The 275,836-nt window shown below is 59.3% G+C and overlaps 6 protein-coding genes and 1 non-coding gene across 25 annotated transcripts in view; 3 read left to right on the forward strand and 4 right to left on the reverse strand.

Annotated features, from left to right (window-relative positions):
- Positions 1–621: 621 nt before the first annotated feature.
- On the reverse strand, positions 622–81,886 carry TP73 (tumor protein p73). 7 transcript variants are annotated; one of them, XM_059875752.1, is made up of 16 exons: positions 81,798–81,886; positions 77,602–77,729; positions 75,222–76,877; positions 48,979–49,075; positions 48,513–48,633; positions 21,634–21,876; positions 8,268–8,454; positions 7,887–8,002; positions 6,327–6,436; positions 5,859–6,001; positions 5,432–5,520; positions 4,531–4,655; positions 3,962–4,110; positions 3,568–3,706; positions 3,107–3,200; positions 622–1,650 (listed from the first exon to the last, which is right to left on the reverse strand). In XM_059875752.1, the coding sequence occupies exons 4-16, from the start codon at positions 49,044–49,046 to the stop codon at positions 1,312–1,314; spliced, it is 1,923 nt and encodes a 640-aa protein (XP_059731735.1). In that variant the 5' UTR covers positions 49,047–49,075; positions 75,222–76,877; positions 77,602–77,729; positions 81,798–81,886; the 3' UTR covers positions 622–1,311. The 7 variants fall into 7 exon arrangements, with proteins under 7 accessions (XP_059731735.1, XP_010811706.1, XP_002694165.1 ...); XM_010813404.4 differs by lacking the exons at positions 77,602–77,729; positions 81,798–81,886 and having other exon boundaries at positions 75,222–76,880; XM_002694119.7 differs by lacking the exons at positions 75,222–76,877; positions 77,602–77,729; positions 81,798–81,886 and adding an exon at positions 74,778–75,188.
- On the forward strand, positions 77,351–89,363 carry WRAP73 (WD repeat containing, antisense to TP73). 4 transcript variants are annotated; one of them, NM_001193006.2, is made up of 12 exons: positions 77,388–77,507; positions 81,213–81,365; positions 81,851–81,967; positions 84,046–84,118; positions 85,079–85,182; positions 85,846–85,932; positions 86,237–86,371; positions 86,447–86,524; positions 87,479–87,578; positions 88,232–88,357; positions 88,697–88,888; positions 89,033–89,363. In NM_001193006.2, exons 1-12 carry the CDS (start codon positions 77,439–77,441, stop codon positions 89,173–89,175), a joined length of 1,377 nt encoding a protein of 458 aa, NP_001179935.1. In that variant the 5' UTR covers positions 77,388–77,438; the 3' UTR covers positions 89,176–89,363. The 4 variants fall into 4 exon arrangements, with proteins under 4 accessions (XP_024831969.1, XP_059731351.1, XP_010811640.1 ...); XM_024976201.2 differs by lacking the exon at positions 85,846–85,932 and having other exon boundaries at positions 77,351–77,507; XM_059875368.1 differs by lacking the exons at positions 85,846–85,932; positions 86,237–86,371 and having other exon boundaries at positions 77,351–77,507.
- A 1,550-nt stretch (positions 89,364–90,913) lies between these two features.
- Positions 90,914–93,797, reverse strand: TPRG1L (tumor protein p63 regulated 1 like). The gene is given in 5 exon segments (NM_001076418.2): positions 90,914–91,427; positions 92,063–92,216; positions 93,081–93,257; positions 93,335–93,426; positions 93,552–93,797. Coding segments are annotated over 5 exon segments (825 nt in total). The 5' UTR covers positions 93,759–93,797; the 3' UTR covers positions 90,914–91,232.
- A 13,890-nt stretch (positions 93,798–107,687) lies between these two features.
- Positions 107,688–209,833, forward strand: MEGF6 (multiple EGF like domains 6). Of its 5 annotated transcripts, XM_059875753.1 has the most exons (39): positions 107,690–108,072; positions 111,826–111,960; positions 116,274–116,383; positions 127,888–127,992; positions 156,141–156,263; positions 174,429–174,551; positions 184,234–184,359; positions 185,270–185,392; positions 186,852–186,974; positions 187,303–187,440; positions 188,295–188,414; positions 188,771–188,893; positions 189,426–189,596; positions 189,931–190,062; positions 190,784–190,912; positions 193,098–193,226; positions 193,910–194,044; positions 194,486–194,620; positions 197,361–197,486; positions 198,019–198,150; positions 198,244–198,372; positions 198,464–198,595; positions 199,121–199,249; positions 199,348–199,476; positions 199,650–199,778; positions 200,170–200,298; positions 200,552–200,680; positions 200,892–201,020; positions 201,140–201,268; positions 201,420–201,551; positions 201,656–201,784; positions 202,343–202,471; positions 203,550–203,678; positions 203,918–204,046; positions 204,274–204,402; positions 204,491–204,619; positions 205,230–205,358; positions 206,887–206,934; positions 207,220–209,833. In XM_059875753.1, the coding sequence occupies exons 1-39, from the start codon at positions 107,726–107,728 to the stop codon at positions 207,351–207,353; spliced, it is 5,166 nt and encodes a 1,721-aa protein (XP_059731736.1). In that variant the 5' UTR covers positions 107,690–107,725; the 3' UTR covers positions 207,354–209,833. The 5 variants fall into 5 exon arrangements, with proteins under 5 accessions (XP_059731738.1, XP_059731736.1, XP_059731739.1 ...); XM_059875755.1 differs by lacking the exon at positions 200,892–201,020 and having other exon boundaries at positions 107,688–108,072; XM_005217190.5 differs by lacking the exon at positions 156,141–156,263 and having other exon boundaries at positions 107,692–108,072.
- Positions 143,819–143,913, forward strand: MIR551A (microRNA mir-551a). Its single transcript, NR_031182.1, has one exon. It is a non-coding gene; the product is annotated as a microRNA mir-551a (primary transcript).
- A 3,631-nt stretch (positions 209,834–213,464) lies between the features above and the next one.
- ARHGEF16 (Rho guanine nucleotide exchange factor 16) lies at positions 213,465–237,198 on the reverse strand. 3 transcript variants are annotated; one of them, NM_001101998.2, is made up of 15 exons: positions 237,080–237,198; positions 228,567–229,170; positions 226,734–226,779; positions 225,625–225,794; positions 223,990–224,046; positions 223,411–223,571; positions 220,810–220,962; positions 220,535–220,664; positions 219,696–219,770; positions 219,276–219,368; positions 217,140–217,291; positions 216,770–216,958; positions 215,794–215,867; positions 215,163–215,264; positions 213,465–214,164 (listed from the first exon to the last, which is right to left on the reverse strand). In NM_001101998.2, the coding sequence occupies exons 2-15, from the start codon at positions 229,149–229,151 to the stop codon at positions 214,025–214,027; spliced, it is 2,127 nt and encodes a 708-aa protein (NP_001095468.2). In that variant the 5' UTR covers positions 229,152–229,170; positions 237,080–237,198; the 3' UTR covers positions 213,465–214,024. The 3 variants fall into 3 exon arrangements, 2 of the variants coding, with proteins under 2 accessions (NP_001095468.2, XP_005217134.2); XM_005217077.5 differs by having other exon boundaries at positions 213,470–214,164; positions 226,734–226,776; XR_001502081.3 differs by lacking the exons at positions 213,465–214,164; positions 215,163–215,264 and having other exon boundaries at positions 216,770–217,008.
- A 7,721-nt stretch (positions 237,199–244,919) lies between these two features.
- PRDM16 (PR/SET domain 16) overlaps positions 244,920–275,836 on the reverse strand; it is a 411,934-nt gene continuing 381,017 nt past the window's right edge. For 2 of the 4 annotated variants that reach the window (XM_024976785.2, XM_015475185.3), the window contains 9 exons: positions 273,967–275,380; positions 270,639–270,726; positions 267,591–267,760; positions 266,889–266,966; positions 260,797–260,966; positions 259,988–260,162; positions 252,155–252,388; positions 250,825–250,999; positions 244,920–249,666 (listed from right to left, as the gene is read on the reverse strand). In XM_024976785.2, coding sequence (XP_024832553.1) covers positions 249,532–249,666; positions 250,825–250,999; positions 252,155–252,388; positions 259,988–260,162; positions 260,797–260,966; positions 266,889–266,966; positions 267,591–267,760; positions 270,639–270,726; positions 273,967–275,380 — 2,639 coding nt within the window. In that variant the 3' untranslated portion in view covers positions 244,920–249,531. The remainder of the gene's footprint in view (positions 249,667–250,824; positions 251,000–252,154; positions 252,389–259,987; positions 260,163–260,796; positions 260,967–266,888; positions 266,967–267,590; positions 267,761–270,638; positions 270,727–273,966; positions 275,381–275,836) is intronic. The other 2 variants (XM_024976786.2, XM_024976787.2) reach the window with 2 other exon arrangements.

Here is a 275,836-nt window from a genome sequence, read left to right on the forward strand (position 1 = left end):
GCAGGGTGGGGATTATGGCAAGGGAAAGAACCCAAAGAGCGGTTAGGGCTCTGTCTGCATCAGCCCCTGGTCTGGGAGCCTTGCAGTTCCCCATGACTTAGAGACAGGAGGGCTCAGATGATAACCAGCTAACCACGGGTAACCATGCAGAGTGAGGGACAGACAGGTGTTAGGAAAATACCAGGTGATGTCTCAGCTTACACAGGAGTCAAGCTTCCCTGCATCCCTCCTGCCTCATCCCCTCGCCCACGATCCCCTGTGGTCCTGCTTCTGGCTCAGAAGGCTCCCTGCAGACAGAACCAGCCCCATCGCCCTGGGGGGTACAGACACTGTCTCTCCCAGCCCGCTGACTCCTCTAGCTGCCCACAGAGGCCAGGACCCCCTCCACTGGCCTCAGCACTGTGAAGACAGGAGGGCCCCTCCCACACAGAACACAGCCTCCCAAGGAGCAGGGTGGGGCTGCGGCTGCAGCTGGCTCTGTTCTCCCATCCCGTAATGGGGGAGCAAGTGACTGACCCCTCCCTGCTGTGGATCCCACCTGGCTGGCCCTTTTCTTAGCCCATTTTGTTTACACGCACGTTCAGAACGAAAGTTAAAAAAAAGAAAAGGCTCACCCACATGTAGAAAAAGGGCATCATTTTATCAAATGTTGACAATTCCCAGTGGTCTGAGGAACCTGTGTCCGTGCTCAGGGGGCCACTGGAGGAAGGGCACTGTGGCCAGAGGTGTTGGCATGGGGCCTGGCTGCAGGCCATCCACCCGAAGTTTCCTTGCCTCCCAGGAGGGACCAGTCTTCCTAATTCCAGTGAAACTTGGGAGTTTGTTTGGGGCAGGAAATGGGAAGTGGCTGCAGTGGGCTTTACACCAGTGGACAAGGGTGCAAGGGGCAGACCGACCCTCAAGACCAGCAGAGGGACCAGCCTCGGGCGGAGATGTAATCTGGAGACTGGACTGGAGAACAAACGTGTTAGGGACAAGCACCGAGCCCCTCATCCCTACCCAGACATTGAAAAACACTTTTTGGCAGTTGTCAGCTGAGCCCCCCAGGAAGGAGAGGCAGGGAAGGTGAGCCCCCCAGAGAACGGACTTTGGATGCGCGTCCTCAGTACAGCTCCGGGGTCCTCCCCACTTCACCGGCGCAGCCCAAGGATCCTGCCTCCCAGGCCAGTTGGTGACTTGGAGGAAGCAGCCATCCAGCGAGGCTTCCTGGGCCGCCAGCCCGGAGACTCCGCCCTCTCCGCCGAGACTCCGCTCTCTCCGCTCTCCGCGTAGGTAGCACGGGGGCAGGGGGTCCGGCCGTGTCCTCCCCACTCAGTTGGCCTCGCTCTCCGTGAACTCCTCTTTGATGGACTGTTTGCGGGACTTACAGTCCGGGAGGTCGAAGCCGAAATCGGCCCACTCGTCGGGCCCCGCGCCCCCGGCGGGGCCCCCGCGGTTGGGGATGGTGATGGTGTGGCGCACGCGGAAGTGCACGGCCTCCATGACCCGCTGGCGCTGAAGTTCCCCCGAGCCCCCGATGGCGATGGTGGCCGCGTTGCTGCTGGAGCGGATCAGCTGCTGGGCGCTGTAGTCGTGGCTCTGCTTCAGGTCCTGGAGGCCCCTCCAGATGGTCATGCGGTACTGGTCGGGGATCTTCAGGGCCCCCAGGTCCTGCAGGAGCAGCTGTCAGGCTCCGCCCTCCCCCTACCAGGGACATCACCTGCCCTGCACAGCCATTGGGGGACCAGGAGGGAGGGGAGGAGCCCTCACCGGGGTGGGGGTGGGGGGCACAGAAGTAGACAGTGCTGGATGCCCCTGTGCCTGGTGGTCTGGCCACACCCAATTCTGCCCTCGACAGGACAGGAGAGACAAGAAATGACATGGGTGGGAGTGGGGCACTGAGGTCATGTGGGCCAGGTAGGGCCTGGTTACTCTGATCACAGTCAGAGTAACAGATGGAGCTCCCTGACACCGGGTGCTGGAGGACACCTGCCTCCCAGCCTTAGGGCCGGGACCCCCACTTCAGGACAAAGCAAAGCCTCAGGTTCCTGTCACCCAACCCCCACCCCACCAAGCAACGCATCAATTGGTGAGGCAGGGTTAACAGGCCCTCAGCTAGTCCAGTGGGGCCACCAGCGACAGGTCAGAGAGGGTAGTGGACAGAGGACAAGGCTGCCCTCTGAGCCACTGGCCCCGCTCCCTCTGGCAAACCCGCATCCCTTGGCCGGGGGAGGAGGCCTCTGTCCCAGGGTCGACTGTGGAGCAGGTCCAATGGAGGCTCCAGGCCACTGAGTTGGAGCCCTGGGATCCAGCCCGCTGACAGCTGTGTCTCCCGGCCTCCAGCTAACAGTCATTACACTCAAGACGTCTCCAGGCTGTACACTGTGCTGTCGCTTCGGTCCTGTCTGACTCTTTGCGACCCCATGGACCGTAGCCCTCCAGGCTCCTCTGTCCATGGGATTCTCCAGGCAAGAATACTGGAGTGGGTTGCCATTCCCTCCTCCAGGGGATCTTCCTGACTCGGGAACTGACCCCGTGTCTCTTACATCTCCTGCATTGGCAGATGGATTCCTTACCACTAGAGTCATCTGGGAAGCCCTATGAGTGCTTGTTGCTGGGACTCTGGTTTAACCCAAAGACCAACCCTGGCTGTGGGTCAGGGGTCAGGATGCCAAGGGTGGGGCACTTCTAGCCCTGCACACCCGGGACCGGACATTCAGTTGCTGTGGGTGCATGGCAAGCAGTTTGGGCCTCAGTCCTCCCCCGCCCCCATCCTGTGTAAACAGTGCTGAGCTAAACCAGCACCAGGTCCCTTCTGGACTTCCCCTTCTGGAATTCATCATGCCTTGGAGACAGTCCGCCCCTAGATCAAAGGCCGCAGGATAGAGACTCAAGTCCAGATGAGGGACTCGGGGCAAGTCCTGTCCAGCTACGTGATGCTGGGTGTAAGCAAGTAGACTTGGCTACTTGCAGGAAGAAGGGTTTTCCAAACTCCCCAGCCCCCCTTACACGGGAAGACGGGAAATGGAGGGACTGCACCGCAAGAGGAGAAAGTTCCCTGGCCTGCAGACAGGTCCCAGGCTGGTCTGGGGGTGGGTTCTCCATGCCTGCCCCAGCAGGCAGTTACCTCTATCGTCAGGTTCTGCAGGTGGTAAATGTTCTGTAAGCCCTGGGAGGTGAAATATTCGATGCAGTTTGGACACCCCAATCCTGTTAGAAAACTGCAGAGAATTGGGGAAACAGAGCAGCGTTAACTTGTAAAAACCTGGCTGTATGGCCCGTCTGAGTGGGAACCGGCCACCCCCAGGTCTCCCCACCCGGCCCAATGTGGCCACAGCTTCCGGCCCATGCTCACCTGGGTGCAGCCTCCAGGGAGCCCCTGGCTTTCTGTGCCCGCCTTCCAAGCACCTGCTGGAGGCTCACTATCCCCCTCCCTCTATCTGCTCTCCAGACAGCGGAGCAGGGACGGCACCAGCTGCAAGGGGCAGCAGGCACAGAGCCCTACCTTGGGCTTGGGGCCAGGCGGCCAGGAGCCACCAGGGCTGAGGTTACTGGGTTTGTGGCAGCACCCAGCAGCAGCCCACATACCTGACCAGGCTGGAGTCAGCATGGTAGGGGGGTGGCGGGGTACAGTGGGACCCCGAGACCATGGACTGGGAGCTGGGGCCACCATTCATCTCCCCGTTGGCCGGCAGGGTGTGGCCATGGTTGTTGAGTATCCCGGGGCCTGGGCAGAAAGCAGGTGGGACAGTCAGAGGCGGGCAGGCCAGGCCAGGTGTCCCAGGCTGTGTGAGGGAGGCTTGTAAGGCTCAGCCCCCACTGAGACCTGGAGTGGACAGAGGGGACCATGCCTCCTGCTCTCCGGCCAGAACTGCTGGAGGGTCCAGCCATCAAGAGCCCCGAGCGGTCCTGAGCTGGGCAGGAGGGTCTGGAGCCAGGCTCCCCCACTCCCCACCCCAGCCACCCTGTCCGAGCCACTCACCCATGGGTCCCAGGTTGGGCCCAGCCGCTGAGCCATGCGGGGGAGGCTGGCCCACCAGCTGGTTGACTGAGGGCAGCTTGTTGACGGCCCCATGCGCTTTGCTCATGGGCGAGAGGACAGGCCCATAGGATGGAGGCTGAAGGTGGCTCCTGCTCAGAAGGGACAGCACTCTGAGTGAAGCCCCCTGCTGCAGGGGCCTGGAGACCCCGCCTACACTGGGGTCAGAGTGCCCACTTCCAGCCCACCCTCCCTGCCTGACAGTGGCCACACTCACTCAAAGGCAAGACCTGGGCAATGAGTAGGAGCCAGAGGGGCACCGTTCTTGACCCTGGAACCAGACCTGTTCTTGGTGGGTCACTGTCACCCCGACCACCCCTTCCTGGCCTCCACTCAGCAGACTTCTAGGCTGAGATGCTGCAGTTCAGGGAGCCTTCCTGGAGGAGAGGTACTGCCTGGTGCTGCTGTGTTTTCCCTACTGGGTCATCCAGCCCCATCTTTCCCCACATCAGACAGGTAGGTAAGACCCGGAAGACTGGGATTGGGGGCGGAGGTGGAGGGGCTGCACTCACGGCCTCTGCAGGAGCTGCTGCTGCTGCTGCCGGTAGGAGTCCACCAGCTGCTGGGGCACCAGCTCCATCAGCTCCAGGCTCTCCTTGACCTTCATCAGGATCTCAAAGTTCTCCCGGCCCCGCACCTGAGCACAGACAAGTGGACCCTCTGCCTGCCCAGGATATGTAGACACCGCCTGGCCCCAGAACCCCCCACCTCCTGGCGCAGGGGAGTGCTTCTTCTTTCTCAGGGCTCCCCAGCCCCTGCAGCCATGGGGTCCCCTGGTCCTGCTCTCCTCTTCAGAAGTAGGTCTGAGTGAAGCTGGTGGGCTGGCTCCTGTCCATGCAAACCACACCCATCCCTTACTACCCCTGAGTCTTTGCCACACTGCCCCCTCCCTCTTTTCAGAGCTCAGCAGACCTGGGGTACTGGGGGGGGCCCTGGACAAACATGGGGCTTCTCGAACAAGGAACTCATTCTTGAAGGACTCAAGACAAGTCCTTGAAGGACAAACAACAAGCTCACGTCATGGAGACCAGACCTAGCAAAGCAGGTGAGGGTTTATCTGAGCTGGGGTGGCCGCATCACAGGGCAGCCTATACTCCCGGCTCAGTGATGCGCTGGGGCCCACCAGGCTGTGGGATTCCTCCCACATGCTCCCTTGGGTGGGGGACTGCATCGCCCTGCACACTGTACCACTGTATCCGTAACGAGCCCTCCTGCTCTGGGAGCTCCATCAGTGGACCTGCTCCCCTTGTGGCTAGTCCAGCTCTCTGGGCCCTGGTTCTCCTTTCTGGGATCCACAGAGCTTGGGGTCTCAGCTGTCAGGGCATGCTGGATGGCACCTGCCACCCGCGGGGCCCTGGGTCTCCCCCTAGCACCGCCGTGCCCCGGCCTGGGCCCCGCAGCCGTGGGACTCACGTGTATGTAGTACACGTCATCGTCACCATGCCGCCTCTTCTTCACATTGGTGCCCAGGGCAGGAGCGGTAGGGGGGCTCTGCTTGAAGGCTGACAGGGGTCGGGGGCTTTGTGAGCAGGCAGGGAGGAGGCGGGGCACACGCAGGTGAGCCAAGCTAACCCCCTCACCCCACCCCACCACCCTCCCTGAGGTGTCCCTCGTGGACAGGCCCGAAGACCAGTCACCCACTTGGATGAGCAAACTGGAGCGGCCACCCAGGCTGGACAGAGTGGACTGGGGGGCAGCCACATGGGTGGGGCTCACTCTGTCCCCTGGACACAGGCTTGCATGTTTCCTGAAAGTCTCCAGACCGGTCCAGCTCGTCCGGAGGATGGCCTGGCTCTGACAGTCCGGAGTTGCCCTCCGCCCTTGCCCCCGCCCCGCTCACCGCGCTTGCTGGCAGCCCCGCTCTTGGCAGCACTCTCGTTGAGGGCCTGCTGCTCACGGTAGTGGTCTTCATCTGCTTTGCGGTCCCGGCCAGGACAGGCACAGATGCGGCCCTCGAAGGACCGGCGGCCCAGCACCTGTCCGCTGTCCAGGGTACAGCCAGAACCGTGAGCTCTAGGGGCCCACCTTCCCCACCCACCTTGAACCCTACGGGACTGGCCTTGATGGGCCCAGGGCTCAGGGCTGAGAGCACAGCTGCTCCAGGACACCAGGTCTTCTGCCTCCCTCCCAGGGTGGTGCCTGCCCCTGCAGCCCCTCCCAGCACATGGCCTTCAGGGGCCCTCCCCAAAGTTGCCTCCAGGGCCAGCATCCCTCCTAGGTCATGGCTGTCTCCCCAGCAAGACCCCCAGCAGCACTGGCCCAAATCCCTGCCTTCCCACCCCCCTACTCCCACCTCCAGCAGACTCACTCCCGTGTCTCCAGGGTGATGATGATGAGGATGGGCCGCCGGTTCATGCCCCCAACACAGCTGCTGTTGCACATGAAGTTGTACAGGATGGTGGTGAACTCTGTCCCCACCTGCACACAGGGAGGCGGGGAGGCTGTGGTGTCAGCAGGTGGCCTCAACCCACAGGTGTGGGGGCTCCTGGGCTTCCAAGCACCCATCCCTCACATCTCCGGTGGGCAAGAGGCTGCTGGGCCCTCTGGTCCTCTGCCATCTATCCACCCATTCACCATCCACCTGCCTCCATCCACCCATCTTTCCACCATTCACCATCCATCCATCAATCTACTTCCATCCACCTATCCTCCTATGGGTCATTCATCATCCATCTATTTATCTATTCACCATCTATCATCCATGCATGTATCCATCCATACATCTATCTATCCATCCCTCAGCCCCTATCCATCCATCATCCATCTACCTTCACCCACCCATCCTTCCATCCATCCACCCACCATCTGTCCATCATCCGTGCACCCAGGCGTACATCCATCCATTCCCCATGCACGCATCCACTTGTGTGACTACAACCTATCCATTCACACACTACGCTGAGTGCCATGTGCTGTGCTGGCTGTGGGAACCAAGAGAGCCATGGCGGTTGCCCCCACCACCTCCCCACCCTGACACAGGCTGGAGGTTGCCCAGGCAGCTGGGTATGAGCACAGGCCCCTGTGGGCACAGGTGTGTGTTTTGCAGTGTGGGCTCTTCTGGGCACTGCTCTGGCAGAGGGAGGGACCAGAGCTGTCCGAGTGGGCTCCACATACACTGGTTCCTGGAAGTTTACGGACCTAGGACTCGTGACCCCGGGGGCATCCTAGGACCACAAAATGTGCAGTTGTCGCGGTCTCCCTGGGTCTGGAGAATGGCTTAGGAAACCTGGCCTTTCACAGAACTCCTAGCACGTGGCCGCCACCAGGGGGCGGGAGAGACCTGCTTTCCTGGCCAGTCCTAGAGGTGGAGCCGGGCTGGAGGCTGAGGGCTGGGGGAGGGAAGCCGGGGTGGAAAGCCCTCCCAGGGCCCTGGTCCCACTGACATAAGGGCTGTTCCGTGGGGAAGCACGAGGGCTTCTGGGGAACCAGGTGCAGGAATGAGGCCTGGAGTGGGAATGCCTAGAGGACTGGCTACAGCACTGGGGGAGGGTCTCAGATCCAGGGTGGGGGTGAAGTAGTGCCGACTGCAGGTCTGTCCTCTTCTCCTCGGGGGCCTCCCACAACCCATTCCACCCGGCTGACTCCCCCTGACCTGAGTCCCTCCCTCCCCAGAGCCCTGAACCAGGAAGAGGGATGAAGGGCCGGGTTGAGGCTTAGGGGTCGCCGGGCCCACCCCATGCTGTAGAGCTGGGGGTGCAGATGCCCAGAGAAGGCTGGAGGGGCTGCCCCCAAGCCGGGGGTCAGGCTAGGAGGGACTGATGGACAGACAGATGAGAAGACGAGGGAGGAGCCCCACAGCTGGACTTAACTCTGGACACTAAGGAAGTGACTTGCGGGGCCTGTGCCCCACCCCCGCCTGGCTCCCTACCTGCGGGGGCTCATAGGGCACCATGACGCTCTGCCGGCCGGTGACTGGGTCGTCCACGTACTGCGAGAGGTTGTTGCCCTCCACACGGATGAGGTGGCTGGCGGGAGCGGACTGTCCTGCCGAGAGGAGTGAGCCGCTTCAGAGACCCTGCCAGCCAGGGGCTGCACCCCTTTGCCGGGCACAACGTAGTTGCTTCGGGGCCTCCCAGGGGGACGCAGGCGGCAGGCAGCTCTCACAGATGCCCGGGGCATCTGACTCAGCAGCCCTACCCCACTCCACGCGCCCTCCCATTGGACCTGCTGCCTCCAGGTAGGAGGCCGGGCCAGCCCTCCTCTTCCCTCCAGGGTGCAGAGGGGCAGAGGAGGGGGCGGGGACACTCACCTTCATTGAAGTCCCGCCCGAGCTCGTGGTTGGGGCAGCGCTTCACAACCTCGGTCACGTGCTCCGCCTTCTTATAGACGGGCATGGCGCGGATGGCGGTGCCTGGGGGCGGCGGGGCGGACACCTTGATCTGGATGGGGCACGTCTTGGCGATTTGGCAGTAGAGCTTCTTCAGCAGCGGGGAGTACTGCAGGGGATGGGGGTCGCGGTGAGGCTGGTCACACCTCCTCCTGCTGCGCCCCGCCAGGACTCCCCGCCCCAAGCCCTGGGATGACGGCCCTCGCTGGACACTTCTGGCTATCTTTCCCTCCCAGCTTCTCCCCAGCCCCACTCAGCAGGTGCCGAGTGTCCTGTGCTGCCGGGAGGAGGCGCTTTCTGTCTGGATCTCACTAGTTGGAGGAGGAGGATGAGAATTGGACCATAAAGAAGGCTGAGTGCTGAAGAATTGATGCTTTCAAATTGTGGTGCTGGAAAAGACTCTCGAGAGTCCCTTGGACTGCAGGATCAAACCAGTCAATCCTAAAGGAAATCAACTCTGAATATTCATTGGAAGGACTGATGCTGAAGCTGAAGCTCCAATAATTTGGCCACCTGATGTGAAGAGATGACTCACTGGAAAAGACCCTGATGCTGGGAAAGACTGAAGGCAAAAGGAGAAGGAGGTGGCGGAGGATGAGGTGGTTAGATAGCATCACCGACTCAATGGACGTGAGTTTGAACGAACTCTGGGAGATAGTGAAGGATAGGAAAGTGAGAAGGAGCTGCTGGAGAGCAGGGCTGGGAGCCAGGTCTGGTGCCTCAAGCCTGTGGACCTTAAGCCTCCAGGCTGTAGTGGTTTGAGGGGTGAGGTGCAGCATCCCGTGTCGGGTTTAAAAGCCTGGAGTCAGGTCTTCTGGCATTTGTGCAGAGGAGACAGGCACAGGGACTCCCCGGACCATCCTCGGAGGGGCCAGCCCTGCAGTTGGGTTCTGGCCACTGCAAGTGGGGGGCTTTGACCACGGAGCCCCAGGATGCCTAAAAGAAGCCCCTGACCCAGGGAGGATGGGATGATGCCCACACCACCTGCAGGGACCCCCAGGGCCAGTGCCCAGGGGTCCAGGTGGCCCACCTGAGGACCCAGGCTGGCTCTCGTGAGCCCAAAGTGACCTTGATGGAAGGGCCCCTTGGAAACAGGGGTGTCCACTCATTTCTAAGCTGGCTGTTCTCCAGTGACTGGCTCCTGGGGGCCCATGGCCCTATCTATCCACAGGGACAGTGGGGAACATCAAGCTCTTAGAGTCACAGGAGGCTTCCTGTCCCCATGCCACATCCCTGGGTCCCCCCACAAGCCCAGGGGACTTGGAGTTACCCCAGCCAGAAGACTCTGGGAAGCCCCCAGCACATCACACCATGGTGTGTGGGGTCAGGCTGGAGACGGGGCTGCTGCAGTCCAGAGGATGAGCAGGTCTGAGCCCACCTTTGCCAAGGAAGCTGGCGCCTGACACCATGACCCATAGATGAAGGCCACCCTGGCCACTTGCGCTGCCTCTCTGGCCACCAAGGGACACAGTGGACCCTCAGGGCCTCCTAACCTCAGCCACTCCAAGTCCGGGAAGAGCAAGGGAGATGGAGCTCACCCTGAGCCCAGGGGGAAGGGGTCCCTGCCCCTCAGCACCCTCGACCCTGAGCAGCACAGCTGTCCTTCCTCTGATGAACTGAAACCCAGCCAGAAACGCTGCCCTGTCCCTGCAGTGGGTCTGGGGGGCTTGGGGAACAAGTGGGAGGGTCTTCCTAGTGACGTCCTGGGGGATGGGGACCCTGCCCAACTCCCTCGGCGCTGGTTGCAGGACGAGCGCCCTTGTACCCCTGTCACGGAAGGGATCGGATGCCCACAGGGCTTGTCCCCTCCCAGGTGCTCTGTCCACTTGTGCCGCAACCCCACTGCTGCAGGCAGGCACACCCGCTATGGATGCAGGTGGGCCCTCAGCTGCTAGACAGCAGGCTCAGAGGCCACACGGCAGGGGGCAGCTTGCATCCCAGGGAGGTGACCGCTGACCTCCTGTGTCCCCATCAGGATAAATGCTGCCCCTTCACCAGTTTGGGAGATCAGCTGAGTGCCCCGTCTCGAGATCTGTGCCCAGGCAGCACTAGCCCAGCCCAAAGCAAACTCCAGGTGCCAGCCGAGGGCCCAGCTCTCTTGTCCACCCACGTACGAGGCTTCAGTGTCCGTCCCTGACGTGAGACAAGTGTGCACTTAGTCTCGGGATGAAACTGCCTGGTCATCGTCATGGAGGAGCTTCAGAGGGCTACCCAGGGGGTCTTCCTGGTGGAGGAGGGCCCCACAGGGAATGGGAGGCCTCAGTTGGATTGCAGGGACCTGAACACAAGCAGTGATGGAGTAAGAAGCTGGGATGCCGGGAGCCATCCACTCGGCAAGCCTTTGTTGAACGCTTAGTGTTTGCCCAGCTCTTGGCTCATTAAGGAAATGAGCCGAGAGGCCCTCCACCCCCAGAAAACTCTAGACTTAGCTGAGGCTCACGGCTCATGCCCAAAGGCCACGCAGCCTCATGGCCTCCTGCTGTGGCTGTTGGATCCCAGATGGGGCTTCCTCCCCTGCAGGTGACCCACCTGCCTTCGGAAGGCTCAGGGAATAAGGTGACCCGGGACTGGGAGGGGCATGCGGAGGACTGCAGAGAGCTGGCCTGGACTACTGGGGGTGGTCTGCAAGGGGAGACTGCCTGAGGTCTGGCCACTGTGTCCCAGTTTCAGCTCTGGGCTGGACAGCTGGGACACCTTAACCACTGGACAGACCTTTCTGTGGCGTGACCGTCGGCTGTGCAGGTCCCCCTCCGGGAGTCCCATTCGCCCTCTGACTTGTGCTCCCACCCAAGCCCTGAGATGGGTAAAGTCTACCAAGACCAGGCATTCCTGGCAGCCCCACTGAGGAGGGAATGGAGACAACAGGGTGCATCCAGGCTCCAGGTGCAGCCTGGGGAGGTACAAAACTGCTGCCCCCCCTACCCCAACCCCCCAGGCTCCCTGATCACCCCCTGGCTTCAGAACCCCCGCCCCACCCACACAGCCTTTCCCCCTGGGCTGCCTGCCCCAGCCCCACTGGCCACCTCCGCCAGAGCTGAGGACGCCCCACCCTCTGGGAGGAGCTGCCGGGAGCTGTCCCTGGTACCGCCGGGCAGCAGCAGCCCAACCGCCCCGGTGAAAGGCAAAAGCCGACTCGGCTGGGAGCACACCGCCGCCTGGGGCGCCTCACCGGCCAGCGGTGAGGGTGCAGAGAACACTCTTCCCTCTGTGGTCCTAGCAAGGCCAGTCACTGGCTCTCCACCGCTCCCCATAGGGGTGCCCCCAACCCAGTGCTGCCCTCCCTACTGGCTGCTCTTGTGGCTTTCGGGCACACACACAGGTCAGGCCCCCACTCCAGCAGGGGGTGGATCCACAGATGTCCAGCCTGGGCAGAGCCCGGTAGCGTCAGGGAGCGAGACCTGAGGTCTCCGCAGCCTGGTAGCATCAGTGGTGACACCTGTAGTCGCCGGCCTACAGGGCAGGAGGGAAGCCTGGGAGGGGAGGGGGCAGGCCGGAGGGGTTGGGGGCAAACCAGTGGTTGGGTGCAGAGTGGGACCTGGAGGGAATGAAGGAGCCCCCCCTCCTCCCAGAGCTCCGGGGCCTCAGGCCATCCTGGGCACGGGGCAGGGAGAAGGAGGGCTCCTGGGTCCTCCTCGGTTCTGTAAGAAAGATCACGTGGAGACAGTTCCTCTCTCCCTCCTGCCTGCCTCTCCTTCCCTAGGACCGCTAGATGGATGTGTTTCAACAGATTCCGAGCTGATAAAATCTTATTTATCTTCGGCTGTTGACACGGAGCCGTCAGGACTTGCCTGTTCGGGGATGCGTGTGTTCCTTCGTGTTTGCAGGAAATGGTTCTCCCAAACACTGGTGTGTGCCCATCCCGCCCCCTCCAGCTCTTCCCCTCAGATCCACACCTCCCCGTCCCCCGCCCAGCTCACGATGGGCCCGGCCTGGCTGGAAGCCACAGGCCTGGCAGGGCTGGTGCGGGGGTGATGGGGGAGAGGGCGGCGGGTGGCGGGCGCGGCGTGGTGGCTGTTAATTTCCTCGCGCCCGCTCCCCGGCAGCTGGGTGCCCAGCATGGGCAGGTTTGGGCAGGAGCAGAGTGGAGAGGTGATAATAACTTGTCTGTCATTTTCCAGGGACGTGTAGCGTCTTGCAAACCGCAAATACCGTTAACCAGCTTGGGTGAATCTGTTACAACAGATTCTGGGAGACGGGGCCCTCAGTGGGGGCTTTATTTTTTTTAATGATTTTTTTATAGACCACTTTTATCTGCTTTCTGTATGTGTGTGCATGCATGCGCTGGTGCTCACACCCACATTTCTCCCTGCTCTTGGGCTACGGACCCTTTGAGGACCTCCTCAAGACCACAGACCCTCACTCACCCTAGAAAAGCTCTCGAGTAGATCAGCAGAGCGCTTGGCAAGAAGCTTCGTGGGGTTCCAGGAAGCTTCCAAAGCTCATAGGAACCCCCGGTTCAGCCTCCTTTCTCCCTCCAAGGGAGGAGGCCTCCCAGGGTGACACACACCACAGGGACAGTGCCCCCTACTTCTGGCCACCCCCTCACTGGCACAGATCCACTTCCACAATCCCATCTTCACTCAGCCAAGAGGGACTGGGGACACGGGGAGCTCTGACAGACGTCAGCGAGGTGACCGGCCTGGGGGATGCAGGGACACCTATGACCATCACCACAGCCTGCTTCAGGGCACCCACGCTCAGAAGGCAGTGAAGGTCTTCGCTGGAAACCCACACACAAGGAAACCCATGGCCAACACTCCACCCTGGATGCGGGCCTGGTGGCTGGAAGATCCAGGGAACTTGGGACGCCAGGGCAGCAGCCGGTGCCTGGCCGGCAGAGAAGGCAGGCCTCTATGATTCCTCAACAGCTCCTAGCTTGGGATGGGGTGGTGTGGGATATGCTTCTGCTGACACCTCTGTGAACCTGGATGGCCCAGGCTCCCCTCGCCAGGAGCCCAGCAGACCGGGAGGTGGAAACAGGCTGTGCTGGTGCTGAGAGACCCTGACTACCATCTTGGGGAGGCCCTGGAGGCTGTGTTCTAGAAGCTGTCCCCCGGAGAGAGAGAGAGGCTGCAGGCCCCTGACAGCCTCAGTGAGTGTGCCCCCTTCAGCTGCACCCCTAAACCAGCACTCCTCGTCCCACTCAAGGCTGTGGGCTGCCAGGGGAAGTGGCTTCTGTCCTGGGCTAAGATCAGGGGCAAGGTGGACAGCAGGAGTGCACTGAGCTGACCCAAGAGAGAGGCTCCAGTGGGCACTGGGCCTGCTGTGCAGGGTGGCCAGCAGGGCAGGAGCCGAGGGCCCACCCAAAGCCTGGCCAGACAGAGGGGACAGACCACGTGGGTCTGGGGAGGCCATGTCCGCTGGTGTCGAGGCCAGGAGGCCCGTGAGTGGGCGCCGTTGCCCTGCACTCTCAACGGGGCTCCCGGGGCCACCTGCATGGCCACCGTTTACTGACACCTTCTCTGTGCTGGGTCCACTCGCACACAACCCCCCCCTCGAGGTCACCCTCTCACCCTGTTTTAGCAACACAGAGCTCTGCTTCGAAAAGCTGGGGTGGCGCCGCCTTGGGCCCTTGAGCTCCATCTCCAGAGCCCTTGTCACCACTGGGCTTGACTTGGGGCCGTGAAGACCACGTAGCTCAAAGAGGCAGGTGGACAAGGACACAGGGCCAGCTGTGACACCCTTCATCCCAGCTGGGCTGAGCTCCAGCCTCTCAGGACAAGGGAATCAACAGGCAGGAGCCTGACCTGCCCTGTCCTGCTGGGGAGGGGGGGCATCTCCCTCGACTGCAGAAGGAGCATAAGACAGCCTCCTGGTGCAGTGAGGGGTCTCCAGGTGGGGATTGCTGGGGAACAGCTAGCTGGGGGGAGGCAGCTGGCCTGGATGCTCCAGCCCCCACTTTTCTGTTGAGATGCTGTGTGATGAGCCTCAGTTCTGACCCTGAAGGGCCTTGTCGAGTCACCAGCTCCCCTGTGAACAGTGCTTGGGGGGTCCTGGCACACAGGGGGTCCTGTTGTCTCCTCGGTCACTCTGGTCCCTCCAGGAAGAGGAAGCTGCCCAGAGGCCGGCCGTGCCCGTGGCCCCAGTGAACCCTGAGGAGGAGAAGGACGTGCCCCCACCCCCTACTCCCAGGGCACAAACAGCGTCACCATCCAAAGCACCAAACTTTGGTTCTGCCGGGTCCAAACTCAGTTCCTCTGCCCACAAACTTGGCTTCTGACTTTGCAAGCCTGTCTGTGCTGGCCTCCTTTGAAGTCCAGTGTCCCTGCCTGCAGTGGGTATCCCCGCAGGCTGGCCTCATGGAGACAGCGCTCTGGCCAGAACCCGGCTAGCAGGGCCATGGCCAGGCCTCGGAACTGCCCGACATGAGGCAGCGTGGGGAGGCTGCCTACCAGCCCAGCTCTGATCCAGTGCTGGGAGGGCCCCCGGGACGGCCGGGGGAAGAGGCCCCCACTATGCTCACCCTACCCCCTGTGCCTTTTTGAGTTGTCGTGGCCTTGTCGGCATGGTGAAGGCAAGGGTCAGTGGCCAGCTTCCACTCACAGGACAGTCCCAGAGCCTCTGCCTGTGGGCATGCCATTCTGGATACTGGGCTGTGCAGTGCAGGCAGTCCTTCCCCCAGCTCCCTGCAGCTTCTGGATGGCCTGGGGGCATCAGGGCCAGAGCTGAACCAGCTGCAGGAGGCTGAGGGGACTCAGGGAGGGGAGGCTGGGCAGTGGCCACGGCAGTGGCAGACGCTCAAGGTGGCCTCCTGGAGGGCTGTCACGTCGGTCCCAGCAGGAGCCCTAAGGAAGCACCCTCCTGCCTCTGACCTTCCTGCCATGGCTGCCACAGGTAAGCCCCCAGTTGGGAACCACAGTTAAAGCCACGCCCTCCAGTCAGGAAGCAGTGAGAGCATTTCTTCACTAAACAAACCCCACTCCCGGCCAGCAGGAGAGAAGCCCCGGGACCTGCATGCCCTGGACACGGTGGGTAGCCATTTCTCAGCTTTTAGTACAGATGGCTGCAATCGAAGTTTTCGCTGGAACTTGTAACTGGCCAGTGAAGGGTCCGAGGCAGGGAGTACTGACTTCTGAACATCCGGTCCCGTGCAGCGCAGCATGAGGCGCTCCCACTACATAGCACCACCTGGGCTCATCCTCCCTGGGCACTAGAGGCTCTGGCTGCTCCCCTCCCCAACACCAGGACCCCACAGAGGAAGGGGGCCTAGCCCTGGTAGGTCTGTGATCCTGAGGACTCTGCCTCCAGGCCACTGAGTGGTTTTCCCAACAGCCTCTGATCATCTACTTCACCCAACCCTGTGTACCTTTCACAGGGGCTTTCCTGCCCTAGAAATTCTGAGGGATCCATGAACTTGAGCTTGGTTTCCAAGTTCGGGATCTGAGAAAACCCCAAAGCAGATTTCCCTGACAACCAACCACAAGGACCCACTTGGCTTGGACACAAAGCCCCCACTCACTGCTCAGCTGTGACCTTCATCCCGAGTTCCCCATGGCCAAGGTCCAGGGCACTCAGCCCCCTGCTGCTGCAGCAGCGGTTTTAGGAGAAACCGAGGTGGGGTCTCCCCTTCTGGCCTCACTTTCCCACCCAGAAAGGGGGCTAAGGGAGCCTGAGAGTGAGCTGAGGATGGCGGGCCTGGCTGAGGTGTGGCAAGAGAGGAAGAGGGGCGGGTCCCCTGCCCAGCTCCCCTGACCCCCAGGCTCTCCTGGCCTGTGGCTACTTTTACTTTTGAGCCTGGTCAGACCCGATCTTATAGAATGCTCCTGAGGAGTTTTCATTGGTCAATAAGAAGCAGACAGAGAAAGTGGTCAGGCAGACTCCACCCGCCCAGGGGCAGCTGTCACTCACGCGCTGACAGTGATCACAGGCTTGCTAGGGGCCTGGGTGCTTCCTGCCGTAGCCATTGGCAGGCCCTGTACCTCTGAGGGGTCAGCTCCCCTTACCACTGGTCCCCTGGGTCCTGGGGGTGTCTGCAGACCCAGCCCTCGGAGCTGGGAGAAGGCTAGTCCTTAGATGTGCCCCACAGAGGTACACAGGCTGTGCCTACAAGCTAAGTAATGAAAGCCAGGGGTCAGGCTGCTGGGGTTCCAACCCCTCTCTCCCTGTGCTGATGGGTGACCTTGAGCAGGGACCTGGCCACCTAAGCCTTATCAGTAAAGTGGGGAGACCCTGAGAGCCTACAGCATGTACCAGGGTGCTCCTGGTGGGGCCTGCCCACAGGGGGACCCTGCAGGGGCACTGTTGATCCACAAACCGGTCACCCCAAAATTCACAGAGCTGTGTCCAACTCAGAAAAAGTCCCAGGAGATGAGAAATGACATGGATCGCATTGTGTCCCTTCCACAGCCCCACACTTCCGAGATGGACCCCCAAACCCAGGGGTTCCTCTACAAGAACCTTGGGGTGGGAGGTGGCAGCTGCCCTGGGAGCACCCCTCAGCAGCAGGGACTCAGGGCTCCTCTCAGGAGTCCCCAAGCTGAGCTCTGTGACCTCCAGGCGCAGGGCTCCCTGGCTGCTTGAGGGGACAGAAGGAGAAGAGGTGACCCCTACCTCGGGCTGCGAGCCAGGCACTGATGCCCCAAGTCCAGCCACAAGAAGCCCTGACCCCAAGCTCGACACAGGGTGAGGTTTGCTGAAGACCCTCCCTGAGTGTGGTGCATCCGATTCCCCTAAATAACCCGCGTTTCATCTCCACAGTGTTAGGACTCTTCCTTCAGTTTCAAATACGTATAATTGCTCCTGGTGCCAGTAAAAGGTATTAATTCCACTTATGCATTCCATAAACTTTTAGGATAACGCAATTGATACCGCGATCATGTTGGGACACCTCCACTATTATTTTCCTGCTTGCAAACCTCCGAGGGGCTGGAAAGTTTTCTCCCAAATCCATTAGTGTTGACTCAGCCCCGTTCTACCCAGGAATCCCATGAAGTGCCTTTGTGTTTCCTGGCCCCCCACCGTGTGCTTCTAGGAGGGGCATCACTTGGCCTTCGTGGGCCAGCTAACCCCCAAGACAGGCAAATGGACACATTCCCCACTGAGTCTGAGGGAAGCTGGAGGTCACTGAGGGGCTTTGTCCAGGCTGGCGGGCTGTCCATAGGTCCCCCAGGGGCCAGCTGTGCCCTCACACTCCCGCGTACCCACACCATCTCTCCTCACGGCAGCCTGCCCTGTGGGCCGTCAGCAGTGCCACCCAGTCTGCCCAAGGTGACCACAGATGCCCAACAGGGCCAGCGCTCTGACCACAGTAAGTCGCCCTTCTGCCCTCGGAAGCCCCTTCTCAAACCTCCAGAACACCAAGGACAGCCCTTCCCTGGCTCCCAGGTTCAGCCTGGAAGCAGATGGGGAGGCCGGGCTGGGCTCTATAGCATCCAGACGCCCTCACAGGGGCTGCTGCTGCTCTGTGCTCCCTGGGACTCTTGTCACCAGCTGTCCCCACACTGACAATGTAGGGGGGCTCCCGGGGTGGGAGTGGCCATCCAGAGGTCAACAGAGGGTGAACCGCCATGTCTTGGGGAGTATGTGGAACAGGGACCCGGGAACCTGGCACCTCCATCCGCAGCCTGGATCCACCCATCTACCAGCCCAAAGAGCATCAGTGCCCAAGGGCGCCAGCCTCACTCACACCCGTGAGCTCTCATGATGCCTGTCTCTCTCCAAAGCGCAGAAGGCCCCCAAAATGGACAAGCCCCAGCCGGGATGCTCACAGGCAGCGAACACTGGCAGGGGTTACAGAACCTCCTGTGATAGTGCCCTGGCCAGCCACACGCCCACCTGGCCTGGGCCCTGCCCCTTGTTCACAGTCTCAGGAAGAGCCCAGGCCCCTCCTCTGGCTGCTCAGTTACCTGCCACCCACTGCTCCCGGTTCCTGGAGAAGGGGAGGGGCTGTCAGAACCCTGGGCAGCAACCAGGAGGCACCAGCATGCGTGTGCGTGTTTAAGAACATGTATGCATGTCTGCACAGGTGCTCCCATGTGCAGACAGCATCTACATGCACGCCATGTGCACACGTGTGCTGTGGTGTGCATGTGTGTGTTATGTGTGCGTGTCTGCATGTGTTGACACGCCTGTGCGTGTCTGCATGTGTTCACATGTCTGTGCATGTCTGCGTGTGTGTTCACACATCTGTGCATGTCTGCATATGTGTGCTATGTGAGCGTGTCTGCACACGTGTTCGTGTTTGTGCATGCATATCTGAGTGTTTCATGCACGCATATGTGCACATATCCTATGAGCTGAGGGCTCCAGGCCCTTCTGAGCCCTCAGTGTGGGTATGAGACCTGAAGTCTAAGGCACACAGGTCAGAGCAGATCCATCCAGGGCTGTGGGACTCGCAGGGGGCATTGGCCAAACAGAAGCCAAAGACCCCATTAACAGCTGCAGCCGTGTGGGGACTGGTGAGGGTGTTTTTCCTGAGCAGGGAGAGGAGTGAAGGCAGCAGTCAATCTGGAATTGCACTTGAGAAAAATATGAATTATCTATCAGTTACCAGCAGGCTGGCGTAGGGGGCAGCGGGCGGCACAGCGGAAGCCAGGATCGCAAGCCCGAGCGGCAAGTCTGGGCAGTGCCTGCACAGCCAGGGCCCCGCAGCCGTGAGCAGGGAGGATGCCCAGTGGTCTCCGTCCTCACCAGGAGCTGGCTGCCCATCTGCCCCCTCTCTGGGCAAGGAGGAGAGCCTGTGGGGACGGGGTCCGCTCCCAGAACCGAGGTGCCAAAAATCTCATTATCAATGTTTGTCCCATCTCTACCCTGGCATGGAGAAGGGCCAGAGAAGGGGATCTGTGAGCACCGTCTTCCTTCACTCAGCTCCATGAGCCATGGTGGAGGGTGGGAGGTGTGGGGAGGAAGGGAGGGAGGGAGGTATCCACTGCTTGGGCTCTGGGGGTGAGAAGGGCTGGAGATTGGAGGCAGAGCCACTGGGGCAAGCGAGGCTTCCTCTGCGCCCTGGACAGACCACCCATGCGACCACTTAGGGCCAGCACAACTGTGGCCAAGGCATGAGCCCCTCCAGCCCTAAGGTCACACGCCTGGCAGGGGACGGTAGAGGCAACCAGGCACCAAGGGGCAGCTCCCATCCCTCCCCGAGGACCAGCTCAGACCATTCCAGGTGCTCCAAGCCCCCAAGATGCGACAGAAATTCCACCAGCATCCTCAAACAGTGGAAAGGAAGGGAGCCAGGACCCCCACAAGCTGCCCACCAGGACTCCTAAGAACCAGCAACTTGGGCCCTGATGACAGAATGTCAGTGAAGAAGGGACCGGGATCCTTCTGCTTAGAAGAGAGAGAAAGGGCTTAAGAAGCAAGTGGGAACTTGGAATAAGAGCGGTAGTGGGCCTCCTGTTGCTTGAGGTGTGCAAGTGCAGTGATGTCTTGAGGGCCAGACCTCACAGCAGGGGTGTGGGGAGCAGGACCCCACAGGCCATAAAGAATCCCTGGCAGGTGCAGCTTTGGGTAAACAACTTTGTCCAGGAGGACCAGGCTCCGTGGCACCCCCATCATCTAAGGAAATAATAAAGACATGCCATCACTAAGCCCCATGCAGCACAGGCACCATCCCATTTAAGCCTTATCTCCTTCACCAATAGAGCAAAGGAATGAACATTTGCAGATGAGGCCATCTGGGCACCAACAGGACCAGGTGCTCCCTTGGCCACTGCAAGCCCTGGAGTCAGTCTGAGCCTTGACTCAGCAATCGGTCAGCATCTGGGGGAGCCCACTGCTCAAGCAAGAACTCAGAAATAGCTGTAGGGGGCTGCCCAGGCTGCCTTTTGCTCCGCCCCATCTCTGGTTCCCCAGAGTGTGGGAAAACCACAGTCTGGCCAGTGGGCACTGGGGACAGTGGGAACCAGTTCTTAAAGTGGCAGAACCTTAGTGTCACCTTCTCAGCACTCCCATGGGGGCCAGAACCAGTCCCCGGACACAGCCCAGCCTCCTCTGCTCCAGGGTCCTTTGCCAGGAGCTATGAGTGAGCACGGAGATGCTGTTCCTGGAGAAGGTGATGTGGCCCCATGGCCAGGACCTGCCAGGGGTCCACAGAGCATGAACCAGAGCCAGGCTCACTTTCCCTTCCTGGGGGCAGGCAGGAGACTGGCAGGTCCTTGGGGTGCCCTTTCCTGCCCCATGCCCTGTGTACCCAATGCTCAGAGGTGAGCTGCTAGTGTATCCAGGGGTCTCGGAGTCTCTATAGCCTTTACTCTGCCCCAGGGGGACATCAGGCAGCCTGTTTCTCTCTCAGCCAACAGTAGGGACAGTGCGGTTCCCACGCCAGCACCACCACCCCACCCCACCCCGCCAGCCTCTGCATAACTCTGAGAAGGCGGTCTAGACTATCCTGCATGCATGCTAATTCGCTTCAGTCGAGTTTGACTCTTTGCCACCCTGTGGACTGTAGCCCACCAGGCTTCTCTGTCCATGGGATTCTCCAGGCAAGAATACTGGAGTGGGTTGCCATGCCCTCCTCCATGGGATCTTCTCAACCCAGGGATCGAACTTACATCTCGGGTTTCCTGCACTGACAGGTGGGTTCTTTACCACTAGCGCCACCTGGGAAGGCCAGTCCTGGACTATAAATGGGTCAGTAACAGATTCTACCTTCTGGATTGTAGGCAGTTTCAAGGGTTAACATAAATTCAAAGAGCTTAGGGCAATAGCAATTCACAATAGCAATTCTGGGAAGCAGCAACCATGGGTGTGTGGGATGTTCTCAAAGTTGGCAAAATCTTGATGGTGGTGGGTAGGAACATGCAGATGTGCCCAAGGGCGCTGTGGCAGGGCCTGGGGTCCGCAGCCTTGGGGCTCCATCTCGACCTCCTGTCTCACACCCACACTTGGAGATGACAACCCAGAGACAGAGTGGGCAACGCCTAAACATGCCTACGACAGAGGCTTCTCGCCAGCCTTGCACTGCCTGGAGGAGGTGGCCTCTGTGGACCCAGGGACCGAGCTCAGATGGCTTCAGGTATCTGAGGTGGGAGCCTCCTGTCCACCCAGGACAGAATTCAAACCACAGCCCCCACCCAAGCTCAGGGATGCTGGCCAGGCAGTCTTGATGAAAACAGTCTGCCTCTGTCCTCACGGGGGACGAGGGACATGTCCATCCCCTCTGGGGTGCTGTGGGCGGCTCTGTGGGAGGCTGGCCCACTCTGGCCACGCGTCCAAGGGCTGGGCCCGCCCAGACTGCCCAGCCCTGAGACCCGCCTCCTGCCTGATGCTCCTCCTGGCCAGGTGGGAACCCTGAGCGGACACGGGTGTATGTGGTCACCCCCTCCCTGCCCTGGGCACCACTCACCGTCCAGGTGGCCGACTTGGCTGTGCTCGACTGCTGGAAGGTCACCTCGAAGTGGTGAGGGCCAGGGTAGTCAGTGTTGGAGGGGATGACGGGCGCGGGTGACATGGTGTCGAAGGTGGAGCTGGGCTGCGCGTAGGGCGAGTGGGTGGGCACGCTGGCGGCGTGCTCTGGGGTGTAGGGGCTGGCTGAGGCCGCGCGGCTGCTCATCTGGTCCATGGTGCTGCTCAGCAAATTGAACTGGGACTGGCGGGAAGGGGAGGAGGGAGGGGGAGACACACAGTCAGGCTGGAGAGTGGAAGCCATCCCGTCCGGGGAGGTGTCCTGTTACAGGAGCCTTAAAGGGCCAGCGGCTCAGTCATCCCAAATATTTCCTCGGTACCCCCCCACCCCGACAGGTCACTACTTGTGTTGGGATAAACTGACATATTCACCTCGCCCTCCTCTCTCCATCAGCCTCCCGGGTGCCAGGGCTCCTGGGGCTCTGCTGAGCGCACCTGGAGGGAGCTGCCTGTGGGGGCAGCTCCCAGGGCTGATGCCCTGGCTGCACTCTCTGGGGGCAGCACCTGGCTCAGCATCCTCATTTCTTGCCACCCCAACCCCCCGCCCCCTTCAGTTCAAAGTGGGGAGACCTTGCCCCAGGGAACCAGGCAGAAAGAGGGTGCCCCAGGGTGCAGGGGGCACACACCAGGCTCCGTCCAATGCAGGGGCTGCCCAAGAGGCTCTGGGGATCCAGCCCTGTAGGGTTGGGGGCTGGATGGTGGCTGAGCCAAGAGTCACTTTCGAAGGGCCCCTACAGGCTGCCTCCATCCATCAGCATCTGAATGCCGCACCCCCGCCCCCGCCCCCACCCCCACAGTCCCCTCTGCTAGCATCTTCCACACCCTCCACACACAGAAGGAACAGGAACTCAGCCTCACCGTGTGGGCGTGTCCCCTGGGTCACCCTCTGCGGGGTCGACCATCAGTCCCTGCCAGGAGCTTAAAGGAGACCCCAGCAAAGGGAGGGGGTGCCAACCCATGATTCAGTGCCTTGAGGGCAAGGCAGGGCAGAGCCCCCCAGGAGGGCTGGCACGGAAGACCCCCTCCCGATGGCGGGGTGGGGGGGCTGAGGGGGGGGAGGCTTCAAGCAGGAGGTGGTTCAGAGGATGACACAGTAGCCGACAGGGACCAGACCGGCTCTAACCTCGAATGCTAAACTGCTCCTTCTCTGTGCCAGCTGCGCTCCGCGGAGCTGTTCCTTCTCACCACCTGGGGTGGGCGTTGCCGCCCCCACTTGCGAATGAGGAGACTGAGGCTGGAGAGCGGGTGATAACCTGGGGACTGTGAACTGGGGGACTTGCGTCTGGTGGGCAGAGAGCCTGGAGTCCCCCTAGTGGGGTGAGGGTTAGGGGTGGGGGGAGGACCAGAGGTGGCGGGGAGGACGGGACAGTGGGAGGAGGGGGGCAGGACCAGACAGCGGGAGAGGAGCCCTCCTGCTCTGTCCTCTTCTCCACAGTGAAAAATAAAAGAGCAAGTTCCTCCCATGGATGGTCAGGAGAAACTCCGCCCTGGGGCAACCCATGCTCAGCACCCCTCTGCACTTCAGGAGGCTGGGGCTCCATGACCCAGAGTCCCCTCCTGCTCAGTACTCCTCCCCAGGCACGCATTCCCCTGGGCCCCTCCCAGCCTGGAGAGGTGACTCTTCCCCTGAGGTCTGCCCAGCCTGGAGGAACTTCGGCTGGCCCTGGTGATGATGGAACCGGGAGGTGACTGGTGACGGACGGCAGGTGGCTGGTTCTTAGCAAAGCCACTGCTCCCCACTCCTCCTGCCCACTGTGCCTCACCGAAGTGGGTGCCCCAGCCCCAGTGGCAGACTGCCACCCAGTGCAGATCGTCTGGCAGTGAGGCAGAGCCTCCAGGCCCACCTGTACCCTCCCCATCAGGAACGGCCAGACTGGGTGAGGCCATCAGGGCACAGGCATGATGCCCTGGCTGAAACTGCCATTGGACAGATCCCTTAAGCGGATCCCTTTTCTGTTTGAACCTCCAGGGCCATTCATACTCCCTGTAAACCAGTGGGACAGGGAGCCCTGCAGGGCAGACCCCACTTCACTGTCCCGTTGAGCTTCCTTCCCTGGTCAGCGCTGTACTACCCCCGCCACAGCCTTCCTACCCTCTGTGCCTCACCTGTAAGACGAAGGGGGCCCAGTGCCCACTGCCCACCTTGCAAGTGGATGAACAAACTGCAGAGTACGTGTGATGGAATATTATTCCTCCACCGTCAGAAAGAAATGAGCTACTGATGCCACAACCCAGAGGAGAAACACACCATGCAAAGGTGCAGACACAAAACCTCAGATGTCTTCTCTCTATTGACATGAGGGTCCAGGCGCGGCAGACCCGGGGGAGAGACACAGGCAGGGGGCGGCCAGGGCTGGGGGTGCTGCAGGGGGACGGCTCAGGTGCAGGCTCCCTTCTGAGACTATGGAAGTGTTCTAAAATGGACTGTGGTGATGGGTCCACGTATCTGTGCATTTTTAAACTGAAGTATAGCTGATATCTGATGTGTTAATTTCTGCTGTACAATAAAGTGACTCAGTTATACACATCTATACATCTTTTTCGTATTTTTTTCCATTCTGGTTTATCACAGGATGTTGAATATGGTTCCCTGTGCCATATAGTAGGGAGAAGGCAATGGCACCCCACTCCAGTACTCTTGCCTGGAAAATCCCATGGACGGAGGAGCCTGGTAGGCTGCAGTCCATGGGGTTGCTAAAAGCCGGGCAGGACTGAGCGACTTCACTTTCACTTTTCACTTTCATGCATTGGAGAAGGAAATGGCAACCCACTCCGGTGTTCTTGCCTGGAGAATCCCAGGGACGGGGGAGCCTGGTGGGCTGCTGTCTACGGGGTAGCACAGAGTCAGACACGACTGACGCGACTTAGCAGCAGCCACACAGTAGGGCCTTATTGTTTATCCATTCTATACGTAATAGCTTGCATCTGCTAACCCCAAACTCTCAATCCTTCCATCCTTTACCTACCACCTGCTTGGGAACTCTAAGTCTGTTCTCTATGTCTATGATTCTGTTTTGTGAATATATTTAAAAAACACTGAACGGCATACTTCAAACTGCATACTGCAAACACTGAACTGAACACAGCTGAGCTGTGTGGTAAGTAAATTGTAACTCAGTAAAGCTATTGAAAACAAAACAACGGACCCTGCGGATCCTCGTCTCTCCTGAGCCCAGGTTGTTCTGGGGATGGGGGGATTGACAGCCACTCACTCCTGAGGGCCCATCTGGGGATCCCAAGTGCTCTCACACCCCCTTTCTCCAGGAGAGCTCTGCTCTGTGCCCCCCTGGTTTATGCCTCCCCACTGGACTTCAGACCCCACAAGGACAGACCTTGTCCCACGGGCATCAATGTATCCCCACATGGACACAGGAAATGCAGCTGGTGTGAACTGAGCTGTGCTGTGAGCATAGAGAACCGACTCCAAGGACTTAGTGCCAACAAAAAGAATAAGATAAAATATCTTGTTCACAGTTTTATATTGATGGCATGCTGAAATGAGCATAGTTTGGGATAAGTGAAATAAATTCTTGAATTATTTCCATTGTTTCTTTTCACCATTTTTAATGTGGTTACCAGAAAATGCAACATTATATATGCGGTTTGCATTCCGTTTCTCCTGGACATTAGGCACAGGATCCTCAATCAGTAGCCGATGAGGGACTTACAGCTGGAATTATTGTTATTACTATTAATTATGAGGGACTTGTAGCTGAAATTATTGTTATTACTATTATTACTATTAAATTATCAGCACGCCCTTTAGGGGTGTAGTGCATTTCTCATTATGGTGTGGTTACTCAAGAGGGTTCCTCCCCTCAAAAAAGAGGGTTGCTGGACAAGAGAGTGAGCAGGTACAGGTATGAAGGGATAGGTGGATGAATGGATGGAAGAATGGAGGGACGAATGGTGAAAGGAGGGATGGGTGGGTGGATGGATGGAGGGAGGGAGGGATAGATGGATGGAGGGGCGGATGGATGTGTGGATGGATGGGCAGAGGAAGGGAGGGATGGGGGAGGAGCAGAGGGATGGATCGATGGATAGTTGGAGGGATGGATGGAGGAGTGGGGGGCAGCAGGATGCCCCTCCCACCATCTGGATGCCCAGGAATGAGCATGGGATGTACGCCTGCTCCCCCATCACAGGAGGCTGAGAGCCCTGTGGGTCCTGGGGGGAGGAGTCCCAGCCTGCTCTCATTGTTTTTCTTTTCTAGGCGGTGAGCATGGCCCCTCTGGAGGGTCTTCCCTGTGCCTCCACTGAAGGCTGCAGGGAGCCTTCCTCATCTTGGCCGCAGAAGCATCCTATGTCCTGAGCAAGGTGGCCCAAACCAGGGGTCTCAGGTCTGTCCCCCCCTGCTCCATCCCCAACAGGAAGATGGCCCAGGCCAGCGGGGCAAACAGCCCTTGCCTCCCAGTTCAGGAGAGGCGGGAGGCTGCCCCACGACAACGTGTTCAGATTTTAACTTGTCCACATTCTTTTCAGATCTGAGGCGGGTGCCAGGGAATTAGTCATTGAACCAAAAGGAGCCGGGCCGATAGGATCTACACGCCCAGCAGCCACAAAGCAGGGAGGGGGATGACTTCCAGCAGGCTGGCCCCTGTGCAGGAGACCTTAATGAGATGTGGGACCACCGAGTCCAGAGAGGGTCCTGCCCCCTCTGCAGGTCCTCTTCTTGCTCCAACCTAGGTTCAGGGGCTTCCTGTGGTCTGGGGTCCTGGGAAGCCCCCCCACCCGCCTGGGAGCCCGAGGACAGTGGCCCTGTGCTGGGTCTGGCTCACAGGGGCAGATGCGGCCCTGGGGACACTGGGGCTGACCCTTCCTCCCTCGTGCTTCCCTAGGGACACCATGCCCATACCCTTGAGCCAGCTGTCCCTGCGGCTTTTCCCTGTGGCTTTGAGCACAGCTGGGAACCCGAAGATTAGAAGCGAGGCACCTCCGCCCTGAAGGGCCCTTTCTTTCCTGCCCACAGGAAACTTCGAATTTCCTTCCTCCTGACAGGAGCCTTGCTGGGGACCCCCGCCCTCCAGACCCAGCTGCTAAACAGGAGCCTGGACTTGGGGGGAGGGAGGGGAGGCCAGCGTAGTGCCCCAGGTCCAGGGTGGTGCACCCACCAGAGCCTGTGGGGGACGGGGGTTCTCCAGAACCAGAGGCCCCCCTCCCCCGCTCCCCGGAAGCTGAGACGAGACCCACTTGGCAGCAGCGAGGAACTTGGGCAAAACCAGGACTTTTTTGGTTTGTTTTGCTTTCAATAAGAACTCCCAAGAGAGTGGGCTGATCGGGACACGCCCGGCCCGCGGCGGTCCACAAGTACCTACATGCGTGTGCAAGGCTCTGGGCCCGACCCAAAGAGGGCCGTGAGCGGGAGTCGGGAGCCGGCGGGTGGCCTCTACTCCTGCATCTGAAGAAGCGCCCGGCCTGCCTCTGTGGCCTCAATGCCCAGTGGGCGGGCGGGTGGGGTGGGAGCACTGAGAGGAGGTTGGCCAAGCCAGCCCACTCCAACCCTCGATGCCTCTGGCTGAGCAGGACAATACCCCAGGGGCCTCTCCCGCCAGGACCACGCAGCCCCTCCCAGACGGTCCTGTCCGTCTGCTCCACAAACGCTCTCCTGAGGCTCTCTGTCTACTTAGAGCAAGATGCTGAGCCGGGGGGGATGGGCCAGAGCTGCCCTCTGGGTGCCTACGGTCTGCAAACCCACACGGGCAGGGCTTCTGGGTTTAGAGCGCCTAGGTTTATGTCCCAGCCTCCAAAGGGCAGCCGGGCTTGCTCCTGAGGTCAGTGTTTCTCCGGCAGGAATCTAGGGTGGCCCCATTTTTGCTCTGTGTGGGACCTTGGGTCCCGCATCGGGGAAGGCGTGTTCATGCACGTGCTCAGCACACACAGGGGTGGGGCAAAGGGTCCCACTTCAGGCGAGTCAGCAGAGGGAGGAGGTTAGATGGGGAGGGAGAGCAGGGACGGAGGCGGCCCCGCCCCCTGGATGGACACCCCGCTTGGCCTCGGGAGTCCCAGGGAAAGGATGGGGTTCCCCAAAAAGCAGTGGGGAGAGGTCCAAAGGGGACTGTCCCTGGGTGGCATCCTGTCCCAGCTCCTGCCCCACCCCACCCCCCTGTACCCAGCCCCCAGCCTCAGGGGCCTCCCTTCAGTCCCTGCTGATTGGCTGCGGGTTTTCCCCGGCACAAATTAGCCCCAGACTGGATGTTCAGAAGCTCTGGGTTGAATGAACCGGATCCTGGAACTCACAAGTAGACCCCCCAAATCACACATGTCCATTGTACCTGAGTGCTAGGCGCACTTTGGGGCCAAAGGCAGCTTCAGCCCAGGGCAGCCCTCCTGGGAGACCCTGGTGGGATTGGCCCCCTGTGCCCAAAGTGCCTCTGCCTGCCCTGGGGCTGGGCTGCCTCGCAGGGAGGGCAGGGAGGCTTCCCCCTCTGCGTCCTCCTCTGTCCCCCACCAATCGCCATCCTAATCAGCCTTCTCCAGAACCAAGGCGCCACTGGGTCCATCCTTCCACTGTGAGCTGTGTTCTGTAGGTTTATAAGTATCCCATTTCACGTGTTTATCTATTTAGCATTTGTAAACCATCTCAAATGATTTTGGGGGGTGTCCCTGGAAAATAAACTGCCTTTTACAGCCTGTGTCTCCACCCCTCCTAATCTCATGCCTCTCTGTGTCCATGACCATCTTCAACAAGGCTCCAGGATGCTAAGATCAGACACCAACAGACCACACGGTCAGGGATCCAGCACAGATTTACAATCAGGGACGACAAGCACTGATCTCTGGAGTAAAACATTTTTTTAGTGAGCATGGCAACAGAAAAACTTGTCAGTAAAATTTAAAACAACTCTGGAGGCTGAGCAGAGGGAACTGGGAAACATGGAGCTCAAACACTGATTCAGGGAGCATCTGTCTCAGCTGCAATGACACACCTGCACCTCTGGGCGGTGACAACAGCTCTGAGGGAGCCCGTTTCCAGCCTCCTAGTGACCCTACAGGTGGTGCCCCAGGGCCTCTGCTCGTGCTGTCTCCCACTCCCACTCACCCCAAATGCCAACTGTCTCCTCTACCGTACCAGCTCTCAAGCCTCACCTCTTCCCCGAAGCCTCCCAGGCTCTCTCCCCCCGTTTCTGTTTTCCAGGGCTTCCTCTGCTGCTTCTCTGAGTAGAGTAATTGACACAGTGATGAACACCTGTGTGGGTCTGCATCCATGCCCACCTTTCACCAATGGCTTCTGAGGGTCAAGCAGTTAATATACTAAAAAGCTGAGAAGGGTGGCCAGCACCCAGCGTGCACGGAAGCGTCTGCTGTTGTTCCTACCAGCTCTCTCTCCCTCACTTGCCCCAGGTGGGCACGAAGGCCACAGTCCTGAGAGCTACCATGTGGACAGCATCATTTCCAGTTCCTCCTTTTCCAAGCCACAGGAAGGCCAGCTCACCCATCCTGAATTCTCCCGCATTTCCGGCAGAAACGGAAGTTTCATGCTTTTAAGGTTTCTCCTATTCATTTAAGGTCTGGTGAGGAGAAGACTGTCACTCAGGGTGCCCTCCCAAGGCCCTGAGGGTCTGTCCCAGAAAAGATCAGAAGGGACTCAGCAAGGGACAAAAAAGAGGACAACTCAGAAAGTGCCAAAGAGTCTGTCTGGTGGGGACCAGCGTGAACAGGGACCCAGGACGAGACACATCACTGCGGGATCCCACTGTCCAGGGAGCAGGGTGGGGAGAGAGAAACTTCCCCGCGGCATGGGAGCCCTGACCTTAGCACAGGGCTCCTCCACCACAGTGGGCCATCCATCGGATGCCCTCCTCCTGCTCTACTTCCTATTTCTACGTTAAAAGCCAGCTGAGTTTCCTGCACGCCTGCAGCCACAGAAGCAGCTGGCCAGCACCGAGTTCATGGCCCTGAAGTGTGTGCCGTGGCCCAAGTGCAGACCTTATCAGAGCCTTGAGTACAGCCAGTATGTGGGGTATCTGGGAGGGAAAAGTGGCAAGGAGCACTTGCTGACCTGGAGCTCCTGTCCCCACAGGAGCCAAGCCTCCTCAAGGAGGGAGTGGAGGAGGGGGAGGGTCTGCCACATCTTTGGCTCTTTAAAACGGCCCCCCTTCTGGCAGAGGGTAGAACAGTTTGACAAAGAGCTGGTCCCTCCCCCACAGGCAGGGTTGAAATTCCACCAAATGGGGCAGCACCCAGGTCCTGCCTCCAGGGAGCGCTGGGGGCCCCTGTCCATCTCAGGGCTTCCAGACCCCACTGGCCCATCCCAGCCCTGCCTCTTCCAGGTGGCCTGGCTGCACGGCTCGGCCACTGTGTTCTCAAGAGGTCACGAGCCCTGGTGACAGTGGCCAAGCAGCAGAACGCCTGCTGGCTACGTTCCAGGGCGCCTATGTGGGCGCAGGTTTGCCCCCCGGGGAGTGGGTTGGGGCAGAAATGCAGGATTCTAGAGAAGCTAGCAGCATCCTGGGAAGACGCTTTTCTGGGCTGCCCTTTGTGCCTGTCCCTGCTCCTTCCGGGAGAGGGAGAGGCAGCGGCATTTAAGTTCCCAGCAGACTGAAAGGAACTAAAGGATCAGTTTATCTTTTTTTAATTGGAAGGTGGGGCTGTCCCTTTTCCTCTGGCTGTAAGCCTCTGCACCTTTGTAGAAACCATGGCAAAGGTCTCACACCCTTGACCCTCAGTTTGTTTTAGAAGCTGAAAGCGGGTCTCCCTGGATTTACGTCAGGCCAGGAGTAGGACTGCTCCGTGTGGAGAGCAAGCAGGTGACAGCTGGCCTGGCGGCCCTCCCCAACAGCCCCCTAAGCTCTTCTTGGTTTTTGACCTGAGCTAGGTTCACAGGGATCATGTGCGGGACCCTCGAGAACCAGCAGGGAGGTCTGGCTGCCAAGTCGGCCCTATCCATGTCCCCCATCCTTTCCCCGAGACTCCTGACAACAGGCAGATAAGATGTTTCCCAAAAACCCAGGAAGCCTAAACGCAGGTCCCAGCACAATCCCGTGTCCTTCCCAGATGTGCAAGGCGGCGACCCAACAGCCCAAGGCTTCACAACTTCCTCAGCTTCCTTCCCTCACTCCCTCCTGATTTCCATCCTTCCCTCCCTCTCCCTCCTCTTCACTTCCCTCCATCACTTCCCAGTCTCCTTCCCTCCCTCCCCTCGTTACTTCCCTCCCTCCATCCCTCTCTCCTTTCTTCTCTCCCTCCCTCTCTCCCTCCCTCCCTCTAAACCTTGCTGGGTCCCGGCAGACTCACTCATGCTGCCTCCACCTGCCTGTCTGCTGCACCCAAGCCCCCCAAGCCTGCAGCTCCCACCCCGCATCTAGCACTGCACCAGGGTCTGCAGACAGTCTTCACCACCCCAAGGACAGGCTCTAGGCTGCCCTGTCTGCACACCAGCATTCCAGCTGTGCAAGGCTTCCCCACTGGCTGGCTGTTCTCCCCCAAAGAACACTTCAGCCTTTCACCCCAGGGAAGCCCTGAGCCCTCCAGCTCACAGCAGGGGCTCTCTGTCCCCTCTTGCTTCTTCCTTACTCCCTCCAGGCCCTGCTCTAGGCCCACATCCCCAGAAAGCCTTCTCCAGCAGCCTGGCCTGGCTGGTCCCTCCAGGCAAAGGGCCACAGCTGAGCCCAAAAGGCACGGCCCACAGACCCATCCTTTCCTTTCCAGGTAGGGGAACCTCCTGCCATGGGAGCCACATCACCCTACTGCACCCGTCTGCGTGGTCTGGCGGGGGACTTCTCTTCGGAAATCTGGTAAATATAGTAAGTCCCCTACATATGTACAAGTTCCGTTCTGAGAGCTCATTCGTTAAGTTCAATTTGTTCATAAGTCCAGAAAAGTTAGCCTAAGTACCCAGCTAACACAATCAGCTATATATACTACTGTACTGTAATGTTTAAAATACTTTTCACACAAATAATGTATAAAAAAACAACCACAAAAATTAAAGAAAACATTTTAATCTCACGGTACCTTGGAAAATACAGTACAACAGCTGGCACACAGGGACTGGCATCGAGTTAACAGGCAAGAGTCATTGACTGGAGGAAGGAGCGGAGGTGGGAGATGGTAGAGCAGAAGGGTTGTCAGCAATACAAGACGGAGGGCAAGCTGCAATGTCACTCCCGCCTGCCGCGGATGGCACGGGTTCTGGTTCCTTGCTGGACTCAATTCTATCTACCCTCCTGAAAAAATGATCCAGGGATGACTGGGGAGCAGCTCTTTTCCTCTCGTGTCAGATGACACGGCAGCACTGGGCTGCACTCTGAACGGTTGGGCTGCTGCAACCTTTGTGCACCGTTCTACATTCCAGTCTTGTTCCTCAGAAAGGAAGAGTGTCTCCTCAAACAAAGAAAACCCCCGGGACTTCCCCGGTGGTCCAGCAGTTGAGAATTCCCCTGCCAGTACAGATCTGCCTGCCTGCCCTCGCAGAGGACACAGGCTCGATCCCTGGTCCAGGAAATAAGACCCCATGTGTCCCGGGGCAACTAAGCCTAAGGGTCACCAACCGCTGAGCCGGCGCTCTGGGGCCTTCGAGCCGCAACAAGAGAAGCCCTCGCACTGCAACTAGAGAGGAGCCTCCACTCGCCACAACCAGAGAAAACCCACACGCAGCAACGAAGACCCATGGCAGCCAAAAATAAATAAAATAATTTAAAAGTGCACTGAAAAAGAAAACCCACCTGCCATTTCCCGCGTTCTGAGTCTTCTTAGCGGTACCAGCTGCACTACCACTGCTTTCGCACGTGCTTCTGGACCTCCTGGGCTTGAAATGAAGCCACTGCACCACCATACTTGATACAGTAAAGACACGAAAGCTCAACCACTTGGAGAGGACGCACACACGTGACAGTGGACGCCAGACACGTGAATAACTTACATGACTGCATCTTTGAAAGTTTGCAACTCAAAGGTTCGCATGTAGGGGACTTACAGTAGCATTATCTGTGTCTTCCTCATGGGACCACAGCGTGCATCTAGATCGGATGGGGGCTGGGTGCAAGGTGCTGGGCCCCCTGCCCTGTGGCCCCTCCCGATTTCCCTTGGGCTCAGATGTCACCTCCTTCAGTGCGAACCCCAGCCTGTCATTCTCATCCCAGGTAGGGTACCTCCTAACCCAGGCCTCCACCCTGGTGACCCCCTTCATCTTGCTCCCCGCACTGGAGGAAGGTTCAAGTCACCCCAGGTTTGAGGACCTGGGGTCAGATCTCAGAGGCTCTGCTTGGGGAGGGTCAGCCAGGCGCCCCCTCCTCTGGCATGCTCCGTCTGCTCTGACCTCTATCCCCTGCTCCCCAGAGGAGGATACCAAGACCAGACTTTCAAAATCTAGAGCATGAAACTTCCAACTCCCGATCTTCCCTGGCAGGCATGTCTGAGCTTGGGCACAACCTCGCCCAGAGGAAAGTGACTGACGGGCCGTCTGGGCTTCAGTTGGAGATAACCCGTCCCACTCAGAGCGGGACCTCCAGCCTGCTGCTATTTCCCACAGCGTCTCCCGGAGTCTGTGATTAAACGGATGGAAATGCCAACAAGATTCGACTTGTGCTTGGGGGGAAAGGCTCCCGCTCCTCCAGAAAATATGCACACACGCTCTCCTCTCTCGGGGCCTTGCCCAATCCTCGCCAGGGCCGTGTGGAACTTTCCACACATCGCACCAGGGAAACGTGCCCCCAGAAGCTCCGGCTGCGCTGCCGCTGAGGGAGACGTGTGTCTGCAGGACCCGCGGCCGGAGCCTCCGCCTGCAGATGGCGCTGCTGAGACAGTGAGGGCCCAGACTGGACCCAAGCTTATCCGCAGGGTCCCGCGTGGGTCGGGGGTCTCGGCCTGCGCCCCTGCTGGGCTCTAAGGAGCTGCCCCGTGAACAGGCAGGTGACCCACCGATGCAGAGCCTTTTTTTAACCACTGGAAAAGGGGCCCAGTCCACGTCCCACACCTCCCAGGGTGCCTGGAAGAAAGAGATTCTCGAGGAAAGTGGGGAGCTTGGTGATCCCTCATAGGCACAGCCAGCCGGGGTACGTTGGGGTGTTGGTTCGCCTTCCCCCTCAGCACCACTGGGGAGCGGTCAGCCCCCTTCCCCACTGCCTGCAGCCCCAGAGCCCGACCCATGTATCGTCCATTCATCCTTTTGTCTGTCTGTCCATCCTGAAGATGCTAAGCAGGAAGACACGGAGGGGCCATCATCAGGGTGGACACACTCCTCAGTGGAGAGACTGTGAGAAGCACAGTGAAGGGGCAGGGAGGCGGTGGTGGGAGGGGAGCCCCCTGGGACGCTGGGGAGGGACTGCCTGCACCTACCCAGGAAGTCCTGCGGGCGGACCCCAGCCCCACCCTCCAGCCCTGAGGCCCAGTCCAGCTTCCCCCGGTGTGGGAGGCAGCTCAGCCCTTCAACTCTCATCTCCCAGGCACTGGGAGACAGCAGTGTGCGGGCACCAACACACGGCTGGCTGGCTGCACCCTCCGGAGCTTAGCTCGAACAGCGGAGAGTAGTAGAGGAACCAACGAGAGAACCGGCAAGTGAGGCTTCACTACAGGCTGAAGACAAAGGAAGACAAAAACAAAAGCAGCCCAGAGGTGGCCCAGGATGTGGGGCTGGGGGGGACCCTGGCCAGTGGGGTTCTGTAGGCAGGAGGTGGAAGATGCCACCGGCTACCCGGGTACTGGGTACCAGGACATCTAGACTCAGACATTGGGGAGGGGGAGGGCCTTCAGGCCAGGGAGCTGCAGGGCCGAGGGCAGGACACTGGTTAGAGGAGCAGAGCTCTCCCTACGGGGGCCTGAGGGGGACTGAGAGGGGAAGGGACGCTGCTCCATGATGTGCTGCATGAAGCTGGCACAGTCAGGGTCAGGCTGACTGGTTCCTGATGAGAGCGGGTGCAGCAGAAAGGGGCCCAGGAAGAGCTCCCAGGTGTTGCCGAGCGAAGGGAGGAAGGGTGGGTTTTCCACCAACTGAGAGGGACAGTCACTGTGGGGACGGTGGGGATGCCAAAAGCGTGGGTGCTTTGGGGACAGACGTGGAACCTGGCAAAGGAGCAGGAGCCTGGGCTGGTGAGCCCAGCTGATGGGATGACCCCTCTGTCCCCCAAATCAGGCTCTGACATCTCCTTCCGGAATGGTCAGTCCTCCCCCCAGCCCCAAGGCCTTGCATCCTGGCAGCACGAGCTAGGGAGCCTAGCCCAGAGCCCGCACCCCCCAGTTCAGACCCATCTGCTCCCATCCATGGAACGCCTCCTGCCGAGTCCCCTGAGGCCCTCCCTCTTCTGTCCTGGCCACCCCACCCTCAGCAGCCTTCCCCACCCCGCTCCCTTCCCAGGCTGCCCCTTTTGTCTCCTGGCAGAGTCTCTCCCTCTGCTCAGCTCCAGTTTGGGGAGGTTCAGGGGAGCGGCCGGCTTGTCTCCAGCGCGCAGCCCCGCCCACCCTGATGCCCTGGGCTCCCCAGGGGCATCTCTGCCCAGACCCTCCAGCACTCGGGACACCTGCCCCAGGTGTCCAAGCGGCTCTTTCAGTCCGAGACTCAGACTCTGCACTGTCCTCCCGTCTGTAAGGTTCAAGAAGCCTGGACCTTTTTCTCAGTGCCTCTCCTGCCCTTATTCCGAAGGTCATCTCCAAAGCCCCCCTCAGCTGGCCGCCTCCCGACACCTCCCCATCTCCTCCTTGCTCCGTGTCTCAGGTCCCAGGCATCGGGGTGGCACTGCTCGGCCCTCAGCCCCACCGGACATCCCCTCCCACTTCCTCCCAAAGCTTCAGAAACTCTACTCCTGTTTCTCCTCTTGTTCACCTGTACAGTGGCCAAGACGCGTCTCACACAACACAGCCAAAGCAGAACGCTTACTTTCACCCTAAATCTCACTTCTTCAGCTTCCCAGCTGCATAAATGCCGACTCCCTTCACCCAGTCACTTAGGTCCAAACCTCAAGCCCATCAGCAGCCCTGTCCAGGACCCCAGGGCTCTCAGCCCTTCCCCTGCTCCCTCCGGGTCCAAGGCTCCTGCGCTGCTCTCCATCTGTCTCCCGTGGCTCCCAGCCTCGCCCTGCCCTCCTGTGGTCTGCTCTCAGCACTGCAGATGGGGCTGCTTCTAGAACTCAGGAGGGATCCCGTCCTCCTCTGGTGTGCCCGGTGTGCCTGGGGAGGCAGTAGGCTCTCAGCTAATATTTCTTAACGCCCTGACTGGCCTTTCCCTCCTGAGCCCTCCTGTCCAAGGCTGCCCTTCCTGTAGGAGCTGTCTTGTCTGGGGGGTGGGGACGACCCTGCTCCTGGATACACGAGAGATCCAGGCACTGTGCCCTCCCATGCTGCCCAGCACACAGCACACACCTACAAACCCTATCCTGGGCCTGGCCCCCAGGACAGTGGCCCAGTCACCCAGGAGCCGGCCTTCCATAACCTGCAGACCAGGTGGACCTGGGCCCATCAATAGAGGCAGGCACAGGGGAGCCAGTGGCGTCCAACATGCCCGTCTCATGCTGTGAGGGTCTAAATTGATACACAGTGAAACAGGGGCCTGGGAGGCAGCTGGGTGGGGCCCCTGGACACCCACCTGAAGGACTATGGGACCATCCGGGTGGTAACGGAGCTCGTCCCATCTGAGGCACCCCATGGGCCCTCAGCTCCTTCCTCTCTGTGAGCTACTGGTCCCTGCAGGAGGGAAAGGCTGCTCTGACCAGTACCAACCCCACCCCGGCATCAGCTGAAGGACCCCAGTAAATGGGCCATGGCAGGGGGCTGTCCAGCCCTGCCTGACCCATGGGCGGTAGGAGGGAGCAGGGAGTCAGACATGTGCCCTCCTGGGTCACCCACCAGCACAGGGCTGCAGGCCGCTGCATCAGAACCAGAGCTCAGAAAGGCGGGTCCCCCAGGAGACCAAGTGGGCGCCCCAACAGCTCCATGCTTCCTTCCTGGCCAGTGGGCTCCTGATAACCACAGGAGCGACCACATGACCTCCAGTTCAACCCCAAGTGTTCATACCACTTCCCCTCTGCATACAGTGAGTAGATCGGAGGTAAGCTCCCCCGGGACGGAAGCGGAGGCACTTTTACAAATCAGAACCACCCAACCCAGCTCCCTGGCCCCAGAAGGGGCTCTGGAGGCCCCCACCTGCCACCAGAGCTGGTCTGGGCACCTGTTGACCTAATGAACGAACAGATGGCCCACGGCTACCCTCGGTCTGCAAGGAGGCCAGGCAATGACAGGGTTGGCGTTGCTGGTCCCCAGGTCAGGGCAGCAGCAGCAGGGAGGATGCCAGGGGGTCCCTCCCCACCACCTACAGCTCCTGCAGGGAGGCGGCGCTCCATGGCCCAGAACCAGGGTCTGTGCCCCGCATCACCATGCCTTCGCCTTCTCAAAAGGCAATGAGCTGCAGCCTCAGCTGACTTACACGGTGACACCCACTTCATGCAAGAGGACAGGCTGTACCAGAGTCCTCTGTGTCCGAGGGGCTCCCCAGCTGGCTGGGCAGGGACACTGGCTTCCAGAGCCTGGGACTCCAGGCTCTACCTTAAGTTCTGTGTGTGACAACAGACCCTGGGCAGCAGGAGACTGCCCCTCCCAGCTCACTCACCATCTGCATGGACAGTCTGGGGTGTGGGGCTGCTCCCCAGGAACCCATTGTCTGAGCCCAGTGACAGGGGCTGGTGGGTGAAGTGAGCAGAGATGGGACTCTAACTGTGGCCACATGGGGTTTTGCCCTTTCTCAGGGCCAGGTTTCAGATAAAAAGTTCCCACCAAAGATGTGGAGACACCAGGGAGCTTCCAGATGTGGGAGCATGGTGTCAATGCCCGGTCAGGCTGTATAGAAAGGTCACATACCCTTCACCCCTCCTGGGCCACACCCATGACATCACTCTTGCCATGGTCTCCTGGGGACACCTACCTGCAGGCACAAACACATATACCTGTCCCAACACACGGTGCGAATAGCGAATACACCCACTGTCACCCACACGCCCAGACACACGCACACAAACACTTGCGTGCACACACACGCCCAGACACACGCACACAAACACTTGCACGCACACACACGCCCAGACACACGCACACAAACACTTGCACGCACACACACGCCCAGACACACGCACACAAACACTTGCACGCACACACATGACTGAGAACCTGCAGGTCTTTGTGGCTCTGCACACGGCGCTTGTCCTCCGCTCACAGAGCTTGGGGACACCTGGACTCTGTCCAGCTGTTCCCCCACCCCTCTGCCCACTGCTGGGTCTCCCACAGGGCACACAGTACCCACGGACCCCACTGCATCCACCTCCCCAGCAGGAGAAAGGCCTGAGGGAGCCGCTGCGCCCCACGTCCACCTGCTCAATTAGCAGCCTGGTGCCTACTGGCCCCAGGGACCCAGCACGTCTGGAAATGAGCCCCAGTCCCCAGGGCTCAGGACACAGGGGCCAGGCACAAGCTGCAGACCCGTCCTTCTCTCTGCTAGCCAACGGCCCTCATGAAGGGCGATAGGATGGCCTCAAGGCCAGCTTGTGGCCATCCCCTGACCTGCAAACTCAGCTGCCAGGAAACACCCCGTCACCACAGCCAATAGAGCAGCGTCCCAGGTGAGGATGCTCTTGACCTGGGAGCAGGTGGTGGCAGCCTAACAGCCCGAGTCCCGGGAGCAAAGACAACCTCCAGGGTACGCTGAGCTCCTGCAGCCGGAGGAAGGGCTGGGCGGGCAGCACGGCAGACTCCGAGTTCAGACAGTCCAAAGCTGGGGAGCATGGCAAACCCCACATTTCATGGCTGGGCCACTAGCTGACAAGACACCCACCCACCCTCCTCTTCCTGGCTACTGGTTCTGCCCCGCTAGCGGACACTTGTCCTCAGGGCATCTCCAGGATGGGCCGGCACCTCCCTCCTGCCTCTGCTCCCCCTGGATGGCGGCACCCCATCTCGCAGCAAGTGCCCGACCAGGGGGACGAGGGGGGACAGGCAAGAGAATGCCCAGTGACTCTTCCACCAGGCGAAAGCCCCACCAAGGCCCCCCGAGAAGGACAGACACGGGCACCCCAGTCAACCCAAAGGACCCAGGAGGTGCACCTACCGAGGCGAAGTGCTGCATGGGGTCACTGACGAACAGCATGGCGGGCGCGCGGGGCTCTGCACACGCCGGGGAGCTGGCGTGCTGTGGGGCGAGGCATGGGCGTGGGTGGCCGGGGGGCTGGGGGCAGGGGTGCAGCTGCAGGGCAGGGTGGACCAGGTGGAGAAGCTCGCCGGCTAGGGGACCAGAAGCGAGGGATGCTCTGGAGCATGTGGGCTGGCCAGGGGCACTTTGGCTCTCTCCATCTCCCCAGTGCTGTCAGCTAGCTGCATCTAACAACAAAACGGGCGGCCCACCCCTTTATTCCTCATGACTGTTCATCAAAGTCCAGGGCAGGCCTCAGCTTGCCCACTGCTGGGTCGGACCACACCAAGGAGGCTGCGCAGGGAGGGGGCGGCATGCGGGGCCGCAGGCCAGCTCCATAATGGGGCTGCACTCGGCTCCTTCTGAGATGCTGCCCGCGGGAGGCCGTGGGGGCCACAGGCCTCCATTCCAGAGCACTGGGGGGCCAGTCTGGGCCCCCGAGACCTCAAAAGGCAAAGCCAGGCCACCCCGAAGGGAAGAGATGGTGCCTTGGCCCCAGCGCCTGGGGCTCAGTGAGTTTTACTTTTGCTCAGGGAACATGGTGGTCCCCTGGGGCCGCCCCAAAGGGCTGAGTGGAGATGAGACGTACACGGGGTGACTGCGCTCCCCTGGGACCCCACAGGGAGCCTGGCAACAGAAAGAGCAGCAGGGTGTGGCCCAGTGCAGCCCAGCCTGCACCACAGACCCTGCCCAGGCTGTCTCTGGCCATGCCCCTGCTGCTGCCGAGGCCCCGGAATCAGAGGGACGTGGTCCAGAAGGAGGAGTACTTCCATCCCTGCCCACCACAGGACTGGATGGCACTGCCCTCGGCACTGCCAGGGGCTCGGAGACGGGGATCTGCCTACCCGGGGGCTCTGCGGTGATCACCACCTCTCCCTTCTGAAGGAACCATGCATTCTAATGTAACCATCTTTGGCACAAAGCTGCCCCTGGCATAGGGGCCAGGATCCTCCCTAGAAGGTCAGTTGAGCCCAAACCATGTGAAAGGAGATGTGAAGCTTCCAAGACCCCCAAACCCAGCTGCTTCCCCCAGCAAGGAGAGCTTAAAACCCCCCTCCTGGCCTGTTCTAGCTACATGCTGGGGAACTGGGAGTGGTAGGGGCTACACAGAGGGAGGCTCGGCCCAAGGATCCCATCAGCATGTCCAGCCCCCCAGGTCCTCTGCAGGAGGGGAAGGGGGAGCCCAGGCAGAGGACGTGTAGCCAGTGCCGCCCCCGAGGGTCTGGGCTGGGAGCCCCTGGCTCAGGCTCTTGTGGGCCTTGGTGGCTTTAGCCAGAAACATGGCTCAGCACGCTTGGCCTGAACCCCAGGGCTCTGGGTGGGTGTGGCTGTTACTTCTAACACACAGGCATCCATCACTCATAATGAGACAATCGAGGAAAATCGAGGTTTTGAGGTATAGACTGGTGTTCAGGAAGTGGGGCTGCAGTGGGGCCCAGGCTGTAAGTTCTGGCCAGGATGCCTGCAGGCATGAAGGCCAGGGACTGGGGGCAGCTATCAGTCAGTGAGGTTCCTGTGGGTGCTCTCAGGCTTGCCCCCAAGAGGATTGGGGACTTGGCAGGTGGCTGGATGGAGGGACACAGAGACAGGTAGTAGGGGGAGGGGGCTGGGGTTGAGCCCCCATCCCCACAGGGTATTGCGAGACACTGGGAAATTTTTGATCAAAAGTGGCGCTCTCCAGGTGGGCCTGACCTAATTAGGGAGCAGTCTTCCTGATGGCCTCAGGAGCCAAGGATGGGAGGGACCACGGCGGGGAGGGGGGCGGCAGTTGGTCTCTAGGAGCTGAGAACAGCAGCCCTGGGTCAACAGCCAACAAGAATTTAAACCTGAATTCTGCCAACAACCAGAGCCCGGAGGAGGTCCCAGCCCCAGACACGATGGTGGTCCTGGCTGATGCTTGGAGTGCAGCTGGTGGGGCCCTGAGCAGGGGGCCCAGTGGGGGGACATGCAGGACTCCCTACCCACAGAACCTGTGGGACAATAGATGTGTGTCGCTTTAAGCCCCTCTGTAGGTGGGGACTGGCTACACAGCACAGCTGACTAATACACCAGGGGAATGAGCAGGTGGCTGAAGACCTCGGGGAGAGAAAGGCCAGGGACCCGAAGGACCTTGGGCCACTAGGATGGCTGAAGGGCGGCCTCAGCCTCACTCAGACCTTCAGGATACAGGCAGGCCCTAGGAGGAGCTGGCCACCATGTACCTTGGACCAAAGGCTGCCCAGCGCAAGGCAGGGTCGGGTCTGAAGGTCTCCTCTCTTGAGCCCTGGTGGCAGCCCTGAAGGCAGAGGGGCCACACCCTACCTATACTGCGGGGACACCTGGGGCCCGAGAACCAGCACTGTCACCGTGGCCTGAGCCCGGGCAGGACTGGGAGTCCCAGGATGAATGAGAGCGTTTTCAGCTCTCAAAGTGCCAGGCTCCTCACCTGTCCCAAAGCATCACCCACTTCCTGTGCATGTATCCAAAGTCCTGACCATCTGGGGATATGACCGGGGGACCTGGGCCTTTGCCCCCAGGAACTCCTTCTAGCTCTGTCCTCAGATGCCAGCTCTGGCCTCCCAGGTCACCCCCGGGGCCCTCGGCACCTGCTCTTCTGAATTTAACTCACTGGGGGTTCTGCCCCACCAACCACTTCCTCACACTTACAGCAGCAGGATGGGGGTATTTTCTTGCTTGGCGCACCTGTGCAGGAAGGGGTGAGTCACCAGAAGGGCACAGCTCAGGGTCCCACTCCTCTCAGTCCCTCCAGACCACCCACAGGCAGGTGGCTCTGTCCCCCACGCCCTCCTACCCCAGGAGGTAGTGACCTGGCGGCTGGCTGTGCACTCAGAGGGTCTTCTTACTGAAGTCTAAGGAAGGGCTGGTGGAGGCTCCCTGCCCCCGAGCTCCTGGCCCTTCCTCCGGACATAAGGCCCTCCCTCCGCCCACCTGACCCCTTCTGGGGGCTGGCTCAGTTCCCGCTCCTGACAGTTCCTGCTCCGGGGACTGCACACACCCCTCCTCCTCCTGGGCCCCCTCCCCAGGCCAGGAAGTCCTGTCCCGGGTGAGTGCTGGGGTCTCAAGCCCCCAGGAGTCTGCAGGTTTTAACCCTGGCGTCTCCCTTGCATAGCTTGCTGGGCACCTGAGGAGGAGCGACAGGGCTCCGGGGTGGATCAGCCCCCAAATGTCACCCCCTCCACGGTCCATGACAGCTGTCACCAGACAAAGGCACCAGGAGAGGCAGGAAGGGCTGCAGGCAGGGGGCAGGCATGGGCAGCTAGCCCAGGAGGCTCCCAGATGCTGGGAGGATGGGTGGGGGAGACGGGGGAGGGGTGGTCAGGGCCAGCCTCAGCATCAGCTGAGCTCCCCTTCCATGCATCTTCACAGCTGGCAGAGCGCTGCCCCTGTTTTGTCCTGAGGGACACCGAGAATCAGAAGGCCAGGACCACCCAAAGCCCAGGCCCACACGCGGCACAGGGTGCATACGGCCGCTGCCTGTTCTGGGCCCTACGGGCATGCACCACGGGGGGCTTCATCCTGTCCATGCTCCACACAGACTGGGAGTGGGCCTCCAGGACCAGAGGAGACCCTACAAGCTTCCCCTCGTCACAGCACCTGCCCAGGGCCTAGGGGCCACCTCGATGCTCATGCCCTCTGTGCCGCCCTCCTCTCAAGCCCATAGGAGGCCAGGTGCTCCCCTCTCTCCTCTTGGAGAAGGTAGAGCCCTATGTCTCGGGTGAGTCACTCAGGTTCTGCACGGACTAGAATTGGAGGCCACTGCCCAGGGCAAGAGCCCCACCAAAGGGCCCCTAAGGTGGGCCCGGGGCACTGGTCCTTCCTAGGCACCGCAGGCTCTGGGGCTGGGGGCAGCTGCTCCCGGGCCCTCCCTGGCTCCACTGTTCCAGGTTCCAGACAGAATGGCTTTCTCAAACTCGGGCTTCATCCCTGGTGTCGCCATCACATCTAACGTCTGTCACACCCTCTTACAGGCTGGGCACCAGCAGTCATCCTTAAAACCCTGATGGTTTAGATCTGCATTGACCCATTTCACAGACAAGTAAACTGAGACCCAAAGGGTCAAATAACTCCAAGCAAAGAAGATGTGGGATTGGTATGGGACCTCCGAGACCCCAACCTCTGCACATCTCGGCCCCATGGTGCCTGGACCCTTCCTGAAGCAACCTCGGGGTGTCCACCAGGAATCTGTGCTCTGGGGCTCCTCCAAGGCTAGGGGCCCATTGCTCCCGCCAGGGCCCTTCCCCTTTAACTGCCTGACTCAGCTTCCTCAGCTGCCCAGCGTGGCAGGAGGGTGGTCGGAGGCCCCACAGGGCTGGGGGAGCCTCTGCTGGGGCCCCAGGCAGCCTGTCACCCCAGCTCCACAAGTGAGGGCACCAAGGCTCAGAGACGTGGGGGAGTCGATCCTGGTACAGACTGGCTCCTCAGGTGAGGCCCTGCCCACCCTGCTTGTCAACACCGGCCACTGACGCAGTGGGTGGGGCACCCGTGGGTCCCTGTGGTCCGTCTCCTGATAGAGCCGGGGTGCTGCTCAGGTACCTCTAGTCCAGCAGGAAGGAGTCAGCCTGTTCACCAGGGCAGCCAAGGGGGGTGGAGAGCCAGGGCCCCCAACGACAGTAGGTACCACCCTGGGACCCAGGGCCCCCAACGCCAGGACTGCCTAAGCCTCATCTTTTGATGGACGAGCCCCACAACCCAGAGAAGGGGGTGGCCCCAGAGCCTGGGGATGGGGTGCTGGTGCCCACTGTCACAGAGGCCAGAGGCCAGAGGGAGCGCTTGGGGGCATGTGTGTGTGTGTGTGTGTGTGTGTGTGTGTGTGCGTGCGCGCGCATGCACATGTGCATGTGCTCAAGTGCACAAGCCTTTACACGGAGCCTGAGTCACAACTGCAGGGTGGGCAGAGATGAAAGCTTTTGACTGTGCAGCCGCTGCTCTCTTGTGACCTGAGGCCTGGCCTGGGGAGCACCTGACCTGTCACCAACCTGGAGTTGGGGGCTAAACTCACTGCCCTAGCCCCAGGCTTTCCCTGATGAGGATGTGGACGTGCAGATGGGTGGGGGTGGAGGAGGCACTCAAGACACCGCCCACCCCGGCATCAGCAGGTCCCCACCCTCAGCAGCACTGTCCTAGGGGCTGCGTTCTGGCCAGAGGGATCGGTTTCCAGGTTGGACTTTAACAGCGCCCAGTTCAGCTCTGTGGGGCTCCCTGCCAGCACCCTGGGCTCTGTGGGCCCCTCCGGGCCCCCAGAAAACTCGGGCATCGGCCCTTCCACAATGCAGCCTGGTAGTGGGCTCTGCAGTCAGCTGTCCAGCTGCATCTCTGAGTCCCATCTTTGCCTCTGAGCGATGTCAGGCTGCATGAGGGTGAGGCTGGGCTGCAAGCCAGCCCCTAGACCAGTCTCTGCTCTCAGGATGGCCGCCGGGGGTCAGGATGAGGCACTCAAAAGGGTCCTGGCTTCCCTCACCCACCCCTGCCCCCAGCCAGGGCAAGCATGGTTCCAAGTATCCCCAGATGCCCTCTGGGAACCCGTAGGACTTTTACTAAGAGGCCTGTTACTACCTGCCAGACTCAGTCCTCTTGCTGGCAGAGATGGGGGATCCCATCCTCATTGCCCCATGGCTGTGAGGGAAGTCCTCTCCAGCCAGCCCAGACCTGCCAGCATCAGACATCCTCCCTGGAGAGAGGTGTCCCACCCCCACAGGACCCTAGAACTGGCCTCTCCTGATGCTGGGTCATCAGGGTCTCCCAGGCCTGCTGACCCTCAAAGGCATGAGCTGGGTAGCTAGGAGGCGGGGCTCATGGAATTCTGGAGATAGACCTCTTAGGAGACCGTGTTCAGGGGTCCTCCCACCCTGGAGCTCAGTGGCAGCTCCTGTTGCTCCGTAAGGTGTGTAGAGGGCGGGTGTCTGCTTTTTGATTGTGATGTAAGCCCTAACACGGCTTTGGGTAGCTGAGGCACCCACTTCAAAGACATGAATCTCCAACAACAAACACCTCACCAGCTACACAACTGAGTCAAGAGCCCAGCCACCCCACCCCTGACAGCCCCATCTCAGAAAGCCCTGGGTGACCAGACAATGGGTCTTGGAGTGACCCCACATCTCCCTGCCGTGCTTTAATTCCACTGCTGGATTTTAAATTCACCAGGAAAGGGACTTCCCTGGTGGTGCAGTGGTTAAGAATCTGGGGTGCAACACAGGGAATGTAGGTTCAATCCCTGGTCAGGGAACTAGAATTCCACATGCCGTGGGGCAACTAAGCCCATGCGCCCCAACTACTGAGCCTGCGCACAACTACTGAGCCTTCAGGCCGCAACTACTGAGCCCAAGCGCCATAGCTACTGAGCCCACAGGCCACAACTACTGAGCCCAAGCGCCACAGCTACTGAGCCTTCAGGCCACAACTACTGAGCCCAAGCGCCATAGCTACTGAGCCCACGGGCCACAGCTACTGAGCCTTCAGGCCACAGCTACTGAGCCCAAGCGCCATAGCTACTGAGCCCATGGGCCACAGCTACTGAGCCTTCAGGCCACAGCTACTGAGCCCACTGGCCACAGCTATTGAGCCTTCAGGCCACAACTACTGAGCCTGTATGCCACAGCTACTGAGCCCACGGGCCACAGCTACTGAGCCCGCGGGCCACAGCTACTGAGGCTTCAGGCCACAACTACTGAGCCTTCAGGCCACAACTTCTGAGCCCGCGCACCACAACTACTGAGCCTGCGTGCCACAGCTACTGAGCCCGTGTGCCACCACTACTGAGCCCACAGGCCACAGCTACTGAGCCTTCAGGCTACAACTACTGAGCCCGAGCACCACAATTACTGAGCCTTCAGGCCATAACTACTGGGCCCACACAGCACACCTGGGGAGTCCATGCACCTTCACAGAGATCCCGTGTGCCACAAGTAAGACCTGATGCCCCCAAATATAATAAAAGATCATTCCAATAAAATAATAATAAATTCACCAGTAAAGAGTGGAGGCCCAATCCCTAGGCACCCCATCCTGGGCCCCAGTACAGGCAAAGCCACCAGTCTTCTCTTTTTCCACTCTCCCCTACCCCCTGCAAGGCAGGTAGTAGGGTTCAGGTGAGCATTATAACCCAGAGCATCACTACTGACAGGCTGAGACCCACCCATTTATGAAGGATGCAAATGTCCAGGAGGGGCGGACCTGGAAGTGAGAGGTCAGGACCCTTGGCCCCTGGGGAGGTGTTGGCCGACCGGGAAGGGTCTGAACAGACAAGATGGCACTACCTGGCCCAGCACAGGCCTACCCTTTCCCAGCATCTGCCTTGGTTTCCTCACCTGTAAAATGGGAATACAACAGCTGTGTCTGCCCCAACAGTCTCCTGGGTAGAGATAGGAGGCTGGGCTGAGCAGGCAGATTCCTCCAGTCCAGCCTGAGGGGCTCCTCAGAGGCAACGATGTCACAGGGTCTCGCTGCCCCCTGAACCCCCAACCCGTCCTGGCTGCCACTGTCCGAGCAGGTACCTTCCCCTGTCCCACTCAGGCCAGTGGGCCCTGGGCCAGCTCAGCATCAGAGATGGACAACAACAAAGAACACAGGGACCCTTCCTCCCCTGCTGCCCTTTCACCCTGGCTCAGTCCCCTGACTGGAGCCCCCCACCCCCACTATTCTCAAAGGCTTGTGTGCTGGGATACGAGCTCCAACTCCTGGAGGGGTCTCTGGGGAGGAGGCAGGCTCTGCCTCCAGAGTTCCTGGCCCCACCTCCCACATGTGCCCTGGTCCTGGGCCTGCTACTGGTGCCCCAGGCCCTCATGCTGCTCTGTGTGAGGCCGGTGGCCGTCCATGGAGCCCCCAGAGAGCAGAGCTGAGCACAGAGGCTGAGCAGCTGGGCTTCGTCCCCAGGGGACAGATAGCAGGAGAGAGCAGAGCTGAGCCCTGCCCAGATAAGACACAGAAGACAACGTAGTCCTCTTTCTCGAGGTCAAGGAGATGTTCCCAACTACATACGCTAAGAAAGGCTCCCTGGAGATCAAAAAGGGAAGGGGTGTCACCCCACAGTGTGTGATGTCAATCCCCCCACAGGCCTCTTCGCTAGAATCCATCTTGGCTAAAAGATGTGCACACACACATGGGAGGAAGTGAAAGTGAGTCTCTCAGTCATGTCCCAGTCTTTGCAACCCCATGGACTGTAACCTGCCAGGCTCCTCTGTTTGTGTGATTCTCCAGGCAGACATACTGGAGTGGGTTGCCATGCCCTCCTCCAGGGGATCTTTCTGACCCAGGGATCGAACCTGGGTCTCCCACATTATGGGCAGATTCCTGACCTTCTGAGCCTCCAGACACGTGGGGGACCCTGAGATAACCCAATCATGGACTCAGGACCAGGTAAAGCATGATGACTGGCCACAGGAAACCCGAAAGAAACGCCCCATAAAAGTGGTTCAAACCCCCATGAGGGCGCAGCACTCTCCCTTGTGTCTATTCACATGTACCCTCTTCCTCCTAGTAAGCACTTTTCTGCTTTCACTACTTTCCATCTTTGTGGGAATTCATTTCCACACAGCTGACGGGCCAGGGCCTCATCACTGGCCACTGGTTCCTGCTGGTCTAGTGGTTAGGATTCAGCACTCTCACTGCCACAGCCCGATCTCAGTCTCTGGCCAGCAACCAGAACCCTGCTTCCATCCACTGCGGTCCGAGGCCACCTGAGATCCGAGCCAGGTGCTTCCCTCATGCTTGTAGCAAAGGTCCTGAGACAGGTGCCCACCTGAGGGAGCCCTGGGCAGCGAGCCCACAGACAGAACTCAGCAGCCCCAGGTCCAGCAGACACTATGCCGAGGAGGTGACCGTGGCGGGGTTCTGGGGCATTGCCAGGCTTCCCCAGGGCTGGGGGTCCTTACACACCCTTCTTGTGTCCTGCCTGCCCCCCACCTCCTGGAACCCCAATGCCTGGCAGGAGTATGGCCAGCTACCACAGCCCTGCCTCCAGCCAAGAGGGCCACCCAGTGCGGCAGGGCCTGAGACATAGCAAGACAGGCAGGTGTCAGGGCCTTGGGTGCTCCTGCAACCCCCCTCCCGCCTCCCTCCTCTGGAAACAGCAGCTCCATCCCTTTCGGGGGCCTCTTTCCCATAAGTTAGCGCCTGTGGTGGGGGAGCCCACAATACTCCACTCCATCCTGGCCCTGCTTCAGGGTACCCAGGTCATCAATGACACAGGGACGGCTCAGGAATAGACACATGACATATTCAGAGATGGACGTGCTGGATTCTGGGCAAAGAAGGTCCTTCCCCATAGGGAGAGTGCTGCTGTTGGAGCCTCTACCGTAAGAGGAGACACTGCCTAAGAACAAATCTACCATGGGGGAGGCAAAGCAAGAGAACAAGAGGCAGCTGTTTGAGCACCTGGATCCAGCCATGCCTGAATTCATTTGTACACCTAGGTCCAGCCATGCCTGAAGGTCTCTCTATACCTGGATCCAGCCATGCCTGAATTCATTCATACACCTAGATCCAGCCATACCCGAAGGTCTCGCTACACCTGGATCCAGCCAGGCCTGAAAAGCTTCGTACCCCTGGACTGACAGTTACATGAGCTGATCCAGTTTCTACTTTGTGATCTGAAATGTGCTAACAAGCACACAGAGGAAACTGGGTACCTGCGAGCCTGCCTCCTGGTTCTGCAGGCTCCCGAGACAGTTCACACTCACCGCCCCCAGCCTGAGTCCCCCGCAGAGGGAAGCCCCACTCACCATGACAGACGTGGTCATGCCCGGCAGGTGGAAGACATCCATGCCAGCCTCTGCACCACCCGCCACTTCCTCATTCCCCTGGCCTGGCTGGGGAAGGTCAAAGTAGGTGCTGTCCGGCTCCCTAGACAGAGGAAGACATAGCGGACAGCGGAGCGGTGAGCCCAGACCGCCCAGGCCCAGAGCGTGAGGACAGCCCGCACCTCCCCTTGCCCCTCTGCTCCTTCCCCTAACCTCAGCTCTCAGAATCCCCAGCTTCCTTGCCCCACCAGCCTCTCCAGGGCTGGTGTGAGTGCCAGGGAGGTGGCCACCCACAGGCTCTGTCCCCTGGACCTCTCCCTGCCCCGAGCCCTCTGGACGGCTGGTCAGAGGAAGAAGCCCAGACTGTGGAGCCTGCGACTCCAGGAGGAAGCCCAGGGCAGCAGCTCCTACCCAGCCCTCTCCACCCTGCCCAGGGCCCGACACTCACAGAGAACTCCAGAGGTGCTGGAACGTGGCCCCCTCATCGGCGGCGGCGGGCTGGGTGGACTGGGACATCTTCCAGCACAGGCAGAGGGCAGCTCACTCTGCGAGAGGAGAGAACAAGAGGGTGGGTTGGGAGGGTGCCTCCGAGCCCTCTGGCCAGCGTCCTCAAGCACAAGTGGCAGGGGGCCAATGGCGACCACTCGGGGACACCCTTGGGTCCTGGTGCAGGCCCCCACCCACCGCTCCTTTCATCCTACCCTTTCTGGGGGTGGAAATCGAGACCCAGGGGTGGGGGCAGCATGGCCTTAGACCTTCTCAGAGCCATCAACCGTGAAGCGGGGATGATGACAGCACCCCCTCATGGGGCTGCTGCAAGGCCCCTTGGGAGCACTGATTTCAAGTCTCAGCCAGATGATCATACTAAGTGAAGTGAGTCAGAAAGAGAAAGACAAATACCATAGGGTATCAGTTACGTGTATAAGTTATAAACTTGTCTACAAAACAGACTCATGGGGGACTTTCTTGGTGGTTAAGACTACGAGATCCCAGTGCAGGAGGTCTGGTTCAGTCTCCGGTCGGGGGACAAAAGTCCCACGGGCCACAGCTAAGTCCACACACACTGCAAGTACTCAGCCGCACGCTGAAAAACTAGAGAAGCCCCACGATGCAACAGAGACCCAGCCCAGCCAAATAAAAAATAATAATAAAGAATGAAAGAAGAGAGAAGAAATGGACTCACACACATAGATAGCAGACATGTGATTACCAAGGTGGAGAGGGATGGGGAGTTTAGGGTTAGTAGATGTAAACCATTGTATCTAAAATAGATGGACAACAAGGTCCCACTGTACAGCACAGGGAACTATACCAATATTCTGTGATAAACGGTAGCAGCAGCTGCTGCTGCTGCTGCTCCTAAGTCACTTCAGTCGTGTCCGACTCTGTGCGACCCCATAGACAGCAGCCCATCAGGCTCCCCCGTCCCTGGGATTCTCCAGGCAAGAACACTGGAGTGGGTTGCCATTTCCTTCTCCAATGCATGAAAGTGAAAAGTGAAAGTGAAATCGCTCAGTCGTGTCCGACTCTTAGCGACCCCATGGACTGCAGCCTATCAGGCTCCTCCACTATCAGGCTCCTCCATCCATGGGATTTTCCAGGCAAGAGTACTGGAGTGGGGTGCCATTGTCTTCTCCAAACTGTAGCAGAAAATAATATTAAAAAGAATGTATATATGTGTATAACTGAGTCACTCTGCTGTACACCAGGAATTAACTCAATATTGTAGATCAACTACGTGCTGTGTGCTTAATCACTCAGTCGTGACCAACTCTTTGTGACCCCATGCACTGTAGCCCACCAGGCTCCTCTGTCCATGGGGATTCTCCAGGCAAGAAAACCGGAGTGGCCCTCCTCAAGGGGATCTTCCCAACCCAGGGATCGAAGCCAGGTCGCCAGCATTGCAGGTGGGTTCTTTACCCTCTGAGCTACCAGGGAAGTATAGATCAACTATACTTCAATAAAAACTAAATTAAAAAATAAAAACAAAACATGAAGATAAAGTCTCTGCTGTGTCTGGGTCATAGTTACACTGGAACACGAGTGGTCATTATTATGATGAACTGTGTCTCTAGGTTTAGCCTGGGGGGGAGACTCAAGCCAGGTTTCCGGGCTCCTGATGCCCCAGCAGCCAGTGACGGCTCAGATCCTGTGTCCCCCTCAAGAAAGGGTAGGTGCAGGGCCCACCCGAGGCTGGAGCCGAGGCCCGGGTAGGAGCCTGGCTGTGCCCAACTGCTGCAGGGCTGGGCAGTCTTTCACCTCTGTAGTGGGATCCTTGCTGGCAGCCTGGATGCAACAGCAATGCCAACCCGGTGAGGCAGCCACCAAGGCCGAGGTGGAGAATCTGCTCTGTCACTGGAGGGGGGTCACGGCATGAATGGCCTCCCTTCACAGGAGATGCCAAGGGCTCAGGGCCCCAGCCCCGTGTCTGCTGGCCTTTGTCCCCACCACCACCCCTCCTGAGAGAACCCATGCCCCAGTTACACCCAAAGCAGCCCTGTCACCACGGCAGTGGCCATGCCAGGCACATCTGGGATCCCTGTTCTTCAGGGAGGAAGGGGCAGGGAAACCAGAGCCCACTCTGCCCACTGCCCCCACCGAGGCCCAGGCGACGTCTCCCCTGGGCTGGCCTCCAGGTTCTTGGCAAGGGGCTACAGGAGTCAGCTCGGCCATCTCCTGGCAGTGCCCAAGCGGGCAGGCCTGGACCTGCCCACAGCCGTCAGGGGAGGAAGGGTGGGGCCTGCAATCTGTTGCTTTGTCTGTCCCCAGGCAGTGGGCCCTGATTGAGGCCTGTGGCATGTTCCTGGGGCTGCCACGTGCCAGGCCACCGTCCCTGGGGCAGTGGCACGAGCTGGGAGGGGCTGGGCGGGGAAGGTTAAGGTGGGGCCAAGTGAAGGCGGCCGGAACAAGTGGTTTGGAAAGTGCCGGCCACAAATCAACTCCCCAGCAGGCTCGGAGACGGTTCCACTCCGTCTCAGGAGATGGGGCTCAGAGAGGTTATGTGACCTGCCAAGGTCACACAGCACAGCTGAAAGTGCGGGGATAACAAGTGGCCTTCTCAGAGCTGGAAAGTAACTTAGTCATGCCTCCTGCCCACTCCATCTCAAACCTTTAGCACATGATCCACAGAGTTTTTACAAGGGGCTGGCCAGCACTCACTGGCATGCTTCCTGTGCTGGGGAGGTCACTCCCATCCTGGGCTAAGCTGTCCAAAACCCAGTGCAGCTCCAGTAAGGCCTGGAGTTGGCCATGAGGTAACTCAGAACAGGGTAGAGTTGGTAGGAAGCAGAATGCGCTGGCTGGAGCAGGCGTGGAACAGGCCGCCAAGCTGAAACTGGGTGGAAACCCACCGTCACCCACTCACCATGGGTGGTCCTTTCTGGGAGAGCAGAGATCAGTCAGGGTGGCCTCTTGGTGTGGCAGGCTGTGCCAGCTCGAGACTCAACTGGCCCAGGACATTTGGTCCCACCCCCTCTATTTTGCCAATGGCCCAACTAAGCCCAGAGATGACAATGCCTTGACTAACGTCACGCAGCAAGTGGACAGCAAGATGCTGTCTCTGGTCACAGCACCCACAACAGGGGAAATGTGGAAATAGCCCCCAGGAGCGTCAGCAGATGAATGAATAAACAGTCCTGGTAGGTCCACCTGTGTGTGTGCTAAGTCACTTCAGTCATGTCCAACTCTGTGCAACCCCATGGACCACAGCCCGCCAGGCTCCTCTGTCCGTGGGATTCATCAGGCAAGAAAACTGGAGTGGGTTGCCATTTCCTTCTCCAGGGGTCTTCCCGACCCAGGGACTGAACCTGAGTCTCTTACGTCTCCTGCATTGGCAGGCGGGCTCTTTACCACCAGCACGGCCTGGGAAGCCCTGGTAGGTCCACACACTGCAGTTTCACTCTATGAAAAGGATGATCTCTCACACCAGCTACATCACTATGCCCTCAGAACCTCACACTGAGTGAGCGGTCATGTGTCTTACGAAACGTCTAGGAAGGTGAATCCCCAGAGGCGGAAGGCCACTTGGTGGTTTGCAAGGACTGAGGGCGGGTTTGGAGTGGGGTGGGCTGGGGGGTGGGGTGACCGCTGCAAATAGACCGAGTGACGGTTGCTCAGCCCTGTGAACGAGCCAAACACCACTGCAAGGCTTGCTGCAAAGGGCTTAGTTTTATGTTGTGTGAGTTTCACCTCAATAAAGAAATGTTGAACTTCAGAGAAGGAGCCTGGGGTAGTATGTTGGGGGGAAATTGGCACCACCAAGAATGTCAGGAATATGTCACTCTGCCAGTTACGTGAAAGTTAAGACAGTTTCTCTCCCGGAGCCTAGTCCTGGTTCTCAGCAACTCCCGCTGCCCAGCACCTGGGGTAGTACATCAGCACTGGGAATTTCCCCGAAGCCCCCTCCCCACGCTTATACACCTGCTTCCCCCTAAGAACAGCCAGGAGGTGGGACAGAGAGTCCCCACCCTGGGCAACACAACCAGCATCTTTCCTAACCACACCCCCTGCTTCACCCCAAGCTGCTGGGGTCAGAGGCGCCTGCCCCATCACGCAGGCCAGTTCTGGCTCAGGACAGACCTGCAGGTGCCCAGCCCTCTGGGGAAGCAGGAGGCTGCAGGGGTCCCACCCCAGCCCTCATCACCAGGACTGCAGATTAGACAGTTCAGCCTTCCTGAAGGAAGAGGAGGTTCAGGCTCACCAAACTCCACTGTCTTCAGCAGATCCTGCTGCATCTGCCCCCAATACACCCCAAATGCAGGGCTCCATGTCCACTTTTAGCCAGCACCCCGGGACTCACAGAGATTCTGGGATAGACCCCTCTGCCAAAAGGGAAAGCATCATATAGGCCCACCTAGCCCACTGGGGGGACCCCTTTGGTTGCCAACCCGAAGATGGCGCCAGTCTCTGAGGGTGATTCCCACGCTGATTCTCCACCTGCAAAATGGGTCCAGAAACCTGCCCTGCCTAACTCAGAGGATCCGGGGGGACTCTACCCAGGAAGTCACGCAGCACCCAGATCTCCAACATCCTTGGAAAACTCAGAAGAGCTGGCTGCACTGGGCTACGTGTGACAGAGCTGCCGACCTAGTATCTACAGGTGTTGGGGACCACCCGCCACCCAGGCAGGAGCTGGGGCGTGAGGAAGAGGCAACACTGATGCCTGGCCTCAGGCCATCTGCCCACCCCGCCAGAACGCCCTGGGCTCGATGGGCACGGCACCCTCTCCCCTGGGCAGGGATGATCTTTTCCCTTTACCCACTAGCAGCATTTCGGCCAAAGTGGCCAAGGTTCGCAGGCATGAGAGAAAGAAAGCAATTCTAAAACCACTTCCTGCAAATTAAATCCAATTTCCCCGACACACTCTGCAAATCTGGAAATGTGCTCACAATGGAAACTGCTTTTGCAAATGATGCAAATTATGTTAAAAATCGCATGTAGGGGGGAGAGACCAACTTCCGATGATATCCCCCAGGTGGTAGCAATGATGCCACAGGGCACAAATGCATGGTGTGCAGCTCTGCTTTGCCATCAAGTTGAAGTTTCTCTGGAAAGGAAGTGCATCCTGTCACAACGAGAGGAGTCCAGTCCTGCTCAAGGTTGGAGACATGGACGCGAGAGGGTGGGGAGCGGCGTGGGTAGGGGCTGGACTCAAGGAATCCCTGAGCACCCGGCCAGGGGAAGCTGCAGTCACGGCAGCGTGAGAAGGGCAGAGTGCAGCCCGTTCTCACGGCAGCTGGCCCGATGCTCAGACACCCCCGACTGTGGGCTGTGGCCCCCAAAACCACTTCACCTCAAGGAATTTCCAGTGAATATTTGTGATTCTGAGGGGTGGGGGCTGGTGGCCCAGAGACTTCAACCCAGGCTTGAGTGGAGACACAGCCCCACGCCCTAACAACTTCATTTGGGGACTCCCCGAGGTCTCTGAGAGCCACCTGGGGGAGGAGACGTGGCCCCACATCCTGCAGTGCCCCCCAGCAGAAAAGGTTCCAGCCCAGAGGCCCGGTGCTGCAGGGGAGAAGCCAGCTAGCTGCTGCCGGGGCCAGCAGGCTCCCACACTGCCACCCCTGGGCAGGTCTCAGAGGTCCAAGAAACGTGCCCCAAGCTACCAAGGGTCCCAGCTGCAGCCCAGGTGGGAAAGACCCAAAGAACCCCACTCTGTTCCCCACCCAAAAACACCTGAGGGCTTTGCCCCAGGCGCATAGCCCCTCTGCCCCAGGCTGGTGGCAGCTGGAGGCCCTAGGGGGCTAACTCTTCCTTCAGGAGCTCAACCCTCTGACCTCATCCTCCAAAATCCCAGCGAGAGTGACAGCCTGACCTGGGCTCCCAGCCCCGTCCCCATGCACCCCAGCCAGGGCTGCCTCCACGTTCAGCCCTGGTCCCCTGTCCACTCCCTACCCCACCCTGGTCCTGCCAGGCCAGGCCTTGCCTCCTCCAAGAAGCTGCTGACTTCCCTGACTCCAGATCAGAATGAGCCTTATCCTGCCCCCATCACCTGGCTGGTGGCAGAGCACACACAGCCCTGTGCGGCCCAGAGAGCAGCCTCGCTGGTCGGCAGGACTTCAAGGCCTTGGGCTTCTCCTCTCCTCTCCCTCCACCGGCCCCTGCCCAGGGCTCCAGAACCAAGGCCCATAAACTGGGGCCCCTGTGACCCTTCGGAAGGGACACCCCATTCATAGAGGGGGCCCCCACCCACCTATGGTGGGTGTGGACACTTGGCCTGGGCACAGGGAGGGACAACTGGAGCACATGCCCTCCCCACAGCGTTCAGGGAGTGGGTGCGGCCCGGTCACTTTAGAGGGAAAAGACCCGAAGAACCCTCCCTGTCCCCTCCCCAAAACAATCCATCCCAGTTGTCCTCAGTCACACACTGGTTCTTCTTGTGGCTCTATCCCTGGCTATTTCCATAAACGTAGATGGACTGAAATCTAAGGGGCAGATAAACCTACACCATCACAGGAGGGATCCCAGGGGCCTTCCCAGCCCCTTCCAATACCCTGTGGCTTGTCTTGAGGGAACCCCAGAACATCCCAGCGCCCATAAGTCCCCGTACCCGGGCAGAGGGGTCAGGCGGCCATCACGCAGGAGGCCCTGCCGTGACATGGCGCTGTCCCTGGGCAGCAGCCCAACAGAATTCCTGAAGGACACCCAGTGCCCAGCCTCCTGGGCCCTCGGAGCTGAGGGGCCCCTTGTAGACCCAGCCACCCACCCCGGAACAGGCTGCCCTAGGCCAGTGGGGCCAGGACAGGGGTCCCACCTGGAATGGTGGCCAGAAGCGTGTCGCCCTCAGGGAGCATGGGCAGCGGCCATCTTCACCTGCCCCTCCCGCCCGCACCGGGCCACGTGGCCACAGGAGGCTGGATAGCCTCTGTCCCCGCTGGCCCAGCAGGGGGTGGGGTGCGGTCAGGACAAGACAGGACCCTCGGCCGGGGCTGGCCAGGGTGGCACCTGGGCCTCCTGTGGAGAGAGACGGAGCCTGCAGGGCCAGGGAGGAGGGCATCGCCGCGGCTCCATCACCCTGGGGTGTCTCCCTGCTCCCTCTCGGCTCCGCTCGGGGGGAGCCCAGTGCTGCTGATGAGACAAATTTAGCCTCCCCACCCTGGGGCAGGGTGCGCTTGTGAAATATGAAAACAGCTGGAGCTGCCCGATTAAGCCACCCTCTCTCCCTCCTGGGCTGGGGCCCCAGGCAGGCGGGGGAGGCCGAGCCTGGGAGCGGCCCGGGAATCCCCCAGCCCCGCCGCCTCTCATCCCGCGGGCCTCTTACTTTTGCTGGTGCCAGGGGCAGGATGGCCTCCCTCCGCACCTGGGCCAGCCTGGAGCACCCTGAGGTTGCCCGGCAGTTTCTGTTTGAATCTAACGGTTGGCTTAGTACCCACGTGAGGCCAGGAGCTGGGCAGCAGCCCTCTGACCACGTGAGCCTCACGCACTTCTGGAAGGAAATGGCCGACGAGATCCTCCAGGGCTGCGCGGCTCTGGCGTCACCCAGACCTCTGCTGGGAGAGGTGCTCGGCCAAGCTGAGTGTCGGGGACCCAGGGGCACCCCACCCCCGCTCCACCAGAGAGGCTGCCATGACCAGCTTCCCGGTGGACAAACTCTTGCAGCCAAACAAAGAAAGAAATGCCAGAGGATGGCTGAGCCCCCCCATGTCCCAGCAGGCCCGTGCAGTGACGTGGAACGTGCAGAGAGGTCAGGTCACTCACCCAAGGGCACACGGCTGGTCACAGCTCCAACCCAGTCAGCTGGCTCTTGACCTTGCCCTCAGCCTGGCCTTTCTAGGAGGGGAGCGAAGGAGGCCCAACTCCCTCCCCAGCCTGCATTGCCACCCACACAGCCCCACCGGCACGCTACTGGGAAGTCCCTCGCCCACCCCTCTTTCTTCACCCTCATGCAGAGGCCCTACCCACATCCGGGCCCCACCGCCACCCTCCGCTGACCTGCCCATGGTTTTCCTCCCATCCCAGCATGTGCAGGTCAGACCAGGACACACAGTCCCTGTCCCCTGGCTTTCTGCTCTGTAGCTCTACACTGCCTACCACACTCCCGGCCCCCGGCCCCCTCTGTCCACTTAGCCCCACTCTGCCGCTCTGCTTGGCAGCTGTGTGACCCCAGACAGGTGTCTTGCCCATTCTGAGCCTGCTTCCTGTGCTGCATAGGAAGAGCCTGAGTACTCAGCAGGGCTCTGATACAGGCACGGATGAAGAGCTCGAGATCCCGGAGCGAGCTGTAATGGACCAGTGGGTCCTGAGGGTTAGAGTAGCAGCAGACAGGGAGGAAAAAAACTGCCCTGGTCCCAGGCAGAGGCCAGGTCTGGCCGCTGCCCTGTCCCTGGTTCGCTTACAGGGCCCTCTCTTCACTTCTCTCTCTAAAAACAAGGCACTTGCAGAGCAATGGATGGGACCCAGGGCAGCAGAAAGCTGATGTGCCATCCCAGGGTAACGGACAACCCACTTGCTGGAGGCAAGCAATGGATTCCAGCTTGGGCTTCAAAGGCTGGACCCCAGGGGCAGAGGAACAACGGAGAAGTCTCAGTTCCTGCCCAGCCTGGAGAACGGGGGCAGGCAAGTTTGTAGGTTGGGAGTAGTGGGGTGTCAGAGGCACAGGCACTGGTGGGGAGAAGTTTTCTCTAAGAAGGCACAGTGTGGGGGGCAGAGGGAATGACCTCACACTGGTTGAGGGGTCCTGGGTCTAAGAAGGGGCAGGTCAAGGGCAGCTGGAATGGTGCCCCAAGCCCAACTGCACCACCGCCAAGGGGGCTTCCATGGCAGCATCCAGCCACCTGTCGGGGGGCTGGGAGAGAAGAGTGGGAGCAGAAGCGAGGGTGTCGGTGAGGAAGGTTCAGATAGCAGAGAGGACAGGGAGGGGATCCAGGAGGCGGGTGGCTGCAGGGCTGGGAGCCTCACGAGGCTGGAGAGGATGGAGGAGATGCTTCAAGCAGAGCAGGTGTCTGAGCTCTCGGTCGTGGCGTGGCCCACATGAGAGCCAAGGTGGCTGTGAATGGACGGCAGCTGGGCGCATCCTGGGCCCTCCATCCCACTGCCCACCTCCAGCTGTGCCTTCACGTGGATCTGGAATCCAGCGCTCCCCTTGACGGGGCCACCCCAACCCAGATCCCCTCACCACTGCCCCATAAGTACAGCAGCCTTTTAGCCAGGCTCCCTGCTCCTGCCTCATCTGATGGCCCCCCAGTGGCCGGATGTAGGCTCATGCACCCCACCCCTGTACCCCCACCAGGTGGAAGAAGTCAACGACACGAAGACCAGACTGTAGCCATGACATAAGCTGCCACTCTTCTGAGAACTGGCCTCAGGGAATTCCCCAGTGGTCCAGTGGTTAGGACTCTGCACTTATACTGCAGCGGGTGCGGGCTGGATCCCTAGGGGAAACTAAGATGTATGCCAAAACAAAAAAAACAGAACTGGCCTCAAGAAATGGAAACAAACTGACCTGGAACTGAAGACTAACTGTACTTAATCAAAATGACACTGATGTCATTGATCACCACCGTGTGGTCAATTTCAAGATGACTGTCAGAGCTGACTGTGCTGTTTCCACATGTAGCCCCCTCCCTCCACCTATAATAGCTCTTGCCCAGATACTCAGTGGGAAGGAGTCAGCCTTTGGACGGGAGTCTGCCCACCACCCCCTCAACTCTGCTGCCAGCCTCCGAAAAAATAGCAAAGTTTCCTTTGCACCAGGCTTGCCTCCTTTTGGCTTTTGAGTGACGAGCAGCCAGACCCCCACTTTCGGCAACGCTCTCACCTTCCAGTCTGCCAGGCACTCCTGCTGTTTCTGTCTTTCTCCTCCAAGCCACCCCTCCCGGGGTCCCACCTCTACACGCCAGTGTGCCAGGTTCTGTCCTCCAGAATCTTCTCTTCCCTGAGCGAGCATTCATGCTCTTCAATTCTGCCCCACATGGTCATTCCCAAACCACCTGACCACCCGCCTCTGGACACCTCGACACTCCTTGAAGGGAAACATCATCTGTGCTCCCCCCCTGCACAGACTCCTTGACTCTCACTCTGGGCTCCTCGCTATGGGCTCAGGATGTACTAATTTCTACCATCCCCACTAATTTCTACCTCTACCCATCCCCACTCAGCTCTCCACCCACCCTGCCGCGCCCAGCCATCGAGGCCCTGATCTAGTTCGAGAGCTCCAATTGACTCATGAATTCTGCTTTCTATCTCTGAAGTTAGCTGACATCTGACATGACCTCATCCAAGGTGTCACAACACTGGTCCCTCCATGCCTCACTCACTCCAGGAACTCTCATCATCAGCCCTTCTGTCCCACCTGCCTCCCTGCCCCCACATCTCCAAGGTGCCCCCACCCCACCCCCTGGCCCTGGGGGTCTCTGTCTGATAACGATGTGCCCTCCCTCAGTGCCAACCCCAGCCTAGAAGCCTCTGCATTTCTTGATCTCAGTCTTAACGAGATCAAGGCACTGCTGCACCCCACTTTCCAGATGTTCCTACAGACAGCAGACCGCTTGCCCAGGGCCACTCACTCAGAAGCTGGGTTTGAGCCCAACTGTGGTTAGGATCCACCCAATCCCTTCCCGCCAGGCAGCCCCACCCTCCAAGAGACCTCCTCTCTTGAGGGACAGACAAGAGAACCAGCCTTCCCCCCACAGTGTGAAGGGTGCGCTGAAGGGGCACGGACAGGCCTGGGGTCAGCCCAAGGGGAGATGAAGGTCCCTGTGCGTTGTCATTTTTGGTCTCACCAGCTGACTGAGGGTGGAGAAGGGGCGCCAGCCAGGTGGAGCTCGGCCAAGGACAGGCCCTAATGGCCCATCAGGTCAGGGGAGGCAGGAGTTTCCAGGCGGGCTGGAGAGGGGACAGGGGGCCCAGAGGCCTTGGTTACAGGGAGGGTTGTCGACCTGCAGCTGTGGGACTCAGAGAACAAGGAGGGGTTTGGCTCTCAGAGGGATGAAGGGGGATTCTGGTGGGGAAGGCCACCTGGGGGCACATCGTGGGTTTGGTGAACCTAGAGGCTGGTGGTCAGAGAGGCAGGGATTGGCTGGGTCCAGCGAGGTGGGGATATGGACCACAGGAATGCAGGAGGGTGCAGAAGGGATGAGGACACGTATCCTGTCCTGGGACCCCCTTCCACACTGATCCACAATGGGCTAATGCACTTCTGAGTTCAGCCCCTCAACCAGCTGCACTTGGGCGCCTTCAACCACCTACCAGTTGTGTGTGGTTTGAGGCCCTGTCTTTTCATCTGTAGAATGGGGACATCACACCCACCATGCAGGGCTGACCTACACAGGGGTGTCTAGCAGGATTCCTGGGGCATCTCAGGGTGCACACTCAGTGCTCCTGTCTGACCACTGAGCCATTTGTAAATCTGCTATTGGCTGTCTTGCAGTTAAGCCCTCACTCCTCGTTCCACTTGGGCTTCAGAATCTGCTTCCTGATGGCAGCACATGGGGTGAAGAGCCAGCCACCGGGGCCTACACACCCCACCAGCACCATCAACACACATGTCTGTGTTTGGTGTGTTTAGCCGCTCAGTTGTGTCTGACTCTTTGTGACCCCATGGATTGTAGCCCACCAGGCTCCTCTATCCATGGAATTGTCCAGGCAAGAATACCGGAGTGGGTTGCCATTTCCTCCTCCAAGGAATCTTTCCAAGGAGACTGAACGTGTATTTCCTGCATTGCAGGCAGACTTCACCACTGAGCCACCACCATCAATGCACATGCACACGTGTATACACACCTGCACACACACATGCTCTGCTTTCATCGTGCTGAATCCCCCACCCCAGCCCCTCCACTCGAGTGCAACTTCAGAGGCACCCCTGGAGTGCAGGTGGGACCACAGTGCCTGGCAGGCAGCACAGGAAGCTGTCCTGCTGCCCGGGTCTTGGTGATGCCTGGGAGGCAGCCGGGGTGGGTGGGGGAGACCAGGGAAAACCGGCTCTGGCCTGGCCCTATGGGGCTGAGGAATGGTGGCCCCCAGCGGGACAAGCCTGGCCATGCGGCTGGGGCTGGGACTGGGCAAGCCACTCCAGGCCTCCTCGGCAGAACATGGAGAGAGTTCCTGGTGGACCCAAGGGTTGGAAGCGGTGGCACTAGAGTGACTTCTGTCCCTCCCCCAACTGCCGGGGCCATGCAAATTGCCCTGCCACCCCCCTGGGGGCAGACGGCAGTGCCACACAACAATGGCTGAGCCCCATCAGGGGAACCACAGGCATGGCCTCCTCGCACTGGCCCGTCTGCCACCCCCGCCCCCAGGGTACCCAGTTCCCAAGCACCAGGTGGGGAGCTAGTGAGGAGGGGCTTCTGTACCCTGGCGTGGCCCCAAAGAGCCCCAACCGGTAACTGAACAAGGAGGGCCAGCCCGAGCCAAGCCTACCTTGGCGGAGCCTGGGCCCTGGAGGGTCTGTGCAGAGGGAAGGCAGCCGGAAGGCCCACAGCTCGTGGCTGGGCAGGCCGGCGGTGGCAGCAGCGTCCCGGTCGCCTAGGCGATGACATTGGAGCCGAGGAAGCAGCGTGGCCTCCTGGAGCCTTGGGGCAGACGGGGTGGAGCGTGGCCTGGAGCCCTGGGGCCTGTGGCCAGCATGTGCCCCCTGCTCTAGTGGACACATTGCCCTCTGCAAGGGACCCGACAACAGCCCCACCTGGCGGGAAGCAGAACTAGGGGCGGGGGAGCAGGATCGGAGCCACTGACTCCATTTGTGTTTGTGCTTGCGGGTTTTTCTTCTACTCCTCTTGGTCGAAATTTCCAAACACACTCAGAAGTAGAGAGAATGGCATAGTGAACCCATGGATCTGTCCCCCGGTCCCAACATCGGTCTGCCCTCAGCCAAAGCCTATTTTACAAATTATATTGTTTCACCTGTCGGTCACTCAGTCGTGTCCTACTCTTTGCGACCCCATGGACTGCAGCCCACCAGGTTCCTCCTTATGTTAGGGGAAGCACACTGACTGAAACCGCCCACCCTGGCCAGGCTCTCTAGTAACCTTTCATATGACAGCAGATCCTGGTAAGGAATACGGAACTAATAAGCCACCACCAACCAGAAGAGTTCGGGAAAGGTCTATAGGAGACACCGCGTGTCCGTCCACCTCCCAGAATCCCTCTCGCTAGCATCCATCTTGGCTGAGCGATGCATGCGCCACCAGGAAAGACTCCGAATTAGAATGATTGGCCAAAGACCACCCAGAAACTAATCCCATCACCATAAAACCCAAGACTTCGAGCCACGCGGCAGAGCCGTTCTCCTGGGTTCCCTTACCCTACTGCTCTCCACCCGGGTGCCCTTTCCCAATAAAATCTCTTGCTTTGTCAGCACGTGTCTCCTCGGACACTTCTTTTCTGAGTGTTAGACAAGAGCCCGCTCCTGGGGCCCTGAAGGGGGGCCTCCCCACTTGCTACAACACTTCCATGGGATTTTCCAGGCAAGAATACTGGAATGAGTTGCCATTTCCTTCTCCAGAGGATCTTCCTGACCCAGGGATTGAACCTGGGTCTCCTGCGTTGCAAGTAGACTGTTTATCATATGAGCTACCAGGGAAGCCCTTAATACAGCAGCAGGTGCTTCTAACAGATAAGGATCCACCTATTTCAACACCTATTTCAAAAGTGCTGATATTCAGCTCTTTCTGTCCTACCAACACACATGTGCATGTGCAGGCACATGCACACACACACACACACACACACACACACACACAGAATAAATTCAGATAATTCAATGTAATATGTGGCCACAGTACCACATTCTGAATTTCCAGGCCCAATTTTTAACTGCTGGTCCAAAGAACTTTGAAGAGGACACAGAAGGACTTTGAGGAGAACATAGATTTGGGACATTAATCTGTGTCCACATACTGTCCCTTCCCTCCCCCACTGTGGGCAGCAGCACAGAAAGCCCAGCCCAGCTCCTGGTAGACATGGCCAGAGGGACATTGCAAGTGGGATTAAGGACCTGGAGGTGGCAGCCCTAGGTTATCTGGGTGGACCCAGTGTAACAACAACGGTCCTCACAGGGAGGCAGGAGGTCAGGGTGGAGGGAAGGTGCCTGGATGTGGCTTTGCAGAGGGAGGCTGGGGCCGTGCCCCAAGGAGCGTAGGCACCTCTAGAAGCCCTGAAAGGCAAGAAACAGGTTCTTCCCTGGAGCCGGCAGAAGAAATCAGCCCTGCCAGTGCCTGGACTTTAGGCCAGTAAGACTGACCTCAGCCATCTAACCTCCAGAACATGTAGGAAAACAGATGCATGTTTTAAGTGGCTGAATTTGTAGCAATTTGTTTACAGCAGCCTAGGAGACTGATACAGTTTCACACAACACAAGCTTAGGAAATGTCATTGCAGAGATCTCCCCATTTGCCAGGGCCCCAGGGACAGACATTAGCATGGCAGTAAGTCTGAGGAGGAATCCCTGGGGTGAGAGATGCTTTACAGAATAGCAGCCCCCGTCTGCTGACTAAAGACAACACCATCCTGGGAGCCAAAGTCCTCGCCCTTCGGGGACGTCACACACAGACACATGCACACATACAGATACACATGCACACATGGACACACACACACTTGTGCACACTTGCACACAGAGACACATGCACCGACACACATGCACGCATAGACACGTGTACACCTGTACACACATGCATACATGTGTGTACGTGCACACATGTGCTCAGGCACATGCACAGAGACACATGCACACAAACACAGACACACATGCTCATACACAGACACATGCACACATACTACAAAACAACAGTGAGTGGAGGTGGGAGGCAGGTGTTTCCTAGTCCTTGTAAAAGAGGCAAAGAAGCCAGAGGGATGCTGAGGGCTCCCCACGCCCTGATTCTGGGCTCTGCCAGGCCACCTTCAGCCAGCTGATGGCTGCAGTGGGCATGTCCTCAGGGAAGCCATGCAATTCTGGGAAGGACCCCTGCTGCCCATTCTTAAGAGAAATGGGTGATCTCACCACCCTGGGCTCCTGTGGGGTGACCTCCTGGCTGCCTCCTCTCCTCCCCTATGGAGACAGGAGAGTCCTGAGTTCCAGAAGGCTTGGGCCCCACCCTCAGAACTGGGACGGTGGATCCACAGCCCCAGGCTCTTGGGTGACAAACCCTCCTCTTCCTCAGCAGGAACAAGGAGGTCAGAGACAAAGGATTGCTGGCTGACTCTTGAGTGGTGGTCACAGCTGGACCTCTGGCTAAAGAGCAATTGACACAAAGGGACAACCACCACCAGCTCTGGGTGGGGCACTCAACGAGCATTCTGGGCCTCTTCTCCCTCAGGAGACACGACCTGAAAAGCCCTCCTTGCTGAGACCGGAGCCAAGGTCAGCCTGGGAGGCCCAGGTGTGAAGTCGGGGCAAGGCCTCTGGTTATCTCCATGGGGAGCAGAGGGCTGGGCCCTTGCAGGGTGAGCTTGCCTCACTTCCCTATTGCAGCCAGAACTGATGACCACAGGCCCTCTGTTATTCCTTCCTGGGCATGAGGAAGAGTCTTGTGAGCCTGAAATTAAGGTGTTTCTTGTGGAGGCTCCAGGACAATGTCTGTTCCTTTCTTTCTTCAGCTTCTAGAAGCTGCCTACATCCCTTGGCTCCTGGCCCCTCCCCTCCTCCATCCTGAAATTCCTCCCTCCACCCTCTTCCTCCATCTTGCTTTGACCTGCCCGCCTCCCCCTTAGAGGGACCTTTGTGATGACACTGATACCCCAGATACCCCAGGGGTAGATACTGCCCACCTCTAGCCCTTGATTTAATCATGTCCCTTTTCCTGTGAAATAAGTCACAGTTTCTAGGGACCAGGACATGGATGCTTTGGGGGGACCTTCTTCTGCCTTGCGTAAATGCCCTTTATTCAAGACACATTTTGGGGGCCCTGTATGGGGGTCAGCTAAAACAGCCCTGCGTCTTTAGACAGAAACCTCTGGACTTCCCTGGGGGTCCAGTGGCAAAGATTCTGAGCTCCCAGTACAGGGGCTGCTGTTGTTCAGTTGCTCAGTAGACTGCAGCGCCAGCCTTCCCTGTCCTTCGCCATCTCCCCTCACCTTCAGCGACTCCTATGAGTTTGCTCAAAACTCATATCCACTGAGTCGGTGAAGCTGTCCAACCATCTCATCCTCTGTCATCCCCATCTCCTCCTGCCTTCGATCTTTCCCAGCATCAGAGTCTTTTCCAATGTAGGGGTCCTGGGTTCAATCTCCGGTCAGGGAACTAGATACTACATGCTGAATCTAAGACCTAGTGCAGAGAGAGAGAGAAAGAAACAGAGAAAGAAAGAAGGAGAAACCCCTGCTTCCTGCTGGGGCAGCAACTGCGTGGTTGGGGGGGAGGCAGCAGAGGCATGTTCAAGGCCACCTCCCACCAACCCACCTCCCACTGTTAGAGGATCCTTCCTCCAGTTCTCAGCGTTTCCCAGGAGCCCCTGCTCATTCAGGGTGCCTTCCCAAAAGTGTGTCAGGAAGTCAACAGACAGTAGCCAGATCCCCGTGAACCCTCAGTGCCACACCCGACATGTGACTCCCTGGGCACGGGGCACCGGAAAAGCACTTTACAAACAGGGATCATTTAGTCATCATGTCAGCCCTGGAGCAGAGAAGGCGATGGCACCCCACTCCAGTACTCTTGCCTGGAAAATCCCATGGACGGCAGAGCCTGGTAGGCTGCAGTCCATGGGGTCGAGAAGAGTTGGACACGACTGAGCAGTTTCACTTTCACTTTTCACTTTCATGTATTGGAGAAGGAAATGGCAACCCACTCCAGTGTTCTTGTCTGGAGAATCCCAGGGACGGGGGAGCCTGGTGGGCTGCCATCTATGGGGTCACACAGAGTTGGACATGACTGAAGCAACTTAGCAGCAGCAGCAGCAGCAGCCCTGGAGAACAGCTACTGTCTCCATTCTGCAGGTGAGGATATGGAGGCACAGTGAGACTAAGGCACATCACACAGCAGAGCTGGGCCTAAAAACCAGCAGATGAACCTCTGACTAAACCACCTATTTCAGACGCGTCCTGGGCAAAGCATGTGCCATGTTTCCTGGGATGTGCTTGTTCTTCGGGACTGAACCACCACCATCAGATTCAGGAGACTCCAGGAGTTGAACCGAACTCCTGACCCACCTGTTGTGTGTTCTGAAACCTTCTCTCAGCTCCTCCCCCACCCCCACCCCCCACCCCAGCACCGTGTTAGTTTCCAAATGCTGGTGAGACAGCTTGGAGGAGCAGGTGCCTCAAAGCTGCCCAGAGGGCCTCTGTCTCAGTTCTGGGCACAGCCCATCCTGACCCTGGTGGTCAAGACCTCTCCCCACCCACGTCTTTAAACAAAGGAAGCTCTGAGTCACCGCTTGCGCCCAGGACCCTCAGCAGGGGGAAGCTTAGGCTCTGGCAAGCCCCTGCATATTTGCAGTCAGCACCCTGCTTCCCCTTCTTGTGCCTGGTCTCTGAGGAGTGGTAATTTTGGTTTTAGGTTGATATCACTGGGAGGCAAGGCTGTGGGCTTTTAGCCCTCGGAACGGAACGTGGTAAACTGTGGGTGCTCAGGAATGAATGACAAGTAGTGGGTGGATGGATGGATAAAGAGTTAGACACTCTGCGGAATACTGATTTAAGCCACTCCACATCCCTTTTCTGAACTTTGAGATCCAAAAAACTCAGAAAACTGAAAGCCTTTCCTTACATCTGGGGCTGACACCACTGGGTGGACAGACATGAGACCGTCCATGGTCTTTGTTGATGTTTAGGGTAAACATCCATGTGCGTCATTGCAGAAACGTGGGTGCTCCTATCGGACCTCTTGGTGGTATCATAAAACAGACGATTCAGACACTATGCTACTTTTCTAAAATGAAAAAGTGAAAGTTGCTCAGTCATGTCCAGCTCTTTTCGTCCCCGTGGACTATACAGTCCATGGAATTCTCCAGGCCAGAATTCTGGAGTGGGTAGCCTTTCCCTTCTCCAGGGGATCGTCCCAACCAGAGATTGAACCCAGGTCTCCTGCATTGTTGGTGGATTCTTTACCAACTGAGAAGGCAAAATGAAAAAAAGTAATCTGAATTCTGAAATATCAGGGCTCAGGATTAGTTTGGACCATAAAGTTAGGGCCGTCACAATGGCTTGATTATCCCCAAGGCCCGGCTATACCCAGAGGTGCCCAGATAAGGGGTCAGGAAAGGGTCCCTCCCTGGGACCACAAGGGCTGAACTGGCCACATCCTCACGTTCTCTCCTTGTGTTAGTCACTCAATCATATCTGACTCTTTGTAACCCCATGGACTGTAGCCCGCCCGGCTCCTCTGTCCATGGGATTCTCCAGGCAAGAATAGTGGAGTAGGTTGCCATTTCCTCCTCCAGGGGATGTTCTCGACCCAGCAGACATCGAACCTGCGTCTGTCTAGCATACACTGGCAGGCAGGTTCTTTACCACTAGCGCCACCTGGGAAGCCCCATTTTCTCTCCTTACATGGGGAAGGTATTTTTCCACTCATCAACCGAAGCCAGTCTTCACACAGCAGATCTGGGCTAGCTGATTCCAAGTTCGGTCACCCTCACCATGACTTTCGTCACTTTTTACCTCTGTGGATTGTTTTTTTTGTTTTTGTTTTTTTTTTTTTTTTTTTTTGTCAATGAAACACTACTAAGTAGCAAAAATTTCAAAAGATTCAAAAAGGTTCAGGCAGGGCCAAGCCAGTCTCTCCCAACCCCGTTCGTCCCAGTCCCGGCTCCAGTCCGGGAGCCCAGCAGCTGACACATCTAGCAGATTTATCAGGAGGAAACAAAAAGGACGAAGGCTTAGTGACAGCAGAGGAAAGAAAAGAGAAAGTCAGCAACTTGAGGTTCTGTTGACCACTTTACATGACCCTGTCTGGCCAGAGACTCCTCCAGACTCCGAAGAGACAGCCTGGGATGGCTCGCGGCTTCCCCACGCTCTGCTCACACGGGGCTCTTTCTTTCACTTTCCTTCATCTGCACACTCCACCGCGAGAGCAGACGCTTCCTAGTATCCTAATTCTTTCAAACATCACACGGACCAGATGACAGCCAGGCAGTGCTCTTGGCATCACAGCGACCTCAATCTTCCAACTGTCTATTTGGACCACTTTTTATCAGAATTCATTACTTTCACATTAATCCAATTAGCATCTTGTTTACCAATACCTCATTTTTAATTTGCAGCTTCCTTCTAAAAGCTGGGGGGACTTTGACAACCTGCGTCCTCCTTGCTCATTACTGCCAAGTAATTAGGCAAGGAGCACCCCTGATCAGAAGCTAAGAAGCCGGGAGCAAGTGGCAGCTTGTCTGGCTCCGTGAAAAAAATAAAAAAAGACAGAGCGTCTCCTAATTACCGGGGTTTTGTTGGTTGAATGAGGGGAAGGGGGGAGGGGTGTGGGAAACGGAGATGAGTAAAAGCAGAGGGGCCTCTAATGACTGGGTTTTGTAGGTCACAGAAAACACCGAGGGGATCCCCTTTTGATCTGCATACTAATAATGACCTGCCCTCCCACTGTCTTTTGGGGAATTGTGCTAAATTTGCATTGCACATAATGCAAATGATTGAGGACCCTAAATGCAGGACCGCCCAATGTGGAGAGGGTGATTTGATCTGTTTATTTGTGTCCTGCCTGGCAGAGACGAGGGTTTGATCCCTGGGTCGGGAAGATCCCCTGGAGACAGAAATGGCAACCCACTCCAGTATTCTTGCGTGGAGAGAGGAGCCTGGTGAGCTACAGTCCACAGGGTCAAAAATTGCGGGATACAACTGAGAAACTCAGCGCGTGCGCTCACACAAAGCAGAGGGAAGCATAGCCTCCCCTCCTGTAGCCCCAACAGCTGCAGAGACTCCTCAAGCCGCACCCCTCCCAAAAGCCGCCCTCCATCACTGTGCAGGATGGCAGGACCCACACTGGGCCCCAGGCTGCCCTCCTGGTCCCCACTCTGACCCGTCCCCCAGAGCCTGGCGTGTATGCTGGATGGACACAGGAGTGGCCTCTGTCTGGCAGGTGGGCACCACGCAAGCAAGCTTGGAGGCCCAAGGCTGACAAGAGAGGCCCTTGCGTCTTTCTCACGGCTCAGCCCCGACGGAGAAAAGAGCCCAGGAAGTCAGCGGGGAGGAGGAGAGGCATCTTCGCTGCCTGCTCAGAAGGACCCAGTCCATCCCTGCCCCAGGAGAAGCCGCCCGCCCCAATTAGCCAGAGGCTTCCCCAGATGCCCGCCTCCCGGGCCTGGCACCTTGGAGCGGCAGGTGAGCAATTAGAGCCCCCGTCCCTCCTCACAGGCACCCAGGGCCTCAGGGAATGCTTTGCCGGCTGGCACTGTGCGGGGACACACCAGGGACTGGACCCTTCTACATGCAGCCACCCTGAGCAGGACCACAGCGGAGGGACCCCTGGGCACCCAGCCCAGCCCTGATGCCCAGGCCCCCGAACCCTGGCTGGTGGGAGGCAGACTTGTCTGGTGGGGCATGGAAGGGGCTGGACCAGTCTTCCCTGGGCACCTTGAGTCTGCCCTCTGGGGCTCTCAGGTGTGTTCCCATGGGCCACTCATGGGAGCCCTGGCTCCGGCTCCAACAACGGGGAGGCAGGTGGGTGTCCCCCGCCCAAAGATGAAAAGCCTGGGGACTAGCCCAAGGTCATGGAGGAGCCAGGTCTGCTCTGGACTACTGTCTGGACTACCAGCCCAGGGCCCTGCCTGTTGTACCCTCTGCCCGTGGTGTGCCAGGCATGGGTGGCCAGACACACCTGCATCTGATTTAATCACTTGGTCTGAGGTTTCTGGCTTCGGTGCCCACCTACAAGTGTGGTAAACGCCCAGAGGAACGTACACTGGGGGGGCGGGGGGCGCACTATGAATGTCTACTGTCAGGGTTATAACTCACCCTTGCCCCAAAACACAGATGGGAGGGCAGAAGCACTGGGCGGGGCTGGAGCGCGGTCCTCACTCTGGTGCCCCTGCCCCTCTGGCTCCCAGGTCCCTCTGGGGCTCACTCTTTGCGGGACCGGATTCTAAACCCAAGGACCAGAGTGTCGCTGCCACCGACCCTCTAGAGCTGCCCGAAATCGGGGAGGCCCCGTCTCCTCTCTTCAAGCCCTGCAGGGCCCTCCCTGCTGCCTGGCCTCTCTCCTGGTCCAATTCCCTCGGAGGTGCCGCCCCTCCTCCCCAGACTCCCCCAGGTTGATGCCTGCCCACCTCTAAGCCCCTCTTTGGCGCCGGTGGCCCAAAGCTGCTTTGTGTGTCTGTTCTCTCTCCCACCTCTGGGGGCTGTGACGGCCCACGTAGCCTCGGGTGGGGTGGGCGGGATGGTGGTGGGAAGAACTCCCGCCAGAGGCTGGAGAAGTGGCTCCCTGCACCTTTGGCTGCCCTGGAACAGACTGGGGGGAGGGGTGTCTGGTTCCTCTTTCAGCACAGAGGGGTGTGGGTTAGAAGAAGTTTCTTCACCTTTTATGTCCTGGCCCCTGGAACACTTCTTAGAAACATATTTCAGAAAAAAAAAAAAAAAAAAGAAACATATTTCAGGGAGTTCACTGGTGGCCCAGTTGTTAGAACTCAGTGCTTCCAGTGCCGTGGCCCAGGTTGGACCCCTGGGCCCTGGGGGTTCCAGAGGTCGCGTGTGCAGAATGGGCAAACAAAAAATTACCAACGAAACTAGCTACACTGAATTACGATTATTCTAGTGCGTTGAATGGCACCCCCCTCCCCTTTGTAGACCTGTAAGATAAAGATCTCAGGATGGGATCTCCCGGATTGCTGTGGTTCTAAACCCAATGACAAGGGTCCTTATAAGAGACAAAAACGGGGAGACACAGAGGAGAGGCCGCGTGAACCCGGAGGCAGGGATTGGGGTGGTGTGCGTAGAAGTCCAGGAAGATTCGGGGCGAGGGGTAAGACACAGACGCGCTCTCCCTCAGAGCCTCCAGAGGAAACCAGCTCTGCCCACACCTGCGTTTTGGACTTTGGAACTCCAGCCCACGAAAGAGTAAGTCCTTTTCGTTTGTTTTCAGCCCCCTCGTTCTTGCTTAGTGCCCCAGGACACTAACACAGTTAGGATGATATTTAAAAGCAAAATTAGGGACATTCCCCGGCTGTCCAGTGGTTAAGAACCCGCACTTTCACTGACAACACGGGTTCAATCCCTGGTCGGGGAAATCAAGATTCCACAAGCTGCATGGCTCGGCCAAAATAAGATAAAAGCCAATTCGTGATATGGTGATTATGGGGCTTCCGGTAGCAGGTCTGACGACTATTTCAACTCAGTGACAAGAACAAACGAAATTCTGAGATTTCCACAGCAGCTGCCACATACAATGAAAATATCAGTGATTCCTTTAGGAGTTTTTGCTTTCTTTGGGTCTCTGATTTGAGGGATGATCTCTAGGAAAAGAAAATACTTTTGAGGAGCGAATGTCTGGTTTGCAAAGGAATACCAGCCTGAGAGCAGACACGAAGCAGGGGATGCAGATGAAAAGTTAATGCCCGCCCACTCGTGCAGACTCTCAGAGCCGGCTGCAGTAAAAGTGTCTTTAACTCGAGCCCCGATGAGTAGAGGCTTTTCTTGTATAGAAAAAAATCAACTTTCCTCTGCATAACACATTCAGAAAGGGTTTTCCAGGAGTCCTATGTAATCTACTTAAGAAGGCAAACTTAAAGAAAAAAAAAGATATTGTATATTTTCAGTTCAATTCAGTCGCTTAATCGTGTCATGTCCGACTCTTTGCGACCCCATGGACTGCAGCACGCCAGGCCTCCCTGTCCATCACCAACACCCAGAGTTTACTCAAACTCATGTCCATTGAGTCAGTGATGCCATCCATCTATCTCATCCTCTGTCGTCCCCTTCTCCTCCTGTCTTCAATCTTTCCCAGCATTGGGGTCTTTTCCAATGAGTCAGTTCTTTGCATCAGGTGGCTTGTGTATTTTGGCTACACACAAATGGATGCTGCTAGTTCCAGACACGGAGAAGGCAATGGCAACCCACTCCAGTACTCTTGCCTGGAAATCCCATGGACAGAGGAGCCTGGTGGGCTACAGTCCATGGGGCGGTGAAGAGTCAGACATGATAGAGCAACTTCACTTTCATTTTTCACTTTGATGCATTGGAGAAGGAAATGGCAGCCCACTCCAGTGTTCTTGCCTGGAGAATCCCAGGGACGGGGGAGCCTGGTGGGCTGCCGTCTATGGGTTCGCACAGAGTCAGACACGACTGAAGCGACTTAGCAGCAGCAGCAGTTCCAGACAACTGGGCAGGGCACAGAAACACTTCACAGCAGCTTGCAGGGGTAAACTGGCACACAGTGTTCTGGGGGCACAGTTCTCATAAGAGTAAAGCTTTCAGTATCCAGACAGAAGCATGGTCAGGGGCCAAGGGAACTAGGACTTGCTCAAACACTCCTCTCAGTTTTTTTTTTCTTTTTTTTCATTTTTGCTGTATAAAGCTAAATCATCAGAAAATGAGTAGTTTTAAACATTGACTCAGCACTCCAACGGAAATGCCCAAATTGGAAAATAAAAGCATGCCCTTCCCCTTTATGGGGGCTGGGTAGAAGAAATGCACAGTTGAAGAAAGTTTCTGGGTTTTTTTTTTTTTTTTTGCAAACCCGAAGTTCATTGTGTGTATCCTCGATGTCTTTTATACAAGCCTTTCGAGGACAAACTCCCCTTGAATTTGTTGTCCAGAAGCAGTCTCCTGGCTGGATGAACATGAAGCTTCCTTTCACCCACCGAGGATTTCCCTTTAAGGTGTCAGAATCTCTGAGTGAATGCCATCCTTGGCCACAGGCAGGAATTGCCCAGGTCCGGTTCCCAAGCTCTCTACAAATAACTACTCAGGGAGGCATCCTTGCTCCAGTACCCCCGACAGAGACTGGCAGCCTCCATCCAAACCACAGGCAGATTCCTGCCCCACTGCCAGCCATTCCGTTCCCCACTCCCAAGGGGAGACCTGTTGGCTACCAGAGAACTATGTCCCCTACCCTACCAAGGGCCTCTGGAGCAGCATCAACAGCCAGCACTTTGGGGCCCACTTGTGTGTAGCAGCGTCATTCTAAGCACTTAGACATGGCATCTTGGTTACTGTTCCTCCAACCCTCTGGATCAGAGGCCATTATTGCCTTTCTTTATAGACGGGTGAACTGAGGCTCCAAATGGCTGGGTCACTGGACGTCCATGACAAGTAAGTGGCGGAGAGGGGATTAGAACCCCAATGTTCTAACCTCCACACCTACAGGATTAACCATTGCACCAGGCTGGCCCTTCCGTGGGGCTGTCCTTGGAGGCTGAATTTGTAGACAGCTACCCTGTTCTCCTGTTTTCCCAGCAAATTCTGGTGGATAGTAAAGGACAGGGAAACCTGCAGTGCTGCAGTGCGTGGGCTCACAGAGTCGGACACAACTTAGAGACTAAACAACACCACCCGATCCTCCAGAACCTCAGTAGGACTTTGGAACGGGGCTAAACTTTCTGTGGCCATTCACCTGGTGGCACCCCACTGACACCCTGGCAGCTTCTGGTACCAGCCCAACTTTTTGTCTTATTTTTAAAAATCACATGCATGATCCATACATTTATATGTTGCAAAATGTTAAACACTTTGACTTTTCGTTCTCGATACAATTCTTCTTTAACTTATGGAGTAAGTCAAAAGATGAGTGCTACACTTCCGGGGAACAGTGCATTCCCCTCAAAGCTAATAATACATTAAGGTGAAACAAAAGTAACAATGACAGCAAAACCAACAAACAAAAGGCTCCCAAATGTACAGCGTTCAATAAACAGGTTACAGCATACTTGAACCAATGACCTCTGGTCAGAAGTGAACGGCGTGCTGTTTCACCGGCCCCTTGCTGGTTGATGGTGGTTTACCCATCACCCATTCACTTATGCAGACACGTGCATACTTTGTGCAAAGCCGCTTAGGGACCAAAGGAAAATACAAGCTGTAGCCCATGGGGTCTCAGAGTCTGAGTGACTGAACAACAACAAGAAGGTGATAATAGCCCCCCAGCACCCCCCTCCCCCCAGTCTAAGGCCTAAAAGGATGGCGACTGCAAAGCAAGGAGGACTAGGAGAGAAGGGGTCCTGGAAAGACGTGTGGTCTCTGGCCAGGCCGGCCCAGGGCCTAATTCTGACCCCTCTTTTCCCTGTTTGGAACAGATTCGGAAAACAGGTGGGTACCCCAGCCAACTCAGGGCCACCCAGAGATGCCACTCTGGAACCTGGCCCCTTGGTAAACCACCCCTGGGACCAGCCTAGGGGCTATGCCCAGTTCCCCTGGTCCAGGGAAGACCTGGGTCTCACTCGACCATGCGGGGTAGGATGGCTAACGCCTCCAGATTGCTAACAGCCCTCTAGAGTGCAGACGGACTGGCACCCGGCGGGGAGGAGCTTGTCAGCTACCGGCACCCGCACCCCTCCGCAGCCAACCTCTTGGGGGTCGCACTCCCTACCTCCCCTTGAAGCTGGGGTGGAGAGGGGTTAACCCGAGGCAGGCCCTCTGGGAATCCCAGCCAGGCTGATCCTGGCCCCAAAGGCCGCCACGCTGGGGGCAGGACCCCACATTTCCTCCCCGGCTGGACTCTGGCTCCCTGCCGCCCCAGCGCGCCCCGTGTCAGTAGCTGGTCATACTCGAGGGAGACCCCAGGTCAGCCTCTCATGAGTTCGTGCACAAGGTCTCTTCTCACCGACTCCCAGCTTCAGAGCCGCGAGCCCATGCGCTCGCCGCTATGGACTCAGGCCCCGCAGGCGGAGCCCAAACACGCCCAGGCCCCTTGCGCCAGGTCCCCGTGCTCCCTACCTGGTGCCGTCGGAGCCCCGGGAATCGATGCCCGAGCTGCCTGGCGCTAGCCGGGGCTTCGCCGCGTAACCCCTTCGTGGGCTCAGGGCGGGCGCGGGACGAGAGGCGGGTGCGGCCTGGCGGGCGCGGGCGCGGAGGCAGGGCGGGCTCCGGCCGCCAAGGCGGGTTATATGGGCGCGGGGAGGGGAGGCGCCGCGGGGAGGGGTAGCCGCCAGCGTTAGCGCCTTCCGCAGCCGGCCGGCGGGAAGGCAGCGCGGGCCGCTCAGCCGTTGGCAGGAGGAGCAAGGGGCAACAGCGCCAGGCTAGGGCCAAGGTCGCCATCCGGCGCTCCGCCCCCCCAGCTGGCCGCGTCCGAGTCGGGGTCCCGGGGCGCACTCTGCCCCGCCTCCTTCCCGCCGTCTTTTGGCGCGCGTCGCCCCTCCCGGCCCCGGCGGGGCCGCCTACCTCGGGTTGGACGCGGGCCGGGCCCCTGGGCCCTGATGCTGCGAAAACGGGACAGTGGTTCTCGGCCGGCTTAGGAGCGCGCACGTGGAGGGCAGAGGTGCTGACCCCTCGACCCGACGCCTTCCTGTCCCCGGAACGCCGCATCTTCCGGGTCCCAGTCCTCCGCCCCCACGGGCGCGAGACCCCTCAACGCCGGGAGCAGAAGGATCCACGGGGCAGGGGAAGGGCTGGGCATCGTAGGAGCGAGGCCACCCAGGTCTGCGGAGTGCGCGCACTGGCTGTGGCCTGCGGCGGGGGCGGGGGGTGGGGAGATGAAAGTGGCAACCCCAGGACCGGGATTAAGTGAAGCCGCTCGCTTCCGGGTGGTACGAGCCGGGCTCCTCCGCCCTGGGGGGCTCGCCACCTACATCGCTCACCCAGCCGAGGCCACAGCCCCGCTCCGGCCCCTGTCCGCATTGTGGATCTGCGGGAATACCCTCTAGACGCGTCTCTTTCGGCCCAGCGGGAGATGTGCCCACAGCACCCGGGGAGTAATTCCGAACACAAACACTCCCGTGTCGAAGCCGGCACCTTGCTCCCTCCCCCGGCCACCGATTCGCGCGCCAGGGGCTGGGTTTCGTTCCGCGCTGCGCAGGTATGCGCGGGTGTCCACGGCGACACATGGGTAGTGCACTGGGAATTGATTTCTACGCGCAGAGACCCGCTTCAGACCAAGACTTTCCTAGGGCGCCCACACCTGGGGCTCCATAGACCGGTCGCCCCCGCAGGGCAGACGGGGTCTTCAGGGCTTCCACCTAGTTCTGGGGCCTTGGCTGAAGAAACCAACAGGCTGGCGAGTTTTGAACTACTCAAGGCAGCGGGTACCTGCTGTGCGCTGCCTTCTGGTGCTCAACGTTACCTGCCTCAAGGCCACGGGAACCCGCGCGGCAGAGTTACCCTGGAACTGCGCGCAGCCAGGATTGGTGCACGGGTCAGCACCTGGCCCATCTGGCTGACTCCCACACACCTTTACTGATCACCTACTGCTTGCAAGGTGCGTGGTATGGGGGTTGGGGTACCCAAAGACGAATCACACACAGGGTTTGATCTGGCCGGGGACAAAAACGGCTGGCACCGCCGAGCAGGACGCCTACATGCATCCCCTACCCGTTTGTTCTGGGAAGCTGGAGGGGGCTTCCCCAGGGCACAGGACCAGGCCGGATTCGCGCGGATGCGAGTAAGACCAGGCCGGATTCGCGCGGATGCGAGTAGGGCCGGATCTCGGATCTCAGGACGTAAGAGCGGGAGCGGGTGTCCCGGTCCGCGCGATCTAGAGGCGCTGGCTGGGCCTGGCAGGGTCGCGAGGGCGAAGAGGACCAGGAGTCCCTAGTGGGCAAGAGGACAGGCCCGCGCGGGGCGGCGAGCGAGGCCAGCAGAGCCAGCGCCAGCGCAGGAGCTCGCTCCAGTCCGTGCCGTGCGGGCTGCGGCGGGGCTCTGGTCCCGGCCTGGGTGTTGTTCTCCTCGCGGGTCCGAGCGCAGGTGCGCGAGTGTGATGGACAAGCGGGCGCGCAAGATCCAGGAGCTTTCTGCGCGGTGCGAGCGCCAAATTCGTTCTCTCTTGGATCAGAGAAGTTCCTAATCGCCAAGTGAGGGCCTCGCTGGAAGCATGTTGCCGGACTTACCCAAAAGACAAACGAAGAAAAACGAATATTTATTCATACTCTATGTATATATAGAATGTAATATACGTACTATGCACCACATTTCATATTCTTGTATGTATACAAATACATGAATACAAATACACAGATACACAGGACGACACGTTTTAACTTCAGACAAGCGGATAGTTTTTAAGCATATGTGTCATATAGTATTGGGGAACATATTTATCCTGGAAAATGATTCGTTGTTTATCTAAATTCAGCTGTAGTGCACTTTCTGCATTTTATGTGGCAACCCTAGTTGAACGGGACTTCCCACACGCAAGCACCGGCGGAAATCCTGGGTGAGACCAAACACCTTGTCTGCTTTAAAGCGCTGTTGCGCGCGTTGGGCGGGGTAGCGAACTACAAGCCCCACAATGCCACGCGTCACCCGGGGTCCTGACTGGCTGCGGCACGCTTCCCGCCCTTCCGTCACTTCCGGTCGCGGAGGGGCGGTTGCGGCTGGCCGGGGTGGCGGGGCTTGGCGGTCCCCGTGGCGGGGCTTGGCGGTCCCCCGGGTGCAGCGGCCGCCATGAACTTCTCCGAGGTGTTCAAGCTCTCTAGCCTGCTCTGCAAGTTCTCCCCGGACGGCAAGTACCTGGTGAGCGACCGCCGGGCCTGGGCCGCAGGCGCGGCTTCCGCGAGGAGGCGCGTGTCCGCACGGGGCGGTGAGGAACCAAGGGGGTGGGGCCTACCTGGGGCCCGGAAGGAGGTAGCAGGTGTGGGCTTCGAGCAGGTGACCTGGGCAGTGGTTCCGAGCAGGGTACCTGGACACTTGCTGCGTTCTGGGAACCCGGGAAGCTGCCTGCACCTCGGTTTCCATCTGTTAAAAGCAGGTAAAAGCAACACTGTCTTAACACTTCAGGACACAGTAAACGTGGACTGTTGTTCTTCAGTCTCTCAGTCGTGTCCGACTCTTTGTGACCCCATGGGCTGCAGCACGCCAGGCTTCCCTATTCTTCACTATATCCTGGAGTTTGCGCCCTTGAGTCAGTAATGCCATCGAACCATCTCATCCTCTGTCATCCGCTTCTCCTCCTGCTCTGTCTTGCCCAGCTTCAGGGTTTTTTTCTAATGAGTTGGCTCTTGGAATCGGGTGGCCAAAGTATTGGAGTGTCAGCTTCAAAATCAGTTTTTCCAATGAGTTTTTAGGGTTGATTTCCTTTAGGATTGACTGCCCTGCTTTCCTTGCTGTCCAAGGAACTCTTAAGAGTCTTTTCCAACATCATAGCTCAAAAGCAGCAATTCTTTGGCGCTCAGCCTTCTTTATGGTCCAACTCTCACATCCATACATGACTACTGGAATAAACCATAGCTTTGACTATAAGTTGTTGTTTGTTTGTAACAAAAGGCAGGTATATAGTCCTGTTGGCTATAAAACAGTTCAGTGCTGCAGCTAACTGTTGTCACCTTTTCCAGCCCCCTTCGAGGGTCTCTACCACATGCCAGATGAATGACTTAGGTAACTAGCATTCTGTGCTCAGATAAAGAGAGTGGTCTATACTCCTGGTATTTGAGTTGCTCATTCCGTGGATGGCAGAATGGTTCTCACATCACTGAGCTCTCATACATGAAATATAAGTTTTGAAATATACAAGTATGATCAGTGTACATTCTCAGAATCTTGGGGGGAAATGTGGTGGGTGGGTGATAATTGGCATTGGAAAGACATTAAGGGAAAAAAATGCTTTTTAAAAACTGTACTTAGTTTCATTAACTATTAACTGATGCATCCTGTTTTGTCTTTTCAGTCTGAGCTTTGTCAACATTCCATTTATCCCTGAGGATGGATGTATTAATACCTCAAATTACATATTTACTTTCTTTATGGTGGTTTTATTCTGAATCACCTAGTATGGTATTCAGCTACAAAATACAAAATATCTTTAGCTTAAATGGCACCCCGAAAACCTTGGTATACTTTTCAGAATACTCCCCAGTAAATTTGCTTTTTGGTCATTTATGAAACTTCCCTAGTGGCTCAGCTGGTAAAGAATCCACCTGCAATGTGGGAGACCTGGGTCCGATCCCTGGGTTGGGAAGATGCCCTGGATAAGGGAAAGGCCACCCACTCCAATATTCTGGCCTGGAGAGTTCCATGGACTGTATAGCCATGGGACTGCCAAGAGTCTGTACACAACTGAGTGACTTTCACTCACTGACATGAAACTTCCAGTGAATTATGGAGACAAAGATTACATTTCCTCATTTAGTTTTGGTACCTTTTAGTTTTTACATTCTGATTAAAATTGTGAGCCTAGGTAGTAATGTTACTGGAACCATGTTCTTCAGAGCTCTATCCTAAATGCTGAAAAAAGTAGGCCTGTGTTGCCATTTTTAACATCTTGCAACAGATTTGATACAGTTTTTCCAAGTGTTTCTATAGACATTTCATTTCACTAGGAGTTTGTGGTAACTGATCACAGCTTTCAAAGCTACAAAGTGAAAAAATAAGCAGGGACAAAAAAAAAGCAGTATATTTGTTCTAATCAGCAGTCCATCTCGCACTCTTTTTTCCCCAGGTGGGACTCAATGGCTTTTTAAAAATGAAAGTTCATAAAACAAAAACCTAACAATCCAGTTTGACCTTGATAAGTACCAACATGAGGCAATTAACATTCAGAAGTCAGTTCTTGATTTTTGAATGATGATGCACTCTCTGGTTAATAGTTAAGTATGATCGGTCATAGAAGTCATTTGCTTGGATTTGGATATTATTAACAAATGTGGACATAAAGTAACTGTATTTTTAAGAACACTATATTAAGAGTTAAATGTTTCCAAACTCAGGTTTAGGAATAAGTTAATAGGTGTGTAAGAAACCCCCCAGCCCTCCCTCTGTCAGTCCCTTTTCCTCTCAAACGACTGCCATACTCAACACTTATGAAACGTCTGGTCACCTACTATGTGGGGTTTTCCCCACACCGAGCAGTTCTCCCCAACACCAGCTGGGTGTCCTACAGTTTGACTCTGTTTTGACACTGTCCACCAGGTGAAGGGCTCAGCCCCACAAGACTGCCCCCCACCTTGCAGACTGCAATTGAAAGTCCAGGCGGTCACCTTTGCTCCTGACCAACTGGATATAGGCTCCATGACCTCCTGTTTGGGTTCCGTTAGTTTGCTGGAGTGACTCATAGCACTCAGAAAAACAGATTTACCATATTATTAAGGAGTGTGATAAAGGAACAGATGAGCAGGCATATGAAGAGATAAAGAGGGTGAGATCTGGGGGTCTCGAGTGCAGGAGTTCTGTCCCCGTGGAGCTGGCAAAGAATTCTCCTGCAGTGTGGGAGACCTGAGTTTGATCTCTGGATTGCGAAGATCCCCTGGATAAGGGAAAGGCTACCCACTCCAGTATTCTGGCCTGGAGAATTCCATGGGCTGTATAGTCCATGGGGTCGCAGAGTCAGACACAACTGAGTGACTTTCACTCACTTACCCACTCAGGATGTGGGTGTGCTTGCCCACCTGGAAGCTCTGGACCCTGCATCTTTGGGATTTTTTGGAGGCTTCACCACATAGACCTGGGTGATCATTTACTCTATCTTGAGCCCTCTTTGCTGAAGAGAAGAGGAGAGCAGGGCTGAGAACTCCAAGCCTCTAGTCTTGGCTTGGTCTCTCTGGTGACAGTCCCCCCAGGAGCCCACTCAGAGTTGCCTCAGTAGAATAAGAGATGCTCCCGCCCCCCAGCAGTTTCCAAGGGTTTCATCAGGAGCCTGTGTCAGGACCTGTGAGCAGATACCAGTGTGTATTATCTGTTCTTCTCATCACAGGTAGACGGACATTTATGACGTGTCCTTACACTTGCAGAATTTCAGACCTGTATGTTGACTTTCTGTTGGTTTGAGTCCAGGTTAGACACTGAACCAAAGGGAGCTGTGTTCCTGGATCGTTCTCACCGCAGCCCGGAGCCCCCTGCTCGCGCCTCACACACAGCTTGTTTGCAGGTGGTAGAACCAGAGGGGAGCTGGTTGTTCTCGGAGGGCCTTTTGCCAGTGCCGTGTCCTGCTTTAGCATTTGCCACGCAGTGAAGACAGGCGAAGAAATGACACTGGTAGAGGTCTGCAGTAATACTTCCTCCTGGGGCTGAACAGCTGGGCACCTGGTTTTACATTTACGCTTCATCTTTCTGCTAACTCATCTTTGTTTGGAATACACTGTCCGCATGGCAAACACAAGACCATCTAGATGGAAAGCGTGTGTGCAGTGAGAGGAGGCAACCATCCTGACCAGAGGGTACGCTGCCGTCCCAAGAGCGCCCTCCTCCGGAGCCCACCCCGCCATGACCTCTCCTCTCCCCCTCCAGGCTTCCTGCATCCAGTACCGGTTGGTGGTCAGGGATGCGAACACCCTGCAGATCCTCCAGCTATACACATGCCTGGACCAGATCCAGCACCTCGAGTGGTCGGCTGACTCACTCTTCATCCTGTGTGCCCTGTACAAGCGGGGGCTCGTGCAGGTACCTCCGGATGGATTTCCCCCCTCCTCCTAAACACAGCCCCCGCCCAGGGCCTTGTTCTGAGCCCTACTGGTACAGAGGAAGGGGCTGCACAGGTCAAAGCCTGTTTTCTTTTAACATTATAATACTGCTCTAATAGTTTAAGTACTTTTAAAAACAAGAAAGCATGTAAATGTCCTTAATCTGTAACCTAGTTCATTCTGTAACAGGAAGTGTTCAGCAAGCAGCCCAGCTGGTTCCTGTGTTTAGGGAGTGCTGAGATGTGTCTTGCTGTAGACTCCACATTTAACTAAGTGAGGTCTCAGACAGCAAAGGGAATAAAGCCTTCAAACCACTCAGTGACATCACTGAGAAGTGTGGTGCAACCCAGGACCTGTCCTTCACACTGCAGGATTCTGAGAGTTGGGCCATCTTTGCCTCCATGCAGCTCACCAGTTGTTCTTAAGCCTGAGTAGCAAACGGATTCATCTCTTTTGTGAGTCCAGGTGTGGTCCTTGGAGCAGCCAGAGTGGCACTGCAAGATAGACGAGGGCTCGGCGGGGCTGGTGGCCTCCTGCTGGAGCCCCGACGGGCGCCACATCCTCAACACGACGGAATTCCACGTGAGTGGGCACCCCAGACACCTGCCTCAGCCACAGGACAGTCACCCCTCACCCCTTGTCCTGATCACTTGGGAGGATTGGAGGGAGTGGTCTAGTGGGGAGGATGTATGTCATAAGTGGTTATGTCATACATGAGCATTATAAGCCCATGAGTGTTGTTGTGTAATCTTTTTGCCCAGTTTTAATGAAAAAAGGTTTTTAAAAAGAACATCTCAAATTGTATCTTTAAGGGTTTAGACAGGTCCTTTGAGTCAACAATAGAAAAGAACTTCAGTGATGCAAAGAGCCGACTCGGTGGAAAAGACCCTGATGCTGGGAAAGATTGAGGGCAAGAGGAGAAGGGAGTGACAGAGGATGAGATGATTGGATGGCATCATTGAGTCAATGGACAAGAGTTTGAGCAAACTCGGGGAGATAGTGAACGACAGGGAAGCCTGGTGTGCTGCAGACTGTGGGGTCTCAGAGTTGGAAACAACTTAGCGACTAAACAACAACAGTGCACGACTTTACATCTTTCCCTGGAGACATCTGATCTGTGTGTCTCTAACCTCCTCATTCATTTGCTCTTCAAGCCTTGGGCTCCTTTGGGATGCAGGACCCTGGGCAGGAGCTCTGAGTGGGAAGAACCTTTGAAATCCAACCGTAAATCAGAGACCGCTTGGGTGGTGTGCATATGCCTCCCAAACACATCATGTCAGGGGACTATGGGGGGTTTGGGTGTGCTAGTCCTTCATTGGCACAGCTTCTTCCAGCCCCTGGTGTGACGTGCCTACAGTGGGTCCCCCAGAAATCCTCTGCAGAGCCTCCACTCGGACAGTCGGACCACTCCCTGTCCCTGCTGACCCCAGGCCCAGCTACCTGGCAAGGCAGAGCCACTCACCCCCTTCACTGCTTTGAGAGACTGGGGGGCATCTTGTGTGGCTTTCTCTCCTAGATGTGTTTCTCTGAGAAACATTTTTAGGTTTGCTACTATATGAAAACTTTGACTGTAGCACCCCCCCACCCCCGGCATCCCAGGGCATGCCTTCTTGGACCCCTGGATGCTGAATCCCCCAGAAATACTGGACCGTCCATGGGCTGCTGTGCCTGCTGCTGCTGCTGCTAAGTTGCTTCAGTCCTGTCTGACTCTGTGCGACCCCATAGACAGCAGCCCACCAGGTTCTCCCATCCCTGCGATTCTCCAGGCAAGAACACTGGAGTGGGTTGCCATTTCCTTCTCCAGTGCAGGAAAGTGAAAAGTGAAAGTGAAATTGCTCAGTCACGCCTGACTCATAGCGACCCCATGGACTGCAGCCTACCAGGCTCCTCCGTCCATGGGATTTTCCAGGCAAGAGTACTGGAGTGGGGTGCCATTGCCTTCTGTGGCTGTGCCTGCAATAAAGCTTAATTTATCAGGCAGAAAGGGGTGCTGACTGTACTTTGAACTAAAATGCACTTATATTTAATTTTGTGTCACTTAGATAATATTGTCACAAAATGAAAACCAAACACTAAGACTGTTAAATTTAACAATTGTGGGAGTTCTCTGCTAGTCCAATGGTTAGGACTCAGCACTTTCACCTCCGTGTCCTGGGTTTGATCCCTGGTTGGGGAACAAAGATCCTGCAAGCCACATAGCACCACCAGAAAAAAAAAATTGGCAATTGTAGATGTGAGTTTGACCCATTTCTTCAGGCAGAAAACACCCTGGGACTCCTGATACTTTTACTTCAGTAAATCTCGTTTCTGCTAAGTCACTTCAGTCGTGTCCGACCCTGTGCGACCCATAGACGGCAGCCCACCAGGCTCCCCCGTCCCTGGGATTCTCCAGGCAAGAACACTGAAGTGGGTTGCCATTTCCTTCTCCAATGCATGAAAGTGAAAAGTGAAAGTGAAGTCGCTCAGTCGTGTCTGACTCTTAGCGACCCCATGGACTGCAGCTTACCAGGCTCCTCCGTCCATGGGATTTTCCAGGCAAGAGTACTGGAGTGGGGTGCCATTGCTTAGGTGCAGGCAATCTGGACCTAAGTGACTCACAACTCTTTCCGAGAATGCTAAGTTATGCTCTTTCCTTTCTCTTCCTCCCCCTTCCCCGGCAGCTGCGGATAACTGTGTGGTCCTTGTGCACAAAGTCTGTGTCCTACATCAAATACCCTAAGGCTTGTCAGCAGGGTGAGTCGTCAGAGCTACTTAGAAGCCATTTCTCTGTAGTTGTTTGGGGGTTTGGAGACCTTTTTATCCTGGAAAATTTCAAACACAGACAAAAGTAGCCTCAACTGTATTTCAGCTCATAGCCAGTCTTTTTTCTCTATACCCACCCCTCCCCTGATTGACTTAAAGTACATCCTGGATCTCCTAGTACTTCTCCTAGTCTCAGAGGAGGGACGAAGGGCGTGTGTCCACGGTGCCCTCAGTTAACCCCCCACACGAGTTTAACTGCACCTGCGAGCTCGTCTATGCCCCCTCCCGAATCATGAAATTACTTGATTGTCTTCTAATTAATAAACAGAAGGAAGCATCACATGATTTGAGAGGTTTTTCTGTTCTTTCTCTTGCCATCAGCGGCTTGAAGCTCACATGTGAGTGAAATGCGGTTGTTCATTTATTTTTTGTTTTCATAGTTTGTATGTTAGTGTCTCTCCAGATGACACGCATGCTTCTTGGTGAAACAGCAGCTCTGTCACCTAGGTGTTCTCTTGAGGTGTGAAGTGTGGCTGAGGACTCAGTTCACCGATGTGGACCTGGAAGGGACAGTCTGACGTTTCAGCCAGATTCTCACCTTAAATTGACTTCTTCCAAATTTAAATTCAAAAGTAAAAATAGGAGCTGTAGTGACGAGCCTGCGTTGACCCAGCTGAGCTTCTTGCAGTTGATTTCCTGAGAATACAGCATCCTGTAGGGCTCCACACTTCCCCGTAAAATTAGGGGCTCATCAGGGCTCAGGGCGCCCTGTGCGTCTCACAGGTTCTCTGTACGTCAGAAGCCTGATCGAGGTTATGGGGACCCTGCCTCGTGCCCACACTCTGCCGCAGACTGCGCTGCCTCCCCTCTTCAGACCTCTGCCTTCTCTATCTCCTTCTAATGGGAAAACTACTGCTTCTCGATCCCAGTACCTTTCCCTCTTCTCGGCAGGAATAACCTTCACCAGGGACGGCCGCTACCTGGCGCTGGCAGAGAGGCGGGACTGCAGGGACTACGTGAGCATCTTCGTCTGCAGTGACTGGCAGCTGCTAAGGGTGAGGTGCACACCAGGAGCACCAGGACCCTGGGGCGGGGGTGGGGGCGGAAGTACGTTCTTGAAGATCCCAGAAGCTCTTCTGGGTGGTGTGAGAAAGGCAGCTCCATGTTTTCAAAGGTGGGTGCTGCCTGTTACCCCATGGCACGCACACGGGCAGGTGTTCACAGGATCCGGTGAGACTGCATGGGCTCACAGGGTGTTAGCAGTTAACAGTCCCCCAGATGGGAGCCGCTAGGCTTCTTGGTGGCTCAGTGGTATTAGCGTCCACGTGCCCACATGAGGAGGAGTGAGCTGCAGGTTAATACTGACCACGTGCCTGGATGGGCAGGAGGCTGCCAGGCACAGACACCCAGGGCGGAGCTGGATCCCGGATGCTGTTGATTGGCGGCCTCCTTGACCAGGGCAGCGATGTCCTGGGAGGGTCTCCCCTGAGCTGATCTTAAAGGGGTGAGACTCAGCCGCACGGAGGCCTGAGCCATGTCGCGGATGCATGTTGCTCCGCCTATCATGGCAGGAGGACACAGTTGTAGGTGTTGCTGCCCATGGCTAGGTGAAGAGATTAAATACTGTGTTAACGCATCAGGTGTGAGATAGATGTTCGTGTATTTGTTGAAGAAGATGTTCTCAATGTCATCTGTTCCCCCCTCGCCTGCCTGGGAAGCACTTTGACACGGACACTCAGGACCTGGCAGGGATCGAGTGGGCCCCCAACGGCTGCGTGCTGGCCGTCTGGGACTCCTGCCTGGAGGTAGGGAGCCCGCTTGGGACGCTCTCTGCTTGTAGCACTGCTGTCTGTTTCTCACACTCTCTGAACGCCTCAAGCGTGAACTCTGCCTTTTTCAGATGTTGAGCTGAGGAGCTTTTATTACAAGTCTTTAGATTTAAGACCCAGCTTCCCCTTTTCCACAACGTTCTCTCTGCTCCTCCAGTACCATCCCCGTCTCCACTTCCCACCACTGTGGAGGAGGGCAGGGTCTCTGCCCAAGTCTCACTCCCCTGGGGTGGCTGTCTCGCATGCCACAGGTTCAGTAATGCCTTCACTATCTTTGCAGTACAAGGTCCTGCTCTACTCCCTGGATGGCCGGCTGCTGTCCGCCTTCTGTGCCTACGAGTGGTCTCTGGGCATCAAGTCCGTGGCCTGGAGCCCCAGCAGTCAGTTCCTGGCGATTGGGAGCTATGATGGAAAGGTGGGAGGGGGCCTGTGGGGCAAAGCCCATGCACAGCCAGCGCCCCAGAGGCTCTGACCATGTGGTTCTCCCCAGGTGCGGATTCTTAACCACGTGACTTGGAAAATGATCACGGAGTTTGGGCATCCTGCAACTGTTAATAATCCCAAAATAGTAAGTCTGGAAGTGTGCTTGAGGAAGGGATAGAAAGCTGCTCTTTGACTTTACACTATCAGTGTAAGTGTTACAGGGGCTCATGTTACATGACCTTCTGATGCTGAAACATTCTAAATGCAGATGTTCCCGTGGCCCTTGTTTCTCCTGCCATGTTCCCAAAGGGTCCCAAGTGGTGTCCTTCCCAGCCTCCTCCACCCCCATCTCCACGACTCTGGGACCAGCTCCTGCTCTGTGCCAGGCAGAGATCAGCAGGCGGCTTCTTCCCCGTGGAGCCTTCCCTGGGAGGGCAGGAAGGCTGCCTGCCAAGGGGCCCCGGGGCGGACCTTGGGAGGAAGTGGTGCAGGATCTGGGGAAGAGCGATTCAGGCAGTGTGAACAGAACAGCAGGGCAGAGGCCCTGAGGAGGGATCGAGCTCTGTTTATTTGGCAGGCCCCTGACAAGGTGTGGGAGACCGTAGGGACCCAGACAGACAGCCTTTCTCGGGTCGGGGGGTGGGGTGGGACAGTGGGAGTGAGGGCAGACACCCTGGCCTCGGGGCAGGAATGAGGGCAGATACCCTGGTGAGTTGCCCGCAGGTGAGGGACCCAAGGAAGACAGGTGTGGGGTGAGGAGGAAGCAGTGGGTGGGCCGCTATACAGCCCTGGGGTCTGGATGGGTTTCTGGGGAGCCTGTGTGTGGGCGGATGTCCCAACAAGGGCGGTGACTGGAGGGCCTTCTGGAGGAGCGGGAGTGGGACTGACCTGAGGCCTCACAGGGTTTGCCTCGGGTCCTTCACCCCACAGCCGTTCATCCTTCCCATCCAGCCTCTGGTGACACGTGCCCCCACCCTGGCCCATCTGTCACCTGTCTCCACTGAAATGCCGGCTGCAGGCGGGACCTCGTGGAGAAGGTCCAGGAGGGCACAGTGAGGGGCCATGGCCACACGTGCTGCCCGGGCCATCTCTCTTCCAGGTGGTGTACAAGGAGGCTGAGAAGAGTCCGCCACTGGGCCACCTGGCCTGCCCTCCGCCCCGAGTAGCGGCCGGGCCCCTGACGTCCTCAGAGAGCAAATGTGAGCCGCTCGGCTGGTTGTGCCGCCCTTGTCTTTCTCCGTTTCCTTTCTTTTCATTATGAGAAAAAGCCCTCTCGGTCCAGGGAGACTCCAGATACTCCCTTTTTTCCTTTCAATCCTTTTCCTCTCTGGCGATACCTGGTGGACAGAGTCCTCAGCTGAGAGCCAGCAGGCTGCCTGGGCTCTGGCTCCGTGGATGGAATACATGCCGTGGGTCTCCTGATTGTTGGCTGGTCCTGAGAGCGACTTTTTTTTTTAATGAATGCTGACCTTTTCTTGGGTGAGTGGGAGGCCATCAGAGGGCTCAGGGAGGAGCTGCAGCTGCATCTGTGGCACAGAGGTCACTTCTGGTTCAGTTTCATCATCCATAAAGTGGGAGTAATTGGGGCACCAGAAGAGCCACCGGGCCTGGGCCGACCACCAGCCCTGTGGTGTTGCCGGGCCCGTCACAGCTCTGGGACCACAGCCTCACGTGGGAGGGCGGGCCAGGTGCCCTTACAGCCCTGCCTTCTGTCAGACCCTGCCTGCCCCTGCTGTCACGTGTCCTTGCCCCACAGATAGCTACGCTTAGCTCCTCCCCTGTTGTGGGCAGCACCGCAGACCCAGGTCGCTCGCCCACGGGGAGGCTCAGGGCGCTTTCTTTTCCCACCCAGATGAGATTGCCTCGATGCCAGTCTCCTTACAGACCCTAAAGCCGGCTGCTGACAGAGCCAACCCCAGAATCGGCATTGGGGCGCTGGCCTTCAGTCCTGACAACTACTTCCTGGCCACGAGGAACGGTCAGTGGCCCGTCCCGTGTGTGTGCTGTCCCCATCGGCCTCCTCCTGGGCCCGGACCTCCCACGCTTGCTTCTTCCCATTCTGCTGCTGCTGGCGGGGTGGACATCCTGCAGCAATAGTGTCTGGGGCCCATCGCCCCATCAGACCAGCAGCCACTCAAGCCCAAGCCTCCACACTCTCTGCTCTGTTTGGGAAAGAGCAGGGTTCCAGGCCCACAGGATACGCCCCCCTTCCCCTTCCTGCCCCTGGGGAAGGTGGGCATCCTCAATGGTGAAAGGCTGGGGGCTGGAGCGGAGCAGCGAGGGGTGAACGTGAGCCTGGGTGCCCCTTCCTCCTCAGACAGTGTCCCCAACGCCGTGTGGATCTGGGACATCCGGAAGCTGAGACCGCTGGCGGTGCTGGAGCAGCTTTGCACTGTGCGCGCCTTCCAGTGGGGCCCACAGCAGCCCCGGCTGGCCATCTGCACGGGGGGCAGCAAGGTGTACCTGTGGTCGCCGGCAGGCTGCGTGTCGGTGCAGGTGCCCGGGGAAGGTGAGCATGGGCAGGGACACAAGCAGATGCTCTGGGGAGGCACCTGCCTGTGAACCTCAGGGCCTGTTGCTACACTTTGGGATTCCAGCTGGGTCACCCTGGGACCCGGGTCTCCCCTAACCTCTGGCCACCTGTCTTCTCCAGGTGACTTCCAGGTGCTCTCCCTGTGCTGGCATCCGAGCGGGGACTCTCTAGCCCTCCTTAGCAAGGACCACTTCTGCCTGTGCTTCCTGGAGATGGAGGAGGGCATGCGTATGGCCTTTGGGCAGCGGGGTGACTGCACGTAGGACCCGGGCGTGGTCAGGCCCAGGTGGCACACATTGGCCATGGGACAGAAGCAGAGCATCTTGGGCGAGTTTTCCCTCCAGAGGAAAGGATTTGCTTTCATTTTGCTATAGCAAGGTGTTTTTGTAAATATGTATGGAATAAACTGTAATTTTTGTTATTTAAAATAAATACTTGTTCATTTATAAAATGGCTAATGCTTACTTTTTTAAAAGGTTTAAGTCACAGGAAAGTCTTCCAGGTCAGTTTTAAATTTGGGGTTCACTTGACTTAGGGGAAGTAACTTCACCCCAAGTGGCCAATCCCCCATCCCACCCCACCCCACCCTCGACACAGGACCCGTTCTGCAGAGAGCCTGTGTTCCGTCCTTGAACACTCTGAAGCATGGCCTGTGTGTCACGTGGGCCTGTGCTGGAGCAGAATTGGAGATCAGGGCTGTGGGTCCCAGGGCAGCCCAGTTAAGGTCAGGTCTCTGCAGGGAGTGTCTGCCTGGAATGATCCAGGTGCTTCAGGCAGTTGGCCAGGGCTAAGAAGGACACTGGAGGAATAAGGGTTCTTCACCCTGGGCAGAGGCTGGACGGTGGGCACCACCCCTGTGGCTGTGAAAGGAGTAGGCTGTGCAAATCCCCACAGTGCACATGGCCGGGGTCAAATCCAGTGCGGAGAACATCTCGGCTCTAAGATGCTCTCACCAAACAAGACCCTTTCTTGGTTGTTGCGCCTACTTTAAAAAAGGAACAACACTCACTGGATTATAAATGTCTTTACTAGAAGACCAAAAGCAAAAGATCAAGACCCAGGCAGAGTTGGGGCCCCTGCATCAGGATCATCACATCCATGCTGACTAGAGCTCTGCCAGCCTGGGCAGTGAGGAGGAAAGAACTTGGGGGCCAGCAGTCAGACCACTGTGGATGGACGGGGGAGGTGAGCGATGACTGCCCACGGACTGGGATCTGCACGGAGCAGCAGGAACTGAGGTGGGGCAGGCTGCTTCAGGAGACTAACATGGTTCCTTTCTGAAAGCGCTTCCTTAAAGGCAAATTAAGCAATTCCTTTTTAAAATATGCCATGACAGGACAAACCTAACAGAGATGTCAGCATCACGTGCAAAGAACTTACCAATGTGACTTTCTCAAACAAATGAGTTGTCTTAAAATAATTTTCTGGGAAGTTTTTGGGTGGGCCTGAGAAAGACGCCATCAGTATTATTCACACAATATAGATAAATTTTGGAGAAGGCAATGGCACCCCACTCTAGTACTCTTGCCTGGAAAATCCCATGGACGGAGGAGCCTGGAAGGCTGCAGTCCATGGGGTTGCTGAGGGTCGGACATGACTGAGCGACTTCACTTTCACTTTTCACTTTCATGCATTGGAGAAGGAAATGGCAACCCACTCCAGTGTTCTTGCCTGGAGAATCCCAGGGACGGGGGAGCCTGGTGGGCTGGCGTCTATGGGGTCGCACAGAGTTGGACACGATTGAAGCGACTTAGCAGCATATATTTAGGAGAAGTGTGACTTTAGGTCAACCACGCATTTCCACAAAAGCAACAGTCCATTCAGGAGCTGACAAGGCAGGCCAACTTTTGCTGAGCTGGTGGTCTGCTGGCTTCTTCCATATTAGCTTTAAGAAGATGGATTAAATCTCAAAATGCAAAACTGGACACCAACTGTACACACACTTTCAACAACGGGCACTCGGTCCCAGGCACATCCCTGGATGGAGTGAACGACACAGCTAATCACGTGACATTTATTGTTAACATGCTCCAGGGCTTGCGGGGAGGGACCACGGGGAGCCGAATGGAGACACAGGGGACTTGAAGACTGAGATCCTGGCCAGGATGCTGACAGGTTCCCTCTGCTGTGTCTGGAGCTCACGTGACCATCTGTCCAGTAGCCAGCTACAGTATTCAGTCCACCTGATTGCACTCGTGGTGCCCAGGTCTCTGAAGGTAGGGGGCCTTGACCCTGCCGGCAGAAGGGGAGCTGGGCCAAGGTCTGTCACTCCCAGAGTCCTGCTGGCCGCCTCTCCTGGCAAGAGCCCCACGTGCAGCATTTAGAAGCCGATCTTGCCTCTGGTCATGGAGTAGCCCAGCTTGGCCTCGTTGTTGATGAAGGACATGAGCCCCACGTAGGTCTCAATGAGGAGTGGACACTCCAGGACCAGCACTCCACCCTCCTGGCCTGGCAAAGGACTCTCCTTCTGGGCTTTCTTAACAGCTTGGATTAACAGAGCCTTGAAACCATCCAACTGCAAAGAGAGAAAACATGGAGTCTGAGCAGACGATCTGCACGAGGTCCCCCACCCCTGGACAAGAGGCCTTCCCAGCCACACCCAGCGGCCCATGGGCTTACCTCCTGGGTGTGGCTTTCACCTCTGGGCTCACCCATGACAGACGACAGCTAGTCCTCACAGACCTCCCTCTTCCGCTCGAAGGCGTTTTGCCACGGGGACCCACCTGGTCCTCCCCACCACCCACCAGGCAGGCAGCAAGCAAAGGCACTTGGCTGGAAGTGGGGGGCCTGTCCCCAGTCCCATACCCCATGCCCATCACCCCCAGGCCTCCTCTCCTGCTGAGCGCGCAGCTTGCCCAGCTCTAGCAGGGGCGGGGGTCAGCTGCCACACCCCGAAGCCCTTCTGGGCCCTTCTCCAAAATGACCACAGCCACCGGGGCCACGTCACAGCACCACACTGACCAGTCCCCACTTACCACACAGGGCTATCTAAGCATAACTAAAGCTTTTAAAAATTGAAAAGTTTATTTTCTCAGTTTAGCCACCGTTCAAATGCTCAGCAGCCCCACGTGGCCACCATACTGAAAAGTGCAGGCCTGGAAGGTGCCTGTCCCCACTGGGCAGCGCTGCTGCTGCCGTCCGTGTCCTTACTTGGCACAGAGAGGCTGTCTTCTCGTCCACACCGGCCATCGGGTGTTCTATGAATGTGGTGTATGGCACGCTGGTGGACCACGGGTTCCATCTGCTGATGAAGGACGGGCGGCTCTGCTTGTCCCACTGGATGCGAATCCCAAAGCCTTCTCGCCTGCAGGGTCAGAAGACAGGGACCAGACTTCACAGGCAGGCCCGTGTCCCAGAGCACCTGCTTGGTGCTGGGTGTGGGAACAAAAAGCGGTCCCACTGGTGAAGATGAGACTGATGATGGCCATTTCACAACAGCCAAGGACCCACGGGTCTGGACAGGAATGTCATGTCTAATAATGACAGCTTTTAGCACTTTAAGACACAACAAACTGAGTACTTAGTTAGGCTAATCTTTACACGGTTAATAAAGTTTAACATGTAGTGCTCTAACTAAACAAATAATACTCTTCCAACTTCAAATCCTTTTTCCCAGAATACTTTATTGTTGTTTAGAATTTTGAACTTATCTTCCTGAATTTCCTACCCAAATCTCCACATCAAAACCCTAAAATTTACTGTTTAATTCAACTGAGTATACTCATGTCTAGGTTTCTCATATTTCAGAAAGCTCCCTAACTGATGAAGATCAGCTCTTGAAAGTTGTCCATTAAACATTTCCAAATTTAATCTTCAATAGTATCTGTAAACCAAAGAGATGTGCTACCTTTTTCTTTTAAAAATTAACCACAACAGGGTTTGACATGACAGCTGCCAATCCTTTCTTGGCAGGGATAAAGTGCTGAGTTCACTCTTATCTGAAGAATACCTGTGTCAGGCCTATGCTAACCGTACCCTGAATTCATTTACCACCAGCCTAATAGCTGTCTCTTGTGCCAGAATGCCTTTTAATGCACCCTGCTGGGCAGAAGTCCCCCGGGTCTATTCTAAACTCCACTGATATTAAAGCAAGACGTGCACTGGGGGCTGGTTTTGGAAGGGCTGTTGAGAAGGCCCTAGAGAGGGACTCTATGTTGAAAAGACTTACTTGTTGAGCGATTTTGGGGGAAACTGGAATTCTCCGTAGGAGATGGTGTCCACCGCGTTTAAGGCCACCCTGACCACCTGCTGGCACTGCAGGCTGATGAAGTCGTATTTGCAGATGAGGAGCGCCTGGTCGGTGATGAGCACCAGCCGCTCCTTTTCGTTGTTCCAATGATCAACCCTACGGGCGGCAGCGGTCACCTCGGCGCTGCGGAGCGCACAAGTGCCCGGGCCCCTCCCCAGGGCGCGCCCCCTTACTCGGTCAGCAGCCACACCCCCTGGATGTCTCCGTCCTCCACGGGCCGGACCACTACGCGGATCTCCTCCACCGCCTGCTCGATGGTGCCGGGCTGCGCAGAGCGGGCGGAGCGGGGGCGGAGGTCGCCACAGGTCCCGCCCGCTCGCCCGCCCTGCCCCGCCCCCGGCCCCACAGGCCCACGCCCTCTCCCGCCCCCGCCCCCACCTCCAGCCTCACCCGGAACACGAAATACTCCTTGACGCGGGCGCGGCGCGTGGGGTCGTGGACGCTGAGCGGCCACAGCGTCTGTCGCAGCGGCGTGCCCACCCCCGGACGCCCCCCGCCACCGCCGCCGCCACTACCCGGCCCGACCTCCTCGCCGGCGGCCAGCAGTGCCGTGGGGCTCGTCCCCGCCGAGTCCACCGAGTCCCGCAGCTGCAGCATCACCGCGCCCGCAGCCGAGCGACCCCGGACCGGACCCGACGCGGCCGCAGTAGCAGCCGCCACCTCCGCCTCCACTTCCACCTCCGCCGGACCCTCGGCCCCGCCCCAGGGCCCGCCCCGCACCGCGGCCCGCGCGATTGGCTCCGCCTCGCCAGTCCCGCCTCAGTCTCGAGTCCCCTCCCGCCCGCTCCGGTCCTGACGATTGGCTCTTCCCTCAGATTTCTTCCACGATTGGTCCTGCTCGCCGCCGTTACAATCGCTCCCGCCCCCCCCCCCCCCCCGCCACTGCGCCGGAAGCGCACGCCGCGCTCACGCTCACTTCCTGTTTACGCTACCGGGGAAGGGCGGGACCTAGGCCGGTTGCCAAGGCGACGCGGAGGGCAAGCGGGGAGAGGGTAGTCAGGTGCTTACTGCACCAGGTCAACGCTTCTCTATTCATGTTCGGCTGAAGTGCAGCGGATCGCCGGGGAGGGACTCCTGTCCTTGCCTAGAGTGACCGGGCCCTGGACGCGCCCCCCGCTAGAGCTGATAACTTCTCTGGACTCGCCTTACGCCCTGGACGACCGCCCCCTGGATGCGGACCCCTGAAGGGGGAGACCACTTCCCTGGTCACACCTGCCCGGGGTGACTGCCGCCTGGACGGGCCCCCGCCCGGGGTGACCATCCCCTGGATTAGCTCTGCCCCTCCCAGGGGTCCGCATTGCACAGCAGGGGGAGCGCGGGCTTCGGGGACTGGAGGAGAGGAGGCCGGCGGGGCAAAGCCCCTTCCTGAGCGCCTCCTCCTTTCTGACCGCGGGTTCAGGGATGCAGCAGCATGGACATGGCCCCCAGCGCTGTGTTAAATGCAGACGTGCTCCCCGCGGCGTGGGAAGCAGAGCTCCGACCCTGCACCACGGAAGGGAACACGGTGGAGGCACCGGGCGTCATCACTCCATTGAGGGCCGAACCAGGGTTCATTGCTGTCGCTCTGCGCTTGTCCTCCCGAGAGTTAGATGTGTTCTTGTCCTGAGTGAGCTTGCCTACGGCTAGCGGCATCCTGGGCCTCCGCAGTCCCTGCCGGGGACCTCAGCTCCCTGGTGTTGGCGCCTACAGGCCCCAAGGCAACCTCATCTCCGTCCACCTTGTCCCGTTGTCTTAGAAACCCAAGGGCTGCAGCTGCGACAGTTTACAGCTGCTCCTAAATGTCAGCACCTGTGATCCTGACCTGGTTGGTCATTTTGTCCTTCCACTGCCTGTAGCCACAGCTCCAGCTACTCCCCCCACTCCAAAAGGCTTCTTGCCTCAGTCCTGCTGTGTCCATCCTCTGATACTGGGGTTTAGCGCCCCCTCCCAAGGAGGCACCGCCATTAACTACACTCACTGCTAGTTCTTTGCTGTGTCATACAGTCACCTACTGCGTGTGTGTCCTGTGTATAATTCACTTGTGTTTGTTAGGTCATCCTGTGTGTATGTATGTGTGTGTGTGCTCACGTGCACACGCGCATACCCTATTAGGAAATTTCAAGAAACCAGCCCTTGGCATATGACTGCGCTTTGGAGTTTATAACCCCCAGATTCACAATCCTTTGAATTTCACAAGAGCTGGGGGAGGTAACCCCTCTCTTGTACACGTGCTGCAGTTGGAGAAGCAGGTCTGGAGAATGCCGCTTAGGTGCCTGGGGCTGCATAGCTGGCATAGCCGGGCTGGTCAGCCATGGCCCTCCTGGCTCTGCAGACTCAGATGCGCTCCTGGGCTGTGAAGGATTCTAGGGTGGCTGGCCTGCCTTCCCAGGGCGTCTCTGGAGGTTAAGGGGGGTCACCGAGCTGTGCATACAGCAGGTCCTTGGCAGCCCCTCACCACTCCACCTGGACATAGTCATCCACAGAAACAGGAGGGATGAAAATATCACAGATGCTGAAATATTAACAGCTTTGGTACTTCACTTCCTGGGAAGACCAAGGGCTCAGAGATGGCTGAGTGTACAGAGACAGGAAAGGGCTTCTAGCCCCGCCAGCCTGCTGAGATGGTGCAGGGACAGCCACTGCTGCCCCTGGGGGACCAGGGGCCATGTCACACCCAATGGGAGGTAGCCGCTTTCTCTGGCACCCAGAGCCTCCAGCTGAGTCTGCTCTGCTGGTCCCTGCAGGGTGGGCCTGAATCAGGCCCCAGAGGGTCAGCCTGAGCGGTTGGGCTTAGGAGACCTGCTGGCCCCTCTCCTGAGTCCCCTCAGTACAGGGGCTCAGCAATGGCAGCTGGGCGAGTGGCCTCAAAGGGACTGGAATCCCGGCTGCCCTGCTTCTGTCCACTGAACTGGGACCCTCAAGCCCTGTCTGCCTCAGTCTCCTTTTTTTTTACTGAGTGGAGATAATGACAGTTCCTGCTTCCTATGGCTGTTGGAAGAAGTCTGTGAGTGAGGACCTGGGACTCAGTGCCCCGCCAGACCTGGAGCCAGCTCAGTGTTAAGCATGTTCATGCTGTTCGCTGAGCTGCTACTCAGGGCCTCGTGTGCTGCAGATATTGTCTTTGCTCCGCCCACATGTGCACGTCCCATTCAACCAAGAAGAAAACAGTCCCAGAGAGGCTGTCACTTTGCAAAGGTCAGGAAGAGCCCTGGAGTGCAGGGCCTGTGTCCCCGCCCCCACCCCTGCCCCCCGCTGGTGGCCCATGAGAACAGGCAGAGGAAACCCGTCCTCCACTGGATTCACTAGGAGTCCATGTGTGCTCACCCACCCTAGGACACGATGACCAGGGAGACACGATCGAGCGCTGATGGCATGACTTTACAACGACCTTGATCAGGGTCAACTCAGCCGAGGTAGGAGGGATGAGAAGGAGCCATGGTTTAAAGGATGAGGCTGAAGGTGGGGAGGAGGAAGTAAGAGGGGACAGCAGTGATGCTGACAGGCGGCAGCAGTGTGGGGATGGAAGAGGCCTGGTCATTTCTGTGGGACAGCCAGCCCCACAGGGCCCAGCCCGCTCATCCACACGTAGCTGTGGTGACCTTGAACTCAGTACTTAACCTTCCTGCCTCCCTCTCCTTGTCTGGAGAGCAAGAATAATGCAACCTGGCTCGCAGTTTGTCATGAGGCTCAAACGAGCTCACAGGTGCCGAGAAAGACACCTGAACATCCCTGGCTCAGGTGCTTCGTGGGCGTCGGTGGAGTCAAGGACAGGACGGGGCTGAAGAAACGGGACAAAGGCCAGTGTGAATAGACCCAGCTCTCGAGGAGGCTGGTGGGCAGAACCTAGAGCCCAGGGGTTTGGGTCTACCTAGAGCAGGAGGGCTCCGCCTGCTCAGGGATAGATGGAGAGAGCTGCGGGTGGACAGGTGGTGGGGTGCAGATGCAGTGGGGGAGCAGCATGGAGCGGTTCTGGGACATCTGCTTTCTTCGGTGGCGAGCAAGGAGTTGTTTCAGGTGGGTGTGGGGACCACCAGGAGTGCCAGGAGTCCTCAGGCAGGTTCTCAGTGGAGCCTTCCATGCAGCAGCTGGTGGGAGTGGGAGAAGCCAGTGGCTGGACTGGAGTTTGCTGGGCAGCTGTGGCCGAAGACAAGGGGAAAAGGGAGGATGAGCTCCTGTAAGTGAGTATTCGCCAAGGCCCATGAGGGGTCAGGGATGGCACCCCAGTTGTCAGCTGACAGGCTAAGCTGCCAAGATTTCAGGGATGCTGTGGAAGACAGGTGACCCCCGGATCAGAGATGATGGACTGTTATCCACAGGGAAGCCATGTCCAGAGCGTCAGCATGTTGCATGCGTCCTGAGTCCCAGCTCCCACGGGATGCTGCCATGGGGCCGCGTCACTGCAGAGAAACTGGGGCCTGTGAGCAAGCCTGGTCCTTGCCCCTCAGGGCTGCTCTGTGACCAGCGGCCCCAGGCGGGGTGGTCAGGGCCTGGCACTTGCTCCTGGCGCCCCCTGCAGGATGTGTAGGAGAGTTTCCCAGCAAGGTCAATGGAGGGGACCTTGAGTCTAGTTCTGGTATGACAGAGGCATCAGCAGATCTAATAGGCACTGGTGACCGGGAGGAGGTCATTGAGAGAATGGGACCACTGCTGACTCTCAAGCTGGACCCAGGTAATCGGAGTGTTGACGAAAATAATCATTGAGCTATCTAATATAGGAACAGAAAAGAGCCAAACTGTAGCCCGGAAGACTGCCTGTCAGATCACTCAGAGGAACTGCTCCAGAGAAGCAGGATTTTTAGCACAGTTTTCTGTCTTGTCAGAACAGAGAACATCAAAGGAGTCAGGGAGACATTTCTTCAAGGTTTCAAAAAACAGACCGGCACATACACGGGGCTTCAGTGTGGCCTTGGCAACTAGGAAGGGAGTCTTATTGTGAAGGGAGTAACCAGCATTGGTGTCCCACAAGGGGAGGTGTTTAATCTTCATTTTTAACATGGGTAGTCTTTACTTCTGGTCAATGTTTCCTTTAATAATTAAAGTGAAAGTGAAGTTGCTCAGTCGTGTCCGATTCTTTGCGACCCTGTGGATTGTAGCCTACCAGGCTCCTCTGTCCATGGGATTTTCCAGGCAATAGTACTGGAGTGGATTGCCATTTCCTTCTCCAGGGGATCTTCCCAACCCAGGGATTGAACCCAGGTCTCCCACATTGTAGATAGATGCTTTACCGTCTGAGCCACCAGGGATTAAAGCAGACAGGAATTCCCTGGTGGCTCAGTGGTAAAGAACCCGCCTGCCAATGCAGGGGAATCGGGTTTGATAACCTGGTCCAGGAAGGCCCCACGTGCCGCAGAGCAACCAAGCCCGTGCTCTGGAGCCCAGGAACCGCAACTACTGAAGCCCGCACTCTTTAGAGCTGCGCTCTGCAACAAGAGAAGCCACTGCAATGAGAAGCCTGCACACCGCAGCTAGAGAGTAGTCCCCACTCGCTGCAACTGGAGAAAAGCTGAGGTAGCAGGGAAGACCCAGCACAGTCAAAAATAAAATTATAAAAAATAATTAAAGCAGACATATGACCTGCCACAAACAGGCTGTTCTAGTTGGCATCAGATTCAGGCTAGCTCCTGTATAAGCCAGAATAACTTCCCCAGACCTTGGCATGTGAGGATTTCCTTCATCAGGAAGCTCCTTGAACATCTGTCCTTAAGATATTCAGAAGCAGCCATAGGACAGTGAGGTGCCTGTGAGACCACAGTCACGTGACTGAGCCCCATGAAGGCCTCTGCGTGAACTTTTATGATCTGGCAGGTGGGTGTGGAGACCCACTGGACCTGCAGTGCCCAAGACAAGCCTCAGGAGCAAGTTCCCTGTTTGTCAACCTGCCCCCAGCCCATCTGGAGCGTCTGCCTCTTCCTTCGGTCTCTCGCTACCCTGGCGTGTGGCTGGTTTTGAAACCAGCAGTGTGGAGGGATGGAGAACAGGGTCTGACGTCTGGACGCCAGAGGCTGCAGTGGGTGCTGGAGTCGGAAGTGTCACAGAGACAGCGCTCTGCAGGGGAACAAGGACTGAGTCTTGGTCTTGGGACTGGGTGCCCAGTGATGGGTGAGCAGGGGCCAGGACCGGACAGAGGGTGGGCCCTGAGTTCCCAGGATGCTGGCAGGAGTAGGCATGACAGTGAAGATGCTGACCGGGTGTCTGAGCCTTTAGTGGATGTGGAGGGGGTGGGGCAGGTAACTTGAACATCCACAAACTCGAGAGATGGCTGGGTTGGTCACTGAGCATCCATTGGACACCTGGCACCAGCTGTTGTGCTGACCTCATGGGGCCATCATCCCAAAGTACCACAGATGGGGGTGTTTTAACAACAGTCTGAGGCCGGAAACCCAAGGTCAGGTGTCTGCAGGGCCATGATCCCCCTGAAACCTGTAGGGGAAACTCTCTGCTGCCCTTTCCAGCCCCTGGCGGCTGCCAGAGGTCCTGAGCAGGTGGCCAGGTCACCCTGATACCCCCTCCTCCTCCTGATAACTCTCTCCCCTCTTCCATGTTGGACTCAGGCCCACCCAGGTGACCTCATCTTAACCTGATGACACCTGCAAAGACTGCGAAACATGGCCATGGATACTGAAAGACTCCACCCCCAAACACGGCCACGGATCCCGAGTGGCAGCGGTTAGGACTCTAGTGTGACTGGGGAGGTGACACAGTTCTCCCTGTGAGAGGGGTGGGCACGTGCTAACAGCGAGGGGGCTCAGCTGGTGCTCAGCACTGTCCACCTGCACACAGTGGTCGTCGACGGGAGGGAACTCCTGCCGGGTCTGGCTGTGGCTGCCCCTCCCGAGCTGCGCGTCCCCCTGGGTTTGCACTGCCTCTCTCTTGGGACCATTGAAAGGCTGTTCCCGCTCCCACCAGCAGGTGGCAGGATCGCCCACACGGGGCCTTCAGAGCAGCGTCCTGCGCCTGGGTATCTGTTAGCAAATAGACGATGTCATCTCTTCCCCAGGTGAGTGGAAGGCCGCCAAGTCTCAGCTGGAAGTGTGGATTTTTAACTCCAGATGTTGTGTCTTAGTGTTTGTTTGTTTGGTTTTTTACCAAATCCAAGGATCTCACCTTTGACGTCTGCTTCTGAGGGAAAGGGAGGTCAGGCGCACGCCTGTGGGAACTGCAGGGGCAGGACCTCAGAGCTGCCAGGGTTCCAGGGCTTCTGGGGCTCTGCGTCAGAGGGCAAGGCAGAGCCCAGGGACTACTCTGTGGGCCACACTCACCTTCCAGAGACAGCTGCCCTCTGGGCGAGGCCTGTCTCTCCTGGGGAACCAGGCTGTGGACTCAGGGCTGGTCAGAGGCCGGACAGTGCTTGCTGGCTGCCCTGGCCCTGGAGACCCACCTGAGAGCTGCCGTGTGGTGCACTGGGGAGACTGCTCTTGATCTTTAGTAGATTTCTTTCAACAAACAAACACCCCGTCCAGCAGACAGGGTTGGGGGAAGCCCTGGCCTTGGGCAAGGAGGGGGCGGGCTTCCAAACATCCTGACTTTAAGGCATATGAGCAGGACATGGGGAGACAGGAAGACATGGACACAGTACTCCTGCAGTGTCTAAAGGCTGAGTCATCTCCATGGTAACTTTCATCATGTCCTGCACTCTGATGGAGAGGACTGGCTCCCTCTGCCCATACCCTGCTGCCCACCTCACCACGCCCAGGAGCCCCTAGTGCCCTGTGCCCATCTGGCGGGAGCTGAGGTGTGAAGATGGAACCCAGGGAAGGTCTGGCCACATGGATGTGCTGCCCTCGGGCGAGTGGGTTCAGGAGGGTCACTGGGTGATACTGGGATAGGGTTGGGGGCCAGGAGGTCTTGGAAAGGTCATTGCCTGGGACTGGGGCATCTGCCTGGGTTCTGGTCAGCATGGGAGTCAAGGGGTGACAGGAAGGGGGACACATATTGACTGTTCCCGAGAAATGCCAGGGCTGCACCGTGGGGAGTGTGTCCAGCAACAGCAAATTCCCGTGTCTCCCAGACTCGGTGTCAGGAGGAGCCTTTGCCTGCCCCCAAGGACATGTGCTTCTGAGTAGGCGGGCAGGAAGGGCCCCCCGGCATGCCCCGTGCTCTGCTACCTCCTCTGTGGGCCCCCAGGGCAGGCGCTGGGCCGCCTTGTCACGGCTGTACGTGTGCCCTATAGCTGCTGTGAGAAACGACCACAATCTGGGTGTCAAAATCAAGGAAAGCTGCTCTCTCACAGTCTGGAGGCTGGAGCCTGAGAAGGAGGAGCAGCCAGGCTGGTCCCTCTGGAGGCTGCAGGGAGTGTCTTCTCTGTGCTCCTCTCCCAGCTTCTGGTGGTGGCTGCAGTCTCCTGCGTCCCTGGGCTTGTGGGTGTGCCCCTCCCGTCCTGCCTGCATGTGGCCACAATGCCGCCCTGATGTCTCCCTGTGTCTCAGGTTGCCTCCTTCTAAGTATCTTCTTTCTGGAAGCTTCCTTAAGGAACCTCAGATTGGACTTGTATTTATTTGTTATTTATTTATTTCTGGCTGTGCGGTGTGTGGAATCTTGGTTCCCTGACCTGGGGTCGAACCTGTGCCCCGGACCACCAGGGAAGTTCCCTCTTTCTCTTACAAGGACACCTGTCGTTGGGCTGAGGGTAAGTCCAGGGCAGTTTCTTTCTGATATCCTTAACTTATATCTACAGAGACCCCTTTCCCATGTCTGGTCACATTTGCTGGTCCTGGGGGCCAGGGCTTAGAAAGATGACTTTTCAGGGGATACAGCTCAATCTGGCACTGGTGCATGAGTGGGTGGTTTTCTGCTCGCAAGGTTGGCAGGGATCTGTAACCCCCTTCTTGATGCCCCTTCCCTCACCCCCAGGTAAAGGGAGGGAAGCGTGAAGGGGGCGAGCCAAGCCTGTCTGTCCACTGAGCAGTAGTCAACTTGCTGTCCAGCCAATAGGCCATCAGATCAGTGGCCGAGCAGGAACCGGATTCTGGGCCAATACTCTGCCGTTCCTGGCCCACCACGTGGATGGAGGCAGAGAGAGGCACTGGGCGTCACCCAGGGCTGCACAGTAGAGGGGCCCTGACCCTGGCGTCTGCTCCAGAATCCTGGCCCACCCACCCTCTCCGGCCCCGTCGCACAGCCTGACTGTGTTTGCGTGGGTGGCCTCTTTGGTGTCAGTCTCTCTTGGGGGTGAAAGAGGAGGTTTAGAACTAGACTCTGGAAGCAGAGCCTGAGAGCATCCATCTGGCTGGAGAGGCGTTTGGCGTAGGGTTTTGGATGCCCTGCTTAACTCGTCATCTGGTCCAGAGAGGGGTGATACTGGATTTGAGGTCCCCTCCCAGTGGGAAATGGTGGGCTTCCCCCTACACATACACACACACTATCGCAGGCGCCCAACCCCCTGTGGACACTGCTTATACCAGGCCCTCTCTTCTGGAACCTGAAAATGCCTTTGGCACTAAGTAATTTGCTTACTCTCCTGTCAAGGAGAGGTGTCTGTAAAAATTCAGACAGAATACTGGATTCTTCTCTTGGATTGCCAACAAGTCCAGCTCAGGGAGCCGCAGAGGCTGTGCTAGGCCATCTCTGCAGGACCCTGTCTTCCAATTTCCTGGGACTGGGCACCACCGAGGAGGTGAGGGGCTGCAGCTTGGCGTGGGAGAGGGAGCAGGTGGCTGTGTGAGGGGCCAGCCAGGCTGGGAGCACGCCTCTTCCTCCGCCCCACCTTATTTCCCTTGGGCCAAAGGCTATTTTTATCATTTCCAGCAAAGAATGGGACCAAAACATCAACAAGCAGTGTCTTTTAAAAGTGCTCTTCATAAAAGGCTCACGTTCGGGGCGCCTTCTGGGCCTGTGTCCCTACAAACACTCGGGATCCTGACTACCAGCTTCCCATCTGCACCTTGTAAACTGAGCCAGTGATCCCAGGCTGGAGTTGGGAGGTTTGGCTATAGTTGGTCTAGTGGCCTCAGAGATGGGAAATTGGACTGAGCAGAATTCCATCCCCTGCAACCCAGCTCCAGCTCAAAGAGAGTAAAGCCTTAGCCTATGGAGGCCACGTGGGTGAGGCGTGGGGACCGGAGGGCTTCAGTGGACTGGTGAGGAATGCACATCGCCTCCACTGTCAGAGTAAATCTCCCCCCCACGCTTCTTGACTTTCTCCGAGTTGGATCACTATGAAGATGCCAGATCTTCTGGAATTAATGAGTATGTTTAACAAAATTCTAATGAAAAGTCTGAAGCAACTTTGAAAGTGCTGGATAAGGGACTCCAAAGTTTATTTGGAAGAAAGATGGGTGAAAATTCCCAGCATAATTTGCAGTTAAATAAGGGTGAAGCGGGTCCCTTCATGGATTTCACCCTTGTCACGGCGAAGCAGCTTGTGTGCCTCAGTGAGTCTCTGAGCTGTGCTGTGCAGGGCCGTCTGCAGGACGTGCTCACTGCAGGAGGGTATGGCAAACCACGCCAGTGCTCTTGCTGTGAGAACCCTGTGGACAGTATGAAAAGGCACAAAGGTGTGACCCTGGAAGATGAACCTCCCACATTGGAAGGTGTCCAATATGCTGCTGGGGAGATTGGAGGATAATTACTAATAGCTCCAGGAAGAATGAAGCGGCTGGGCCAAAGCAGAAACGATGCTTAGCTGCAGATGTGTCTTGTGGTGAAAGTAAAGTCTGATGCTGTAGAGAACAATATTGCATAGGAACCTGGAATGTTAGGTCCATGAATCAAGGTAAATTGGAGTAGTCCAGCAGGAGATGGCAAGAGTGAACACCGACATCTTAGGAATCAGTGAACCAGAATGGACGGAAATGGGTGAATTTAATTCTGATGACCATTATATCTACTACTGTGGGCAAGAATCCTTTTGAAGAAATGGAGTAGCCCTCATAATCAACAAGAGAGTCTGAAATGCAGTACTTGAGTGCAATCTCAAAATGACAGAATGATCTCAGTTTGTTTCCAAAGCAAACCAAGACTGCCTCCAAGTCTATGCCCCAACCACTAATGCCAAAGAACCTGAAGTTGATTGGTTCTATGAAGGCCTACATGACCTTCTAGAACTAACACCAAAAAAAGATGTCCTTTTCATGACAGGGGACTGGAATCCAAAAGTAGGAAGTCAAGAGATACCTGGAATAATAGACAAATTTGGCCTTGGAGTACAAATTGAAGCAGGGCAAAGTCTAACAGAGTTTTGTTAAGAGAACAGGCTGGTCAACAGAGGGTCAGCAAACACCCTCTTCTGACCACACAAGAGACCACTCTACACATGACCATCACCAATTGACCTCTAATGAAATTAAATTGATTGTATTCTTTGTAGCCGAAGATGGAGAAGCTCTATACAGTCAGCAAAAACAAGACCAGGAGTTGACTGTGGCTCAGATCATGAGCTCCTTATTGCAAAGTTCAGGCTTAAACTGAAAAAGTAGGGAAAATCATTAGACCATTCAGGTATGAGCTAAATCAAATCCCTTATGATTATACAGTGGAGGTGATAAATAAATTCAAGGGATTAGATTTTGTAGGTTGAGTGCCTGAAGAACTATGGACAGAGGTTTGTACCATTGTACAGGAGGCAATGACTAAAACCATCCCCAAGAAAAAGAAATGCAAAAAGGCAAAGTGGTTGTCTGAGGAGGCCTTACAAATAGCTGAGAAAAGAAGGGATGTGAAAGACAAAGGAGAAAGGGAAAGATGTACTCAACTGAACGCAGAGTTCCAGAAAATAGCAAGGAGAGATAAGAAAGCCTTCTTGCATGCCAAGGTGACATACAGAAAGAAAACTGTATTTCTGATCTTCCCCAACTCAGTGCCTATCTCTAGGCACCGGGGAAATAGCAGGGCAGACTGTAGGCTTGGGGACACACACTCAGAAACCTACATTGTCTGGAAGCATCACCAACTACCCCAAGACTGAAACTACAGACCAGGAAAATGTTTGCAATGTCCCATAAACTGTCACTTTATCATGAAAATGGACAAAGATGGAAAATTCTTAGGGAATATTTATTGCATTCTAATTAGATGGATTACTAAAAAGGTTGTTTGAGTTAAGTCCATTTATAAAAGTGTACGAAACACATATGTGGGCTTCAGTGGTAAAGAATCTGCATACCAATTCAGGAGACATGAGTTTGATCCCTGGGTCAGGAAGATACCCTGGAGAAGGAAATGGCAACCCATTCCAGGATTCTTGCCTGGGGAATCCCATGGACGGAGGAGCCTGGTGGGCTACAGCTCACAAGGCACAAGAGTCGAACATGACTTAGCAACTGAACAACAATGAACACATATCTACTATTTAATTCACTTCCGTTCTTTCCTTACAGAAGGACCCATCTTATTTGTTTTAGGGCCCTTCACACTTGGGGACCCTCCCATCAGCAGCCTCCATTTTAACCCACAGGACCCACCCAGATTCTTTCCTCCCTCCTCTGAGGAGCCGGAGAAGGTTCTGAAAGGATGCAGCCCCCTCAGCCTATGTTGAGGGGGCTGGGATGGGGTCCCTCGAGGAGCTGGTGAACAGTTGAAGCTGCTCACTCACTCATTCAGTGCACACTTATCCAGCTGTTTCATGCCAAGTACAGCTCTGGAGGGGAGGGGGGGGTCAGGTCTTTGAAGGTAGACAGCAGGTGGGCCACGAGGAAACTCTCTGGTGGAGGGACTCGAACCCCAGGCAGGGCCTCACATTCACTCGGGAACTCGAAGGCTCTCTTAGGGCAGGCTCGTAAGATACCAGGTGTCAGGGAGCCCAGAAGGAGCATGGGCCCTAGGGTGGACCAGTCCTGCCACTGGGATGCCAGTGAGGGGTGGGGGGTGAGGTTGAGCAGAGGGCACACAGGACCATGTCTGGGGCATCACCGAGCAGGGGTGCTGACCTGTGTTTGTGGTTTCAGAAGATGGTGAAATCACCCTGCTGTGGACTGAACTGTTTTTTTGTTCAGTCGCTCAGTCATGTCCGACTCTTTCTGACCCCATGGACTGCAGCACGCCAGGCTTCTCTGTCCTTCACCATCTCCTGGAGCTTGCTCAAACTAATGTCCATCAAGTTGGTGATGCCATCCACCCATCTCATCTTTTTTCGTCCGCTTCTTCTCCTGCCCTCAATGTTTCCCGGCATCAGGGTCTTTTCAAATGAGTCTGCTCTTCCCATCAGGTGGCCAAAGTATTGGAGCTTCAGCCTCACCATCAGCCCTTCCAATGAATATTCAGGGTTGATTTCCTTTACCATTGATTGACCGGTTTGATCTCCTTGCAGTCCAAGGGTCTCTCAAGAGTCTTCTCCAACACCACAGTTCAAAAGCATCAATTCTTCAGCGCTCATCCTTCTTTATGGTCCAGCTCTCACATTGATACATGACTACTGGAAAAACCATAGCTTTGACCACATGGACCTCTCTAGGCAAAGTAATGTCTCTGCTTATCCACAGGTTGAAGCCCTACTCCTCAATGTGAATGTATATGGAGCCTGGCCTTTAAGGAGGTGAAAGTGAAAGTCCCTCAGTTGTGTCCGACTCTTTGAGACTCCATTGACTATATAGTCCATGGAACTCTCCAGGCCAGAATATTAGAGTAGGTAGCCTTTCCCTTCAGGGCGTCTTCCCAACCCAGGGATGGAACCCAGGTCTTCCGCATTGCAGGAGGATTCTTTACAAGCTGAGCCACCAGGGAAGCCCAAGGAGGGTGACTATAGTTAAATGAGGTAATGGGGTGGGGCCCTGGTCCCAGGTGTCTGGCTTTGTCTAAGAAGCAGACACCAGAGCTGCTGTCTCTCTCACCCCTTTGCCCCCCAGGTGAGCTCACACCAGGAGGCAGTCTCTGCAGGTCAGGAAGAGGGCTTCCCCAGGAACCCAGAGAGTCAGCATCTTGACCTTGGGCGTCCAGTGTCCAGAAGGAGATAAATCACCGTCTGGTCGTGTTGACCCAGACACCTTGAGGGGCTGCTGGACTGGCCGGACTTCTCTCTACTCTCCGAGATCCAGTGGTTTTCTTAGCTGCACAGGTTTAGTGAAGGTCCCAGAGACAGCTCGCCCTGTCCAGTTCCAGGATCTGCAGTTTATTAGGGGCGACTTGGGGGTGCTGGCTGCTTCCGCTCTGACCTTAGTTTCCCCATTCGTGCAGCAGGGTGGCGGCGGGACTGGCCCGACAGAGACCCACCTCCCCCGGGATAACGAGGGGCTGGGGCCCAGCGTCCTGGAGGACTGCCTTTCCACGGGTGAGGGGCGAGATCTCTGCTGCTCCACCTTTGGTCTCCCGAGTCGCACGGAACCTGGGACTTTCAGCCGGAGAGGAGGGGGAAGCGCGAGTGGGCAGCGAGGGGTGGGGGCGAGGACCTAGGCGGGTTGTGGGCGGGGCTGTGGGCCGAGGAAGGCGGGGCTGGGGCGGAGCGTCTGGGCGAGGACGGGGTGTGGGCCGGGGTCTGCGCCCGGGGGTGTGCCGGGGGCGGGGCGAGACCGGGGTAGGAGGGATCGGGTATGTCTGGGCGGTGGGCGGAGTCGGGGCTGGGGTCGGAGCAGGGGGCGTGGCGGAGGTGGGCCGCTTCTCCCTCGCCGGGCTTGAAGTGCACTGGGCTCCCCGCGCCGGGGCGGGTATCTGGCTGGATGCATTCAGGCGCACAGGACTCCGCGTTGCCCTCCAGCGCGGGCTCGAAACCGGGGTCCTGCCCACCTGCGGCGACCTCACGCTCGGCGGGACCGGGCGCGGCACCTGTGGCTGCCCCCGCCGGGTCCCCCGGGCCATGGCGCACGTGGAGGAGGCGGCTACGAGCGCCCGCCTGGGCCGCCTGTGAGCGCGGGACCGTAGGAGGGACCCGGCGCGACGCCGCGGGCACTATGCCTTTCCTTCCGGAGGCGGGGGCGGCGGGGCGCGCCGTGGCCCTGGCCCTGGTGCTGCTGCTCCCCGCAGTACCCACGGGCGCCGGCGCCCTGCTCCGCCTGCAACCGGGCATGTGAGTAGCCGGGGCGGGCGCGGGAGGCTGGAGGGACGTCCGGAGACCCCGAGTCCTGGGCGGCTTTTCCCCCGGGTCCCTAAGAACTATGGGCTCTTTGCCTTAACTGGGGAGGGGGAGGTTAAGAGACAAGGATCGGGGGTTGGGTCTGGGGGAGCCTCCGTGGTAGGGCCACCCGGCCTCTCCCCTTCCCCTTCTTCGTCTGCCTGAACTCTGACCGCGGGTTTGCACGTTGGGAGGAATCGGCGCCCCGCGAGGTGAGGGAGTCTGGGCAGCTTGGAGAAGCTGAGAGGAAGCTTGGAGCAGCTTGGAGAAGGCTGAGAGGAAGCAGCGCGTGCCCACTTCCTTCCAGAGCCTGTCTCCTGGGGCCGGGGTCCTGTGCCCAGACAGGGGGCCGCTTGGGCTTGGTTTCTGTGTTAAATACGCGCGGGCTTTGGGGCTGGGAGACAGGAGAAGGAATTCAGTTACAGAATGGGCAGGAAGAGAGGGTCAGGGAGCCAGCCGAGATGAATTTAATTTTGAAAGATGATTCCTCAGCGGGCCGTTTTAGCGGTCTCTTTTAAACAGCAAATCGATCCTTGTGTTGGCCTCAGAGGAAAACTGGTGCGAAGTGAGCCGGTCTGGAGGAGGAGGGTGGGGGGAGGGCCTGCTGGCGCCCCGCGCTCTCCGCAGGGTATTGGGCCTGGGGCCCTCGGAGCTTGGAAAGGCTGCTGAGGGGCTACAGGAGGACTGCGAGGGGCCTTGGCGGGGGCTTCCTGTGCCGGGCTCCGCCAGCCCTGAGGGCTGGGTGCACCTGGCTGTCCAGACTGAAAGGACAGGCTTCCAGGCAGAGCTGGGGAGGGGGCAAATCCATGCCCCCAGGCCCCCGGGGTCTTGCTTTACTCCAAGAAAGATTCTTCTGTGGCCTTTTAAAGGAGCAGATCTGGGGCCTGAGCCCCGACTCTCCACGTGACTTCTCCCCTGACATTGCTCTTTGCTGTGACCCCAGGGAGTTTAGTTTGTCCAGGGGAAGCGGTGGCCTCTCAGCCTGCCTGCTCTTCACGTGGTCGGCCCAGGCTCCCCAGAATCCCTGGGTGCTGGTCAGGGTGGATGCTGAACAGAGGACTCTGCTCTTAAGAGGGGCTTCTGCCCCTGTGGGCTGGTGGGGACCGCTGGTTGCCCTTCCCCGACCCCGGGGAGTGAACCTGTCCTTTGAGGTATACCCATTCAGCCAGGGCTCACCCAGCCCTGGGAGGGCTTTCTCCCAGCGGGCAGAGGACTGCAGGAGAGTTCAGACTTCCTCTGCTCACTTTTCCCAAAGCCTCCTCCTGGCCCCTCACCTCCACTCTTCAGACCCTTCAAGGCCCCGCCCACCAGTCCTCCTCCTGGGGAGCCTCCCACCTGTGTGTGGGGGGGTGGCTGCCCTCTGGGGCCTGTGCCCATGTTTCTTGTCCTGGGGCACAGTCACTCCACTCTCAGATGCCCCCTGTCATGTTGACTTCCTTGCTGCCGGGGAGCAGACCTTCCCAGTCATGTCTGTAAGCACCTGCCACCTTCCCAGACCCTCAGTGGCACCATAGTGAGAGTGCTGGCTGGCTGAATGATTGGGGGTGCTTTTTTGCTAGACTTCTGAGAAACCTTATGAATGGGCCCATCCTGCAGCTCATTCTGCCCAGAAAGGAGGCAGGAGCCAGTGGGCCCTTGGAGGCCCCAGAATTGGCTCCTTGCTGCCTGCACCCCAAAAGCGGGGCCTGGAGAGCAGTGAGGGCCCCAGAAGGTCCTGACCCCTGTGTCACTTCCCTTCACGGACAGCCTCACCCTCCCTGGCTGGCTCAACAATCCTATGATGGGCCTGTGGGAAGGTGAGGCGGGAGGATGCTCTAAGGGGGGTTCCCACTTACTGGTGGCTCTGAGACCCTGGGGACCTGCAGGGGTGATGTGGCTGGTCCTTTGGCTCTTGCTGGCTGATGGGTCCAGAATCCAAATGAGACAATGCTTATTTATTTACTTAATTACATCTCCGAAGTGAACCTCTTCTGCTACGGAAAGATGCTGGCCTTTCTCTCCAGGGCCTGGGCTGACTGCTGACAGTGTGCTGGGCTGGTCAAGACAGGGCTGTGGGAGCAGTGTCTGAGCACAGGGAGCTCTGACCTACCTCAGCCCAAGGCTGCAAGGCTCAGAGGAGGCATCTTCTCACAGCCCTGCTTCCCTGGGGCTGGAGTCCTCTGGGCAGCTGTGCTAGGAAAATGTCCAGTACTCCAGAATCAGCTCATTAGACTGACCCCTCCCGCCTGGAGAGGAACAGGCCCTCCAAGCTCAAGTCCCCTCTTACAAGCAACTCCTGAACCCACTGGCCCTGAGCACTGCATGGTCCCCATTCGCTGAGGCTTCCTCTGGCCATTCGAAGGCCCCTGCTCACTGGTCAGGGAGCTTGAAAGCTGAACTGTACTTTCATGGCCTGTGAGCAGCTCGCAGTCACTGGGCCCTGCCTGTCCGCCTCTCCTGGGGGCAGAGGCTGTGCTGGGTGGAGGGAGAAGGCAGGGAAGGGGCACTCCCCTCACCAGCTGCCCTGTGCCAGGCCAGGCTGTGTGTTTGGTGCCGGGCGTGAGCTTGACGTTGCGATCATTTCTCCATTTGTCCAGTGGGAGGACCTGGGTGTCTGAGGGTGGTCTGCCCGGGTCACAGCGTCCTTGGGACCTCAAGGCTGGACCTGGGCTCGTCCAAGCTCAGAGCGCCGAGCGTCCCCTCATGCATACTGCATCCAAGCCAGGAGGCCACTAAAAAATGGAGCCTGTAAAAACAGACAGGACAGAGACACTTCTCAGCAACCCAGCCCCCTCCTAGACCCGGGGGTGTGTGCAGTCAGGCTTCCCCAGCTGCGTGTGCATGGCTGGCTCCCTTGCCCTGTGCCCTGGTTTCGTCCTCACCTCTTCACCCTGGCGTCTAGTTCTTGGGGTCCAGGAACTGCCCACCCTGGAGGGACGTGTCTCACTCCTACCCTTGCAGCTCCAGGAGCCCTGCTCTGCCCCCGATACCAGATGGCCCATGCTGGCATGAACACCGCCCCTTACAAAGCTCTGCTCACTTTGCAGTTGAGGAAGCACCTCCCGCCCCCCAGATGGGCAGTGGGTTCATTTCAGGAGCAGAGGGCCCGAGCAGGGACTCCTGCCCGCCCTGCTCCCAACCTCCCAACCTCGGGAGTCTTTTCTGTGCCTCCTCCCACCTGCCTCTTTGTTTCCCCCTCCGCCCTCCCCCACCATTTCCTCCTTCTTTCCAAATGGAAAAGCCAGCTCCGCTTGTGCTTCTGAGGTGCCGGAAACTTCCCAGAGGAGAAAGTCGTTCCAGGCTCGCCCCTCCTCCCTTGAACGGTTTTCAGCACGCAGTAGCCAGGCGGCCTGCCTGCCAGCCTAGGGGACCAGAGTCACGCAGGGGCCTCAGGGGGCGGGGACAGGGGGCAGCGGACGGGAGAGTGACCAGAGCAGATGTGGCTGAAGGGCTGCCGTGCCGCCTCGTCGTGGTCATCCCGCTGGTCAGCATCCCTCAGCCCACGTGGCTGAAGTTTGAGGTGGAGGTTCAGAGGCGGCCCTGTGCATCCTTTTTCTCCTGAATATCCGTGCTCTTGAGGCCCGGCCTGTGCAGGCCCGGGGTGGGCACTGGGCTGGGTGCCCTCACCCGGGGCCTGGCCTCAAGTCTGGACAGCTGGACCCCCGAGAGCAAGCATGCAGGGGGGTTGGAGTTGGTGATGGGGGTGCTGACTGTCTGTCTCTGTCCCAGGCCCCACGTGTGTGCGGAGCAGGAGCTGACTCTGGTGGGCCGCCGCCAGCCCTGTGTGCGGGCCTTCAGCCGCACAGTGCCCGTGTGGAGGCCGGGTTGTGGGCGGCAGGCCTGGTGTGTCAGCCACGAGCGCAGGTATGTGCAGGGGTCCCAAGGCCCCGTGTGGGGGTGGGGACTCAGCTCACCCCCGCTGCTGCATGGAGTGCAGGGAGGGGGCAGTGTGGCTTGGACGGGGCTGTCCTGGTCTCAGGGCACAGCCCCCCCGCAGTGCCCCACATCTGAGGTCAAGGCCCCTGACACTGCCTTGGGGTATGGCTACCATGGAGGCTATTCCCAGACTGTACACCCCTGCTCAGCGGCCACCTGGGGCCTGGTGGGTGGGGGCAGACCCCGTGGTGAGGGGGCCTGTGAGGAGGAGGAGGGGACCCTGCAGGGAGAGGTGCTGGCCATCCATGCAGGAGGGTGAGAGTGGGGCGCTCAGCCTGCTGAGGTCCCGCCTGCCGGCGGCTGCTACCTGCCCCTGAGCCCATGTGAAACCTCTATTGCTCAAGATTTTATTTCAAAATCAAGCGGAGGGAGTGCCTTTGCCTGCCTCTCCTCTTCTGGCAGGTTCTGGAATCTGCCTGATTGCAGAGCTGGGTGGGGCGGGGTGAGAAGGGCCTTCCGTCCCTCCCTCTTCTGAGGGGGTGTGCCGAGGAGGTGTGCCGTCCAGCCTCTCGGCTAGGTCTTCAGGATGTGAACCTGCTGGGTCTGCCCCAGGGAGCAGGGGCCGTCACCTTTGTTTTAAATGCTTGCTGTCCCATCACACCTGTGCTGTTCTCACCGTGGTTCTCAGCTGGGGGCTGAGGGGTTCATCTCCCTCCCGGGGCCTTCACAGCATCTGGAGAGTGTGGGTTGTGGAAGTTGAGCTGGGAGGACGGGGCAGGTGGAGGCAAGGACAGCTCCTCTACCAGGACGGTCCCGCCCCAGGGTCAGGAGGGCTGAGGCTGGGCCCTGCCGGCGAAGGGGAAGTTAGCCTGCCGTTTCCTCAGAGATGTGCATCTCTTTGTCTTTCCTGGCCCCACGTGTGTGTGGGTGTAGGTGTGTTTGTAAAACAGGAATGAGGTCACATCAGCTGCATCCCCACCCCCCCATAGCTTTCGGGGAAAGGGCGCTACTTTGGAAGCAGCCAGAAGCCCTGTGGTCCCTGGGTTGGAGGGTGGGTGGGTGGGTGGCCCTGCTAGAGAGGCTCCTGTGACTGGCCATTTCTCCAGGCTGTCCTGGGCAGGGCGGGTGCAGCGTTTTCAAGGTGACTGGTGCCTCAGCTTCCTGGCAGGGCACCTGGGCACTGCTGGGGAACGTCCATCTGCTGGGGAGCCGTGCTGCCTGGCCATGTGCAGCCTGTGTTGAGGGTCCGTGTTCTGGGTCCCAGTTTCCTGGGAAGGCTCAGGCAGGGCTCTGGATCCTTTCCTTGCACTGCTCAGCCCGGTACCTGGGACCCTACCCCCCGAAACCCAGCAGGACCACCTCCAGGTTCCGAGGGAGCAGTGTGGGCCCCGGCTCCATGGCGACTGCTGTCCCGTCTGCCTGGCTCTGGGCTGGAGCAGGGGCACAGGTTCCTCTGTTGGGCTGTCTCACTCCAGGTGAGCACAGACACCTTCCCACCTCGGTGCCCATGGCGGTCAGTGTCCTATAGAGTTTCCTGGGGTCGGTGCTGAGGGCATGTGGGCGTCCCAGTCTCATTTTGACTCTGGAGGGCTCCCTGCTTTGTTAATATGTCTTGTCCCCTCTCACGATGCTCATGGCTGAGGCCTCCATGCCGGCTGTGGAAGGTTTCCCAAATGCGTCATCCAGCTGGCCCTTCCGTGGCTGTGGAGGCTATGGCCAGTGTTAAGGAGGCTTCCACGGCTGGCCCACTCCTGTAAGACCCCACAGAGGCTCCAGCTTTATCGTGTTGAGCTCCCAGCCCTCCCTCCCGCTCTGCCAGACCAGCGTCCAGCCCTCCTTGGTCCACTCTTATGTGATCAGCCACGGGCCAGGCCACACATGTGACAGCTCCGTGGTGGCTGCTGTTTCTCCTGCAGCCACAGTGACGTCTGTATCTGGTTCCTGGGCTGGTGGGCTTGCTGCATGGCCCTGGCGGGGCTGGGTGGGGTGGCACGGGTCTGCATCCTGGCCCAGAGCAGGCAAGGCTGTGACAACACCTGAGAGGCTGGACGAGGGTTCTTGCTTATGTCCCCCCAGTGAGCATTTCCCCAACAAACCCAACATAGACTGCCCCAGGGTGAGGGAGCTTGGGCTGTGTGCCCCCCAGGGGCACAAAGGAACAGGTGAGGAGGGAGAGGATGCTTGAGCATGAAGCTTACACATGAGCCCCCACCAGGCCCCTCCCCTGTCCCACTGTGCCGGGGCCTGGGCTTCTCAGGGGCCACACAAGGTGAGGAGTGGATGTCAGCCTGGTAGCCATGTCCCCCGTCCACCCCGGCCTTGCGAAAACTGGCTCCTGGCCGTGGCGGGGGCCCATGTGACTGTCCCACATGAGGTGTCCCATGTGAGCTGCAGCAGGGGCTGCAGTCTGACCTGCTGTCTCCAAGGGTCACTGGCTTTAGGGGCCATCGGGGAGGGTGGCCGACCAGCCAGGTCACTGGGAGGAGCAGCACGTAGCCCAGGGAGCGGGTAAATATTTACAGCAGAAGAGTCCGTCTGCTTTGCCAGACATTGTCCGCGCCGTGGTAGGCCTCTCTCCAAGCAAGTGGTTTCATGTCCTGCCAAAGTGGCGTTTTGCAGACTCCCCTGAGATGCGTGTACACAGTCATGTGCACGTGCTCACGCTTCCGGGAAGCGCGGTTGGTTTGAGGGGTCCCGGTCCCCTCGGCGACCAGGAGCTTCCTGGAGCTCCTGAGGGCCAGGAAGAGCAAGCCAGGGGGTGCGGGGGGTGTTGTTTCCCTGTTCTGGAGCTGGTAGCCTAAGCTCCCACACCTCCTGATGCCACAAGGGCCCTGGACCCAACCAGGCCAGGCCCTGGGCAGCAGCCCTGCAGATGGCAGCAGGGCGGGGTGTTGTGCCTGGAGGTCGCTCACGCAGGGTGGGCTTGGGTTGTCCCTTTGCTCTCCTGCTACTCCACTCTGTCGTCTGGGCTGGGGGCTGAAGCGGGGAGTTGGGGTGGCTCCCCGGGCAGGTGGGTGGGGTGTGGCAGATCCTTGCTTGGGTTGTTAAAGCCCACTCTCTGGAGCAACAAACACAGAGGTCTCCAGATGGGATGCAGGAGTTGGGGTGCGGCTGGAAGGAGGAGCACTGCAGGTGGGGGACAGTCTGATGGGCTGAGTCGGACCAGGGCACCCCCACCCCGCCCTCCCGCTTCTGCTCCGGGTTCATGGTTGCAGGGGAGTCCCAGCCTGGGGGAGGTGGACCCTCTCGGACTACTCCCCCAAGCCTGCCCGCTGTGGGGGCTGGTGATACAGGGCAGAGGTTGGGCTGGACTGGCAGAAGGTAGCCCTGAGTGGCTGGGCTTCCGGGGACCTGGAGGCGCAGGTGTCCGGGGGCAGCCTGTGGATCTGGGGTAGGGACAGATGGGAGGCCCTTACCCCTTGGGTGGGGCTTGTCTCTCTCTGATGTGGGCAGCACCTTCCTGTGGCCACTCCCTGTGCCAGGCCCCAGGCTGGCTGGATTGGCTGCCTGCTTCCAACTCCTGGAAGCAGGACTATGCCCCTCTCTGCTCAGCCTTTGTGAGGCCATAGCAGTCCCATTGGAGCAGTCCCATTGGAGCAGTCCCATTGGACCAGCCTTGGACTCAGGGAACCCTGGCCTCTAGAGCACCCTCCTCCAGGAAGCCCTCCCACCTGTCCCTTCTGACCTCAGTGCCATGTGCTGAGCACACTCGGGTCCTGCTGCTTCCACAGATGCTTGACCCTCATCAGCCTGTCTCCCCGGCTTAGCCCTTAGTGGGGAAGGGGCCCGTCCCCAGGGACATCCCAGGACCAGCCTGCCACCTGGCTCCTTGGTGCACTGGTGGGCTGGGAGCCTGGGACACGGCTTGCCAGCACTGGGCACCTCAGCCCACTTGGTCATTCCAGGGGCCACTCTTGCTCCTGGGCTGGGCCCTGAGTCTAACCCTCAGACCCTTGTAGACTGGCCTCAGGATGAGAGCTGTGTGCTGGACACGATGCCTGTCCCGAGGTTCCTCAGAGCCGGACCACCATGGGGGTGAGAGGGAAGGGGTGGCATGTTGCCCTGCTGCTGGTTCCAGGATGGCTGTGCCCCCCCCCCTCAGTGCCCCTCATTTATATGACACGGCCTCTGGAATGCTGACCTTCCACCCACCTCTGTGCCCTGACCTGCTCGGCTGTGAACTGGGGACAGTGGGGGAGTTGGCCTGGGACATGAGGTGTGGTGGGAGCCAGAAGCACCAGATAGAAATGCCTGGAGCCTGGTCCTTCGGCAGTAATGCTCCCCTCTCCCTTCTCTTCTAGAACCGTCTACTACACGGGCTACAGGCAGGTGTACTCCACAGAGGCCCAAACGGTGTTCCGGTGCTGCCCAGGGTGGAGCCAACAGCCAGGGAGCCAGGGCTGCCTCTCCCGTGAGTGCCCCCAGCCCCCAGTCCCCCCATGGAGGCTATATCCTCAGTCAGTCTCCCGGGGGTTTGTCCCGCTGCCACACACGATGGAGCATCTCATGGCTGTGGGGGAGACTTCAGAGCCACTGGCTCAGCCACTCTACTCCCCCGAGACTGCTCACACGAACTGATGGAAGGGGAGGACCAGTGATGCTTCTCTGGCCTGACGCTGCAGGAGCTGCAGAGAGAGTTGGGACTTGTGGAGGTGCAGAGCTGGAGGGCAGGGGCCGTCTGCGTGGCGCCAGGGAGGGGGCCAAGGGTGGCCCCAGGGCCATGTCTGGGTGTCAGTGGGCTCAGACGCCCCTGAGCTTGGTTTGGGGTTGGTGTTATAGAGTGTGAACCCCTTGCCCACCTGCCCCGTGTGCCCACGCCCACGCCCTGCTCTCTGGGTCCTTCTGCTGCTCTGCCCAGGGCCTGGGCGAGGAACTCCGTCCTGTCCCCCCCCCCACCATGGGCACCCTGGGCCTCAGTCTCCTCTCTGCTGGACAGAATGTCAATCCTGCCTCCCTCAGAGAAAAGGGTCCTGATGGATGCGGGGGGAGGGGCAGCCCCTAGGTGTCTGCACAGGACCACAGGCAGCCTGCAACCCCCAAAGGGACCCCACTGAGGGTCCCAGAGGTGGGGCAGGAATCGGATTCCGATCCTAGTGGGCGGCTGTGAACCTCTGCTTTGTAAATGGAACGGATGGGGCTGGAGTCCAGCTGCCGGGGATGTTGGGGGAGGGTTCCTGGTCTGCCGGTGTGGGCACAAGCGAGCCCACTGTTGTAGCTGGCAGGGTGGGAGAAGGCAGCCGTCCTCCTGAGAGGTTGGCCCACAGGTTGGGCAGCCCCTGAAACAGCACTGGGGCGTCCAGACAGGGTGAGGTTGGGCTGCACCGTGGAGGGTGGCAGGTTTGTGGCTCCTCATGGCGTGGGGGTTAACCTCAGGTGGGCCGCTCTGTGACGGGTGGAAACTGGACTTCCCAGGTCATGTCCCTGCCTGTCCTCTGGCCCCTGGGGGGGATTCCATAAACAGGGGCCACAGACGCGCTCTGTGGACTCCAGCAGGAAAGGGGGAAAGTAGAGGATGTGGTGATGTTTGTCCAGGAGAGGAAATGAGTAATTCTCTGCAGGAAGGGGCGGGGGGAGAGGACCAGACGTGCCTTGGGGGGATGATGCAGGAGCAGGTGGTGCTGGCCAGCGGCCCCTGGAGCGTGGGGAGCATCCAGCTCTGACGGCCCTCCTCTCCGTGGCTGTCTGATCACAATGGTGATCTGTGCGGAAGAGGAAGTGGGCTCTATGTCTGTGTGCCCTGGGTTTATGGGAAGGGACGTGGGTGCATCCCCGCGTGGCCGGCCTGGGGTGAAGACTTCTGGGCACGGTAGGGGCAGGGGAAGGGGCAGGGAAGGTTTGCACAGCAGTGTCCCGCAGTTGTCATCCACTGTGCACTCCTAATCTGGAGCCCAGTGACCCTCAGTGTCACCTGTGTCTTGGAGTGACCATCCCAGGATTGGGTGGGGGGAGTGGGAGGACCCAAGGGCCATCCAGACCCCTGGAGGCCCGCTGCGGAGATGGTCCAGTGCCGGCTGTTCAGAAACGGGGGGTCAGCATTGGGCTGGGTCCACGGCACCAGGAGCTGCTAGTCTCAGCCACAGCCTGGCGGGCCCGGCCTGTGGTTCTGCCTGTGCCCGCAGCCAGGATGCTCGAGGTGGCCCTGCCCTGGCTGGCTGGGTGGCAAGAGGAAGATGCAGCCACACCACTTGGGGATCAGGGGTTGCTGAACCAGCCCAGGACTAAGGGGCCCACCTTTGGGACTTCTCAGTGCAGGGAGGGGTCTCAGCGGGGACCCTCCCAGGGCAGCCTGGGCTGTGCCTCTGGCTGGGGCCAGGGCTGAGGTGGTAGGGAGGTGGGACGCATCTCGGTGTCTGGGTCAGGCCCTGGAGGTACAGGTTGTCATGTCAGCTGGCAGACACAGGACAGGGCCCCCACGTGTATCTTGAACTTGAGACTCTCGCTTTCTTGGTTGATTTTTAAAAATTCATTTTTAGGGTGGGATTTATTTATTTATGTACCTGGCTTGTATCTGTTTGCTTTAATTATCCGGGAAGAGCCCTGTGATCTGACCTCTTGGGACACTCACTTGTCCCCCCGGCATCTGGGTGGCCAGCATGTGAAGGAGCAGGGAGAGAGCTGGGATCCTGCCCCCAGCATCAGCTCATTGGTACACTCATTCATTTTTTCATACATTCATTCATTCGGTTTATGCTCAGCTGATCTGGAGCACTGAAAGTTCAGGGGGACTAGGTTAGGGTTACGGACAATACATGTCCATGCGGGCCTCAGGTCTGTGGGGGATCTCAGGCCCGTGGGGGACTCAGGTCTGTGGCGAGGCCAGCAGCTGCTGGCAGATGCTGAAGTGACCCTGATATGTGAGGATGGGCAGACCAGGCCAGCCAGATGGGCACTGGTGTTGTGTGGAGTGACTGGAGCCAGAGCAGGAGGAGTTTGTGGGGGGAGGAGGAGGAAGGGGGAGAGGTGGGTGGCCAGGGCCTTTCTTAGCTGCCCCACGCTGTAGCTGAGCCCCTGGGGTCCCTCTGCCTGTAGCTGCTCAGGGCTGGTTTCCCAGCATCATGGGGCCAGAGCCTTCCCCATGTCCTTTGTGCATTTCAGACCCGGGACTCTCATGGGGGGACCTGGGGCAGGTGTACAGTCGAATCAGGCACCCATCTTGGGGTTGGGAGACCCAGGGTCCCTACAGGTGCCACAGCCCCCAGCCCCGGGGAAGCCCTGCCTCGGGGGTCAGGTGAGAGTAGGTGGCTGCCTTCGGTCCCCTCTTGGCCACATGTCAGCAGGCGTCAGGCCTGCAGATGGGGTCAGTGTCGCTTCCGTGGTCCTGTGAGTGGAGGGGCCAGTGATGGGGCAAAGGGCCTTCCCTGCGTGCAGAGGGGCCCCTGGGGTCCACTCCTCCGGCTTTGCCCCCACCCTCCCCCTTTCTCCCCCTCTATCTGCCCCATTCTTTCCCGACCGTCTCCCCAGTCTAGCCTCCTCAGCACCTTTCCTTGTATCCAGTCTAGGCCCTCCCCCTTTCTCCCCCTCTATCTGCCCCATTCTTTCCCGACCGTCTCCCTAGTCTAGCCTCCTCAGCACCTTTCCTTGTATCCAGTCTAGGCTCTCTCCAGTTCTGGGGCCCTGAGAAATGGGCAGGTTGCGGCAGGGCCCTGTGATGCTGACTCCTGCTGGCCCTACCCCCTCTACCAGCCACAGATATTACCTGGAAACTCGGCCATGTGTGTGACCAGCTCAGGTCCTCATGGTGTTCATGCCGGAGGACAGCAGGAAGCTTCTAATGTTGGGTGGGATTTCTCCAAGACCCACATGGCAGCAGGTGTGACCTGGAGGTGACTGAAAAGGAAAAGTGCCAGCAGGGGGCTGCCCGATGGCCAGGGCCTTCCCCAATCTGTGGGCCCCAAGCATGTGTGCCGTGGGGGGCAGATGGGCTCTGCTGCTGGGGTGCAGGTCCTCTTGTTTCAGTGGCCTCTGAACTGCACCCCCATCCCAATCAGATGACAGATTTCGCTGGCCCCTCCCCATGTGTCCACTATGGTCACCCTGGGTCCTGGCCACCCTTATTGGGTGCCCAGAAGAGGTGCCTGGCCTGGAGCAGTTCAACCCCTCAGACCCCTGTGTGCAGACCCTGAAATGGACTGGGTGCCGAGAAGACCATGCCAGGAAGACCACCCATGGCTCCGTCTCGAGCTCTCTCCATGTGGGCTGGGCTCAGTCCATCAGAGGCTGGAGGATGGAGAAGCAGGGCCCGAGGAGGGGCCAGAGCCTGCACAAACTCTGTGGGTGCCAGGAGCTCTGGGAAAGGGATACTGTGGTCCAGGAAGCTCTGTGTCAAGCAGTTAAGTGGGTTGTCTTTGCAGGACTTGTCAGAGCCTTTAGTACGGTAGTGTACGCTGCAGTTTGCTTACACAGGCTGTGTAGTGTTTTCCGAATGGATTCTTTCTTTAAAAAGGAAGAAAAAAAAAAAAAAAGCCAAAAGTCAAAGTAATACAACAGTGTTCCTAAAGCACGTACTGGGAAGTATGCTAGTGATCCCGACAAGCATCTGTAGAGGCTGACAGGGTGCCTGGCACTGCTCTTGGTGTGGGAGGGGCCACGAGCAGAGGCGGCTTCTGGCCCTGTTCTCCTGGAACTTGCATCCTGTGCAGAGGGAGAGGAAGGAAGAAAGGAAGTTTCCATGCCGGCGAGTGGGGATGCTCCAGAGAAAAATGAGGCGAGAAAGGGCCCACGGATGGGAGGTGCTAACTTAGTGGGCGTCCAGGAGGCCTCTGTGTCCAGGGCGGTGGTGGCCTGTGTGATGTGAGTCTGGGCCTTATTGGTGCCCAGGGAAGAGCCCCACTGCAGAGGGAAGGACAGGTTCGAGGTGGTGGGAACTGGGCAGGGCTGAGCTGTTGTCCCCACCCCGGGAGCCCAGCCCTGGGTCTGGATCTGTGCCTGTGGCCTCAGCTCCTTCAGCCAGGGCCACAGGGCAAAGCGTGGCTTGGCACCCCTGTGTCCAGCTCTCGAACTGCCAGGCAGGCCTATCTTCCCTCCGGCCTCCTCAGTGGTCCCTGGCTGGTTGGGGCTGTAGGGAAGGAGCTGCAGGAAGGCGGCCCTGAGTACGCCCGCCCCCCCGAGGTGGGGGCTTCCTCAGCCTCCGGTCTCTGGCCTTCACTTGTCCTTTCCCGCTCTGGCTGCAGCATGGCAGCCCTGCGCCCACCCCACGCCCGGTGGGGGAACTTACAGAGCTGGTGCCCCGGGTCTCCTGTCCCTGGTATGGACCAAGGTACTGGGGGCAGGGCGTGTTGTCCTGCTGTGTCCCCACCCCCACGCCCCCAGGTCTCTCCAAACCATGCATCACACCTGAACTGGCCCGGCCCTGTGCCCAGCACACATTTACACACACACTCACATTTGGGCCTGCAGCCCACCCAGAGGAGCTCACCACGCAGCCTCACATACACACACGTGTGCACACATTGTGCCTAGGTTTACTCACACGTGTGTAACCTACTCACATGGGCAATCACATCTGTTCACTCAGGTGTGCGCTCATGCTCATGATCACACGTGTGTGTGCACAGTCACGTGCATGAACTCACACTTCCGTGGGTGCCCAGACACCTACACGCATGCTCTCACGGGGGCATGATGCGGTGGGGAGCACCGGTGATGAGACACAGAGGTGCCCCTGTCTGTCACCAGGGGCCCAGAGTGCTCCGTGCGCCCAGGGGAGCTGGGACCAAGTTCAGCTTCTGGAAGGTTCTGGGTGCACGGCCCCTCCCCACCGACTGCCTTCGGAAAGGTGGGCATGGTGGGGGCAAGGAAGGAGGCTGCCCCCGCCAGGTGTGCTCTGAGGGCTCCTGCAGCCCAGGGTGGGCCTGGAGGGGGCAGTGGGCTTCGCTGTCATCAGGGTGCCTCAGCCTCTCACTCCTGTTGACCGGACACAATGTCCCAAAGTCATTGTGGCTAGTTTGTGCCAGGCCTGCCTTCATGCGGGGGCTCTGGGAGCTGGGCCTGACCCTGGGTAGAGGGAGTCTGCCCGCCTGTCTTCTGGGATCCCCCCCTCCCCCGTGTGGGGGGGTGCTGATCTAGGCACAGGACACTGAGGAGCCGGCCTGGAGGGCATGCCCCTTCCTCGGGCACTTGAAGCCTGAGTGCTCAGCACGGAGCTGAGGTGACTCCCTCCCTGCAGCAAGGGTCCTGGTGGGAGAGGTCGGGTGGGGCATGGGATCTGGGCCCCGAGCCCTCGGCCAGCGTTGGGTGGAAGGCTGGCAGGAGCAAGGTCAGAGGGACAAGGCAGGAGGGCTCAGGCCGGCTCTCCCCTGGGCTCCCAGGGAAGTGGCCTCCCTTCCTGAACCACTGCCAACTTGAGGTGGGTGCTGGTTCCCACGCCGGCTCGCCTGTGCACGGGCAGCTCTTAATCAGTGGCTGGGGTGAAGCTGAGGAAACGCTGCCCTGCAGCCTGGGCGATAAGACGGGAGCCACCCTGCCTGCCCGTGACCTTGAGCTGAGCCAGCCCTCCCTGCAGGGTCTCTGGGATGCAGGCGAGCCCTCGCTTGCAGGGCTGGCTTCCAGACCCGCCTTTGGTGACCTCGGCATGTGGGCGGGTGGTTTGGCAGGCCAGACAAAGGTGTCAGTTGGGTCACCCTGTCCTACCTGTGGTCACTCAGGTTTCCACTAGCCCCTCTGGGGGCAGAGGGAAGGAGGCTCAGCCTCAGCCAAGCCTAGGTCCAGGGTGATGGTCCGGGGGCTGAACTTGCAGAAATCAAGCCCTCAGAAAACAGCCAAGTCCCATTTCCAGGGTCAGCCCGTTCTGGGACAGTGAGGCTGGGGCCGCCACGGTCAGTGGAGTTGAAGTCTGGCTGGGCCTGGGTGTCCCTGCCTGTCCCAATGAGAGGAAGGGGCTGGCGTCAGGATGCCACAGACGATGCCTGGATGTGGTGCCCTTCCCTGCAGACTGTGCTCCCCAAATCTGTCCTCCCATTCCCGGACTTGGCCAGGATCCCCCTTGGAACTGGACACCCTAAGGATCCTCCCAGCCTTTGGTGTTAGGAATGTGGGCGAGTCCACCCAGCTTCACCCCAAGGCAAAGGCCTGGTCAATGTCTCTGAGCTGCGGCTCCCCGTCGGTGACCTGGTGGGGGTGGTTCCTCCTCTCTGTTCAGATGGTGGCCCTGGACCCGAGCTGCTGCGGGGCCGTGTGCATCTTCAGCTCCAGGTGATTGTGCGGGGGCAGCACTCTGACAGTGGGAAGGGCAGGGAGCTTAGCCCACATTTCCAACCAACAGATGGGTATCAGGGCTGGGATTTAAATGTAGGTCTTCAGAGCCCGAGCTGCCTTGCCCTGTGAAGGCATCTGGGCGGGGTGAGGGGGGGCAGCAGGGGTCCAAGGAAGAAGGACAGCGTCCTTCAGCCTTGGAAGACGCGGCTGCCTGACAACTGCAGACCCTGTGGGCACAGTGCTCCCCCACCCCCGGCTCACCTCCACCTGCTCTTGAGTTTCTCACACTTGTGGGCTCTGACAGTTCCTCCAGGGTCCCTGAGGGTCCTATGGGTTCAGCCATGCTGAGAGTGACGAGGGTAGGTCCCCAAGCTGACCCCCTGCTGTCGCCCTGGCACTCAGTAGGTGCTGATAAAATTCATTAGAAAGTATGGGCTTTCCAGGTGGTGGGTGCAATGGTAAAGAATCCACCTGCCAAGCAGCAGATGTGGATTTGATCTCTGGGTTGGGACGATCCCCTGGAGGAGGAAATGGCAACCCACTCCAGTATGCTTGCCTGGAGAATTCCAGAGACAGAGGAGCCTGGCGGGCTACAATCCATGGGGTCACAAAGAGTTGAACAAGACTTAGTGACTTAAATAACCATGTTAAGTATAAGGCAGATTTGGTACTTAACAATCTATAAACCATTTCCAAAGCATCCATCCTTCTTTCATTTAACACCTGCGCATGGTTCCTCTAGTGGCTCAGCAGTAAAGAATCTGCTTGCAATGCAGGAGACCCAGGTTTGATCCCTGGGTCAGGAAGATCCCCTGGAGGGGGACATGGCAACCCACTCCAGTATTCTTGCCTGGAGAACCCCATGGACAGAGGAGCCTGGTGGGCTACAGGCCACAGGGTCACAAAGAGCTGGACACGACTGAAGTGATTTAGCATGCACACACGCACCATGCCTGCTAGCATTTGAGCTCAGTGAGAGCAAGAGTCTTCAAATTGTTCACTAAGGTATCCCACGTGTCTGTAGTAATAATAGTTTCCTTTGTGTAGTAGATGCTCAGCAAACACTAGTCAAATAGATGAATCTATCTGAGCCACTGATGGGCTTCCCAGGTAATGAATCCGTCTGCCGATGCAGGAGACCTGGGTTTGATCCTGGAGTTGGGAAGATCCCCTGGAGAAGGAAGTGACAACGCACTCCAGTATTCCTGCCTGGAGAATCCCCTAGACAGAGGAGCCTGGTGGGCTACAGTCCATGGGGTCGCAATGAGTCAGACATGAGTGAGCATGTACGAGCCACCACATGGAGCTTTTACATTTTTCTTTTGCACGTGTCCCATGGGTCTGTTTTCCTACCTGCCTGCTCTTCACACACATGGCTCCTCTTTCTTGTAGAGGAAAGCAAACGTTCTGATATGAAGCCTCAGTCTGTGGCTCCTGAGCTCCATTTCCACAGCTGTGCTGTGAGTGTTGCCTGTGGTCTTCCTCACCTGTGGGGGGTTCCCTTGGGGGGGTGTTGAGTGACAGCGGGAGGAGTGGGGGGCTCCCGGAGATATCCCTGACCACCACCCACCCGGGGGAAGGATGGGGACCCACAGGTGCTCCACCATGCTGCCCTGTCCCTTTGCTCTGGGTGCCCAACGCCACCCCATGCCACCCAGAACCCCCGGTCCCAGGCTTCTCTCTGTGGTAACCCTGTCTTTCCAGCATCCTACGAGCCTGCGGCCACTAGGAGCACCCTTCTCGGTTTGGGTGCTTTGAGCACCTTTGTTGTGAAGCCTTTTCTTTTTTCTGTCTGAGGATGCACTGCCCTGGACATCCCTTCTGGATCCTTAGCGCCTGCCTTCCCCTGAGGGCCTTCCCGCAAATAACTCTCACATCTCACTTGGCCTGACATTTATTTGTCTCTTTCCTCTTCATTCAACAAAGTTTATGGAGCGCCTTCTAAGTGAGGGTGTGTCGGTGGCACCAAGGGAGGCGATGGTGCTGGAGGTGGGCTTGTGCCCTGCTCCCAGGGAGCCCAGGCCTGGGTGGGAGCTTAGCTGTCGCCTTTCTTAAGCGCTGGTACACTGGGAGGTACAGCCTTGCAAACTGCAGGGCGCTGTGGGCGCTGATTTGCCTGGTGGCTTGGGAAGGCTTGGGGCTTCCCTGGTGGCTCAGACATTAAAGCATCTGCCTGCAAGGCGGGAGGCCCAGGTTCGATCCCTGGGTCCGGAAGATCCCCTGGAGAAGGAAATGGCAACCTACTCCAGTATTCTTGCCTGGAATATTCCAGGGACAGAGGAGCCTGGTGGGCTGCAGTCCATGGGGTCTCAAAGAGTCAGACACAACTGAGCGACTTCACTTTCTTTTCTTTCTTTCTTTGGGAAGGCTCCCTGCGGAAGGGACCTGTTGTCCAGACACACAGCTCTCGGGGTCTGACGGGTGGCTGGGGGGCTCTGTGCCAGGTCGATGGGAAAGCCACAGAAGGATTTTCAGCCAGGGGCCTGTGATCTGATTGTTGCCATGAAGGAACATGATGGCTGCGCCATTGAGAAAGGACAGGGGTGAGTGGGACCAGCTGAGAGGACTCCAAGGGGATACTAGAGGTGGCTTCTTCCAGCCTGACCACAGAGACAAGTGTGGACTCCAGGTGTATCGGAGGTGGAGCCGATGGGCTGGCTTTGGATTGGACCTGGGGCGAGAGTGAGGCCAGCTTCCTGTTTCTGGCCTGAGCCCTTGGTGGCTGTGATGCTGTGTACCAGGTCAGGGGAGGGGTGTAGGAGCAGGGAGTGGGGTGCTGTCTCCCCCTGAGCTCCGGAACTGACCGTGGAGGGGGGCACAGGCAGGGTGCTGTCCACAGGGGCCCCCAGGCTGGGCATGGACCTGGCAGAACCTGCAGAGGCTCCTGGGGGTGGGCAGAGTCCCGGGGTGAGCTCCAACCTGGATACTTGGTTCCCCCACGATTGGAGGGGTGGCCCATCGTGGTGGTTTGAGGCTGAAGGTCTTCAGGACGGTGAAAACTTCTTTAAGATGTGAAAAGTAAACACAGCTGGCTTCCCTTCCTCCACAGAGTCGCCCAAGTCCACAGGTTTGGGGCCCTCAGCAGTGGGAACTCTGGTGCCACATGGCCTGGGTTGGCCCCGTACCCAGACTTACCTGTGCAGGTTCCAGGGTCACCACGTGATTCCTCCTGCTCCCCTGTGGCACTGCCTTGTCCCCCAGCCCCCCACTCAGATTCCTTTCAGAAATCTCAGGGAGTTTGCCAGGTGTGAGTAGAGCCAGCTGGGACCCCGGCAGGGTGGCTCGAAAGGAGGGATCCCTCCAGGGCTGGGACAGAGGCCCAGATATGAAACAGAGGAGGAAGAATAGGCTCCCTGAAAAGACCTGTGTCTCCCTCGGCCAGTCCTCCTGACTCTAAGTCAGAAAGCCCTGGGCTCATCTGTCCTGGGATGGTCCCTCGTGGACTAGTCCCTCCTCAGCAGCTGCGTGACCTGGGACCACGTGCTGCATGTCTCTGAGCCCCAGTCTCCTCATCAAGGGCAGTGCCTGGTCCAGGGGGATGCTCAGACTCATGTACCTGGCCAGCGTCCCTACCCTCGGGGTCTCCTGCCCTCCAGCTTCTCTGCCTGCTGGACCCATGGGTCACACTGGGCTCTGGGGTGCCTGGGGAGTGTCCAGGCCACTGTTCAGAGTGTCCACTCACCCAGAAAGCACCCCAATGTCTTTGGACTCAGGGCCTGGCTGTTGGGGTTGTGGGGATGGGAGCAGAGCCCACCTGCCCTGGCCTTGCCCTCTCCTGTGTGGATGTGGGCCGGGGGTGGCTGCAGAGACAAGAAAACTCATGCTGAAGCCCCTGGAAGCACCCGGTCCAGCATGGGGTGGGGTCCTTTCTGTGATGGGGCTGGGACTGGACCTGGCCTTCCATCCAGGGCCCCTGCCTCTTGGGCCAGCCGCTGCCTCCTCCATGCAGTGGCCTGGCACCGGAGGGGGCGGCTCAGTAACCCTAGGCCACCCCCAGGAAGTGGGTTTAGGTGTAAACACAGCTGCCCCCAGGGTGACCGGTTGGGTCCAGCTGGGGCTTGGGTGTGGGGAGAGGGTCTGGGAGCAGGGAGTCTCCTCTGGAGAAGGCAGGGGAGGCCGGCTGCTCTCAGCCCTGACTTTTTGTCTGGACCCTCTCTTCTTGCTCTCCCAAGGCCTGGGCCAGCATTGCCCCTCCTCCAGGGTGGGACCAGTCTGGGCATTTCCACCAATGAGATTTTGCAGGGAGGGGGCCTCAGCCAATCTCTCAGCCTCCTTCAACTGTGGGCTGCTCCCTCTGAGCCCCTCACTACCCACCCTCCTCCCACGACCCCCTCCCCCTTGGCCTCCCCCAGAAAGTGCCCTGGAACTCCACGTCCCACTGAAGTGAGTGGGGTTATTTTTGCTTCACCCAGAGGGGCTTCACTGAACCCAGACCTGGTGGGGATGGCTCAAGCCCTGGTGGAGGGGGAGCGGTGTGTGACCCAGGACATCAGAGCGGGGCCAGTGACCTGCCTGGCTGTGGGACCCTTCCCCAGGGCCCCCACATGGTTCCAGGGCTGGAGTGGGAGTGTGGGGATCTGTCCTGTCTGTCCAGAGTCTGGGTCCTGTCCAGGCCTGAGGCCTCACCTTGTGAGGAGACTTAGGGACCTTGTGTCCTGGCAGTGGCCTGGGGGTGCCTCACGCCCCTGCCTCTCCTCACACGCCTTCTCCCTCCCTCCACAGCCGTGTGCAGCTCCGGCCTCTGCTTTAACGGCGGCCACTGCGTGTCCGGCTCAGCCCAGCCGTGCCGCTGTCCCTCTGGCTTCCAGGGTCCTCGCTGTCAGCATGGTGAGTGGTGCGCCCTCCAGGTACTCCATGCCGGGGAGTCTCTGATGGTTGGGGGTGGGGGTCTCCGGTGCCCTGACCCCACTCCCTGCAGTCCCCTGAGGGTGTTGGAAGGAGGGGCAATGCTGCAACCCCCTTTCTCATGGATGCCTCTGCACCATCGTCAGAGTCCACCACATCCAATAACACCCTCTGTGGATGGGGACAGTGGGCATGGAGACAAACAGGCATGAACCAGGTCCCTGGGTCAGCTGGGAAGCGGCTCGTCCCAGGGGCCCCTGAGCTGTACCCTTACCTGCCAGGGGCTCTCGTGTCCTTCGTGTCAGAAGTTGGGGGACATGGGGCCCTACCCTCACGCCTGCAGACTGGATCCTGACCTGCTGACGATCCATCCCCCGGCAGTGTCCTGTGGGGACACTGTGGGTGCGGATGAGCTTAAAAGCAGGTGCTGGGGCAAGGGGCAAGGGCAATAGAAACTTTATAAAGAAATACAGATAAGTACATGAAAAGTCGTCCAAAGAACCTGCAGACCTCCTCCTAATTTCTTGGCGTGAATCTCCCTGGTGGTCTTCTGCTTTGTTTGAGTTACTTACCCGACCGTGTAGCTCGCGGGTCCTGCTGGAACAGGGCATGGAGCTGCGGCGGCCGTCGAAACACTTGAGATGATTTCCGTTGCTTTGAACTTGCTTCTGCTGAGCAGCTGGGGGCCTCTTCCCCATAGACGCTGGGGCGTACATCCTGTGTGTGCTTTAAGGCTCTGGATGCCAGCAGGCAACCGGAGGGAAACCAGGAAATCGTGGGGGACTGGGGCCCCCCTTTGTAGGGGGACCCCCGTGCTCTTGCTGTTCCCTGTGCATTCACATGCGTATGCCCCCAAAGCGGGGCTGAAAGCAGGGGTCCTGGGGAGGTGCTGGTTGGTTCTGAGCCTGGCACTGGTGCCCAGGGTGCTGGCATCATTGGAAAGAGTCGGCAGGCTCTGACTGCTCATTGAATGCCCTCTGTGAGGCGGAAGGTCCTGCTTCCTGGGCTCTGGGTGCTGGACTGCTGCTGTCCGGCCATGGTGTGAGGACCACTGTCTCCCTTCCAGGCGCTGGGGTCCCGGCTGCGTACCCTGGACCATCAGGGCTCCGGGTCTCAGTCAGGCCTCCATGTGGATTTAGAGCCTAAGCACCTCTGTGGGCTGGACAGAGGTGACTCCACCCCACACCAGTGCAGGCTGGGGTCCAGGCTGGGGTGCAGGGGCCTAGCTGCCATGCGTCACCTCTTCTCAGGGTCTTTCTGATAGCCGCGGGTGGGTGTGAAGATGCTGGGTTGTGTGCTCAGGGCGAGAGGGACATCCGGCCTCGAGCTGCTGTGGGGTGGTCCCTGGGACTGGGCTGTGCCTTGACAGTCAGCAGTCCCTGCTGCCCAGGGAGGGCGGTGAGGAGGTAACTGTGCATTGTGGCCTGTCCTTGGCCTCGTCCTCAGGAAGCAGCCAGGACCCCTGCCCCCTGCCCTCGGGCCAGGCTTTCTCTAGGCCCTTCCCCTTCCGCCATGCTTTCTGGGGCCACTAGTCCTCCCACCACTCCTGCCCTGACGCTCTTTCCGACGCCCAGCCCTAAACATCACTGACAGGTGCTCCTTTTGTCCTGAGCAGCACCGCCTTCCTGTGAGACCTGACACTCGGCCTCCTGGGTACCAGAGGGTGCATGGCTTGCAGGGGTGAGGTGGGTGTGGGGCTCGTCATCCAGCAGGTGCTCTGCAGCCAGCCGGGGGCCCCCTAGGGCAGTACCAGCTGCTGGACTCGGAGACCCACACTCAGTGCTCCTGGTGGGGAGGGGCCCGTGATCACAGGCTCACACACTCCCTGGTCTCTTGGAGTCTGGGCTCCAGGCTTGGCTTTGCCTCCAGAGCAGCCCTGCTCCTGTGGTCACTTACGGGTGGCCTCTCGGGGTGGGGGCACCTTCCTTTCCCTTCCCACACTCTGCCTGCGTCACTCCCTTGGGCCTTAGCCTCGTCTGCTTCGTGGAAGAGGAATCTGGTGTTAGGGAGGCCTGGCTGCTGCTGGCCGCTCAGCAGAGCTGGGGCTGGGGCTTGGTCCAGCCCAGTGAGCACCTTGAACCTTCCAGCCATGCCATCTCTGGTCACGGTGCTGGCCCTTGGTGGGGGCAGAGCCTTGTTGACATCTGATTGGGAGGAGAGGGCCGGATCCCCAGGTCCCCTCCCTGCTCACCTCCCAGGCTGGAGCGTCTGCATGGGGAGAGGTGAGGGGGCTGGCCTGTGACAGCCTGTGGCCCTCCAGGGTCCGGGGCCTTCCTGGGAGAATGGCCAGTTGTAGTAACAAAGCTGTAGGGTGGCCCCTAGGCCTCCTCTTAGGATACCATCTCCTGGAAGAAATGTCTGGTGTGCAGAGCAGGGATGAGGTCTGGTGTGCAGACCTGGTGTTCAGGGTTTGGTGTACAGGGCTGAGTGTGCAGGGCTGGGTGGGCAGAGCTGGTGTGCAGGACTGGGTTGGCTGTACAGAGCTGGTGTGCAGGGTTGGTGTGCAGAGCTGTGTGTGCAAAACTGGGTTGGGTATACAGGGCTGGTGTGCAGACCTGGTGCAGGGTGGGTGTGCAGAGCTGGATGTGTAGGACTGGGCTGGGTGTACAGGGCTGGAGTGCAGGGCTGGGTGGGCAGAGCTGGTGTGCAGGGTGGGTGTGCAGAGCTGGGTGTGCAGGACTGAGTTGGGTGTACAGGGCTGGTGTGCAGACCTGGTGCAAGGTGGGTGTGCAGAGCTGGGTGTGTAGGACTGGGCTGGGTGTACAGGGCTGGAGTGCAGGGCTGGGTGGGCAGAGCTGGTGTGCAGGGTGGGTGTGCAGAGCTGGGTGTGCAGGACTGAGTTGGGTGTACAGGGCTGGTGTGCAGACCTGGTGCAGGGTGGGTGTGCAGAGCTGGGTGTGTAGGACTGGGCTGGGTGTACAGGGCTGGAGTGCAGGGCTGGGTGGGCAGAGCTGGTGTGCAGGGCTGGGTGGGCAGAGCTGGGTGTGCAGGACTGGGCTGGGTGTGCAGGACTGGTGTGCAGGGCTTTTGAGCAGGGTTGGTGTGCAGGGCTGGGTGTGTGCAGACCTGCTGTGAGGCCTGTGCCCCTGCAGGGCCGCTCCGTCCCCTTCCGGTCCATCCATGCTGGGTTTGGAGCCGGCAGACCTGAGACCTGGCACTGTTGGGCATGCTACTCACCGCCCCCCAAATATAATTGATTCCAGTTTCAAAAATAAAAGCCATATTTTTTTCTGGTTTCCCAAATACTTTCATTTGAACAAAAGAGTAGGGGAGGGAGAAAGGAACTCTGCTGATGGTGGGGAGGAGGGGGAGAGGAAGAGCCCTTCCCCCGCCTGGTACCCCTCCCCTCACCTTGGGCCTGCCTGCTCACCTCTGCCTGCCGCCCCCTCCCTTCCCTGGAAGACTTTCTGCAGGAGCCTCAGGAGCACAAAGGGAGCCTGTGCTGGCGGGGCCTGGAGCTGGGGGTGGAGGCTGGGGCAGCACAGGCCCCTGGTGCAGTCTGGCCAAGGGCGGCTGTCTGTCCAGGCTGGGCATTTTGTCATCCTGATGTGCCTGTGGGCCTCAGGGTAACGCGCCAGCCTCCAGCTCCCCTCTCTGTTTGGTGGCGATGGAACAGGGGGGTGTTTGTGCAGGTCCCAGGCATCAGTGCAGGGGAGGGGCAGAGTGCCCTGGCAGGGTGGTGGTGACCTTTTCTCCCCAGAGGTCTGGCCATTGAGGGACCTAAGGGATGATGGGGGTGGGGATAGGATGGTGATGGTCCCTTGTCCTGGGGTCCCTGCACATCGGATGCCTGAGCTTCTGTGGGCGAGTGGTGCCCATGTGGCCTCTCTTTTGGGATAGCCTGAGGTCAGGACACCCCCCGGGACCACTGGCTTCCTTGCCCTGAGGACCGGCATCTTCAGGTACCCCAACCCTAAGTGGGCTCCAATGATCCTATTATAGCATCTGTTCCATCAGCCAGACTAGGAACAGTTTCCACCCTCTGAAAATACAGCTTTGTCCTCCCTCTGCACCCAGAGTACAGCTGGGTGCGGCTTGGAGTGAGTGAAGGCAAAGGCCTCTCCCGCCCATCCCCCAGATCTGCTGGGGACGATCTTGTCATAGCCAACTGGCCTTGACTCTTTCAGGAAAAACAGGCAAACAGACCACACTTTGGAACGTTGCTCGGTCACTAAGTTGTGTCCGACTCTTTGCGACCCCCTGGACTGTAGCAGGCCAGATTCCTCTGTCCTTCACTATCTGCTAGAGCTTGCTCAAATTCATGTTCATTAAGTCAGCGATGGCATCCAACCATCTCGTCCTCTTTCATCCCCTTCTCCTCCTGCCTTCAATCTTTCCCAGCATCAGGGTCTTTTCCAACGAGTCAGCTCTTCGAATCAGGTGGCTAAAATATTGGAGTTTCAGCTTCAGCATCAGTCCTTCCAATGAATATTCAGGACTGATTTCCTTTAGGATGGACTGGCTTCATCTCCTTGTTGTCCAAGGGACTCTAAAGAATCTTCAGATTTGAATGCATCAATTCTTCTGCTCTTGACCTTCTTTATGGTCCAGGTCTCACATCTGTACATGACTACAGGAGAAACCATAGCTTTGACTAGACGGAGCTTTGTCTGCAAAGTGATGTCTCTGCTTTTTAATGCACTGTCTAGGTTTGTCTTAATTTATCTTTATCTAGTATCATAAATCGGAGAAGGCAATGGCACCCCACTCCAGTACTCTTGCCTAGAGAATCCCATGGATGGAGGAGCCTGGTAGGCTGCAGTCCATGGGGTCGCTAAGAGTCGGACATGACTGATCGACTTCCCTTTCACTTTCATGCATTGGAGAAGGAAATGGCAACCCACTCCAGTGTTCTTGCCTGGAGAATCCCAGGGACAGGGGAGCCTGGTGGGCTTCCGTCTATGAGGTCGAGCAGAGTCAGACACAACTGAATCGACTTAGCAGCAGCAGCAGTATCATAAATGGAGAAGGCAATGGCACCCCACTTCAGTACTCTTGCCTGGAAAATCCCATGGATGGAGGAGCCTGGTGGGCTGCAGTCCATGGGGTTGCTAAGAGTCGGACACGACTGAGCGACTTCACTTTCATTTTTCACTTTCATGCATTGGAGAAGGAAATGGCAACCCACTCCAGTGTTCTTGCCTGCAGAATCCCAGGGACGGGGGAGCCTGGTTAGGTCTATGGGGTCGCACAGAGTCGGACACGACTGAAGCAACTTAGCAGCAGCAGCAGTATCATAAATAGCCGCTGGTCATTTCTTGTGACCTGGTCTCTACTGACCTCAGAGAAGGAGAGCGGACTCTGAGGTCCAAGACCTGGGTAACCTCTAGGTACTTCTTAGTTCAAGAAGCTTAGGCCCTGGTCCCTCTGGGCCTCCGTTTCCTCACCTGTCAAATGGTCAGATTGGGTCTGTCTCACAGGCAGCTCTAGGACTTGCTCCTGGGTCCACGGAGCTCTCAGGGCACCAGTGCTAACGTGCAGCAGGATGAGTGGTCTGGAGGGCTTCCTGAAGGAGGGGGGCCTGTGGGTTAGGCTTGGAGGTGCAGGTGGACCTGGTGGCCTTTCCAGGTGGGAGCAAGGCAGGGGCAGAGGAGCAGAGTGGAAGGAGGTAGTCGGTTTGGCCTGGAGGAACTGGTGGGGACAGACGGCGGAGAAGGTTCAGCCTGGAATCAGAGACTTAGGGTTCCCCTCTGAGCTGTCTGGAATAACCTGGAACCTGGGGAGGGGCAGCCCTGGGGACCTAGGCTGGCCTGCCCCTCCCCCCACCCACTCTCTGCAGGGAGAGGTGTCCGTGGTCCTGCCTGGAGCCTCAGGCCCAGGCCTCCTTCTTTGAAGGAAGGAGCCCGATCCCCACAGGAGCAGGGAGTGGGCGGGTGGGGTCCTAGGAGTGGCCCTAAGTGGCTTTGGGTTCTTGAGGGGGAGGCCCTGGTCTCTGCCAGGAGGCCTTGGGAGCAGGCGGCTCCCCCTGAGGGCATGAGGGTGAGAGGCAGGCCCACGGGTCTTGAGCTCCTGGCCTTGGCTCAAGGATGACTTTGTTTCTAAACTGGGATAATTGATGAATGGAGAGGAAGCCGCCCCCGGGCTGCCTTCAGTGGTGCCCACTGTATCCGAGGGTGGGAGACTGACCCCTGGCTCGAGGTCCAGACACCGCCAAGGGCTGCTCTTGGCCACTGGCCGGGACCAGGCCTGGGACCTGGCTCTCCTCTGCCTGACGGGTGTGCAGAGCTGCCACCTCCCCCAGGCCCCTTGCCCTGCTCTGCCCTCCCCTTGCCCCCACCGTGGTGGGCACTGTGGCCTTTGGCTCTCACACACGCCCGATTTAGCTACACTGAACCCCTCCTTTGAGGACAGTTCCCGAAATCTCCAGGGAGATTTTTCCACTCCCTGCGGGAGCTGGCGCTGGGCGTCTGCTGGTGGCCATTGGGATGAATGGAGGGGTGGGTGGCTGTGGCCGTGCCCTCTGGCCCTGCTGGCCTGACCATCAGCTGGGACAGGTGTGGTTGCTGCCCTGTACTCGGGGGTCCGTGTCTCTGCAGGGCAGCGGGTCTACAGACCGCCTGCTCCAGGACAGTCCGGGGACCCCCACAGGCAGACTCCTAACTCCTTTCAAAGCATCTGACTCTGGGAAGGGGCTTCGTGTTCGCTCCGCGAATCCTTTAATTACCAGGTTCGTCCCTTGCCCACCCCCAACCACCCACAAAGGCGCCTCTGTCTTTCCGATGACTGTTCTCCAGGCCTGCTCTGCACACAGTGGGGCTGTGGGCCTCTCCCAGGGCTGGCCTCTGAGATGCGGTGGTCTTCTAATGATGTAATTACAGCAGGATCCACCAAGAGGCAGGCCTTCTGGGGCCCCGGGGGCCTGTGAGCTCGCCCCCTACCCGCCCCATGCCTTCCCCCTGGGTGTTTGGTAAGTGGATGGCACAACTGCCCCTGCCCACGCAGGACCTACCATCTGGGCAGGATGGAGGCTGGGTCTGCAGAGAAAGACAAGGCCTCCCAGCCTTGCTTGCCCAGGGCTGCCCCAGGCTGGAGCCCCGCCCATCCTCCTGGGTGGGCTCCTGAAAGGACCGTGGGAACCTGCCCTCTGGCTTTCCCTGGCCTCGGCCACAGAGCTTGTCCGTGCCCCTGGGAACTGTCCCAGACCCTCCCAGTGAAATGCCTTCTGGGCTGCAGGGGCCTTCCTGGGCGTTCCCTGGTGGGCTGGGGGCTTGTCCCATTTTACAGATGAGACCACTGAGCCCTGGCAGTTCCTGAGTTGCCAGGGTCAGTGATATGCTCAGGGTGGGCAGACAGTTTCTCAGTCCCAGCAGGGCAGGGTGGGTTGCGGGTGGAGGTCCTGCTGGGGTGAGGGAGCCTGGGGAGTTTGTGGGGCATCTATGCAGCCTGCGTGCCCATTGTGGGTCCCCTGACTGCTGCTGCCTTGGGACTGACAAGAATTGGGGTGCAGGAGCCCTGGGTGTGTTGGGGCTGAGGGGCCGTGCCTGGGCTTCTGGCTGACCTTTTCTGGTAGTCTGCTGGGCTGGTAAAGCCAGGCAGCTGCCCACTTGCCAAGGGGCTGCGGTGCCCAATTTTCTAGCCACTGGCTGGCTGCGGTGGGTGGCTTGGCACTTTCTATTCTGGACACAGGAATGGCTTGGCCATGCTGTGTGGGCAGGGGTGGGGGCCCAGAGACCCCTCTCTGCTCAGACGCCGCTTGCTGGTCCTCCTGCACCCACACTGGCTCAGGCTTTCTCTGCAAGGGAGGGGAGCAGAGGAGCCCAGCTGAGGAGCAGGAGCTCGATTAGACCAGGGCCTGCCCCCACCTCCCCCGCTGAGGCCTCATGGCCCTGTGTGCTGGGCTGGGTGGGGACATCCATGCCAGGAGGGGCTGAAGGCTGGGCATCAGGGGCAGCGTGCATCTGTGGTGGGGCACAGGGGCAGTGGAGGGGGCTGGAGGGGCCCCAGGAGGGGAGTGTGGTGTATGGGGGTCCCTTTGCTTGGGGGTTCTTGGCCTGGGCACTAGGGAGAGGCTCTCACAGGCAGGCCATGGGTCACTGCTCTCCGAGAATCGTGTGTGGAAGGGAACTCACGCATGAAGCCTGAGCCCACCTTCCAGCCCCGTGTGGACACACCATCCTGCTCTGGCTGAAGGGGCGCCTTCCGAGGACCCCCTGGGGTATCCAGGACCATGGTCCATGCCCCCTACTGTGTCAGGCCCCCTTCTCATTACCCCAGAAGCCTTCTCCTCCCCCCACAGTGGGAGCTTCTGTGGTTGGCACTCACTGCTCACCCTGGAGCCCTGGCACTTTAAATAAGTCAATAAAATGTAGCAGCTGCAGAGCAGAGCTGTTAGTCTCAATTCCTGGAGAATTCCTGTCTGGGGCCATCCGGTGCTCAGGAGCCTGTTTTGGGGCTGGTGCTGCCTCCCCCAGCAGTTGGACCCCTCGGCTCGGGTGACCACACTCCTGTCCCCCAGTCCGACGGTGCCGAGATTTCGTGCAGGGGCCTCTGAGGCAGCGGGCCCTGGAGAGCCGAGAGCTCCCGATGCTTGCTGGGCTCCTGGACGGACGTCTCATCCCTGTGTCCACTCTTCCTGCGGTGCCCGCCTGCCGAGCGCTGGCCGCCAGGATTGTAGTTGTTGTCGTTCAGTTGCTAATTTGTGTCTGACTCTTTGTGACCCCATGGACTGCAGCACACCAGGCTCCCCTGTCCTTCACTGTCTCCCTGAGTTTGCTCAAATTCATGTCCATTGAGTCCTGTGGTGCAAAGTCCAGGAAAGACCCCGACTGCCCACTTCCAGGATTCCTGGGGCCGTGCCTGCCTCCGTGTCCTGGCAGGATAATTAATGAGGGGTCTGTGAGTGCAGGAGCTGGCATCCTGGAATCTGTCTCGGGTTCTGGCAGCCCCCCGCATTCCAGAGCAGGGCCTGGCCTCTGAGCCCTGGTCGGACTGAGGCCTGGGCAGCATCGCACGGAGCCTGGCCAGCTGATTACGGGCAGTAACCGCAGGAGGAGGAGGTGGCGGCCAAGGGCGCTGACAGCCTGCTAGACTGGTCTCCAGCCGCGGCTGGTGCGGAGGAGCTGCTGTCCAGGTCGATCTCCCAGCCAACATCTGCTGTGCTGGGAACCAGGAGCGGCGGAGGGAGGCGTCACCCACCATTCAGGGTCAGGGCGAGGTTAGCCATCCGCGGAGGCTAGCCCGCCCTGGAATCAGGGGTCTCCGCACCGAGGAGGTCTCACCCCCACCGAGCCCCAGGCTGCTGCCTGTCCTGCTGCTGTTGAGGTCCCACAGGACCACGAGGCCAGAAGTGGGCACCAGCCGTTCCTGGAGCAGGATGTGGGACAGGTGGCCCACACGCCCATGCACAGCTGTGATCGCCCCAACCCTGACTGGGGACCCTCCCCCCTCCCCAGGAAACCACAGTGCATGATGGCGTGTGCAGACCACAGTATGTGAACCTGGAGGTGAGGAGACCCGGACAGTTCGGTCCCACACGTCATTTCGGAATGCTCTCAGACAGCATGAACTGGGCTTGCCAATGTCCTGGCTGTGCCTTTGTCATCCGTGGGCTCCTGTCCAAAGGGCTGGCAGTGCCCTTCCTGCTCAGGGAAAGGGAGGGCGTGTTGGCAGCACACTCGGTCAGGACCACCGGACTGTTCACCGGGAAAAGCTGAGCTCCTCTCCGGCCAGCGCGTCCCCGACGGCGGCCATCCCACACAAAGGGTGCGGCCACACGGCCCCTGGACGTTTGCGCTCCAGCTGCGTCCAGGGAGGAGGGTGGGGCAGACGGCATTGTCAGTGCTGGCAGGGCCTCAGGGGCCCGCCTGTGTCCCATGGGACTCTCGAATCCCCTGGGCCTTTCTGCCATTCCTGGGGACTGGCTCCAGTGCCTGGACTTTGGGTCTGCCCGCCTGGAGGTCAGGACAGCAGGTCTGGGAGCTCAGGCCTCCCTCGGGGCTCCCTCTGGGTGTCACTGGTTACTGCGTTTGTTGAGGGGCCGTAGGGGAGGTTCAGCATCAGAACCCCAGCTCCCAGTCCCAGCTGTCTGCTCCCCCCGGCACTCCCGCGTGGCCCCTTCTTCCTGGTCCCTCCCGTGGGGCATGCTCACCCCCCGAGGACGGTGAGGACGACCTCACCTTACAGCCTTAGTGCCTGCTCCCACACCTCTGGATCAGCCCCTCCCTTGGGCCGTCCTCCAGGCTGAGGGCAGGCAGGCTGGACACGAGGGCAGGCCAGCTCTGGGCTGGATTCAGGACTGACCTCCACCTCGCAGGGTGATTGAGCTGCTCTCCCTGTGGCTGGGCCTCTCTGGGTGCCCCCCGGGAGCTGAGGGACCACGGGCGGGTGGAGGTGCCTGTGGAAGAGGTGGCACCGATGAGGCTGCCGGTGCCCAGTGCAGGCCTCCAGCCCGTACCAGGGCCTTCCTCCTGCACCCCAGCTGGGAGGGTGGCTGGGCATTCAGGGCTCACCCTGCCTGACCCCAGGGTGGGGGAACTGTGTGCATGGTCGTCACCCTCTAGACACCATGAGAGCTCCAGGACTGGGTGCCCAGGTGCATGTAGCTCCGTGGGTGCTCACACTTTCTCAGCTAAACTCCAACCCGGGGAGGGAGGTTCAGGATGGGGAACACATGTACACCCGTGGTGGATGCATGTTGATGTATGGCAAAACCAATACAATATTGTAAAGTAAATAATAATAATAATAATTAAAAAAATAAACTCCAACCCGACTAGCTCCCTACCCCAGCCAGAGCTGGTCTGCCCTCGTGTCCCACTCTGCTAGTAGGGTTTCCAAGGGCCCACCCTCCTGCCCCGTCTTGCCTCTGAGAGACTTGGCTCAGGCTGAGCCGGGCGGCCTGCTTGTTGCCTGGCTGAGCTGCAGAGGGGGCAGGTGTGGATGCAGCAGGGTTGCAGACTGTGCTGGCTGCTCTGCTCACAGCCCCCCGGCCCTCCTGCCTCCAGGAGCACATACCATGTTGGCTGAGCGTCTGGGTTCCCACGGGAGAGGGAAGGTGTCGGGGCTTCTGGCTCTTTCTGTGGCTCATGGTGGGGACGCCCCACCTCAACTCACCAGCCCCAGGATGTACTTATTGGATTCACAGACACAGAGCCGTCAGGAAGAGCCCCGAGTGCCTGGGCCTTCAGGTTGGAGGACCTGAACTTGGGCCCCAGTCTGTCACATCCCAGTCTTCCTGGTGGGCTGTGGGACGGTGTGTCTGGCTCAGGCAGCCAGCAGGGTACAGAGCCTGAGTGGTGGGGTGAGTGGTCTTCACTGTGTCTCTCTGTCCCCGTGGGTGCGATGACGTCTCTAGGGACTAGGAGGGCCATCCTGGGAGGCCTGGGAAATGCTGGCCATCATGTGGTTAAGCACCTGCTGTGACACCTGGAAAGCAGGGGGGCTCATTCCTACACAATGTGGCCAGATGGGGAGCCTCTGGGCTCTGGCTTGGAGGGTCCTAGGTGGTGTGTCCTGTGACCTGGGAGCCTGGGACTGCTGGAGTGCCTGGAGGCTGGCCCTCCCTTGGCCCCAGAGGTCACAGACACGCCCGCTCCCCTGGCCCCAGAGGTCACACACTTGCCTGCTCCCCTGTTGCCCAGGCCCTGGAGGTCACAGACACATGTGCTCCTGGTGAGGGTGGACAAAGGCAGGCGGATGGCATTGGGGTGGGGGCCGAATGTCCTCAGGAGTGGCATGGGTGCCCACTGCTCCTCATCTCAGACCCCCAGTCAGGTGGGGATGAGGGGAGTGTCGGAAAGGCTGCACCTCACAGACAAAGTCATCCCACCTGGCTCCCAGCAGCAGGTGTGGAGGGGCCTAACTTGTGCCATTTCCAAGGCCAGGGCTCCGGAAATGGAGCAGAGAGCTGGGCCCCATGCCTTAGACAGCTGCCTTGCATGACTCCTGAGCAGGGCACTTCCCCAGGGGGTGGGGACTTGATTTCCCCTGATGCTGTGGGGTGCTACTTCTTCCGGGTGGCTGCTCCAGCCTGAGAGCCTAGGCCCCAGGTCAGAAGTGGCCAATGGATGCTGCCCAGTCCAAGCCCCTCCTTTTACAAACTAAATGTTGCACAGAGAGAGGGCACATCTGCCCAGGGGCCCTCTCTGTGTGTGCTCATGGAGGGCAGGTGGTCCCTGCTGGGCCCTCTGCACTATTTGGATGGATGGATGGATCCATCCAGTGGACGGATGATGGATGGATGGATGGGTGGATGACTAACATGGGGATCTGTGGCTAGGTCCACTGCATACCTGCCGACACCTTGTTCTCTTCCTCTGGACCCACTGGGGTGGGCAACTGGAAAGTGATGGAGGACCCAAGGTGGGTGGGTGAGATCAGACTCTGGCCAGGAAGATGCCACCCGTGTGCCAAGGGGCACATGCCCAGTGGGATGAGAGGGTGGGCAGCTGGCCCTGTGCGCTGAGCGGTGTCCACCTGGGCTTCACCCCGTGCGAGGCAGGTGTCGTGCACAGGGGCCAGGCCTTGCATTCCTGACCTTTCTCTGTTAGGCACTGGCCTTGGCCCCCAGCTGGTGCCGGCTTCTGAGGGTGGTCCTGGCTCTTGGAGCCCCTAGAGGAGTTGGGGGGAATCCCAGGGACTGGCTGGGAATGTGGGCACCCAAGCACACAGGGCCTCTTCTCCCCCCACTGTGGACCCCCAGACTCTCAACCCGGGGCTGCCAGCTGCCCCCAGGGACTCTCAGCCCTGCCTGCCCTCCCAAGGCCTCCGTGGCTAGAGGTAGGCCCAGAAAGAACAGCCCAGGCGTGAGGGATCCCAGAGCCTCCTGGAAGGGCTCCTGCCCCAGCTTGGGGGTGGTGCAGGGAGGAGGGGCCCACCTGCTCTCCCCTCGGGGTGGTGCACTGGCGCCCCCTGGTGGCAGTGACATGCCAGCACAGGCGCAGGGGGCTGCCTGGAATTTGCGGTCAAAGGTGAGTGCCAGCTCCTCCACTCCCTTTGCCATCCCTGCAGGGGATGCTGGTGTCACCTGTGATGGCTGCCGAGGGACACAGCTGGGAAAGAGAGGCTGAGACCTTGGCGAGGAGTCCAGGGGCACGAGTGTGGAGGGGCGGTCTGGGTGCACGGCCTGCACTCAGTCATGCACTCACTGGTTCATTCATTCATTCATCCATCCGCCCCAGCAGTCATTGAACCGTCCAGGCCCCATGCCAGGGACTCAGCTGTGCAGGGGGGCCAGTGCAACCCTGGCGGCTGGGTCACTGAGGCCTGCTGGGGCATGACCGGGCGTCCCTCAGCGATCTTGCTTGCTGCACATTTGTGGTGCGTGTGCTTCCGTCAGGATGCTGAGAGCTTTGCCTCGGGACGGGGGGGCAGGCTTCCGAGTACTGAGGCTGGAAGTCAGGCAGCCATGGTGGCTCGTGCCGGGGCCAGGCTGGTGGCCAATGTGACCCCGGTCCAGGGCAGAAAGACTGAGGAGTCAGTGCAGAGGGAGAGGAGGTCCCTGTGTGTCCAGGCGAGGAGAGGCTCCATGTGAAAGAAAGAGGGGGCTCCTGAGGTCTGGTCCAGGAGATAGGGTGGAGAGCAGCGATTTCTGAACTCGTGGAGAACAGGGTGGGAGCAGTTGGTGGGAACGTGGGGCTTCTACTTAGGCCTCTGTGCCAGGAGGGGCCGTCTGGCCAAGGGGTTTTGCCCCAGGTCCTGGGGAGGAGCAGGCATCTGGATGTGTGCCTGGGAGAGGCCACAGCCTTCCCTTCTCAGACGTGGAGGGCACTGCAGGGCTCGGGCTGCCAGATGCACCAGCCACTCTCCAGTCTGTGTGCCGATCTGCAGGGTGGAGGCTGGACTCGCTGGCCCGCTCGGGCCCCGTGGATTCTAACACTCAGAGCATTGGCTCACTTCTCCTCCTCGGGGCTGTCTGGAAGCTGCAGGAGGGCTCTTTGCAGAAAACAGAACTTCCGCTCAAATCCAGATCTCAGATGAAGTAATCATCACTGTTGAATGTTCCTTCGCTCAGCAAGCATTCTTCCAAATTTATTTGTTGACTTTTATCATGTGCCAGGCACAGCTGGGGGTTGGCCATGCCGTGGCTGTTGAGCCGACATGGCCTGATCTCAGGGACCTTCAGGTCACGGGGGTCAGAAATCCCACTGCCAGAGGTGTGATGGAGGCTGTGAAGGGGACGTGTAAGCTGGACCTGGCCCAGGGTCAGGGCGAGGCAGCCACCCTGCAGGAAATCCCCAAACCCTCCATGTGTCCATCTGTCTGAGCCCGTAGCTCTGGGATCTGTTGGCACCAAGTGTGGGGCTTAACACCAGGTCCTGCAGGGGACCCCTCTGGGGAGCCTTCCTGGCCAGGACCCGGAGCTCTTGGGGAGAGCGAGCGGCCCGCCGGAGAATGAGGCCCGGGAGGGGCCAGCTCCCTCCTTAGGAGCCAGCCTCCTGTCTGGACAGCGGCAGGTCTGGTTGAGGGGCTCCCAGCAGGGCAGAGGCTTGGCTGGCCAGAGGCTTAAGAGTGTCCAGGCCCTGGATTTCACACCAGGGTTTGGAGCCCAGCCTAGCGCTCTGGCCCCAGGGTGACTGGGCTTCCGCTGGGGCCCCAGCCCGGTTCCCGGCAGGGTTCTGAGCTCTGCTTCAGGAAATGATAGAGAAATGCCAGTCCCCCCCTGCCTGCCCCCACCACAGTTCTTCCTGATCTTGACTTAGAAAGAGGCAAAGAGAGGGCACTACACTCTGTCGTCCAGAGCAGAAGGTGTCCAGTGTTGGGGCCCTTCCTCCATGGTCAGGACCATGCTGTGCAGGCCACTGGGCTCGGGACTAGAGGGGCTCTGGGGGACCTCACACAAGCTCAGGAATCAGAGTTCTTGGTACAGAGAGAGAGATGCAGACACACCCAACGCGTGAACACAGGCACACACCCACATGTGCACACGCATGCACCCACTCCTGCACACACACATGCGGAGGGCACGTGCTGAGAGTGTGCCAGGCTCAGCGCACACCACCCTCCCCAGCCTCGCCTCCTGCCGTGGGGCAGCTCAGAAGCAGAGGCAGAGGCCGGCCTCCGGCTGCAGCCCCATCCCTTCCACCAGAGCATGAAACGGCCCAGGAACTCGGCCGTGGAGGGGGAGTGGAGACCTGGACATTGGGGAACCAAGGAATGTTCTTGGCTCCCTTCTGGGCCTTTTACATTTTGTCTTGTTTTCTGGGAAACAAATGGAAAAAATATCCCCGTTCCCACATTTTTGGAGGCTGATTTGTATAAACAGACCAGACCCGATAACTTTCAGAGTAAACAGAGAAACTGTCCGAAGTTGGGCCCTGGGGCCTGGGCCGAGGGCAGGGGGGTGACGGAGCCCTTCTGGTCCTGCCGGGGCTGCTCCACGTCCTTAAGGGCCTTAATGATGATAACTTCATGCCTGTGAGGGTCCTGCTCGAGCACCTTCCGCCTGACCTCCCATGATACCTGCCCCCAACCCCATCTTGGGCCTGGGGGGCTGGCTGGACCGGTGGTGGGAGTCCCCCCTTAGCCCTTGTGCCCCCTCCCTTCACTGGGTTCCCCAAAGCTCCCCAAAGCCTGAAGTTCCTTCGTCCTCCACGGAGCCAGTGGCAAGGAAGCGGTATCCCATTCTGAAGGCCATCTCTCCTGCCGGGTGGGGTCTGCTCTGCACCCCCTGCCCACTAGAGGCAAGTACTTTGTGAGAACTGGCAGCCTCACCTGACCCTGAGCCACCTTTGCACCGGGGGCGCACTGAGCAGCCAAGAGCTGAGCCTGCCTTGCAGGGAACAGGAGAGGCCTGGGGGAGGGGAGCCCAGTGGTGGGCAGCCCAAGCCAACCACCCACTCTTGACCTGCCCCTGTGACCTTCTCCCAGAGGGGACCACCTGCTGACCCTGAAACCCAGAGCAGGTGAGGCCTGTCTGACTGTTTCTGGGCGACCCAATCTTGGTTTCCATGGTTGCCCTGGAAATCACAGATGGGGAGGGGGTTGACTGGCCCTGGGAAGGAATCCTTGACCCTCGGGAAGCTCTCCCCTGGGAAAAACTTGTGAGCAGCTCAGTGTTCTCAGACGCATGCTCTGAAGCGAAGAAAGTGCGTCCGAGGAGGATACGTGCTGTGTGCTTCCAGCCAGCGACATTTGGGAAAAGGCAAAACCGTGGAGGCAGCACAAAGATGGGTGGCTGCCAGGATCTGGGGGAGGGGAAGGCCAGGTGGAGCACAGAGGGCGTTCAGGACAGTAAAGCTCCTCCATACTTTGCTGTCATAGTGGATCCATGACCCCATGCATCTGTCAAACCCACAGGACATCCAGCAGCAAGAGCGCTGCTCGTGCAAACTGCCAGCGTTAGTTAATAATGGCATCTCGGTGCGGGTCCATGTACTGCAACAAATGTAGGCACAAAGTGGGATGTTAGCGATAAAGTCGTGTGCACCGGGGAGATGAGATTACAGAGAACGCTCTGTGCTTTCTGCTCAGTTTTTCCAAAAACGTGAAACTGCTCTAAGAAATAAAATCTATTAACTCCAAACAAAAGATGAAGAAAGAGCCCAGCCTTCTGGACCTTGGGGACTGGCCTTGCCTGACCCCGTCCTGAGAATGCCCCCCTCTCCTTGGAGGGGCTGGAGCCTCAATTTCTTTCTGTGCTTTATTTGGGTTTTCTTGGCATATTGCTTAGTGCACCTTCAGAAGCCTCACTTACTTTGTCCCCTGAGGACGGGCTCCACGGTTTCTGGTTCCCTGTCTGGTCCCCTCTTTCCTTAAGAGCCACTGGTTTGTAATTGTCATTGTTATAGACATCTGGAAGTTGAACTGAGGGATCAAGCGTCCAGGGTCCCAGTGCTGTCCATCTAAAGCCTCTGAGCAAGAGGGACCCTTTCTGTCGCAAGGCCAGTTTCTCCATCAAACAGAATAAACCTCATACTGGAATGCAGTGGTCTTACAGTGATGGTCGAGACTGAGGTTCCTTTAGGGAACGAGTAGCTGGGCCCGCTGACTGTCCCCTTCATGGTCATGTGTGAGGCCCACAGAGCTCCTGCTTCGCCTGCTGGCGCCCAGGCGCTGGCTTTGGACGGAGTTGGTTTCATTGCAGATCTTCCAGGTGCAGCAGTGATGGGCTGAGAGGCACAGGAGGTTTTCTAAGGTGTTCAGCTTTAGAAGGAAGTGAGAAGGGAGACTGAGGAGTCATGTGTGTGTTTATTACCAATTTTTGTTCAGTTGCTAAGTTGTATCTGACTCTTTGCAACCTCATGGACTGCAGCACGCCAGGCTCCTCTGTCCTTCACTATCTCCCAGAGTTTGCTCAAACTCATGTCCATTGAGTCCGTGACACCATCTAGTTACCTCATTCTCTGTTGCCCCTTTTCCTCTGGCCTTCAATCTTTCCCAGCATCAGGGTCTTTTCCAGTGAGTCATGCGAGGGTGGCGATGTCTGTTACTGAGTCCAAGCTCACCCTGCTCGCTGAACGATAGGCCAGTGGATCCAAGAGGTGAGATGTTGAGGCAAAGAAGAGACTTTAACTGGGGAGAGATGGCAGGCTGGCACCTCAAAATAACCATCTTATTGGGGTCTGGATGCCAGGTTCTTTTATAGATCAGAGAGAAAAAAGCAAGGAGGAACTAAAGTCAAAAGGCAGAACAGAGGGAGATGCAATGGGGAAGTAAAGTGAAAGGGTCTTCAGGCTTGCAAAACATCTCCGAGGGAATGGCCAGCCCTAGAAGGGGTGTGTTAACCTCTTCTGCTCACAGATGGGCAGGGACAGACTATCTCTCCCTGAGCTGAAGAAAGGCACTTTAGTTTACAGTCACGCGGGCTTCCTCCCTGCAACAGGTCCAGAGAGACAGAGAAAGAGGAGAGGGGGTTGCAGGGGACTGCTTCCCGCCCCAAGGCTGAGCCACCGCCACGGAGGGGCCCTGGACCAGCTTGGTTGCTGTCCGGGTGAGGGTGGGCAGGACCTGTGTGTCCTTCAGACCGTGCACAGCGTCCAGATGAGAAAGCCTCGCTTTAGCCAAGCCAGACAATAAATCCTGGACCTCCAGAGGCAGCAGAACAGCGTGGTGGTGGTGGTGGTGGTGGGGACGGTCACCTCGCAGAGCGTCCGTCCTGTGCAGGAGAGGACCCCATGGAACTCCTTAGATGGCAGACTCTCCTCGAGCCGGCAGACAGGCCTTGGTGCTCAAGGATTATCCCTGGAGCAGGAGGTACATGGCTTCTGTTTCTCCTGCATCTGCCCCAGCAGTGCCCCTTGGGGAGACCCAGGGGTTCCTCAGAGCCTGAGTAGCATTGGCCCTGGGGACACTGCTTCTAGGAAGCCTCCCAGGCTTTCCTGTCTGTGCCCCCTTCTGCTTGCTCGCTTAGGTCCCATCTCCTTGAGTCCTGGAAGTCTTTCTGCCTGGCTAGCAGGGCCCTGCAAGCAGAGATGCTGTGTCCTCCTGTAGGGTTGGCCGTTGGCAGATGCTTGTGGGAAGGGAGTGAGTGATGAGGGGGCGTGTCAGCCCTCTGGCGAGTGCTGAGCTGGGGTGGGGGCTTATGGGAATTGCACTGGAATGTTCTGGCTGCCCCGGCTGGCGGACTTCCGAACTACACGAGAGAGATAACCACCCGGCCAGGTGGGCCCTGGCCCGGCGGTGGGTTTGCTTACAGAGTGGCTTCTCTCAGTTTGGGGGGCGCCTCGCGGGATGGCCCAACTGGGCGAGATGCCCCCTCCCCGGGCCAAGGGCAAGCTACAGCCTAGAGCAGCATGAAGCACTTTCTCTAACAAAATGGTTTTCATTTTTTTTCCATTTTAAAGGTGATGCTTGCCCGATGACTTAGTTTTCATCTGCTGCAGTGACTGACAGCCCAGACTTAGGGGAGTAAGACACACGTGTATCATCTCACTCTTCTGAGCTCACAAGTCCCTGAACTAAAGTTCAGTGCTGGGCAGGACGGGTTCGTCCTGGAGGCTCTGAGGGCACCTGAGTTCCTTAGCTCGTGGCCCCTTCCTTCACGTTCAAGGCCAGCAACGAGGCACCCACCTGCCCCTGCTTCCCACGGCCTCAGCTCTCTCCAGACTCTCGCTCTGGCCTTGCTCGTCCACTCATGCTGACCCTGGGATGCCACTGGACCCGCCCGCGTCCTGCAGACACTCCCCCACTGTAAGATAGGCTGATTGGCACCCGTCATTCCACTTTGCCCTCTGGGGATCCGGAGATGGGGAGTGGACACCTTGGGGGCCCTGATTTTATTGGCCGGAGTAACAAAAGATTAAACAGAAAAGAACAATGGCAGCCTTGCCAGCCACCCGCAGCAGGCCTGGGGCCTTCTGTAATGTTTTCGCACCCGGGAGCATCTGCATGGTTTATGTGGACTTTCCTCAGGTCATCATTACTGGGATGTCCCCTGCTCTAACGGGCCGCCGCTCTGGACCGTCTGGGTTTGGGAAGGTTCCTGTGCAGTAGGTGTTCCTCTCAAGCGTCCTCTGTGGGGCTGCAGGCTGATCCATGGCGGGATGACGTGCTGCCTTCCTGACGGGCCCCGAGCTGCGGAGAGGGCAGCGCCGGGGAGCCTGGTGTGAGTGTCGGATGGAGGCAGTGGGCGTCTTGTCTTTGCGGGAATTTCTCCCATCCCACTCACTCTTGCTCCGAGAGGAGATAACTGTATGAGTTTAATCCCATGAGACAGCTTTGGATCTCCCAGTTACCATGGCAGCCTTGTAAAGCATATGTGACATTTTCTGCCCCCGGTTGCTCCTGGTAGGGAATGGGGTCCTCTTTGGACCAGGGTTATGGGCCATCTGGTCTTGCTCCCCACACTGGGAACTCTTGGTAGGGTGGGGGGACTGAACATGGACTCATAGGGTGGCCCGTTGGCACGGCCAAAATTGGTGCCCAGACCAGGGAGGCTGCTCCCTCCGTGACAGGCTGAGGCAACCTGGCTCCGCTGGCCACAGACCACTTCCAGCTGGTTCCCTGGACCGCTGGGGTCCCGTCCTTCTGAGTGGGAGGCCCAGGGCAGTGGTGGGACAGCTTTTTGAGGTGGGGTCTTGTTTCAGGCAGTTTGCACATTACCGGTGTTAGAAGGGTGCCAAGCAGGTCCTCTGTGGTAACTGTTTCCTCTGCCAGGGGAAGGGGCGGGTCTGGTTTTGGCAGCGGGCTGGGATCCCCACCCCACCTGGCAGTCTCTCCCCCAGGAGCCAGGAGCCCAGGAGGGAATGTGGTTAGGGAGCTTCTGGGACAAGCTGAGGCGGGTGCCTGGCCCAGCTGTGCTGAGCTGGGGGAGGCGGGAGGAAGTGGAGGGGATTCTGTGCAGCCCTCTGAAGCCTCTGCATTTTTGTAAAGGGCCCAGGGGCCACTAGAACGAGCGAGCAGGAGTCCAGCCTCCATTGTCGCGGGCCTGGGTCTCAGACAAGGCCCTGGGGCTATGCAACTTCGAACTTTCATTTCTGACCCAAATGGAATTAAAAATGCTGATGAGGCTCAGTCCTCTCGGAGTGCGTCCCCTGGATCCCCTGGCCTTGTGTCCTTCTCCCGTTTTAGGAATGAGGACTCCAGGGCCCAGAAGAGTTTTGTGGTGGGTCGTGTTCACCCAGTGGCTGAGATGCCGAGCCAGCCCAGACCCCCACCATGTCCTGGGGACCCCCGGCCTGTTCTGGGTGCCACCCACCCAGCTTCTGACTGAGAGGGTTGGAGGGTGAAGGGAGGCCCCCTGCCTGCACTGCTGTCCAGGCCTGGGTCTGGGTGTGGGAGCGATGCGGCTCTGACCCGTGGAACCCTGGCTGGTGGAAGAGGCAAGGGGACACCCACCCCTCAGGCCTCATGAGGCAGGGTGGGCCCAGTGACACCTGTTTTAGCTCCAGTGACACTGATGTCAGACTTGTGGCCCCAGAGCCAAGCGAGGACACATGTCTGTTGTTTAAGCCACAAGCTCTGTGGTCCTTTGTCGCGGTAGCCAAGACACTCTGCCAGCACCTCTGACGGTGGCCCGACACCCTGGGGCTCTGGCCTGGCTCCTGGTGAATTTCCCCTTCCCCTGGGTCAGAGCGAAGGCCCGGCCTGCAGCGCTGCCCCCAGCCCACCGTGGATCCCTCCTCCTTGGCCCTCCTGGCTTTCCCAGCCTGGCACCACTGGGAGCCACCTTCTCCTCCACGGGCTGGTGGTGAGGGCCGAGCCCAGCCTTGTGTTCATCACTGCTCTGTGTATCCCCTGTGGCATCTGCCCCCCAAGGCTGGCTCAGAGCCCCGCAGGGGTCTTGCCTCACCTGTCTCAGGAGCCAGAACCCCTGCCCACGACACAGAGTAGGTGCCTGGGAAGGGGGTCTCTGTGCTGGGGCAGGGTGCACATGCTCCAAGACAGGTCCAGACCTGTGCAGACCGGGGCGCTGAGCAGACATGTCAGCCCCAGAGCAAGCTTGCTCAGGGAGCCCCACTTGTCCCCTGCCCACTGTGTGGAGGGGCTGGTGGGACATGGGGTGGGGGTAGCATCCTTAGGGAGAGAGACTTGGTGGGTCCGGGCAGTGCATCCTGCCCTAGGAGGGGGCTCCCCATGCCGGTCCATCTGTGCTGGTCACGGGGATGCCCTGGACACTCCTCTTCCTTCAGGGGGGCCAGGAAGGTAAGGAGCCGCCTACCCCTGCCTGGGGAGTTGCCTTTCCAGGCCCCTTGGAGCTCAGGGCTGCCCCCCACCCCCACCTCCAGCTCCTCTGTCTCTGTTCCTGTAGCCCCATGTTGCCGACTCTGGCCCAGCTGATTCTCATCACTCGTCCCAGCTGAGATTTTGGGAGCAGCCCTGGCCTGTCGGGTGACACCTGGCTGTAGGCAGGGAGGATTTTCTTGGCCTCCTCGGCAGGCAAGGCCTTGTAAATCCTGGCTCCGACAGGTAGCCTGCAGCCTGGGTGGGCGGTGGGGGTGAGGGCTGACTGTCACACAGAGCCGGCGAGCCAAGGCCTGGCCAGGTCCCCGCCTGGTGGGCTGGGCGGCCTCCCCTTGTGTGGTCTTGGCCTCTGTTCTCAGGGTGAAACTTCCTTATCCTCACAGGTTGGGTGGGGGTCCCTTGGCCATGCCCTGCCCTGGAACCACGTGCCTTGTCTGACCTGCTTCACACCTGAGGGGCTCCCAGGCCCACCATCGGCCTCAGACCAGGCCAGGTTTGTCCCAGAAGGGACCACGTTCCCTCTCGGGTTCCTGGCTCCTGGGAAAGAGACTGCCAGGTGGCTGTTTGAGTTCACTTCATCTTTACTTTGCCCTACCTGGAGAGCCCCAGCCCTGCACTCAGGCTGCTGGCGGATGGGCTGGGGGGTGTAGAGGGCATCTCTCTCGGGCGGTGGGCCCCTCTCATTCCCCTGGGAGATTGGGGCCTGTGCTCCTCAATCTGCATCCCTTGGTCACCAGGTCTGCTGAAAGGTCAAGAGCTTCCGAGCCCTCGTCCAGCCTGGGTGGCTGCTGCGGCTTAGGGCCTTTGTAGAGTTGCTGCCGCCGGAGGGAGGGCCCTGTGCTGGGGCCAGCGCTGTCCAGGGGCTGGGGCCTGGGCCCCCGTTCCTGCTGTAGCAAATCCCTGGAGATGTGTGTGCAGCGTGGGGGCCGGTTTGAGGAGCACTTTTTGGGGTGAAATCTGGGGTAACACAAGATCGACCCCTTTGCAGCATGCAGGTCAGTGTCATCGAGCACACTCACAGTGCTGTGCTCCTGCCTCCTGCATTGCCCTGTGGACGGGGCGGTGAGAAGAATCGAGAGCCAGCTTTGGGTGTCAGCGTCCACACCCCACGCTCACCAGAGGCCTGGTGTGGGGGCCAGAGGCCTCTCCGAGCTGCTGCCTCGCTCCAGAAATGGGAGGAAACTCAGTTTCCCCGGACCCCACACCCCCTCCCTCGGGTTGGGGGTGCTCCTGGGCTGATCATCTAAGAAGCCAGGGTTTCAGGGCGCCTGCCTCCTAAGCACTTACTGACACTTCCTGGAGCAGAACGCCCTCTGCCAGTGACCAGATGGGCCTTGGCCACAGCTCCAGGCCAGGGCTTGACCTTCGACCTCCTGACTTGCCTGGGCTCAGTCCACCCCTTCGACAAGCTGGAGCATCAGCCTATCAGGTGACCAGGCCACTGGGCTTTCAGGGCACACCCCACCCCCAGACTGGCTTTGTGAGCAAGAAGGGTGGTCGGTCCCTGGATGGTTTTCTGGGCTGTGTCATCATCCCTGCACCATTCCAGTCTGTGTCTGACAGCCGGGAGCTGGGATGGGCTGGCCAGCTGAGTCACTTTCAGGGAGGGTGGGGGCTGCAGGGAGTAGCTGTTGGAATCTGTTTCACAACAGTGGTGTTGGAGAAGACTCTTGAGAGTCCCTTGGACAGCAAGGAGGTCAAGCCAGTTCAATCTTAAAGGAAATGAGTCTTGAATATTAATTGGAAGGACTGATATTGAAGCTGAAGCTCCAATCCTTTGGTCACCTGATGCGAAGAGCTAACTCCTTGGAAAAGACCCTGATGCTGGGAAAGATTGAAGGCAGGAAGAGAAGGGGGCAACAGAGGATGAGATGGTTGGATGACATGAGTTTGAGCACACTCTGGGAGACAGTGAAGGATAGGGAACCATGGTGTGCTGCAGTCCATGGGGTCATAGAGTCGGACACGAGTTACTGACTGAACAACAACAACAATGCCCTGCAAGCTGATAGATCATTCTGGAAGCAGGAGGATTGTGCTGCAGCTGACCTGGGCCAGGACTCCCCAGGGTCAGCTCCCAGAAATCCCAGGCAGCCCCAGTCTCCACACGGAGGCCTGGAACCCCACACGCCCCAGTCTTGGGTCAGGAAGGAAAGGTGGGGTGGGGTGCCTCTCTGTCTCTCCTTCCTGGCCCCTCTGCTGCTTGCCTCCCCGGGGTTTCAGCTGAGGCCCAGCTGCTGGCCTGCTGAAGTTCCCCACCCCAACCTGGAGACTGGCCTGGGTGGGGGTCATTGCTGGCCCTCCCTTGGCAGGGCTACTGACTGTCCTGGGGTACCCACAGGACCCACAGCTGCCCCCACAACCCTGGACTGCCCCCAACCTGAAAGATCTGCTATTTATTTTGGTTTCTGAATCATCCATACTGATTCATACAGGATTTAGGAAGTCTCACTCAAAGAATATTCAAAGTATGAATGTGTTAGTTGTGTCCGACTCTTTCCAGCCCATGGACTGCAGCCCATCAGGCTCCTCTGTCCACAGGGATTCTCCAGGCAAGAATACTGGAGTGGGTTGCCATGCCCTCCTTCAGGGGATCTTCCCAACCCAGGGATCAAACCCAGGTCTCCTGCATTGCAGGCAGATTCGTTACCGTCTGAGCCACCAGGGAAGCCCCCCAAAATGTTCAAACTACTGTACAATTGTGCTCATTTCACATGCTAGCAAAGTAATGCTCAAAATCCTTCAAGCTAGGCTTCAGCAGTACGTGAATCAAGAACTTCTAGATGTACAAGCTGGATTTAGAAAAGGCAGAGGAACCAGAGATCAAATTGCCAACATCTGTTGGATCATAGAAAAAGCAAGGGAATTCCAGGAAAAAAACATACTTCTCCTTCATTGACTACACTAATGCCTTTGACCATGCGGATCACAACAAACAATGGAAAATGCTTAAAGAGATGGGAATACCAGACCACCTTACCTGTCTCCTAAGAAACCTGTATGTGGGTAAAGAAGCGATAGTTAGAACTGGACATGGAACAATGGACTGGTTCAAAATTGAGTAAGGAGTACATCAAGACTATATATTGTTACTCTGGTTATTTAACTTATATGCAGAGTACCTCGTGCGAAATGCCAGGCTGGACGACTCACAAGCTGGAATCAAGATTGCCGGTAGAAATATCAACAACCTCAGATATGCAGATGATACCACTCTAATGGCAGAAAGTGAAGAGGAACCAAAGAGCCTCTTGAGAGTAAAAGAGGAGAATGAAAAAGCTGGCTTAAAACTCAACATCCTTCAATTAAAAATAAATTTATTTTAAAAAGTGAAAAAAAACCCTCAGCATTCAAAAAACTAAGATGCTGACATCCAGACTCATCACTGCACGGCAAATAGATGGGGAAAAGGTAGAAACAACGACAGAGTTTATTTTCTTGGGCTCCAAAATCACTGGGGACAGTGACTGCATCCATGAAATTAAAAGACGCTTGCTCCTTGAAGAAAAGCTATTACAAATCTAAACATCATATTAAAAAGCAGAGACGTCACTTTGCTGACAAAGGTTCGTCTAGTCAAAGTATGGTTTTTCCGGTAGCCACGTACAAATGTGAAAGTCAAACAACAAAGAAGGCTGAGCACCGAAGAATCGATGCTTTAAAACTGTGGTGCTGGAGAAGACTTGAGAGTCCCTTGGACAGCACAGAGTTCAAACCAGTCTATCCTAAAGGAAATCAACCATGAATATTCATTGGAAGGACTGATTCTGAAGCTGAAGCTCCAATACTTTGGTCACCTGAAGCAAGGAGCCAACTAATTGGAAAAGACCCTAATGCTGGAAAAGATTGAGGGCAGGAGGAGAAGAGAGTAACAGAGGGTGAGATCGTTGGATGGCATCACCGATTCAGTGGACATGAGTTTCAGCAAACTCTGGGAGATAGTGAAGGACAGGGAAGCCTGGCATGCTGCAGTCCATGGGATGGCAGAATTGGACGTGACTTAGTGGCTGAACAACAAAGCAACCCCTTCCCCCCAGGTACCCAGGAGGCACAGGAGGTGGGGGGCACCTATCTTTACAAGTTCATTCCACTGCTGTGTGGGCTAGATGCTGGAGTTATAGCAAGGAGCCAACAAGGTCAAGGCACCATGCCCTTGAGGCATGGGTCCCGAGGGGCTGAGGGTACAGCAGTGCTGGTCCATGGATGCTGTGAACTAAAAGCATGGCCTGTGGCTGCTGGGGGAGTCAAACAAGTGCCCATTCCTCTCCCCCACCCCCACCACCCCAGCAGGGACTTGAACCTGATGTGCAGTCTGGGTGGTCCTCCAAGCTCTCCCCTGCCCTGACTGGTGGGTCCCTTTCCTCTGTATCTCCCCCTCTCCCCAGTTCCAGCCGTGTACAGGGCAGATGCTTAGCAGAGGGGAGCCTGCTGAACCTGCCCAGCCCCTCCCTGGCCCTGGGCAGGGTCACCTCCTTCTCAGTCCGCGTTGCCATTGCCTGGGGACAGTGCACAGGGAGGGCCAGCCCCCTGCCTGCTCTGCTTCTCTCCAGGAGGCCCTGGGGGTGATGCCTGTGCAGTAGTCACAAGGCATCCTGTGGCCCCTTTCCTGCCAGCCTTGGCTGGGCCCTGGAACCCCGACTCTAGGGGGGCCCAGCCCCTACACTGAGGCTGGCACGGTCTAGCTGCGAGCAGATTCAGGGGCTGAGCAGCCTTCCCAGTGCAGAGACACAAGGGACTCAGCTCGGTGAGGTGGTGGAGGTGGATGCTCAGCTGAGCTGAGGTGCCTGGCAGGGAGATGCTGGGGGCAGGGGGCAGTAAGGGCCATTCAGACCTGGTTGGGCACCTGTAGGATGGCATCCAGATGCGGCTAGAGGGACACAGCAGGTGCCATTGTGAGTTCCAGACCCTGAGCGTCAGCACACAGGCCCTTTCCGTGGGTGTGGGAGCCCTGGAGGCTCCAGGTCACATTGTCCTGGTCACCAGCATCCACAGGGTCAGGGCAGGGTGCAGGAAGGCAGCTATAAGGCTGACTCCACCCTGGCGGCAGTGCCCAGCCCCTGGGGACCCTGCCATGTCAGCAGCTGCCAGAGGGCGTCTGCCCTTTATTTGCAGCCCCACCTGGCTGGCCTCTGCCCTGCTAGCTGCCTGGCTACACAGCCCGAGTATCAAGGTGGGCCCTGGTGGGGAGGGGTCTTGCACCTGGCTGCTGCCCGCCTGAGAGCCTGGCCCCTGTGCCATCTCCCCAGGCTAGTCTGGTGGGGAGACCCTGGGCACCCAAGCTCTGACCCCCGGGCTGGGCTGAGCGTGGACTGGCCCTGCGTAACTCTCTAGGAATTCCCAGAAAATTCCCAGTGTTAACCCCGCAGGCTGGGGCTCAGGGTGACATTCCAGTGCCGCCTTTCCCGTGGGACCTTGGCCGCCCCTGCAGCCTGAACTTGGCTCGGGGTCTCCCAGGGACCCTCCCAAGGACATGCCAGTGGAGAGGGGAGCTGAAGACGTCGGTGGCTTGGGCTTGGGCTTGGGGACTGCAGCCCAGGCTGGTCTGGGCCTTGAGCCTCCAGGCGGGGGTGGCATTTCCAGCAACTGCTCCTTGTGGGCTGTCCTGGCATCTGGCCGTCCATGGCTTGTGGCTCCTGGGGGTCTCCGCTTGCCTCTGGGTCACATTCCCTATGAGATTGGGGGACCCCTGCCTTTGATGTTGGGGTGCTGGGAGGACAGAGCTGGGCCCCCTCAGACCTCGGGCTTGCCGCACAGCAGGGGGCTGGGGGCCGGCATAAGGGCCTGGGCCCCTTGTCACCCTATGCCCAAGAGGTGTTCTGGAAAACGAGGCACCCGAGTCCCCCGGGCCCTGGCTGGGTCTGTGGGGCCACGGTGCCACCAGCCCCTCGTGGGCATCCTCGGCACCCCCGGCCACATTCCTTGTGGCAGGGGAAGTGCTACCATCCTGCACCCACAAAGGCTGAGCAGAGGACAGGGGAGCTGTGGGCAGCGTGGCCTCGTCGGTGGGGTCTCCGCCTGCTCTGCCCTCCATGCCAGAGCCCAGTGGCATTCCCCTACTCCCCAGGCCTGACTCACATGCCACAGGGTCCCAGCAGACAGAGTGGGGGAGACCTAGGCGGGGATGGGGGCGCATGGAGCCCACTGCCAGGTCTCAAGCAGCTGTGGGGTGACAGTGGGGGCCTCTTCCTGGCCTCCATGCTGGGGGATGCCTGGTTTCTCTGGCAAACCCACAGCTGGACAGAACACAGGGGCCATTCTCGGGGGGACGCAGGCAAGCGAGGATGGCTCCTTAGGGAGCAGGGCCCATCCTGTGCCGAGCTGTCCCCAAGGGACACTCCTGCCAGGTCACACTGGGACACCACAGGACCACAGGTGCTGGGCACGGGGAGGGACCTGGTTGGCGGCGCGGCCCCCCAGCTGCTGGATTGACTCGGCGGGTCCCTCTCTCCTGAGGCCTGTCTGGAGGGGTGAGGTTTGCCCATCTCTGCCGGGCCTCGTCCTCCAGTGTTGTGGGGTCCTGAGCTTCCTCCTGCCCCTGTGCTGGGCTCACCCGCATCTCCCCCTCGCAGATGTGAATGAGTGTGCCACTGGCAACGCAGGCTGTGAGGGTGAGTGTCACAACACCGTGGGGGGCTTCTACTGCCGCTGCCCGCCTGGCCGCCAGCTGCAGGGAGACGGCAAGACCTGCCGAGGTAGGTCCCCGGCCCGGCCCCGAGCCCCCGCCCGAGTGTGGCCTAAGCATCCCTGCCCTGACTGCTCCTGGGCTGCCTCCTCCCCACCCCTGGGCTGCTCTGCTGAGGGCCCTGGAGTGGCGCCCAGCTCCCTGGGGTCCTCCCTGCCCGACTGCTCCCCGCACCTTTGGGGAATCCACGTTTCCCCCAAAACGAGCCTCGGTGGGTCAGAGAGCCTGATGTGGGTGGACGGCATCCTGGGTGCCGTGTTGGGGAGGGAGATTGCTCTGCTCGCGGGTAGGGAGAGGCAGGTGGTGGGTCGGAGATGCAGCTGGGGAGGGTGGGCGGGCAGTTCGCAGGCCCGAGTATAGCTGCATGGCCCCTGAGAGGGTCAGAGGGCAGGCTGTGTGCCTGGGCGGCATGGGGACGCTGGGGGGCACCCTACCCCTGCAAGGGCTTGCTGAGCCCAGTCTGGAAGTGGTCACCAGCTCTGGGCCTGTCACAGCTCTCTGCCATCACTGGCAGGCTGTCAGCAAAACCAAGAACAGACAGAAGGAAATTTCCTGGATTTGGGGAGAGGGGAACAGATTAGCTTAGCATTGAGGCTGGGAGAAGGCAAGGGGTGGGGTGGAGGACATGCTCTCCCTCCTTGTCCCCCACACTCCCACACCTGCGCTCCCCCACCAGGCCCCTGACCCCAGGACCTGGTTGGCTGCTTGGCCCCTGAGTTCATACAGGGTGGGGGCTGGCGGGCATCTGTGTTCCCTCCCCTGAGTCATGTCAGACAGCCGCTGTCATCCCCCATCTCTCCGAACTTCTTTTCCCGACCAGAACGCTGTCTTTGGTTCTGCCAGAGACCAGCTGTGAGCCATCCCTCAGGGTAGGGGTGGTGGCAGGATCACAGCCCACTGGACTGGGGATCTGGGAACCGGGGGGAGTCTGCCCTGGCTGGGGTGTTTTGCAAACTGTTCTGGTTTCCAGCATGTCTTCATTGGAGGGGAGAAGGGTGGAGGCAGCAGAGAGGTGGCTGACCTGTCACGCACAGCCCAGGACCTGAGGACCTTGTGCTTGTTGGGTGACAGGAGCACAGACCTGTCACAGACAGAACCAGTACCAGACAGAACCAGACCATGTCACCCACCTGCGTCCCGGTTTCCCCTTCTGTGAATGGAGCCCCGCTGGGCTGGCAGGACCTTCCACGGCCCGCAGTCCCACCCCAGGGCACACTGAATACAGGTGGAGTTGGGGGTGGGAAGGAGTGCCCCTTCCTGGCCCCGTGTCCGCTCTCCTGCCAGTGCCCCCTGAAGTGGGGGTGGCTGCCCTGATGTCGGGAAGGCATCAGGGGCCTAAAACCTGCCAGGCCCTTGGCAGTCTCTCCAGGAGCTCAGCCCCCTTCACCCACTCTCAGCCTCCTGGTCTCCATGAGCTCCAGGGATGCCGGCACACAAGACAGAGCAGCCCCCAGCATGTGCTCCCGCACGGGGGTCTCCTGGCCTTCCACCCACTGCAGGTGCCCCGGGGTGAGGGTCCTGCTCCTGCCACCACTGCCGCTGGCGCACTGCCGACCTCGCAGCCTCTCTGAGCGTTTCCAGCTCTGTGGCCTACAGATAGGGCTGGACACGGGTTTCCCGTCCCTGACCCTTCTGGCCCTAAGTCCCCAGAGTCTGCGGGTGTGCAACCCAGCCCCTTGTCAGTGCCCAGGAAGCTCCGGGCCAGGGCCTGGGGGGCATGTTGGGGCTGCCCCAGGGCTGGGCGTCTTCTGACGTGTGCTCCAGGCCGCTCCGTGCTGACCTGGGGCCCAGTGGCCAGGAGCAGTCCTGGAACACAAGTGCACAGCTTGGCCACTGGCTGGAGCCCAGCTCAGGGTCAGCAGGCCCGGTCTTGATGCCTTCCCTGGAATTCCTTGATTTAGAAGGTCTCAAGGACAGGTGGGCGAGATGGTCGCTACCTGGCAGTTGGCTGAAGGGGGGGTACTGAGAGGACCAGAAGGGGGCCAGTCAGGGGGCTGCCCTCACCCTGGCGTGCCCACCCTTGCCTCGCTCCCGGCCCCTCCCCAGCCCCCTGGGAGCTCGCTGACTGGCTCCGCGTGTTTGGGATGGCTGAGGCTCCGAGTCACCGCGTGGCTGAGAGCGCTCTGCCGAGAGCCAAGCGCCTGCTGTTTTCTCTGTCCCTCAGCCAGCCCCCGCCGCCCCTGAAATCTCAGCTCTGGCCAGTGATCGGGGCTCTGGGGGCGGCCAGCCGGCTGAATGTGAGCAGAGCGGACAGGAAATCAAGATGTTACTGTGGAGGACAGGCCAGCCCTGGCCGCTCACACACAGGGCTGCACGCCGAGTTGCCGGTGGGGTGAGCCTGGAAACCGCCCCAGTGATTGATCGACGCCGTGAAACACCGAGCGCTGGTGCAGGCCCTGCCTGAGGGTGGCCTTGGCCCCCACCCGGGGGGCAGTGCCAGATCAGTGTGTCTGTCGTGTTCTGGGGGGGCATCGATGGCAGGAGCCCTGCTCCCTTCTCCTGGGGGGGCACAGGTGCTGGGGAAGGGCGCATTGCCAGGTGATGCTGTAGCCCACTGCTGCTCCCGCAGCGTCCTCGTAGGGTACGTCCTCTGACCGGTGCCCGCCCTCCCTCCAGACCCACGGGCAGGTGTGCTCAAACCTGTGCTTTATGGGGGAGGTGGGTCTTGGGGAGAAACGTGGACCCCACTGTCCAGCTCCCGTCCCAGCTGCCGGGGCCCTGAGCTCCTACCCAGCACCGCCAGGCTTTCCATGTCGGCCCCTCTGGGGAGGCCCCTCCAGGGCCAGACTCCAGTGTCAGCCTCAGCTCAGCGCCTTGGGGCGCTCTCAACTTCAGTCTCTTCCTCTGGAAAGTGTTGCCGACACCCTTGGCTCCTAGGATCCCTGAGAGGACTCAGCGCTGGCAGCAGGCTCCCTACCCCTCAGGGACTGCTGGGGGGCATGAGGGAGGGAGATAAGGGGGGCCGCAACCTGAGCCGAACCCCCCTCACCCTGGCCTGAGGCCATGAGCCCTTCACCCCAGCCTCACTGCCTCCTCTTGAGCAAGGTCTGCAGGGACTAGCCTGGAGATCTGGGGCGGGGACCAGGACCTACATCTAGGGCCATGATGGGAATCAGAACCCCCAGGGGACCCTGGTAGGTCCTTGCCCTCCCCAAGGCACGTTCCCCCTCCTCACTCCTTCCGGCCATGCTGGCTGGGTGGATGCTGAGTCCCTCAGTGAGGTGGGTCCTTCCATCAGGCTGGGTGGTGTTGCCTGAAGGTCTCAGAGACCTTGCTGTGGGGAGGGGTTTTCGGTCCCATTGTGAGGGGGAAATTAATCTTGTCGGTTGGAGAAAATCAGGGTGTCTCCCTGGGATAGACTCCAGGGGTTGGGGGGGGCGCCTCCCAGGTCCAGGCCTGAGGGCCAGCCTTCCCTTGGTGCTGGGGGTGGAATTCTTCCTGAGCCAGTTCCATGGTTCCCACCCCTCCGCTGCTCCCTCCCTCCAGGAGGTCAGGAAGGGCTGGGAAACTGGCAGCAGGTGACTCTCCGGGTAGGGTGGGGGTAGGGGTGGGGGGCTGAGTGGGAGTCCTCAGTCCAACATGAAAACGGCTGGCTCTGGCCTGGGGGCTCAGCATGTCCCCAATCCCCACTACTCCTTGGCTATGGGGCGTCCAGTGCAGAGTTAGGGTCTCTAACGGGGTGTCTGTGAGAAGCTCATGGAGGGGTCAAGGCTTTGAGAAAGTAGAAGTGCCCTGTACTCCAGCCCCCCGGCCCAGGCTTTGGCGTCCGCGTGGTCCCCACCATGGGACTGACCCTTCTCAAGAGGTAAAGGACCTGCTCCAAGGCCTTGCACTCAGGATGGTGCGGGCTGCGCTCCTCACCCTGTCTGACTCGGCTGTTGCCACCGGCTCGTCCCGCCTGGGTCCGGGTGGGAATGCAGTTGAGCCTCGTCCGACCCGACGGGGATCCTCTCTCACACTCGCTCGGGCCGGCTGCTGCCAGGTCCCGTCTGTCCCCAGGGAGAGTCAGGAATGTGGGAAGTGACGTGTCCTGATTAGGAAGCCCCTGGGGCTCCCGCCTGGGCTGGGAGGGCCGTGGGCTGACCCGAGCCAGCTGTACTGTCCTGCGGCCGTGGGGGTGGGGGCAAGGGGAGCCGCTATGGACTCTCATACTGGTGCCCTGGGCGGAGTCCACCTGCACTTCCCTGGGCCCTTCGTGGGGGCTTTCTCTGAATCTCCTGCTGTGGCAACCCTAGATGGCAATGCCGCCTCACAGGGGGTTTCAGAGCCTTTAGTGCTAGGAGGACTTTTCACTTCCTGGGGACCCAGCTGCCTGAGTCAGGAGAGTGGGGAGGGCGGCAAGACTCTTGTGGGGATGTGAAGAGGTGTCTGGCCTGCCCAGCCTGCACTCCATGCCAGGTTCTGGCTGTAGCCCTACACACCAGTCTGCTCAGTGTTCACATGGCCCCATGGTCCCCAGTCTGCTCAGTGCTCACAGCGCCCCGTGGTCCCCATCTGCTCAGTGCTTACAGGCCCTGTGGTCCCAGGTCTGCTCAGTGCTCACGGTGCCCTGTGGTCCCGGGTCTGCACAGCGCTCACAGTGCCCCATGGTCCCCATCTGCTCAGTGCTCACAGCGCCCCGTGGTCCCAGGTCTGCTCAGCACTCAATGGCCCTGTGGTCCCCGGTCTGCTCAGCACTCACACGGCCCCGTGGTCCCGGGTCTGCTCAGCGCTCACATGGCCCCGTGGTCCCCATCTGCTCAGCACTCACATGGCCCTGTGGTCCCCGCTCTGCTCAGTGCTCACATGGCCCCGTGGTCCCCCGTCTGCTCAGCGTTCACAGGCCCCGTGGTCCCCCATCTGCTCAGCGCTCACATGGCCCCGTGGTCCCCCGTCTGCTCAGCGCTCACAGCCCCCGTTGTCCCCCATCTGCTCAGTGCTCACATGGCCCCGTGGTCCCCCGTCTGCTCAGCGCTCACAGGCCCCGTGGTCCCCCATCTGCTCAGTGCTCACATGGCCCCATGGTCCCCAGTCTGCTCAGTGCTCACATGGCCCCGTGGTCCCCGGTCTGCTCAGCACTCACATGGTCCTGTGGTCCCCGCCTGCTCAGTGCTCACAGCGCCCCGTGGTCCCTGGTCTGCTCAGGGCTCACAGCGTCCAGTGGTCCTCATTTTGTGCAGAGGAGCAAGAGGCTCAGAGAGGGCAAGAGTGCATTCAGGTCACACAGCTGGGTGCAGCGGATAAAGCCCAGAGTGACGTCATGGGCTCCCCTGGCCCCAGGTCCCACCGAAGCCAGTGCTCAGGCCCATCTAGGGGTGGCTGCCAGCCTCTCGGGAGCTGGAGGACCGGGAGGGGCTGCCTGCTCACTCCACACAGCTTGCACTAGCAGTGTCCAGTGCAGAGTGGACATCCACAAATACCTACTGAGTGACCTGCCCCTTCCAGACGAGACCGAGGGGGGACGCCGGCTGGTGGGCTCATGGCACTCATGTGGGCTGAGCAGCCCAGCGTGAGTCAACTTGAGCCTTCAGCGTGCAAAGCCCTGGCCTTATTCCTGCGAGGCCCGGGATCTGGGCCTTTCCAAGCCAGGCTGTCTGGCTGGCTGTGCTCTGGACACGAGTGAAGAGCCTGGCCCCAGCCGCGGTCCCTTCAGGCAGGATGGCAGCATTTCCGAAGAGGCAGCTGTCCTAGGGCCTCCGCTGTCAGAGGTGGTGAGAGGTTGAGAGCTGTCTTTTCCCAACTCTGGCTCACTCGTCCCTCTCATGAGCTGATTCTGGCAGGTATGTCTCTGGTTAAGGCCAAGGCAGGAGACAACAGCCCTCAACATCAGCTGTCAGAGCCAGCCGGTGACAGGAGAGAGGCCCACCCCCTTGGGCCTGCCTGGATCCCCGAAGCCCAGGCGGAGGCCCCAGGATGGGCAGTCTGCAGGCATCTGCGTGGTCAACATCTGGGTGCCCATGGCCGCCTGCAGGACTGGACATGGGAGCAGAAAAGCCAATTCTCTCCCTGGGCTGTGACCTAGAATAGGTGTGACCCCCAGAGGCCACAGTCCTCAGACTTGGGGCTCAGTGGGAGGAGGCAGACACATCCTAAGAGTGAACCCCACAGTGCCCAGGACCCTGTGGCTGGGGCGGCTGCCATGAGGAGGACCAGCAGAGAAGATGGGCTGGGGGGGCCCCAGCAGAGGAGTTAGCTGGATTGGGGGGCCCCTGGGCTAGGGAAATGGAGGCTCCAGCAGCCCCTGTCTTCCTGTATCCCAGGGGTCCCAGCTCTGCTCCCAGTGGTCCGGGGGCTGCAGCTGAGAGATGGGGGCAGTTCAGGCGACTCGGAGCTCACAGGGGCCTGCAGCCTCAGGAAAGCAGGTACTTCCCCATCTCTGTGACTCTTGAGAGTGGAAGCAGCCCCTCCTGGCTGGGCTGGAGGCGGGCAGGCAGGATGAATGGGGAGGGGTGGTTCAGGCCCTCGTTGCCTGGCTCCGGGGAAGGCGGGCCCCTGCCCTGCCTCTGTCTGGAGGGTGGGAAAGTTCTCGTCCATCACCACTGGTCCCAACAAGCCCTCTTCCCTCGGCGTCTGGCCTCCTGATTAGATTCTCTTGCTGTCTGTGTCTCTGGGCTGCCTCTTGTCTCTGTCTCTCCCAGCGGTAATGAGTCTGGACCTTCCTGGCCACACCCTTTATCTTTTCCAGCTTCCCCACCCCCACCCTGCGAGGTTGTTGACCTGGTCTAGGCCTCCATCTCCATCTTCTCATCTCCTCTCTGCTCCACACCCCGCTGGGCAGCTGGACTCCTGACCCCACAGCACCCTCATCCAACCCCCCAAATCCCATGGTCAAATCCCATTGCTCCCCGGGGTCTGGCCAGAGCAGCTCTGGGTGGGGCCAGGCAGGGAACCTGCCCCAGAATGCAAACGGGAGGGTGTTCCTTCTGTCTGGTGAGGAAACAGTAAAAAAGATCCTGCGAGATGCTTGTAATGATGAGACGTGAGGGGCTGGTTCAACCCTGGTGTAAAGGTTTCGTGTGGGGCGTGGGCGTGGGTGCTCAGAGTGGGGATGGGAGGTCTGGTCCCGTGGGTTAGAAAGTGCACTCTGCACTTGATGTGGACGGCGGCCGGCTTGGACCTCTATCTGTGCAGTAGTGGCCCCGAGGACTCAGGGGGTGCCGTCGGGGCCTCAGAGGCAGGAGCAGCTGTGGCAGCTGTGGCGGCTGCAGCCTGGGCACCTTGGGAGGTGGCTAGTGCTGGCTAACCTGGGTACCTGGCCGGACCTGGCTGCTGCCTCCACAACCCTGGTGTTCTGTGAACAGATTTGGCCTTTGGGACAGGGGCAGCGGAGGAGTGACCATGGGGGCCGGAAGTGGGCCGTCCATTTGCTGGTGTGTTCAGACCTCCTGGGTGCTCGCTGTAGGTCAGGCCCAGGCCCACAGCTTTGGCTGGACCTCTTGTCTGGCACTCACCTTCTTGGGCCTTTCCTGCCTCTGAACCAGCAGCCCTGCATCTGCCCCCAGAGCTCTCCAACAAACCATCTTTACGTCCCGCCCAGCACGTGTCCGAAGGCCACCTCCTCCAGGAAGCCTTGTCACTGCTTTCAGGGACTCCCTTCCGCCGAGTACAGTTTGAGCCCCGGGGCTGTCCCCTTCTGTAGTCATTGCTCCCCGGCAGCTCAGTGTCCCCCATGACAGTCAGGCCTCAGGGGCTGTGCCCGTGGTGGGGCTCTCAGTGTTGCAGGGCTCAGGTGCCCCCAGGGTCAGACCTGGCCTTACCCTGACCTTCACAGGGCTCAGGCCACTGCGTGGAGGCAGCAGAGAGCCACAGAGGGGACCTCGTCATGTGTGCACACACATGCACACATATGCAGGGGCCTCCAGGGAGGCTCGTGTCTGGCCTGCTGTGGGTGCCTCGGTGGGGTAACCAGGCCTTGGTTCCCTGGCACAGGGCAGGGTCTGCCCTCGCCCTCAGCCGTCTTGTCTCTGGAGGAGAGTACGTGTGGCAGTGACTGCTCTGCCCTGAGCTCTCCTGGGGCGTTCGTGCGTGCGTGTATGTGTGTAGAGCGGGCCTGGCCCCAGCCCAGGGCAGATGCAGCCAGGAGCGGCAGCTGGGCTCTCGGAAACAACCGTGGTTTCCATTTTCCTTCCTTTGGCTCAGTGAGGGCCCAGGGTGGGTAATGAGTTTACCATGAGGCTGACGCCCGGACGACTCTTGGAGGCCAGGCCCGGCCTCTGCTCCCAAAATAACACTGCAGGGGCGGCCCTGGGACAGGGGGTGGAGGGACATTCTGGGGGTGGTTCTCCTGGGCCTGCATGGGGCCACAGTGGACCCCAGCTAAAAACTGCCTCCTGGGCTGCGCTGGGCTCTGGCCATCTAGGTTGGAAGCAACCAGGCAGGACATTTGTCCCCTTGGGGGACTGGGAGGTGGGGAGGGGGACTTTTGGGCTGAGAGGCCTTGAGTCCCCAAAGGCAGATTGAAGAAATCTGAAAGGGGGGCCTCCTTCCAGCACCTTCCTGGCCTTCTCCCCTGCGGCAGGGGGCCATCTGATCGCCGGCCAGTCCCTCTCATGGCCCCATTGCCCCTCACAGCCCCCAGATGGCTCCCACACTGCTTTCTTGGCCATCAGGGTCCTCCAACCCAGCCTCTGCCCAGCGCCCCGAGCCTTGCAGCCTGTCACGTGAGACTTGACTTCAGCAGGAGGTGCTGATGGAGGCAGGGCCCCAACCTGTAGTCCCCCTACTCCCCACCAGCTTGTGTGGCTTCATTCTGGGTCTGCCTGTCCACCTGTGAGAGGGCACAGTCTGGTGCCAAGCCCGTAGAGTGCCTGGTACAGAGGGCAATGTAGGTGGTCAGGGGTGGCCAGTGACAGCTACCCCATCCAGCATCCACTGTGCCCGTGGACTGTCACCCTCGAAGAAGGGTATCTTGGCATCAGGGCGGTGACCTCTGGGGCCTCTCTGAGAGTCTCTCCTCTCTGTCACACACACAACCCCACCTGCCTCCAGAGGATTTAGTTCCTCCTGAGAAGTTTAGTTTCTCCCCACCCCCCAGCCAGACAGGAAGGGTCAGGGACTCCCCCCTGGCCTGGGGTGGGGCGTGGTCTCTTCCTGTCCCACTGGAGGGCCTTCTTGTCCCGTGTCTTGGGGCCTCCTTGTCCTGTGTCCCTAGGAACTTGGGTGGGAGACACAAGGCCACCCCCCAACCCCTGCAGGCATTGAGTGCTCCGAAGCCCAGCCAGGCTCCCCCAGCATCTGCTCTACAACCAGAGGCCAAGATGACCTCCCTTTCAGCAGGCTGGCAGAATGCCACAGGGCAACCTGGGACCTCAAGAGGCCTCCTGGAGGGCTTGCTGGAGGAAGTGTCCATAGCACCAAGGGACAGATACCACAAGTGTAGGGAGGAAATGCGCCTTGTTCTGCTTCCTGCTGACCCCAGGGACATGGCAGTCCTGCCCCTGAAGCCCCAGTTCAGGGGTCTAGAGTGGGACGGGCCCAGCACTAAGGGGGAGCTGTAGCTTTGCGGGGGCAGCATGGGGCCCTCTCTCCAGCCTGGGTCCTGGCAGAGGAGCTCGGTGGCTGCCTAGCTTGGAGAGAAAAGCTGGAGCCGGCCTGACGGGTTGGCGGGGGGTGGTCCGCTCCTTCTGCTGACACATAGACATTCCACTGGGCAGAGACACCAGCCCAGTCTCCGCATCGGGAAAGCATTTCCCAAACAGCTTCCAGACCACAGCTGCGCGCCTGGGTGTGCTTGGTGGCACCAGGGAGGCCAGTGGGCCCTGCCTGGGCTGTGGTGGCTGGCCGCCATCACGCTGTGCCCAGCCTAGTGGGGATGGAGGCCCAGAGCCATAGAACCCCCACCCCGGGTCCTTTAGGGAGGTACTGCCCGAGCTCATCACGTCACGAGTTGTCTCGGGCTCAGCTGGGCTGCTGGGGAGACAGCTCTGCCTCCTAGAACCGGGTTCTGCCCAGAGCGGGCACTCAGGTCCTCGCTGAGGGAGAGGAGCAAGGGAGTGAGGGCTGAAGGGAAGGAGGGACAGGCCAGCTTCAGGGGAAGCAGAGTTGGCAGTGGTGGCTTTCGGGGGAGCGGGCTGGGGAACTTTGCAGAGAAGGCCTCTTGGGATTGGCACTCAACAGATGTGTAGGAGCTCGCTGTTTGCGGGTCAGAGGAAGAGTGGGCATCTTGGCTGCTGTGGAAGCTGGGGCGCTGGGAAGGCCAGGCCACCCACGAGGGATGGAAGAGCCAGGGCCTGGAGCCAGCGCCTCCTGGAAGTGCTGTGCCCAGGGTCCACGTGGAGAGCCCTTTGGTGGCCTGGGCTGAGGGAGCCCAGCACTGAATTCTGGCCGACAGTCCGGGGCCCTGTGGTAGGGGGCAGTGAGAGAGCAGGAGAAGCACCACAGGTCCACTGCCTCCTCTGGGCCTTTGCCCCCCCACCACCACCCAGAACCCACTGGGCACCCCCGACAGAGCCTCTGGGTACCTGCAGAGGCCATGTCTCCAGGAGCCTGGAGGAGGGTGCCCAATGAAGGCAGGATTTAGGTCAGACCTGATCCCTGTCGGTGGTCCCCTTTGTCCTGTGTGACCCTGGGCAGGTCATTTATCCCCTGGATAAAGACTGTACGAGAATGTCTGGGACCCTGTGTGCAAAGGGCAGGGCCTAGGTGGGCACCTGGCTGGAGGATTCCCTCCTGGGCAGAATGAAGGTTTAATTATAGGTGTGTCTGGGAGGCACAGACCTGCTTCAAAACGGCACCATGAGACAGTGAGGAAAGAGCTCCGCTGGAAGTCACGAGTCGGTGGCATGCTGTGGAGCAACTAAGCCTGAATGCCACAGCTACTGAAGCCCGCGTGCCTAGAGCCTGCGCTCTGCACTAAGAGAAGACACTGCAGGGAGAAGCCCTCGCACTGCAATGAAGATCCAGCCCAACCACAAATGCTTTATAATTAAAAAAGGAGTTCAGTGACCAGGTCTGCATGCTGGACCCCCTGCCAGGCTGAGCAGTGCAATGCTTGGCAGTATCTGGAGCAGAGTGTCTGAGGCCCCGGACCTGTGTCCAGCACCCCTCTGCTCCCTGCAGCCTGACTGGTGGCTGCACAGGGACCCTCAGGTTTTTGTTAGTGTTGTTGGGAGCGAATGAGATACACGTTGCAGTGATAAACAGAGCTGGCGCATTGTGGGAGGCACTGTTCAAATGGCCATGGGACACTGTTCAAGTGTCCACCTGGGAGATATGTGGGGGCTCCCTACATTGACAGGCTGGGATCCACAGGCTGCGGTGCTGCCCCGGGGGAGGTGGGGAGAAGCTTACCCCCAAGGCTGGGGCAGACAGGAAGGCAGGCCTGTTCTGCACTGCCTGGCACCTGGCAGGCGGACGGTGGGGGCAGACAGTGGGATGAGTTGGCTTCTGGGCTGCAGACAGGACTGGACAAGGCGAGACAGTGCCTTTCTCCACAAGCTTGAGGTTGCCCCCTTTGAACCCTGCCCACAGGTGGGCTGTGAAGAATGACAGCCAGCAGTTTCTGGATAGGGCTGGGTCAGGCAGGGTGCCATGGGTGAGCCATTGGGGATCAGCATAAGCCTACACGACATGGGGGGCTGGGGGCCCAGCCTTCGTCAGGCCTGAATGCACAGGTCTCTCGAGTGCACAGCCAGTGTGACCCCACCACCTCTGAGGAGGGCTGCCTGACACATCTGGGACCACCGACTGTGCCCAGCAGTCTGGGGTTGGAGGAGTGTCCATGATTCGGCAGCCTCACCCCTGGGGCTCCCTGTCCCTGCAGGCTCGGACCCTCCCCCATCTGCTATAGGGGCGCAGTGATGCTTTACCAGGTTCCCGCAGGTACTGGCCCTGGACCAGTGGAGAGACGAGGGACACCGGGCTGGGGGCCTGGGGGAGTCTTCACCCCCAAGACATCCACTACCACGGTGTGGCCTCGAAGTGCGCCGGTTCCCCACTCTCCGCAACCTGCGTCGAGCTGCCTCTGCGGAGCCCTGGGGCCTTGCCAGGGTGGCCTCCATCCACCTCTATGTTGCGTGTTTTCTTTAACTTGTTGGCTCAGGGATCCCGCCTGTGCCAGCGCCCGTGTATATCGATGTGCCCATGCAGGTCCGTGCAGGACTCTGGGTATCTTGTGTACGTCTTGCACACGTGGGTCTGCTTGTGCACGTGTCTGCGTGGAGGTGCTTGCTCTTGTGGGTCTGGGTGTGTGCCGGCTGCGTGAGCGCGCGCGTAGGAATGTGCGGAGCGGGTGGGCGGGCGGCGCGCAGGGGGGCCCATGCTCTTTCTGAGAGTCGGGGGCGGGGCCGGGCGGGGCGGGGCGGGGCCTGGCTGCGGCGGGAATTTGGCCCTTACCTGCGGGGGGCGGAGGGAAAGCGGAGAACAGAAAGGCGAGGGGCGGGGCGCGCCCCACCAGAGCCGCTCCAGCGGCGCCGAGCGGAGCGGAGCTGGGAGACCCGAGTGCGCGCTGCCCGGAGCCAGGAGGGAGCGGATGGGCCATGGAGGCGCCGTGGAGGCGCGGCGGGCTGGCGGCTCTCTGGTACCTCGGGCTGCTGGGGAGCCTGGCGCGCGTTGCGGGCATGCACTACCGCTACCTGTGGAGGGGCTGCTACCCGTGCCACCTGGGCCAAGCCGGCTACCCCGTGAGCTCCGGCGACCCGAGGCCAGGTGGGAGCGGCGGGCTCTGCGCGGGGGCAGGCTGGATGCGCTCCGTCCCGCGTGCGCTGCCTTTGTTTCCTCCTTCACAGTTTGCATCCCGGGGGGCTGATGCCGTGGTTGGAGGGAGCGGGGTTGGGGCAGACGGGGAGGCAGCCGCTGCCTCTGGGACAGGTCCCGTGTGCCCTGAGTCGTCGGACATTCCTGACCCGTCTCTGGCCTGGCTGCGTGGGCTGCTGACAGCATTTCAGCCCCTCGACCAGAGGGAGGAGAAACGTACAGCAACTGTGTTTGCTGGTGGGCACAAGGGCTGCACTTCCCCTGCAGCACCAGCAGCTCTGGGGGTTAAACAGGAGGGGTAGGGCAGGCCCAAGAGAGAGGCCCTTGGGGTCTTGGAGTAGAGTTTCCTTTTCCAGGGTCCCCAGAGCCTTGGCCCCTTGGGGGCTGTGTGTGGATGTGGCAGGTGCTGTCCTGTCACCCCCCACCCCCGCCCCCCAAGGCTGGGGACTGTGGTCAGCCCAGTGAGCGGCAGGGTCAGCTGGGAGGACCCCAGCAGCCCTGTCCCGGGTCTGTCCTGCCTCTCCCACGCTGGTACCCACGCTGGGCCAGCCTCCTGCAGGAAGCTCCTGAGCATCGTGGGTTCCATGGAGTTTGGAGTCTGGCAACCTCAGGAATGTGACGAGGGGTGTGGCGTGCCGTGAGTCATCGCCTGTGATACTTGGACACCCGGCGTGGGGCAAGGCTGCATCTCCCCACACCAAGGACCCTGAAGCCCCTGGTGCAATTGCTGCCCGCGGTACTGCCCCTGGGCTGCAGCCGTCTGTCCGGCAGGAGCAGGCAGGTCCAGAGCAGGGCTATTAAAGCAGGGCCAGGATTGGGCTCCCCTTCACGGCCTCCCAGGCCCCTGAGTGTGGCTCTGTGCAGGGCATCTGATCTCTGTGCTCAGCTGTCCTCTGGGCCAGTCCCTGCTGCTCTCCACCAGAGGACACACAGATCTCTGAGCAGCAGGGCTGGGCTGTGACAAAGTCCGCTGTCTCCCCTGGCTTTGTCACTCGCCCTCTGGGGCTAGACCCCATCCCCACAGGGTAAGCAGCCCTCCCCCTGGGTGACTCGGTCTAGGCCGGCACTGTCACTCCACTGGTGGCACTAAATGCTGAGGGCCCGTAGCGTCCAAGGGCCTGGGGCTGAGCAGGGGCCGGCAGGGCTGGGCTTAGGGAGTCAGGTGTGCCCGCTCTGTTCTGAGAACTGATGGGCATGTGAAGGGGCCAAGAGAGGGCCTGTGGGTGATGGGATGGACTGTCCGGGGCGAGGACCCTGCGTCCTGTTTGGGGGAAGCAGGATAACAAAGTTGGTATGTGCTGAGCGGACCTTTCTGGTGGGATCCCAGGGGCTCAGGTTTTCCTGTAAGTGTGGCTGAGGTTTCAGAACGGGCTCATCTGGGGTGGTTTCTGCAGGGGCTGTGTGCTCCTGGGTTCCCATCAGTGTGGCGATGGGCCCTCAGAGGCACCATCGCCCAGAAAGTCCCATAGGCTCTCAGGGGAACGGCCCCATGTCTGTACAGGGAAGTGTCCCCGAGTGCCAGCGTGTGACCCATCCCCAGGCTGCCGCTTCCCTAATCACACGTCTCAGTTGAGGGGAGCAGTGAGACCCCAGAGACTGTCCTGCTGAACCCCAACCTGCCTGCTCCCAGAGACCAGATGGCTGCAGCCTGGGGCTGTCCTGAGGCTTTGGAGCCCTTATTGCGGGTGGGAGCGGCTCTGCCTGCTTGTCTGGAAGGAGCAGACTTCATCCCCTGATGCTCCAAGGGGAGGATGGCAGAGGAGGAAGCCTCCAAGCTCCTTTTCAGCTGCCGTGGGGACTGGGCCCCCTCCATGCTGTCTGGGTGGGCTGCCCGTGTGCCCTCTGGCGTGGAGAGCAGCACAGACTGGCCCGGAGGACGACTGAGCAAGGCCCATGTCTCTCAGGAGAACAGATGACTTGCGGTAGTTTCAGGGTCCACGGGGCCAGTGCTCAGCCGTGGTCACCGGGTGGAGGCAGTGTGTGGCATGGAGGTGAGGGCAGCCTGCAGCGTGGGACCCAGGGGAGTGCCCCCAGCCCCCTTCCCTCCCCCCATTCCCCCAAGACCACAGTGGCCCTCTCCTCTGGCGTCAGGAGGCCAGGCTGGCCAGAGTGGTCTTTTGGGAACCTGGACTTCCAGGTCGGGTTGTCTGAGCCTCTATGACACTGGAGAGGCTGCTAGATGGTTATTCCCTCTGTGTTCAGTTATTGTGGCTTGTGGGACATGTTATCCCAAGCTGATGGCTGAAAACCACCCAGGTCTCTGGTACCTTACACTTCTGAGCTTGGAAGTCTGAGAAGGGCTAAAATGAAGGCACTGGCAGGCCTGGTCCCTCCTGGAGGCTCTGGGGGAGCATTTGCTTTCCCACACGTCCAGGTTCTAGAGGCACCTGGACTCCTTGGCTGTGGCCCCTCCTCCACCTTCAAAGCCAGCAGCGCAGCATCTTTTTTTGTTGTTGTTTTAGATATTTTTTTTTTTTTTTATGGAAGTATAGTTGATTTACAGTGTTCAGGTGTACAGCAAAGTAATGCGTGTGCTCAGTCGTGTCTGACTCTTTGCGACTCCCTGGACTATAGCCTGCCTGGCTCTTCCCTCCGTGGGATTTCCCAGGCTAGAATACTGGAGTGGATTGCCATTCCTTTCACCAGGGGTTTGGTTACACAGACACACACACACACACACACACACACACACATGGCTTCCCAGGTGGCTCACTGGTAAAGAATTGCTAATGCAGTAGACACAGGAGATGGGGGTTCAATCCTTGGGTGGAGAAAATCCTCTGGAGTAGGACATGGCACCCCACTCCAGTATTCTTTGCCTGAAAAATCCCATGGACAGAGGAGCCTGACGGGCTGCAGTCCATGAGGTCACAAAGAGTTGGACACGATTTAGCTACTGAACACATATATCATATATACTCTTTTTGAGATTCTTTTCTACTATAGGTTGTTACCAGATATTGAGTATAGTTCCCCGTGCTATACAGAGGGTCCTTGGTATCTGTTTTCTGTGCGCGAATGTGTATGTTAATTCCAAACTCCTAGTTTATCTCTCCCACCCTTTCCCATTTGGTCACCATGAGTTTGTTTTTGTGTCTGTGAGTCTGTTTCTGTTTTGTAAATAAGTTCAGACGTATTTTTTTTCAGATTCCACGTATAAGTGATATCAGATGTCATTTGTCTTTCTCTATCTGACTTACTTCACTTAGTATGATCACTTCTAGGTCCATCCACGTTGCTGTGAATGGCATTGTTTCCTTTTATTTTTTTTTATGGCTGAGTAGGATTCCACTGTATGGAGCCCTCCTCCCTCTCTTACTCGTAAGGCCCGTGTGATGACCTTGGACTCACCTGGAAGCTCCAGGATAATCTCTCATCTCACCTGCAAAGTCCTTTCTGTTGTGTAAGGCTCCAGGATTACGATGCTCTCATCCTCTTTGCGGGGTTGGGGGGCCCGTTATTCAGCTGACCACACCCTCCTTAAGAACTGAGCCTGGGCTCCTCGGGTCACAGCATGACTGCAGTCGCGGTCACAAGGTCGTCACTGGGTCGGCGGCTCCAGGTCATGGGCGGTGGCTGAGGGCAGCTCTGACCTCCCACCACGTGGCCCGCCTGGGAGTGGGGCCAGCTGGGTTTCGGTCACTCGGTCCTGCCTTGCTTTCTGAGTAAGCTGTTTCAGTAGAGCGGCCTCGATCTCAGAGCTGGAGGGACCCCAGCAGGAGTGCCCGCCTACCCGTAAGCTGGGAGGTGGAGGGGGAGGCCTTGAGCTGTGCCGCTGGGCCCAGGTAATCTGGACAGGCTGACAGCAAACCATGGGCACTGGGAAGCCTGGCCGGGCCTCATGGCCCCCTGCCTGTGCCTCTGACCACGGTCACTGTCGCGGGCAGGACAGCTTTGGAGGCGGGAAGGGCTCCCGGGTGCCAAGGGGCTGGTCTGGCAGGATTTAGGCAGGAGCCTGGGGACACCTCTCAAGTCTAAATGTCCGTCCTTGCCACAGGAGGGCGTTGAGAGTGTGATCATGTGGGTGGGGGGGCCCAGCCGTCAGCGCTGCCCCTGAAGGAGCCCTGCTGGTGACGGGCTTACCTGCCCCACCTCCCCCACCTGCTGTCCCAGACTGCCCGTCAGTTTGGTGTCTTTGTGGGTCCCGGGCTGCTGGCTCCCTGCACATCCCCTCGAGACAGGGCCCCTAGTGTGGGCTCTCCCCCGCTAGCCAGGTGCCTGAGGGCTCGAGAGTGCAGTACCACTGTGGTTCAGCCACTCCCCACGGCCAGCATCTGAGGTGACCAGCTGAGAGGTGGTTTGGGAGCCAGTGTCCCCGTTGGTCGGTCTGCTGCGCACCTGCCGCTGGGCCCATGTCTGGAAATGACAGCCCCTCTGTCCTTCTGTCCTGTCCGGCAAGGCCACTGAGACACACTGAGACCCAGTCAGTCCACCCGCCCTCTCGGACAGTGCACGTGGGGCGCCTCTTCCCCCAGGCTTTGCTGAGCCCTTACCTTATGCGCAGTGCTGTTCGCCATGCAGTCGCTTTACTTTTTGGGGACCTTGAAGGGGTCGCAGAGAGAGGAATCTGAGCTCAGAGGGTATGAGGTCTCCTTTCTGAACCCCTTGGGTGGCAGCTGCCCACCCTGCCTTGCCCAGCGGGTGTGGGTCAGCCCACGGTCCCCACCCCCATCACTACTCAGCTGACTCCCCCACTGGAGGGCCCTGGGTCCTGAGACCTCCCACTGTGCCCTGGGTCCTCTGGACCCTGAGACTCCTTGGGGCTCTACTGGGGGCTGAAAACACTTTACCTTCAATCTTCCACCTGCTGATCATTCTGGTGTCATTCCAAGGAGGGCTCCCCAGTCACCATATTTCCAAGGAGGAGTTCTCTTGGTCTCATCTCCTCTCTGAACAGCCCTGGGGCTTGAGGGACACCCTGGGGTTCTTCCCGGGGTGGTTGTGGCTTGTGCATGGAGCAGAGGCCAGGCCTCCTAGGGTCGTCTCTGGTTGTTCCTGGAGGGACAAGCGCATGGATGGAGTCAGGGTTTCTGTCCATGGGAGGCACGACCTGGTGGGCAGGCTCTGGGGACTTCCCAGGAGAAACCCTGCCCCTGTGCCTCTGACACCCTGCAGAGGTGTGCTCAGGTGGCTGGGGCTTTAGGAGGGGCGCCTCAAAGGTGGGTGTTTTCACGGGGATGATGGGTGAGAGCTGGAGGGTGCAGTCACAATGTGTAGTGTGGACCCGGGGGGTTATTAAGCGGAATTAGAGGTGGCTCTTCCTCCCAGGTGGGCCCCAGGTGTTGGAGTCTGGCCTGCCTTCTCTCTGCTCTGCTCCAGCAAGCATGGGTGAGGGACTCGGGACTGTGGCGGACAGCGTGGCCTGAGAAGGAGGGGTCCCGACACCCGGGCAGGGACGGTGTCCTGAGAGAAGGGGGTCGGACCTGCTGCCTGGGGCCAGCGCAGCGCGAGGGCACTGTGTTGGTTCTGTTAACCCCAGCCCCGTGTCTTCCCCCTCCCCCAGACGTGGACGAGTGCCAGGTGCACAATGGCGGCTGCCAGCACCGGTGTGTGAACACCCCAGGCTCCTACTTCTGCGAGTGCAAGCCCGGCTTCCGTCTCCACGCGGACGGCAGGACCTGCCTGGGTAAGCAGTCTCCTGGGCCCAGCGCTCCTAACCTCAGCCGTCACCCCACCCTTCTGGGTGTGCCTAGGTTTAGGGGGTCCCTGCACTCCTGCACTGATGGGCCCCAGGGGGCCTGTCTGCTCAGTGCAGCCACCATTACAGTGGCCTCCGTACTGCCGAGTGTGGCGTGCCAAGGGGCCCTCGCCACCCATCGTGGGCCCTTGCCAGCACCACTCCCGTGAGGTCACCGGCGCTCAGGTGGTGAAAGAACGTGTCCTGGGCCCGGGTCTCTACGCTGAGGCTGGCCCCTGGGCACTGTGACCTGGGCTGAGCACCCTCAGTGGTCACAGCTGAGTCCGGCCGGGATGCCAAGCCCACTTCCCAGGGGACTTCCGCAGTGGGGAGGAGCCCTGGGCCACCATCCCCTCCAGGGCCCTCTGCCGCAGAGGCTGTGGACGTCCGTCTCCAGGGACACAGGTCTGGCTGTGCTGCCCCAAATGGGAAGACTTGGTGCCTGCCGGGTGGTGGTGGGGGGTGCCCTGCCTGGGGCAGGGGCAGTGCAGAGTTGCTCTTGGTCTGCAGAGCTGGGTTCCCTGGCTCAGGCCCCCCATCCGTCTTGAAGAGCCTGGGGGTGGGGGTGTGACAGGCAGGGACATGGTAACCAAGAGGCAGGGTATTAGCCCTCACTTCCTCTGTGGGGTCTTTTTACTATGGGGAATGGGCTTGATGGGGGCGCCTGGGGCCAGTGACAGTTGCCCCTACCAGCACAGTTGGCTCCAGGGAGAGAAGGGGCACGTGGGTGCCCACTGGGCAGAGGGTAGAGGGCTGGAGTCCAGGAATCTGGCAGTGAACGGTGGCCATCCACTGCCCTCACCCACCCCCCCGATCCCGGCTGCCCTGGACACAGGTGTCGCAGGCAGGGCTGCCCCTCCCTGCTGGCCGCTTTGTCTGGCAGGCTGCGTGGGGGTTGTTCTCTGGGGGCTGGGCTGGTGGTCACCTTCCCTGGCCAGGGCTCTCTCCCTGGCTGTGGCAGGGAGCCCCTTCTTTCCACCCTGGAGACCCGGAGTGGGCCCAGGCGGGCTCTGAGCAGCCTCCCTCCTGCACGCCTCGTTGCTATGTGGCAGGGCGGCCCGCCAGCCCTGGGGGGCCCTCCCCAGAAGACACGCTCACATGTCCGGGCCGCCACTCAGGGAGCGAGGCTGCTGCCCTGTAAAGTTTCAGAGCTGGAAAGTGGAAACAGATGCAGGAATGTTGTGATGTGCTTCAGGACAAATGCAACAGAGTGCAGCCCGGCTGCTGATCGCCGGGTCCCCTGTATTCTCCCTTCCTCTGGGGCAGGTTCTTCTCAAAGAAGGGTGTCCCTGGGGGCTGGTCCAGGGTGGGCTTGGCTGGGACACCCTCCTGTCTCCCTGGATCCCCCTAGTCCACCAGATAGTGGTCTTCACTGAGCTGCCAGAATGGGTAAACAGCACGCAAAGGGGAGGGTGCCTGTCAGGGCTTTGGGAGGATTGTGGCAATCTCTAACAGTGCCTTGAGCTGCTGGCGTCGGGCAGCCCAGGAGGAATACCCCGCTTCTGGAGGGGGATAGCCTCCTTCAGGCAGCCCAGGAGGAAAGCCTAGCCCAGCCCAGCCCATCACTATGCTGGAGCCCTTCCCTGGGAGACGCCTGGGCTCAAGGCTCCTGAAGTCTCCATCTGTGGCATTTGTTCACGTCATCGACTCAAAGGACATGTGTTTGAACAAACTCCAGGAGATGGTCAAGGACGGGAAAGCCTGGTGTGCTGCAGTCGCTGGGGCTGCAAAGAGTTAGACACGATTGAGAGACTGAAAAGCAGTAACAACACAGAGTCTTCTAAAGATCTGATGCCAGGACCCCCAGTGTGGTCTGCACAGCCTGGTATGAGGCTGCTGGGACCTTACCACCCCCTCTGCCTACCACCGTCAACTCTGTACCCCCAGACTGTATGGTCCCTAGGACCTCAGGGGGTCTGCAGCTCTCTTGGGTGCTTGTGCTCACCTCCTGGCCACCCACCTCCTGTCTGCTTCCGTCAAAGGGGGCAGGTGAAATACCCACATTCCACAACTTCCAGTCGCGGCGGGAAATACATGCTGCCTCCCCTGCACACACTCACTCACACGCACGCACACCTGTGGGCAGATTCCAAGTATCTGAAATTCCTGGGAGCTGACACCTGCAGGCCAACCCCCAGGTCTCCTGGGAGTGATGTGGGTTTGTCAGCCCGGGTCTGTTGGGGGCTGCCTTCCCTGTGGGGGGCCCGGGCTTTGCCGGAAAGTTTCCAGAGCAGATAGGGGTCTCCTGGGGACTTTCTCCCAGGCAGAGCAGGAAGCAGTTGCTCTAGGGGCACCCTCCCTTCTCCCTGAAGGGCCCCTTTGGGTTGTGGAGGGACCCTCCCCAGCAGCAGAGCACCTGACCTACGGCCCTGGGATGGGTAGGGCGGCCGAGCACCAGATGAGGGGCTCCAGGTGGGGCCTGGTGAAGGGCACTGCCTGGCCCCTGCCAGGCTGCTGGAAGTCCCTGCTGCTTTGTGAGAGGTGTGGGCCCTCCCCGCTTCTCCTCCAGGACTCCCAGACCGCAGGGTGTGGGGAGGAGCTGGTGGCCTTGTCTGAGGTTCACAATGGGGGCACCCTCTGGGCCCAGCCCACCCTAGGGTCTCAGCAGACATTGATGGGAAGATCAGCGTAGGACTAGGCCCCTCCCCAGTTGTCCCCTCCCCCACGCAGGCCAGCTGCAGGCGGGCTGCGCAGTTGGAGCACAGCTGCCCTGGACCCCCTCCCTGGGGCCTGCTGGGATCCTCTGGGCAAGGGGAGGAGTGCTCTGAGCTCTCCTGGGACTGGCAGGGCAGGCAGGGGACAGGTCCGGGCACCCCTCCCTTCAGCAGCTTGGAATGAGGGTTATGGAAATGCTAGAGAGTGAGAATAAAGAAGGTACCCACAGGGATGTGACAGCTCTTCCTCCATACAGGGTGGGAAGGCCCTGCGTGCTGGGAGCTCTCAGGTTGGTGCCGCATCATGGTACCCAGGGATCTGGGAAGTCTTCAAAGGTGGTTTTGCTTAAGGAGGTGGGGAGGCCTTGAAACAGACAAGGGAAAACTTGAAACACTCTTTCAAGGTGCTTTAGAGGCAGGGAGAAGACAGAAAGCACACAGTCTTCCTGCGCCCCTCCCTTGTAAAAGGCCCCTTGCAAATAACGGGGAAAAAGTTTCCATTTTTAAAGTGAAAATTTGCAGGAAGGATCTTGCTGTCAGCCTCAAAGCCCCTGAGTGCCTCACGTCTGACCTTGGCTGCTCTTGTCCAGCCTGGGCCCAAGAGAAAGAAGCAGAAGCAGCCTGGTGTCCTGGGTGCTCCACCTCCTGGTGGCTCCACCTGGGAGCCCCCTGGGTTTGTCCCTACCCCCGCCCCAGCAGGCTCTGGGGTGGGAAGAGGTGGGCAGAGAGGCCGAGGGCTGGTCCAGCCTGCTTCTCACCCTCAGGGATGAGGAACTGGGCCCTGTCCTTCCCCAGACTGTGGGAAATGGAGCTGCAGAGAGCTGTGCTGGGCGGCGAGCCTGGGGGCACCTATTCTTTTCTGTGCCATGCAGTGCACCCAGGCAGACCCATGGAGACCCACTCCCGGTCTTTGGGAAACCCTCCTCCTCCGGGCTAGGGTGACTCCTGCCCAGAGGTCCCTCCTGGATCCTGGCCTTGAATGTTCCCCATGGTGAGCAGCACACCCCGTCTGAGGGGCCATGATGTCACTGTCAACGAGCAGAGGGGCCCCTGTGACGCCCCGGGGCCAGCCCCTGGGGAGAGGCAGGTCCCCTCCTCCTCCTCCCCTCGGCCTCAGGCCTGTTGAGTCTTTTGGATGGACACTGTGGGGAGGATTCTGCTGTCAGCCTGCACCCCTGGTGGTCTGGAGTCAGATGAGCCCCACTGCAAGAGCCCCTGGAGGAGGAAAAGGGAACCCACCTCAGCATTCTTGTTTGGAGAGTCCCATGGACAGAGGCCCTGAAAGGCTACAGTCCAAGGGGCTGCAAAGAGTCGGATACGACTGAGCAACTGAGGGCACACACAGTGCCCACAGTACGGGGAGGCTCTTCCTGCACCCCGCCTGCCTTTGGGGTTCTCCCTCAGGTGTGCTAAGTGGCCTCGGGGCAGACACTTCCCCAGGCCTGGGTCTCCCCGGTGAGGGGATAGCAAGGTGTCTGCACAGGGCCCCACAGCCTGCTGTCCCCCGACTCCTTGGCGGGGAGGCTTCCAGGGCCCCTGAAGGCTTCGTTGGCAAAGCCACAGGCAGCAGAGGGGTGGAGACTGCTAGGCTGTTTGGCAGAGCTCGTCCCTGCAAACCACAGACAGTTCTGGCCACGTTTTCAAGTCACCTCCAGGCCTGAACCAGGCTGCAGTTTCTGAAAGTGCCTTCCCAGCCCCAAGGGGCCACTGAGTCTGAACAGGGAGCAGGAAGGGCCACCCTGCCCAAGGCCATCCTGGGAGGTCACCCCTGTGCCCGAGACCAAGCCCTGTATCTGTAGGCTGCCAGTGCCCAGGGAGGACGGGAGGGTTGCACCCTGACCTGGGGAAGCTGGGGCAGTGCCCACAGACCCTTGGGCTGGATGCAGAGACCCTGTGGGGAAGCAGGGGCAGACTGGGGCCTCAGGAGGTGGGGGGTTAGAGTCAGAGAGTTTATGAGGGCAGAACCTAGCAGGGAGCACAGCGTGGGAGGGGGGAGAGGTGTGAGAATGCGGATGACCTTGGAATGTGTACCAGGGGCTGCAGAGCCCGGGTCCTCACCTGTGAGTGCATGTCCTGAGGTGGGCAGGCACTGGGCAGGGCAGCTGCAGGGCCTGTGTCCAAGCTTTGCTGCTTTCTCTGGCCGGGCCTGGTGAGCGTGGGTGCTGGGCGGTGCAGTCTGTGATGTGGGTGCCGGTGGGTGGGAGGGAGTGTGGCCTGTGGGTGGGAGCGGCTGAATCTATGCTGCAGGGGAACTGTGCCACCCTGGGCAGTGTGGAGGCCCCAGCAGAGGGTCGGGGATGGGGCAGGATGCATAAGGCCAGGCTGTAGGCAAACCGTGAGCTGCCAAGGAGTACCCGGCGGGCCAAGCCCACGTGAGTCTCCCTCACTGGCTGAGCCGGTGGACCACCCCTTTCCAGTCCCGCCATCCCAGCCCTGTGGCCAACAGAGGGCTTCCTAGAAGTATGGGCTGTACATGGCTGCTGACCACACGTGGTGTGAGGCTCTTGGGACCTGGAAGCCAAGCCAGTCTGAGGGCAGTCATTACGAACCCACAAAGCTGCCATCCAGCCTATTCTGATCCACCGGCTGGGGTTGGAGGCTGGAGCAGAGTGGGCTGGTGGGCTCAGCACGCTGCCAACAGGCTTGTCCTAACGCCAGCAGCCTGCCAGGCACAACCCCTTGAATGACCAGCTCGGGCGGGCCACCGTGCTGGTGTCCCAGGCCAGGGCCTCGCCAGCGGAGCTGCCTCGCAGGTCAACCGTGCAGAGCCCTACCTGCACCTCCATGGCACTCACACACACCTAATGCTGGGCTCCAGGTGGTACCACCTGCATCTCCAGCAGTGGCTAGTCAACCAGCATGCATGGAGCAGATCCTCCTCCCTGTAGGACATCTAGAAGGTCCAGTTTCCTCACACCTGGCTCTGGGCTGGAGCGACCCCTGCAGGCGAAAGACGGAGTTGTAGCCTGCACTATTAGAACCCGGGGCTTCCCTGGTGGAGACATGGGTTTGATCCCTTGGTCTCAAAAATCCCTTGGAGGCATTCTTGCCTGGAGAATCCGATGGATAGAGGAGCCTGGCGGGCTACAGTCCATGGGGTCACAAAAGAGTCAGATGCAACTGAATGACTAACGCTTTCACTTTCGTTTCTGTTAGAACCTGCAAGTCCCCTGGTTCTGGTGCTTGCAAACTGGGAAGTGAAGGTGCAGTAGTCGGCTCAGGCTGCCCTAACCAACGCACCGACTGGGCGGCTTAGAGAAGTTTATCTTCTCACTGTTCTGCAGGCTGACAGTTCTCACTCATGGTCCCAGCCAGTCCAGTCCCTGATGAGAACATTCTTCCTGCTGTTGCCTCGTGTGGCCATGGGGACAGAGACAGAGAGAGACTTTATGTCTTTCCTGTTTTTTTTTTTTTAAGCTCCTTCCCATATTAGAGAAAGGGAGGTCTTTATTGTTAACAAATACTTTTATTTTTTTTGGCTGCAACAATACTGGGGTGATTTGCCATTTTCTACTCCAGGGGATTTTCCCAATCTTGGGATCAAACTCAGGTCTCCTGCATTGCAGGGAGATTCTTTACTGTATGAGCCACCAGAGAAGCCAAAAAATATTTTTAGTTTAATTTTTCAGGCTGCAAGGCGTGTGGGATCTTAGTTCCCTGATCAGGATCAAACCCATGTCCCCTGAATTGGATGCCTGGAGTCTTAATCACTGGACCGCCAGGGAAGTCCTTATATCTTTTCTTTAAAGACACAAATTCTGTTGGATCAGGGCCCCACCCTTATGACCTCATTTAACCTGAATTGTTGTTGTCCAGTCACCAAGTCATGTCCGACCAATGGACTGCAGCATGCCAGGCTTCCCTGTCCTTCACTGTCTCCCTGAGTTTGCTCAAATTTGTGTCCATTGAGTCACTGATGCCATCCAACCATCTCATCCTCTGCCACCCGCTTCTCCTGCCCTCAGTCTTTCCCAGCATCAAGGTCTTTTCCAATGAGTTGTCTCTTCTCATCAGGTGGTCAAAGTATTGGAGCTTCAGCTTCATCATTCAGTTCAGTTCAGTTCAGTCGCTTAGTCATGTCCGACTCTTTGTGACCCCATGAATCGCAGCATGCCACACCTCCCTGTCCATCACCAACTCCCGGAATTCACCCAGACTCACGTCCATTGAGTCAGTGATGCCGTCCAGCCATCTCATCCTCTGTCACCCCCTTCTCCTCCTGCCCCCGATCCCTCCCAGCATCAGAGTCTTTTCCAATGAGTCAACTCTTCTCATGAGGTGGCCAAAGGACTGGAGTTTCAGCTTTAGCATCATTCCTTCCAAAGAAATCCCAGGGCTGATCTCCTTCAGAATGGACTGGTTGGATCTCCTTGCAGTCCAAGGGACTCTCAAGAGTCTTCTCCAACACCACAGTTCAAAAGCATCAATTCTTTGGCGCTCAGCCTTCTTCATAGTCCAACTCTCACATCCATACATGACCACAGGAAAAACCATAGCCTTGACTAGATGGACCTTTGTTGCCAAAGTAGAGTTGATTTCCTTTAGGATTGACTGGTTTGATCTCCTTGCAGTCCAAGACTTTTAAGTCTTCTCCAGCACCACAATTCATTATTTCACTTCCAAATATGGGCACATTGATGGTTGAATTTTAGAAGTGCACATGTGAATTGCAGAGGTACACAAACATTGGTCCCCTTAGGGGCTGTGGAACCCCCTCGCTCCTGAAGCTCGAAGCTTCAGCTCTGAGCCTGGTCCATTCAGGCATGGGGCAATGGTATGTGGACTCCGTGGCTATGACTCACAGTGACCTGAGGGCTTGGAAGCTTTATCCCCAGCTCTAGGCACTGGGCATGCAGAGGCTGGCCCTCCCCTGAGCTGTACAGCCCAGTGCCTGAGAAAAACTACCTTGCTAAGCTTTCCGGGCATCCTGGGCACAGGATGTGTGAGATGATGATGTGGGACTTGGCTTCCTCGTGTGTAGCACAGCTTGGGGGCATCTGGAACGTTAGGATTTGTACAGCAGAGCAAGAGACTCGGGCTGGTATTGGGGAGGCTCAAAGCTGCATGGGGAGCTGGACACCTCCGTGGGATTTCTTCCCCGGTGGGCTTCTGTGGGCCCAGTACCAGGTCGCCCCTGGACCCGTCTCGGGGGTCCTGCCATAGCTCTGTGGGACGTCCTTGCAGCTGCAGTGTCTGCCCAGCCGTTCCCCTGGCCCTCTCTCTGTGTGCCTGCCCGGCGCTGCCAGGATGGGCTTCTGGTTCTTGTTATGAGCTCTGAGCAGTGATGCAGTTGGTGCTGTAAACACAGACAGGGCCCCAGGAATGGGCTGGCTCAGGCCATACTTGGAAGCCTCTGGAGTTGATGGCAGTGGGTTAAGCAGAGCTGTCTCGGGGGAGGAATGTGGGGCTTTGGGGGTCAGCGCAGAATTGGGGGTGGGTGGCTGCAGAGGGGGCCTAGAGGCTGTCTGGGACCGGAGACATGGCCATCCTGCTTGCCTCCGTCCGAACCGGATCTCGGGTCTCTGCTGCTCCCCCTCGACACGTGGCAGAGGCAGATGTGGCCAGGAGACAGCCTGCCCTGCACCCTGGGTGTTCACTCCACCCCAAGAGCAGGGCTGGCTCGGCCCCGGGGGTACCCTCAGCTCTAGTTCCTCCCCCACACACTCCTCGTGGGGAACCAGCAGGATGGCGAGTGCTGGGTTTTGGCTTTTGGGGAGCATACTTGCTTTGAAGGAAGTCTTGTTCTTGGCAGACACTGTGGGCCTGGCCACTCTGAGCCTTGAGGCTGTTCGCTTGCTCTGCGTGCAGACACGGCTGCTCCTGGCTCCACGGGCCTCAGTGGTGGGGTGGATCGCTCCTGGCCCCCAGACCCACTGACAGTGAATGGCCTCTCCAGACTCAGGCCCTGAGGCCCCCCTGAAGTCTGTGATGACAGCACAGGTGGTGTCTGGGGATGAATCCCTGCCCCCCGGCGGTCGCTGTGTTTAGTACCAGCACTCAGGCTTGCTCTGGCCCAGGCCCGCTGGGCAGTGATCTGCGCCTCACCGCGGTGCATTCTTGAAGCTTTACTGCAGAGCTGGGGACCTGTCCCTCCCTAACCACAAGGCCTCTACCAGCGACTTGGTGGAGCTACCGGAGGTCAGGTGTCCTCCCTGGATGCCCAGTCTCGCCCAGTGCCCTCTTCCTGGGCACAGCCTCAACGCATCCACACAGGACATAGGCACCCACTTGCCCAGCCTGACCCATAAGAGCCTTGCTGTAGGTGGGCCTGAGCGGGAACACCTGGACCCCTGGCATCCTAGGACTGGGATGGGGGTCCCTGGCTCTGACCTCACCAAGTGCTGTCCCCACAGCTGCTGAGAGGAGTGGGGTCTGGGTGAGGTCAGGTGGGGGTGAGGCCCCACCTGGGGTGGGCGGGTGCTGCAGTGGTCCGACAAGCTGGTGGCTAGGCCTGCAGGTCATGTTGGCTGTCCACGGAGGCCCATGCCTGCCCCTCTGCCCTGGCCTGATGACCAACAGTGGAGTGTGTGGGTCTTCCCCAGCCCCTGCTGGCCTCCTGCTCCTCCAGGGAGGCTCCCAGCCTGCTGGACCCTGAGCCCTGGATGCCCTGACCCTCAGCAGGGCCTGGTGTTTTGTGCTCTGTGCCCGGGGTTGCGGGGCAGGGGCTGAGCTTCCACTGGGGCGCTCTGCAGTGCCTCCTTACATCCAGTCCTGGGGCAGGCTGGACCAGAGGACCCAGATTCGGATCATGGCCCTGTGTGTCCCATGTGTGGGCCGAGAAACAAAGCCAGGCCTGCGACCTGGACGGGAGCTGTGCTGCCCTCTCAAAGCCCCTGCTTTTGGGACGCGGACAGGAAGGACGGAGGGGCTCGGAGGTGCCAGAAGCTTCCTGCAGGAGGTGCTCTGAGCCTGCCTGGGGTGGAGCCCTTCGGCCGGGCCGTCCTCCTGGGGTGACCTGACTCCTCTCGGGTCTCCAGCCATCAACTCCTGCGCTGTGGGCAATGGTGGCTGCCAGCACAACTGCGTCCAGCTCACAGTGACCCAGCACCGCTGCCAATGCCGGCCCGAGTTCCAGCTCCAGGAGGATGGCAGGCGCTGCGTCCGTGAGTGTCCCAGGGGTGAAGGCAGGGGATCAGGGCTGGGCCTTCCACTGGGACCCCCTGCCCGTTCTCCATGCTCCTTCAGACCTTCCCCGGGGATCATGCAGCCAAGTCCCTCCCTGCTTGGCCACTGGTGTTGCAGGAGGGTCTGAGGGGTCCTATCTATGTCGTTGCCTTTGGTTGACCTGTGATCACACTGGGGGCTCCTTGACTGTGGAGAGTGATGGGGCATCATCCAGCCCCTCTGGGCCCTGGGGAGGAAGCCCGTCAGGCTGTGCTCTGGGATCTCACGTCTTTGGGGGCAGGAAGCTTAGGATGGGGGTACCGGCATGAAGAGGAAGGGCATCCTGTGTTGTCTCAGTTCTGAGGCCTGCCCTGGCCTTGGCGTGGGCATGCAGGCCCCAGCCCTGGCCCTCAGGCAGAGGAGACTGGCCAGGCCCTGTCTGGCTCCTTGCCCTGGGGTCCCAGGGCTGTGGGTCATGGAAGGGGTCCTCTGCTGACGGAGAAGGTGGAGCAGGCCCAGGAGACCCCTGAGAAGTGGGAAGGGATGGGTGCAGGGCTGGTGCTGAGGGAGTCCTTCCCACCCTACCTGGCCTTCTAGGTCCCTGGGGGTCAGGACTGAGTGTGGGCCAGCGGTGGGGCAGGGTGGCACGAGTTCACAGGGCTGGGGCTCCGACAAGAAGAGAGGTGGGGGAGCTGGCCATGCGTTCACCGCCCTCTGTCTTCTCTGGAGTCGTCTGGGAGTGCCTGGGGCTCCCCTGGCCCCTAGTCCACGTCCCAGCCTGTCAGGACAGAGCAGGAGGGGTGAGATCTCTAGGTGGGGGCTCACCAGAGGCCCTGGGGTGGGGACCCCAAACCTGCTGGATCCTCCACGCCTGCCCTTTGCCCCCATTCCTCCTGGCCATGACCGCAGGGAGAAACCCATGCGCAGACAGGAATGGCGGCTGCATGCACAGGTGCCGGGCACTCCGGGGCCTTGCCCACTGCGAGTGCCGCGCGGGCTACCAGCTGGCAGTAGACCGCAAGGCCTGCGAAGGTAAGACGCCCTCTCTGTGCTAGGGCCAGTCCAGGTCAGCCGCACGGGGTCAGCTCCCTGCATCCCCCCTCAGGGGCCTGTGTGTGCGGGGCCAGTTCCCGTGTTGTCACTCTCGGCTGACCTGGGATGATGCAGGGTCATCTCTAGGACTGGGGTTGCCGGTGGCGGGGTGGAGGGTGGGAGATGGAGAGGAGGGGCGGGAGCTCAAGGAACTGCTCCCAAAGAGAGTCTCGTGTCTGCAGGAAGACAGTTCTCAGGGTGCCTTGTTAGTTTTAAATCTCTCTCTTAGGTGTTAGCTAACCAGTACCTGCTTGTTAGGGCTTCCCTGGTGGCTCAGTGGTGAAGAACTCACCTGCCAAGCAGAAGATGCAGGTTTGATCTCTGAGTTGGGAAGATCCCCTGGAGAAGGAAATTCAATCCACTCCAGTATTCTTGCCTGGAGAATCCCATGGACAGAGGAGCCTGGAGGGCTACAGTCCATGGGGTTGCAAGAGTCAGACATAACTTAGCGAGTAAACAACAACCTGCTTATTAGAGAAAGGGTCATCACTGTGACCCGAGTGACATCCCCGAGCCAGTTTCCAGGTTGTCTCTAGGCTTGTTGGTTAATGGGTGCATAGAGCATCACCCCAGAGCGTGGTGGGCACAGCTTCTTAGAACATGCTCCGACCTCATGGCTGCATGGGCGTCCACTGTGCAGTGTTGGTTGCCCCACCTCAGGACTCGGGTGTCCCTGCTCCCCCCTGTTACACGTGGTTGTGGATGAGCAGCCTGGGCCTGTCCCCCTGACTCCTGGGGTGAGTCTCTGAAGTGATGTGGTGCCTCCAGGGCATGCAGTGGTCATTTCCCAAGGAGTCCTGCCCGACAGCCATCAGAGAGACAGGTCTGTGGGTGTAGAAGCTTGTTGTTCCACGTCACTATCAGGAAAGTGTTCTAGGTCTCACTGCCAATGTGATGGACATGTCCTGGCATTCCAAATGCAGTGGCTGCAGAGAACCCAGTGGGAAATGAGGCTGAGGGTCAGCTTCATTCCAGGGACTCTCAGGCGGCGGGACTGAGGCAGTCATCAGGGATGCTAGATCCCGAGGCCAGTGCCACGCGGCCACAGGGAAGAAGCTGTAGCTTGACCCTGGATGACAGAGTGCGCTTTCTCCCACTGGCCCCCGGAGGCTGGTGGCGAAAGGCCCCTTCTGTGCCTGGCCTGGATGAGGGGTGCTTGGCAAGAGCAGACACACACACATCTCAGGGACCGTGGGCTCAGAGAGGCGGAACAGCGCCCGAGCACCTGGAGTGTGTTGATGAAAGCAAAGGTGCTCAGAGGGAAGCAGGAGAGGGCACCGGGGGCCTCTACTGGCACAGGGCGCCTGGGCCCTGACCCCTTGGTGAAGACCACCTCTGGGGGCTGAGCCTCTCCGGCCAGTGGCCCAAAGTGCCCTTCACCCCCAATGTCTCCCATCAGATGTGGATGAATGTGCCACGGGCCTGGCCCAGTGTGCACACGGCTGCCTCAACACGCACGGCTCCTTCAAGTGTGTGTGCAATGCGGGCTACGAGCTGGGTGCTGATGGCCGGCAGTGCTACCGTGAGTGGACAGTGGGCGACGGCACCACCGGGCGTGGAGATGCCACATGGCTCCCCAGGCCCCCACAGCTGTCGGCTCGCTTTGGCTGAGGGGCAGAACTTCCTTGTCAGTCGAGGGCGGCGTTGGGCCTGGGGGCTGACTGTGGGTCCTGGGAGGATGGGGGAGGACAGAGGGACCCCAGGAGGACAGGGTTCCAGGGTCCACTGAGCCCAGGAGCTCCGTGCAGCCTGTTTCCCAGTGGACTGGCAGCAGCTAGGGCGGGAGGACTGCGCCAGCTCGGGGTATCCCCCCAGCACTGATCCCACGTCCCTGGTGGCTCTGGCCGCAGGGATCGAGATGGAGATTGTGAACAGCTGTGAGGCAGACAACGGCGGCTGCTCCCACGGCTGCAGCCACAGCAGCGCGGGCCCCGTCTGCACCTGCCCCCATGGCTACGAGCTGGATGAGGACCAGAGGACGTGTATCGGTGCGAGCCACCTCCTTCCTGACTGCCGTCCCCCAAGCCAGAGGCTCGCTGCTGCCCTGGGGCAGTGCCCGGGTTTGATGCCGTGAATGGGAACCTCCCTCCTGTTGCCCCCAGTCCTGTTCCCTCAGCCCCGGGAAGGGGTGGGGGTGGTACAAGGGGGCCTGGTGAGAGGCAGCATCGAGACCCCGCCGAGCACCCACCGCCCCATGTCCACCTGCAGCTCTGCTCAGCCGCTTGGTCAACACCCATGTGCTGTGGCACGTGAGCATCCCCTCTGCATCAGCGGGCACTTCCTAGCACCTGCCACTCCCTACCCTGCTCCCACAGCAGGCGGGGTGGCCCTGGGCTGCCACCTGCGTCCTGGTGTGCCGTGTGTGCAGGGCCGGGGACGTACCTGGGTGCCTATGTGATTGTGGGCGAGTATGTGCAACTCACATGCAGGTGTGCATACAGTCATGTGCAAGTGTGTGTGTGCATGTGGTTGCCTGCAGGTAGTTGTGGGTGGGCGTGCGTGTGGTTGTGTGCAGGTGGTTGTGTGCACGTGTGTGTGTGTGGTTGTGTGCAGGTGGTTGTGTGCAGGTGTGCACGTGGTGTGTAGGTGTGTTTGTGAGGTGTGCGTGTAGCTGTGTGCAGGTAGTTGTGGGTGGGTGTGCGTGTGGTTGCCTGCAGGATTTTGTGTGCACGTGTGCGTGTGGTTGTGTGCAGGTGGTTGTGTGCAGGTGTGCACGTGGTGTGTAGGTGTGTTTGTGAGGTGTGCGTGTGGCTGTGTGCAGGTGTGTGCACACTACCATGCTGTGGAAGGAGTGCACGTGGGTGGCACTGGTGCCAGCTGGGTTGTGGTGTGTGCCCTGCAGACGTCGACGACTGTGCCGCCTCCCCCTGCTGCCAGCAGGTTTGCACCAACAGCCCCGGTGGCTACGAGTGCAGCTGCTATGCTGGCTACCGGCTCAGTGCGGATGGCTGCGGGTGTGAGGGTGAGTGGTGGGCGGCTGGGGTGGCTGGGGAGTGGGCCGTCCTAAGGATGACACGGGGTGGGCTCTGGCGCCCGCCCAGCACTCTGTCTCTGGGTGTTGGTTTAATGCCTGCCGTCTGCAGGCTTGTGGAGGCCTTCCTGTTTCCTCCCCTGTGTGGTCACTGTCTTTCTCTCTGGGCTGGGCCTGCACCCCCAACTGCCCCTGGCCTGCCCTTTCTCGAGCAGGAGGCCAGGAGGGTGGCTGTGTCGTGGGTGTCACCCAGCAGGTCCCCATCCCATGGGGAGGGGTGGGGCGGGAGCACCGCCCCAAGGCCCCAACCCCTGGAGGACGGGCGCCACCCCTGGGTTTGCCCGCAGACGTGGACGAGTGCGCCTCTGGCCGCGGTGGCTGCGAGCACCACTGCGCCAACCTGGCCGGCTCCTTCCAGTGCTCCTGTGAGGCCGGCTACCAGCTGGACGAGGACCGCAGGGGTTGCACCTGTGAGTCTCCGCCTGGCCCCATGGGACCCTGTCTTCCTGCAGCACCGGGGCCCCACTCCCTGCTTCCCAGCTGGATGGACCTCACCTCAGACCAGCCTCCCACTGTGGGATGGGCTAGGGATGGGTGGGTGGGAGGGGCTGGACAGACAGGGGCCCCCAGGCAAGGTGTTACTCAGGGGTCCCAGTGGTCCAGCTTCAGCCCCTCCCAGACGAGAGGAGGGACTTCATTCAGGGACTGAGGACCACGTCCAGAGCAGAGGGCTCTCCTGTCCCCGTGCCCTCTCCACACTAAGGGTCCCTCGGGCTAGTGCGGGAGCCGGGACAGCTGGGGCGGACGTGGCGAGAGTCAGGTCCTCAGGACCTGGAGCCTCCTCTGTCCTGAGAAGTAGGCTCACTCCTGGTGACCAGGGTGAGGAGGGGCATGGTGGAGTCTGTAGGTGGGGGTCCTGGGGTGGCACCGAGGGGTAGGGGAGTCAATCCTGACGAGGACAGGTGAGCGGCAGGGACTCAGGGGCCTTCGTGCTCTGCCCAGCCCTGGAGCTGCCCGAGCTGGTCCTGGACGGCCACCTCCCCCTCGGGCGCCCCCCTCTGCACGTCGCGGTGCTCCAGGACGAGCTGCCCCACCTCTTCCAAGACGACTACGTCGGGGCTGAGGAGGAAGAGGCCGAGGCACGGGGCGAACACACACTGCAGGAAAAGTATGGTGAGAGGCGGGCCCGTCCCCGGGCCTCCGTGCCAGCACCCCCTGGGCCCGGCTGCTGCCCAGCCTACGGTCCTGGGCATGAGGAAGTCTTCCTGTGAGCGCCTTGTTTGACCAAGGCTCAGAGAGGCCAAGAGGCTTGCTCAGTCTGCCCAGTGTGTCCGGGGCTGAGCCTGGCTGCCCACTTAAGGCCCTTTCTGGCCCCTATGTGGCTCCCTTGTCTCTGTTCACCCACGTGGGGCCTGCATGGCCCGAGGATGCCCTGTGTCCCCTTCTCTGGGTAGGGTCCAGGGCGAGGGGCCAGGCTCTGAGGCTCCTCTCTCAATCCGTCCCCCAGTCTGCCTGGACGACACCTTTGGCCCAGACTGCAGCTTGACCTGTGATGACTGCAGGAATGGGGGAACCTGCCTCCCCACGTTGGACAGCTGTGACTGCCCCGACGGCTGGACCGGGCTCGTCTGCAACGAGAGTGAGGCTGCTATGGGGGCGGGGCTGTGTGGGGGACAGGGCCCAGGAGCCCTAGGACCTGCATGGCACGGACAGTCCACTCCTCCTACCGTCCTGGGCAGGGGCTTCCTGGGTCCTTCCATTCACTCATTCCTTCAGGGTCTCCCAGCTGCCTTCTCCACGCCAGGTCCTCTTCTAGGTGCTGTGAGACCCTGGGGGCTCGCAGAGCCTGGTGTCTGCCCCTCAGAGATGTTTCGGTCGATGAGGGTCCAGCCACAAGCAAGCCAGCAGCTAACTGAGACAAAAAGGGGTCTGATGAAGAGCAGTGGGTGGGCAGGCCAGTCATGCTCGAGTCTCCGGGGGGACAGGTGACTTCCCCAGGCCACACAGCAAGTGGGCAGCTGAAGCACATTTGAACACTGCTCTCTCCCACCCTCTGTCCAGGGCATGTCCACTCCCTGCCCAGCGGCCCTCTAGTCTCAGAGGCCATAGTGACTGAAAGTGCTGGTTGAGAAGGTGGACCTGTTGGAGTTCAGAGGGAGAGGATGCAGGATTGATGAGTGATGTCTGCCATACATGTGGGCGGGGTCCCGGGGCACAAGTGCCGTTGGGTGCTGCTCTGGGAAGTTGCTTCTGAACTGGAGGCTTGACCCCCAGGAGGGTGTCTGTATCTCTGGAGGGGTTTCTGAGTGCAGGGTCCTTTTGCGGGCCGACGACCCTAAGCTCCTCTGTCCCCCTTGCAGCTTGTCCTCCGGACACCTTCGGGAAGAACTGCAGCTTCTCCTGCAGCTGTCAGAACGGCGGGACCTGTGACCCTGTGACGGGGGCCTGCCGCTGCCCCCCAGGGGTCGGCGGAGCCCACTGTGAGGACGGTGGGTGCAGCCCCTCCTTGACCTCTGGGTTCATCCTGGGGGTGGAGGTGAGGGGCAGGCACCACCTCTTGGCTCCTGGTCCCCTTTCTCCTGCAGTGGTGGGGAAAGTGACGGTATGGTATAGAGGAAGCCCTTTAGTGCAAGGAGCACTGGGTTATCATTGGCTGTTCTCACAGGGCCTGACTAACGCAGGTGGTGAGGACTTGTGGGAAGAACAGCACTTTTGTAACTGGGTCCCCTGAGAAGTGGTGAACTCCCTGTTCCTGGATGCATTCAAGGAGAGCTACGCGATGGCTGGGTGGGGTTTGCAGAAGGGAGCGTGCCTGGGCTGTGGCTTCTTGGGATGACACTAACATCCTTTCTAACTCTGAAGTTGCAACATTTTTGGAGGAATTGGAGTCCACAGAAATTTCCCAGGTGCCTGACGCTTCATTTTAAAGTCTTCAGACCTTTACGTTTCTGCTGCTTTTGCTGGCAAATACAGCTAGTATATCAAGGACTTCTGTCTTAGCAGCGATGGCAACAATTGGTGGACGGTTCCCAGTGCCCAGGCGGCCTGTGTGGGGTGGCAGGGCAGGTCTTTCTGCCTCCTCCCTCCGGCCACCTTCTCGGCTTGGTCGCATCCCTGTCTCTTTTCCTGCGATCCGCCATCCCTACTCTGAGTGAGAGCTGAAAGCACCCTGCCTGTTGGAAGCTGTATGTGTGTTGTTCAGCTGCTAAGTTGTCCCACCTGTGGCCCTGCGGACTGCAGCACACCAGGCTCCTCTGTCCTTCACTCTCTCCCAGAGTTTGCTCAGACTCGTGTCTGTCGAGTCGGTGATGCCATCCAACCATCTCATCCTCTGCGCCCTTTCTCCTCCTGCTCTCAATCTTCCCCATCATGAGACTCTTTTCCAATGAGTTGGCTCCTTGCTTCAGGTGGCCAAAGGATTGGAGCTTCAGCTTCCAGTGAATATTCAGGGTTGATTTCCCTTAGGATTAACTGGTTTGATCTTCTTGCTGTCCAAGGGATTCTCAAGAGTCTTCTCCAACTCCACAGTTTGAAAGCATCAGTTCTTTGGTGTTGAGCCTTCTTTATGGTCCAAATCTCACATCCATACATGACTACTGGAAAAACCATAGCTTTGACTATACGGACCTTTGTCAGCAAAGTGATGTCTCTGCTTTTTAATAATGTGCATTTAGGTTGGTCATACCTTTCCTTCCAAGGAGCAAGCGTCTTTTAAATTCATGTATATGTGACGGGTCCTCAGTGGACCCATGGGACTCCTAGCAGATAAAGGGCCTCTATCTCAGTACTTCCCTTGGTGACATGGTGTGGCTTCCCAGAGACTAGGCCTCAGTCAGGGTCCTGTGAGTAAAGTGCACCTGTGCAGGTGAGCTGGAGAAGGTTCGTCCCAGCTCTCAGGGGTCCCTCTACGAGTTTCCTAGACTCCAGGTGCCCCGGGCTCATGACTGTCCCTCTAGCCTCTGCCTCCGTCTCCCCATGGCCTCCTCTTTTTGTGTCTAGCCTCCCTCTCCTTTCCCTTCTCGGGACACTTGTTGGGTTAGCTCGCTGGGACAGTCCAGGATGGTCCCACCAGGAGATCTGGATGGCCAGGATGTGGACGTTCCTTGGGGTCACCATGCAGGTCCCTGAAGCCCTTCAGAAGGCAGGTCAGGGGCAGAGCTGAGTCAGAGTGAAGCATTTGGGGAGGAGGGCACAACCCCGCCCTGGCCCTGGGCCCCTTGAACTTGGGCCTGTGTCCTTCCCTCTGTGAGTTCCGGAGGCCAGGCTCGATGACCACTGAGGGACAGGCATCAGGATGCTGTCGGTGCCAGTCAGATGGAGAGCGTGGGCTCTCGGAGTCACTCCTGCATGTGGTGAAGATGTGATGGCCTCCGGTCTGGCCACCGTCCGGGGCCGCAGACCCTGGGGGCACAGGCCCGCAGGGGCAGACGGCCACATTCATGGGGCTCACCTCATCCTGCCCTGGCCCCCGGAGGCCCTCGCCAGCCCAAGGGACCCTCTCTGTCTGGGGCACAGGGTCCTTGGGCTTCCGGTGGCCCTGAAGCCCTGCGGCTGTACCCTGGTGGCCCAGGCCTCTCCAGGCTCCTGTACTGGGTGCTAATGTCGCTCTCGGAGCATCTCCTTGGGTGGGAGGCCATGTCTGGGTGGGCAGTCAAGAGGCCCCCCTTCCCCCAGGCTGCCCCAAAGGCTTCTATGGCAAGCACTGCCGTAAGAAGTGCCACTGTGCCAACCGGGGCCGCTGCCACCGCCTCTACGGGGCCTGCCTCTGTGACCCGGGGCTCTACGGCCGCTTCTGCCACCTGGGTGAGTCCCACTGACCGCTGGGCGCTTGGATCTGAGGGGGGCGGGGCCACACAGTGGGCTGGGTTCTTCCTGCCTGGGTCCAACTTGTGTTCAACCATCAGTCTTCACAGATAAGGACACGGGGGCTCAACGAGGTCCCCAGCTGGGGTGAGGGGCCTGCAGACTCAAAGTCCTTTGGACTGTGCTGGCTGCCAGAGCATCTGGGTGGGCGGCCCTCGCCCCAGTCAGGCTGGTGGGTGGCTTGCAGGCCTGGGTGGGGGCAGGTGCCCCCACCCTCGGGAGCTCCAGGGCACAGAGCTTGTCTTGGCTTTTGGAACTTCCTGGGAGCAAGTCCTGAGCCCCCACTGGGGTCACACCCCCCTTCCCTGGGTCCGCAGACACCCAGGATGGTGCAGGGAGAAGCGGTGGGCTGCTGGAGAAAAGCCAGCAGGCCTCACCCCAGCAGCTCTTGTAGGAGGATTGTTCAGAGGGAGGCAGTGAGAGTCCCAGGTGTTCCCTGGCTGGGAAGTGCCTCTCTATGAGCCTGTTTCTCGTCTGCAAAGTGGGCAGTGTGCCTGGTGCTCTAGGCACCAGCGACTCTGTGTGGGGTCCCAGATACAACTAGGTGGACGGGGCCAGAGATCTTGGCTGGAGTGGGCGCTGGCAGTGGGCAGGCCCCCCTCACACTGCATTCTGGGGTGCAGCCTGCCCGCCATGGGCCTTTGGGCCAGGCTGCTCAGAGGAGTGCAAGTGTGAGCAGCAGAATACGCGTGCGTGCGATAAGAGGGATGGCAGCTGTGCCTGCAAGGCGGGCTTCAGGGGCGAGTGGTGCCAGGATGGTGAGTACAGGGCCGGGGGGAGGAAGAGGGCCCCAGGGGAGGGGGACAGGCCCCAGGGGAGGGTGAGCAGGTCCCAAGGGAGAGGGACAGGCCCCAGCAGAGGGGGACAGGCCCCAGGGGAGGGGGAAAGGCCCCAGGGGAGAGGGACAGGCCAGGGGAGGGGGGACAGGCCCTAGGGGAGAGGGACAGGCCCCAGGGGAGAGGGACAGGCCCCAGGGGAGGGCGGACAGGTCCCAGGGGAGAGGAACAGGCCCCAGGGGAGAGGGACAGGCCCCAGGGAATGGGGACAGGCCCCAGGGGAGGGGGAAAGGCCCCAGGGGAGAGGGACAGGCCAGGGGAGGGCGGGCAGGTCCCAGGGGAGAGGGACAGGCCTCAAGGGAGGGGGGACAGGCTCCAGGGCCCTTGGAACCTTGCAGACGCCTTTCCCCTCTCCCTCTGCAGAGTGCCAGCCGGGCTTCTTTGGGCCAGGGTGCCGGCAGGCGTGCACCTGCCCCCCGGGCGTGGCCTGCGACCCTGTCAGTGGCGAGTGTGGGAAGCAGTGTCCCGCTGGCTACCACGGGGAGGACTGCGGCCAAGGTGAGTGGCCCCAGTGCCCAGGTAGGGTGCAGGGTATCTGGCCGTGCAGGGCGCCAGGCACCAGAAGTGCTGGAGCTGGGTACCGCGTCAGCCCTAAAGCCTGGCTCTGGCAGCACCTTGACTGCTGTGTCCCCACCCTGGTCATGCAGTGGTGACTCAGCCACAGGTCTGCCTGTCCCTGTGCACCCAAGAGGGCAGGAGCTCATGTGTGTGTGTGTATACACGCATGTACACTTTGTGTGTGTGTGTGTGTGTGTGTGCCTGCGTGTGGATGTGCAGGGCTGCTGGCAGGGTTGGTACCACTCCCAGATCATCCCCTCCCTTGCTCGTTCACTCTCTCCATCATGGGACAGACTGAATGCGCTTTGTGCTGGAAGCCAGCCGGGGGCTCCTCCCTGGTGGGTCTGAGCAGGCAGGACAGAGGCAGTTGCTCCCAGGGGTGGTGTCTCGAGGGCCTGGGCTGGAGGTGCCAGCGTGGGGTATGGGTGATGACTGTAGGCCCTCCGTGTGGATGCCGAGGCTGGGACAGTGTGAATGGGTGCCAAGCAGGGAGAGGCTGGAGGCAGGAGGTCCTCGTTTATATGGGGGAGCCCTTGATGTGAGCATCAGCACTGCCGTGGCTGCCAACGGAGTGTAGGCAGGTCGGGACCTCCCTCAGCGCAGGGTACACTGTCCTCACCCGTCAGCCAAGGCAGGTGGGAGTGGAGAGGGGGCCTGCAGTGTGACTGGCGTGACTCCCACTGGAGGCAGTGGTCCGAGTCCCCCTCAGGGACGAGGAGGGCCTGGGGGCCACTGCCGACCCCAACCCAGGGAGTCAGTCTCCCTCTACACCCAGGCCTGGACCCCCCTCTCAGTGGTGGTCCTGGAGACCCCCGGGATGATCTGGGCTCTGATTCCCTTGGTGCAGGAGGGCTGTGTGTAGGGCTTAGAACCCAGCTTGGAAACCAAGTATCCCCACAAGCCCAACCTACACTCGGGGGCCTCTGTGGTCTCGAGGGCCTTCAGGAGCCAGGCACGTCATCCCATCCGTGAACCAGCGTGGGAGCTGGTGGACCTCGCCTGCCTGGCGTGGGCTCAGGCTCCGTGACTCCCCTGACTTCTCTCTGCGCCCTCCCCTTCCTCCACTCCTGCCGGCGGCCGCTGTCCAGCAGTGCCCTCCAAGGAGGCCTGAGTGCTGAGACTCGAAGGGCCTTAACCCCCGTCCTTCCCTGCCGGACTTCTTTGTCTTCCTTTCCCTTTTCTCTTCAAAAGCATCCAGGGCTCCAGGGATGGGTGGCGGGACATGGACACATCTTTACGGCCGTGATGGGCTCCCTGCTGTTGTCAGGTCTGGAAAGCATCAGTACCCCAAACACGTCTGCCCGTCAGTGGAGCGGGGACCCCCCAGATGGCGGAACAGCTCCGTGTGCCCTGCTGGGCCTCCCTGCCCCTGTCCACGCTGCCTGGGTGCCTGCATGTGCGCCCAGCGTGTGTGCCGCCTGGGGTCCTGTGGGCGAGCAGGTGCCTGTAGGTGTGGGCCCTCAGGGCAAGGGTTCAAGGGGTGTGTCCTTTGTCCAGAGCCCATCCCGGGGCCGGAGAGACCCCAGGCCTGGGACCTCACGCCATTCCGGCTGACATCTCCCCCTACCCAGGGAGGGCGCGTCCTCAATTCTCAGTCCCGCTGAGTGTTGTGGTGGGAGAGAGGGGTTTTCTGATTCTTTGGTGTGGAGTGTGGACCCCAGCCTGTCCACTCCAGGTGCCTGGCTGGCCTTCCAGGGCCCAGAACTTTCTTTATAGCAGCATCACAGCAGCCACATGGTGCTGGGGCCAGCAGGGCCTTCTCATCATCTGGGTTACCGCCCTAGTCAAGCAGGTATAGGGGGGACAGGGGGCCCTGCCAGGCCATTGGAGCCACCACTGCAGCCCACATGGGTGGGGTCAGGCTCCATGATCCCAATGTTCTTTTCTGAAGCTCTGCTTTGGGCCCAGAGCAGCTGGCCCCTCCTCCCCAGGCTTTTCTCACTCCCGAACACATGGTGACCACATGGGGTCCCCATGGTGGACCACAGTGGGAGGAAGGCAGACAGAGCGGGCCTGCCACCGCTCTCCAGGGTCCTGACTCACCCCCCATAGGCCCTGCCATCTGCGGCCTCCAGGCCACCCCTCACCACTGCTCCTACGTGGGCCTTTCCCTGCCCCGTGTCCCCATCTCCTGTTCACTCCTGTGACTGCCCTCATCACCCTGGGGACCCGGGCTGTGTCCAGCAACCCTGTGGGGCAGGTGAAGGGGGCAGGTGCTGGGGACAGGTGAGGGGGGCAGGAGCAGGGGGCAGTTGGGGGTGCAGGTGAGGGGGGCAGGTGCAGGGGACAGGTGAGGAGGGCAGGTGCAGGGGGCAGGTGCAGAGGGGAGGAGGGGAGGGCAGGTGCAGGGGGCAGGTGGGGGTGCAGGTACAGGGGGGAGGAGAGGAGGGCAGGTGCAGGGGGCAGGTGGGGGTGCAGGTGAGGGGGCAGGTGTGGGAGGCAGGTGAGGGGGGCAGGTGGAGGGGTAGATGAGGAGGGAAGGTGTGGGGGCAGATGAGGGGGGACAGGTTCCAGGGAGGCAGGTGGGGGGACAGGTGTGGGGGGCAGGTGAGAGTGTGACAGGTGCCAAGGGTGGCAGGTGGGGGGACAGGTGGGGGGACAGGTGCCGGGTGGGGTGGAGGTCAGGGGAGGAGGGCCACTCTGAGTGGGGGCCCTGAGGCTCTCCGCTCCCCGCCCCTAGAGTGCCCAGCAGGGACGTTTGGCCAGAACTGCTCAGGCTCCTGCTCCTGTGGGGACGCCCCCTGCGACCGGGTCACAGGGCAATGTCTGTGCCCCCCGGGGAGGACCGGGGACGACTGTGGGGCAGGTGAGTGGCAGCCGTGGCCCAGGGTCACCTCAGCTCCCTGTGCTACACAATGCCTGGCCGCGTTTACAGACCCCAACCCTGGAGCCCTGCAGACCCCAGGCCCATCCACAGCAGCTACGAGAGCTCACACCACCAGCCTTGGGTCTGGATGTGGGCATCTGTGGCTGCCCCGTGGCCGAGCCTGCAGAGGGGACACTGGGAACTGTCAGCCACGGGGACAGCTTGGCCAGCGGCCCCCCGCCCTCCCCAGCCTGTGGTGGATCCTCTAAGCTCCTGTTCATTGCATGTGGGTCTCCTGGTTCTTCTGGGGCCCCCCTTTTGCTTGTTGAGCATCCTGGGGCAGGGGGTCTCCCCCTGGGGTGAATGCCCTAAAGTCTACAGCCTGTGAGTGGACTAGGGGTTCCCATGACCTGCCCCCTCCCTCCTCTGGGATGACTCAGTTGGGAAGAGATATCCCTGCTCCCCAGTGGGCCCAGCAAGGCCTGGAAGACTGACTACCTCTGTGTGTGTGTTGGGGGGGGGGGGTTGCTAGATTGTCCCGAGGGCCGCTGGGGGCTTGGCTGCCAGGAGATCTGCCCGCCGTGTGAGCACGGTGCCGCCTGTGTGCCGGAGACTGGAGCCTGCCTGTGCCGCCCCGGCTTCATGGGCAGCCGCTGCCAGGATGGTGAGTGCCCGCTGCCCCCACCTCAGCCCTGCCCGCAATCACAGCCGGCCCCATGTCCGGCCCCAGCTACGCTCAGCCTGTCTCTGCCCACAGCCTGCCCTGCTGGCTGGTTTGGACCTGGCTGCCAGACGCAGTGCTCCTGTGCCAACGATGGGCTCTGCCACCCAGTGACCGGCCGGTGCAGCTGCGCCCCTGGGTGGACTGGCCTCAGCTGCCAGAGAGGTAGCGGCCTGGTGTCCAGGCGTCCCTCCCCACCCCTGACCCGACTGTGGTCACCTGCGCAGGGTGCCCAGCCTTTGCTGCTCTGTTGCAGCCTGTGACAGCGGCCACTGGGGCCCCGACTGCAGCTTCACCTGCAACTGCAGTGCAGGCCACGGGGGCTGTGACGCCGTCAGCGGCCTGTGTGTGTGTGAAGCCGGCTACGTGGGCCCGCGGTGTGAGCAGCGTGAGTCCCGGCCTGGCCCGCACACGCATGTGCACATGTGTGCTCATGTGCGTACACACACGCACGCTCACGTGCACACATATGTACACACACACGTACAAGTGTCAGGGGGACCCAGCCCTGCTCCCTGTCCCCAGACAAGCAGGAAGTCTCCTCGTCTAAGCCTACCCCCAACCTCCCCCATCTGGCCTCCCCGCCACCCACCACCCTCCTACCTGCCTGGGCTCAAGAGATGGCCCACGTGGAGCAAAGGCAGCGAGAGATGGCTCAGTGGCACCCTAGGGGGCACCTGCCACCTGTGGGAGGGGAGGAGAGTGTCTGCTAAGGACCAAGGGCCCTGCGCTTCAGTGTCGACCCCCACCCGGCCCGGGCCAGTGGGCCTGGGTGAGCTGGGGGCTTGGTCCCTAGCTGGGAGGGATGCAGAGGCCTTGGGTAAGGGAGGGGCTTCCCCTGCCCCACAGCCCAGGCCCTGGGCAGGACTGGGGCAGGCTCACTGTACCCCCAGCTGAGAGTCCGGTGTCTCAGGGTGTCCCCAGGGCTACTTCGGGCCGGGCTGTGGGCGGCAGTGCCAGTGCGAGCACGGGGCGGCCTGTGACCATGTCAGCGGGGCCTGCACCTGCCCTGCCGGCTGGAGGGGCACCTTCTGTGAGCGAGGTGAGCCAGGGCGCGGGCCGGAGGGGTGTGGGAGGGGTGGCCGGCGTGCGGGCGGGTCTTGTGACCCCAGTGGTCTCCTGTCACCGCCCCGCCTGCAGCCTGCCCAGCCGGCTTCTTTGGAGTGGACTGTGGCCATGCCTGTGACTGCAGTGCCGGAGTCCCCTGTGATCCTGTGAGCGGCTCCTGCCTCTGTCCTTCCGGCCGCCAGGGCCCCCGCTGTGCCCAGAGTGCGTGAGGCCCCCGTCAGCCCTGGGCGCTGCCCGTTAGGGTTAGGGTCCATCCTTGTGTGTGGCCACCCAGGTCAGAAGGAGGGGCGCTAGATCTCAGCAGCCTGGGACCATCTGCTGCAGCCCCTCCTGGGGTCCATCACCCCCGGCCCCTGACCCCCTCTCTCCTGCAGCCTGCCCAGCCCACATGTTCGGCCACAACTGCAGCCAGGCCTGCTCCTGCTTTAATGGGGCCTCCTGTGACCCTGTCCACGGGCAGTGCCGCTGTGGCCCTGGCTGGACGGGGCCCACCTGCCTGCAGGGTAAGCCCTGATCGGGAGTCTGGAGCCAGCTGTCATACTTGTCCCTCCCTGGGCCATGCAGGGTGACATGGGTGGGACTTGAGGGGGATCTAAACCTCTCTGGGCAGGGAGGGTGGGAGTCTGTCTCCCTGCTATGGGGCACCTGGGGAGGGATGGAGGCCTTAGGACTCCTAAGGGACCACACCCTTCAGCGCTGAGCCCCCAGAGACTGGCCGGCAGGCCCGGGGAGCCCTGGGCAGCTCGTCCTAGAGGCGGCCCCAGTTCCCGCCCCTAAAGTTTGGTGTCGGGCTTTGGGATGAGCCTGCAGGTCCAGTGGGCTGGCCTTACCGGGGTTCAGGCCTCTGGCCTGGCTGGCGGGGAAACCACAGGTTGCTTCTCTCTCTGTCCTCAGCCTGCCCAGAGGGCCTCTATGGTGAGGACTGTCAGCACTCCTGCCTGTGCCAGAATGGGGGCAGCTGTGACCCTGTCTCAGGACACTGCACCTGCCCAGAGGGCTGGGCCGGCCTGGCCTGTGAGAAGGGTGAGTGTCAGGCCGGTAGAGGAGAGGCCCTGGGGGTCTGGGGGCACCCAAGGCCACTGCCCTGGCCCCCTCCCTCTGAGGCCCAAGACGGCTGCCTGGCGTTGAGGGGCAGGGCCCTGGGTGTACCCTGTCGTGTCACCACCCCCGGGCACCTATCCTTCCCAAGGACCCAGGATCCGAGGCTCAGGGTGCAGGAAGCATGGGCAGGGCAGGTGTCCCAGGCCCCCAGGCATCACCCGCCCCGTCTCTGCAGAGTGCCTCCCGGGGGTCTTTGAAGTTGGCTGCCCGCACAGCTGCGGGTGCCTCAACGGTGGCCTCTGTGATCCGCACACCGTCCACTGCCTCTGCCCAGCCGGCTGGACCGGGGACAAGTGCCAGAGCTGTGAGTGGGTGGCTCGGGGACCCATGGGGGAGGCCAGGAGGCCCCTCGGGCCCCTGTGGGGTGGCCTCCATCGTGCCAGAGTGTGGGGCCTCAGCAGGGTGGGCAGTGGGTAGGAGAGGGCAGGGCTGCGGTCTGAGCTCCCCAGGCCTACTGCCTCTGTCCGGGGAGCCGCCCCGAGCTGGACTCAGCCTGCCTGCCTCTTTCGCCACAGCCTGTCCCGAGGGCACCTTTGGGGTCCTCTGTGAGGAGCGCTGCGCCTGCCGGTGGGGGGCCGCCTGCCACGCCGTCACTGGGGCCTGCCTCTGTGCCCCGGGGTGGAGGGGCTCGCGGTGTGAGAGCGGTGAGCCCTCAGCTCTGCTGGTGCCCAGGGTGGGGGCGGGTCCTCCACACGGTGACCCCTCGGGCCCCCGCCCCCCAACCCCAGGGCTCCCCACCACCTCCGCCTGCGCCTCCCCGCAGCCTGCCCACCCAGCTGGTTTGGAGAGGCCTGTGCCCAGCGCTGCCAGTGCCCCCCGGGCGCCGCCTGCCACCACGTCACCGGGGAGTGTCACTGTCCCCCGGGCTTCACGGGGCCCAGCTGTGAGCAAGGTGGGTGCCGGATGTGGGCAGGCCTGAGGGCAGTTCAGGCCACATGCGCTTCTGGACTGGGCCCCAGAGCTCTGCCCCCAAGAGGGGCCCGGTGTGAGGGAGGGTGCCTTCTCCGGGCCGGGCCAGGACTGACCCCTGCCGCCTCCCCCAGCCTGCCCACCTGGCACCTTTGGGGAGCGCTGTGGGCAGCAGTGCCACTGCCCCGGCGAGAACCAGGCCTGCCACCCCGCCTCAGGGACCTGCGCGTGTGCCCCCGGCTACCACGGCGCCGGCTGCCAGCAACGTGAGTGCTGCCTCAGCCGCCCGCCGGCCCACTGGAGTGATGGTGGGAAAGGGGGAGGGGCTTCAGAGCCCCCCACACCTGGCAGCTGGCCCCTCCCTCCGCAGGGTGCCCACCAGGGCGGTTTGGGCCTGGCTGTGAGCTGCTGTGTGGGTGTCTCAACGGGGGCTCTTGTGACGCGGTCACTGGGGCCTGCCGCTGCCCCGCTGGATTCCTTGGGACTGACTGCAGCCTCGGTGAGTGGCTGGGGTGTCTTCTCCCTGCACCTCGACAGGCAGGGCCACGCCATCCGGCCTGCAGGGCAGACAGCCCCTGACCATGTCACTCCTTGGGTCCCTCACTGGGACTGGCTGCAGACCAGGCTAAGCTGGGGGATCGATGTGGCCAAAACGTCTCCTCGGCCTGCCCTGCCTGGCCGTGTGCTGCGCCCTCGACCCGGGCTGTGTCCACCAGGAGCCCTGCAGAAGCCAGCTGGTGTCCTACTGAGAGAAGGGCCTCTCCCTGAGTCACGTGGGGACTTTCCGACCATCTGGGGCTGGGGCTGGTGGAAGTGGGTGGGGGCACCGTGAGTCACTCACTGTAGTGTGAGCCCGGCCCCCCGCAGAGCCTGCAGCCGAGAGAGACACCAGGGCAGGCGGGGCCTCAGCGGCAGGTGGCCCTGCCCTGTCTGGGCAGACAGGGCGGGAGTCTCCCCACCCAGCCTGCCCTGGCCCAGTCCTGTCCCATCCGGGTTGACAGAGCAGAGGCAGGGAGATCGAGCCAGGAGTGGCCACCCTCGCCTTTCCTCCCGGCAGCCTGTCCACACGGCCGCTTTGGCCCTGGCTGTGCCTACGTGTGCGGGTGTGGGCAGGGGGCGGCCTGTGACCCCGTGACCGGCAGCTGCTCCTGTCCGCCTGGGAGGACCGGCGTCCACTGCGAGCACGGTGAGAAGCCACTTGCCTGCTGCCTCAGGCACTTCGCATTCATCACTACATTAGCCGTGGGGGGCATTGGTGATAGAGTGAAGATAGAAGTGAAGGTGGTGATAGAGTGATAAATACGAGTCACGGGAGAGCGGGGTCCCTTCTGTTAATCCCCGAGGTGCCCTGAGGATATAAGTGAGGGCTTACTCATGTTGACCGCAATGCCCACTCGGATCATCCGATAGCACCCCATATCTTGCCTTGACCCGTGACCCCAGGACTCAGGCCATCAGTTGACCTCTCCAGTTCCCTGTGGCCAGTGGGGGATGAATAACTTCTTTCCCAGAGCCAGCCCCCACCGCCCAGCAGGAGGGGTCAGGCGACTGCTCCATCTTGAGGATGGAGCCAGCCTCTTGGCTGATGTCCTCCTGGAACGGGGTCCTGCTGGCCCTTCCTCCTGGGCCCAGCAGCTGGGAACCCACAGAGATGGAGGCCCGGAGCACAGGTGATGGTGGGGCAATTGGAATGGCCCCTGGGACCGTCGTGGGGTTTGTGCTCATGATGGTAAGCAGGTCCTCAGGCCTTGCCCACACTGCTTGGTCTGACCCCACACCCTGGTAGGTCTGAGCCCTCTGCACCCTCTGGTCCTCTTCAGGGGGCCGGTCACACTCCCTCAGGTCCTGAGTCCTGACTTGAGCCAGGCCACTCCTCACCTCCAGGGGAGAACGGCAGCTAGGGGTCAGAGTCTGAAAGCACCACCTGGAGTGTGGGGCTGCCCAGCCTCCTCCGAACCTGGAGGGTGCCTCCTCCCCAGGAAGACTTCCCTGATCCCCTCCCGCCTGCTGGACAGGCACTCCCATCCTCTGGAGGGCCCTGGTCCCTTTCCTCCTGTGTAACTCTCAGCGCTGGCTCAGTTCTGGCCTCTGAGGAAGATGGATGAACTGGCAGGATGTGGTTGGTGCTGCTTCCTGGCACGTGTATGCCTTGGGAGCGGGGGGAGGAGGAAGTGTTTGTTGAATGACTGTCGGATCACGTGGGAGTGTCCTGGAGCGTGTCTGGCTCTGGACCAGAGCTCTGAGCATGCCCGCTTCGTCCCTAGGCTGCCCCCAGAATCGGTTTGGTGTGAATTGTGAGCATGCGTGCTCCTGCAGGAATGGGGGCCTGTGTCACGCCACCAACGGCAGCTGTTCCTGTGGCCTGGGCTGGACTGGGCCACACTGCGAGCTGGGTGAGTCCGGGCCAGCCTGGGGGCGGCGGCGTGTGTGAGCTGGAGAGTCGCCGCCCGTAGCGGGTGAGGCCATGCCCGGTGTGGCAGGGGCTGGGTGGGGGAGGAGGGCCATAGCTTAGGGGCAATTGTGGGGAGGCACCGGCTGCCGGAGGGCCGGGCGAGGCTCCCAGGGTCCCCTGGGTGAGGCTAGTGCCCCTGCTGTCCCGCGGCAGGAGGCTGACCCCCCGGCCCCTCCCCAGCCTGCCCCGCCGGGCGCTACGGTGCCGCCTGCAGCCTCGAGTGCTCCTGCCACAACCACGGGGCCTGTGAGCCCACGTCGGGGGCCTGCCGCTGCGGCCCCGGCTTCTACGGCCAGGCCTGCGAGCACTGTGAGTTGTAGGTTTGGGCCACCGCACCCCCGGGCGCGCACTCCTCTGCTTTCCGCGTCACTCCTTGTGGCGGCCCGATGCGACGAGGCCTGACCCAGCTTCGGGGCAGAGGGCCACAAGGGGCAGGCGCTGGGCCTGGGTGGGAGGAAGCGGGCTCCAGCCCCCAGCCCGTCCTTTGCTCTCTCTGGGCAAACTGAGTCACGGGCTCCAACCCGGGTCTCCCTCAGCCTGTCCCCCCGGCTTCCATGGGGCTGGCTGCCAGCAGACGTGCCAGTGTCAGCATGGCGCCCCCTGCGACCCTGTCAGCGGCCAGTGCCTCTGCCCTGCTGGCCTCCATGGCCAGTTCTGCGAGCGGGGTAAGTGTCTGCACCCCCACTCACTCCCACCCGGTCGGTCCCCCCGCCCTGGGCTCAGGACAGGATGCTGAGCCAGTGCCCCTTCCAGGGTGTGAGCCGGGCTCGTTCGGAGAGGGCTGCGGCCAGCAGTGTGACTGCGAGCTTGGGGTGCCCTGTGACCCCGTCACCGGCCACTGCCTGTGCCCCCCTGGGCGCACAGGGACCACCTGTGACCTGGGTGAGTCGGGGTACCGCTTGGTGGGGGCAGGGGTATGGGTCTCTGTTGGTGGAATCGACTGTGTTTCTGGAGCCCACCTGTGTCACGTCCTGGCCTGGGCACTGCGTCCTCCTGCCCGGTCCCTCTGCTGGCGCAGTGGCTCACAGGGGCCCAGCACCAGGGTTCCTGCTCGGGGTTGTTGATGCCCGTCCTGCTTTACGGCTTTCCCCTGAGTCCCTGGGGGGGCCTCTCCCTGGGGTGGGGGGCCTTGGTCCTGGGGATGGGCCCCTGGTGAGGTGGGAAGGAAACCTCCCAGATGGGCCAGCTGGCCTGCACGGGCTCTGTGTCTGCTCCTCAGGGCTCTTGGCCATCTTGCCCCTAGGGAGCCTCCCTGACCGCCAGCTCCCCTTCGCTGGCCTGGGGGCTGGTGGGAACATGGGGAAGAGATTCTGGGCCAGTGCCCGGCGCCCAGCACTTTCCCACGTGAGGGCTCACACAGGACAAATCTAAGGCTTGAGGTCTTTGCTCTTGCATGCTCCCTGGGGGTATCCTGAGGCCTGCGGTCCCAGCCCCAGGTGGACCGGAGTGGCACTCAGGCCTGTCCCTCCCACCACCCCCACCCCACCCACAGGCTGCAGGAGGGGCTTCTTCGGGCCGGGCTGTGCCCTGCACTGCTCCTGTGGGGGTGGAGCCGACTGCGACCCTGTCAGCGGGCAGTGCCTCTGCGTGGACGGCTACACAGGGCCCACGTGCCGGCAGGGTGAGTCGGGCTCTGGGCGGGGGCGAGAGGGGGACAGGGTGCTCGTGGGGTCAGGTGAGTGGCACGAATGTCACCATCTGAGCGCGATGCCCATGGTGTCTGCCTGGCCTCTGCTGGACAAAGTGTGGACCTTCCAGCCCCTGGACCGTGGGTGGGACTCAGCATACAGCCAACCCAAGAGCAGCAGGCGTGGGCTCAAACTGCAGAAGGTGGAGACCCCTTGGGCAGGGCTGGGTGATCCAGTGTGGGTGGGCGCTGACACAGCCCCCCGCCACCCCTTCCTCACCCTGCATGTGTGAACCAGGGCATGACAGTGTACCTATCCGAGGGTGCGTGTGTGCAGTAGCACAGGTGTGTGCTCCAGTCTTCCCAGCTGGCGCTAGGGGTAAAGAACCCATCTGCCAATGCAGGAGACATAAAAGAAGCGGGTTCAGTCCCTGGGTTGGGGAGATCCCCTGGAGGACGGCATGGCAACACACTCCAGTATTCCTGCCTGGAGAATCCCATGGACAGAGGATCCTGGCGAGCTGAAGTCCATGGGGTCTCGAAGAGTCAGACACGATTTAGTGACTGAGCACGCAGCACGTGCTCCTGTCTTCATGCTGGCACCTGTGTCTCCCAGCGTGTGTGTGTGTGTGTGTGTGTGTGTGTGTGTGTGTGCTTCTGTGCACACGGGCACTTCACTGCTTGCCTGTGCTCACGTGCATACGTGTGCCTGTGCACACCTACAGGCAGGGTCAGGGGTGGTGATGGCATCGTGACCCCTCACCCCCGAAGCACTGGGGGAGCCTGCTTTTTGCAGGCAGAGCTTGGTGTGCCCCTGCTCCTCTGGCCACCTGTGCCCCTCTGGTGTGCCCTGGTCACCTCGCCCAGGCCCAGCCTGTTCCTGGGAAGCATTGTGTCTGCCAGGGGAGACCGGACGCCGGCTTGGGGCCTGTGCCAGGCAGGCCTTGAGATGGGGTGATGGGGGAAGCAAGGGTGTGAGTGGAGATTCCAGGCTGGGATCCTTGACCTGGGGACCCCAGACATGGTCTTGATATTGTGAGTGCATCTTGTTGAGCCTCCCCAAGGCAGCCCTGGCCCCTAAGCGCCTTTAGGGGAGGGATCCCACCTCCCCAAGAGGAGGGGGTTGAGCAGATGGAGACAGAAACTTGTGGGGCTCGTGCTGGGACGAATGATGCCCACAGCGGCACCTGGTGGTTAAGTTTGGTACTGCACCAGAGGCATTCTGGGCGGCCTTGCCGTTTACCCTGGGGTGGGGGTCGGCGGGCGTCAGGAACTGGGGCTGCCCCTGCCTGAGCCCTGCTGGGAAGGAGGACAGGAAGGGCCTCACTGCTCCTGCCCTGGAGTGGACCCCACAGGGCCTGCAGTGAAGCCCCTCTTCATCCAGTCCTAAGTCCTGCCTCCCCACCCTGTATATTGGTGGGGGGATGCTGTGCAGGGAGAGAGTGGGGGTCCCTGCAGCCTCGCTGCTCCGTGACTGCTGCCCACCCGAGGGAGGGGCACCAGCGTGTTTGTCTGCCTGCAGGTGGACCCTCCCAGCTCCCGGAGAGCCCGTCTCCAGCCCTGGGCCCAGGTAGGCGGGCCAGGGGCATCCCTGTGTTGCCAGGAGGGTGGCCCTTGCTGGTGTTACAGCCCCTTACCTGCAGACTAAGGCCAGAGGAGGGAGGGGGATCCAGCACTTGCATGTAATCTGGGTCCCCAGGATGGCAGGGATTCTAAAACCTGAACCTCAGAGGTGAGTCAAGTCTGGAGCTGGAAGGACAGGAGGGGCAGCAGGAAGCCTGAGCCCAGGACTCAAAAGGCCTTGGAGAATTTCTGCCCACCCCAGGGCTGACCTGCTTCTTTCCTTCCCCTGCAGCGGCCCTACAACCAGGTTCCCACCAGACCCGGGCTCAGCAGCAGCCTAGAGAAGCACTAGCTCAGGGGCAGCCCCCACTGAGGCTTGGCTCCCAGGGGCCACTGAGGGGACCTGGGGGCTTTGGTGTCCACTGAGGAGGGACGTGTGGGGGCCAGGACTCCGGCCCCACCCTGGTCTCCGAGGCCTGTGGACAGTGGTGCAACCTTCCGCTCCGCAAGGATCTTCTGACCACGAGGATGGAGGCCCTGCCTGGCCCGCGCTGAGGATCATAGTGTGGAGGAAGCCCCACCTGCCATGCCCCCGGGGTGAGACTGCAGGCAGATGCGGGGGCAGGTGCGGGCATGGGGCCCTTCCTTGGAGCAAGTTCTTCTGGTGCTAGGCCTTGAACTGCTGCAGTTCAGTCTGTTTACCTGGAAACAGATGCTGGTGCTAGGCCGGGCCATATTTATGGAAGGTATTTATGGGCAGCCAGACCCTGGGCACTGGAGGGCTGCCTGCCTGCTGCCCCACCTAGGAGGCCTTGACTCAGGCCTCTGGGTGGGGCTTCGGTACCCTGTGAAACCCAGTAAGTTAAGAAAGGAGCAGCTACTTCTTCGAGGCCTGTGTGCTTGCTGCTTTGTACAGGCTCCGTGTGGTGCCCTCCTGGGACCACTGGCGTGAGTGACCTGACCAGAGAGGCCCGTGAGGCCCCTGGGCCTCCCTGGGTGCCACACAAGCAGTCAGGGTTTATCCTGGTTCCCAGTGCTCTTGAGGGCATGGAGCCCAGAGACCCTCCAAGTGCTGGCAACAGCCTGTATATGGGACGTGTGGTCCCCAGAGGAGAAGAGCAGGGTGCTGCTAAGGGCAGCTTGGGTGTCCCCCACTCCTCCCCCTGCCCTGTCTTCAGGGTAGAACCAGGGGAGATGGTTGGACCCAGATTGTCACAGGGGACACTTAGGTCTGGGCTGGAGCCCCCTCTCCCCTCCAGCATGAGCCCAGGTAGCTGATTGCTCCAGGCGCAAAGAATCTCATGGGGCAAAGCAGGGTGGGTTCTCGTAAACCCTGTCCCCTTAGATGGACAGCGAGTGGACAAGCAGTAGCAGATGAAACCGAGTTAATGGGCCACTGTTTTAAGACTTTGAGGTATATAAATAGAATCCATATCCCAGAAAGTGTCAGGGACAGTGCAGGGATAATGGGATGCAGGTCAAGAAGGACCATCGTCAGGACTGGGCTTGGAGCGTGTGGAGGCTGGAGTTGCTGAGGGGTGGGAGGTGAGGAGGGTGGCAGGAATCTAGCCAAATACCAGGTTTTACAGCTCAGGACCCTCCCAGGAGGCATCAGGGAGGCAGAGAGAGAGAAGATACAAAGGAAAGGTTAGTGGAAAAGGATGAGGGAAGTGTTAGCACTTCTGAGGCCCTAGAAAAAGAAGGGAAAAACCATCGACACAAAGCACCAAGCTCTCAGGTCTAAGTTGGATGATCTCAGATCGAAAGTGCTCATACTGGAAATAAAATTTAAAACATTTTAAAGCCATTGTCTAAGGAATTTAAAGAATTTTAGTAACAAAGAGAGACTCTAAAACGTCCAGAGAAAGCCAACAGGAGTCAGAGTGACAGCAGTCGCTCCAGCAGAAACACTGAAGCGAGAAGGCGGTGATGTCAGTTTCAGGGTGTCGAAGAAAAGACGCTGAAACTTGAATTTCACGGCCTTCAATCGTGTGTCCTGCTGAACTGTCCTTGAGGAGAAAAGTGGACATTATTCCTGGGTGTCCACAGCCTCAGTGGGCACCATGTGAGAACCACACTTGAAATTACATTCAGAGGAAGTTTTCCATTAAGAATGGAAAGCATGAGATAATCATTATGTTTCTCATATGACCTAGTGATTTGTTGTTTAGTCGCTTAATTGTGTCCGACTCTTTTTGCAACCAGCCCCCAACCTAGAGATGAAGAGAATGAAAACAGGCACCAGGAAGCCAGGTGAGGTGGAGCAGAGGAAGGGAGAGACACTGGTCTTGTTCACTCGCTAAGTTGTGTCTGATTCTTTGCCACCCCATGGACTGCAGCATGCCATGCTTCCTTCCCTGTCCTTCACAATTTCCAGGAGTTGGCTCAAATTCATGTCCATTGAGTTGGTGATGCTATCCAACCGTCTCATCCTCTGCTGCCCTCTTCTCCTTTTGTCTTCAATCTTTCCCAGGATCAGGGTCTTTTTCAATGAGTTGTTTCTTCACATCTGGTGGCCAAAGTATTGGTGCTTCAGCTTCAGCATCAGTCCTTCCCGTGAATATTCAGGGTTGATTTCCTTTAGGATTGACTAGTTTATCTTGCTGTCCAAGGGACTCTTAAGAGTCTTCTCCAGCATTACAGCTTGAAAGTATCAGTTCTTTGGCGCTCAGCCTTCTTTGGTGCAATTCTCACTTCTATACATGACTACTGGAAAAACCATAGCTTTGACTAGATGGACCTTTGTCAGGAAAGTGATGCCTTTGCTTTTTAATATGCTGTCTAGGTTTGTCATAGCTTTTCTTCCAAGGAGCAAGTGTTTTTTGATTTCATGCCTGCAGTCACCATCCACAGTGATGTTGGAACCCAAGAAAATAAAGTCTGCCACTGTTTGCATTTTTTCCCCATCTATTTGCCATGAAGTGTTGGGACCAGATGCCATGACATTAGTTTTCTGAATGTTGAGTTTTAAGCCAGCTTTTTCTCTGGTCAGAGGCAGCCAAACCCTCATGTAGACTGGACTCGATAAGGTACTGTGACCTCCACAGAAGTACTAATAGGTTTAACTTTGAAACTGGAGGAAATGTCATCTCTCTAATGGAAGGCAGGGAAGGAGGAAGAGTCAAGCAGAATAAGTAGGTGAAAGCCTAATTGAAATGGTTACAGATGATCAAAATCAGGCCCCTAGACTGCATTAAACATTCTTCAACATTTTATTGATAAAACACATACCTGGAAGGACAGAAATATAAACATCCAAAGAAAACCAAAAGCTGGACGATGAGTTTTGATATTTTAGAACGGTGTGTGCAAAGCATAGTACTTGACTGTATGTAAATATCTTCATATGCATGCGTGAAACACAGGCTCAGAGACTCACAAAGCAGTGGTGGGTTTACCAGATGGAAATTATTAAACTGGTGATTTTCAATGTGCTATTTATTAATACAAAAGCAAGACACAGCAATGATAACATTTTAATTACCTTTATACACATGATATATATGCCTATATTCATTTATTTATATTTGTACATATACATATCTGTATTTAGGTCTATAAATTTCATACTCAACCAACAGAAAATAATGGAACATTTAACAAAAATTTCTTCTTTGAACAGTAATAAATAAGAAAATTTAACACGGTTGATAATTTTTTTAAAACATTAAGCAAGAAAAAAATGCAGAGGGTGGGAAAGTTAACTACAGACACAGAGAGTCAGATATAAAAGGGAATATTATGAACAACTAGGTACCGTCACCGCCCCAGGAGGGCTGGATCATAAGTTGGTGGAGGGGCTGGGCCGGACCCCTGAGACAGGAACTTGTCTGATGTGAGTTGTCCCAGAAATACTAAGTAGAGGAAACTCGATTCATTTCAGGAGGGCAGTACCAACCGGCTTCTCCAACAGGTGAGGGCAGTACGAGAAAAGAAATGTACAGATGTGTATGCAGAAAGGCTAAGTAAAATACTAGCTACTCAAAAATATTAAAAGAATAACATCCACTTGATCCAAAGGGACTGGGATTTGATGGAAACACAAGGCGGGGACTGCCCTGGTGGCCCAGGGGTTAGGACTCCGTGCTCCCACGGCAGGGGACCCCGGTCGGGGAACTGACATCCCACGTGCCGCAGAGCACGGCCAAAATAAATACACGCATTTATCTAGAGCAAATAGAAAAAAGCCACACAAGGACTTTAACATCAGAAAATGTGCCCAGGTGTTTGGGTGAGATGAGTCATGAGTCTGGATAGAAGCGGAAAGAGCATTTGGTAGAGCTCGGCACCCCTTTCTTTTTTGAAAAAAAATTAATTAGTTTAATTGGAGGCTAATTACTTTACAATATTGTAGTGTTTTTTCCCCATACATTGACATTAATCAGCCATGGGTGTACGTGTGTCCCCCATCCTGAACACCCCTCCCGCCTCCCTCCCCATCCCATCCCTCCACACCTTTTTGATGAAAGTTCCTAGAAAACAGATACAGAGAGGCGCTTTCTCGATGATGGCTGCGTGCCAAGAATCTTCTGCGAGTAGAGCTGGGCAGGCGATGGATTCCGGATCTCGGTCCCAGGAGGCCGCCCGGGGCTCCTTGTCCCCTCTCTGGGCTCCTGCCTCCCCTCCCCCATTACTGGTCTCCACAGCCCTGAAGTGACAGCCTGTTTCCATCCCAGGACTGGGGGCGGAGGCTTGGCTTGAGTCATGCTGGGCCACTCAGACAGGACTTGTGTCAGGCCCGATAACCCTTGTGGGAAGAATGAAGATATTCCCTCAAAGGTGGAGAATCAGATCATCATTCACTCCTCCTGACCCCAGCAGAGCCTAGGAGACCCCAGGACACGGCCCTGGCTTAGACAAAGAACTAAGAGGTGTCGGGCCTGTGGGGAAAGGGAGAGGGCAGGAGACAGGTGACCAGGATTTAACTTTGGCAAAGTGGGCTGTGAAATCATAGACATGATAGGAGGCACACAAAAGCTGTAAAAATATATAGTTCAATGCCACTAGTAAACAGAATACAACATAAGATTCCACTTGGCAACAGGCCCCAGAAACGCCAGAATGTATCTGGTGAAAAGATGTGAAGCCCTTCATAGTTACAGAAGATCTCGGGGTCAGCCTTCAAGTCCACTGGGTTCCAGTGACCAGAAGGATGGGTGGCAACTGTGGGAGTGGATGGGGTGTGTGGCACAGACAGGGGTCCCATGTCAGGACCTGTGTCCACTTCGCAGAAGAAAACCAGCTGAGGTTGCAGACCCCAGGTCAGTGACCGAGGACGTGCCTCAGAGCTTTTCCATTGTACCAAAAACGTGCCTGGAAAAGGATGGGTGGGGGCTGGCCCGCCCACCTGAGAGTCGGGAAGAGAAGGGGCAGGGGTGCTGCTTACACAGCGGCTCTGTCCACCCACTTCTGCCAAGGGTGCACACGTGCGTGCACACACACACACCCTTGCTCTTCACCCTGGTCACCAGATTGCCCCCCAGCAGCTCCAAGAAAACAGTAGGGTTGGCTCACAGGTAGGAAAATGGAGCCCCTAGATTCCCACCTGTCCAAGGGGGAGGAGCTGGGCCTGATCTCTGGTGACCCCTCCCCCCATGATCATGCCTCTCACACTGAGCCTGGCCCCGCACCATCCTGCAGATGCCCTGCTCAGGATGGCCCTTCCAGCTGCCGGAGGCCCCCTTTCAGCTGCTGGAGGCCGGGCAGGTCACCTTGGAGGTTAAAGGAAGGAGCTGCCCCTCCCTCCTGGTGTGGAACACCCCAACCACGAGGTTCTGTGGGCGGGGCCTGGATGACCTCCACCCTGCTCAGGCCACTGCCGGCCTTCCTCCTGCAGCCAGCCCCAGGGATGGATGGGACAGAGGGCGGGTCTCCCCCAGTCACCCTCTTCTGGTCGCGCCAGGGATCCACACCCCGGCTGTCATAAGGACGACAGGGCCCCAGCAGGGCTCTGGCAGATCGTCAGAACACTGGGAGCCCCCACCCCAAGGACAGCACTGGCAGGGCCCAGAGAAGCACTGAGCATGGGCTGGGAACTGGGAGGGCTGGCAGGGGGCTTCCCAGGAGAGTGGACCTATCCTTCTCGCACCTAGCCCAGCAGCACCCTGCCATCACCCTCTCCTGGGGAGCAGGACACTTCTCCCCCTGCCCCGAGGCCAGGCTAGTACACCTCTACCCACCTGCAAGTACCAGGGGGTCCTTGGCGAGCAGACTGGCTGAGAAGTGGGGCCATTAAGGGAGGTGAGGGATGAGGGGACACGCTAGTGGGGCTCTGCCACAGGTTCTGCCATGTCCCTGAGTCCCCAGACCCACTGAACAGGCTCAGCTTCAAGGGGCTTCCTGGGAATGGCCCTGCCTATGACGTTCCAGGTGGACAGATGGGCAGGGCCAAGGATGGCACAGGGTGACCATGAATGTGGGCCCAGACAAGCTCCTGGGGCCCAGCACAGGTGAGCACACACAGGGGGCCCAGTTCCGGCCCGTGGGAATTTTGCAGGGACTGCTGTAGCCTTTGCTGGGGCTCACAAATGTGCAAATCCAGGTGTTAAAGAAATACTTTAATGCCTCAAGGTCACAACTTCAGTGCTGGCACCGCAGGGTCACCTCCTCCAGTTGGCCCACCTCTGGGAACACGGGGCAGCCCTGGGCATTTAGGCTGGGGCAGGACAGGCGTGGGAGGGAGATCCCTCCAGGTGATTCCCGCTCTTCTCAGGGCCATCTGCCTCGATCACACACCCACCGCCTCACTGCCCCCTGGGGGTACGGGGGACAGGACGGGGCAGCCAGGAGCTGGGGGAGGGTGAGGCCAGTGAGCAGGTCAGGCAGGGCTCCTCCCGGGGACACAGCCTGGGGCCAGGGCTGGCATGGCTCCTGAGCTCGCCTGGAGGAAGCTGCCCTGGAGGAAGCTCCCCCGAGGACGCGTGACCATCCTCCTTGGAAGTGTCCAGAGCCCATGCTGCAGCCTACAGGGCCTTGGGCCTTTCAGGCCCCAGGGGCCAGCCCACCGCACTCCCCAGGAACAGGCGGGGCCGCTTGATGGAGTGTGGACTGACGCTGCACGGCCGCAGCCCGGCCTGGCGAGGTGCCGGCAGACCCAGCTACACGTCCGTCTCCACACGCAGCCGCTCCATCCTGCGCACGTTGCCCTCCACGGCCACGCGGCTGGTGATGCTCCGGGCGAAGTCCTCGGGGAACCAGCCTGTCTCTCCATCCCGCAGCCTCTCGCCATAGAGCCATCCTGGATCCAGACACCGGGCAGGTGAGGGCGGGGCCCCTAAGTCGGGTCCTCAGCCCTCAGAGCTACCGTCCCAGAAGATGCCAGGGTCAGGCATCCCTTGGAGCTGACCCTGCCCCAAATCAGTGGCCTTGCTCAAGGTCACGCAGACAGTTGGTCTTCCAGCAGGTGCTCGGCCCCGACACTGGCCTCAGGCGCTGAGCTCACTCCAACAAACCTGGCCCGTCCTGAGCAGCTGCTCGCAGGGGCTAATCTCCTGCTTAGGACACAGAGTGACCAGGAACCCACTTCCGAGCCCGAGACTGATTCATGTGAAGATATCCTTGAGGGAGGCTGCTGAAGGGGCCCCTGGGCCCAGTGTGAGCCCATGAAGTGCTTGCTTCTCTAGGGGTCTTGGGGCAGCTGCCCACACCAGTGTGCTCTGGACTGTGGGCAGGGTTCTCAGACTTTCACTCAGCACCAGCCTGCCAGCCCCTCCTCTCTGCCTGCCCCAGGCAAACCCCAGGCCCACTGTCCCCCACCTGTGCACCCTCCAGGCCCATCACCCACCCCGTGTACAGCCCCCAGGCCCATCACACCCCATGCACCCCCCCAGGCCCATTGCATTGCCCCCCATGAATGCCCTCAGGCCCACTGCTCCCCCTCCCCATGTACAGCCTCAGGCCCATCTCCCCCCATGCATCCCCCCAGGCCCACTGTCCCCCCATGTACCCCCAGGCCCATCTTCCCAACACCGTGCACCCCAAGGTCCATCTCCCCACTCTGTGCACCCTCCCAGGCCCATCGTCCCCCATGCATGCCCCAGGTCCATTTCCCCCACCGTGCACCCTCCTCAGATCCATCGCCCCCCGCCGTGAACCCCCCCAGATCCATCGCCCCCCATGCACCCCCTAGGTCCATCACCCCCCCGTGCACCCCCAGGCCCATCTCCCCCACCCCGTGTACCCCCCCAGGCCCATCGACCCCCCCAAGACCTCCTAGGCCAATCACCCTGTGCTCACCATCTTCCTGCTCCAGGATCAAGACCACGTCCGCCTGCTGCAGTGTGATCTCGTCCACCTGCTTGGCCAGGTAGGCCTTAGTGATCTCCACCTGGAGTAGGTCTGGGGAAGGCAGGCATCAGCGGCAGGACTGTTCCAGGGAGGGGGTGGGCAGGGTTCCTGTCCCAACACACCCCCTGTGGCCTGGTCTCGGTGGAGCCCGGCGGCCCCCAGGTGTCCCAGCGCATGGTCACCGGGCAGCTTTCCTCCGCTAAAGCTGGGACCCCTCCTGAGGCTGTGGGACCTGCTGCTCTCACTTTCAACACCAGCAGAGGGCGCTCCAGGCTTCTCAGGGGCCAGGCAGGGCCGGGGCTGTGACACAGCTCTACGGGCCAGTCCACTCCAGCTCCTTGGCCTCAGTTTCCCTGGTCACTTGGCAGCCGGGAGGACGAGGTCCTGAGCCAGTGCTGGGTGTGTGTGCCCAGATGGACACACACGTACCTGGGGTAGGGCCCCCACCTGGCAGGTCACCCTGGGGCAGGCTGTGGGGTGGACTGGGGGGCTGGACAGCACCTCTTCACTCCAGACTGACCCCAGCCCCCGGGCAGGGAAGGGGCTGTGAGCCCTGCTGGTTGCAGGGGCAGGCTCTCACCTCCTTTGTTTGGGGGGCCCCGTGCCTGCCTCTCCCGTTGCGTGAGCGCCGTGATCCACCGTGCACGGTCACTCCTGGGGGGAGAGGGCCCATGAGTGAGGCCCGAGGCTGATTCCACCAGCTGATCACCTCTGCTTCACGCCCCCCAGCCAGTGTGACATGGTGGGAAGATGGGGGTCCCTGAGCCCCCACAGCCTTCGAGGTGTGAAGGCAGTGGGATGAAGGTTTATGCTGCCCGGGCGCCCTTTGGTGAGCCAACCCTGAGTGGGAGGTGTAAGTGGGTGGCCTCCCTGGTCGGCCTAACCCACTGAGCTGGGTTGGGGCCAAGGTGCAGGAAGTCAGACTGAGGAAGGAGCGGCATGCAGGCCTCCTCTGGGGCAGGCTGACCTGGGGCCAGGCAGGGCCGGGGCTGGGAAACAGCTTTACGGGCCAGTCCACTCCAGCTCAGTTGCCTGTGGCCACAGACTTGGGCAGCGGCTGCACCCCCACAACCCAGGCTACCCTGTTTCCTGGCACTAGTCTGGAATGCCCTGCCACCCTGTCAGTCTGCTGTTGGGAATAGAGCCTCGGCTTCCCTCCTGGGAAGGGGCCCTGCTGGTGGAGGTGTGGAGACGTGGCCAGTACCTCTTTGTGCGCTGGTCCCCGCACTGTTCTGACCTCACTGCCCCCCGCGGCCCCCACCCTTGCTGCAGCCCGGCTGTGCTCCTGCGTCTGCTGGGGCTCCTTCCCCAGGGCCCCCACTGGGCACCCCCCCTTCCCTGCCTCTTTCCCCTTAGTCCTCACCCCCGTGGACAAAAAGGACTGTTCACTCGCACATTTTGCACCTGGCATCTCCTCCCCAACTGCAGGAGAGTGAACTACATGAAAACTGGGCTGCCCCTGGTACAGTGCAGCACCCGGGAGCCCTGGATCAGGCATTCCATCCCCACGGAGCTCTCAGGGTCGCCCCCGCCTCCAGGAAGCCCTCCCGTCTTACGCAGAGTCGCAGGACAGCAGGATCTTCTCCTGGCGGCCCTCGCTGTTGTGCAGGAGGATCAGCTGGAAGGGGTGTGGAACAGAGGAGCCGCGGTTGCCGCCCCCCGGCAGAGAGGCCTCTGAGGGCTCCATCTTCTGGACCTGGATGTGGTCCACCTGGGCATAGTCTTGGACCATGAAGCTATCCTCGCTGTAGGGAGACAGGTGGCTGGCCAGATGCTGCAGGGGTCTGTGGGCAGCCTGAGGGCCAGGTAGTCGGAAGGATGCTCCCAAGGGCTGGCCCCAGCCCACCTCCCTGGCTCCAAGGCCACAGCTGCTAACTGCTCCCCATCCTAGGACCATGCAGCCTGGCACCCAGGGGTGGGGCCCACCTCTTCCTCTTGGTGACCACCAGGACGTCATTGAATAGGAACAGGTAGCATGTGGGCCGGCTGGCGAGTTTCCGGAACAGCCCGGTTTCCTCCACTACGAAGAGCTCCCCGCGCTTCAGCAGCCATCGGGAGGCAGAGATCAGTGGGAGGGACTGGGGGTCAGAGCGGAGATGGGGTGAGTCCTGGGGGGGCAGGGAGGGACTGGGGGGCAGAGCCAAGTTGAAGTGAGTCCTGAGGCAGGGCAGGAAAGGACTGGGGGCAGGGCAGAGATGGGGTGAGTCCTAGGGGGCAGGAAGGGACTAGGGGGCAACGCAGAATTGGGGCGAGTCTCACAGGGGCTCCTGGGATGAATCCTGGGGGGCAGGGATATGCAGCTGAGGGGACAAAGCCCTGCCTCTGAGAACAGGGTGACCAGGCCTCCCTGGGGCTGGATCAAGGAAGGGAGAGCAAATATCCAGGCCTCAAACAAAGGGCCATTCAGTCTGCGGACAGGAGCCCCATGGGGCAGCAGCTCTGTGCCAGGCCAGGATCCAGATCCTACCCAGCAACCCAGGATAGACCTGCCCTGCCTCCAGCCAGGCCTAGGGGCCCACTGGGCACCTGCCGAAGGCCCCCCTGAACCAGGAGGCTTGGCCGCACCTATGCAGACTGCAAGGAGCCCCTGATGTGCAGGACCACATCTGGTGTCCAGGGGCCTTTCCTGTAAATGAAGTTCCTCCCCCTCCATGGCCTAGAGAACAGGCTGGGCTAAGGGGGACATGTGAGAGGCACAGGCGGGCAGGACACCTCGCCCCTGCCCACATGGGTCTCACGCCAACATGGCCAGCACCGACGCTCTGGCCTGCTAAGCTAGAGAGAGATGGGGAGAGGCAGACAGAGAAGACTTTGCAGGAGGGTGGTTGCGGGGAGCTGGGAGAGCCTGCCCACCAGCCTCTGCTCCCCAGACATGCCCCAACCCACACCCCACCCCTCTGGGGGCTCTGAGCCCCCTCGCCCCAACCTGGCCTCGCTGCTCCCCTGCCCCCAAGCCCTCCAGTTTTGAGAGATGGCGGTAGGGGGTAAGAGCCCCGCTCAGGGGTCAGCCTGGCCTGAGTCTGGGTCTTTGCTCTGGTCGGGAACATATTCACTCCAAACATGATCTCTGCTGCCCGGCCGCAGAGAGGATCAGGACCTCAGCCAAAGGTTCAAATGCCTCCTCTGTGAAGCCCACCCTGACCCACCCTCAAGGAGCCTGCTGCCCTTGTCTGAGCCTCCGTGTCCCCCCTCCATGGCTCCGCAGTCCTCCCGCCTGCCCATGGCGGGTTCCCATCCGGCTCCAGCCTACCTGGCTGCCTCTGCAGACTGGAGGTCAGCAGCTCAGTCTGCTTGATGATAAGCCGAGGCCCCACCCACAGAGCTGCCCCAGGCTCCCTCTGAGTCTTCTGCCCACCCCACCTTGCCCGCAGGGCTCTGCTGCAGACAGACAGGCTGGGGTAGAGCATCAAGGTCAGTATGGGGTTGGCGAGGGTGGGGGGGGGGTGTGTGGCGGGCAGAGGCTGCCTTCAGGCCCTGATTCCAGCCAGCAGTTCCCACTGCCATAGGCAGCAGTTAGGGCAGCCCCTGGACCACACAAGGACGGCTAGTCTGTGGGCTGGTGGGGGAGCTGTGGGGGCAGAGTTCTGAGCTCTGCCTGCTTGGGAGGCACTGTAGGCTGCTGAGACCTCCACCACCAGACCTCCAGACCCGCCAGGGACAGGGAAGCCTGAGTGGCTCTGAGGTCATCCAGCCCTGGCTTCCAGCGCAGCTGACAAGGAGCCCTGGCCCAGGGTGAGCCCTGCAACTGGGCCTGCCAGCTCCCCCGACTCAGCCGCCGGGTCTGCCCTCTGCTCCTGCAGCCCTGGGGGTGGGGGCACAGGCTGGAGAGAGATCCGCCCGCCCGGCCAGCCTCAGGCAGGAGAGTTGGAGCTGGGCCCTGTGGCCAAAGGGGCCGCTCTCAGGTGGGGAAGGGGCTGGAGAGGCAGAGGCAGACCTCAGTCCCAGGCCTCACGGTAGGGGTGGGGGTCACCCCCAGAAGCCTGTCTCCAGCCTGCAAGCTGGGGACGGTGACCCCTGACCTCAGAGCAGGGCCTGGGCCGGGGCGGGATTGGGAGCACCTACCTTGACCTTGCTGAAGTCCAGCTGTGTGTGCAGCGTGTACATCTGTTCTGTGCGCTCCATCTTGTGGGCGCCCTCGTTGCACTGCTTCACCAGCTGCAGGGTGTGCACGGGAGAGCAGCTGCTGCGGGCCGCTGCCATGGGCTGCCATGGCCTGGCACCCCACTCCCACCCCTCATCCAGCCTGGCCTGGCTACCCACGGTGCTGGCCCTCATGGCTGCCCTAGTCCCCGTCCTGCCTAGGCCCACTGACTGTGTGAGCTCCACTCTTTCTGGGCCTCAGTTTCCCCACCAGCACTCAAGAAGCTTGGGAGGGACCACCTGGAAACCCTCCCTGCCCCACCCTCAGGGTCTCTGCCATCAGGCTGGGCTGGGCCCCCACCTCATATACCACCCCCATCCCCACCCCTGGGCCCTCCTCACCTTGCTAATGGCCTTGAGCGCACGGCTGGCTGCCTTGTACCTCTCGGGGTGGCCCTGTGTCTTGAGACAGAGTGTCTGCAGGAAGACACCATCCATGAGAAGCCACGAGCAGCCTCCTGTACCCTGGCTCAGCGGCCTCCCTGGGGCAGGGGCTCCCCTACCTGTGCCAGACCTTGGGGACACTCAGAGGGCTCCTGCCAGGCCCCACCCCTTCAGTCCTTGGCTGTCCTCATCCAGCAGGGAGGCCTCTATTTCTCCATGTCCCAGAGGGCCCCGGAGGGTCTGATATCCTGTCTGCCTGGGACACTGACCCACGGAGCACGGGCTACAGGCCGCCTCTCTGAGTTCAGCAGGGCCCTTGTGTGCATGTGTGCAGGCACACTGTGCCTGCCGTGAGTGTGCACCTGTGTACCTAGGTATGCCTGTGTGGCTTTCACCCCCACGAACCCCTCTGTCCCATGAGCTGGCATCTCAGAGCATGAGCCACTCCAGGGAGCCCCTGGGGATGGTGACGGTGTCTGGGTCACCCCAGGTCCACACAGGACAACTGACCGAGGGGCTCTGGGTAGGAGGCAGCCACAACCCTGGACTGACGCTCAGCAGGGGTCTGGGGGACACCAAATCAGACTCAGGACGTGAAGGCACCCCGTGACCCACCAAGGAAGTGACCAAAACCCGCCGAGTGCTGGAGCAGCTCCCAGCAGAGAGAGCTCTGTGGGCAGCTATGGTCACCATGGCAGTTAAAGTCGTCTTATAATTGTCTTCATAATCATATATAACAGACACTCAGTGAGGTCAGGAGGAGCGATGCCAGGCTGGGGCCAGGGCTGTGCACTCACGTCGGTCAGGAGGGGCAGCCGGGTGACCCTCTGCATGGGCAGGATCAGGAAGGAAATCATTGGCAGACCCCCACATGCTGGCCGCTGCTCGATTGCCCGCAGGGCCTCCCGGAAGGTGGCGTTGCTGTTTCTGCAACAGAGAATGGGGTCTCAGCTGCAGTGGGTGGCGTGGCTGGTCCAGAAACGGGAATCGGAGGGAAGCCGCAGAAGCTGGAGGCAAGGGGTCTGCTCCTCCTGGGGCCCCCTCCCACCCTGCGGACCCGGGGCCAGCTCACGTCAGCCGCTGCAGGGCACGCTGCTGGTAGACCTCGTTGGAGCAGTAGGAGATGTAGGGGTGGAAGTGATGCTCCGCGTGCTCCTCCAGGATGTCGCTGATGTCCTCCACGCACACCTGCGCCTTGTGCCGCCGCTCCAGGTCCTCGAAGAATCTGCGGGGGTGGGGGTGGGGGGCCAGGAGCTGCTGGTCTGTCCGTGGCCACGCGCGCGTGCACACACACGCACACAGGGGCACCAGTGCGCACCGAGTGGGCTGGCTGCCCAAGGCGCTCCTGGGAAAACCCCAGATCTGCTCCTTAAACCTGAAATAACTGGGCATATACCCACGGCCAAATCCAAGGCCACTCCCTGCGAGATTCTGGCACAGATTCTAATTGGCATCATGGGATGCAGACAGGTATGACCAAGAACTTGTTGCTTTGACTTGATTCCCTGGGACTTGGGTCAGAACTGCCCACATCTGCCTGGAGGCCTGGCCCCCTCTACCCAGCTCAGGGCTGGGGCAGGGGTTCTGCTCCTTGCAGGTGATTACAAACCCCCAATTCCTGCTGGGCTGCCTGCTGAAGCTCATCCGTAACCCAGGACTCAGGGAGGGAGATGAAGATAAATGAGTTTGGCCGGTGCTGACCCAGGGCTGCCTAGGGTTTCGCTCCCACAGGCAGCCATTGCCTCGTGGCTGGGCCTGGGTGGACCCGCGTTGGGTCACTGGGGGTGTCAGCTGCTGGCTGAAGCCTCGGGTGCACCCTGCACAGCCAGAAGATACTGGACCCCAAGGCCTCATCACATGACCAGATCCTGGCCAAGGCAGCTAGGGGCCTCCCACCCCAAGAGCTCTGCCCCTGAGCAAAGCTCTTTGTCCCAAGGCCCGTTCCCATGCCAGTTGCTCCGACCAACCCCAGGCTCCAAGCTATGATCTTCTCTACCCGCAATCGACTCTTAGAGCCTGCTGAGCGGGGCTGCCGGGACCAGCTGGGGCGGCGTCTGGGAGATAAGACAGCCAGCTGACCTTTGAGGGCAGAGAGCAGAGTCCTGAGCCAAGACCTGCCCCACACGGGGATGCTGGCTGGCCCTCACCCCTGTGGGGAGCCACCAGGCCCAGGCAGCCAGTCCAGCAGGGTCCTTACCATCCTCCCAGGGTGAGTGAGGGAAGCAGGGAGAGGGTAGGGAGGAGGGCCCAGGCTCCAATTCTGAGGACACCAAGGAGCCCCCAGCAGCCCCACCCAGGACCTGTGACAGGTCCGTCCATCCCGGAGGATAGGAAACCGCACCAATCTGTGGCCCCCTGCCCTGGGGCCCTGGACTCTTATTATCCTTGGTAAGCCTGGTGAGGGTCTCAGGGAGGGGGAATGAGGCCTGGCTTGGAGGTGGGCAGGGGTCCTCAGGCCCCCACTCACTGGGCCCCAGCCTGACCCTCCACTCATGAAGGGGCTGCCCTTCCTGTAAGTGGGAGCATTCTGAGAATCCCCACTTGGGGCAGATGGGGACCCCCACCCCTAGATCCTGCCCCGAGAGGGAGGCCTGGCTGCCTGGATGCAGGACCACACACACACGTGTGTGCACAGGCAGCCCACACTGGTCAGCACCTCTCACAGGTGACCCCGAGAAAAGTCTGGGAGAGCTGGCCCTTAGCAGCTGACCCCAAACAGCCAGTTTCTGGGGAGGCCACTGGGAGTGGCTAAGAGCTACCAGGGCCAGGTCAGGGGGTCAGGGAGGCCGGGACACCCCACTAGGGGGCAGGGATGGAGCCCGGGGTCTGTGGAGGGCAGAGAGAGCAGGGTCCATGTGTTCAGCCCCACCACGCTCAGGAACACAGGACAAAGGTCAGAGCTGCAGGAGGGGGCAGCCCACCCCAGGACCTCACTGAGTCAGGGGCTTCAGACTTCCCATGGCCGGTCACTGGAGTCCTGCGGGGAGTGCCATCCCAGGGACGAGACGGCCCTGGATTCCATGGGGGTCCTGGGGCAGCAGACTGGGGTGCTCAGTGAGGTGGGTCCAGCACCTGATCATTTCCCACACTTTGCCCCTGTCTGCAAGGGGGCAGGTGTGGGACCCACCCCTTAGGTTAGGGAGAGGACGCTGAGCTCAGGGAGACTGCAGAGGGTGTGATGGGGTTGCCTAGGATGCAAGGCAGTGCGGGGCTGGACCACATGGGTGCTGACTGGACCTCACCCTCCACGGAAGTAAACACACACACACACAGACTTGCTGCCACACACGCACATACACACAAACAGGCCCAGGCAGGCCTGCAGCTGCACAGCCGGCCCCTCCACCTCCCAGCCCTGCAACCAGAGCCCTGGGCCGGGCCCCAGACGCCTCCTTGTGGAATATGACCCGGGGCTGCAACTCAAAGCTGCCCCGGCCTGCTCCACTCTGCAGGCATCTCATGCCTCATCATTGGCCCTCTATGTCCGTGTGCCCTGGGGCCAGCTCCTGGTGGCCGCAGGGCCCTTGAGGTTCTTGTGCTTCCTGCCCCTGCAAGGTAGCTCCAGACCAGATGGTAGGTCCATCCACACTGCAGACCAGGGTCGCTCGGAGTCCTGGCCTTCCCACCCTCCTGAGAGCCTGGGCCGCTGCCAGGGTGCCGGGCCGGGCCTCACCTCTGGCTGGCACTCAGGACATCTGTGATGTTGGAGAAGAGATGGTGGTGCTCCATCTGGGTCATGGTCGCCCGCAGCGCCCGGGACTGCAGGAACTCGGCCACCAGGATGCCAAGGCTGTGCTGGTACGAGAACTCGGACGTAAGGATCTCGAAGATGGCCTGGGGTGAGAGCAGAGCGGATGTGGGGCAGCCGTGCCCCCTGGCCCTGCCCGGAGCCACCCCACCACACAGGGGGCCTGGTCCAGGGTGTGTTGGTGACAAGCACTCAGGCTGTGGGGATATGATGAGGGCGCAGGACTTGGGCCCCCTGGACAGGACCTGGGTGGGGCTGTCAGCACAGCTGTCGGGGCGGGGGGCAGGTGGTGAGCCACTCTCCTGGGTTTGCACTCTGGGAAGGACTCCCACCCTCGTGTGGAAAGTGGGTAATGGTAGTCACTCCCAACCCTCACCATGCCCAGGGCATCAGCCATCATTGGTACCAGGAGGCGGGCAATGAGTGAACAGGTGACATCACCATGGCTGCGGTCCCTGCCTCTGCCTGGGCTGTCAGAAGCAGGTGCCCCTGCCCACCCTGTACCTCCTGCCTCTTGCGCTCCTCGGCCGGAAGCTGGTCCAGGATGCCTGACTCCACCACCTGCAGACAGCAAGGCTTGAATCACAGGATGTACCTCCCAGATGCTCATCCTCTTGTCGGACCAGAGCCAGCGGGGATGGCAGAGCCGGCCTTCAAGGCTCGGCACAGTGGGACTGCTGAGCTGGCCTGTCCCTGCTCAGTCCCATCACCCACATCTCTCCTCTTTGTGGAAACATCCCCCTGGGAAGCGCCCAGGGGCAGCCAAGAGAGAGCATGGGTGTCCAGAGGGAAAGGCCAGCAGGCACTGGAAGTGGGGAGGGGGCTCTGTCCTACAGAGCTGCCTGGGGTGGCAGGTTGGAGGTGATGGTGGTAGACAGGCAAAGAGCCCTGGGAAAGCTGAGGGGCGTGCTGGGGACAGGGCCACGACTCAGGCACACCTGGGCCAGGAGAGTCAGCACCTGGCCTGGGAGATAGGGTTAACAGTGTTCCAGCAAGAAGCACTGCCCTGTTCTCCACCTGTCAGGCCCCCTGGCCCATAGCTGCCCTGGCTAGAGTGTGGCCCGCTCGATCACAGCATGCCCACTGTGTCCCTGCAGACCGTTGGGAGAGCCCACTACAGGACTAGAGCCACCCGATCCTTCTCTCCTCCCCACCAGCCTGGGAAGAGGCTGCCAGCACCGCTTGGGCTGGCAAGGTAAGTCCCAAGCTCCCTTCTCAGCCCAGAGGCTGGGTTGAGATGCCCTGAGCTCAGGTGATCGAGAGCAGAACCTCAGACGGCCTTCTAGGGTGCAGCATCCTGACCCAGCTCTGACCCTGGAGGTCACATCCACACAGGACCCGGGCAGGTGGGCACACACATGCGTTTCCAGCCCTTTTCAGCTGTCTGCCCTCACCCCACCCCCTCCTGGGCCCTCCCTGGCCAGTGACCCCACGGCAGGCAGTGTCGTGGAGCTCAGTAGGTGGTCGGGGTTCCTCAGCCCGCCTCGTGCCCTGCGGGGTGTGGATGAGGAAACTTGTACCACAGCCAGGGGCCCTCACCCCACTGCCCACTGCGCCCACAGCCCACCCTGCAGCTCCGTTTCTTGGCTCCCAGGGGATGGGGCAGCAGCCTGTGTGCCCCAGGCCAGCTGCACCTTCCTGGGGAGCGAGAGTTGACTCTCCGCTTAGAGCTCGGGGCCTCTGTCTCAGCTATACTCTCCACCGAGACCCCACCGCCCTGCTTTGAGGGGACCAACCCTGATTTCAGATGTGGAAGGTGGTGGGGGGCTTGGTAGTGGCACGTGGCTTCAGCCTGGCCTTTCCCCTCCCTTCCTGCCTCCTCACTTGGACCCTCCAGGCACATTTCAGGGTCAGCGCCCTGGGAAGGGGTGCCCTGTGCCCACAGCTCCCTACAGGTCAGCCTGAGCAGGGAGCAGAGGGCATGAAGCTCACCTGTGGGATGCCTGTCACACATACACAGATGACATCTGCCCCTAACCTCTCCCCTAGTAGCCCCCTGAAGGTGCCCCATGGGGCAGGCCAGCTCTGAGGCACCAGCAAGATGCCCCTGAAAAGGGAGCACAGATGCGGTGCTTCTGGGCAGCTCCCCCCTCACTGGGAGGACCACCCATGGCCTTTCCCTGCCATTGCAGCCCCTACCTCTGGGAGCTGGCTCCAGGTGATCTGGGGGGGCCGGTAGCTCTTGACCACGATGGGGGCATCCACTTTCCGGGTTCCCTCGGGGCTGGGGGGCTCATCGAGCAAGTCATCGTCGGATTCGTGGCTGGTGTTCAGGCCTCGCTCCCTGATTTCCTGGTACAACCGGGGGTCTGGGGACAGGGGCGCATCATCTACAGGCCTGGGGGCTCTGAGCGGTCTGATCCCCTCAGGGACCTGCAGGTCGAGTCCCCCCGAGGAGGCCCTGAGAGCGTCAGGTGGTGCAGGGCCCCCAGAGCGGGTTCCCCTTGGGCCGGCTGGCTCCCATGGCGGTGCTGGGAGCCCAGGGTGTCCCTGTGCCAAACACCTTTGGACCAGGGCTGAGCAGACAAATCAGAGCGGTCAGGGGCCAAACTGCATGGCCTGGGCCGGGGGGCCGCATGGGACTGGATGGGGCTGAGAATGCTCCACAGTGGCTGTACAGGGGTGCCCGGCTCGTGGTGGCTGAGACAAGCCTCTCCCTCCCATATGGCCCCAAGACCTAAGGCATTGCTGCTGCTCTCCTGGGGTCTGATCCTGACGCCTTCCCAAGCCCAGGCCTGTGCTGTCCACAGAGGCTAGGGCTCGAGGAGGGGCCTGTCCAGCTGGAGCCTCTCATACGCAACAGTGGCTACGTCCTGGCTGGGAGGGCACCTACCCTTCCAACTCCCAGGGGGTCCCAGAGACAGCCCACCCAGGGTGAATGCACTGCTCTGGGCCCTGCCATGCCCAGCCATCACCCATGGCCCCAAGCCTCCAACACGGGTCCTGTGGACGGTGTGACTGTTGCCCAGACCTTGGTCTCACTGGCAGGGCCTGGTGCACCCAGTGTGCTCGACAGGCAGCTCCTGCAAGTGAGCGTGGGGCCTCTGTCTGCCCTTGCCCCACCCCTGGCATGGCAGGGTCCAAGGGAACTTTCTAGGCTTATCAGAGCTGCAGGGCCAGAAGGACCACCAGGCCCTGGAGGGATCCCACCCAACACTTTCACCACCTCCCCGGACGCCCCAGTGAGACCAGCCCCCGGCCCAGTCCGGCTGCAGTGCTGTCCGAGGGGGCCTCGTGGCTGCACTCACCGTCTTTGAAGGAGCCCTTGTGTGCACGTTTCCGCCCCAGCGTCTTCTGAGCAGAGAGACACACAGGTGGTCAGTGGGCGGAGGGGTGGGCGGGGGTCACAGCTTCCCTCCCCCAGAGACCACTGCCTGCTCCAAGCATGACACCACCCCCAATGGGAGGTGCTCCGCTGGGCATGCAGAAGATGCTCAATAAACGTCGGCTCCACAAGGGATGCGGGGCCACCAAGCAGAGGCCAGGGCAGGCAGGACAGTATGGGACAGGGGCTCAGAGTGGGCAGGGCAGGTTACCGAGGGCTGGGCAGGTCCAGGAGGGCTGCCTGGAGGTGGAGGCGTGTAGACATGGGGGATGCCCAGGAAAGTGGGGCATCACGACCAGGCCTGGAGGGAGGCTGGGCAGTACAGCTGTGGCTAGATGACCGTGAGGGGCGCTGGGTGGGGAGCTGGGGCTGCACGCGTGCCCCATGGATCTGGGACCTCAGGAGGCAGGAGGAGCAGGGCTGGCATGTGAGCATCCAGTCCCAGCAAAGGCTAGGGTCCCTGCAGCTGATGGGGCATGGGTCTGCAGGGATGATTGGGGGTGGGCAGGGGTCTTGAGGCCACACAGCCTGGACCCTCCAGCTGCTGCTCTGAGCCCGCCTCCTTGTCCAGGATCTTTTTCCCCTGACCTCACAGGTCCCTGGATTCCAGGAAAAAGGGAGCTGGTTTCTTGAAACAAGTTGGGGCCTGAAACTCTCCATGCTGGTCAGGGCCGTGGTGTTCCCAGCCACACTTGGCTGCTGTCCCGCTACCCTGCACCCCACCCCCACCTGGCACCCCCATGCCTTCCGCCTCCAGGTCTGGGTGCCTGCTGTTGCCTTGGCCCCTCCTATACCTGCCCCCACCCTGTGTCTATGGTTCTGCTTTAATCCTTTTTCTTCTGGACCCCTCTCCCCACTGGGCCCTGAGCTCCTGGGGACCCCTCTGCTCTGTGCTCTCTCAGCACCCTGACAACCCCTAGCCCAGCACACGGTGCCCCTATAACACTGTGCCCCACCATCCCAGGAGCTCTCCCAGGGCCTGTCGACCCAGTGGCTGAGGGCTCAGGAAGTGTCGGCTGGAGGCACGAAGCCAGCATGAAAGAGGAAGACCCCGCAGGCCTGGCCCTAGGCGGGTATGGAGAATCGCAGTCCAGGCTCTCGTGCAGGCATGACGGGGGCGCCTCCCCTACCAGGCCAGGGGTGTCTCTAGCCTGAGGACAAGGGCTCAGGTCCTCCCCTCTCCTCTACCTGCAGGGTCACCAGTGTTCTGACAGATGGTCTGGGCTTCTCCCAGATCAGGGCCAGTGCTCATAGTCTGGACAGGAGCCCATGGTGGAGGAGGTAGCCAGGATGGCACCCTGGGCACAGGGAGCCCTGAGCTGGCTGTTGGGCAGGGCAGCAAGGGACAGCGTGCAGGGCAGCGTCCAACTTTGGACCTGTCCGCAGCTCCCCCGAATCCCCGATGGGAAGCCCTGGGCAGACAGATCCCAGGCCAGCTGATGCAGCAAAGCCACCACTGAAACCCATCCTCCAGACAGGCTGGCTCCCTCCAGGGGCTCAGAGGGCCCTCCCTATGCAGTGCTCCCCGCTGTGGCTGAGAGAAGGGATGACTTCAACTTCCTGACCTAAGCCTCTGCTGCCTCATCTATAAAATGGGGACATACACGCTCTGTTCATAGAGTGGCTATCAGGCTAACAGGAATGAATCCGTCCAGGAGCCTGTGCAAGTGAGCACCTGCATGATGATGTGAAGGTGTGGTCAGACCCCCTCTCACCTCCCCCCAACCACCACTGACCAGAGAGACGGGCCTCCTACCTTATTTTTGGCTGCAGGCCGAGCAGGAGGCTGGCTAGGCTCCTCAGCCAGAGCCTGGAGCTTGGGGGTGAGCTGGATGGGGCCCCCTTCGCCGCCTGGAGTCCCCAGACCCTTCATGGCTGCCCGGTAGGACTGGTTCCTCAGGTTTCGTTTCAGCATCCCCCCAGGACCCGTGTCCAAGTCCATGTCATCCAGGGAGAAGCTGGGGGCCGAGAGGAGCTGGGGGTTCCGCCGGGCAGCCTCCTTGCTGAGCATGGCTGCCCCGAAGCTCTGGTGGCGGGCCGGGGTCTTAGACTTGCTGGACACAGCCAGGCTCCGAGGGATAAGCTGCTGTGTGCCCATCTTCAGGGCTGCTGGGCTCTGCGTGCTCAGGATGACGGTCCTGGGCTCCTGGGACTCAGGGGCCGGCTCTGGGGGTGCCAGGGTGTCGGGCTGGAAGGCGGCATTGCTCCCGCTGTGCAGGGAGCCGCGGACCACTGGGAGCCCGGATGCTGGGTTCCCCTTGGCATCTAGCCGCAGCTCTGAGTGGAAGCGGTATTCCAGGAGCTTCTCCTCCACGGAGCTGTCCGAGTACCGCTGGGACATGCTGAGTGGCCGCAGGACCCTGGGGGAAAGGATGGAGGTGAGGGCAGCCCCGATCCAGCCAGAGCCCGGGGTACAGTCAACCAGGATCCAGTGCTCAAAGGCTGGTCTTGCCACCTGAAGCCGAGCTGGCTGTCACATGGCCCACAGTCTCCAGGAGTCCCCAGGGAAGTCAGTACACAGCTAGCCAGAGGCACCTGGGGAAGCTCGGGACAGCACAGACCTGCAGGGACCCGGATGGACGACAGGCTCCCTGAGCTTTGGGGACCAGGTAGACACAGACCACAGAGGCTGGCCTGGTGGGGCCTCTGTGCTCCCCCTGCGGGGCGTAAGCTCACGGCAGTGCAGGTCTGTGGCCTGGGACCCCAAAGACTCGGACTGGAAGAGCCACTTGGCCTCCTGGCACCATTTCCCACGGTCAACAAGAGAAGGATGAACAGTGTTGCCTGCTGGACTTCCCCGAGGCCTGCAGCAGACAGCATGGCTACACCCCCTGGGGTGCTCAAGGCTGGGCTGAGGGGCCGGTGTAGGTGTGAGGGCTCATCCAGCCCAAGGGGCACCACATCTCCATTCTCACTGGGCAGAGAGGCTGGGGCCAGTCCCACCCGGGACACAGGGCAGGAAGCGACGGATCCAGGATCTGAACTCAGGCCTGTCTGACTGCCCTGACTCTCCGCCCCACACAGAGCGAAGCCACTGTGGCCATCACCTACACGTTTCCCTGGGCCCCGAGACACGCTCACCCTTTCCCAGGCTTCTGAACTTAGAACCGGGCCGACAATCCGTCTCCAGTCTTGCCAGGCACGGTCACCGTGTGCACGGGAACCCAGAAGGGAGGGGACATTTGCAGAGCTCTGACCCTGAGCCTGCAGCCCCAGCACACACTGCTGCTCCCTGGGCATCGCTGTGGCCTGTGTTGGGTGCCTCTGAGGACAGCTGGCTCTGCCCGCATCCCCTCGGATGGTCCAGCCCGTCCCTCCCAGCAGCCTGCCCCACCTTGGCCCTTTCATCTTCTCCGTCCCCACCCACCCCCATCCTCCAGCCCTCGGCTGGCCTGGCGGCCCGCCCCCTCCCCAACAGGCAGCCCTCTGTCCTGTCTGTCCACCAGTACACCTGCTTCCCTCCCCCACCCACGGCCAGGCCTCAGCAGAAGGATGTATGTCCCTCCTGGCAGAAAACTTCAGAAACCGCCGCAAGATTCCCACCATGACTTCCCCTGCAGCAAGGAGGGTGGGCACGTGTGTGGGGATGGAGCCCACGGGCCTGGGGTGAGCAGGGCCCCCGGACCCCGCGTATCTAAGCACTTGATGGAGCTACTTGTTGCTGCAGCCCAGACTGGCTCATCCTGGCTGGGAGCACATCATTTAGCCAGTGTGGCTGGGTCCACGCCATCTGCCACACCCTGGGCCTCTTGGGCACCAGCCTCGGGCCACTGACCAATCCATCCTGAGGATCTTCTCTCCCATTGCCGCCGTCACCTCCCCCTGCGGCTCCCTGTGCCTCGGTTTCAAAATCTGTAAAGTGGGCCCAATAGTAATCACCCCACCCCTGCTTCCTGAGGTTGCTGGGAGGGGCGGGGAGCTTGTACCTGTAGCCCTTGAATGGGGGCCTGGCCACCGAACAGCTGGGGGGATGACTAGTGCTGAAGAGAAGGTCATCTATGAGCCTCAAGAGGATCAGCTTGTAGTTTAGAACCTCACACGGAGGGAACATGCTCTTTTCATTCTTTCCTGTTTACTTTTAAGGGAAACAAAGATAGCCACCATTCATCCGCTTCTCATATTAATGTATGTAGAGCTTCTGAACGTTAAAGTTACAAAGGCCAGTCAAGGGTGGGAGCCCGTGTTTCAGATGGAGAACTAAGGATCCAGGTCACCGGCCCAGGTGGCCCTGCTGGCGGGCGGCCTCGGCTCAGAGCTTTGCCACGGTATCCCTTGCCACTTTCCCTGTGGGCCTGGGGAGGACAATGACCCTGGTGTTCACCCAGAAGCTCCTGCCCTCTCCCACCTACAGGGGCAGCTGGAACAACTGGACCCCGTCCCTTGGAGGCCTGGCTCTCCGCACCGCTCTCTGCCCCAGCTCACAGGTTCTCCTCTAACACTATCCCGGGAAGGCGTGTGTGGCTCAGGCTTCCGGGCCTGCAGGGAGGGGCTGGCCCTGGAGCCTTGGCCACGCCCACAGCAGGGCGACAGCCCACGCATTCCTGGGGACATTCTGAGTCACCAGGCTGAGGAGGGCAGCCACCCTAGGCCTCCCTGGGCACTGGCAGCCGTAGGCGGGTCCATACCTCCCCCGGTCAGCCTCCCCTGTTAACTTGGTACCCAGGACTGGTTGAGAAATGCAGGTTTCCATCTATGCACACGAAGCAGATTAGACTAGGAAATGGCAACACACGCCAGTATTCTTGCCTAGAAAATTCCATGGACAGAGGAGCCAGGCAGGCTACAGTCCTTGAGTTGGACATGACTGAGCACACACGCATACGAGCGAGTGTACACACACACACACAAAGCAGATGCACCCGAGTGGGTGTCCAGGAGACACCCTGAGTCCTTTTTTCTAGCCACGGTGTATTTACTGCAGGGCAGCTACACTGTTATAAAAACTCGCTGCGGGCACTGAGAGGCCTGCACCAACACTGTGGTGCCTGTGGACCCCCCGCCCTGGCCCCATTCTTCCTTCTTCCCCCACTCCTCCCCATCTCGGGCTCCAAGCCTGACCCCTCCTTGAAGCCCTGGCCCAGACCTGGCCAGTGGCACGGCCTCTCCCAGGAGAGGACAAAGTCTCTTCTGGAGCTGGAAGGTACCAGATGGAGCCGGTCAGGCCAGCCCCTGCTGGGCGTGACCTGGGTTCTAATCACGGCGGCCGCACCCACAGGCCTGGGGTGCCACCAGCCTGGAACCCAGGCCTGAAGGAGGGGGGCACTGTGCCAGGCGTGTGGGCTGCAATCCCGCTCTGCACAAGCCCCAGAGCCTGGGCCTGGCTGGAGCTGGCTCCTGGGGCTGCAGCCATTGCAGGGCCCGTCTTCTTCCTCCCTGGGTTTAGCTGATCAGAGATACCTGGGCGTAGGTTCAAAAGTCCAACAGCACTGAGAGGCTGATCATCCTAGACAGGCATCCTCTCCTCATGCCCTACCCCCACCCTGCCTGCCACAAAGCACCATTCCCAGCTTCTCAGCTTTCTCCCAATTTCAAATAAGGCTCAGTTGCTGTTTCTCCATCTCCTACCTGTGGGCATCACCCACTGTTTCCAGCCCAGCGGATGAAGCTCCAGCCCCAGCTCGGCCATACCCTGTGGGTGTTTGTCTTAGCCTGGCCTGCCCAGCCTCCCTCCCATTAATAATTCCCTCTTGTTTACTGGCTGGTTTTCCTCCTGTTAATTTTCTCCATGCACTCCAGTGCCCCTGCCCCAGGCATCTGGATGCTGTGCTCACGGGATCCAGGCATCAGACCGCCCTTGCTAGGCCGACCCCTGCCTGCTTTTAGGGCAGGAGCTGGGCACTCTGGCCCCTACCCTGCAGCCTGGTCCTCCCCGTTCCTCCTTCCCTCCCCACTGAGCTATGGCCCACCCCCTGGCACCTTCCCAAGGCAGGGTCATGGGAGGAGACCTTTGAAAATGTCATCTTTGTGCCTGGAGAGTCCCACTGGAGATGATTTTATTCAGGAATAGAGAAGCCTTCTTCCCTTGGCTTCCAGCTTCCACTGCCAGTGAGACACTGACACTGGTCTGACTTCACCTCCTCGTCATGACCAGAGGCTCCCCAGCCCTGGTCACTGATGGTGTGGTTACTGCTCACAGGACGGACGCAGCCATCGATACGCGTTCACTCGCTGAGCCACGGGCTCACGTGTTCTTTTAGGTCCGCACGTTTTCTGGTGCTGTTTTTTTTTTTTTTTTAATCATTTCTCCCAACTCTGATGCTTTGGTCTCTTTCTGGAATAGCTGTTGCTGAGACCTCCCCCTCATTTCAGACCTCTTCTCTCCTTTGCCTTTCGTCCTCCTTTGCGGGAGATTCCTGCCTTCCACCAAATGTTTTTTTTCATGGTCCCACCAAGAGTTCTCTCCTGCTCTTGATGCAGAGAAGCCTATTCTCGTTTCAAGGATTCCATATGCTGTTTCAACATCCCCATTGGCTTCTATTTAACAGACAGGCAAGTGCTGGTGGGAGACCTGTGTGCCCTGTGGGCACACACCCATGAGCACATATACACAAGTACATGCTTCTGCCTGGCAGGCTCTTTGGGATTCCCTACTGGGTTTGTGTCTCGGGATTTCTCCTCCAACCAACTGGCTCTAAGAGCCTCTCTTTCATCACTCTCACTGGATACTGGCCTTTGCCTGGTGTCCTGCAGCCAGCACAGGGGAGGGCCCAGAGCACAGACTCAATGCCAGCCATGTTCTCTGGGCAACAATGTCGCTGAGAGGGGCCAGACACCCTGCAGCGACCACTTGAGCCACAGAGGCAAGTCTGCTCCCCAGCAAAGGCATCCCTGGAAAGCTCCCCAACCAGTGTCCATGGCGGCGGGGGCTGTGTGTGATCCATCTGTCCCTCTGTTCCCCCATGGAGCCTGTGCATCCTTCAGGAGCAGGGATGACTTCCTGTCCACGTCCCCACAAACAGCTGGGCTCAATTCCCAAGCTGACACGTGAATGCTAGTATCGTGGGCACCTCTCCTGTTCCTCTCCTGGGATCCCGTCTCCCTGAAGAGGCCCTGGTGAGCTGGGCGGAGAACTAGCCCTCTTGGTTCTTTGCTTCAAGAAAGCAGAATCCGCCAGGGCAGCACCATCAGAGGCTCCAGACCCACGTGTGCCCCCTCTCGGGTGATGCCCTGCTGGCTTCAACTCAGAGGGAGCTTGGGGAGGCCCCCACAGTTGGGTCCTGGGAACCACAGCAGTGGCTTCCCCCTGTGCCACTAAGCAGCCTCCGAGTGTCCCCGGTGCCCGTGCAGGGGTGGGTGGGTAAGGGCCTTCCCTGGTGGCTCAGACTGTAAAGAATCTGCCTGTGATGCAGGAGACCTGGGTTCGAAACCTGGGTTGGGAAGATCCCCTGGAGAAGGAAATGGCAACCCACTCTAGTATTCTTGCCTGGGGCATCCCATGGACAAAGGAGCCTGGCAGGCTACAATCCATGTGGTTGCAAAGAGCTGGGCATGACTAAGCAACTAGTACTTTTATTTCACAGCCTCCCTGTGTCCCAGTGTACATGCAGAGCTGGGTAAGGGGCACGTGGGGCTCGGTCGGGAGGAGGGGGCTGGGGTGCTGAAGATGGAGGTGGGGACGTCCCCGGCAGCCTCAGGTGACCTGACTCAGCCTGTCCAGTCCTAAGCTACACTTGGCCCTGACCTGACTCTGCCTTTCAGGCTGGCCTGGCTCAGGGGCCCTTGCAGCCCAGCACCCCCTGAGCCTGTGTTCTTCCCGAAAGATGGGCTTCCTGGACCCCAGGAGGCTCAGCACCATCCTGTGGGCTGCCCTGAAGAAGCACAGCCTCCCTGCCTGGCCTGGGGCTCTGATCACTGAGCTCTCACAGTCACCAGGATCCACATGGCACCGACTATGGGACTTGCCACTCCTCGGGTGAGGCCACCACGGCACCTCCATCCATGCGGCATCTCTTCCTCTAGGTCTGGCTGATGAGACCCTGCCTGGGGGGAGGCGGGGCTCGGCCTCCCCGGCACTGTTCACATGACCCCGTCTTTGCTCAGGCAAACTTGACCCACCATGATGGCCTTGTGCTCAGGTAATTCTGCCTGGCCAGGCTGGAGACTGGGAGTCACACGGAATCCGGGGCAGGACTGGGCTTCATAAACCACACAGCACACAGGTCTGTCTGAAAGGCGGCTGGGACAGCTGGGGGCTCTTGCAGGTAGAGCCCCAGGGATGCTGCTCAACACCCTACAGGGCGCAGGACCACCCACGACAAGGAATCATCTGGAAAAACTGTCTGCGGTGATGAGGCGGAGAAACCTTGTCTCAGCTAACTGGAGATTCACCCGCCTCCATGGGGGCTGGGAGACCCTCCTGGCCACCCTTGGCCTGGCAGCGGGAGGTGGGTGGTGGGCCTCCTGCACCCGTGACACCTCTGGGGCACCACAGGCATCACGGAAACCACCCTCCTGGCTTGGTTGGCCAATGGCTCCCATCCTGTCTCTCAACACAGCCACCCCGAAAACCCGGTCCCTGTGCCAGGCTTGGCTGGCACAGACGCTGTTTCCCCTGAGCTGCCCCAGATAAGAAATCAGAGCCCTGACTTGGACAGACAGCCTGGACAGGTGACCTCAGGCGTCCTCCAAATACTCCACGCCCCCTGTGTCTTGCCCCTCACTGATCTTCTGGAAGGCAGATATTTCCCTGCTCTGCCAGGCAAGGAAACCAGGTGCAGAGGGAATGTGACCTGCTGGGGTCAGGCTGCTAGTTAGCGGAGAGCTGGGCAAGGAGCCAGGCCCCGTCCTGACCTAGATCCTCGCTGCCCCAATGGGACGCCTGGGTGAGCAGCGACTCTCCCTGGAAATAAAGGCGCTGATACAGGTGGTCAGTGGCTTTGGGCAAGGCAACTGCCACAGGCAAAGGAGACAAGCAGCTGAGATCCATTCAGAAACTGAAACTAAAATTCCGGGACCCAGACGTGGTGAGTGCCATGCCCAACGGGTCACGCACAGACAGGCGTCTCGGGGCAAGCCATGTCACGCCACCTCACCTCTGCCCCTGGTTTCCTCTCGTGTAGGTGAAGAGAATCTCCGTGCAGGGTCAGAGACAATCCCCCCTCTCCCTGAGCCCGTGGGGAATCAGAGCCCTTGGGGAACTGGCATGCTCCCTTCTCCCACACGTTCCTCTCTTCTAGGTGCCCAGGTAAGAGGGGGTGGGGGAGGGGCCTCTGCCAGCTTGCCATTCCCCCCTGCAAGTGCCAGGGAGGACCCGGGGAAGCCCTGGGTAGTGCGCAAGATGTGATGCCGGCTTCTACAGCCTGTGGGCATCGTCAGAGCAGCGACCAAAAGAGGAGCCAGCTTCGGCTGAGTCAGCACCTAACTGCTCCCCTTTCACAGACAGTAAACTGAGGCCAGAGGGCTTAAGTAACTTAGGAGACCCAGAGCTAGGATTTGGACCTGGAGCCCTCACGTCCAAGCACTAGTCAATGGGGCTGCAGGGTAGACAGGCTGGCCTGACAAGCACCCTCTGAGGCCCCACACCAAGAGATGCAGACTGTTCACCCCCAGGTCGATGCGGAGTTACCCCCACCACCAAAGTGGCCCCTGTTGAGCTGAGGTTCAGCTGAATCTCAAAACAGATCCTTGTTTCCGGGATGCAGAAACGGAGGTTGGGCAGCTAGGACAGGGGTCTTGGGATCAGTGGGACCCACAGCTTCAGGAGCCTAAGCTCACCCTCCTTAGCCAAGAATGAGCAGATCCCCTCCGTCTGCCCACCAGGGTGAGGAGGAGTCCTCATTCTTGGGGCTGCTACACTTGGTACCAAAGTGGGTATGGGCAACAGATTCTCCAGAGTTGGGAGGGTCGTTTGCTCCCTCCCTCCACCTGCTTTCAAAGGTCCCAGGGTCTTCCTACGGATCTCTCAGCCCTGATGCCCCAGTGGGCGGCAGAGTTCCCCTCCACGGCGAGGAGTGTCCCCTAGGGCTTAGAGGAGAAAAGACAGCAGGCAGCTGGAACGCTTGAAGCCCGGGAGTGGGGTCAGGAGCTCTAGGTCCAGCCAGGCTTTGTCCCCTCCCGCTGCCTCCGCTGGGCAGCCACTGCGGAGGGAGGGAGCCGCAAAGTGTCGCGGCCCCCGGGGCGGGGCTTTCTGGAAAAGCGAAGGTGAGGAAAGGGGCCAGCCCCCTCCCAAAGGCTCACCCCCTGCCTCCACCTCGCTCACCCGTCCCTTCCCCGGCTCGCCTGTCCCCCAGGCTCACTCGTTTCCCTCTCTCACCTGTCCCCCAGGCTTACCTGCGCTGCGGGGCGGAGGACGGAGCTACGAGCGCGTCAGCGGGTACAGCCTCCAGGCTCCGCGCCCCAGCGGGCAGCAGCTCCCGCCCGGCGCTCTGTCCGGCCGCTCGGTCCCTCCCCGTCCCCGCCCCCACACTTCCTGTGCGGCCCAGCGGGAGGCGGCGGCGCCCCGGCCCCGCCAGGTGGGTGGCCAGGTGGGGCGGGGCGCGCGCCCGGCGGCTCCGGCTCCGAGTGCCGGCGGTGGGAGGGGCCGGCGGGGTGCGCCCCAGGTACCTGGCCGCGCTGCCTGCGTCGCTGTCCCCACCTGGCCCGCGGGAGCCCACGTGACTCGCAGCCGAGCGGGCTCGCGCCTCTGAGTCCAGTCTGGAGTCTCTTGCCGGAGGCCAGCGCCGCTCCGGGACCGCCCCCAAAGCCGCGCCCCCACGCCCACTCGCTCGTGCTGGGCTTCGCCTGCCTGGTTGCGGCCAGGGCTACGCGGCTTCCCCCAGTGCGACTCTGAATTTCCGGCTGGGCTGCCCCCTCCTCCAGGAAGCCCTCCTGGAACCCGACCAGCCCTGTGGGGAAATCTAAGGTTTGCAAGGCCTCGCCTGAAGAAATGACCCCACCTTCTGGATTCTTTGCAGAATGGCGGCCAGAGGGCGGCCCTGGAGCGTTCAGAGCACTCCCTTGGCCTTCACGGCATTCATTGGCATCATCCCCACCTGACAGACCAGATCGCTGAAGCCTGGAAAGTCAGGTCTTGTTAGCCTGCACAAAGCTCAGTCTGGGTTCCAAGCCCGACCTTTCCAGGCCTTGTTCAGGTGGGCAGAGGCTGCAACAGTCCCTTAGATGGAGTTTCAGGAATCCGGCTTCCTGGTGCTACAGGAGGTGCAGGGGGGCTGGGACAGGTGTGCCGGGACAGAGCTTGGACTGACCTGCCGGTCTGCCAGGCAGGGCCTGCACCTCCCCCACTCCATTCTACCTGCCCTGTGTCACCCACCACCCCAAAACCCCAGCTTGACACCAACCCAGGGCGGCAATAGCAGAGCCCGCTCTCAGCCTACTCAGGGACTGCCTGTGGCTTCCTCCCATCTGTGTGTGTTGGGTGAGGGCTAATGGCTGACCCCTGTGGGCAGAGTCCTTCGCCCTGCGGCCACCTGGGTGGACAGACTGCTTCCAGGCAGCTCTTGGGAAAGTTGGGCACGTGCTTCCCTCCAGAGGTCATTTTGGGTACTACACCACAAGGCCCAGAAGGCTGGAGTGAGCGGTTTGGGGAGTTGTGGAGGGTCTTGGAGGATGGGGAGACCCAGGCCGGGAGGGTTCCTGACCCCTACGCGATGCTTTCCTTTAAAACCGTCTTTCAGAACCCGGCTTGGTCATTTCGTGGTTCATCCTCCCACCTGAGGCTGGCCTCTGGCTGGCTGAGTGTGTGGTTGGGGCCAGGGGACCAGGAGCAGATGGTTTGGCCTGTCTGGGCCTTTGCTGTCTCAGCTGTAAAGCAGAGATTGGATGCTGGCACATGAAATAACCTGGAGTCCAGGCCCAGGGCTGATGGCTGGAAGGGAACAGCTGAGGGTCCTGTGACGGGCGTGGGGAGAAGGACCCGGGGCTGACCCCACAGCCCTCTTCCTCCGCTCATCTGCCGGTGGGGGTGAGTCTCTGGAACTCTCCCACCCTGTGGCTGGGACCCAGGGTGTGCAGGGTCGGGTCACACCCAGGGTGTGCGGGGCCGGGGCAGTCCTTTCAGCGGCGCCCAGGCTTCTTCCCACCCCGGGCTTCCAGGCCAGCTGTTCCCCACCCTGAGAGCTGAATGCAGCATTGATGTACCCCTATTTGAAAAATGGGTCTTTGCAGGTGTGATTGAGACAGGAGCCTACCTGATTAGGCCCCAAATCCGATAAGAAGAGGAGAGCTGGACACCCAGACAGAAGGGAGGGGTCCGGTGTGGATGGAGACGTAGATTGGAGTCATGTGTCTGTGGGTCAAGGATGCTGAGAAGGTGGAAGAGGCGGGAAAGATCCCCCGCTAGAGACTGCCCTCACTTTGATCTCAGACATCCTGCTCAGAGCTGGGAAAGGATGTGTCTCCGTTGTTTTGTGGTCATTCATTGCGGTGGCCCAGGAAGATGACCGGCCTCTCCCATCTCGTCTCTGCCTCTGACAAGCATCCTACTTGGCTGACCTGTTTCTGTCTTCCCGCTGGCATGCAGGCTTCACGGGATAGGGGGTGGTCTGCACAGAGAGAGCAGCCTGCACCCCGTTCCTGTGTGTCGGGGTGCCTCTGTGCTTGGCCTCGGGGCACCGTTCAGCAGGCCAGGAGGAGATGGGGCAGCACGGATTAGATGGAGCTCACCCCACATGTATGGGCCTCACCAGCCTGGGGACATTTTAAGCCTTGAGAATTGAGAGGAAGAGGCCTTATGAAGGTGGCTCTTGTGTGGCCCTGGGGTCTTCTCCCTCCCCGTCCCCCATGAGAACCTTAGAGGGGACACCATTGGCTGTCACAGGCTCAGGGCCTTAGCTCCATGCCAGTGTCCTGGGGGCGGAACCTGCACACTGATGGTCACCCATGGAAGGTAAGATGTGGGTCAGCTGCATGCCCGGCTTGCCCAGCACTCACAAAATGAGGGGTTTCCCGAACATCTGGGATCATCAACCCCATGGCTCTCAGGATTTCCTACAAAAAAGTTGACACCTGCTGCCTGACGGAGCCCCTTTCCTGTGGCTCCAGGGTATCCTGTGCTCCAAGAGGTCTTGCTCGAGTCTTCCAAACTTTTGGCTCAGTTGCAGGGCTGCAGCCCAGAGAGGCAGTGTCCTGAGGCCAGCAGTCCCCCAGGAGGCCTTTTGGTTTGACCATCATGGGTGCTGAGGGTAAAAAGGGCAGTGCCTGCCCTCCCCCTACCTCCCTAGCCTCAGGGAAGGTGGGGGCTGGAGGATAGGGTATGGCAGGTCTCCTTTCTTCTCTGGGCCTGGCATCCAGCTGACCCACCACTCACTGCAGGGTCCCTCCCCTCGGGTGCCTGGTCCAGCCCGCAGGCAGCTGGGAAAGGTCTTGTTGACCTTGGGTGATGGGGCAGCTGTGAGTGGGCCTGAAGACAGAGGCTCTTCTGTGTTGGGTGACTGGAGGCCCAGGCTGGGTGGGGTCCACAGATGGACACAGGGGTGGCGTCGGGGCCAGGCTGCTGGGCGGGGCCTGGCTGCCTCTCTGGCCCATGGGGGTGGCCTTGCTGAGCAGGAGGCTCAGTTCAGGGAGCACACAGTCACTCCGTCTTGTGGCCCAGCTAACAATTGGGCAAATGGTTGTTACCTCCTATTAAATACCTACTGTGTACCAGGCTTCCTGCATCACCTTCTGGAATTCTTACAGAAACTCCCTAAGGTGTCAATGTCTCCATCTCATCCAGAGGTCAAGCGTCTGTGCTTTATTACCTGGCTAGTGAGTGACCCGGCCAAGAGGAGAGCTCAGGCTTATCTGAGTGCAAAGCCCAGGCCCCCTCTCATAATTAGGGACTATTTAAGGTTTCCAAAGAGGTAAGGCATTTTAAAAATGCACTTATCTGCTCCAATTGAGAATTCAAAGCATTACAGACATTCCAGCTGTGATGATGCAGCTCCCACTGTAATCAATAGAAAACTGGGCAAAAATAAGAAGCAACTGTTGTAGTCATCAACAACAGGTAGCAGGGCTTAGTGGTAAAGAATCTGTCTGCCAGTGCAGGAGACACAGGAGTCACTGGTTCAATCTCTGGGTGGGGAAGATCCCCTGGAGGAGGGCATGGGAACCCACTCCAGTACTCTTTCCTGGAGAGTCCCATGGACAGAGGAGCCTGGCGTGCTACAGTCCATAGGGTTGCAAAGAGCTGGACGCAACTGAAGCGACTGAGCACACAACATGTGGCAGAGAACAGTGGGGGTTGGGGGAGGACCCAGTGAGGTGAGCCCCACACCTGCCCAACTTTCTTCTGAGAGGCAGGACAAAGCAGAACACAGTGGCTTCACTGAGCTAGCCAAGGCAGGCAGAGATGGCGTCAGGGAGGCTGAGGGGACTGGGACTTGCAGGCAGAGCCTCAGAGGGAAGGCAGCAGTGCAGAAAAGGATCTGGAGAAGCCCCCGGGGTCAGCCTGAGTCTGGTCAAATGCTCTGCTCTGTGTGCAGAATGAGATCCTGGGAGCCGAGCAGAGAACAGCTCCCAGCATCCACACAAGCTCGGAAACACTTGATAGCCAATCACCAGGACCAAGAGGCCTCATGGACCCCAGGACATTGGCTGGAGATCAAAAAAGGCCACGTATTAGGTGAAGGTAAGCTTACACCTTAGGTGGAAGGGGCAGAGGCTGCTCTACATTTTTGAAACGAGCAAAGACCAGGCTGGCCTCCAAGTCAGTACTGCTTGTCAGCACGAAAATTTCTTAAAAGAAGGTCAACGAACTCTGAGGTCTCAACCATTTTGCATTTACCGCCTCCAGCACCCAGTGAAACATTAATAGGCACGTGACCTATATGTGTGAGAAAAAGCAACCAATAGAAAGAGACCCAGAAACCACATAGATGATGCAACCAGCAGAGCTTCCCTTGTGGCTCAGCTGGTAAAAAATCTGCCTGCGATGAGTGAGATCTGGGTTCGATTCCTAGGTTGGGAAGGTCCCCTGGAGAAGGGAAACACTATGCACTCCAGTATTCTGGCCTGGAGAATTCCCTGGACAACAGTCCATGGGGTTGCAGAGAGTCAGACACCACTGAGCGACTTTCGCTTCGCTTTGCTTCATGAAGGGTGGCGCTAGTGGTAAAGAACCCATCTGCCAATGCAGGATATGTAAGAAATGTGGGTTCGATGCCTAGATTGAGAAGATCCTCTGGAGAAGGAAATGGCAACTCCAGTGTTCTTTCCTGGAGAATCCCATGGACAGAGGAGTCTGGTGGGCTATAGTTCATAGGGTCGCAAAGAGCTGGACATGACTGAAGTGACTTAACACACATGATAACTATTCCAAGGATATAAGAGAAGCTTTGAACATAAAAGAGAAAGTATAATGTATAATGAATATGATCAAAAGAAAAAGAATGCTGAATCAAATGAAAATTCTAAAGATGAAAAAGATATATAAGATACAAACATTTAAAAACATACTGGATGGAGTTAACAGATTAGACGCTACAGAAGGAAAGATCAGTGAACTTGAAGACAGGACCACATAAGTCATCCAGAGCTCCAAGGCCTGGTGGGTCATGAATCCTGGGTTTTAACTGGATCCTAGGAGAAAGAGCCAACTACCTCCCTTGGGGTTTTGGTTCCCCAGACTCTCTGTTGGGCTTCCCTGGTGGCTTAGATGGTAAGAATCTGCCTGCAATGTGGGAAACCTGGGTTTGATCCCTGGTTTGGGCAGATCCCCTGGAGAAAGGAATGGTTACCCACTCCAATATTCTTGCCTAGAGAATTCCGTGGACAGAGGAGCCTGGCGGGCTATAGTTCATGGGATTGCAGAGTTGAACATGACTGAGCGACCACCACTCACAGCCTCTCCGTTGGGCCTCAACTGGTGCTCAGGCCTCCCTGTCTTATAACCATGGAATTCTGTCCTCTCTGTCCTGAAGCTCTGGAGAAAACCTCCCTTTCCTGAGCTGGGTGTAAGTTTTGGGGAGGATGTAGCCCGGCAGTGCTGTGCACAGCGCTCTTCCCTTCGTGAGGACCACAGCGCAGGCTGTGGCCAGCAGCCACCTCCCACCCCAGAACCCTGCTCTGAGCATCTTGTTATCCTGGGCCCCTCTTGCTCGTCCATCTGTTCCCACAAAAGCCAGCCTGTGTCTAGCCATTTTACCCTGAAATAAGATACTTTTTGATTTTGGGGAAGACTTTTGTTGCCCCGAGAAATGAAGTTAATGATTCTCAAAATAGCTTCTCTGCAAATAACCAACAGGCTCACTTGGCCCAAAATGAATCTGAAGGGGAATTCAAAAGCATCTCTTTTCCCAGAAAACAGATTTCTCATTGACACATTTTTCTCCTGTTGATTTTCACCCCCCTTGTTTCCAAAATGGAGCTTTTTTCCTCGATCTTCCCTGCCAGGAGCTGGGCTTCAGGGAGACAGCGTTGGCTTGCCAGCCTGTTCTCTGTGCCTCTGCTCTTTCCCTCTGAGGTCCCCTGACAATAGGGCTCTTATCAGACAGGCTCCTGTCCCGGGATACTCCTCTCCCTTCGGGGGTGGAGGGCATAGAGAAAGGCTGCTGGGCTGAACAAAGATGGGAGCTCTGGCCCCTGACGGCAGCCTGCCTGGGGAGCTTGGGAGGGCATAATGGGGTGGGCTAGAGACTGTCACTCCATCTTGGTGAATGGCTTTTGGAAGTGTGGCCATTCACCAGTTCTGTGATTTGCATCATTTGTCCTCTGAGAATGGAAATTTATTTCTCAAGCCATCCCTGTGCTTGGAACCCCAGGGCAAAGCCCATATCTGACCACAGGATTCAGATCACAGGATGACAGTCACACCAGGGAAGAAATCACCTTAAAATGTTTAACTGCTTCCCCCAACCAGTGCTACCCTGGAGACACACATACTTGAAGGTGTGAAGAAAGTGAAAAGACTCAGTACCCAGATTTGGGCCCAGGGATATTGTTCCAAGGTCAACTGCAGTTTCTTCCCTCTGGTGGCTATGAGATGCTGCCATTTAGAGGAACCCAGGCCTTGCCCCCTTCTGTTACCTCTCTCAGAGCAGGTTCAGCCCCCTTCAGAGGCACTGGAGGTCTCAAGATCCATGTTGAGTGAGGGTTCTTACAGCAAACCACCCATCCATCATCTATCTACCCAGCTATCCATCCACCCACCCACCCATCATTCATCCATCGTTCCATCCATCCATTCATAGGGGATCCACCCACCTATCCATCATCCATCCACCCACACATTTATTCATCCATCCATCCACACATCTTTCCATACATTTATCCAGCCATCTGTCCATCCATCCACCCATCCATCTCTCCATCTACTATCCATCCACCCATCCATCATCCATCCATCATCCATCTATCCATCCATTCACCTATTCATCATCTGTTCTTCATTTCTTTGTGCAACCTGACAAATGGGCCCCAAGAAGGAATGCCTGGGTGCACAGAAGGAGGGGTGCCCTGCGGGGCTGTGTTTGCTCCTCCTGCAGCCCTGGCCTTTGCTCTGCCTTGATCCATCTGGCCATTGCCGGTGGGTCAGGCTAAGGCCCTGGCTGGAAGCAGTGTGTGGGGCAGACACAGCTGAAGTGGAGGGCTGGCTGGTGGGGAGGTCTACTCTCAGAGGGGGGCAGATTTTGGGCTGGCCTTATAGGATGGGCTTCTCCTCCATCAAGAAGCCCTGGTGAGAGTTCATGGGCATGGGCGCTGAGGGCAGGGACATGTTGGGATAAGAATACCTGGGGGCAGTTGCATTTGGAGGTGGGCACACCAGTAGGGTACCATGCCTAGAGGTAGGCTCACCTGGAGATGGACACACCTGAAGGCCACTATGATGGAGAGTAGAAACACACGGAGGCTGCCACACCTGGAGCAGGGCACACCTGGGGGCCATACCTAAAGGTCACCTTGTCCTGAGGTGGGCACACTTGGAGGAGGGCACAGCTGGAGACCAGCACTCTCACTGCAAGGCTGTCCTGGGTAGTTGGTGCCCTCTCTGAACTTGTTCTTTTCTGGAAAACAGGAACAGCAAGGGGACCTGCCCTGGGAGTGGTGGAGGAGGATGGCACGAGGGGCTCTCCATCAGGGCTGGTGAGCCTCCCCACCAGCCACACCCTGACTCTTGAGTCCGTTCTCACCATCCCTCCCCAGCCCTCCGAGGCCTCTGTTCTCCCTGAGTGAAGCAGGCAGACACAGAGGCTTAGAAAAGCACACAGATTTATTGCATATCAATCTCATGTATAAATTCATTGTAGCATCGGAAAGATTACATTTGGTATACAGTCCTAGTCTACAGCATCAACCTCAAAATCAGCTTCTCCTAGGCTTCATCTTAAAGACATTTCTCTACACACGTACATTTGTCTTTATCACGAGCATCATCAAAATGAAATCTGCAGAGTTACTCTCTGAATGATTCCTACACTTGGTGTCTTTTCCTTTCCTTCTCCCACAGCGATTTCCATGTTAAGAACTGCGTCTTCCATGTGGGCAGTTCAGGACTCCTAGTCTCGAGGACGCAGACTCTAATCACATATTTAATAAGTGCATCTATGGGATTTTCCTTTTCTTAAAAACTTCACGAACAGACACAATAATGACTACACACGAGCCATGCAGTTTACTTAGAACGGAAGCAAATTTACAATCGGGGGACGTGGGACATACACCAGCCTCCTTCTCAATGGTTTTTTTAAAAAAAACATTATGGAGAAAAACCAGACATTTACACTTGACTTCTTTTCAACACTATACAGCTCTAAAAGAAAAAAAAAAAAAAAAAGAAAAAAAAAACCGGATCATAATGTAACGATGGCGAAGGATGACATGGACGCACAGGTTTGGAGTGTCACCAGCGTACGCGTATGGATGCCCTCAGTCCTGTGTGGACACGGGGCTCAGCTTCCCTCATTTGGAGGAGAACGAGGAAGAGAGGTGCGCGGAAAGGAGCCTTCAGGATAACTTTGTTCATGAGTGAATTGCACATCTGGAAACATAAGCTGCCTTTTCATTCTATCTTCTCTTACTTTTTTTCCCCCCCACAAGTGGTAATACGAATCCGTGACAGAAAAGAAGGGAGACATAAACACTGGAATGGCAGGAGGAGAGGGACGCTCCTTGGCATCTCGTGAGGACGTCTTAGTCACAGTATCACGCATCGCTACAGAGACATTCATGGCTTTTGAGACCCGGCTGACCTCCACCGACCAGGAGCAGTTATGTCCCCGTGTCCCCAGCCGGGAGGGGAGCGAGGTGCCCGGCTCCCCGTCCATTCCCCGCCACCGCCCCAGGCAGCAGTGCAGGGTGCTCTCTGGGGGTGCTGCCCCTGCCCCTCCCAGGACAGCACGGTGAGTAAGCTCAGTAGATTTCAGTCACTTGGGCAGTAGTGCGGGGGCGGGGGTGGGGCCCGGGGCGCCACAATCCAGTGCTTTGAGGCTTCGGGGCTAACACAAGGGATGTGATTCAGGCAAGTGCTTTGCGAATGTTCACTGAGGAAGCAGCCAGGACGCAGGACAAGGGCCCTCAGGGTTTCCAGGGCCAATCAGTGTCTGGGTGGACTGGCCGTACTCTTGGCATTGTATGGGAAGGCCACTAGGGCTGGGCAGTCTCTCAGGCCCACCCCAGTCACTTATCCCCACCCCAGGGTTCCAGGTGGGATGCAGAAATGCATGCCTCTGGGTTCCAACCAGAGGCTTCTGGGTCTCCCTTATGAAGGGCTGGCTGGCCAAAGGGTCAGCAGTCCTGGGGTCCTACCTGCTTGTCCTGGGAATGAAAGAGTTGGGCCCAAGGTGGGGGTTGGGGTCTGAGGGGCAGAAGAGGGAAGAGTGAAGAGACCTCCTTCCAAATTTCCACTTGGGGGTGAGTCAGCAGCCCAAAGAGGGAAGTGGACGAGGCTGGAGTGAAGGGCCCTGGCCCCAGCACGCTAGCCCAGTGGGGTTCCTAGTTTACAGCCCTGACTCTGGCCACCAGCCCACAGATGCATTGGTTGGCCGGCCAGCCACCAGCTGCATCCGTGCCATGAAGCTGGGCTCTCGGAATTCTCCAGCCTGAGCTCCCAGACCCTCCAGGGCATCCCCCTGGTTCTGAGCAGGTGGCTGGTGCTGGAGCCTTGGGGGCAGAGAAGACCTGGGGAGGGGCAGCTGACTGTGGTTGGGACAATGCTCAACTTTGAGGCCAGGCTTCATGGACCCACCAGACGTAGGAAATAAGTGCTCTTTTTATCTGAGGGTCCGAGGACAGAACCCTCCCCGCCACTGAATCTGCCAAATGCTTAGGCTGGAGGAGAAACTGGGCTTACTCTAATTGTTTTCAAGAGGGACAAAAAACAGGACTTAAAATGTGCAGTCAGGGTTCTTGGGGATGGGGAAGGAAAGAAGGAAGAGTCAGAGTTTAAGAAGATCAGCTACAGAGACCCAACCGTGACTGTCACAGAGAGACCAGAGGTGAACAGAAGGGCTGGGCTGCAGGGAACAGACACTCAGGCCTCCACCTGCCCAAACATCCTGCTTTGGACAGAGAGAGTCAAATCGCAAAAAAAAGCACACACCTTATTGTTTAGCAGAAGAAATCATATAATTTGGGTTTACAGAAATGGGGAGGTGGTATCTGAGGTTGACTTTTCAAAGGGGTCCCATCTCAACCGAGGGAGAGTTGGAAGTTGCGACACACCAGGAGGGTCCACTGCGGGGGTGGGATGAAGGAAGCTTCTGAGGTGGTGCGAGCAGCCGTGTCTGTAAATCCCTGTGGGTGCGGCTGCAGGCGGCTCCTCTGCCAGCAGCTTCTCTGACCGCCCTGGGGAGCACGTTCCAGCCTGTTCCCACGTGGAAGGCGCTCTGAATGGTACCTTGACCGGATCCGGGAAAGGCCAAATCCTTTCGCTAGGATCTGCAGGTCTGTGCGCCCTTGGGGATCCCCATCCACAGGTCCCCACTGTGAAGCTGAACCCCCAGTGCCCAGGCGGACGATTGTCTTGGCCTGGAGAGGCTGGACGGTTGGCCACTCCATGACCGTTTGTATTTTCACACATTTCTTAGGGCAACTTGGGCGGGTTTTTTTCCTCTTCTTCTTGGGATGCTAGTCTTCGTTTTTCTTCCAAACAATAAAAGAAATAAATAGAGCACTTGTCTTAAATGCAACTGAAACTCAAAGTTAACAAAAACACATGATTGTCTGGAAAACGGGCAGCAGGATTCGTCGGGGGGTGGGGGACGTGGGGTATTTGGCACATTAAAAATCGCCCCACTCCCTGGTTATTGATCACACAACACACAACCTTATTACACGGTTTTGGTCCTTCACTAGATACTTATATTAACATTATTTCTTCACAATAAGAATGTCTAATGCCAAAAATACTGTTAAGGAAGAAATAAAATAAGAAAAGAAATGAATTAGAAAAAATTACAAGTTATATACAGATTAAGGTCAATTCCATCAGGGAAAAAAAAACAACAACAATTATTCGAAATTGGCCCCTATGGGAATAATTTAAAGCCCATCGAGTGGAGAGCAGCCTGGTCCTGGGAGGTGCCGTCCGTCCCCTCAGGGCTGTGCTGTCTTAGCTCTTTGTGGAAGTCACACCTGGACTCCCGTCCTTCTGGAGCCGGGTCCCGCCCGCCAAGAACCCACACAAAGAGCGAAGTGGCAGTTGTGTCCTGGGGTCTCAGGTGAGCATGGAGCTTGGCAGCCTGGAGCAGAGGAGCCTTGGAGTGCACCCCACGGCAGCCCCTATGGGGGGTGCCCACTCCCTTCCCCTTGTCCATCTGCAGGGGTGGGGTGGGTGGGTGCTGGAGATCCCAAGATGATGGCGGGCCCCACCTTCTGCAGAATGGTGGGGGGGTGGGCGGAGGGGCTTGGCCACTTCTGCGCTGGGGACCAAGTCCCTGCTCCGACCTCCCTCTGGGTGGGGGACGCGGGCACGAATCCCATGTCACACAATGACAGGCACATCTCTGAGTCCCAGCCTTGGGCCAGCCCAGGACATCGTATCTGATTCCAGGCACAGTCTCAAACTGCTCCCGGGAGTGGGCTCCGCCCCTCAGTTCTGGGGGCGGGGTGCCCAGAATCACCTTGGCTTTACAAACACAGTCAGGGATAGAAAATCTCTCCATTATCTACAGTATAAAGAACACCCCCAAACGCAGGGCTGGGTCCCAGGCAGGTTTGGGTTTGCAAAGAAGCTGAGATTTCAAAGCAATGCAAAATTACTTTTAAAAAACAATTTGCAAGTCACTTTGTGATTTTTTTTTAAAAAATACTGTCTATTTTTAAAACCACATGCTTAAATAGACTCTGTCGTCAATAAGATTACCAAAAGGATCATTCTTGTCATTTTCTTTATAAAAATTGTCAGGGCGATTCCCTCCTTAGAGCACGCCCAGGTGTCCATTCCCTCCCTAGATGCCACACGGCGCCTGGGAGAGGCCCACCAGCCTCGGTGTGGGGTTCAAACCCCGTCCTTGCCCATGGGGTTGACTCTGTGAGGCAGCCCCCAGTGCTGTGCCCGGATAGAGTGAGCTGTACCAACTGAAGGCTGTTCTCAAGACTGATGCTTGGAGCCAGTGAAACCCTATGATGGCTCCAAAGAGGCCGGGTTCTGAGTTTTCATTGCAAAAGTCAGAGTTGGACCATGGAGAGGGGAACAGATGTGGAGGAGTGGTCAGATACAGGTGACAAGGAGGGGTCTCCTCGGCCCCAGGCCGCACAGGCTCCCAAGGCCCTTGCCTCCATCTTCTGCCATGGAGATTTCTGTTGGGAAGTCGGGGGCCCTGGTGGCCTCACTTGGACTCTGACCCCAGCCCCTCTCAGGCCAGTCAGAGGTGGTTGATGGGGTTAAAGGCTCCAGACTCTGGCGTGGCTCCCGCGATGTTCAGCCAAGCGTCCAGGGGGCCCTGGGAAGAGGCATGGAGAGGAGTGTCCTCGGAAAGGGACAGCATCATTGCATACGCCTGGATGGAGGGGAGGGCACACACAGGAGTGCAGGTGAGTGGTGTGGGGTGGGTCCTGTAGACCCCAGGCCAGCCCATGCCCTCCCGGCCTCCCACCCCCTCCCACTGACCTCAGACCCAGAGGTGAGGTGGGGGCAAAGGTGTTGGGGGCTGGCCTGCAGAGGAGGCATCTTTGCAGAGGGCCACTAAAACCCTCAGCCTCTCTGGGGCACATCCGCCCTCGCAGGTGCCCCTACATCCCTGGTGATCAGCATGGATTCACAGGCAAGCATGCTTTTCAGGGGGACCAGGGTGCTGGTGGTTACTGCTGAGACCCCATCAAGGAGGCGCAGGCCCTGCCTGGTGGGCCCTGTCCAGTGTGGATGACCGTGGTGGTGGCACAGAGCCATTTCAGGGACGTGGTGTGCAGCATTTCTGAGCTGAGAGCAGACGTGCCTCTGGCCCAGGCCCAGCTTGGCCCCCAGAGCACGAGTGGATGGGACCCAGGGCCGCTCAGAGAAGGTGGGGTGGGGTGTGTCCACCCAATTTCACACTCTGGACAGGATTAGTAAAGAGACGAAGACAGACATGCAGACGGTTTTTGCTCAGACTTGGGTGAGCTGCGGAGAGCTGAGTGGAACCCCAAGTCCCCCAAGCTGAAAATAAGCAGGGTCCTGCAGCCCCTAGGCTGAGGGTGAGTCATGCCGGCCAGCCTGTGCCCTGCTGACTCGCCATAGTTGCAGCTTGGAGCCCGTGACCCCGACGGGGGAGCGTCCCTCGAGAGGACCCTGGGCTACCATCACTCCTGCTTGGGCAGAGGCAGAGGGAGGCCAGTGCAGCCACGAGGGCACTGCCGGTGGATACCACCCTCTGGGTATATGAGGGCCAGGACCCTCATGTCCAGGAGCACTGCGGGACGGGGGGAGTGCCCTTGTGAGGGTCTGGCTCTCGTTCATCTGCCCTCAACCTCTCCCCACCCTTGCTTTCATGGAAAGGGAATCATTTGGGGGTCTCTCTAGCCAAAGCAATGGGCACGGGAGGGCTGGAGTCCTGGGTGTCCCCCATGCAGACATGGGACGGCCACAGAGAGAAGGGACGTGGTCCCTGGTCGGGGAGGCACAGCTGGGGCCTGCCATCCAGCCTGGGGAAGGTCGGGGGCAGGCTCTGGTAGGTACCTACCTGGTTCTTAGCCTGCCTGTACAGGGTCTGTTTTAAAGTCTCAGAATCTAAGGTAGAATTAAGCACATCTTTAACTTCAAACGTTTCCTCAGCTGTTCTGCGGAGATCCAGCCCCTTCCCAAAAGTCGGCATCGGCTCCAAAGCTAAGAGACCGCCTGGTGGCTCCTCAACACACCTGCACCAATGACCGGAGAGGGGCCTGCTGTCAGCCTGTCTGGCCTCGGCCGCCTCTCTGAAGCCCCATGGCCAGCTCCGTGCCTCCATGCACACCACAGCGTCTCCACGAGCCACATGCACAGGAGACAGACACACGGACACATGGACACGTGGACAGAAGCCACACAGATACAGGAAAGTGATGGAGGACACAGGAGGTCCGTGCGTGCACACACACTGCGAGCACAGGCAGGGCGCCGGGTCCCTGGGCACAGAGCACAGGCTGGGAGCAGGGCAGAGGTCTTGGTTCCCGAGATCTGGGTTGTTCTGGGGGGCCCACTCTCAGGGCCCAGAGTGGGAGGAAGTGGGCCATCTCTGAAGGGCCCGCAGGATCTGCCAGCCACCCCCAGGAGGACCTTGAATGCTGGTGGCATCACCGGTGCTGAATGTAGGCGGTGAGCAGTGGGGACGCAGCAGGAGAGGCTCTCCTCTGCCACCTTTCAAAATCATTGGTGCTCAACCCCCACCCACAGCCTGTTGAAGACAGACGTCACTACTCCTGGTTCTGCAGGGCTGGAGATCACCCACGGGTCCCTGATCAGCTCCTTCTCAGCCTTCGCCTGCCTTGCTCTGATTCTGGACTGGGTGAAGCATGTGTGCGCATGCACATGTATACACAGATGTGTATAAACATGCACCTTCATGTGTGTACATGTATACACATGTGCCCACATGGGCGAGGGTGTGCATACAGTTGCACATGTGGTGTTCACACATGTATGTGCACATGTGCCCACAGTGTGTATGTGTGTACATGTATACACATGTGCCCACACGGGCGAGGGTGTGCACACAGTTGCACATGTGGTGTTCACATATGTACGCACGCACACACGTGCCTGTGTGTACACGTGCACGTGTCCACATGTGTACATGTATGTACATGTGCATTGTGTGTATGTGTGTGCAGGTATGTGTGCATGTGTGTGTGAGTTTGGGGCCCGGTCTCACCCTGACCTGTGCACAGAAGTCCTTGCAGTGGAAACACCTACTGGGAAGGAGAGAACCCCGCTGGCAGGGTGGACGGTGTGGGAGTGAGGTCACCCCCTCAGTGCTTGCCCATCTCCCTGCCCGGGGCCCAAGCACTTGGGGCCCACAGAGGGCAGGTGCCCACCTTCGGGTGTGGTCAAAGCCCACGGCCAGGGAGGTGGGTGGCTCCTCATCCTCATCGTCCTCGTAGGCACCCTGAGGCTCGGGTGTGGGGGATGCGGTGTCGTCCTGTGACTTCCCTGCCAGGCTGTCATCATCCTCCTCCAGCTCCTCCTCCTCCTCCTCCTCCACGTCCTCTGGCTTCCTGATGGCCAGGCCCGGGCACTGGGAGGTGCCATCTAGGTCCTGGACTTCCGGCCTGAAATGACACAGGGGGAGCTGACCACAGATGTCCTGAGGAGCAACTTGGTTCCAGTGGCTCTGGCCCCCGCCATCCCTGATGCCCCCAGCCCCCTCCGATGGCAGCCTGCCCTTCTCTATCACTACCCCTGCCATCCCTGATGCCCCCAGCCCCTCCGATGGCAGCCTGCCCTTCTCTATCACTACCCCCGCCATCCCTGATGCCCCCAGCCCCTCCGATGGCAGCCTGCCCTTCTCTACCACTAGACCCTCAGAGCTGGGCTTCTGCGCGGCCTGTCTCCGTCCTCGGCCGCTGTTTCAAGTGATTAAAAAACGGAAGGGCACCTGCCCAGGACCAGGATGAAGCTGGGCAGGAACTGCTGGGTAGCAGGCTCCTGTCATGCTGGCGTAGACACGGGACACTCAGGGATTCGGGAAGGGCGCTACGCTGGCCTGGAGGGCAAGGGGTCCTGGGAGCTGGTACTGGGCTTGGGCCCTGCACAAGGGGTATCCCCGGGGAGGCTCGGAGTGTGGGAGGTGTGCGGCCCCACCCTGATGAGTGCCTGCTCTTCCCCACCTGCCACGAGGGCATGAGGACTGGGCGGCCCTCCACAGATGGAGTATCTCGGACCTGGGGCTCTGGGCCGTGTGGACTGGGCTGTTGTCGGCGACGGAAACCCTCCAGGGTGAGTGTGTTTCTGAGACTGGGCTGTCTCTCCTGCAGCTCAGACTCCTCCCCTCATCCCCAGGGGTCCTTGCAGCTGGGGGCCTTTCCCGTTCTGGTCCTCATTATTGAAAAGAGAAAGCGAGCCGTGAGGAAGAGGGTGCCCATTACTTTGAGAAAAATGACAACAGCGTTGTTCGGTTCATCTGCAAGTTCATGACCAGGTGCCGTGGCCACACGTGGGCTGGGCCCAAGGCCACCTGGGCAGGTGTCCCGCACGTGGGTGGAGGTGGATGGGGGGCAAGGCACATGCTTCGTGAATTGGAGTTCTGAGCCCCCGGACTCAACCCCTTCTGGACCTCACACAGCCCATGGGAGTCCATCCCCTGCTGTCGGGAGAGACTCAGGGTCCTGCTTGGGGCACTAAGGCAAGAGGGATGTCTTCTCCAAGTGGTCACCGTCTCCAAATACAGAGCTGAGTGGATGGGCTGGGAAGCTCCAGGTGGTTCAGTTCTTGGCACCCCCCCCCCCCCCGCCCCGGCCTCGTCTTCACTTCTCATCTTTCCACCGTAGAGTATACAGTTGCTGACAGCTGACCTATTCTCCAGGACAGGCAGGACCCTAATGTGTCTCCCTTGATGTTGGGCATCAGGTTCACGTCTGTCCACCAGTGGTGAGGACCCCAGATCCAGGTCCTGCCTCCCTCCATGGGTCTTGGCAGGTCCCCTTGGGCGGGGTTTGTCATCTCAGAACCCACGCCCTCTAGGGGAATGTGAGAACAGTCCCCACCCTGAGTGCCGATGGACAGCACAGGTGGGGAGCTTGGGACAGCGTAAAGCCCTGAGTGTCATTTAATTGAACCTGAGTCTCTGTGCGTTTATATACAAGCCCTTCTCTGTGGGAGCAGCGACCATGAATGAGCACTTTGTCCTGGCACCGTGCCTCGCCCTGCACAGAAATCTGCTCATTGGTGGGAGGCCTGCGTCAAACACCAGCGCTCGTTGAGGGTGGGGGATGGATACAGCGGGGACAGAGAGGGGAGTCTGGCTGGAGACAGCTTCAGACAGAGAGGAAACCAGAACGAGTAGCCAGGCCTCCAAACAGCTGCCTGGGTGCAGAATGTCCCCAGGGCCAGCCTAACACAGCACATGGCTATGGCTCAAAGAGCAGGGATCATCCCTCTCCCCTCCAGTAGATTCGTTGTTGTTCAGTTGCTCAGTTGTGTCAGATTCTTTGTGACGCTGTGGACTGCAACACATCAGGATTCCCTGTCTTTCACCATCTTCCAGAGACTGCTCAAACTCATGTCCTTTGAATCAGTAATGCCATCCAAACATCTTGTCCTCTGTTGTCCCCTTCTCCTGCCTTCGATCTTTCCCAGCATCAGGGTCTTTTTCAGTGAGTCAGCTCTTTGCATTAGGAGGCCAAATTATTGGAGCTTCAGCTTCAGCAACAGTCCTTCCAATGAATATTCATGGTTGATTTCCTTTCGGATTGACTGCTTTGATCTCCTTACTGTCCAACAGTGTCTCAAGAGTCTTCTCCAACACCACAGTTCAAAAGCATCAATTCTTCGGTGCTCAGCCTGTTTTATGGTCCAACTCTCAGATCTGTACATGACTACTGGAAAAACCATGGTTTCAACTAGACAGATCTTTGTCAGCAGAGAGATGTCTCTGATTTTAAGTACGCCGTTTAGGTTTGTCATTGCTTTTCTTCCAAGGAGTAGGCATGTTTCAATTTCATGGCTGCAGTCACCATCCACAGTGATTTTGGAGCACAAGAAACTAAAATCTGTCACTGTTTCCATTGTTTCCCCACCTGTTCACCATTAAGTGATGGGACCAGATGCCATGATCTTCATTTTTTTGAATGTTGAGTTTTAAGCCAGCTTTTTCACTCTCCTCTTTCACCTTAATCAAGAGTCTCTTTAATTCCTCTTTGCTCTCTGCCATAAGGGTAGTGTCATCTGCATATTTGAAGTTATTGATATTTCTCCTGGCAATCTTGATTCCAGCTTGTGCTTCATCCAGCCTGGCATTTTGCATGATGTACTCTCCATATAAGTTAAATAAGCAGGGTGACAATATATAGCCATGACATACCTCTTTCCCAATTCGGAACTAGTTCATCGTTCCATGTCTGGTTCTACCTGTTGCTTCTTAACCTGCATACAGATTTCTCAGGAGGCAGGTAAGGTGGTCTGGTATTTTCAACTCCTGAAAAATTTTTCACAGTTTGTTGTGATCCGCACAGTCAAAGGCTTCAGCAGAGTCAATGAAGCAGAAGTATATGTTTTCCTAGAATTCTCTTGCTTTTTCTATGATCCAACGGATGTTGGCAATTTGATCTCTGGTTCCTCTACCTTTTCTAAATCTAGCTTGTACATCTGGAAGTTCGTGGTTCACATACTGTTGAAGCCTAGCTTGAAGGATTTTGAGCATTACTTTGCTAGCATGTGAGATGAGTGCAATTATATGGTAGTTTGAGCATTCTTTGGCATTGCCCTTCTTTGAGATTGGAATGAAAACTGACCTTTTACAGTTCCGTGGCCACTGCTGAGTTTTCCAAATTTGCTGGCATATTGAGTGCAGCACTTTAACAGCATCATCTTTTAGGACTTGAAATAGGTCAACTGGAATTCCATCACCTCCACTAGCTTTGTTTGTAGCAATGCTTCCTAAGGCCCACTTGACTTCACATTCCAGGATGTCTGGCTCTAGGTGAGTGCTCACACCATCGTGGTTATCTGGGTCACTAAGATCCTTTTTGTTCAGTTCTTCTGTGTGCTCTTGCCACCTCTTCTTAATATCTTCTGCTTCTGTTAGGTTCATACTGTTTCTATCCTTTATTGTTCCTGTCTTTGCATGAAATGTTACCTTGGTATCTCTAATTTTCTTGAAGAGATCTCTAGTCTTTCCCATTCTATTGTTTCCCTCTATTTCTTTGCCTTGTTCACTTAAAAACACATTCTTATCTCTCCTTGCTATTCTCTGGAACTCTGCATTCAGATGGATATATCTTTCCTTTTCTCCTTTGCCTTCAGCTTCTCTTCTTTTCTCAGCTACCTGTAAGGCCTCAGATTTTGGCTTTTTGCATTTCTTTTTCTTGGGGATGGTTTTGATTACTGCTTCCTGTACAATGTCACAAACCTCCGTCCATAGTTCTTCAGGCACTCTGTCTATCAGACCTAATCCCTTGAATCTATTTATCACTTCCACTGTATAATCGTAAGGGATTTGATTTAGGTCATACTTGAATGGTCCTAGTTGTTTTCCCTGTGTTTTTCAATTTAAGTCTGAATTTGGCAATAAGGAGTTCATGATCTGAGGCACAGTCAGCTCCTGGTCTTGTTTTTGCTGACTGTACAGAGCTTCTCCACCTTTGGCTGCAAAGAGTATAATCAGTCTGATTTTGGTTTGACCATCTGGTGATGTCATGTGTCAGAAGAGGGTGTTTGCTATGACCAGGGCATTCTCTTGGCAAAACTGTTAGCCTTTGCCCTGCTTCATTTTGTACTCCAAGGCCAAACTTGCCTATTACTCCAGGTATCTCTTGACTTCATACTTTTGCATTCCAGTCCCCTATAATGAAGGACATCTTTTTCTTGGTGTTAGTTCTAGAAGGTCTTGTAGGTCATCATAGAACTGTTCAACTTCAGCTTTTTCAGCATTAGTGACTGGGGCACAGACTTGGATTACTATGATATTGAATGGTTTGCCTTGGAAATGAACAGAGATCATTCTGTCGTTTTTGAGATTGCACCCAAGCACTAAATTTTGGACTCTTTTGTTGACTATGAGGGCTACTTAATTTCTTCTAAGGGATTCTGGCCCACAGTAGTAGATGTAATGGTCATTTGAATTAAATTCACCCATTCCGGTCCATTTTAGTTCACTGATTCCTAAAATGTCAGTGTTCACTCTTGCCATCTCCTGCTTGACCACTCCAATTTACCTTGATTCATGGACCTAACATGCCAGGTTCCTATGCAATATTGTTCTTTACAGCATCCGACTTTACTTCCATCACCAGTCATATCCACAACTGGGAGTGTTTTCACTTTGGCTCTGTCTCTTCATTCTTTCTGGAGTTATTTCTCCACTCTTCTCCAGGAGCACATTGGGCACCTACCGACCTGGGGAGTTCATCTTTCCTATCTTTTTGCCTTTTCATGCGGTTCATGGGCTTCTAAAGCAACAACACCGACGTGGTTTGCCTTTCCCTTCTCCAGTGGACTGTTTTGTTAGGACTCTCCACCATGACCCGTCTGTCTTGGGTGGCCCTACACAGCATGGCTCATAGTTTCATTGAGTTAGGCAAAGCTGTGGTCCATGTGATCAGTTTGGTTAGTTTTCTGTGACTGTGGTTTTCATTCTGTCTGCCCTCTGATGGATGAGGATAAGAGGCTTGTGGAACCTTCCTGATGGGAGGGATTGGCTGTGGGGAAAACTGGGTCTTGTTCTGGTGGCAAGGCCATGCTCAGTAAATCTTTAATCCAATTTTCTGCTGATGGATGGGGCTGTGTTCCCTCCTTGTACTTTGGCCCGAGGCCAAACTATGGTAGGGGTAATAGTGGCTATGGCAACCTCCTTCAAAAGGACCTATACCAGCATGCCAGGGCTCCTTGGACTGTTGTAGTCAGTGCCCCTGACCCTGTGGCAGGCCACGGTTGACCCGTGCCTCCTCCAGAGATTCCCAAGCACACACAGATAGGTCTGGCTCAGTCTCTCATAGATGCCCCAGCTGCCCCAGCTGCAGGTGTCTCAGGGCCGGTGCCTCCTCCCGGCCCCTTCCCTGGACTCTGGTGCTTTGCTGGTGATCCTTGGGGCTCCTCCACTTGTGGGCACATCACCCACTCTGCTTCACCTTCACACGGTGTCTCCCCATTTTCTTTTTCTAAAAAAGTCTATTTATTTATTTTTGGCTACGCTGGGTCTTCACTGCTGCCTGGGCTTTCTCTAGTTGCTGAGAGTGGGGGTTACTCTCTGGTTGCAGAGCATGGGCTTCGCACTGTGGGGGCTTCTCTACGGAGCACAGGCTCTAGGGTGTGCAGGCTTCCGGAGTTGTGGCGCACGGGCTTGGTTGCCTTGAGGCCTGTGGGATCATCCTAGACCAAGAACCAAACCCACGTCCCTTGCACTGGCAGGTGGATTCCCAGCCGCTGGACCACTAGAGAAATCCCAAATTTCTCCCTTTTCTAAGGACACCAGTCCTATCGGATATGGGCCACCTGATTTCAGAATGACATCGTAACTAATTACACCTGAGAAGATCTTATTTCCAAATCAGGTCACTCTGAGGGGCTGGAGGTCAGAGTGTCAACAGAGGAATTTGGGGAGGGGACAGGGTTTGGCCCAGGGGTTTCTGGGGTCAGGAAGCCTGGCAGGCCCTGAGTTATAATGGACTGTCAAGAGGAGGTCACTGGTTCTGGGTGGGTTAACACAGGCCGTCCGAGGGCCTGGTCTGTAGGCTGGCTCTGCCCTGGGCTTTCTGAGGGGTGTGGGGCTGGTGTCTGAGTCTCACTTACCGCCCCGACCCCTGGGGCCCTGGCTGAAATGCTGCTCTGTGGGGTCAGGGTGGTGCCAGCCCCTCATCCCTCTGGGGACACCCGGTCTTTCCTGGTGACTCTCCTGGGGTGTCCTCTGTATGGCTGAGAGCTGGGTCTGCCACTCAGGGACAGCGTTGGAGGGCCGCCCACCCCAGGGAGGACGCCCCTGGCTTGTCCTTGTCAGCTCCCTGTCTGGCTCTGCCCTGGGCACAGGGGGTCACAGCTCAGGGGAGCCTGTATCAGCCAGGATGTGCCTCATGGCCTGGCTCCTGGATGCTCAGGTCCATGACTTACTCTGAAGGTGGAGACCTCAGAACTTGAACCACGGACGGCTCTCAGATGGAGCCCAGAGTGCTGCCAGAATGAAGCTCGCCACCCTGGGCGCAGATGGCAGGGCTGGGCTCCCACTAGACCATCACACGTGACCAGAGCCGGGGACAGACCCAGGCACTTTGTTGGCCGTGCCCCGATATCAAGGTCTTTGGTGCCTGGCAGGGCTGGGGCTCGGGGACATGCAGCCCATGGCCAGCCTCTCCCATGTCTCCTCCTCTGAGCCCACCGAGGCACCAGGTGGGATCACTGTCCTGGGCATGGATCTAGCCACTCAGAAGAGCCAGAAACAGCCAGGGCACCAAGCCCATGTGCCGCTCGTGCATCCTGAAGGTCTGCTCAGTGCCCCTGCTCTGCCTCGGGGGCCCCAGGGGTGAAGGAGATGCAGCCCGCCTGCGGGGAGCAGACAAGCCCCTGGGAAGCCGGGTGTCCTGGGTGGGAGGGAACTGGGTTCTGGGCTGGCAGCCCACCCATGGGCAGAAGGGCTGGAGCCAGATGCCCAATCCTCTGGGCCTCATTTCCTCTGCAGAAGCAGAGGAGCGCGTCCCTAAGCACTAGGAGTCCGGCCTCTCTGAGTCTGCCGCCGAGGCCTGGGATGAAGGGAATGTGTTACAGCCTCTACATCTTAGGATCCCAATTCTGCCATTTTCCTGCCTGTGTGTGTGTTTAAAGGAGCAGCACTCTTGCTAGAAACCGTTCATGTGTCAAATTCAATGAGCCTGTCCTGGAGTTGCAGAGGCATGGTGGATCTCATGAAAGGAGCCCTCACCTGGTTGACGTTTGGCCGCACGTGTTAACACTGAGGCCAAACCGTGCATTGAGGCCCGTGTGCTGGTGGCACTGAGTGTGTGACACCCGCCATTGGGCCGGGGTGCTTGTTCTCTGCAGAAGCAGAGAGCCGAGGCGGGGTGGCTGGTGGGTGGGAAGGGTGCCAGCTGCAGAGCCTGCAGGCCTCGCCCTCTGCTGTGGGCCTGGGGTCTCTGGTGCTGTGGTGGGGGCCTGCTGTGGGCATGACCATATAGGGAACCATACAGAGTCCAGACCTTCCTGGGACCCCGGGACGTGTTTCTTACCGTTTGTCTGTTCGTGTTGATGCTTGGTTCATCTCACTGTTGGCAATAAAGTTTCTGATTTCAGAGAAATAGGAGTCTTCCTTCTCATCTAAAAGTGCGTGGTTGTCTGACTCGGAGGTGGGGGAGGAGGCGCTGGTCCCCAGGTGGTTGGTGAGGACCCCCGCATGCTGGCTCACTGTGGGGAGGGGGAAGCATCAGAGGAGGGTGCCCCTCGGCTGCACCCCACCCACTGTGGCACAGCGGGAGGGGACAGGTGGCTGAAGGGGTGCACGTGCAGGGCACTCTTAGGGAACACCCCCTTAGGGAAACCCAAGGGTACAAGGTTCCCCTGAATGAAGATGGCTTGAGCGGTGACTGCAGGCTTTCCCCTAGGGCTAGCTTGTGTGCCCCTTCCTCAGCCCTCCTCTCCCCACCCTGCACCCTGCCCCAATCCATCATCCCCATCCTCCAGGCCCCCCTCCCCATCCCCAGCACCCCATCCTCCAGGCCCCCCTCCCCATCCCCAGCACCCCGCCCATCACCTCATCCTCCAGGACCCCCTCCCCAGCACCCCGCCCATCACCCCATCCTCCAGGCCCCCCTCACCCCTCCCCAGCACCCCACCCTGACCCATCACCCCATCCTCCAGGCCCCCCTCCCCATCCCCAGCACCCCACCCATCACCCCATCCTCCAGGCCCCCCTCCCTGCTCCCTGCTCCCCGCCCCACCCATCACCCCATCCTCCAGGCCCCCCTCCCCATCCCCAGCACCCCGCCCATCACCCCATCCTCCAGGCCCCCCGCGCCCCTCCTCTGCGCTGCCCCCCCACCTGGTGCGTGCTCGTGTTCATGCTTCTTCAGGTGCCTGTCCAGGTTGGTCTGCTGCCCGAAGCAGCGGTTGCACAGGTGGCACTTGAAGGGCTTCTCCTTGTTGTGGATGTTCCGCACGTGCCGCTGGAGGTTGGAGGAGATGCTGAAGGAGCGGTCGCAGTACTTACACCTGGAAGACACGGCGCCTCAGCGGAGATCCTGCCCTCACAGCCTCCCTGAGGCCCCTGGACCACGGTGGAGAGCTGGGATGCAGTCCCAGCCAAGTGTCCCTGGAAGCAGATGTCCCCCCATCCCTGACTCTGGGTGGCTGATGCTGTGGGACTGTGCCCTGAGGTGGTGGAGGGGACTCTCTGGGGCTTGTGCCCCCGGGGTGGGCAGCACCGGGACTCCCTGGTGTCTCCTGGCATCTCCCCCTCTCTGCTGTCCTGTCCCCCGAGCGCAGGGTCCACAGCAGAGGGTGGCGTGCTCCCGGCGGCCTCAAGGGGGCGGCAGAGCACCAGGAAAGATGCTCCCAGCAGGTTTTTCCGGAAAGGAGCCCAGACCCGCTGCCTGCAGCTTTCCTCCCTGGCAGACAGACCCCTCCTCTGGCCTGGTCCCAACTCCTCTTAGTGGGTCCTCAAGCAGACCCATCCCCCTTGGGGACTCAGCCTGCCAGTCCACTAGAGTGGCTAGTGGCTGCAGGGCCGCACCAACCCTCCTTAGTGTCCTTCTCTGCCCCAGGGTGATGGGGGCTCCCAGCCTCGCCCCGTCAGATGGCCTCCTGTCCATGGACCCCTTTGGTGGAGGTGCCCCCAGCCCTGTGCGCTTGGTTTATCTTAGTGCCCTCCTGGGGGCACCTGCTGCCAGGCTGCGTGGCGCACTCGGGAAATGAAAAAAGATGCTCTTTCCTTGGATGCTTCGGTTGTCCGAGTATCATGACACCAAGTTATCAGAGCAAAGCATGAAGTTGCCACAAGGAGCAATCTGAGATGCCGGCGTGTGCAGGGTCCCTATGGGTGTGGGGCTTCTCCCAGGGCAGGGCAGAGGAGGGAGGGGGGATGTCCCCCAGGTTATCACAGGGGAACCAATGGTGAGGGCCCAAGAGACACTGGCAGCAAGAAACAAGAACCAGAGAGGGTGGGGCGTCGGGGACTGAGGACCCACGGCACAGCGCTGCAGACAGGGCCACCTCGTCCCGTCCCAGGGGTCCAGGCCGCCACCACTGGCCAGCCACTCCCACCCGTCCAGGGCGTCCAGCCGGGCCATGGCAGGGGGACTCCGGCTCTGGGTCTCCAGTCGCACATGGTGCGTGTGTCAGTCTGCTCATGCACACGTGTGAGGCTATATGTGCATGCTTACGGGTGCATGTGTGATAGGTGTGCACGTGCTGGTGGGCACGCTCATGTGCTCCTGGTCTCAGAACTTCTCTAGGGATGCCCGTACGCGGCTCAGAGGCACAGGAGCACTGACTTATCCATCCCTGAGCTCAGCTATTTCCCTGTTTTGGGAACCAGGCTCCTGTGGATTGACAAGCAGAGAGGCAAGCATGGCAGAGTGCTAACCGGGCAGGCCCTTGGCAGGCAGAGTCTATGCAGCCAGTGTGGCGGGGCAGGGCTTGGGAGACTAGGTCTGCTCAGAGGGCATGGCTGGGAGGTACGGGGACCTGTCCTGAGGACACAGCCTGGTGGCCGCGCTCCAGCACGGTGTAGTGGTCACGAGCACTCAGCCCTGTGGACGGACACGTGTCTGAGGACACCCCGGGGCCCTGGCCTCTCACCCCAGTGCTGCCCGCCCACTTAGGAGGCGCTCGTCTGACACTTGACATTCAGAAGATGGCCCTACCTGGGGAGTCTGGGCAAGCCCAATGGCCCTGGGTCCCTGAGACAGGACGCTTGACACCCCCAGGCTGGCCACTGGGGCCCGGGGCTGAGCTTTTCCTGCTCAAAGCTGGTGGCAGCTCTCTGTGGTGGGAGGGTGAGAGCCCCCAAATTACCACCCCCTACTCGTGGGTGGCTTCTCCCTACCTGTAGGGCTTCAGTGGTGGCTCAGATGGTAAAGAATCTGCCTGCAACGTGGGAGACCTAGGTTTGATCCCTGGGTTGGGAATATCCTCTGGCGGAGGAAATGGTAACTCACTCCAGTATTCTTGCCTGGAGAATCCCCACAGACAGAGGAGCTTGGTGGGCTACAGTCCATGTGATCACAAAGAGTCGGACACAACTGAGTGACTAACACTTTCACCCAGGAGATAATACTTATGGGACGGGCCCTGCTTGGAGGAGCCCAGACTGCTCCCCTGATGCGATTCTCGGGCTTCATTTACTCAGTCCCGAGGCTTCCAGATGCTGCCTGAGGCCAGACTCATGCTGGCTGCCTCCACAGCAGATGGGCTAAGAGCTGCCCATGATCCACGCACTAGTTCCCCGAGCTCCTTCAAGCCACCCCTTTGGCCCTGGGGCTGGCCTGCTGGGCCAGCTGAGCTGCCACCAGGCCCCCGGGAGCCCCTAGGACGTAGGGCCTTGGTCCTCCCACAGTCGTGTAATGTTCAGCAGCCTCGACTTGGACCCCTGTCCCAGTTGCCGGCACCAGGAGGGTGGCTGTCTTGTCCTTCTCAGCTGGGGTGACAGAGCAGTGGGACTGGGGCTTCAACCCTCTCCCCTCTGGGCTGAGCAGAGATGCTCAGGTGTGCTCTGATCCAGTGATCCCCTCTCAATAGTCCAGGAAGGAGGACTTTTACATCCCTGCCTGCACCATCTTGCTCCTCAACTCTGCCCCCAACACACCCTCAAGCCCACAGAAACCTTCACCGCCCAGTGCTGCCAGGCTCGCCTGTAGGGCAAGTGCAAGGCCAAGCTGGCCCCAGCCCACCCAACAGCCTTCCCATAGGCTGCATGGGGTGCTTGCCTCGGTCTACACGGATGTCTGCACACTCAGCCTTCCTTTCCTGTATCTTTGGAAAAGTAGGGACCCTCGCTGAGCCCCAGCAGTGGCTGTGCAGTATCTCTGAGCAGTGGGACAGCTGAGTGAGAAATAGGACTGGATGAGGAGCTCAGTTGCGGGCCTGAGCACCGTCACTCCCCAACCTCTGCTGGTGGGAGGGGCCGGGAGAGCAGCCACACATTCAGTTTGGTCACAGGGTTCTGAATCTGACCCTCTCCTGGTTCTAATCTAAATAAATGGCCCAGAGAAGTGCATCTGAAATTTAGGGGACTGGTGAGCCCAGGGCTGCGAGGGAGCAGGGCTCTCGGAGCAGCTGGAATTTGCGTTGTAAATAAGCTGACAAGTGGCTAGTGAAATTTATGGCCGTGCTGTATAAAATAGCACACCATCGCACTCCAACAGGAATGGGAGAGCGGAGACCGGCCAGCCGAGGCAGCGGGCAGCCAGGGGACCTTGCTGTGACCGCGTCTGCCCCCGCCCCGGGGAAGCCAGTGGTGTTGAAGATGCAGCACCGGGCGGGGAGAGTGAAATGGCCCCTGGTGGGGCGGTGGCTGTGTCCACTCTGGAACCTAGTGGGGCCGTACCAGCCACCAGAGAGAGATAGGCTTTAGGTAACTGTAAAAACCGGGAAAGGAAAGATAGCAGAGATTTTTGTAACCCTGTGCTGTGTGCTTAGTCGCTCAGTCCTGTCCGATTATCTGCGACCCAATGGACTGTGGCCCGCCAGGCTCCTCTGTCCATGGGGATTCTCCAGGCAAGAACACTGGAGTGGGTTGCCGTGTCCTCCTCCAGGGAATCTTCCCAACCCAGGGATGGAACCCAGGTCTCCCGCATTACAGGTGGATTCTTTACCGTCTGAGCCACCAGGGAAGCCCAAGAATACTGGAGTGGGTAGCCTATCCCTTCTCCAGCAGATCTTCCTGACCCAGGAATCGAACGAACCAGCGTCTCCTGCATTGCAGGCAAATTCTTTACCAGCTGAGCTACCAGGGAAGCCCTTTGTAACCCAGGCTTAACAATAAAATGAACAAAGAACAGACATGTATGGGCCACCTGGAGCCCTGATGGGAATGGTAACAGGACCTTGCTGGGCACGTGGACTCAGCACAGTTAGCAGGATGGGGAGCCACAGAGGAAACGATCTGCAGATGGGGGGAGGTGAGCATCCTTAGAGCCGGAGTCCCAGGTCCCGCCAGGAGCCACAGTCAGCCCACGTGCATCCAGAACACGTGCATCAAGACCCCCGACCCACCTCTGGGCAGCGCCGGAGGGACCCCTGGACAGGCTGCCGGGACAGAGGAAGCAGCCACCCTCCTTCCCACATCTCAACAAGCCCTATGTTCTGGAGCTTGAAAAAACATCATCAACTGCCCCTCATCTCCCAGCCTCACTCAGAGATCTCTAAACTAGGACACCGGCCCAGCCGGGCAGAGGTTTGTCACACTAAGGGGTCGTGCCCACTGTGTGTCACACTAAGGGGTCTGTCTTTCTCTTGCTTGTGGGGGCACCCACCCACCAGCTGGGCCTCCGTGGGCACACACACAGTGCACACATATGGGGTACAGACAGGCGGTGGCGGTTTTCATTGGCGTCACTGGGGTGACTTGGGCTGTGCCAGCACTGGCCTTCTGTGGATGAACTTGCACTTTCTTTCCTCCAACTGAAGCCCCTCCAATTCCCAAAGTGAGGCCAGATGCCCCAGTGATGTCACAAGACAGGCCCACACCCCAAACTCCTCATTGTGGGGCTGCCTTGAGCTAGATACAGTCAGGATTTGCAATGCCAACTTTCAAAGCAATTACTGTTACTCGTGTCGAAACTCACAGATTGAAAGAGCAAAAGAAATCAATGATAATTAAATCCTTCTATAAACATGGACCTGAACCCCCAGGGGCTCTTATATGCAACCCTGTCCAGAAGTTGGTTCTCCTTACAGAAACACACAGGGCTCCTTGTCCAGGAGAGAAGCAAGCCGAGCCCTCCTTTGTTAAGTTGTAAGTCACTTTTGGAGGGTAACAGGGAAGGAGGCTGTGTGCTGGGGGCCAGCTGAGGGCACTGAGCAGATGACTGGTAAGCGATGTAAGCTGACGCTTACCCGGCTGGGACAGGGCCTGGGGGCTATGATGCCTGCAGGAGCCCCTGTAGCTGCCCTGCGCAGGGATGGGGATACACCCTCACTCTCCTGGACCCATGGGTCACTCCCAGCTGTGTGCCCGGACGACAGGAACCTGACGCTGCCCACTTAAAATGATGCCAGACCCCTTGCTCCCGACGGCCGCTGTCCACCAGACAGCATAGGATGTCATCCTGGCATTGGGACCAGCATCCCCCAATTTGTCTCAAGGTCTCCCTTCCCTGGGACTCCCGGCCCCACCCCCACCGGGTGGGTTCCCCAAAAGCCAGGATGTTACCCTCAGCTCTTTTCTTGGCCGACAAATGCCCTAGGCACCAAGAGAAAAGGCCAGAATGGTCAGCAAGTGTGGCTGTGAGCTTGGACCCTGGCAAGTCAGGGGCGTCTCTGAGCCTGAGGCTCCAAGTCTTTGAAACAGGGAGATGCCCCCACCAGTTGTGAACGTGAAATGTAGAGGCTCTCACAGCCCCCATGCGCTTGCGACCACATTCTGCAGGGAGGGGACTAGGCACCAAGGAGCGAGGTGGGGGCAGACAGGGCTCCCGTCTAGGGTGGTCGGGGCACCTAGGTGAATCCTCAGGATGCCCCCAGCTTGGGTAGGATCCAAGTTTGCACGGGGCTCCTTCTCTGAGACCAGCCCATCCTGCCTTAGGGGCTCACCCTGGTCCCCTGCCCGGGCTGAGGTCAGCAATGGCCAGCGGCTGTGGGGAGGTGGGTGGAGGTGGGCTGGGTGGTGGTGACGCTGAAGCTCCCTCTCCACACAGACCACCCCTGGGCCTGGCTTCGCTCTCCAGTTGACACCCCAGTGGCAGGAGGAAGGGCTGCTCCCAGACACGCTCTGGGGTCAGTGTGCGGGAACCTTCCAGAAGCCTGATCTTTACAACATCCCCAGGTGCGTGAGGGCTGAGCGGCCAGGATGGAGTGACCCAGTGACCTGGAGCAAGGTCAAGCATTGCTTCCACCTGCTGCCCATCCTGTGGCAGGGGAAGGGGAGGTCCGCCAGGAGCCTGCCTCCCGCACCCCGACTGGGCGGGCTCCTACCTGTACGGCTGCTCCCCGGTGTGCGTCCTCAGGTGTCTCGTGAGGTTTGCTGACCGGGGGAAGATCTTGCCACAGTACCTGGGGGCAGGCAGTGGGGGAGGGGTCCATCAGGCAGGCGCTTTGCCATAGAGGTGGGCACCCAGGTGTTTTCTGGTGCTGTTTCTCCCACACCTGGGGGCAGGTGACCCACTGCACACCCTGGATTTCAGTTTCTCCTCGGCCTCAGGGCCCAGCTGAGTGTCACAGAGAGGCTGGACACACACCACTGGGCAGCTGGCGCTGGCCCACACTGGCCCGCTCAGGGCCGTGCCCCTGCCCGAGGCAGTTTCTCAGCCCCCAGCCTAGCCTGGGCCGAGCTGGAAAGCACCGGCTGCACAGGCCTGTGCAGCTGGGGACCGGCCATCTCTCCTTAGTGCTGAGCTTCCCACCACCCCCAGAGCCGGGGTTAAACACGGACCAGCAGCCTTAGCTTCCGGCTTGGAAATTCCAACCTGCTGGCCAAGGCTGCATTTTCTTGTGCTCACTGGAGCACAGCTTGGTGTGGATATTTTCAGGGAATGACCTCAAGGGGACAGTGGCCCACCGGCTACCATGCGGACCCTGGCTGAGACTGAGCTTTTTCCTGGAAGTGCAGGTTCATGGGCCCTTGTGGCGCCTGTGGCCGCCTCACTGAAACTGCCTCAGGGGCTCACCGCATCTCACCTGCACGTGTATCGCTCCTTGCCCTTCCTGAGAATGGGGTCTGAGAGCGTTGGGGGCGGGGACCGGAAGTTGAAGGGGTGGTGTGGGAGGGGCTGCAGGGAGCTGCCAGAGTCCACCTTCATGGCCGCGAAGCTCTCCAGCTTCTCCGTCATGGTCTCAATGGCTGACATCTGTTGGCAGGAGAGTGAGAGAGGCTGTGGGGCTCCACTGCACCCCCAGTCCTGACGCGCCTGGACCCACCCCACACCTGGGTATCCTGGGTGACTGAGCATGGATCATGGACAAGCAGGGTATCATTGGAACCAGCGGTCTCCTTCTTCTTGGCCACTGGGCTGGGTTCTTTCACTTCCTGCAGCCAGCCCTGCTCTGGTCCTTGTTTGGAACCCCGTCACAGTCCAGGGTCCAGTCTGGGGGAGCTGCAGCTGACCATCACCTGCCAGCCCCTGGGTGATGCGGGTCACTGACACTTGTGATCACAAAGCACCTTACTTTGAAACCAGCCAGCAAGCCCTGCTGGCTCAATCCCTGGCTAGCACTCCTTATGCCTAATTTGGGATGAAGACAGAATTATACCCTTTTTTGTTCGTTTTTTTGAGTGGTCAAAAAATTTAGTTAGTGTTGGTCGCTCAGTCTTGTCTAACTCTGCAAACTCATGGACCACAGCCTGCCAGGCTCCCCTGTCCATGGGATTTTCCAGGCAAGACTACTGGAGTGGGTTGTCATTTCCTTCTCCAGGGGATCTTCCCAACCCAAGGATTGAACCCAGATATCCTACATTACAAGCAGATTCTTGACTGAGCTACCAGAGAAGCCCAAAAAATTAAGATAGCTATCTGAATCTCAAATTAAAAAATGGCTCACAAACCTGAAGCACCACCACCACCTAGTGGCAGCAAACCATAACTACAGGCAAAGTGCTAAAAAGAAATTCAACAGCTTAAGACTACACCCAACCGTGGAACGCCGAAGCCAACATGACGTGCGACACAAGACGGGGTGACATGGACCGGAGGGGCTGCCTGTCTGCTCGTTGGAGATGCCAAGGGCTTGCCTGGGGAGCAGAAGGGAGCTGCTTTCTCCTGGCCTTGCTCATTTCCATCTGGTGGGCAGGGTTCTGACTAGAATCCTGTGCCTGCCTTGGGGCTGGGGGACAAAAGTAGGCAGGGGGCTGCGCAGGCCTTAGCAGCATTTCTCCTCTCCACCTGAGACTGCCTGCTGCAAGTCAGGCCCTGTGGGAGGCTGGGATGAGGCTGAGAAAGGAAGAGTTTTCATTGTGTCTGGAATCCCTCAGGGTTTAGGCTGGGGAACAACTGAATGGTTATGATAAGACACCAGAAAGGGGTTAACAAACAGAAGATGGGGTCCATCCTATGGCTGAGGCCTCCCTTGATGCTGGGCTGCCACCTAGACCCTGGCCAGCTCTGCATAGTTGCAGGATTTGGGCCTCACCGTCCCTATGGGATGGGCATGCTCCCTTGTCAGACGCATGCTGCTTCCAGCTGTGGACGGCCTGCCTGTCTCCACTGATGGACAGATGGACACTGCCTGGCCCCTCAGATGCTGTCCAGTCTCTCACTGGCACATCCATGGCCTAGATGATGGGATCTAGGCACACAGACTGCTGCCCATCTGCCAGTGGGTCTCAGTTTTAGCTGCAGCCTTGGGAGGTTCTGGGACTACTGCCCTAGACTCCCCGGGACCCCAGAGGTGGTGAGGAGCAGTGGCCTGACAGGACTGCCTCTCCCTGCTCCACCAGGGGCTGCACACCTGCATGTCGGGCCTCAGAAATGAGAGGCAGCTGACCATAGCATGTTGGTGTCTTTGTGCATTGTGACCCCCGCCCCCCACCCCAAGACTTTACAGTGGCTGGAAGCTGCCCTGTCCCAGTGATGGCCTCACCTCAGACCATTTCATCAGGGGACTTACTAGTCACCTCTCCCACCCCCACCCCCGGAACTGGGCTCAGGGGTAGGCAGCAGGGGTAGCTGGTTGGGGGAGTGGGCAGCAGAGACAATGGGCAGCCAGCCCCCTGCCAGGCCCCTCTTCCTCAGGCCTGGGAGGCTCCGGCCCGCCCGGCCTACTTTGCCTGATCAGATATTCCCGGCCAAGCTCCCCCACAAACACAAACACAGGATGTGCCTGGCTGGCTTGCCTGCTTTTTCCAGCAGGGCCTGAGGAAACCAGGGGAAGTTCTTAACCAAACTCCGAGGCCCCCATGAGACAATGGGAGGCAGTAAGTTTAGCTGTGAACCCAGGCGGGGTGCAGGTTCCACAAACCAAGGGTTTGTCCCAGGCGGGAAACGCGGAGGGAGAGAACAATGCCCGGGTCTGGAGTCTGGGTCCAGGCTGGCCCACAACTCAGTCCCGAGTCCTCCGGCTGGGGCAGGGGAGGCCCGTGGGTCTGGGGCCGGGGCCGGGCTCCAAGTGGTGAGAACAGGGGCACAGAAGTGCCTGCAGGCTTGGCGGGGTCTGTGGCTACTCCCCAGACTTGGGGGTTCTTTTTCCCAGACTCCTGATTCTGGTCTTGACAGGTGGCCTCGCCACCCTCTGCATCCCCCGGGGAGGGCAGTCTGTCTGTCCGCGACCCCCTGGGATCCCCTGAGCTCGATGCCAGTCCCTCTGCTGCTGTCCTGCTCCCTGCCTCTGCCCCCTGTACTGCCCCTCCTCTGCTGACCTTTTCTCTTAAGTGCCCTCATGTCCCTTGTACCAGAGAGGCTGCTGGCGTCCACACCTCCCTGGGTCTCTCCTATTCATTCTCCCTATGGTCCAAATGTTTGGATATGCTCCATCAGAGCTGCAGCCCACTGCTGCAGGGGGGACGTTCACTACCCCTCCCAGCCGTGGGTCGAGGGGGGCACCCATGGCCAGTGTCCCTGGCTGCTTCCTAGGGCGCCCCCACCAAGGACCACCCTCCTGCCTCACCTGTCTGGCCCTGTCTCATCTTCCCCAGCCTCACAGGGATGGGTGGGTGTGCAGAGATGGGAAGCAGAGACCTGCCTGGGGCTTGTGGCTGGGCCTGGATGGACCTCACGCTCCCACTGGCCTTACCTGGGGGTGGAAGAGCAACGGGGATGGCCTCAGGTACTTTTCCTTAAGGGCTCCCACCGGGTCGGTCACCTTCCGCTTCTCCACCCTGCTGGACAGCAACACAGAGGGTTACGGACCCCACTGAGCGGCCCAGCACTGGGCGGGGAGGGGCCGTGGTCCCTGCCCCTCCTGCCACCTGTGCCCCATCAGTCACAAGGTGGGGGCCTCACCTCGAGCCCAACTTCCACGGGCCCTGTGACCACATCTCACCTGATGTCGTAGGACGGTCTGTGACCCGGCTGTGCACTTGCCTGTATGAGCACATGCTCCCCACACCACACCCAGGTCTGGACCCCTTCGAGTCTCCCCAGTGTCCCCCCAACCACCCAGCTGCCAGCACCCATGCATGTGATGAACGCCTGATGCCGGAGCTAGGACTCTTCCTAAGGGTCCCGTGTGTGGCAGCCTCTGCCCACTGACCCATTTGCCCAGCGAGGGCTCAGCCCTGTTGGGGTCCCTGGGCTCCCCAACAGCGGAACATGGGGCACACAGGGGCTGCCGCCTACACTCAACTTCCCTGTTCTGCCGAGCCCTTGGCACAGGTGCTGTGTCCAACTGGGTGGGTGTGTGAGCTACCAGGGTCCATCCGGGCAGGGCTGTGTGAGTGATCAGCAGGTCTCTGTCCTGGGGAGGTCTCAGGGCCTCCCCACAGCAGCCAGGCAGTGTCTACCTAAAACCTCAAGACCGCTGCTGGAGACAACAATTCCAGAATGTTCCCCAAATGCCAGTACAACTGCCAGTCACAGCAAGTGGAAGAGGAGGCTGTCCCTCCTCCCCTGACCTCCTCCTCTCACCATTTCCAAACGATGCCCGCCTCAGTGCCCCCCATGGGAGTCCAGATTTACACAAGGTGACTTGGGGAGTCCTACCACCTCCCTGCAGGCAGACACAGCTGCAGGGACCGCCGCCTTGTCTGTAAAGGGCCACACTCCGACCCCTGTAGGGCTCAGCTCTGCCCCTAGGTGACCTCAGGGCCTTAGCAGAGGCCCCGTTCAAAGCTGGGCTGGGTCGGTCTTTTAATAAGGGCCCCGGGGTGGGTGGTGTGGGCGAAGAGGAAGGGGTCTCACAGTGGGTGAGGGGGTATTGAAGATCGTCTTCTGCCTTCTCCTGCCCTCTGTGACTCATGCAGCCCAGCAGGCTGGCTCCAAGAAGCCCCTTCCAGCTGACCCCTGACCCCCAGAAGACATGCACCCTGCCAAGGTACACGGCTTTTGTCATCACAGTGTCCCTGGCCCTGTCACAGAGCCAGCAGCACGTGGAGGTGAGAAGGGCTGGAGGGTCGGGGGGGAGTCAGTCTGGCGGTGTTGGGGTTCCTCCAACCTGGGGAAAGGAGGGTTATGGGTATGTGTCCATGGTCACACCCGGGGGGGCCTGTGGGGACACTGGGGAGTTTGGCTGGAGTCACCCCAGGACCATCCAGGAGCTTGGAGGACCTTGTCCCCTAGCCCTTGGCCAGTGTTTACACAGGCAGTGACTGTCACCCACACCTTCACTTGGAGGTAACCTTCTCGACACCACAAGTGATCATCTTGACTGGGCTCGGGGCAGTGGGGAGAGGTTACCCCATATCTCGGGCATTTTTCTGGTGTCTGTGTGTGAAGTTGGGGACCAGGCAGCCCCTCCATCAGCAGCTGTACCCTAAATCCAGAGGGCAAGAGCCTGGTACAAGCCAGGTCTCAGAGAAGTTCGGGCAGGAGGGGAGGGTCCGGGGGCCCTGCGGCCAATTCCTGCTTCCAGGCCTGACTGGCTGCCCCGCCAACTTCCAGAAAAAGGCCCAAAGCCCTGAACCAGGCCTGCAGTGGGGAGGGGAGGGGCAGAGGAGGGCTGGGGGCTGGGAGGGGAGCTGGGACAGGGTGGACGAGGAGGCCGAAGGGAAACAATTAACCCAGAGCCTCTTGAAGGCCTGCTGGCTCCAACTCGGGAGGCTTGACCAGGAGCCTTGCTCGCTAGGTCTCCTGTCCCACCCCTTCCTCTGCGTGAGGGCTGCTTGCCCTGGTGGGGTCTCCTCCCTCGAACCCCAGCTATATCCTGTCCCCCATACTGAGTCCCACGGATTCAACTGAAATTGGCAGGTGCCCCCTGGGCCTTTGACGGGCATGTTCACCCCAGAAAGCCTGTGAGCCGCTGTCAGTGGTGACGGGCCTCTGGTCACTTTCTCACACCATCTGTGGATGGTGTGTTCTTAAAGAAACACCCAAGGGACCATTTTTCAGGTTTCCTGTGATGACAGCGCCAAGACCTGGCAGGAAATGGAACCAGCTGCAGACACAGGCCAGCCAGGGCCCTGGGTGAGCGCGGCTGGGGGGACTTGGGTGGGTGTGGAAGGCAGAGCAGGAGGCTGGTCCGTGCTCCCTCCTCCCCATCGCTGGCAGCCCTGCCACCACTCTTCCCGCTGCACCTTGGCAGGGGTGACCTCACCTGCACGCCCATCCCAGGCCCTGCCTGGGCCCTGTGCTTCACACGAGCCCTCAAAGTGGCCATGCGCTCCCTGAATTCCCACGTAGACACACTCACCTGTGTGCACACGGGCCCCTCCCACACAGAGCCATGGGCCTGTAATAGTGGCTGAAGCACCACACGTGCCCCTCCCAGCCCCGCCCAGGGACACAGCTCCCTCCTGAGGGCTCAGCCCTCCCAGCACCCCGGGACACGTGCAATGGGGGCCAAAACCCCCTGATCAAAGCCTACTCAGAAACTGGGGAGGGGGAATCAGTTGGCCCCTCACCAGAAGGTCTATCAGAGGGCTGGAACGCTGATGTTTTGCCAACCTTCCAGAGCTTTCATCTTTCTCCCTCCTCCTCCTCCCTCTGGGGAGAAGTGGCTCCTCCTCTGATCGCCCCTAGGCCAACAGGAACCCCAGCTGCGGCTCCGGAGAGGGGTGGGGCCCATGTAGGGGCCACAGGGCAGTCACAGGGAAGCAGAAATGCTTGAGCAGACCTAACAGCCAGGCGTGTCATGGGAGGCAGAGTAGGTTCAGAGAGGGAGGCTGGAGACACCAGCAGGTGGGCCTCTGGGGTGGAGTCTGAGGGCAGGCTGGGGTTGGGGTTCAAGGGAGGGCAGCGGCTCTCCCAGTGGCATCTGCGAAAGGGAGCCAAGTGTGCCCAGAAGACCCTGCCAGGCACCCACCCTAGGAAAGTGCCGAGCCGGGCCTGGACTTCAAAGCAGCACAGACCCCTCCCTGCCCAGAGCTGAAGCACCTCCTGAAGCTGCAAAGACAGAGGGACGAAGCTTGGGGGAGCAGGGGAGGTGGTCCCCAGGGAGAGCACGTGAGGGCGGGGCATGTGAATACCTGTAGATGGGGTCCATGAAGAAGGGCGATGGCTTGGCATAGTGCAGGGGTGGCTGCTGGGGCAGCTGGGCTGGGCACGCCTTGGGCAGCCCCTCGCTGGGCCCCAGCCTGCGCTCGCCGTACACGTGGTTCTTGCGGGGCTCCCGTGCCCCTCCGTTCTGGCTGGCCCGCGCTCGGCTGCCAATGCTCAGGTCCAGCGGCTGCTCCTCGCCAGACGCCGGGGCTGGGGGCACCTTGGGCGCCAGCAGGATGGGCTTGGCCTCTTTGGGTTTGGTGGTGAGGTCAAAGGGGGACTCGGCACTGGGGCCGCTGGCCTTGAGGGCGTCCCGGGGCGACTTTGGCTCGGCCTTGACCAGCAGGTTGTGGGTGAGGGCACGGTCCGTGAAGGGGTACAGGGAGTGGGGGAGGTGGGGCAGGAACTGGAAGGGGAACACGGAGTGGTAGGGCAGCGCGCCCAGCTTCTTCTCCGGCACGCCCATGAAGCCGGGCCCGAAGTACTTCTCGGCGATGGACGCGATGGCCTTGATGGAGTCGCCTGCCGCGCCCGCCGCTGTCAGCAGCTGCTCCTGGGGCGGTGGGAAGAAGTGCTGCGAGTAGAAGACGGGAACCTCGCCCACAGTGTTCGGGGCGCCCGGGGGCACCGTGCTGCCCCCGAACTCGGGCTTGCCCTCGGCCGCCTTGCCCTTGTCCTTGGTCTTGTCGCGGTCACTGTCCACGTCGCTGTCTAGGTCGGAGCCTGTGCCCGTGGTCGTGTCCAGGTCGGTCCCGGTCGTGGTGTTGATGTCCTCGAAGTCGCTGCCGTCTGACAGGTCACTGCCCCGGGGCTTGAGTTTGGTGGCATACGCCTCCTCCAGGTGGCCCTCCAGCTTCTCCTCGGGCCCCGCGGCCGCTGCGGTGCCCTGGCTACTGTTGCCGACAGCGGAGACGAGGGGCAGGGCCGGGTTCCCCAGGGGGCTGGGGAGCTTGGCATCCTGCGTGTGGTTCAGGGGGCTCTTGAGCAGCGGCGTGGGAGGTAGCAGAGGTGGCCGGGGATACAGGGATGGAGGGAAGATGCCCGGGAAGCCGGGCGTGAGCGTGGGGAAGCTGGGGGGTGCCGTGGAGAAGGGCAGGCTCCCAGGGTGCGGCCTGGAGGGGAAGTACTCGCCAAAGCCCAGGCCGGCGTGGTTGAGACCGGGGGGAGGCTTGGCCTTGTCCATCAAGGGGCTGGGGGTCAGGGGCAGGCCGGGCGCGAAGATGCCTCCCGGCGGGTAATGGTTCTTGCCCTCGCAGAAGCGTCGGTGCTTGTTGAGGGACGAGGTAGTGCTGAACATCTGCCCGCAGTCCTTGCACTTGATCTGCGTGCGGCAGTCCGCGTGCATGCGCTTGTGGCGGCACAGGTTGGAGAACTGCGTGTACGACTTGTGGCAGACCTCACCTGGGGGCAGCAGGGCAGAGACAGCGGTGTGAGGGGAGGCGACGGGGACCCGCACTGCCTGGAGCTGGGGCACCGGGGGTCTGGCTGAGTGCCTGGAGTGGCGTGCGCCTGGATGTGTGTGCGTGTGTGTGAGTGCATGTGTGCACGTGTGTGTGCACACGTGCGTCACTGGGTATGACTACCTGCATGTGTGCTCAGGTGTATGCATGCATGTAGGTATGCCCACAGGTCTATGGGCACGTGCGCTTGTGTACATAAGTGTGTCATGCATGAGTGTGTATGTTCACAAACATTCGTTGCACTATAACTGTGTCATCACATGTACTTGCAAACACATGTGTACATATACATATCTATGCACATGCACCCTTCCCTGGGATTGGTCTCTAGTGACCAAGATGGGTTGGCGACCATGTTCCTGTTCCTCCCCTGGGGTCCCTGGGTGGCCTGGGTAGA

The sequence above is a fragment of the Bos taurus genome, chromosome 16 (assembly GCF_002263795.3).
Source record: "Bos taurus isolate L1 Dominette 01449 registration number 42190680 breed Hereford chromosome 16, ARS-UCD2.0, whole genome shotgun sequence".
Classification (NCBI taxonomy): domain Eukaryota; kingdom Metazoa; phylum Chordata; class Mammalia; order Artiodactyla; family Bovidae; genus Bos; species Bos taurus.

Coding starts and splice junctions, on each gene's coding strand:
- WRAP73 (NM_001193006.2), top strand. CDS start 77,439: ATGAACTTCTCCGAGGTGTTCAAGCTCTCTAGCCTGCTCTGCAAGTTC. Junction 85,183..85,845: donor GTGACTGGCAGCTGCTAAGG/GTGAGGTGCACA, acceptor CTGCCTGGGAAG/CACTTTGACACGGACACTCA. Junction 86,372..86,446: donor TTGGGAGCTATGATGGAAAG/GTGGGAGGGGGC, acceptor GGTTCTCCCCAG/GTGCGGATTCTTAACCACGT.
- MEGF6 (XM_059875753.1), top strand. CDS start 107,726: ATGCATTCAGGCGCACAGGACTCCGCGTTGCCCTCCAGCGCGGGCTCG. Junction 204,403..204,490: donor TGGCCAGTTCTGCGAGCGGG/GTAAGTGTCTGC, acceptor TGCCCCTTCCAG/GGTGTGAGCCGGGCTCGTTC. Junction 206,935..207,219: donor GTCTCCAGCCCTGGGCCCAG/GTAGGCGGGCCA, acceptor CTTCCCCTGCAG/CGGCCCTACAACCAGGTTCC.
- TP73 (XM_059875752.1), bottom strand. CDS start 49,046: ATGTCCCAGTCCACCCAGCCCGCCGCCGCCGATGAGGGGGCCACGTTC. Junction 21,877..48,512: donor GCATGACCACGTCTGTCATG/GTGAGTGGGGCT, acceptor CCTTCCCGCCAG/TCCCAGTTCAATTTGCTGAG. Junction 6,002..6,326: donor ATCACCCTGGAGACACGGGA/GTGAGTCTGCTG, acceptor TACCCTGGACAG/CGGACAGGTGCTGGGCCGCC.
- ARHGEF16 (NM_001101998.2), bottom strand. CDS start 229,151: ATGTCCCAGCGGTACTCGGACAGCTCCGTGGAGGAGAAGCTCCTGGAA. Junction 220,665..220,809: donor CGTGCCCTGCAGCGGCTGAC/GTGAGCTGGCCC, acceptor TCTCTGTTGCAG/AAACAGCAACGCCACCTTCC. Junction 219,771..220,534: donor GGCTGCCCCTCCTGACCGAC/GTGAGTGCACAG, acceptor GTCTTCCTGCAG/ACACTCTGTCTCAAGACACA.